The sequence below is a fragment of the Cavia porcellus genome, unplaced genomic scaffold (assembly GCF_034190915.1).
Source record: "Cavia porcellus strain 051 isolate PalLab524CR breed Dunkin Hartley unplaced genomic scaffold, mCavPor4.1 scaffold_14, whole genome shotgun sequence".
Lineage (NCBI taxonomy): Eukaryota > Metazoa > Chordata > Mammalia > Rodentia > Caviidae > Cavia > Cavia porcellus.
Genome location: NW_026947497.1, coordinates 40,971,292 through 41,259,649, shown reverse-complemented (window position 1 = coordinate 41,259,649; position 288,358 = coordinate 40,971,292). Strand labels below are relative to the sequence as shown.

The window sequence follows — 288,358 nt, the reverse complement described above, 5'->3', positions numbered from 1 at the left end:
TTGTAATTATAATTTGTTTATGTGAAATTTTTCTGTGTTTTTTTTAATCTGACTGATTTTCAAATTGTGTTTTTGGATGTCTGGCAATTTAATAAAGATACGTCTTAGTGAGCTGCTTCTTTTGTCATGGTTGTTCTGTAAGCCTCACTTTTATTTTAAACTATTTTTTTATATTTCAAATTTTTCTACTATGATTTCTTTAAACATACTAATAATTCCATCTGTATTATCTTCTAGCTTTTGTCTAACTCCAGTCAGCCATAGATTCATCTCAGTGTCATCTGGCGGGTGCTGGATAGTCTTTTCTGATTCTCTTTTTTTGTGGCTTCTTTGACTATATCTTCATAATTTACTATTTTTTCCACCATTTTAGATACACTGTCTCTGCCTTGGTTATTTCTGCAAGTTATGAATTCTATATATTTTTTTAAATCTCAAGTATTTCTGCTTGACATGTTTTTAAGGATTCTATATTCTGGTTGAATCTGGCTTTCATGCTTTGAATCATTTTGGTCAGCTTGTCCAATTTTCTACTGATTTTCCCTAAATTCAGTTTGGTTGTATTGAGGGACAATGCTGTGAATTTTTGGTTCATTTTGCTCTTTGAACTTATCAAGTTTCTTCACTGCTTCTGCAGACTTTTTGTGGAGTTCAGCCACCTGGTATTTTTTTTCTTCTCCATTTGTGTTGTTCTGACTTAGGACAGTTGGGAGACCTTGAGGGGTTCTGTTGCTTTGTTTCCTCATGATATTCTCTCTCTCTCTCTCTCTCTCTCTCTCTCTCTCTCTATATATATATATATATATATATATATATATATATATATATGTATTTATTGTTTATGATCCCCAGGAACTCCAGATACTGGCATAGAGAGAGAACTAATTATTATCCATTGCCATGATGCCTTGGTGGTAGTGTAAATTTAGTGACATTAATGGCATCAAATGACAACTGGACATTGTCAGACCCTAGGAAACAATCATGAATGTCCCTTAACCAGAGTTAAGAAGTCTGTGATTTTAGTGCAGACAGGTCACCTACATATTAACCTACAATACTGTACTTCAGCCCACTATTTCTGCTGAATGTAGGCAGCAGTATCAGAGGCCAAAGATATCATCAGACTACCAAGAGTACCATATTTTTCAGAAACACCCCACTTGACAATTTCATCCCGAGCCTGGGTTCTCTCAATAGAATACAGGCCTTGTGAATTTGCTAATCTGATCCCAGGTCTCCCAAGGGATCCCAGCAGATCTCTATTTAGTTCTCCTCCTTTCTACACCTATTTCTCAAGTTTTTCTCACCCAGTTTCTGGGGTAGGATAATGCTTCAGTCCTGAAGCAAAACTCTCCTCCTGGTCTCCTCTTCAGTCAGGTGGGTCTGTTGGTTGTTACCTTGGTTTCCCTGTGCTGAGGAGATCCCAGGAGCAGCCCCCAGCATGCACTCTTGCAGCTAGTCCTTAGGTCCTCCCAGGTGGGGTGTGTGAGTCTTGGTGTGGGACGCGGTGGGGTGGGTTGATCCTTCAGTCTGTCTTGGGACTCCTACCTGTTGGGTACATGGGTTGGGTGCATGGGTCCAGCCTATACTTTTCTCAAGCAGGGGAAGAGTTGGGTAAAAGCACCCCTGGCACACACACCTCAGAAGGGCACCAGGTTTTTCACATCTCCAACACGCACAACTTAATCTGGATGAGAGATTTAAACATTGTCGGGAATCACTCCTTGTTTACTTTCTTAATTGGGCCAATTTATGTTCTCTAGTAGGAGAAGGGTATAAAGCTAGCCAAGAACTGTTGACATTTGGAGCTGTCATTCTCACAGGGCCAGGTCCTGTTGCTTATTTTATTCATTGAGCCAATTTATGGCCTTTTCATGATGAGCCTGGTAGGGATGAGGTGTAGGTCTGGCCAAGGAGTGTTGGCACGGGGCTGTCTTGGGTGACTTTGGCTAAGTGCTGGATGTTGTATTTTTAGTGTGCTTCCTTGTCTCTTGTATTTTTTCTCTCCTACCTCATGATCCATATCCATCCCTCTGATTTTATGTTCTCATCAGGCATTTTTGGTTTGTTCTTCTCCAAAAACCGAGTATTTTCTCCATCACTCTTCCCTCTACCTGGGCTCCCTTTTCTCTCAGTACCAGTTGGGGGTCTCCCTTTCCATGAGGCCTCATGTCACCTTCTCAGTGAGGTCTTCTTTCATTCTACCTAGAATGGCATCACCTACTGTTGTAGTTAGGGTTTGCAAGGAGAACAAAACAATAGAGGACACATAATTTATAATATTGTTTATAATGGCCACCCAAGGAGTGAAATACAAGAAGCAGAGGAAGCCTAGAAAATTCAGCTGAGGGCCTGGATCCCATGGTAATCTGCATGGACTTAGTTGAAAACCTAGAGCCCATGACAATGACTCATACAAGTCTATTTCATGGATCTGTGCTGGGAAGGTGCAAAGGTCAGTGATAGAAGCCAGGAAGTCTATGCCAGCAGGATGAATGCTCTATGTCAGTACATTGAGGGTTCTGCACTGGAGCCTGGAAGCAATGCTCAAAGTAAGCCAGGGCTCCCCCAAAAAGTACCACAGCCATCCTCAGTGACAATGAGGTCCCATGCTCCTCTGACAATGAGAACAGCCATTGGCTTCGTATCAGGAAGCCAGCATGACAAGCTGCTCCGGGAGACTGAATAGCACACATCTTCCCCTCCAGAGTCAGGAAGTGATGCTCAAAGTAAGGAACAGAGCTCCCCCAAAGTGAACTGCAGAGCAACAAGGTTCCAAGCTCTTTTGAAGATGAGAACAATCAGATTCATATCAGGAAAGAAGCTCAGCAAGCTCCTTTAGAACCCACAGCAACAGGAGAATCGAACTAGACCAGCTAACTTCAAAGTCCATGTGATTCATCCAGCTCTACCACTCTGTAAAACAGGCCGACTTTGGTTCCCTTCAAATTCCAAATCCCCTGAGGTTTCCAGATTATCATGTAGCATTTACCTCTCTGTAGCAATTTGATGCAATACTCACCTACTTTTCTCTCTTCCAGAAGGTGTCATGGCTTCATGGTTTTCTTCCATGTTTATGATTACTAATGCTACTGTTTCAAGTTCCAGACCTGAATTTTCAAATTGCTACTGTGCTGTGGCCTGACCTTGGAAAATGAGCAAATTCATGCCACGTGGCAGCGCCGCAGGTGGAGTCCATGAAGGCTAATTATTCTTCCTTCCTTGGGGTGGGAAATGCACACAGTGATTCCGCTTCTGAGCTGGGGTTACAGGCAGGCAAGGTGGGGGAAGGGAGGGGAGTCGGGGGCGGGGCTTCAGTTAGGGGTGTGGCTCTTTGGCCTCCCCATCTCTGATTTGTTTAAAGGCCCCCCCCCCAGAGAGCCTGCTTTGTAAACTGCCCCCTCATTTGCATCCACTATCAGAATGAGGAAGTGAAATGCTGGCTCCTGCCCCCCACTTCCCTCAAGTGGCTTCTACTTCCTCTTCACTGTGAAAACAGATGCTGTCTTGTCTGTAAAGGATTTTCATCTCAGGAGTCAAAAATGCACTTGAGGCAACCCTTTCTTGAATGTTTTAACAGAAGGAGATTTTAGCCACATCCCTTGTGGTGTTGAGCTAGTGACCTCGTTTTCCCCGTTGGGTAAAATATAAGTCCCTCCTCTGCGGAATGGGCAAGGTATTTTATTTCCTCTAGTGCTGTGAGGATTGAGTAAAATATAGGAGGAACAGTAACTTAAAGATATTAGAGATACATGATCTTTCTATTGTAATACAATTATGATGTAAGAAATATAATCTACGGGGCTGGGGGTTTAGTTCAGCGGCATAAGCGCCTGCTGTGAAAGCAGGCAGTCGTGAGTTCGATCCCTGGTACCGATAAAAAGGAAAAAGACAAAAAAGATATATATATATAATCTACTAAATTATCGGATCCTGACCTAGACCCCTCCCCCCCCATCTCCCTAATGAGTGTATAGCAAAGGCTTAAATGAAATGAGGCAAGTGGTATGATTTTAGGGCTCCAGGAGGGTCAAAGCCCTTTAGTTGAGCTCAAGACTCTGAGCGCTAAGATAAAGACTTCTCTGGATGCGCACTTTTAAGTGGTCCAAAAACAAGGGGTGGGGAAACTGAGAAAAGTGCAGGCAATGAGCAGGACCTTGGGAGTCACTTTAAGGACGTCTCCAAGTAATGAATCAAGTCAATTTAGTAAAACTGTCTTATCATGAAGACATGGTTGGAGTGGGACTGCAGAAATCCTGCAGCTGCAGTCTCTATCTACCTAATTGATGTTTGAGCCAAGTGTCCACAGCTGGCCTTATCTTGCCCTTTGAGGTGTCTCTGGCCTCACAGGCCACTACAGGCCTCAGCCAGGACCAGTGATTCATAGAGGTTCACTTACTATGAATCAGCTCCCGTTGCCAGGCAAGGGGCTGAGGCCTTGGACAGACTCACAGATAAACATAGAAAGCCAATTAATTAATTTTAAATCCTGCTCAGAGCCGCTGAGTAGTGATCGCCAACACTGTCATAAAATTATAACGTAAGAAATATAATCTTCTAAGTTTACAATATGTAAACTAGTCTTACCAGACAATGTAATCCTGAAGCAAATGCATTTCCTTGTCCGTTCATCTGATGGTAGACATATAGACTGTTTGAAGATCTGTTATAAGTTGTGCTGCTATAGTTGCGAGTGTATCTCAGTGTAGCTTTCATATGCAGCTCTGTAATAGCCAGCACTAATGAGAATTTTTTCATGTATTTATTAGCCATGTGTGCTTCTGAGAAATGTCTATTCATTCCACTTGCCCATTTTTTAATCATGTCTTTTATTTGGAGAGTCTAACTTTTTTTGAGTTCTCCCTCTCTCTATATATATCCCTGATGTCAGTCCTCTCCCTGTGGAGTTGCTGGCAAACTCTTTTTCTCCTTTTGTAGACTGTCTCTTCACTCTTCTGGCTTTTTCTTTTGCTGTACAGAAGTTGTTAATTTTATGTGATACCACTTGTCATATCTCAGAACTTCCTGTGCCACTGGGGTTCTGTTCAGAAAGTCTTGCCTATACCTATGTCTTTAAGAACTGTACCTAATTTCTCTTCCAGTGTTTCTGTTTTAACATTTAGGTCTTTGATCTGTTTTGATTTTAGTTTACAACATTGTAAGAGAGATGTATCTAGAGTCATGGGAATATCCAATTTTCCCAGCACCATTTATTAGAGGTTACCTTTCTTCCAGCATATGGTTTTAGCTCCTTTAATCAAATATGTGCCTGGGTTTGTTTTTGCTGCTTCTATTCTGTTCCACTGATCTACATGCCTGTTTTTGTGTTATAGCCATGCTGGGTTTTTAAAAATTAAGTTTACTGGTGCATTTTAGATGTACATAATGATCATATTCATCTTAGGTAATTTGTATCTGTATATGATATATTTTGATTCTTCTTTTTTCCCAACCCCCTCTTTTCCCCTCCTTATTTATAAAGCTTGTCTCCATTTTATCCTTTTTATCATTTTTCCCTTTTCCCTTCCTTCCTTTCCCCCTCCCTCTACCCTAGTTCCTCTTTCCTTTTGAAAACATTCTTCCCATTTCACAGCATTGTACATTTTGGTCCTTATTTGCTCTTTCAGTTTCTCATACCAGGGAGACAATGTGATGTTTATATATGTCAGTCTGATTTATTCCACTTAAGAACATGGTCTCAAGCTGCATCCACTTATCTATAATTATCTCAAGTTTATCCTTCTTTATGGAAGAGTAGCACTGCATTGCATAAAAAGACCACATCTATTTTTATCCCTTTCCCAGTTGATGGGCATTTGGGTTGTTTCCAAGATTTAGTTATTACAAACTGTGCTGCTATAAACATGGGTGCATATGTATCACTGTGATATGCTGTTTTTAATTCTTCCAGGAAGATACCCAGAAGGAGAATACCTAGGTAAAATGGGACCTCTAGTCCTAGTTTATTGAGGAATCTCCATACTGATTTCCATGGTGATTGCACCAGTCTATACTCCTACCAATACTAGAGAAGGCTCCCCCCAGCCTTTCCACATTTGCTATTGGTTAAATTAATCACACAAGCTTTGTAGTATAATGTCAGTTGGAGATTATGATGCCTTCTGGTTTGTTTTTGTTACCCAAGATTGTTTTTACTATTCTGTATCTCTTCACATTTTCTATAAATTTTAGGATTGTTTGCTTTAGCTCTATGAGAAATGCTACTGACTGGTATGGCACTAAATCTGTCTGTCAGTTTTGAAAGTATTTCCATTTTAATTACCTTGGCGTTCTGCCTGATGAGGAAGAGAGGATATTTTCCCATTTTCTGATGTCCTCTTTGATTGCCTTTTCCAGTCTGGGGTAATTTTCATTGTAGAGATCTTTTACTTTTTTAGTTAGGTAAATACCTAAGTATTTAATTTTTTTATGCTATTGTGAGTGGTATTACTTTCCTAATTTCTATTTTAGTGAGTTCATTTATTACAGGATCCTGTTGATTTTTATGTGTTTACTTTGTATTCTGCTACACTGTTGAATTTGGTTATCAGTTTAGGAGTCTTGGTAGAGTTTAGGGCTTGCAGGTAAAGGATTATGTCATCTGAAAATAATATATATATTTTTTTGCTTTTCTATATACATCCTTTTTCCTTTCTTCTGCTTTATTACTTTGAGGCCTGTGTTGAATGGGCGGGGTGATAATGGACATTTTTGTCTTGTTCTTGATTTTAGAAGGAAGGCTTTAAGTTTTTCCCCATTTAATATGATGTTGGCAGTAGGTTGGTTATAAATCCAATCATGTTGAAATAAAGACTTTATTATATTTGGGTTTTTTTAAATCATGAATGGGTGCTGAATGCTATCAAAGGATTTTCTCTGCATCTACTAAGATGATCATGAGATGAGTTTCCTTCATCATTTGCACTGTTGAACCATCCTTGCATCCCTGGGATTGTTGAGTCAGGTGGAGGTCTGGGGGTCTGGCATTCTCCAGTGAAGAGAATCTCTGCTTCCCTGGATCATCTCTGCACTCTGGCAGGAATGTAAGAGGTGGTGTGAGACTGACTCGGGACCAAAAGTCTCTCTGGCACGGAATGAGAAATTCAGTTAATGAAAGTGAAGCAAAACAGAAGTTTTACTAATAATATTGCAGAAGTGGGGGGCTGTCACACCGCAAGTGAGCAGGAAGGCAGGGAGAAGTCCAGGTGAGACTCTCAGCATGGCATCTTTGTCTTGTGCATCCTTACAGGGTTAAGCTAATTTTCTAAAAATAACTATTTCTCTGATTGGTAGAATCAGGGTCTTAGCCTGTTTCTGGAGTGAACCACAGATCACAGGCACTGTGAGCACATAGCAAAAAGTTTGCAGAAGTCCTCCACAGGGCACTCCCTTCCGGTGCATCATGTCTGGGTAAGCATGTGGTTCTCTCTGTGCTTGGCCACCCAGGTGGTGGCCTATGCTGTCTGTTTCTTCCTAACTGTCCCTGAAGGATGACACCTACTTAGGATGCATAATCTTTTGATGAGTTTTGCATTTTGTTTGCTAGTGTCTTGTTAAGAATATTTGAATCTATACTCATGAGAGAAATTGACATGTAATTTCCTTTTTATGGTTGGACCTTTGTCTGGTTTTGGGATTGGAAAAATGTTAACTTCTGAGAATGATTTTGGAAATACTCCATCCCTCTCAATTTCATTTGAAAGCTTGAGAGATACTGGTATTGGATCTTCCCTGATGTTCTCTTGGAATTTGGCTGTGAATCCATCAGGTCCTGGGCTTTCTTAGTTGATACTTTTTAAATTAATGCTTCCATTTCATTGACTGTTATTGGATCACTGAAGTTTTTTTAAGTCTTCTTGGTTCAGTTTTGGTGATTCATGTGTGTAAAGGAATCTTTTCATTTCTTTTGAGTTCTCTAATTTTTTGGCATCTATATACACACACATATATTTTTTGTATGTGATATAGTTGCTAATAACTATCTGAATCTCAGCAGTATGCATTATGATTTCATTTCTAATTTCGTTAATTTTTATCTTTCCTTTACTTGGTAAGGTTGGCTAACGTTTGTTTATTTATTCTTTAAAAAAAACAGCTCTGCAATTCATTAGTTCTTTATACTTTTTTTTTCTTTTGGTCTCCATTTCATTGATTTCTGGTTTAACACTTACAATTTCTTCCTTACAAGTTCTGGATTTGGATTGGTCTTGTTTTCATAAGACCCTGAGATGCATCATTAGGTTATTTATTTGGGTTCATTCTATTTTTCTGATGTGAGCATTCACTATTGTAAACTTCCTTTGGATGACTGCTTTCATTGTAGCCTGTAAATTGTGATATGTTGTACTGGCATTATCATTTAATTCTAGGAATTGTTTTATTTCTTCCCTAATTTACTCTGTAATCCATTGATTATTCAAGTATGTACTGTTTAATTTCCATATGTCTGCATAACTTGTGTGGTTTCCTTTGCTATTGATTTTTAGTTTAATGGCACTGTAATCTGATAATATGCATGGTAAAATATCAATTCTTTTGCATTTACTTCGACATGCTTTATTAGCTAGTATGTTGTCTATTTTGCAGCAAGTACCATATACAGCCCAAAAGAATGTATAATCTGTTGTTGGGTGAAGTGATCTACACATATCTATTAAATGCATATATTAAATGTTTGGTTTGACTCTTTAATTTTTTGTTTAGTTGATCCTATTTGCAATAGAGTGTTGAGGTCTCCCATTATAATTGTACTGATGTTTATCTGATGTTTTATGTTCACTAGAGTTTGTTTTATGAAGTTGGGTGCATTGCAGTTTGGGGCACATATATTTGTAACTGTTATCTCTTCATGTTGAACAGTTCCATTAACCAACAATGTCCTTCTTTGCCATTTTTGATCAGCTTTGGCTTAAAATCCACTTTGAAACAATAACTACTCTTGCTTGTTTTTAGGTTCTCATTGCATGGAATATTATTTTTCATTCTTCGATTTCTTTTTAGTCCATGAATTTCTTTTTGGGTTACATGTGTTTTGTGCTTACAAAATACCTTTGGTTTTCATTTCTTAATCCATTCTGCAAATCTGTGTCTTTTGATTGGTGAGTTGAATTCATTTACATTGATAGTTATAATTATCAGGTATTGATCTATTCTTGTCATTGTATTAATTTCCTGTTGTTGTTTCATTTTCTTTCCCTTGTACTTAATTGCTAGTCCTACTGGATGTGCTCATTTTATTGGCCCCTTTGGCATTCTTAGGTTCATTGTGTCCTAGGATATCCTTGAGAATTTTTGGAGTGTTGGTTTGATGGTCATAAATTTCTTCATTTTCTTTTTCATGAATGTATCTTATTTCTCCATCAATTTTGAAAGCTAATTTTGCAGGATATAACAGTCTGGGTTAGCAGTCACTGTCTTTATGGTTTTGAAAGACTTCATCCCAGGCTCTCCTTATCTTTAAGGTTTGTGTTAAGAAATCTGTTGTAATTCTAGTAGATTTTCCTATTATGATTATGATTCATTGATTGCTTTTCCCAAGCAATCTTTAGGATTTTGTTCTTGAGTTGTATTTCTGGTATTTTATTTATTATGTGCTGTGGAGGGTTGCTTTTTGTTTTTGTTTTTTATTTGATTATGGCTGTTCAGGTTTCCATAGGCTTCACTTATCTGTGTGTTAAATTCTTTTTCAGTGTTTGAAAAGCTTGTTGTTCTTATGTAAACAGGTTTTTAAAAATGCCCTTCCTGCTGTTTTATGATATTTTGCTAATTTCTCTTATAGTAGACCTGTTCAAGTCATCTAGAAGGTGTTGGTTCTACTTTTCATGTTCCCTTATGGTTTTTAAGGTATCTCATTAATCAAGCACTGGCCATAGCCCCGTCCTCGGTGTCTGATCTCTGTCTCACATTGGTCTTTTCTGATGCCCCTACTTTTAATGGGGAATTTAATCTCCTGAATTTCTGTTTGTAACTTTCTTCTTTCTAATCTTTTAAAGATTAGAAACATTCTTATCTTTGTTTTACATTTCTCTTTTTAGCTCCTCTTGCTGTTTATTAGTGTCTTTTTCTAGACTTGCTGATCATTTGTTTCAATACGGTCATTATCAGTTTAGGTGTATCTTCTTCAAATTCACCAAGTGTCATATAGAAGTGCTTTACCTCCACTGCTACCCTGTCAGAACTATCTGCTCTGTGGCTTATGACTGCCTCCACCTAACTGCCTCTATGCACAGATTTTGGGAGATCTGTAGCTTTGGAGGCATTTTCTTGCCTTGTCTTTTCAGGTTCCTGTTTTTTGTTTGTTGTTTGTTTGGTTGTTACGATGGGGCTTGCAAGTTCTTTGGGCCTGTGCCCTGTTCTTCAGGAGTGGGTCAGAGTATTGCTTATAACACCCCCAGGCAATCCAGGAATTAGCATAGAGAGAAAACTAATTGCCAACCATTAGTAAGTTACCTGGTCTGTGGTAGTAAATACAGTGATGACAGTGGCATCAAATGCCAGCTTGATAAGAGCAGCCTTAGGAGCTGCTCAACGGACAGGTCTTCACCAAGACAAAGAGGACTCTGATTTTAGTGCAGACAGGAAGGCCCCCTTCTGTAACTGGTAGTAATTCAAAGCATTTGAATTACTGCTGGTCAATTTCTGCTGGGCTGGAGCTCATGCATCACGCTGGACTAGGCCTACCCACCCTGGCACTGGCTCCCACTGAACCAGACTTCCCATGACAGAGTGCAGGCCCTGTGATCTTCCTGGCCTGAGCCCAGGTCTTCCTGGAGATCCCAGGGAGACCCCTATTTAGCTCTCACTCTCTCCAGCCTGTCTCCCAAGGCTGCCTACCACCCAGTCTCTGTGCGAGGCTGTCAGTCCTAGAGTGACACTGTGCTCCTGGCCATTAATCTCCTCTTCAACCAGACCAGTCTGTTGGTTGTCGACTGTTGCCACGAGCAGTGGAGAACCAAGGGGCTGGAGATGGGGTGCTCAGTTTCCAAGTCCTCCGGGCTCTGGCATGGTGCTGTGGGCCGGGCGGGCTCTTCCTCTCCCACGTAAGGAAAGGACGGGAGCAGGGTGAGTTTGCAGATCGGTATTTTCAGTTTCTTTGGACCAAGCCAAACTGCCCTCTTCCTTTGCTGCACCCTGTTGTGGGGCGGCAGTAGTGTGTCAGCATGGCAAGGTGGGGAGAGAGGCCAGAGGTTGGACGCTGCAGTTTTCAACCAGAACTGTGCATCAAAGTCACCTATTGAGCATTTTAAACACGCAGATCTGGCCTGCATGCCAGATCTGCTGCTCACAGACTCCACAGATGGGACTGGGAAGCAAGCATTCTATATAGCTCCACAGAAGATTTTCATGCTCTTTCTTTAAGAAGTCAGGAGTAGGGCAAGAAGTACTAAGCTCTTAACTTAGGGCTTTTCAGCATATGCAGATGTGAGAATGAACATCGAAGTGTAGTGTTCAAGACTTGGCAACTTACTGAATGTGATCCAGAAGGCAAAGAGAGGTTCTACAGCTAGAGCACCCTCTGTTTGGGCCTTCAGGACCTGGGAAGTCCTTTTGTGAAAATAAGATAAAGCTGATCTTCTGGGGACAGGGCTTCAGAAAAGCTAGAATTTAGCACTAAATCGGTCCCTCTGCCAGGGCTGCTGTCCATGCCCTGTCTTGTGTGGCAGGCCTGTTTTTGTATCTGGTCACTAGATGTTTTGGCAGCATAGCTAGGCTGGTTAGGAAGGAGAGCAGATGGGTTAGTTTGAATCATCGTGTGTTCAACGAGGAGGAGGATGTCTGCTCATCTGTAGGTGTCAGAGCAGGGAAGTGGAAATGGGTGGCCCCTGCTTACTTAGATCACTTGGAGAGCTGAGGAATAGCAGCAGAATGGCAAAGACCAAAGATACGCACTGTTCCATAATACAGCCACAGGGAAGGTTCTAGATTTAAAAACGACAACAGAGTTTCCATAGCTCAGATATAGCCGGTTGCAGGTATATTAAATATACTGGGAAGAAACAATTATTTTTTTTTTGTCTTTTTCCTTTTTATCGGTGCCGGAGATCGAACTCACGACTGCCTGCTTGCAAGGCAGGTGCTTATGCCACTGAGCTAAATCCCTAGACCCCAAAACAATCATTTTTAAAGTAACCAACAATAGAATAGAACTGCTCCCCCAAAACTTAAATGTTACTTTCCTGCAAACTTCAGGAAAGCTTTTCAGTAGAACCTAAAGACAGTAAGATATTTCCTGGTTGGGTAACTTCTGGTTTCATAGGAAAAGTAGGAAAGAGGAACCAACCATATAGGAATTTGTGAGTATTACTACCCAGTTAAAGCACAAACAGGCAGAGCACAGATCTTACTTAATAGACTCTCTGTGACATTAACACAGCCTGCACTAAAGGGCTCTGGGAAATTATTTCCAGGTAGCATTTCGTGGTTCCTTGATGCGTTCCAAGATTGCTCTTCCCATTTTATTGAGCTGGTTTTCATTTCATTGCCTTGCATATTATGGTAGACATTGACTTGGATTTTAAGACCTGGTTTCCTTTTCCCTGGGTCTGGCTTCCTGCTCAGATAAGTAGCCCTTGCTGATGGAGTTGTTTTCTCCTGCTTTACCTCTCAAACCTCTGCTTATGCAAAGGCCATGAGAACTTCTGGGAGAAGAGAGCAGACTGTCAGGATCTGTCCGTTCCCATTAGGGCTGTCAGTTTCTCCGTCCAGCAAACCTGCTGTGAACTTTCCTAATCACCAAGTGTTGGACTTCATGTTTAACAAATGTTTTACTATTTACTCTTAAAATATAACAATGAAGTATGTCTGTTATCACCATTTTAGAGATAAATTGGCCTTTCACGTACAAAAGAGCACTACTTGGATTGACCTTCTTTTCTTCTTTCTTTCTTCCTCTTTTTCTCAAACTGTGAGAAAGCATACGTAACACAAATTTACCCTCTTACTCCTATTTAAGTGTACAGTGCAGTGGAATTAAGTACACTTACACTGCTTTCCAATCATCTATCTTAAGAACTTTTCCATCTCCCTAAACTGGAATTCTGTACCATTAAACACCAGCTCCCCATTCTCTCGCCTGCTACTCTCGGGTGAACAGCCTTCACCTTTCTGTTCTGATCAAGAATTTGATCACTGTAGGTTTTGCGTATAAGTGACATCCTTCAATATTTGTCCTTCTGTGACTTGGTTATTTCACTTAGCATAACGTCCTCAAGAGTCACTCATGTTGCAGTGTGTGTCAAGATTTCCCTCCTTTCAATGCTGAATAAGATCCCACTGAGTGTATATATTACGTCTGGTTTCCAGTCATCTGTTGATGAGTATTGGGCTATAGAATGCTGCTGTGAATGGGGTTTACAATTACCTGTTGAAGCAGTTTGTATAACGCAAAGCAAAGCCAGAATTGCCAGCGAGCAAAGGAAGTGATACAGGATACAGGAACTTCAGTCTCCATGACAGCTTCCCAGTAGAAAATTGTGTTCCGCTATTGCCAACTTGACTGTTCTTAGAATCTTGGAATTGGGTGTGGAAACTATGAAAATAAGTCATAATTCTATTTCTGTTACACACGTATACATGCACACATAGAGGGAGGAAAGGAAAGGAGAACTACCTTTTCCTTGCTTCCCTTCTAAAAATGTTTATTCACACACGCTTGTGGTACATAATGATTAGATTCCTCTAGGGGTGACAGGGCAGGTGCTCGACACATCATAACACAGTTTAATTCTTTTTAAAAAAACTCTTTGTTTCTTTGCCTTTCACAGAGGTTCTAGTTCCCTGTTTCCTGTTACATATCTTTTGTTTTGCTCTTTATTTATAACTTGGATTTCTCATGCAGTTCTTGTGACATTTTAGCTTATTCCAATTATTGATTTTCTAACTGGGCCTTTTGTTTGGGAGAATTTTTTTGACTTCTTTATGTATTCTTGAAACAAATCCTGTGTCAGGGGAAGTTGGTAAAATTTTTTACTTCCTGTGCATTGTCTCTTCCTTCTGTTGTTTCCTTTGCTTTACATTAGCTTTTTAATTTGATATAATCTCATTTGTTGATTCTTGTTATTTCTAGTGCAATCAATGTTCTATTCAGAAAGTCCTTGCCTGTGCCTATGACTTCAAGAAATTTATCTACTTAATCTTCTGGCAGATTAAGTGTCTCTATTTTAATACTTAGATCTTTGAATCATTTTGATTTTATTTTAATGCATGATGAGAAAGATGGCTGTAGATTCAATCTTCTGCATGTGTATAGACAATTTTCCCAACACCATTTGTTAGGATTATCTTGCCTCCACCATGTTTTTTTGACCCCTTTGTCAAATCCTCTATTCTGTTCCATCGATCTAGATGTTTTGTGTATTTTTGGCCAGTACCATACTGTTTTCATCATGGTAGCTTTGTAATATAATTTGAAATTTGAGATTGTGATGCCTCTTGCTTTGCTCTTACTACCTAGAATTGATTTTGTTATTTGGGTTTTTTCTGGTTCCATATGAATTTTAGTTCTGTGACATTCTATTGGTATTTTGATTGGGATTTCATTAAATCTATATATCAGTTTTGATAGTATAGCCATTTTGATGACATTGGTTCTGCCTATTCAAGAATAGGAGGTATGTTTCCATTTTTCTGGTGTCCTCTTTGATTTCCTTTTGCATAGTACCACTGTTTTTGTTGTAGAGGCCATTCACTTCCTTGGTTATGTTAATTCCTATCTATTTCTTTTTCTTGATGCTATTAATAGTGATTCCCCCACCTAGTTTCTTTCTCAGAGGGGTCATTATTGGTGTAGATGAATGCTATTGATTTTTGTGTGTTGGTTTTGCATCTTGAATACATTGCTGAATTTGCTTTTTTGTTCTGTGACTCCTTTGGTGGAAGTGTTTGAGTCTTCATATAATCTTCAGATAATAATTCGACTTCCTTTTTCTTGTACATATCCTCTTTATTTCTTTCTCTCACCTGATTGCTCTAGCTAATGATTGATTACTATGTTGAATAGGAGTGATGATAAGCATATCCTTGTTTTATTACTAATTTTAAAGGGAAGACATTTAATTTTTCTCCATTTGATATGATACTGGTAATAGGTTTGTCATAAGATGGTTTTTTTCATATTTAAATAAGATCCTCCTATACCTATTTTCTTCAAGGTTTTGTGATGAATGGATGTTAGACTTTGTTAAAGGCTTGTTCTACATCTATTGAGAAGATCATATAGCTTTTGTCCTTGCTTCTGTTTATGTGATGTATTATACTTATTGATTTGTGTGTTTAACCATCCTAGGATGAAGCCTACTTAGTTATGGTGTATAATCTTTTTGATGATTCGTTGCATTTGGTTTGCCAAGATCTTGTTGAGGATTTTGGTATTTCTGTTCACTAATCAGACTGTCCTGTTGTTCTCGTTCTTGCTTGAGTGCTGCTCTGGTTTTGGAATTGGGGTAATACTAGCTTCCAAGAATAATTTTAGGAACACTCTTTCCTTTGTGGTTTCATTAAGGAGTCTGAGGAGCATTGGCTTGAACCTGAAGTTCTTGTACGATTGATTGTATAGTGAATCCTCTTAGTCCTGGGCTTTTCTTCGGGGTGTTTTTTTTGGTGGGGGTGGCTTCAATTTCATTGCACATTATTTGATTATTCTGGGGGTATGTATCTTCTTGGTTCAGTTTTGGCAACTCATATGCTTCTAGGAATCTATTTCTTTTGGATTCTCCAACTTATTATAGTACAAGTTTTCAAAGTAGTTACTAATAATCTTCTGGATTTTGGCAGGGTCCATTGTGATTTTGCTTGAAAAATACCTATTTTTATAAATAGGAAAATACCTATATTTATAAATAGGTATAAAGCTGGGCATTGTGGTCCACACTTGGACCATAGCACTCTGGGAGGGTGAGGCAGGATGATCCACCTTTGCTCCAGGCTGGATAACTCAGCAACTAAGCAAAAGCCTGTCTTAAAGTAAGAACTAAAAATGTGAAAAGGCCCCAGGTTCAATCCCCAATACTGTAAAGAAAAAAACCTCCCTTGTAACTTATATGACACTGTCATGATACCACGGTCCCTGTTGTTTTGCTCCCTGCCTATCTACAGTTTTGTTGAGCACGATGTTTGCACAGATTTGCATCATTTGGGGGACTCATTTTGTCCTCTTCTTTGGTAGTTTTCTATTTTGATGGATCAGCTATGGTTTATTTCTTGGTAATTAGGAAATGTAAAAGAAAAAGTCTCCTTTCTGATTCCTCCACTTCCTCCTACTCTTCTTGTAACTCTGTCTCCAGACTCTCCAGGATCCCTGGGAAGAGGTGAAAAGGAGGCCCTTGTCTAAAGGCCTTAGGGGAAGGACCCTCCTGTACTCAGCTGATCCGTGACTTCCCTCCCACACTGCAGGATTCCAGCTCTATCACCTGCCTCATCTCATTGCTGGCTCCCCAGCACCCAGCTCCACAATATGTTCTTATCTGTCGTGGGATGACTCAAAATCCACAGGAACACGACCCTGATCTCAGATGATCAAGGAAGAAGTACAGTGAATGAAATATGAGCACAGGATGTTTCTAGTTCCTGCCTGCCAGCAAGGAAGTAACTGTCCCTCAGTCACAGCTGCAGGGACAAGAAAATGAGTGTCTAAAATCTCCAGTTGATCCGGAGAAGAACTGGGCAGTGAAGTCTGGACTTCACACCCTGGTGCCATGGTGTACTTAGCCACTCACAGACTGACACCGGTATCATTGTCCCTGCTTCCAGTTAGGTTCCCAAGGTCAGGGTTCTACTGAGCCAGGGCCTCTGGAGCCAGGGTCATTGCGAATAGGGCAAGTGGGTTGATCAGGACTTTCCAGAGAAACAGAATCAACAGGATGTGTGTAGGGTGTGGTGTATACGCACATACACTGATACATATATCACACATACACGCAAAGGAGAGAGATACAGTCACACAGGGACAGAGAGAGGACAGACACAGGGACAGAGACAGACACTCTGTTTGATTGGCTGATTTTGAGAAATTGGCTTATTTATAGGACTGGGGAGGTTGAAAGTGCAATATCAGAGAGGGTGGCCTGGCAGGCTGGAGGAAGAACTGTGCTTTGATTTCAAAAGCCATCTCCTGCAGAATTCTTGTCTCACTGATGGGAGGTCAGTCTTTGGTCTCTTAAAGACCCATTCACATTATGAAAGTTAACCTGTCCACAGATTCAAATGCTAATCACATCCAAAGAACATCTTCACAGAAACATCCAGAAAAATATTGGCTGAGTATCTCACCCCAGTGGCCAAGCCCAAGTTGACATAAAAAAATTAACCATCCTGTGGGGGAAAGAGGAACGAGGTGAAGGCGTTTTATTTTGCATGGGGCAGCTTCACCACATGCTGGACTGACTAACCCTTACGGGTTTCTCCGGGTTAGCCTCTCCAAATGTATGCTAAGGAACTAGAAAATAAATAAATGCACCACATTCTCTGTGTGGGAAAGGTCAAAGGGAGAGGCGCCAGCTTGGTCTGGCTGTGGGTTTTCACAGGATGGAACAGATGGGAATCTGCTGGGGCGGACATAAGGCCCTGCTCCCTGGAGGCTCCTGGAGCCAGCTGCTGAGAGGCCTCAGCTTCTCTGTGCCCAGAGCAGCTGATGGGCTTCTCTCTGAGCTAGCCCCTTTCATTCTCGGGCACCCAGCCAGAGCAGCAGATGGTGGGCGCTCTCCCAGGCTCTCACCGCCGGTGCCTGCTGGCCTCCTCCCTAACCCCACACAGACTCTGCGTCTCTCTTTAGATTATGTGTTCCCGTGGACATAGATTCCTGGCTCCAGTCCCTGCTGGCTTTTGGACAAGGGCAAATTACTTAACCTGCCTGCATCTTGGTTTTTAATCTGTATGTGGGAATATGAAATAAATACTCAGAAGTGTGTGGACATCCACTGAGCTAATGTATAGAAAACCTACTCATTGTTCAATAAGTGATAACTGCATCAGAGTAAAAGCTAATGTAGATGCCCAAGGATGGTGCTTTAAGTGAGAGGAAAGAGTCCATTGTGAGCGATTCTGGCTGAGAAGGCAGCTCTAAGTCAGCAGACTATGTGGCATCTGAAGTCCTTTTCTTGGTTGCTCTGCCATCCCAGGATGTCGCACAAAGCTGAAGTGGGCTTGTTACACAGTTGTTGTTCTAGCCAATGAGAAAGGGAAGAGAAACTTTAGGACAAATGACTTTCTGCTCATCAAGGGATGGAGAAGTTATTACCTTGTATGTTAGTCACCCTTCCTTCCCTGGGAACAAATAACTGATGCCTGCAACTCCAAAAAGGAGAGGCATATGGTGGGTCTTAGTATTCAGAGGATCCCATCCGTGGTCTGCGAGCTGCAGTGCAGATACATCATGGTAGAAGGGCACAGCAGAGAGAAACTAATCCTCTCATGGCAGCTGGGAGGGGGGAGAGAGAGAGAGAGAAAGAGAGAAAGAGAGAGAGAGAGAGAGAGAGAGAGAGAGAGAGAGAGAGAGAGAAGGAGCTGGGGACAAGAATGTACCCTTCCAGGGACTGGCTCCTTCTAGGTAGGCCCGAATCTGAACACTTGAGACATTAGGGGGCCTTTTAGGTTTAAACCATAACATCCAGCCTTTCTCTTCTAACTTGATCAGTACCCTTATCTATCTCCTAGAAAGCTGATGAACACAATCTCTATCTTGGCATCTTGTACAGAGCCAGATTTATAATGAATTTTTTTTGTTGTACCAGTGATTGAACTCATGACCTCACGCTTGCCAGGCAAGCGCTTGAGCCACTGAGCTAAATCCCCAATCCCTTATAATGAAATTCTAAGTGATCATGACAGGTGAGAATGGGGTGGGGGCGACGGGTGGTAGTATCATATGGCTTGAGAACAGTGTAACTTCCCGCGTCTTTTCACTGTGACTCTACTACATGGTTCTTATTTTAGGAATTCCTTATTTTAGTTTCTGTCTGATGTCCACAGAGCCAAGCCAGAAATACACTTTTGCTGGTTCTTTTAAGACTGTTCAGGTTTAGTTGCACATATCAAACAATATAGTACTAATACAATACCTCCAAAGGGTCTTTCATTTTTCCTTTAAAACATACTATGTTCTAGCTATGGTCTCTATACACCAAATAGCATTTTGCTAGTTTTCTTCTGTTACCAACCATTACTAAGGTGATAAACCAATCTGATTAGTAAAGAAAAATGAAGGCCTATGGCACACTTTGTAAAGACTGTGACCTGAAAGTTATAAACTCCTCTGTTGAGAATAAATGAAAATTTAAACACTAACATTTTATATAAAGTTATTTTAAAAACAGCCCAGCAAATAGCTTTTAACTAGCATCTCTCTTTATGCCCAAAACAATGCTAGCACCTTCCCTAACTTTAGATTCATGTGTCCTTCTTTTTGTGCCTCTAATCAAGCTCCCTTATTTATCTGTGCACCTTCTTGGCAAATGTTTGCAGCAGTCACCAAGACTTTACCCTTTATCTTTATCTTATTCTCTCTTCATTCTCACACATTTTTGCAACCCAGATTCCTATTTATATCGAATTCCAGCCCGGAACGTTCAGGGCGCCCTCTAGGACTGCTCAATGGGGTTGTCTGACAGCCAGTGCTAGCAGTGTACCTGTGAGTGAGGGTGTCCCGTCACTGTGGGGCTGTGCCTTCAGTGTTAAGTAGGGGTACCCACATTCTTGTTTATTAGTACCCTCCCTGTCCCCCTCCCGCCCCAGAATTGCACTGGTTACCCGTGCCTGTTATCTGTAACTTTATAATCTTAACTTCTTCTCCACTTCATCCATGATTATCAATTACATATAGCCTGGGAAACTTAGCAGCTTAGTAAGACCCTATCTCAAAAGAAAAAGTGAAAAAAAAAAAGGCTAGAGATATAGCTGAGTTTGATGTTCTGTTCCACAAAGCAGAGCAGAGCAGAGCAAAACAGAAACCACATTCCGTCCTTAAAAGGAAGAAAAATCTGTAATTCGCATCATGGATGAGCTTGCCACGGGCTTTTGAAAACTCATCCCCGGCAGTATCATATTATCAGTTCTATCTAGCCCTCGTCCAGCTGCTTCCTGAAACATGTGTCTGAGCTTGTTATTTCCCTTTAAAGACTATTTTATGGTTACCCCTGGCCACTAGGAAGTTGTGTAAATGCTTTAGCAAGACTTTCTTTCTTTCTTTTTTTTTTGTGGTGATACTGGGGATTGAACTCTGGGCCTGGTGCATGCTTAACATGCACTGTACCACTGAGCTACACCCCCAGCTCTCTGCCCAGTCTTGTCCCTTTTATCTATTATCAACCTGCAGTATGATCCTTTGCCTCTTAGGCATCTTGCAAAAGAGCCTTATAGAGCCCCATCTTACCTTTTGCTGGTGCTTCTGCCTGAAATACTTTAGAAAATACACAAACGCATTGATGGGAAAGAAGACAGGAATGAGAGCCGTGGCCTGGTATTGCTGGCCGAAGCTTTTCTTTGGAGAAACGGACATGCCTTAGGGAATAATGTGGCATATAGTGTGGATCTTCAAGGTGGGGAAAGACATAAGTGACACTGGGTATCAGGAGAGGTTTGAAGATACAAACTTGGTCATTTGAACCATTTAACCTTGGGCAAATTCCATGGAACCTCAGATTCACCAACTCAGAGCTAGGCATAGAGGGCATCATTTTCAGCGCGAAGCTTGCGTAAGGTGACTGCTTATTGAAAAACTTCCCCAAACCAAACCAAGCCATATGAAGCCAAACAGCTCTGACCACTGAGATTTAAGAGATTTCAAAGTCACTGGGGCAGGCTGGGCAGCCCTGCGCCCCACACTGACACGGCATGGGGCAGTGAGGAGTCAGAGGAGGAAGCCGGAACCCTGAATCCATCCAGCTGTTTTCACTTGTTCTTCCACTCATCTGCCAGCTCTCCTGGGCACAAGTGGAGACAGCATTTGCCCAGGCACTGCGTGGTTTCCACCGAGCTCCCTGCTGGCACCAAGCAAGGAGCAGCGTGGGAAACACCGAAGGCTGGCCTGAAACCCTAGGCAGATGTATAGTGGTGGTGGAAGCCCCTTATGTTGAACACACTTGTAGGGTCCTTTAGGTATTTGGATATATGGACTGGGCTATAAAAGCCAGCAAGAGGCATCTCTCCGTGAGTTCTTCTTCCAAACACTCAGTTTCCCTTGCTTTTATTTTTTGCTTCTGGTACCGTGATTAATCCTAGGGCCTTCATGCTGAGCACACCCTCACCCTAACCCTAACCCTAACCCTAACCCTTTTTTATTTTTTAGTTCTGAGATGTTGTCTTGCACAGTCTCCAAACTGCCCAAGTTGGGCTTGAACTTGAGGTCCTCTAGTTTCAGTCTCCCTGAGTGCTGGGATTTACCAGTGTGCACTGTTAGGCTCATCTAGTCCTCTTTATCTTTTGCTCATAATGAAATATATACCCTAAGTTGTTTTCACAAAAGAACTTGCTTACATCACATGAAGAGTTTTTCTAATGCAAGAGCATTTAATTGGCCTGGACATTTTGATTTGTAGAACTGAGTAGGTATGTTTGATTAGGGAAAGAGACAATTTGAATCAGCTCTGGTTAAGTGTGTTTCTAGAACCATTTTTTTTTTTTTTTGCTTCATTTGTTTCTGATACAAGGTCTCTTTATGCAGTCCAGGCTGGCCTTTGATCTTGTGACAGTTTTTCTGCTTCAGCCTTTCAAGTGCTGGGATTATAGGAGCGCATCACTGTGTCGGCCACAGAACCAATTTTAGAAACCCGAACATCATGTTCACAGGCATGGTGCAAGTTTTACCACCAAGAGAAGACTATTTGACGGAAAATTCTGTAACTGGAATCTTGCACATGTGGGTGGGATTCTCCTTGTTTGGCTAGGAGGCACAGACTGTGGGTAGCTCTAATCTAGCACTCTGCATAGCTCACCATTGCCTTTGGTTGTATTACCTCTGCCACCCAGCTCCTGGCTGAACTTACTGTATATACTTGGCAGTGATAGAGCTCTCAGTGACACCACATCCTGCTGTGGAACATGTGCTATAGGTTCGCCACCACTGGTATAAGGATGCCAGCTGTGCGAGCTGACAAGCAGGTCCTGACAACTGAGCCACTAAGCCGATGGAGAAGCCTCACATGAACTGTCTATGGAGCCATGGTAGAAATGAGACGCTGTGACAACTCACAGAAGGTGTCAGAAAGCAGCCAGGACAGATGTGAGGTGACAGAAATTTCTGCAAGGGGAGGGAACTTGTGCCTGAATCTTGGGTTGGAGGGTTGATAAGCAGAAATGGAAGAGCCATTTTCCACACAGGTAACTGTTGGGCATTGCAAACCCAGGGCACGTCTCCTTTGGTGTCATGGTGGCAAAAGTGGCAGAAGCGGGCCTGCTCCTGCTTTGGCAGGGCTGTTTCAAAGCAGATCTGTGTCGATTCCACGTGACCTCTGCGCCCAACCTTATTGGTAAGGAGCAGCGTCCTGATTTGACTTTGCCAGCAAAATTACAAAAGAGTCACAGGAGGAAAAGGAAAGAACCCACATGCAGGAGGGGCATTCAGCTTTGGGAAGGTCTCTAGCTAGCTCAGAAAACTTTGAGGGAAGGAGACCAGGAAGCCCTATCCACGTAGGCAGGAATGAACCAGACAAAAATATTGTATTGAATTTTTTTTAAAAAGATGTTATAAGCGCTCTTCAGTTTATGCTAAATCTAAGTCATAGCATCACTAATGCAACTCATTTCATTCTATTCCCGATTTAATTTGAAGCCTTGCAGATTGCATTTGACACAATCCTGTTAAGTTTAACAAAGCCTCCACATGCTTCTGTAGACTTGCTTTTCCAAGAAAAAGCTGCAAAGATCCAGCTCGTTTTTCTCCTGAGGAATCCTCTGAAGACAAAACTATTGAAAGGTCCACTTCTCATTTTGTTATGTTCCACCTTTGTGGTGTTTTCTTGTTTTGGTTGTGGTTGTTTTGGGCTTACTAGGAAGGATGTCTTCACACTGTATCATCAGCTGGATGCGTTTGACCTCTACATCTGTGTCATATCAACTTCTCAGGGACCATTGTCAGTGATTTTCAGCACCCTTTCTTGTTTTTACTAATAATTGCACAGTTCTGTAATGCTGGTAAGCTCACAGGGCACTCTGACCTACACCTTAATATATTTTCCTCTCACAAGAAGGTATTAGCCACATTTTATGGATGAGAAAGTCAAGAGCTGAGCGTCTTGTACAAGGATTAGCTGTTAATAATATAGATCCTTCCTAAATCCAAGTGTCTCAGCTTTAAATCTCCATTCTCTGTGCTGTGTAGAAAGATATTGTATTACTAGTAAGTGTCATTCAGGAGATATTTCTAAACTGTGATTTTTATCCAGACTTGGTGAACCAAATTTATGAACTGGGAAAAAAATAATTTTTTTTCCTCTCTTTGATATAATGGTAAAAGGCAGAGCAAAATGTAGCCAGGAATAGGAAAAGCTACTGAGAAATCCCATGCTGTAATTTTGGTGTTTGTTCCTCTGAAGTTTGCGATATCATGCTGGGATATGCACTAGGGCTCTTTCCAGTGCACTGGTCTCCTACAGTCAGCTTGTGACATAGGGTCCACTCTCTCTCTGTCCAAAACTAGCTGCCTTTTGCCCCTGTCTTCTTTATCTGGAAGCTGACATGATATGGAGAAGCCCAGTAAGAGGGTCTGAGCCATCTCTTTCTAAAACAGCAAGACGTCTGAAGCTGTTAAACCTATGAATCTAGAATACTACAAGGTAAAGTGGGCATGACCCACCCTGTCCCTTGGCCACCCCTTTACATTTTCTGGTTTCTATTCTCTTTTAGCATTCAGCTTAACCAGATATCCCTCTTTTTAAAAAAGTGTTCTAAGCATCTCCCTCTTTTGAAAACGTTAGGATGCTTGTACTGGGCTTTGAGTGGTAAACAAATGTGCAGAACATTTCAAAGAGAGAACAGCATGGGAAAGTCATGGAAAGGCACCACATTTTTGAGCAGTAGCCAATAATCCATAGAGCTAGAGCAGATGTGTTGAGAGACTCCTGCTTCCAGAGAACATTGGAGGGGCCTAAAAGGGCAATTTATCTTATTCTGCTGGATCTTAGATGAGAGATCATTAGGTTACCACCTGTAGTTCTTCACTTCTTTAGTTCCTTGTAGCTATTGATCCTCAAACAGAGTACCCCGAAGGTTCTGTAGCTCTAAGGAGAAGCAGAGAATTCAAAAAGAAGAACAGAGAAATCCAGTGAGCTCATCTTTGGTTCTAATTCTCCCTAAAGTCTGGGTTTAAATGCCACAAGGTCATCTTGAAATTCTATCTTACAAAATTAATTTAATGAACAAAATTGCCTTAACCTCATTAAAAACTAATCAAACATCTTTACCGGGCTCTAGAATAATTCAGCTGTTGAATATTTTAATTTGGATCACTCTACAGCCAATGTACACAATTTTACTTTCTTTAAAAGTTAATTTAGTGAGAATCTGCAAGTAGTAAACTCTTTCCATATCTGTCTGTCTGTCTGTCTATATCTGGAAAATGTATTTGGGCCATAGACTGGCAATCCAAAAGAGATGATAAAAACACCAGCTCTGTCCCTCATTCTTTTTCCTTTTTATCGGTACCAGGGATCGAACTCACGACTGCCTGCTTTCAAGGCAGGCGCTTATGCCGCTGAGCTAAATCCCTAGCCCCTGTCCCTCATTCTTACCTAGAGCCTGGCATTATTTTTTAGTAGCACAGTACATATTTACAGCATATAGTAATTATATTCATCATAGGGAGTTTTTACACATACATAACATAACTTAATTCATTTTATTTTCCCTTCTCTCCTCCCTTCATTCTCTTGGGGCATTATTTTTCATCTGGTCTCTCCATACATCCTTATTTTTTCACTGACTTTTCTGAGACACTTACAAGCATTCTATATTCCCTTAAATCAGACATACTTTATATGTAACATTTAAATTAGGGTTTTCTCAGAAAATTCTCAGTGAATTTTCCCTTTATATATGGATCCATCCAAGAAAAACATGCAAGTTGCTTTACAAATGGTGAGGCCAGTTGAAAAATTGGTGCCTGTAAAATTGGTTCTGAATTTCACTCTTGGCCTGTCATTTATTGAAGTAAGCTTTTCAATCTTGGGATATCTTTGGATTTACAGAAAATTTAGAAAGATAATACACTAAGTTCCTGATTCAGATTCAGTTTCCCTTGAGGTTAACATCTCCCATTACAAGGTCCATTTACCAAAAGTAAGAAACTCACATTGGTATGTTCCTATGAATAAACTTCAGACTTTATTCAGAATTCATTAGTTTTTTCCTTTAACCAATACCCTATTTCTGTTCTAGGGTCTCAGTGAGGGTATCACATTGCCTTTAGTCCTCATGTCTCTCTGGGCTTCTTGGATCCCTGACAATTTCCCCAGGACTGACCTTGACAGCTTTAAGGACTGGCGGAATGTTCCTCTATTTGCCAGTTAGATAAACTGTCCATCATGTTACTAGAAAGGAGTTATAGAATTGGGAAAAGGATACCACAGAGACGATTTTCCTTCTCATTGTGCACTGAGGGTACATTAATCTATCATTTTAAGGAAATCTTTTAAAATCCTGAAAGGCCTTTAGAATATTTTTTAATATAAAACAGACTACACACATCTCTCTATCCTATTTGATCCCAGTCAGCCTACAAAGATTCTCTCATCTCAAACTTTATAATTTTTCTTTAATCCTGGTCTTTCTTCAGGCTGCTTCTCCCCACTTCCCTTCTCCCTCCCTCTCACCCCCAGGTCCTCATTTCCTTCAGAGCCATTTTACACTCTCATAACTTTGTCATGCAGATCTGGGGGAAATCTTGTCTGAAAAGATACCAGCACTTAACAGGAGGGTTAACTGCATTCTTAACTTTCGTCTCATTTTCAAACTTTGCCCACCTCTTCAGTTTTGGTTTTCTGAGATGGGGTCTCCCTGTGTAGTTCAGGCTGGTTTTGAACTCATGATGTAGGCCAGGCTGGCTTTTAACACACAGTTCTCCTCCTGCCTCAATTTCTCAAATGCTGGGATTACAGTGTGTGCTAACATGCTGGCTTTTCCTTACCTGTTCCTAAGGCCTGTCCTGACCATCGTGTTGCTCATGGATCCTCCATATACCCACTTCCCAGTCCCCTTAACCTCCCTGATTCTTTTTCTTTCCCATGTCATTTATCAATCTTCTAACATATTTGTATTTTACTTATTATTATCCTTGCTACAAATTTGCTTCCCCTCTGCACGAATCTCATCCTCCCAAGGGTGAGGCTCTCATCTCTTTTCTGCCCTGACCCCACAGTTTAGAGCAGTACTTAGCACATGATAGGTGTCTAAAAAATACTTACTGCATGAGTGAGCTGAGTCCTGTAAGGTTAGGCTTCTACTTTTGACCCTTTTAGGTAGCTGGGAAATTTTCTCATGAAAGAATAAAGATGTAGAGAAAACTGGCCATGCTCTTGATGGTGGGCTGTTGGTTCCCCATAAAAGGAAGTAGAGTTAATTTGTTCTTAGGGCTAAGAAGTGAAATGTGATTAATGAATGCTGAGCTGGGCGATGATGGATGTCTGCCATCAATTTCTCCTGCTTGCTTCCGTGCAGTCAGGCCCACCGCTGTCGGGTTTGTTCCACACCCTAATGAGTCTTTGTCTATGCCACTGAGCAGGTTGATCACGAAGCCTGCGGTTGCCTGGTGATTCTTAGTGAGTTGTGTCTAATTGGAGCTGAATCTGTGGCCCTTGCCCTTTATCCTGCAAAGAAGGAAGAGATACTGGGACACTTTCACCAGAGTTCAGAAGGTTGAATGCTGCATTTTTTCTAAGCCTTCCAAATGACAGGAAGTGATTACGGAAGCGAGGCTCCTCCAGCTGACCTCACCTTTGCAGTGTAACTATGTCTCACTTCCTTCTTACTCACTTAGCTCTTACTGCTTGCTGGTTGTAAATTAAGCATGATCCTTTAGCTAAGCTCTTAACATGGATGTGGCTGGGAAACTCTTTTAAAAATTGTGGTTTAATTATTGAACACACAGAGGCTGTCCTCAAGGTCTGTCTCCTGCTTCTTCTCAGCCTAGGTCGTAGTGCATTTATTTCAGTTCATCTAGTCTTCCCTTGGAAGTCATTTCTGGTCACTTGCAGATAGTGGAGGAATAAAAGTAAATGAATCATTGAGGCTGGGCTTGCTGCCGGGAGGTCCAGCACCCGTAGGCATAGCTTCAGGCATTGCTTTTCTCCTTTATTTCATCAAAGATTCCTCTGTTTTCTCCCTTCTTGGAATAGGGCGGGGTCCAGAAATGAGGCAGAGGCAGATTTTCCACAGTATGTGGGGTTAGAGGAAGAAGACCATAGATGGAAGGCCTCCACGTAGCTGGCCAGTTAGAAATCAAATCTGTAACTATAGTCAGCGTGAGCTCTCCAGTGGCAGCTGGAAATGCTTGATGACATTACTGTTGTTACAGGCAGCTGAGTTAGAAATGTTACAGGCAGTCAGACAGGGCTGGGCCCTCGAAGGAGCCAGTGCAGAAGACCAGATACCTTGGAACCTTGGAGGAGACAGACACCTCCTCTGGGGGGCCAGATCTCAAGACAAAGGGCAAAGCAAAACATTGAACTCGGTGAAGTACATAGTATCAGTTTCCTTATTTTCAAGATGCAGAAACCTTGAGGTCACACAGTCACGTCTCAGAGCTGGGATTTAGTTCTGGCCACTTGCAGATACCGAACTTTTAACCACTGTCTATGGTGATTCTACTATGTTTATGTTCTCTCCATTCTTTTTGTCTTCCTCTTTTTTCCCCCTTTAAATTAGCAAATTTTGGTATATATAGACGTATATCAGTGAATAAAGCAGTTGTTCTTATGCATGTATGGTTGGGAAGATGCTTTTGTAAATAAACCAGTAAGCAGGCAAACCAACAAAACTCACAGATATGATTAGTTAAGGAAGCTTCCCCTGACAATCTGAGCATTTTAAAGTTAGCTCTACTGCAGAACTCACATATTTTATTCTCTTTGTTTTGCAGTGCTGGGAAGTGTACCCAAGTCCTCACACATACGAGGCAAGTACTATATCACTGAGTTGTATCCCCAGAGTTTTTAAAAGATTTGAGACTGAGTTTCACGAAGTTTCCTAGGCCAGGCTTAAACTCATGCTCCTTCTGTCCCAGCCTCCAGAGCAGCTTGGATTACAGGGTGTCTGCCACTGCATCTGGCTATACATGTTTTAGGAACTGTTCTAGGAATCTCTGTACACAGATCTTACCCATCTCCAGATAGTTCAAATCCCAGGAAGAGATTTTCTTTTTTTTTAGGCTGAGTCAGCTGGACGCAGTGGATGTCACGTAAAGAGCTGGGTCCATGGGTAGATTGAGACACGTTTGCTGGTTGCTGGTCACCCTGTCTCCCTCAGGTCAGACCTGGGGCTGGGCACAGAGGTGACTACACATCCAACAAGTTGTTCTGAAGGATACACAGGGGCCTCAGTCCTTGGAGTTGTGCAAGAAGTTTCTAGTTATTTTGAAACACATTTGATCAAGGACATCATAGGTGAAGGTTAGGATGCCTTTAAAGAGTTTGTGGTAGCCTTTGTATAAGAAAGAAAAGGCGGTCTGAGAGGATGTCTGTGGGGTGCTTACATTCCAGATAACCTTTAGGGTTTTCTGAGCTTGTTATTTGTAACCAGGTCAGGATGATCTCTAGGAGAATCTACAGTACACAGCACATTTTTCTAAACCTTGCTAAGCTTCAACATGCAACAGTTTAGCGCCTAGAAGAAAGTGGACCCTGCTAATGCCAAAAACCAGAGTAAAAGTTATTTCTGTCTGTAGCTCTGCCCTCTAAACTGGGGGGATTATGGGAGCGGTGCTATTGTGTGATGGTGAGAGCCTGACCAAGGGAAGCCATCTGGACTGAAAGGAGAGTCTGTGCCGTGTAGACTCATGAAGCCTGCCAGCCCTGGGCACTGGGGCCATGCTTTCCCTCTCACAGCCTGCCTGGTGTGGCTGGCATTCCTGATGTCGAGGGAGGATGGCCAGGTTTGGAGTGGTCTCATCATGATGAAGATCCACTGCGGGAAAGCTCAGGAAAACTTCAATTTTCTTCTAGTTTACGATTCACAGTTTATGATTCTGTGCTTTGACATGTACATGAGAAAATCCTTGTGTCAGTTGCATGGAGTTCATGGGAAGGAACAAAGCTCGTAAAAATGTTTATACTTCTGTGTGACATTGACTTAGCTGTCCAGAAAATAAAATTTTTCCTGGAAGAAAGATAACTTCCCACCCAATGGCAGTTACACATGTGCCTCTGAGTATCTAGGCCTGAGCTTGAGCAACTGTCGATCTCTGAAAACATGCTTGTCTTGATCTAAGGGTAGGCATTTGGGTGCCAGGGCCCCTGGGCACCAGAGTAATGGTACAACTCATTCTTTACCTTGTTAACCTCTTAGTTACCGAAGCATCTGCAAGGAGAGCAGAGGATGTCTGTAAAGACTTCAGCTGGTAAATGCTCTGGGTCTCCATTCACGGTGGTTTTTTTTTTTGGTTGTTGTTGTTTTGTTTGTTTTTCCTCAGATTTTGACATTTGGTTTAGAAAACATCATTTATCAGCAGGTATGCAAACCTGGCCGGCTCATGTAATGTTACAATTCCTAGATTTTAAATTTCTTAGTTTTCCTGTCATTCACTGTCCAGGAAAGAGCCTTGCAGAAAGCATTCCTTTAATTACTATTTAATAAATAAATCAATAAGGGATGCTCTTACAATAAGATAAATGAAAATGTCTGATGTATATGCTACTTAGAAAAGCCTGCAAGTTTGTTGTAAAAAAAACCCAGCAGCTCATAAGTATACAGAGATTTCTCATACAGTATCTTTTGTTAGAGATAACCTCTAGTAGGTTTGATGTAAATACTCAGAGTTTGCAACAAAGAAGGGAAAGAGAGAGAGGAGAGAAAAAGAGAGAGAGAGAGAGAGAGAGAGAGAGAAGAAAGCAAGAAAGAAATAAAGATAGCAAGAAAGATAAAGAAGGGAGTGTAGATTTTTGTCTATTATCTCTATTCCATTGTATAAGTAATGTGGGGGGCTTGAAACCTTGGAGACATAGGGGTAGGCGGAGAGTTCATGAACAAAACACAAACTGCATGGGAAATACTTCAGAGAATCAACAACTGGGATCTCATCTTAATAAAAAGTTTCTGCACATCCAGAGACATCACCAACAGAGTGAAAAGACCACCCACAGAGTGGGGAAAATTTTTAATCAATTGTCCCTCAGACAAAGGACTTCTATCTAGCTAGAACATATAAAGAACTGAAAAAAATTCAAAGACCCAAATTCAAAGACCCAATCCAAAAGTGGACATCTGAGATGAATACATACTTCTCAGATGAAGAAATACAAATGGCAAATAAATATATGATAAAAATGTTCAATATCGTGGTCAACTGAAAAATGCAAATTAAAACAACATTGAGATTCCATCTCACTCCAGAAGAATGGCCAAGATCAAGAAAACAACAAATAACAAAAGCTGGCAGGGTTGTGGGGAAAAAGGAACCCTTCTCTACTATTGGTGGGAATGTAGACAACCATTGTGGAAATCAAAATGAAGATTCCTCACAAAAATTAGGATTAGCGGTCCCATTTGACCCAGCTATTCCCCTTCTGGATATTTTCCCAGAGAAATTGAAAGCATCATACTACAGTGATATATGTGCACCCATGGTAGAAGCACAATTTGTCCTTGAACTAACTCATGGTGATCTTCCTGCCTCAGCCTCTTGAGTGCTGGGATTACAAGTGTGCACCACTACAACAAGCCTAAATTTGGTTATTAATTCTAGGAGTCTTTTGGTGGAGTTTTGGGGTCTTTTATATAGAGGACCAAATCATCTCCAAACAATGGCAGTTTAACTTCTCCCTTTGCTATCCGTTTCCCTTTTCTTTCTCTTGACTAATTGCTCTGGCTAATATTTTGAGAGCTATATTAAACAGGAGTGGTAATACCAAACATCCTTGTCTTGTTTCTCATTTTAGAAGGAAAGCTTTCAGCTTCTCTTTATTTGGTATGATGTTAGCCATTGTTTTGCTTTTTATCAGATTTAGATAAAGGCCTTCCATACTGATTTTCTTCAAGGCTTTTTTTTTTTTTAAATCATGAACGGATGTTGACTTTTGTCAAATACTTTTCCTATATATGTTGAGATAATCATGTGATTTTTCTACTTGGTTGCTTTTCTTATGTGGTATATTGCATTTATTGATTTGTGTATATTGAATCATCCCTGAAAGTACCCTCTTGGTCATGATCTTTTTGATGATTTGCTGCATTCTGTTTGCCAGTATCTTATTGAGGATTTTTGCATGCATAATCATTAGGGACACTGGCCTGTTCTCTTTTTTGGTTGGGTCCTTTTCTGATTTTGAAACCAGTGTAATGCTTGCTTCCAGAAATGACTTTGGGAGTATCACTTCTCTTTTAATTTCATTACAGAGTTTGAGGAGTGTTGGCATTCAATGTTCTGTAAAGTGCTTGTAGAATCTGGTGAAAAAAGCCACATATACACACAAAGCCAAAACAAAACACCCAAAACAAAAACAACAAGAAGAAAAGAAGATTCTCTGTGGTTTTGAACATGTGGTTTTCTACAGGATCTACAGGTCTGGAGTGGTGTCCAACTCAAGACTTGTCCCTGCTCATGCCCGTGGATTAAGAAGGCAGGCAGACCTAGATCCGTGCGGGATGCAGGCACCAACAGGCAGGAGGATTAGAGTGGGGGCACCTGTACTGCACCTTTCAAATCCAAAGCAATTCAGGCTGAGTCCTGCTGCGGGCCATGGGGCATGCATGGCCCCTGTCCTCTGGCTTAAACTCTGCAGGCTGGAAACTCTCTTTCCAGCCTGACTGTGGCTCCCTGGCCACAGCTCCCTGACCCCCACTGTCCACTCAGTCACTTTGGGAGCACTACAGTGGAGGAGGGTGGGGCTTGGATTCAAGCTCTCTGCAGTTGCTGTCAGTCTTGGATTTGAACATTCAGTCCTTCCTGGAATGAAGTCTGGCCAAGCACTTCCTGCGCAGGACACGGTGCACTCTGGTCCTAGAGTCACCCAGCTGTTGAAAGGCTCAGGTGGGAACAGAAACCCGCCTTCCCCTGCCGTTCACAGTGCCTGCCTGGCATTTCCACCTCTGCCTTGCTTCCTGAGGCCCTGTGGAGTCCCCAGCTTTTACTCTGCCTCTCTGGATCCAGTCTCCTTTTCCTATGAGCCGCAGGCTGGGCCAGAGAAAGCGCAGATTGTCCCCTCCCTTCTCCACGCTGTGCTTTGTCTCTTCAGTTTCTCTGTGGGTTTTAATTTTACTGTCAGATCCTTCCTGCTTCCCAGGGATCTATTTCTTTCTTTTTTTCTTCCCTAAATTATTTTTCAGTGTCTGGATTTCTGTTTCTCAGAGAGGCTGAGTTGTTGTTGTTACCTCTCCATATTTTTCTAAATTCTTTATTAATTGATACAATGGTGATGTTTTGTATTTAGTCTGTATTATAGATTGCATTGATCAATTTTTAAATATTCCACCAGCTTTGCCTCTCTTAAATAAACCCCACTTGGCCATTTTCTTAGTCTTTGGATTGCTATAACAAAATACCTTTGACAAAATCATTTATAAACTAGAGGCACCTGTTGCTTATAGTTCTTGAAATTGTGAAGTCAGTGTAGCTTCAGGTAATAAGTTAGTAGGATTCTATCCTCTTTTTTTGTAGGAGCTTGTATAAAATGGTGTTGATTTTCTTTAAAGCTTTGGTAGAGTCATTGTGAAACTTTGTGAACTTAGAGATTATTTTTTGCGGGTAGCTTTGAGAAATTTTATGAATTAAATTTTATCATTCTTTATGTGATCCTTCAGATTATCTATTTTGTGCTCATTGATTTTTTTTTTTTTTTGAGATATTGGTCTGTTTCATCTGAGTTGTTAGGGGCATGTATGGAGCTGACAGTGGTACTCACCACCTCTTACTGTCCACATGGTATGCAGGAGCTGTCTCTGTTTTATTCCTAATATTGGTAATTTGTGTTTTCTGTTTGCCTTTGTCTGTCTCGCTAGAGGTTTGCTAGTTTTATTGCTTTTCAAAGACTTGTCTCTGTTTCATTGATTTTTGTCTATTTTTCTAATCTTTCCACTCTGCTTTATTATTTCCCGCTTGCTTTTGATTCATTGTGCTCTCCTTTCTCTAAGTTCTTGATACAGAATCTTAGATTGTGCAGTTGATTTTTTAAAAATTTTTCTAAAATGTGTCTTTAGTGTATAAATTCGCTGTGTTTTGAATTTGTTGGGCTTCTGAACTTTACGGAAGTGTTTTCCATCAATTCTGAAAATTGTTAAACTGTCTTTTCAAATACATCCTCTTCACTGTCTAAGATGACAGTCGAACACTGGCAGCGTCCCTCATGTCTCTGACCTTTTCTCCTGTATCAGCAGTATTCTTGTCCCTCAGTTCTTCATTGTGGATGGCTCCTCCCCGTTTTGCAATTGATTTCCTTTTTCTTCAGCTCAGTCTGAATTACTGTTCAGCACATATACTGAGTTACAAATTTTTGCTATTTGTTTTTAAAAGTTTCATTTGTTTAAAATAATCTGTTTTTAGTCTATTAAATTTTTATGACTACATGTTTGCAGTGCATGATGATTTCACTCACCGAGGATCACTGGTACATGTATAACACGTCTCAACCCCCCTTTCCCCCTTTCCCTCTCTATCCCCAGTTGAAATTTTAAGCTCAAAAGTAAAACTGCTTATGGTTATTTTCTCTCCTAATATCGTCAACTTGTAAACAAAAGCTTTAAAAACAGTACAGGTTATTTCTAGACTCTTGAGATCTGAAGCCTTTGCAATACTGTGTCTGTGGTCTGTGGTCCACTGAACATGGGACCTCTGTATGTCTGCGTATCTTTGACTTAGTCCTATATTTAAAAATTTATCACATAAATTATCTGAGGCCTAATATGAAACTGACTTTTTCCCCAGGAAGAATTTTACATTTGACTCTGCAAGAGGCCCAGAGGTGCCAGCAGGTTAAGACAATTTCCACCCATGTTCAAGACTTAAAGTTCTCCAGAAAATAGGAGAGACCCAAGGGAGTGTAATGTGGGCTGTAATTCTGCACCAGGCTCTGTGTGGACATGCAGCTCTTTACTATCCAGTTAAAATGGGGTGAATCTCCATTTATGTAGTCCCTGGGTTTTTCTCTCTCTCCTGTACCCCAGAGAAAGGTTACCTAAATGAAAATCCAAAGTGCTTGGGGCAGATGACTGCTCTCTGAGACAATGAAAATTCTGTTTTCTTCATGCTGCATCTGGGCTCCTGGCTTCTCCTTATGATTCCTTCCCATCTTGTCATGTCTTAAAAGAATTAGGATGTACTTTGTATATTTTCTCTATATTTATTTATGCTTTACTCAATCTTAAAAATGAGTCTTTACCAGAAGTATTCTGAATGATCTGATGCAACATTTCGGAAAACAGGATGGGCTTCCATAAAGACAGTAAATGACCTGAACCCACATGCTCTGGGCAAAGATACAATTTTCTCTTCTTTCTCTGGCTTCACTTCCCCTGTGCTCAGCAGGATGAATTTTCTTCTTATTGGAAGTAGTAAATCCTGAAATCTGAGTGTTCTCTTTCTGAGACTGTTGTGTGTGCAGTATGGGAGAAGTTAATAATTCATAGGTATCTCAGTCTGTCATTCTGTGTCCTTGAGACTGAGTTTTTCACACAGAAATGCATACAGATGCAATAGAGAAGTGGTTAATAAAAATTTTGTAAAACTAAATTTGAATTGGAAGAAGTATAAGCATAAATTTGAGATTAAAAAAAATTAAACTGTACATTTCACTAAAGAGACCTAGAAATGATAACTACCCCACCCTCCAAAAACCTAGCCCAGCAGTGATGAGCATTGTTACTGCCGTGGTTGTGTCTTGGCATATTCTTAGATGTACGGCTTATTCCATGCTTGGGACAGGAAAAGTACAAGATGATTCTGAAAGATTTTACCATACCAGATAGAAAGGAAGCCCTCAAAACTCGCACAGTAATGTCATTGAAGGAGAACTTTGGAACCAGCTCAAAGAGACCTTTTTTGGCAAAAGATAGCACAATTTGGCCTTTTACAGCAAAGCCTGACCAAAAGGAGCATTATAATCAGACTAGTTCAGCTCAGTAGGACCCTGCATGGAGTGAAGCTGTCTACGACATCTACAGCTTTGCTAAGGCAGGCTGAGTTTTCTGGCCTTAACTGAATCAATACAGAGTCTGAGTTTTTCAACTGCCCAAGACAATACTACGTAGAAGTGTTAACCTGCTTTGCATTAGTACAGGCATCTTGGAAGATGTTTCCTTAGAAAATTTGCTCTCTCATTATGTCTCAAAAAATGACAAATTTAAATTATATGTAATCTTAACTCTTCTATGATTTTTGTGTGTGTGTGTGTGTGTGTTATGCAGCTAATATTCAAGTGCTTTGTTAACATACTATTTTTGTCTAAATTCTCTGAGATAGCATAGTATAAAACCTACATATCATTCGTTCTAATTCCTGTTTCATTCTTTTTGGGTGAAGAGTGAAAAAAGAAATGAGGCAGAAAAATGAACAGATGTGTGGCCATTCCTCCAATTATTCTACAAGTGCATGTTAGAACCTGCTCTAGGTCATGCCCTGTGCTAGTTACTGGGATACATGGAAAATAAAAGTGTGAGCCCTAATCTTGGGCCAGCATCAGTGAGTAGACATTATTAAAGCTATGAAAGCTAGGTGCAAGATACAATGTAAACATTTAACAGGGACACCTGGCCGGGGAGTGACAGCACTTCTCTCCAAGGGCAAGCCGTTGAGGCAAGATCCAAAGGCAATCAGGCATCAGCTGGTAGGAAGAGAGCAGTCCACTGCAGAGCCTGTGCAAAGGTCCTGTGACAGATGAGTGCTCTGTATGTTAGAACTGGCAGATGCTAAAGGAAGCCAGTGGACCCGGGTGTGTGGGATGAGTAAGCAGCTCAGTGGGGTGAGACTCGGGAAACTACATAAGGGTTCCTTTTTGTACTTGGGCTTAATAGAGATGGGACCGCATGAAAGGATTTTGTTTGGGTCGGGGGGTGCGTGTGTGTGCGCATACACTCCTGCATGTGAAGGCTTCCCTTGCTGCTGCATTTAGAGAAAGATTCGTGAGCTCTCCTGTGGAACGCAGTGTGGAACAAGACACCTGTGGCCAATCTGTCAGTTCACGGATGACGCCCAACAGCGTTCTTTCAGCAGCACTTTTTGAGACTCACACAACTTGAGCTAAGGCATTTCTAGTTGTCATCACTGTTTTTAATTTGAAAAGAAAAAAGTAAACATAACAATAAACAGTTTCCAAACTGACTACTAGGACAATAACAATAATTAATACATTGTTGTCTGTATAGTAGTTATTCAGGTATGAAATATTGTCCAAACACTATTAGCCCAGACTTTTCAGTGAAGTAAGAGAAACTAGGCAGATTACTATTTTAACGATACTGGGTATAAATATATACACGCATATACACATACATATACATTTCTTTGTTTCTCCTTTCTCTTTTACAGTTTCTATTTTTAAAGGCATTTCTATTTGTGTCAATTTTAACTTGCTGTTTATGTAAGGATCTACAGTTTCAGAATATACAGGTTTAAGACGTCCCCAAGGGTTATATACTTCGATACACCTTTCTCCTTTCAGGAAACATTTCCATCCTGATGGCATTGATTGTGACATCTGATCTCCCTTTCTTACTATACAAATATTATTGGAGAAAATGTTTGCGTGGTTCAGTCTTCCTCAGAGTTACTCTGCAAACTGTTTAAATAGATGCCCTGAACCTGGTCCCCGCTGCCAGGACATCGAATCCATTTGATGGCGCAGAGCGCCCCCTTCTGGGAGGAGAATCTCACCACAAAGGCCAACAGCTCCCACAAATTAGCGCGTTTGTGTTACACTGTTTACCGAGCCAGTGCCAAGTATACTCACTAAGCTCCAGTTAAGCAAACAGACTTTTTATTACCTTTGAATTACACTGACATAGAATAACAAAAGATCAACTTCTTTTTTGGTACATTTTCTAATTACTCTGCCTTGAAGAGTCATTATCACAGTTACAACAAATAAAGAATATATAGATTTAAGCAATGGAATTGGTATAAAAATATTTTGGAGTAATAGTCTGCTTTGAGAACACCATTACCTAAACTTTCAGGATACATCCTGAAGTTTCTGTATGATTCCTAGCATTTCTGGGGAGGTCTCTCATGGTATCATTACATTCCGTTTCTAGTAATCCAACAGGTTCTCATATTTGATAAACTACCTCTAGTGAACTAAATCCATTTTAATCCCAGTGTGGTGGCATACAACTGTAATGCCAGTACACAAGAAGACTGAGGCACAGTGAATTTGAGGCCAGCCTGGGCTACATAAAGAGTTCAAGGCCAACATAAATTACATAGTGAGACTCTGTCTCAAAAAATAAAAAGATTTTGAGATTATAGATTTTCATAAATCCACAAACATAGAACAGAGAATTCTTATACTTTATCACGTTTTGTTAACACATCACATTGTTATGGTACATTTATCACAACCAGAGAATCCACATCGGTACATGAACATCAACTGAACTCCAGACTTTATTTGGATTCCACTGTCATTGTAACTCTCTCCTACTGTCTTGTCTTACAGGATCTCAAGAACATACCTAGTGTCTAGCTGACACTCAAATACTCATCATTATTCCTAATGTTAATATGATGGCAATGATCATGAACACTATTTATTTAGCTTTATTTTATTTTATTTTATTTTGATACGGGGTCTCCCGTGTAGTTCAAGCAGGTTTTGAATTCACTCTATGACCCAGGCTGTCCTCAAACTCATAGTCACTTTTCTGCCTCAGCCTCCCAAGTGCTGGGATCACAGGCGCGTGCTCCCTCACCCAGATATATATTTATTTTAAAGTCACTGTTGAGTTTATTCTTTAAGTGTTAGCAGAGGCAAGTTCTTAGCATGTAATCCTTTTGATTGAAATGGTTGTTTGGACATGGCACCTTGGGTTAAATCCATGTGCTTCCATTGTTCGTTCAGTCATTAGTTTCACAGTGTTGAAAGAGCTGTTCCTGGGGAACAGCGATACATGGTTAAACCAACAACAGATGCAGTGTGGTTGTGACCTGAGTCAGGCTGAACCGTGCAAGACTCTGCAGGTATAGAAGAAGCCTGAGGCTCGGCATGATGGCACATGCTGTGGTTCCTGCATCTTAGGATACTGAGACAGAGCATTACAAGTTTGAGGCCATCCTGGCCAATTTAGCAAGATCCCGTCTCCACAGATAAATTACAAAGGACTGTGATGTAGCTCAGTGGTAGAGCACTTCCCTACCACGCATGAGCTTTGGAGTTCCCTTTCTAGCACCACACACACCAAAGAAAAGTTGATTATTCATTTCCTAGTCTCAAAAGTTATAAACTCAGTAAAACATCTTGTAGATGAAATTTTATGTCCTCCAAATCCACCATCATCATAAGATGAAAGCAGCCCAGATTAGAACAATTTATTCTTTTCTCCTCACTTTAATTTTGGTGGCTCTGCTGTTGAGCCCTGAAATGACTCAGAGGAGTTCTCAAACTTTCCATGGTCGTGATCGTGTTTGTCACCCTATGCAGATTTTGCAAACAAAAATAGAATTTTGGTGAACTCTTCTGTTTGTGAACCAATTTGTTTGCAAGCAAGTGTTCATTAATGAAGGCATTGCTGTGATTGGATTCTGGGGCGTCACCAATGAGGTGCTTGTCTGTGGTCAGGGAATTTGGGGAGGGAATGGGAAGGGACTTTGTCTTTCTCTCTCTTCATCTAGAATCACATCCAGCCCTGGGAACACCGACCAACTCCTCAGGCAGGCATATATTTTATACATTACCCAAGGAGCAAGCAGCTTTTGTCAATGTGGGTTTGTGCCAGGGTCTTTGATTAAACTCTGAACTTTTATCCTGTTCCCCACAGAAACTGCATAAATCTATCCTGTGGTCTGTTTTTGTGTGACATTTGAGCTAAGAATTTTTATGTGTTTAAGTGGTTCTTAAAAAATAAGAACAAACGCAATAGAAATCTGATGTGATCTACAAAATCTGAAATATATATTGCATTAAAATGTTTATCTTTAATGGTAAGAAGTTTTGGACCCCTAGACTGCCAGGAATCAACATATACATCTAGGCAGACCTCATTTCTGATGGTGTTTGCTTGATGAACCTGATTATCAAAGTGACTGGCCTGTGAGACTCCAGGTGCAGGGACAGGATTGTGAGAGCATCTGTCAGCGGAGCCTCGCTGGAGGAAGAGGGTGGCGGGAAGTGGGGGAGCATGACTGTGGGGACTCCATGGGTCCCCAGTCTCTTCCTTTAGGCTCTGCTTCCAGCCACCAGGAACTGTGCAGATTTCCTGTTCCCGAAACCATGAGCCAGATAAACCCCTGAGGAGAAGTCGATAGTTTGAGATGAGGCTTTGCATGGTAACCCTAGCATCTCAGGAGGCCAAGACAAGAGCTTGGCAAGTGTGAGGCCGTCCAGGGAAACCTAGACAGAACTGGTCTCAAAAAAGCAAAAACAGTGCCGTGGAGCTGGCTCACTGGTAGAGTTACAGTGCTTACTTGGCATGCGTAAGAATTTGTGTTCAATTCCCAGCATCACAAAAAGAGAAAAATATCAAGAACCCCCCAGCCCCAAACCTCCCGAGTTGCAAAATTTTTAAATTGTGGGTGTCAGGGATTTGGTACCAGCAACGGGAAAGCCAACACAGTTTTATCCCGTCCTGGAGAGACTACTGCCTTTCTTGGGCTTCTGGTGTCCAAAACACTTTGTTACTTTCTCACCTTAGGTATTCATTTTTCCTTATTAGAAAATGTTTTCAGCACATGATAATTACCTTCATCATAGAGGATGTGTACATGTGTATAGCACATTTTAATTCTTTTTATTTTTATTTTTTGGTCCCTTACCCCACCCCTCCCTCTAACCCATCTTCCCATCCGCGTTTACAAAACTCTATTTCAGTTTTTTTCTGTCCATCTTTTCCCGTCCTCCCCTCCCCCAGTCTTTTCCAGCTGAACAAGTTCTTCCTACCCCTAACATTGCTTCCCTCTTTCACTCCTTAATTACCCTTTGTATACCTCATACACGTGAAGCAATGTGATATTTAAACTTGTGTGCCTGATTTATTTCACTTAAGCTTATGGTGTGGAGGGCATCCTTTTACCTAAAAATGTCTCAAGTTTATTCTTCTTTATGGAGAGTAGTACTCCACTGCACATAAATATATTTTCTTTATCTGTTCATCTGTTCATGGACAGATAGGTTGCTTCCCAGATTTAGCTCTGTATAAGAGCTCTTATTAAAGAGCTAAATCTGTAATATTTCTTAAACTCTCTTACATACTTAGAGCAGGACCAACTGGGTCAAGTGGGATCTCTAGTTGCAGTTTTCTGAGGAGTCTCTGTGCTAATTTCCCTGGTGATTGTACAATTTACACTCCTACCAACAAGGAGAAGGGTTTCTTTTTCCTCACAGCCTCGCCAGCATTTGTTATTGGGTGATTTCTTGATGATAGCCATTCTTTCTGGACTGAAATGGAATCTCAGTGTTGTTTTAACTTGCATTTCTTGAGTCACTTGCCATGTGAAGTGTTTCTTTGTATTTATTGGCTGGTTTGTACTTTTTCATTTGAGAAGTGTCTGTTTATTTCAGATGCCCATTTTTGCCTAGGTCTTTAATTTGGGATATTTAATTTTTTGAGTTCTTTACATATTCTAGATACGAGTCAATCTTTCCCCCACTCTGTAGGTTGTCCCTTTACCCTGTTTGCTGGGCAGAAACTTTTTTTTTGGTACTGGGAATCAAACTCAGGAACTTATGCTTGCCAGGCAGGTGCTGGGCCGCTGAGCTGTATCACCGGCTCCAAATACTTGAGCCTACATTTTTGTGTGATCAAAAGCTTTTAATTTGATGTGATCCCATTTGTTGATTCTTGTAATATTCCCTTTGCAGTTGAGGTTTTGTTCATGAAGTCTTTGTCTACACCTATGTTTTAAAGAGTTTTATCGAGTTTATCTTCCAGCAGATTGTTTCTGTTTTAATATTTAGATCTTTGATCCATTTTGATTTTAGTTTAGTGCATGGTGAAAGATACAGGTCCATGCTTGTTCCTTGGCACATGGAAAGGCAGTTTCCCCAGTACCGTTTGTGAAAGACGCTATCTTTCCTCTGTGAAGGTGTTTTGCCTCTTTGTCAAGGATAAGGTAGCTAAGTCGGTCAGGAGTTGTTTCTGCATCCTCTTTTCTGATCTGTAAGTACGTTGTTTTTTGATATCATGCTGTTTTTAATCAGTGTATCTTTATAGATCCACCTGAAGTCTGGGATTGCAATGCCTCCTTTATTGCTCAGTACTGCGTTTGCTATTCTTGGTCTCTTCTGGTTCCATATGAATTTTAGTATTATGTTTCTCTAGTTCGGTGAGGAATGTTATTGGTAATTTGGTTGAGATTACATTAAACTTGTATAAAAGTTTTGATAAAAGGTGATTTACTTGACCTGAAGAGAAACTAGAATATAGTTTAACACTTTTGGAAGTACAGTAATTTTCATTATTTTGGTTCTGCCCATCCAGGAATAGGAGATATCTTTTCTTTTTCTCATATCCTCTTTGATATCCTTTTTCAGGACACTATAATTTTCACTGTAGAGGTCTTTCACTGTCTTTGAAGTTAGGTTAAATACTAGGTATTTAATTTTTCTTAATATTATTGTGAAAGCTATTGTTTCTTGGTGAGTTTTCTTTTAATGTACAAAATGCTACTGATTTTTGTGTGTTGATTTGGTATCTTGCCATACTGTTAAATTTAGTTATTAATTCTAGGAGTCTCCTTGTGAAATTTTGGAATTTTCTATGTAGAGAATCAGATCATCACCAAATAATGATAATTTAATATCTTCTTTTCCTACCCATATTCCATTTATTTCTTTCTCTTATCTTATTGGTCTGGCTAATGTTTCCAGAGTATACTGAACAAAAGTTGTGATAGTGGGTTTCTTTGTCCTGTTTCTCGTTTTAGAGTGAAAGCTTTTAGCTTTTCTCCTATTAGTCTGATGTTAACTTCTGGTTTGTCATAGATGGTTTTTATCAGATTGAGATGAAGATCTTCTAATCCAATTTTTCTTTAGAGCTTTTTTAAAAATGTGAATGGAAATTGGATTTTTTCGAGTGCTTTTTTCTCATCTATTGAGATAATCATATGGATTTTTCCTTTGTTTCTGATTATGGTGTGTTATGTTTAGGGATTTGCATACATTGAACCATTTTGGATCCATCAAATGAATCCTCCTTTGTCACAGTGTATAATCTTTTTGATGATTTCCTATATTCTGTTTACCAGTATCTTATTGAGGATTTTTGCTTCTGTGTTCACTAAAAATATTGACTTGTCATTATCTTTATTTCTTGTTTTTTTTTTTTTTTCTGGTTTTGGAAGCAGGTTAATGCTTGCTTCCAGGAATGACTTTGGGAGGATTGCTTCCCTATCAGTTTCATTAAAGAGTTTAAGGAGTATTGGTATCAGATTTTCTCTAAAGTTCTTGCAGAAGAACATGGCAGTGAATCCATCAGGAGTTGGGCTTTTCTTTGCAGTTTTTAAAATTCCTCAGTTTCACTGACTAATTTGGACCACTGAGGATTATATCTTCTTGGTTCAGTTTTTCTAATTCATATGCACCTAGGAATCTGTTCAGTTGTTTTGAATTTTCCATTTTATTAGTGTAGAGGTTCTCAAGGTAGTTACAATAATCTAATTTTGGCAGAAACTATTGTGATTTCATTTTTTTTTTTTTGTAGTGGATGGATTTGAATCTTTGCTTTCCTTGTTTTGTTAAGGGTCTGTCTCTTTTGTTTAATCTTTCAAAAAAACCCCACAACTCTTCAATTGATTTTTTAAAAGTTTCAATTACATTCATTTCTCCTTGATCTTGTTCTAGCTTTGCGTTTGGCTTATTCTTGTTTTTCTAGAACCTTAAGGTACATCATTAGATTATATACTTGAGCTTGCTCTGTTTTTTGTGACATGGGAACTCACCACTATAAACTTCCCCTGGAGGACTGCTTTCATAGGTTCTGGTGTCTTGTACTGTTACTATCATTTGATTGTAAGAAATGTTAATTTCTTCTTTAATTTTCTGTGTGACCAATCGATTATTCAAGAGGGTTTACTTAATTTTCATGGTTTCGCCTAGTGTCTCTTGTGGGGTTTTTTGCCACTGATTTCTAGTTTCATTGCACTGTGATCTGATAATATACATGGATAATTGTGATTTTTTTGCATTTACTTAAGCATACTCTATGGGTTAATACACAGTCAATTTTGGAGAAAGTCCACGTGCTGCTGGGAAGAATGTGTATCCTGTTGATGGATGGAACACTGTAGATATCTATTAAATCCATTTGTACAAAGTTTGGTTTGACTCTGATATTTCTTAGTTGTTTTTTTGGGTCTGATTGATTTATTTGGGACAGTGGGGTATAAGCTGCATTGGTGCTTATCTGATTTTTTATGTTTATTAGAGTTTGTTTTATGAAGTTGGGTGTGCTGGTATTTGGTGTGTATACATTTATGATTGTTATCTCTTCCTGTTGAATCATTCCCTTAACCAGTATGTATTGCCTTCTTTGTCTCTTCTGAGCAGTTTATGGCTCGAAGTCCACTTTGTTTGCAATTAGAACAGATACTCCTGCTTTTTTCCAGGTGCCTGTTGCAGTGGAATATTGTTTTCCATCCTTTGGCTTTCAGCCTATGAATTTCTTTTTGGGTTAAACCTATTTCTTGTTTTTTTTTTTTTTATTGGTACCAGGGATCGAACTCACTACTGTGCGCTTGCAAGGCAGGCGCTTATGCCGCTGGGCTAAATCCCCAGCCCCCAAACCTATTTCTTGTATCCAGCATATTGTTGGATCTTACTTCTTTTTCTGTTCTGCTAATCTATGTCTTTTGAATGGTGAGTTGAGACTATTTCATTATGATTATAACTGATAGGGCTTGTCATTATATTATTTTTCTGCTGTTGGTTCCCTTTCGTTTTCATTTAATTGATCACCTTGCTTGGTACATTCATTCTATCAGGCTTTTTGACAGTCTGGGACCGTGCTGGGGTGCTTGTTCCGTGGCTTCTGTGTTCCGGGCCAGCGCCTGGGACCCCGTGGTCCTGCGGGCATACAGGACCTGTGCTAGGCCTTGCTGTGATGCCCTGTCTGCGACTCAGCTGACCTGTGGACTACAGAGCTGGGTCCAGTGGGTCTGCGTGCGCCGGCCTGTGATCCAGCAGCCCTCTGGACGAGAGGGCAACTTAGGCAGGGCGCAGAGTGCAGGCTGCTGGACAGCAGGTTCAGGAGCAGGAATCTGCTCCTCTCTGCAGCACTAGATTGTGCCTGGAGTTTTCCCCGCTATCCAAAAGGGCTGCGCCCCAGTGAAGCCAGGGCGCAGGGGCCAGCTGAGTCGTCCGTGTTGTGCTGCTGCCTTTTAAAAAATCATTTCCTTTTTGATTGTGTATTTCAACACGAAAGCCCCTCTCGCATCTTCCGAATACCTTTTTCCTCAGTGGATCTGCCCTAATATTGGACTCCCCTTCCCACATTCGTTTAAAGGAAGCCTTAAACAGTTTATTCCCTATTTTTAGCTGTGTTTTAATTTGAGGAGTCCCTCATAATACTTAAAAAAGATGTCCTCCCTCTCAACTTTCTGCCATATGAGGAGTTCTAAGAAGGGAGGACTGGGAGAAAGTTTGAAAAGTATCCTGTAATGACTAGTTATATTTTGAAGGGAGAATCTAAAGGATAATGACACAATGGGGCCCTTAAGGCAGTGAGCTTTTGTGCATAGGTAAAATTAGCATTCACAGGGGATGCATCTTGTGGGTAGGGTGTGTGCGTGTGTCCCTGTTTATGTACTATGGTTGCATCCACCATTTTTCTAAATTAGAATCATTCCTGTTCAGGAGGTGTTTCCGAACTATGCAATGCTCTTATTAATACGATAAATGGCAACTTCCAGTTTCTCATTCCAGGCATTTTTGAGCAGACAGGAGACTTCTACCCATTTAAGGAAATAGCATGGCACTGCCCAAAGAACTCTGGCAATGAGGTCAGGACACCCAATATCCTCCCTTTTCTCCTTCACCTTCAAACAAAGGGAATTAAAAACTGGCAAAGAGAAATTGGTAAGAGCTAAATGGACCACCTTTAAATTTATCATAAAAGCAGCTAGCTATGTGAAGGTATGTTCGGGTTTGGACGTTATAACTCAATCCCAGGCCAAGTCTCCTGGACTTGAATTTTCTGAGAGTTTTGCTGGTATAAAGGCAGAGTGAGGTAATCTGATTTTCAGGACTGACTGTATTATGTTCTTCCATGCTATACTCTATTTCTCTGCTTGCACATTTATTTTTAGGTATGGATACCATCTGCAAGTCCAGAACTATTATTTGAGGCCCTTGGCTCCCATCAGATGTGTAATATCAATGACAGCTGTGTTGTGTATACAGCTCTCATAGCAACCAAGTGCAGTTGCCTGCCAGCGAAAGCTGGCTGCGGCCTCCCCATTGACTATGTAATGCATGATCCATCCATAAGAGTTTGGCAGGAATGTTTGAGAGGGGCACAGAGCGGGTGATGGGATTGGCGTCCTGACTATGATCAGACTTTCTGGATGTCCCCACACAGGGTGGGTATGTCTTTTAGAGGGGCTTGAAGGGGTTAGGGGTATTAACTTCTACCTCCTAGTGTGCCAACAAATTCAGGCTCTTACTGGCTAGACTTTGCCTGGCATCTTGGTTATGGTAGGATAGAAACCAGGAGGGAAGAGAGAATCGTGGTGAGGAGAGAAATGCTGGTCTTGGATGGCATGCTGGAAAAGTTACTGTCCCTTATCCTTCTCACAGCCGAGAAAGAAGAATCATTGTGGGTTTTGAGGGAGACACCACACCAGTATGTATGACCAAGTAAGAGCTGAAAAATTTCTGTGGCTGGATCACTAAGAATGATGGAATTGTTGTTTTAACACTATTCATAAATGCAAAGCCTCTCTTGGACACCTGAATTTCTCATTAGTTGGCACCCACTGTTCTATGGATAATTTCCACAGAGCAAAAAGAATTCATACTGTCTGTTCCCCAATCCTTCCATTGCCCTTTCCTTCAATCTGGTACAATGGGTTACTTCATGAAGGCAGGAAAATGAGGCGTAACATTGATATAGGTTTCAAAGAAATATTAGACTCAGAAAAATAACGAAACATTTTTGTGCCTTTGGAATAGTAGCATAGTTCATTCATCCCACCAAATCTGGGGATTAATGGAGTAAGATTCTCGTAGCAAATCTGGTCTAGGTGTCTCACTACGAGCTCTGGGAAGCATTAGCCTTTCCATCCCATTTGTTTTTCTGCAAACAAAGTCCACAGAGTGGAGTTTCCATGTGGAGCAGGGTCTCTATCTCCCCGAGAAGAGCAAAATAGCGTGGCACGTTGCTGCCCAGTGATCTCTGGCACATGCGTGCTCTGGGCAGTGGTGACTTGGCCCCTAGACATTTGCATTGTAGGTGTAGCAGGTATCAGGCTGACAATACAAACTGTGTCCTTGTTGTGGATCATAAGCAGGGTCCAGGGCCTGAGAAGTGTGCAGGACAGACAGGTGCGAAACCATGTGTGGCAGCTTTTCTCCAGTTTGAATGCCCAACACATATCACACAACTGGCCTCGTGCAGTGTGGTGCTGAAAAATATAACCCTTGAAAGAGGATTCTGTGGTCCAGCTGCTACAGGAAAAGCTACTATGCAAAGTTAAACTGGAAACTTTATGAAGGTCTCCTCCCAATTGTTTAGTGGCTAACATGTATTGTGCAAAGCTTTATCTCCACTGAGGTGACCTTGGGACTCTGTTAGTTTTGAACTTATCCCAGCACATGCCCCCCGGGAACCTCTGGTTTGCTGGAGACTGTGGAAGTTGGAGTGGGGAGTGCTCTCATGTCTACAACTGGACGATAGCAGCCTGCTGACAAAGAGTGGATGGGCAGAGACGAGCAAAGCTCCAAGTGCCTTCCAGGGAGGTGCAGTCACTACATTCCCAGTGATCTCCTTAGATCCTCTTTTCTATCTACAGATTAAGCTTGGACTGGGCAGGAGTAGAGCTGTTAGGGCAGCTGCGCTTTCTGAGGCCACAGCACTTAAGCGCATGAGTTTTTGCTACTGGATCTTTGGGATCCACAGCTCTCGGAGTGGAATTCTGCAGGTGACCATCTCTAGGCGCAGGCTGACCAGTGCTTGCCTACGCTGCCTACTGTACACTGCCTGTTGTAGGGGCCACGTCAGGGGTCTTGGGTGGGCCAGACACAGGGGCCCGAGTCATAAAAGGAGCCTCTCAATTTTGAGGGGATCTCAATGAAGGGACCACCCCTCAACTTTTTCATTTTCCTGTTGAACTCTCTCAGGCTGGCAGCCCCAAGTTTTTTATTTCCTGCACTAATCCCTTGCTAAGTCTAAGGAACTCCTGTTTAATATTCTTTAGAAATGCTGCTGGGGGTGTTGCTCAGTGGTAGAGTAATTGCTTAGCATGTGTGAGGTGCTGGGTTCATTCCTCAGCACTAAAAAAATATGTGTGCATATATATAAAAAAGGACTTGGCCACCCCAGCCCACCTGATGGGGGTCATGGTATTGCCCCGTTTACCTGCGTAAACCTGCCTGAGATGGTACCTAATTTAGCAGTCATTCTTGTTCACAATTGCTCAATCATCAATTCTTTAAAATGCAGGTTATGCTGGTGTCTGGTACCTGACAGTTGACTTACCTGAGAGAAACAAGGTAATTCTCTTTGGTCTTTTGATGTAATCATAATTTAGCAGCAAGTAGTGATATTTTGAAATACTGCCACTTTGGAAGTCCAGACCAGGTGACTGAGTTAGGGGACATGGATGACAGAAACCACAACCATTTGGCTCTATTTTATTACAAAACAAAACCAAACAAAATTTTGCAGTGAAATTTCCTGGAATTCACAATCCTTGTGTTAAAATCTTTAGAGTTGCAATATATTTTTTTAACCATACAGAAGAACACCATTGCACTATTTACATGATAGTCTTCTATATAACAAAAATAGTCATGTTGTACAATTGAATGTTTCCAACTGTCATCCTCAATGTTGCATTGCTAGCCCGGTATGAGACAAAAACAGTTTATGCTCTCCAAACACGTAGAAAACAGAAGAAAGCAAAAATAAAAGTCTGTGTCTTCTAATAGAAGATAAATTCCTTTAAAGACAGGTTTTGTTTTCAAATTTCTTTGTATTTTTAAGAGATATAAAGTGCTTTGAAAGGACCAGAGTTGGTGCCTGAGGTGGAGGAAGAGAAAGACTTACACCGAAAAAAATCGGACACACACACTGCCTTAACTAATTCTTTAAATGTGCACGTGACTTTTGTACAGAAAGTGATGTGGTGAAATGACTGTATCATTTGCTACTACATTATTTCAATAATCAAGAGTTCTCCACAGCCCAAATTCAAAACTCCCCATGCAGATATCATTGGGAGTAGCTTTTGATGATCTCTGGGGTCAGGCGGCAAAAGAATCAATGCTGTGATGTGACCATGGTGGAGACGAACAATGCCGAGACGGAGCCATCGTATTTATTACCTGCAGACTGGCCAGAGACAGCTTTTGGGGAAGCTAAGTAAAATACCAACTGTGACAGCATCCTTCCTCATAATTCATGTTAGGAAAGCAAAATGAAGCCACTGGATTTCCCCCTTGTTAGCAGGGAGATGCCAGAGATTGATTTATGATGTCGGGACTGCTAGTTTTATAACTGTAAATTACATTCTTTGCAGACTTTCTTTTCCAGTGGGAAATAATGCTGTGCTCTACAAAAGTGTTCGTGTAAGTTAGTTTTTTTGTCACATTTTTTAAAAAACTGGCATTTGCTGGTTCTGGTCTGCAGTCTACAAAATTGGCGTCACATACGTACTACTTGGGAGACTCCCCTGGAAACTAGAATCATCCTCCTCCAAGCTTGTGAACACTTTAAGAAACAATATCGGTTTATTTTTGAAAAGGAAATGGATGGAATGTAACTTTTCACAAATACAAAATTACTTCAAATTTTCTAAATATAAGGAACATCCCACTATAAAAATAACAGCCCCTTCTAACCTCTCCCACCCCTAAAACTCTAATTATAAAATGGTACAACTATCTCAGATTACTAACGTGAAAGCAGGAAGTAAATATATTATGTACATGTACAAAACACATCAGCATTTCACACCATTTACATTCATATGAAAGAAGAAGTCCTTTTTATTGATCTTCTTTGTGATTTCACAAGAAGAAAGCCAAGATAAGCTACACATCAAGCCGACCTCTGCTTATAACTCATCACACGTATTTCAGCCCGGAACTCTTTGCAGAGCAATAGTGTGTGTCAACATTTTGCAGAAAAAAGGGCTGGAGCTCTTTTGTGAGGTCTCTTTCAACTCTTCAGAGTTAGTGACATTCTTTGCTCTTTTGATAAACATAGACCAAGTTCTTAATGATGCAGAAAACTGTATGATAAAAGGCAAATGAGTTGAAGAAATGATGACCCAAGTAAAAACTGATTTGCTGGAAGAATGGGATTATTCCAGTAGGGGGTGCTGTTCACCTTTCAATAACATTTACTAAACGTGAGTCCCGTAGAGGCCAACTCAAATTCAGACTGCTGAATCCACGCTAGCCATTGTTTAATCGCTCTGCTGTCTATCAGTAGGCAACAGTTTGGTATTTTCTTCAGAGAGCACGATATACTACAATTGAGCTAGCTCTTATACATGAAAATTCTTTGGCTATTTAAAATCTTCACATTCTCAAAGAGAACAAAACAAGAGTTCAACAAAGCACTAGACTTGTCTGAAAGTTTTGAAGAAAAAGGGGGCTAACCACTGGGCTTTTGAAATCGTGTGGTACTAAGGCCACAGTTTACTTATTTGAGATTTCTGGCTTTAGTAAGGTCAGTGAACAGCCTGCAAATGAAAACCCCCTCAGGTTTCATGCAACCACGAGACCCATGTTCACTTTCATTTGTGAGAACATTAGGAGAAAATTCAGCTGGTTGATGGAAGAAATGTGTCCATCTGGATGGCGATCAGTCTTTGGTTTATACAGCACACATGGCCCTTCGATATCCTCTGCTTTCGCAGGGCCATGGACATTCACCGAACAATGACTGTGGGTGACTCAGGGTGAGTTCTCTTCTGCATGGAGTTTCTCTCCCTCTGATCAGACCCACAGGCTGCATAAGAGCTGTACATTCTTGTCTAAACACTGTGACCAGTGACTGTGTAGTGGGTGGTTAGACAGCAAATGGCTCTGGAGTAAGTACAAACACCAAGGGTAGCCCAGGATTAGAAGATTCTTGATTGCTGAGGCTCCATAAAAATCCCCCAGAGTATGAAGCACTCAGGATAGGGAAAGAACTATGACCAACCTTAAGCAGGTTTTTGTAGAACACACATATTTTACATTTAAAGGGCTTGGTAACCACGGGCCACATTTAGGGTCTGGGTTCAGTTCGTTAGTTCTAGGATGCTAAGTAAGGGCCCTCAAAAGGCTCCCAATAGAGGAAGATTGCCACTGATCTCTAAGTCTTTAAACATGGCTGGTGGCTGTTCCTACTACAAAGAGCCTGCAGTTGGGAGGTGTGGAGAAAAGCAGGGCAAGGGAAGGGCTAAGGGTGACGAGAAATTCATGCCTGTTTCTTAGAATTTACTTCTGCAGGCTACGCATACCTTCTTTGCAGTCATGAGTGGTACAGTATTTGATTCCTTAGACAAACTGCCCCATCCATATCAGTTCTCAATCTGGGGAGCACGGGCTTTTCATTAGGGAGTGCATCTGTGTGTCCGGCCCAGAAGCTATGAGCCCTGCTTCACCCAGCTCCCTGACCAGCCCTGCATCCCTTCCCTCTGAGACAGAATTACCAAACATGCCTCTCAGTCCCTGCCCTGACACCCAGCACTGCATGGGGAAGCTTCTGGCCCACACCTCTAGAGGACAGTCTCCTCGCCCATTTGGCCCCCAGGTCACTTACAAGGAGCAAGCAGGCTTTGTGCAGAGCTGTTAAGCAGTCACCAGGCACAAGATGCACAAATCCTGACCCTGGGGCGTGTGGAGAACCTGGATGGTCACATATTCTGTCAGTGGAAGAGACGAGATCTAGGCAGCACTTGAGAATGGTGATCTTGCCATTTTTGCTTAGGAAACTGCCAATGAAGTTGAAAAATTGAAACAAAACAAAAAGGCAATAGCTATGGTTGGCTTGAGATAAACCAGTGATAAAAGCAGCAAAAATGAAACTGGATGTGGTAGCACATGCTACCACTCTCTGGGAGGTTGAGGCAGAAGAATTGCAAGTTTGAGCCCAACTGAGGCTCAACTCAGTTGGGCAACTCGGTGAGTTTGCTAGATTTTGCCCCCTCACCCGAGAGGAGGGGATAGAGCTCAGTGTAGAGGCCCTGAGTTCAATCCTCAATACCTAGGGGGGAAAAAAAGTAAAAATGAAGGTGACTGGCTTGGGAAAGAATTTAAGTTGCCTTGATGGTAAACCAGTTTTCCTCATCAGAAGTACAGTTTTTACTACACAATACAGAGAAAACATCAGTGAAACAGTAAGCATGATAAAGATGGTAATTCTATATTTACGGAAACACCAGTTTTGGTTTTGTCCTGAAGGTTGAGAGGTTCTTGTGAGAAAAGAAAATGAAGAAATAACAAAATAAAATAAGGAGCAAAACAGAGGAGGAAGGGTAGATGGGAGAAGTATGTGTGTGGATACAGAGATGGGGAGCTGAAGAAAGAAAAACAGAGTATAGGAAGGAAATCCAAGTAAGAGAATATAAAAATGCTATTGAAAATTGCCTCAGTGGTCCTAATACCACGGAAGACGGGCTCTAGCTCCACAGAGAATCTGTATCTCAGATCCTTCCTTGTTTTCTTTTCTTTTCAAATCCATCCATCCTTTTTTTGGAGACAAGGTCTCACTATGATTTAGGTTCCCCTTGAACTCACTATTTGGCCCAGGCTGGTCTCAAACAAACTCACCCCAATCCTTCCAACTCAGCCTCCTGAGTGCTGGGATGATAGACTATGCCACCATGCCCTGCCCATAGCTTCTGAGTTTTGATTCAGTGAGATGTCTTTGTCACAGTGCCGTATTCTATGGACAGTGGCTCTGTGAGAGTTTTCTGCCTAAGTCAAAACTCACAGTGCATTCTGTTGGTTTATCTGTCATCCTTGGGGTTTTGAAGGTGTGGCAGCTGTGGGGATGGCAGGCAAGCAACTGAAATGGGCAAGAGTCTCCTGGCTGTTGAGACCTGAGACTGTCTACAGATGCTTCACCACAGTGAAAAATGGGGATTTAGCTCAGTGGCATAAGCACCTGCCTTGCAAGCAGGCGACCCTGAGTTTGATCCCCGGTACCGATAAAAAAAAAAAGCAAAGGAGCAAATAAAAAACAAAAAAAGACCAAGACCTGCCTCCAGTCTTGAGCACTAATGACCATGTGAAGTCAAAGTAGTTAGATGCCTCTGGTACTTTACAGTTCTTTCTTTCCTGATGGTCTACCTCTCCCTTTTTCTAGATGAGCAGAGTCAACCTTGCAGGGGTGATCAAATCCTGAAGAATTACTTCTCAAATGCTGCACTTGTCAATAATCAGGGCTCAGTGCTTCCAAAGGACTAGCCACACAGGAGGAGGTAGGAATTCCCAAAAGTGACCTTAAATTGTTCAGAGCCAATGCAAATGTTTTTTCTTCCCCACCACATGGGGTGGTGACCAATGCTGATGCTGAGCGGAATGCTGGCTGTTGGAGGTGGTTGTAATTTACCAACGGGAGGCTGATACCCCGAAGGTTCTTTCTTAGTAAGGCCACACAAAATTTTGTGTTGGACATCAATATAATTTCTTAAGTCTTTTCCTCCCCAGTTCATGAGTTTTAGCGAGAGCTATGTGGTTAGGGAACATTGGGACTAGGCAGAGACCTTTAAAGAAGAGCCAGAAGGTTAAGGTCAAGTTGGATGACTTCAGTCTAGAGTTCTCTCTGGCTCCTTAAGTTGCCACATACCAGTGTAAGGGTTTGTTATGGAAGTAAGGATAATTTTGCTTCAGCACCAGATCAACAGGGTTTGCAGGACTTTTGGAAAGGTGACAAGTCAGACAAAGAACAACTGATGAGATTGGACAACAGTGGTTAAGAAGGTTGAAGCAGAAATTTCCAAGAGGGCTGCTTGAGTCTTTATTCATTACAAGAGAAATGAATGCCTGGCCCTGTCCTCAGGCGACTTGGGTGGTGTCTAGTTCTTTCTGGAGGTAATTACAGTTGCAGCCTTCCTCTTCTGTAAGGACTAGGGATTCTCCTCAGAAGGCTGGAGGAGCTCTAGACCTGTGCCCCCTAGTGGGTATCTCCTAGACACATGGGGCGAGTGAGTGCTTACGGAGCGGCAAGCCCAAAATGAGATGTGTTGAGAGGGCCAATGAAGTTAGAAGACTTTGCACAAAGAAAGGGTGGAGAACATCTCATTAGCACTTTTTATATCAATTACATGCTGAAACAATAGTATGAGGTTAAATAAAATATACTATTAAAATTATGTTACCTGGGTCTTTTTACTTCTTGAAATGTGGCTAGTAGAAAATTTAAAATTACATATATGATTTGCTTTGTATTTCTAGTGGACAGTGTTGGCATAGACCTTGTAATATACATTTGTGCGGGCACACAGTTTGCAACTCTGGGTTACACATTCTTGGACACTCTTGTGTGTATCCACTGGTCTCCAGGTCATATGGCATCTCTCTCATCTTTGAGGGGAGGTGGCAAAGAAGGCCACAGAGAAGGGCTTTTTCCATTTTTATTTTGGAAAGACTGAAACTTTTTGCTTAAAAATGTTTTTTGGACTACCAAGGCCATAGTAAACTTTAAAACCCTCTGGTAAGGGAAATAGGCTCAAGGAGTTCAAAGTGGGACCTCCTTCGGGTCAGATCCACAGGCCTCAGAGCAACCTCCTGGACCCCTCGCCATCTACAAAAACCTACAATTCATATTTTCTTTGCTGTCAAATTATCCTAGTTCCGTTATTCTTAATGCCAAAATTTGTTTGGGGGTGGAGCTGGTGAAAGGGGAAGTAGGTGGCGAAGACCAGAGCTGACTAAGAAAAGAAACACTTTTGAGAATTCGACACCGAGAACTAGGATTTGAAGGCATCTAGAGACTGCAGATTCTAACAGCAGCTTTGAAACAAGGCAGAACCAACCAACTCCTACTTGGATTTAAAACTGGAATCATCTAGATCTTCACTGTCAGCAACGCAGGAGTGCCAAGTTGCAAAGGCTTCCTCTGCCTCCCCCAGCTATGACGTCTGCTGCTGCCTGCAAAAATGCTCCCTGGCAAATGGTCATCTGTGATCCTAAAGTTTGAGGGAGCCCTGGAAACGATCATGCTGAATTCTTCACTTTACAGCTGGAGAAATTGAGGCCTCCAGAGGGTGTGGCCCAGCGAGGACTTCAGTTCCCTGATTTAGCGGTCTCTTGGTTCTTCCCTGCCTACCTTCTCCTCCTCAGAGACTCAATTTCATTCAGGGAAACACTCTAGGAGGTGATAAAAGAGCAACCAGTGTTTTCTCTGACCCACGAGCCACGTTTCAGCAGGGACCAAACTCTGTGTGAGGGAGTATTAGTGTAATGAGGCAGAAAAGCCCTCAGCAGACACACAAATGCTGCTCAGTCAGAAAAGCTCTCTCTCGTGGTTAATCCAAGCAGTGGCTTGGCACTCGCCAGCTATTTAGAGATGATACGGTGACCCACCTGACTGTCCAGATGCAGGTCACTGCCTGAGTCACCCCTGCATCTGGAGAGTCTTGAATGTGTTACAAAATCGTCTCCTGGAAAATAGAATGTTTCTATCGTCATTACAATAACAACAACAACAAAAAGGAGTAAAAAACATAAACAGTTTAAAACCACAAGTGGGTGTTAATATGCATTGGATATTTCTTTTCCCAATTTTTCCCCACTCCAGGTTTCTGGACACTCAGGAAGCGAGAGTGCTTCCTGTGAGACGTGTGAGAAGCGAGCTGCTGAGAATTCCTTTGAACCTTCTACATGGTCTAGTGAGGTTTAACTTAAGGGTGGGGACCAAGGTAAAAGTCGTGCGACTGTGACCTCCACTGTATTTACCACTGGGCTCAAACAGGATCGCATGGTTTCTAAAGCCTCTATCCCCGGTGGAACCCACACGTGGAGGTGACAGACTGCTCCAGCCTTGGGGAACCAGTGCCCAGGCCTTCTGCTTTCAAAGGGAAGAAGATGTTACAGTATTAAGTTTTCAGTCAAGGCTTGCAGCCCCAGACATTGCTCCTGAAGATCAGTGTTCCCGCCTTTGAGGGATCTTGTGAATTCAGAATTTCAGCCAAAGACCCCAAGACCTATACGAGCGGGGGTGCTTCTCCGAACTCCCTCCTCATGTCATGGTAAGCCCTTAACAGAGCCTGGCAAATCCAAGCCAGCGGGATGTAGCTTAAAATAATGAGTAATGGCCTCGGCAGATTCAGAATTTAGTGTTAGGGTCTCCGGTATCTCGAATTTTCAAGGTCCATCTAAAAGAACTTCGGTTCTTAATGAAAGCTGGTCTTGAACTGTTTCAAGGTGCAGAGGCACTTCTCAAAGCCATGCACACTTCATGCCGAGAGGGAGGTTAAAACCTCAAGTCTCAGAGATGGAATACAAACTGATCGTAGCAGGAACTGGCGCTTCTAAACAGAACTCTACCCAGGAGTGAGCCAGAGGAAAAACAGAGGAGCAGATGTAAACTGTACAGTCTTTAAAAGAAAATTCAAACAAAGAAGTCAAACAGTCTCCCCAAAACATGAACAATGAGACCTGGAAAATTTGAAATAAAACTAATTCCCTGCAGTCTCTGTTCTAGGAGCTGCTGGAATACATGTGTGTGAGAACATGGATGGGAAACCCAGTTTTCAACTTCCAAGCTGCCACGGCCATAGACTACTGTAGCGACGGCAGGACTGCGTCCTGATTAGTGAGACTTTGGATATTGCTTTTCATTACCATCTTGAACACCGCGTGCTGGAGTTCCAAGGTGATCTGAAGTCGTGGCGCACTCCTCCCTTTGTCCCCTTGGGTCCTACTATCTCTCTTTTCTACACTCGCCATTTCAAGATTTCACCTCTTCACAGTCTTGGTCAGTGGAGAGTTCCACGTCAGATAACCCCACTTCCATGGCCATAATCAACGAGATGTCGGAATCGCTGCTCACGGCAGGCTCCTGGTCACCTGGGAGGAGAGAGCAGAGGTCATGAGGAAGACTCGGTTATGTCTTTGAATGCTGCTTATTTCACTGTAATTGCCCCTACTAACATTTCTCTAAAGGCCACATGAAGGTATTAGAAAAACTTCCTCTCTAAAAACCTCAATGTGACATCTCAACCTAGCACCCCAAATAAATTCTCTAAATGGATCAATAAGCTAAATGTAACTAACAACAGCACCAACAAGAAAAACAAGCAAAGCTACAAGAAAATATATTATCTAACTTTCTTAATGGAAAAATACACAATGGATATATCTAAGAGGAGAAGAAAAGAGCAGTTTACAGGAGAAAAGATGGATAAATGTGCATAACATTAAAAATGTTAAAAACATGTAAAATCAGAAGGCATGGATCAGACTGGGAAATCTGAAAAAACTTTTGCAAATTATTATATTCTTAACATCTAGCAAGTTTTTAAGTCTGTAAGAAAAATATTCCAAAAGAAACACAGGCAAAAAGCTACTATTACATGATTCATAGGAAAATATAAGGGGCTAATAAAAGGAAAGTAAAAATGAGATAGCCTTTTGGGATAAAAATGAAATATTCCTTTTATATATATCCTTTTTGGAGATATATGTAGGACCTTCACACTTTAAAAATAAAAGATAGTGTTAACAATACATTGTACGGAGCCAGGTGTGGGGGGTGCACACCTATAATCTAGCATCCTGGAGGCTGAGGCACAGTTGCCATGAATTCAAGGGCAGCCAGGGCTACACAGTGAGTTCATGGCACCCTGAAGGACACAGTGAGAATCTGTCTCCAAAGAATCCATATACAGTCTGTCATACACTGCATGTAAAACTGTGAAATGTTCTTTTTTATTGAGACATGTTTGTACATCTTTATGAAGTACATTATGGAATTTAATACACATATACACAAAAAAAAAATCAAACCAGGGTAGTATATCTTTAATCATACTTAGGAGTTGGGAGCTTTACACATTTGCAGCCATTTTGGAAGTTATCATAGATTGCTTTTAACCATTTGTTACCCTACTGTGCTTTAGATAAACCGGAAGTAATTCTCTGCTCTGTGCTTTGGGCCCTTTACTGAACTTCCTGTGCCCCTCTTCCTGCCCTGCCCATGCTCGAGTGACCATTAGGCCTTGCCATTCTTCTTCATGATTTGCTTATTCAACTGGGAAATTGTCACCTGGTGATTTTGTTTCCAGAACAAATAATTATTTTAGTCTTAATTTAAGCATTCTTATAATGGCAAAACTTTGTAATTAATGACCAACAACACAATATCTGAATAAACTGTTACTTTGAAAGGCATGTTCTTACAACCGTTAAAGTTTCCAAAGAATTTGTAGCTCACAATAGTGAATGCTTGAAAGTATTTCTGGTGTAAGACTATGATGCTTGACAGTGTTTTCGGCATAACAATATAATGTTAAGTGAAAACAGATGTACTGAAAGCTTTACACAAGTGGGTTTAATGGAAAAAGTTAACTGGAAGCAAAGAAACCCAAAATGCTAACACAAATTGTCTCCAGTTTTGAGATTTATATTCATTTTCTTTCTTTTTTTTTTTTTTTTTTTTTTTGCCTTTTTGAAACAAGGTCCCACTATGCAGTTCAGGCCTGGCCTTGAGCTCATTTTGTATCCCAGACTGGTCTCCAACTTGCAATGATCCTCCTACTTCAGCCTCCCAAGTGCTGGGATTATAGGCATGTGCCACCACACCTGGTTTAAGGTTTATATTCATTTTCTTTAAAAAAAAGTTTTTGGGCTGTACTTCCAAATATTCTGCCATGATCATATATCACGCATTCATTCAAAACATACATTCATGCATTTATTCAAGACATATTTTATTGCAAACCCACTATATGCTGAAGATTATGCTAGATGCTAGGGATCTGAGAACAAGACAATTTTGGTCTTCAAGGTGCTCCCTGTCCAGTGGGCAGGAAGACGGTGAGTATGGCAAGGGAAACCCCATGAGATAAGCACACTGATGTAAGACATGTCAGGTTGGGTTCTGCAGGAGCAGGTAGGAAGCTATAGGACCATAGGCCGGCTCATGGAAGGTGTTCTGTGACGTATTATAAAGTCTACACTGAGTCCTAAAGGCCAATCTGTACTTTAGTCAGATGAGTAAAACAGAATCCTCTCTTCTGCACTGAGAACGGCATGTGCAGATGAGAGATGGTGATAGGGGTTCTCGGGTCGGGGGACGGTGGTTTCTGGTCACATCCTACAACTCTTTCTCCTTTTAAATATGACTGGAATGCAGACAGGGTAGGAAGGCAGGATGGGGGAGGCTGGAGAGCTGGCCACATGAAGCAGCTTGAAACACAAAAGGTCTGGTACATTTTATTACCCTGAAGAAGAAATTGCAATTAAAAGAGCAACAAAAACGTCAAAGTTTGAAAGAATGATGATCACCAATATTTTTTTTCACTTTAAGGCAGTTAAAGAAAATACGAGTCTCACAAGGGTAGTGAATTTCTAAGATGTTTTAAGGAGGCAAACAAACAGAACCAACATGGTTATGAAGAATCGGTTTTAGAGGTGTGAATGTTTCGCAGGGAGAGGCTCCACCTGAAGCCTGAACTCTGGTGTTTTCTAGATCTGTAAGGGCTTGAAGCTCACAACGACATAAAGATCAATAGCCAGCATATAACGCTGGGGGCACTCTAGGGAGAGACAAGTATTTGCTTTTTGAAAATGGTGGTGTGCCAGAAATAGTTAAAAAGTCACACAGGGGGAAACAAATGAAATTGGAAGCTGACCTTGCACTTCCAGCACAGTGTTCTCTGAGCCGGATGCATGGCTGTGTAAACCCTTCTGCTTTTATTTCTGTGTGCCTGTTTCCTTTCCATATCCTTCCTCCAATGCCACGGGGTGGTGCTTTAACTCCAGACCTCCTGAGAATTCTGGGTGCAGACTGGAGCGGTTCTCTTTCCTAAAGCTTCGCAGGGAAGCTGCTATTGCGCAGGGCACCCCAGCACCTCGCCAGAGAACACACTACTGGGGTCGGGAACAGCGGTCATTGCTGCCCAGCAAGACACAGGGCAGGGCTGGTTCCTCTACTACGTCAGTGACACACATCTTTTTTTCCCCAGGTGCTCAGATTTTGTTACTGTTGCTTCTTTCATTTCTTGGTTAATGTTTGTCTTTAAAAATCTCTTCCCTATATAGTTTTTGGGAGATTTCAGAAGACACTGGAAATAGTTTTATGTATGATCTGCCTTTGTTACTTAGTAATTTTTTCTGGTAGTGGGCACTGAAACTAGAACTCTGAACTAAGCATCATCTCCAACTCTTAAATTTTGTTTTGTTTTGAGACAGATTCTTGCCAAAGCATTAAGATGCCCAGGCTGGCCCCAAAGTCCTCCTGCCTCAGCCTCCCAGGGTGCTGGAACTACAGGGTGTACCACCCAATTTTATCACTATTTTACTTAGACTATATTTCAGTACAGCTCCTTTGTGTAAGTCATGTTTTCCCCTAGGGCTAAAGTTTGGTTGACTATGGAATGAGAATTTGGGCTAGATCTACAGCATCCGTGCAGTTTTCCATATATGTATATACTGGTATCGATCTGGCATGATGTGGAGTCTCAGTAATTTTTAATAGGATTGGCACTGAGAAAAAAAGTTGTTACACTTTTTGCAACTCTTCAAATTGTTAAGTTTTCAATTATATTCTTAATAAAAAGGACTGTTTATTATAGAGCTATTGAAAGTATATATTTATGGGGGAATTCACTACTTAGGAGTATAACGAAAACTGAGATCTTATTCCTGGAGGTAAAGAATGAGGATCAGGTAGAGAATTTAATCTCTATTCACCCTTCCTCTTTCCTGTCTTGCTCAAGTTTGGGTCTGTAACACCAAAGTCCAGTGTGGAAGGCTTGGCTCAGCTTGGCTCTAGAACGGAACAAGCCCTGTAGGAGGTGTGGTCTAGCAGGAAGAAGTAGGGCCTGGGGCTGGGGACTCTGCTCATTCCCTGTGTCTTTCACATCAGAGGCCTCTTCAGCCATACACTCCTGGGATGGGCCAGTGGGTTATACACTGTCACCCCCAGAACTGTGACCCAAAATAAACCCTTCCCCCTTTTAATTGATTGCTATTTATTAGCACTATAGTAATGGCTCCATGCCTCCCCTTGTCCTCCTCTTTAATGGTACATCGGTCAACTTGGCTCACAAAGTCACCTTTGCAGCTCATAGTTAAACCGAAGTCAACCCAGGAGCTTACCATCAAGGAGTGGTTTTATGGCTGTCATAGGGATCTAGTAAAGAAGAAGTGACGAGAAGAGCCTGGCAGAGTCCTTAAAAGACAGAGCCCTTGCCCCTTGAGGTGGCAGCTGCTCCCCTTCCCACTCGACTCTGCAGCCCCCACACTCCACAGACTGCCTGTGTCTTCTCACCTGGGTGTTTTCTAAACAGTGAGGTGGGAACTGAGAAGGCAGGGAGGAGGCCAAGGTGGCTGTCACAGGGATGCTGATGCAGGGATGCTCAATGCAGGCGGAGCTGCTTTGGAAATGAAGATGACTGAGGGAAGAGATGAGCTCGTCGATAGTTTCTAGGGTGATTTAATTTCCACGTTGTCATATCGCACCCACTTCATCACTTCGTCTTCTATTTAAAAAATCAAACTCATTTCCTTCTAAAAATGATCTCAAGAAATTTGAAATTATGCTTCACTGTATCTTATATATGTTTAATTGAACTTCGTTTGTCCCATGACTTTTTAAAACAGAATTTTTGTTCTTTAATCAAGCAGATGTTTTTCTCTGAGGCTACAACACTGTGAATGAAAACTTTGTAGCTTAAACATTGAGAAGGTTCTTGGTTGCTGGTACTGTGAGGAGTGTAAGTAGCCATTACCAACATAAATGTTCTTTAAATTTTGCCTCCTTCCCTGCAAAAACTCATATAAAAGTTATGCAAAACTAATATTGGCTTCTAATGAAACTCTTTGATGTAGGTATATGATGATTCTCATTTTACAGATTAAAATATTTTTTTTAACTGGAGTAGTACAATATGTATTTGATATTTGACTGTTCTTGATTTTCATGCATTATAAAGACACCGAGAAATTTTAAACAGGGAGTGGGTAGATCTTCTTAATATTTTAAGAGATCATTCTTCCTGTACATGAAGAGTGGCTTGGCATCACAATGGAAGAAGGAATCCAATTAGGAAACATCACACACAAAAATGGATGAACCCGGTGGCTTATTGTGGCCACAGGGACAGGGACCAGAGGACAGACAGATTCTAAATGAAGGACCGACAGACTAGCGAGGAACTGGACAGTGGCAGCAAGACAGGAGGGCGTAGACAATTCTTGAGGAATACAGGTCCTGTTAATCTGGAGAAACTGCTGACAGAAGGGGACCAGAGCTTGGTCTCTTGTACAGTTTAGTTTTGCACATGCCTTAAGTGTGAAATGCTTGTGAGACACCCAATAGAGAGGTGGGGGTGAGGTCTGGATATGGGGGTCTGCAGTGTAGGGGAGTGGCCATGACCATCGATCAATTTGGGAGGCTTTGTAGCCCGTGGGAGGAGATTAGTTTCTCTAGGAAGAGCCTAGTGTGGGAAGATGTAGACAAGGGAAGAGCTCCCAGGACCCTCAGACCTAGAGCTAAACACTGCAACTAGCGCTCTCTGATATGTTTTGTTTGGCCTGCAAGAGTTTTAAAAATAAAATGTGCATAAGTTACCAGCTTTTAAAAGTCAGGATATTTTAGATACAAATTTACATTTGAAATTTGTCTTGGAAAAGAAAGCTCAGGCCATGGCTGCCTGATCCCTTGGTGGAGCCACTGGTGTGGGTAACTGCTGCCCTCTTTAGTCCAGGGCTCATGGGCTCGGGGGAACCACCATTATAACACAGTTCACTGTGCGTGTTTACATTACTTCCTTGGCCTGAGTCTGCAATCTCCCATTTCGGGGAGGGCAAAGAGGAAAGAAAGGAAAAGTGGGAGGATGCTATGTTGTTCATTTCCTTCTTTTATCTTAAGGATATTACTTTTACTTTTTACCTTCTTCATAGTTAAACACCAGACCTAAGGAAGCAAGGTCATTTAGTCCTGAATTGGTGTGTGTGGGGCATGCACAGACTGACCACAAGTTGCATCACTTTCGATCTTGGATCACTTTATGATGCTCTAGAGCAGGAGCAGTGAACCGTGTCACAATGGGCTGTTTGCATCACTGAAAGCTCGACAAGGTTTGCCATCATTGGTCTCGAGTGTCTGATTAGACAAAAATACCTGCTTTAAATGGACCCTTATGACCTACTTTTGTTACCCTATTATTATTGCTTAGAAATATTCCCACATTTTATTCTGTGTAAACTCCATCAATAGCCTAACCATGGTTAACCCAAAAATTCTTACTGTTGGGATTTATTTCATTTAGTCCATAAATTATTAACGCTTTTAGTTTATCTATTTCCCCTTTAGTACAGAAAATGTTATCCAAACTCACAGGTTCCCTTTTGTGAAACAGGCTGCAGCTGTAGTAATTTGATATCACTATTAATAGTGTTAAAATTGTTCCACTTGAGAATGTAAGAAAACCACGCGCTCCACCCATCCAGTGTTGGTACTGCGGTTTGAATATTCTTTCCAAAATGCAAGGTGCAATTTAATTGCCATTGTAATTGTGCTGAGAGGCAGGACCTTTCCACTGATTAAGTCCTGAGGGCTCAGCCCTTATGAATGGATAAAAGGAGATGTTGGGCCCAGTTTTCTGTTTTGGGCACACTTTGTTGGCTGTTTGACTGCTGTTAATTCGATGCTGCAAGAAGGCTTTCACCATGTGCAGCCCTGTAGGTTCAGACATCTCAGCCTCTAGAACTGTGAGCTAAAGAAACTTCTACTGTTTATACTTCTCTCAGTCTATAGCACTCCATTATAGCATCAGAAAACACACTAAGACAACTGGGCAAACTCAGTTAGTTACCAGCTCTCTAGTTCCAGCCTATCCCAGTGCCAAGATTCCCACTGCAGAGTCCTGTCTACTCCTTCATAAACTGGAAGCACTTGGGAAATATTTGTAGAACTAAGGACCCAATTGAAGTTGCTCTCTGCTCATACAGGGCCTACTTCTCCCCCATGACTTTTATAATTAAAAAGGCTAATCTTTATTAGTAGGTGTTTGCAATACATGAGTTAAACGTGTTGGGGAAATTGGCTCTCTGTATATAATTTTTGATCATTTTCAATCCCTTTACCCTCAACTAATATTAATATCAGTAGTCACTGTGTGCTTAGCACATGCCAGGAACCATGCTGAGTACTTTGAATATTCTCTGATTTAATACTCATAATTAACATAGAACACAGAAATATTGCTATTTTCAGATGATAACAACAGAAGCTAAAAGTTTCCCAGTTTTCTTGGGTTCCAGTTCAAACCCACTTCTCCAGAGTTCATGAGCTTGACCAAAATCCATCCTGGACTTCAGATTACTGTCCAAGGATTAATGGACCTTGAAGAGGCTCAGTCACTTAAAATCACATATATAGTCAAGTGGAGAATATATGTATGTATGTGTGTATGTTCTGTGGTCTTGCACCAGATTGTGAAAGAACCCACGAAAGCCTGAGGACCATTTGGTTACAAGATTTTGCTTCCTCGGTGAGTCTGGGGACAGGGCAGTGGTGTTTGTTGTTAAAGGGCTCTTTTGGCTCACATCCCACTGGTTAGGTACCCTATTACATTAACATGAGAGCTTTCACATGAAGTCTCTCTGCCTACTTACTGTATCTTTGTGGTGGTTATTCAGAGCTACTGCAGAAAATCATCCCTCCCAGAAGGAACTTTGGCATTTACTATGTTGCCTTGCCTACTTGACAGTGGCACAGCGCAGTAGCAGGCTGGTGTAACTCTGCTCTGTGAGGAATTAACAGCACCGCACCGGGAAGAAATGCTCTCCGTTTTGAGAGAGAAGAATGGGCTGCTGACTGTGCTTCCCCGGGTGTCCTAATTCTCAGAAGGTGTGGTGCTTACATGCCGGGAGCTGTTCCACCTCACACAAAAGCTTATTTTCCTACATACACTTGAAAAGAAAAGTGGCTTCTTTCCGGCCACTGCTGCTGATGCTTATTTTCTTGAAAATAGGATGTCATTTCCAATCAACCCTGCACTGTACAAGGGTACCATGGGGGAGATATCAGCCAGTCTGGGTGCATTACCATGTCGCTGTCCTTTCTTCTCCACTCATAGTACGGAGGCCCCTTCAGGCTGCAGCAGTGCCTAAGTATTGTACGGTGTAATCGTAGTGAGAAAGTTAGCTTTCAAATGCATAGGAGAATGGGTTTCTCTGCATCCTTTGGCTTCACAAGAAATTCTGAGGAGATGAACAGCTTCTGATTTGGTGTAAGTTTTCCTGTTTGTGTAGGCTCCGCTGCGAGGGCGGAAAGCCTCTGTGCCACCTCTTCAGAGGCTGTGCAATCACATGGACACAGTAGCTGGATGCATCAGCCCTTTCCGATCTGCACACATGATGTGTCTTATATTTGCACCAATGCCCTGAAGGTTGTGTGTGATTCTCCTGTGGTTGCTTCACATGTTACAGGTAGGGTCAACTTGCCCGAAGTCAGGTGCGCAGAGAGTGGCTGGAGTAGCATCTCAACCCAGGCTAGTTCTGTTGGAAACTGCCACGCTGGACCTGCAGGACTACTAGACTTCTATTTGACCAAGTTGTCTTCACCCACAATAACCGAGCATTCTTGGCTTCAATACAAATTCCACCACTTGGCCAAGAGATTCTGCCATAACTAGAAAGGCTGCCTTCAAAAAAATTCTGTGTATGTGAAACGGAACATATCCACACAGTGAGCCCAAATTAGGCATATTCTCCCCCGAGCTTTTGTTTGGACTTGGTAAAGGTTTCCCTCAAAGTTTCTAAATTAAATTAGATCACGTAGTTAGGATTTCACTCTGCTTTGATGTCTTCTCTACTGGGTTTTCTTTCCCTGTGACACTTTACCCAGCGGGAAGGAGGAAGATTTTCTTCAATCATTCAATCTCTTTACTGATTTGCTTGGCAGTTGGTTCATGGAATCATGCCTTACATTGTGGCAAAAGAAGGAACGATGTGATTTCTGGGTTAGTTTAATCTAGTGACATTTAGGCTGTCAAATAGCTCCTTTAAAACCTCACTTAGTACTTCCTGCAGAGAGCCTTAAGCGTTAAGCCAGGTATTTATTAGATGAGCATAAAATGATTGCAGCAAAAAGTAAGGGAAAGCTGCCGGGTGGACTGAGACACAGAGCCAGCGTACACATTTATGCATTTTGCAACCATGTACAATTGTTTGTAGACTTCATTTGTTCATTCACTGATTTATTTAATCGCCTATTTATTCAACAGGCATCTATTGAACATCTTAAGGTCCATAGCACTGTTGAGGAAATAAAGATAGGATAATCCCCGTACCAAAAAATAAATAAAATCAAATAAATACAAACTCTCTAAGCTCAATGTGATGCAGTAAAAGAGATTAAACTTCTTTATAAATTTAAATATTAAGGTAACAAAAGGGTGAGAGAAATTTCACCTCCACCTGAGTAACCAACAGGATTCATAAATAAGCTACACGTAAGCAAGTGGCGGGGGAGGGTTTGAATCTGAGGGTCCTAGGATGCACGGAGATCAGGGGAAATGGCCTTCTTTTCAGGAGGACCAGCACAAGTATAGGCGTCATCAGAGCTCATAAAGAGCAATAAGCTTTGTGGCTTACATGGTCTGCATTTACTCTGTCCCGGTTCTGCCCTGTTTGTGTTTTCACAGGAGCCTGGAAGGCAATGAACTATACTCTCCACAATTCCGTGTCATCCAGCTTCCTCAAAGGTTCTACCAAGAAGGCTGGAAGGCAGGCAGAACAGGAGGTCATTGTACCTCTGGTTCAGGCAAGTCCAGAATCGAGGGGGAGGGGGAGGGGGAGGGGGAGGGGGAGAGAAGGAAGGGGAGGGGAGGAGAAGGAGGAGGAGGAAGAATGCTGAAGAGGCAACTTGAGACTATACTCATAAGTGAAATAAATCAAACTCACATTTGTAAATTTCATATTGTCTTCCTAGTGTTAAAAAAAAACCTGGAAGAGTATTAAGATCCAAAATGTTCAGTAGAGATTGTGATAATGAAAAGGAAAATGCTCAAAAGCAAAGAACAACAGGGATAGCGGAAAAGAGAGAAGGAACAAGGGGAAGAGATTATATGTATTATACGTATATATGTATTATATGTATATATATATGTGTGTGTGTGTGCATGATGGGTAGCTATACTACTAATCTGTTAGTTCATCCAAAAAAATTGTTTGTTTTCATTGTTTGAGTATTCATTTTTTTATGCTTAACTCTTATAACCTTAACAACTACTTCAAAGATAACAATATATATTAGTGTTAATTTCCTATTTTTTGAAATTCTATATTATTTATATCCTTTTTTGTTTTGCTTTTTTAAAATAAAAAATGTGGTTTTTAAATATAATGTAGTATTACTCAGCCATAAAGAAGGATAAACTCAATAGTTTCATAGGTGCACCTTGAGACCATATTCATAAGTGAAATAAATCAGACTCACATGTGTAAACACTGTATTGTCTCACTAGTGTGAGAAACTGAAAGAGTAAATATGATCTAAAATATACAATAGATACTGTGAATTGGGAAAAAAATCTTCAAAAGAAAAGACAAACTGTGATGGGGAAAAGAGAAGAAGAAAGAAAAAATACATACAAAATAGTTAAGATACACAGCTAGTTTTTCTTAGTTCATTGAAAAGAAACATTTATGCTAGTATTATTTAAGCAAGATAGCATCCTGTACCTTGTACTCTGAATAACTACTACCAAGACAACATTATGCAATGTATTAATTATGTAATATATTATAACTCTCCTACTAATCAATTTTGAAAGTTTTTTTATTTTCTTTCTCTTTAAAATAAAAAATAACCTCTGTTGACTTACCCTTTTTCTGTCATATTTATTTATTCTGTCCTAACCTTTTATTATTTCCATCCTTCTTTTAATTCTGAATTTAGTGTGGTCTTTAGTTCCTTGGGGTGTAAAGTTAGGTAGTTTGAGAACTTTTTTGTAAGGTACCTAAGTACTAATACAACCTTTTCTCTTTTGCTGTAGTAAGAGTTGGCGTATTGTGCTTGCATTTTCATTTGTCTCAAACTACTGTCTAATTTCACCTTGGATCTGTTTGCTTTTGCTGTACTTTGTATCTGCAGTGTCTCCTAAAGGACCATGTGTTGAAGGCTTTGTCCCCAGCTTGCACTTTTGGGACGTGGTAGACTTTGAAGAGCTGGTGCCTAATGGAGCTCTTTGAAGTCATGGGAAGTGCCCATGGAGAGGAGAGGGGCCTCTGCCTCTTCCTCTGTGCTCTCTGCCTCCTGCTAGCCATGGGCTGAATGGCTTTTCTACATGCTCCTTCCACAATGTCCTGCCCCACCACAGGCTCTAAAGTAAGGAGGCAGCTTAACAGAGAATGAAGCTTTTGAAACAATGAGATGAAACATTTCTCTTTTGAAGTTATCTTGGGTGTTTTGTTTTAACAACAGAGAGCTAACATAGCTGTGCACAGTTTAATTTCCACATATGGGAGAATTTTCAATCTTATTTCTGCTACTGATTTCCAGGTTCATTCCACTGTGATCAGAAGAGATACTTGACGCGAATTAAGCTCTGTTTTTCATTTCAGACTTGTTTTATAACCTAGTGTGTGACCTCTCCAGAGTGCTCCATTTGCATTTAGAAGACCAGTGTGTTCTGCTGCGGCAGCCTGGGGCGCTCTGCATGTCTGCCAGGTACAGGGGGTCACAGCATCTTCCAAGACTATTCTCTGCTGAAATTCTGTGGGCTTTTTATAATCTAGTCTTGAAAGTAGAGTACTGAAATCCGTGACTACCATTGTGTTACTGTTTCTCTCTTCAATTCTGAGCATGTTTGTTTCACATGTATGTGTGTGTGTGCTCTCATATTAGGTGAAAGTGTTTTTATAGTTATTATAACTTCTTGGAGAATTGACCCCTTTATAATTATAAAATGATCTTTTTTTGTCTCACGTGGCTGTTTTTGATTTGTCTATTTTGTCTGATACAAGTATGAAGCTTGTTGCTTCCTGATTATCATTTTCATTTTTTTTCCCATACTTTCCCTTTAACAAAAATGTGTCCATAAATTTAAAGTGAGTCTCATGTAGACAGCATCTAGTTCTTGGTTTTCTTTTTTTTCATTTTATTCAGTCTTTTTATCTGGGGGTTTAATCCACTTTCACCTAAAGTAATTATTGATAGGGATGCAGTATTTCCATTGTGCTATTTTTGGTTATAACAGATATTTTGTCACTTTTTTCTGTATTTTGCTGTCTTTGTGTTTTTTATTTTTTAAACATTTTATATATGTATTTTTCTGGAGTGAGAAGCTTTGGTTCTTTTCTTATTTCTTTTATCACTACAGGGTACATCTATGGTAATTATAGAGCATACATAAAACAATCTATTATAACAATCTATTATAACAATCTATTTTAAACTGGTAGCTTCAGTCACATAAGGACCTTAATCTTTTACATCTTCCCACAGTAAGTTGTTGTTACAAATTATATCCTTTAATATTTCCTACCCATTAATCTAATTTTATCATTTTTGCCTTTGTCGTTGAGATTCTATACTATAATTAAAAGTGATTTATACACCACAGTATTACAGTATTCTGTTGATACATTTATTTTTACCCAAAGTTTTATATTTTCATGTTGTTGTAATGACTTTTTTAATAATTTGAAGGATTCCTCTTAGCGTTTCTTGGAAGGCAGGTCTTGTGGTTATGAACAATTTCAGCTTTTGTATCTGGGAAAGCCCCTTTCTCTTCTAATTTTGAGGGACAGATTTGCAGGTGTACAATGCTGGGTGGACAATTTTCTTTCTTTTTTTCTTTGAATACATCATCTCACTTCCTTTTTCTGTTCCTTTGGGTTTCTACTGAAAATCTGCTGATAATCATATGAAACTGCCTGTGTACGTGATGTCACTTTTCTCTTGCATTCAATAGTCTTTCTCGTTGACGTTTGATATTATTTTGTGGGTCCCTTTAAGGTCATCTTGCTTGAGTCCACAGGACTTCTTGGATTTAGATGTCCATTTTCCCCCTTAGATTTGGAAAGTTTTTAGCACTGTTTTCAAGTAAGGTCTCTGATTCTCTCTCTCTCCTTGGTTGTTCCAGAACTTCACAATTCAGTTTTGTCCACTTGAGGGTGTCTCCCAAGTCCTTTTAGCTTTCTTTACTTTTTTCATTCTTTCATCACCCTTGATGGAATAATTTCAAGGAACTTGTCTTCAAATTCGCTGGTTCTTCTGCTTGTCTGTTGTGAATCTAGTTAAATTTTGAACTTAGTTGTTATATTCAACTCTAGAACTCCTGTTGGTTTTTTCTTTGTAGATTCTCTCATTTTTACTTCATTTAGCTTTCTGTTCTTTCCTTTAGTTCAGTGAACATCCTAAGTTACTTTGAGTGCTATTTTGATAATTCATATAGGTTCTCCATTGCTTTAGGGTTAGTTTTTGGAGGGCTGAATGTGTCCCATGTTCAGAAAAAATTACCGTTTCTTTGTATACCTTGTTACGTTCTGTTGAATTATGAGCCACGTCTGCTGGTCTCTAAAGCCTGGCTTCACAGGCTCCTATAGTTCACCAAACAGCCCAGACACAATTGTGAAGCCCTCTTAACCCTATTTAGAGATGTGCTTTTTCTGGGCTGCTACATGCCATCTAACTAAAGATGTTCACCAGCTTTTCTTGGGAGCTCTTCATGGTGTCTGTCTGCATCACGATGGCCTTGATGGCGCTGTAGAAAGCTGTGGTGCTAGATTCCACCTAGTGTCTTTGAGGGTCTGGTGATCAACTAAGTCCTGTTGATCAGCTTTGTTCTCAAGGGTCCCCACCCTGTCACTCTGTTCTTGTTCTTCCAGGTTCAAGCGAGACAGAAAGTGATCTCTCAGGGAATTCCTCTAAAAGTCCAAATATCATACATCCCATTTTCAACTGAGCTGGGAATTTTTTTCCAGTATTGCTCTGGCGAGTACCATGAATTTTTCTACTAAGCTTCAATGTGGTTGGCTTTGAGCTTGCCTGGGGTGTGGGAACCTTGTAATTGCTTTCTGCATATTTTCTGTGAAGATTAAGTCTATAGATTTTCTTTCTTTAAGTCAGTCAGTGTCTCCACGGAAGGAGGGTCTAGAGCTTTCTATTCTGCCATCTTGCTGATGCCACCTTCAAACTGTCTGTGCGCACGGTTGTGCTATTTTTCAATCCGATAGCTGGGTTTAGGATCTTTTACATCCTTGTCTACACTTGGCACCATCAATCCTTTAGGTCCAATCATTCTAGTAGGTGTACTGTAGTGTTTTCCTGTAGAGTTAATGTGTATTTCTCTGATGACTAATGATGAGTTTCTTTTCATGTGCATTTTAAGAAGTATGTGTGTTTCTTTTTAGAAGTGATTGACGCATTACCATTTTTTCTTGGTAATTGTTAGCTTTTGTTTATATTGCGTATTTTTACTCAATAGAGGAGCATGTGTGTGTATGATGTGTGTGTGTGTGTGTGTGTGCAGTGTGTACAGTGAAAAGAAGTAGTTGATAAATAAATAAAGCTGAACCAGGCATCCCACAGTGCTTCACAAACTGTCACAGGGCAGGTCACCTGGACACTTTACTTATGTTGAAATCAGGTTGTCTTTTTACTGAGTGGTAAGAGTTTTTCATATATTCTAAATAAAGTTCTATATTAGATGTATGTATTACAAATATTTTCCCTCACTCTCTTGCCTAACTTTTCATCTTCTTAATGTCCTTCAAAGAGCAAGAGATTTAAATTTCAATGTATGAAGTTTTGCATGGTTCTTGCTTTTTCTGGGTCCTATCTAAAAAAATCTTTACCTATTTCAAAGTTGCAAACAGTCACTCCCATTTCTTCCTCCTCTCCTTCCTCCTCCTCCTCCTCCTTCTCTCCTTTCTCTCTTTCTCTCTTATTTTTTTGAGACAAAGTTTCTCACAGCAATCCTCCTGCCTCAGCCTCCTAAGAGCTTGGGTTCTAGGTATGTGCTACCACTCCTGGACACTCCTACATTTTTCTAGAAATTTTATAGTTTCAGCTTTTACATTAAAAAAGGTTAAATTTCATATTAATTTTGGTGTGTGATGCAAGGTCTGGAGGGACGGATATTTTATTTCCCTAGCACTTTTGTAATCAATTTACTGTATTAAATTCTCCTGTTTTGAAATACTCAGAATGATTTCCATTTCCTGATTGACCTCACTTGGCACAGCCATGTGATTGAAAAGACAGACTGTACTGAGACTGCACAGGTATTTCAATAGTTGGCTAAAGGTGCTTTATTTAATTTACAGGGATGATATGCTGTTTTATAACTAGTACTTTCTTACATAAAGGGCTAAAAATAATCTCAGCTTCAGGAAAAGTACTTATAATAATACTTCTTTTGGCAGCCTGTAATGAGACATAGTAAATAAGTGCATACATGCACTGACACACACACACACACACACACACATCCAGCACAGGGTATAACAGCTATTACTGTATATAATTTATTCACTTAGAATCTGCATTATTCTTTCTTCATTTACATCTTCCAGCCTCCTTCCCTGCCCATTGATGTGCTGGTGGCTGAGAGCAGCCCTTTCTTTTCTTGGCCATTCTCCTTCTGGTTCTGTAATGTTCTATTTCTTCAGGGCTGCTGGAAATAGGTCAATGTATCAACGTTTCGTACAGAGATCATTCTCCTGCGATGGCCTTATCCCGTGTGTACAAGTGTCACCCTGCTACCAGATAGGCCATCACTGCAGCCAGAAGAAACTCGACACTGGGCTCTGATGGAAACAGAAGGTCTAGTTTAAAGGTCAAAACACAGAACCCAGCAAAGTAGGGAACTGCTTTGCTCTGAGACGGAATAGAGAGAAAACGACAGAAGTAAGCACGCATTCTCTTACATGTGCATTTTCAAAAAGAAATATTTTAAATAGAGCGTCTGTTAAATATATAGCTCCTAGGAAGTGTATAAACACATCAGAGGTACACAGCTCAGCGCCAAACGAGAGCAAACACTGACAGGAGCACATTTGGCTCTGTAGGTGCGGGCATCGTTTTACACCAACCTGTTCCCAAAGTCTATTTAGGGTTTTGAATATAGTTGTCACTTCTGACCATCCTGACCATCTGCTTCCTGCAGCAAGCACATGGAGAAACCTGTTGCAAAGCTTTAAGATTGCAGTTTATCAGCTTAGAAGACCTTGGTTGCCTCCACCTCCTCTAATAAATATGACATAAGTCAGCTTTGGCCTGTTTGAAAGCAGGTCACAACTGACGTGTGGGAGGGACGGAGCAGACAGGGAGGCCTCCAAGTAATAGCTTACACGAGCCTTCAAAAACTGAAGACCCAGTCTTAGCTACAGAGAAGTTTTAATGCAGAGCACTGACTAATGTCCCAACAGTGAAATTTATAATTAATATTTGTCTTTGCAATGGGAATTCCTTAGATGATGGGGACAGAGGGGGAATAAAGGAGATACAAAGGAGGTAAAGGTTCAGCAAGGTAATGTTATGCGGAAAAGCAAAAGGATGAAGGAGAAAGGAGCCAGGAATCCGTCCACTGCTTTGCCCCTTGGGGAGGAGACCACTGCTTTTCCCATCTCTCGTGCCTCCTGCTTCCTGGGTTTATAACCAGGTGGATAAAGGTGGAGTCGTCTTGGGATCATCTAACCGATCACTTATTCCATCACAGGAGATAAAACATTCAGAAACGTATCAGTGTCATAAAACATTCAGCCTGGTTTCTGTCTGCAAAAACCGCTGGATAAAAAGGCTAGCAGAGGTGGAGAAGAAGCCCAGGTGCTGCCGTGGATCAGGGTGAGACGGCCCGGGCGGGCCCACTGCCATGGCACTTGCTGCCATTGTCGAGGTTAGGTCTCCTAAGCAACTCTTTTTACTGTTTATTTTCTTTTCCAGAGAACGTTTTCAAACTTTAAAAAAAGACATTTTTGCCTTTTGAGGAACATAAAAATCTCATTCATCCTCACTTAGGTGTGACTCCCATGTTTCCTTGGGAGTTGCTACTGTCTTTCTGGAATCCCCCCTTTCAGGAGAATTCTGTTAAAATTTAGAACTGGCATTTTTTTTTTTGTTATTTTATTTTATTATTTTTTTTTTGTGTGTGTTTTTTTGAGACAGGGCTTCACCATGTAATCTAGGTTGGCCTTGAACTCGCTGTGGAGCTCAGACTAGCCTCGAATTTGCGCGGATCTTCCTGCCTCAGCCTCCTGAGTGCCGGGATCACAGGTGGGGGCCACCACACCCAGCTTAGCACTGGCAATTTAAAAAATGATCAACACTGTGGTGTTTCTTAGATATAAGATCAAGTCTTTGGGAGATGCTTTTTCAGACACACCATTCCTTTATTGTTGGTTCAGAAGACTCCAATACTCAAATGCTTCACTTGGATTTTGATAGATCTCTAACAAATCTCATTCTGCTTTGAAGTAGCTTTATTTTGGGCATGGAGTGGAGGGGCCAAGGTATTAAAAATGAAACAAAGGAGTAAGGAATTATACATCGAGTGAGAATGCCACACGTCTCTGTCACCTGTTGTGCTTCCAGCCTTTGCCCAATTGCTCAGATAAAGTCTCCTTGAGTTCCTGACCTCAAAAGCCCTGAGTGGCCCTCCAGCCCTTCACCTGGCCTTACTGTGACTTTGATAGAGAGTATGATGTCAAGATATGGCTAATTCTGCCTTGTTTAACAGGATGTAACCTCTGTGACTGCCGTCTACTCACCATAAACTCCCCAGAATAGAACAGAGGGTCTCAACAAACGTTCCCTGAAAGAACCATGTTCTATTTAAGCCTGTTTTTTTTGTTGTAAAGCAAAACAAAAAATAGCAACCCAAGTTGCCCATTGAAGAATATGCTATATTTTTTGTCCTCTTTCCAACAGAAGCCTAGATTATTTAGTTTTTTCACTATTACGATAACCCTTTCTTCCTATTTATAGGTTGAATGTTTGTTTCCTCAAAATTCCTTTGCCGAAATCATATCCTCTAATGTGTTGGTATTGGGAAGTGGGATCTTTAGGAGCTAATTAGGTTTGGATGAGGTGAGAAGGGTGGGCACCAGGATAAGATTAACGTCCTTATGAGAAGTGTGCCTACAGTCCTGCACTCTCTTGCTCCTCTGTGCAGGGATGTTTCCAGCCTCTAGAACCACAAGCAACCAATGCTAGCAGTTTAAGCTTCCCAGTCAAGGGCATTTTGTTACAGCAGCCTGAGGAGACTATTACACTGTCTTTTATGGCAAATTCTCTAGAAATGTTAGTGTTCTGTTCCTTTCCTTCTTTTGAGAGCTAGGAATATAAAGATCACTTGTTTCTCCTAGGAAGGGACATTTTGAGGAGTTTAATAAAAGCAGCTCCCAGATGCTGTCATTTGTTTTGGCTTTCAAAAAAATGTCAAATTAATAAAAGAAATGAAGAGGTGTAATGTACCATTTTAAATTACTGGTCCCAGAAGATTAGTTATAATAATAGCCACTCACATGTCTACATCTCTTATTGTATTCTGTGCTTATGGCAGAGGACACTGAAGACAGGACGTCTAGTGACTAACGGCACCTGGAGAAAAAGGAACCATTTTTGACAACCACAACTATTTCTCCATCAACTGTACCACCACCATCATCTTCCATGAGTCGTGCTTTAATGCATATAACTCTTTTGCCACTTTACAGCAGGCTGCTTGGCTCCCAGAAAGGCTACTTCACACTCTCTGAGTCACTGGAGGAGCCAAAAGTAGGTTTTGAACTCAGCTCTGGTGGGCTTCAGGGTGCTCCCTGCAGAAGGAGCTGGGGAGGCTGAGTAATGGTGGATGATGAACAGGAGGACTACTGAGCCCGTTCTTCCAAAACAGCCAAGCCTCTGTCCCTTGCAGTGTGGCTTAGGAATAGACAGCTACAGATGACTGATAATGTGGTGAATCTCTGTTGAAACCATTCGTTAAACTACTTTCTTTACTTCCCTAATCAAACTAATCTTCATTTCCTTTGCTAATCTGATTTTTATTTCTTAGAAAGCCAACAGGAACCCAAACAAACAGGCACCTGGTAGCTAAAATTATTTCCGCCCAATGCCTCTTCTAAGGTGATGCAACCAGGGAGAGAAAAGGGCCAGTAATTCACGAGGCCCTGCACTTTCAAAACTGAAGAGACTGACCTTGTCTCTTCATTACGTGTCAGGACACACAACCACGTTTACATCTTCCCACCCTACCTCCTGGGGTTTGGTTCGGGGATTCCTCAGACACTCAACTTTGTTATGGAAAATGGTGTGATATTTGCAGGTAACATATACACATTTTCTTGTACACTTCAAATCATCTCTAGATTACCTACAATGTCTAATATAATGTTAGTAACTATTCTTTATTGTTTAGGGAATGCTGACAAGAAGTAAGTCTGGGCATTTTGAGTATTGATGCAAAAATCTATGGATGGGAGGGTGGGGTGTACTGGGTTTTAAAAGACTTTTGCTGTTAAAGACAACCAACTCTCTAACAAAGGCAGGGTTATGGGCAACCCATGCTTTCCAGACAATGGCAACTTCACGGCATTAGGTCTCTACAGAGAGGTCTGGGCCCTGCATGGTGTGCTCCTCAGCCCTGCAGATCCTCCACACTTAGCATGGTGCAGAGAGGTACACCCTGAAGTTCACCATCTAGGGATAATGCTGGCCACCACGACCTCCCTTTTCTCTAAAGAGTGTGTGTCATCCACCAAATCCTAACAGCACTGTTTTATTTTATTATTTAAATATTTGTGCTGTGATTTTCTTATCTCCTACTGAGAGCAGAATATGAGCTCCCTGAGGGCAGGGCTTCTTACCAGAGCAACTAAATAAAAAATCTGAAAAAAAATCATGTTTGTTTACTAAAGGTTAAAAAAATGAGGGAAGAGAAGCTTATACTCATTTTATTTCACTACTGTGAGATTACATCATACTAAGGCATCAAGGGAGGTCCACGGAAGAGGCTAAGGAAAATCAGGTTCAGACTGTACAGTATGCTCAGGGTTCTGTTTACTTGTATGAGCCAGGGAACACATTCCTGCTTTTTCCCACTGCTCTCCATTATGAGGTTCCTCCTAAGATCATTAAAAAATTTTTAGTGACCTCACAATCATGTTCAACACCTCCCTATGGGGAGAGGCCACCTGTGTAGAATGCCATCTTGTCCCGGCAGCAGCAGGGTGCGGTGAGCTAGCTGGTTTTTGTCACAATGCAGAATGATAAGATGAGGGGAACTGGGAAGGGACCATTTACAGGTGATCTGTCGTGATTGGGTGAGCACATCCATGATAAGCAGAGAACTGGGAAAATTCTTAAAATGACTGAAAAACTAGCAGTTTTTCACTACTATGAACAGAAAATGTAAGATGGGCGCATTTTTTACTACTAGTTTTCAGGATGTGTTTAAAAGGCTAAAGTCTTGAACAAGTCCATGGGCGGTTCCTGGCAGTGTGAGGCTAAAGTCTGATTATGTCCTCCACCAACCAAAGCGCGCTCATTCCTCTTTCCCTTTTGTAAACTCACAAGGGCTGTACAATCCTTTCTGTAGACAAAGCTTTTAGTAGATCTGGCAAACGAGACCAATATTTAAGAAACAGTACTTGGCAATGTGAATTCTCCTTTGTACACATCTGTTTTATATCTGTTAGGGTCGAAATTCTTTCAAAGGAAGTTCAGTTTTGTCTCAATTTAAAATAAGTACGAATAAATATTATACTCAATCACTGACCTCTCTGGCATAGGGCTTTTGTTTAATTAATGAACCCGATGTTTGGATTAACTGCCAGGGAGGTGTTATAGCTATTTTCAGAGGGTGTTATAAGCTCTTCTCACACATCCTCTTATTCTTAGTGTATGTTGTGATCTTTCCATAATTGAAAGCCATTTCTAGATGTGGTCCATGTAGATTTTGAACTTCGATTTCCTTTTTTCAAGTAGCATGGTGTTGCTACTGGGGATATTTGCTGATGCTTTTCACAAATCCCCTCTTTTCCTTTTTTAAAAGAATGTATGATTTTATTAATAAGAAATGCAAAAGTATCAGGGATAACCGTCTAACAATTAAATTTTTTAAACAGCCAAATTGGCTTAAATCTGTGCATAATGTGCAAATACACACAAGGAAATATTCCCTATTTCCATGCATAGGTATTCGGCTACCACACTGCTTACAAGTTATTATGGAAAGATAAACTGTAACAATCAATATTAATTTGGACTGCCACAAACAAATATTAGTCGAGTAATAGACTGTATTTGTTATACTCTGGATGTCAGGTTGTAATATTTAAAGTTACTTAAAATTGAAGTGCTTGTTTCCTTTAAAGGGACATCTTTTGTGTATGTGGTACCTGAATGAAGGCTGAGGAATGCATTTTGAGCATAATAACAAGATCCACACACAGGAGTGTGTTTGCCTCCTCTAAAAGCAGCTCTACATTTACTCAGCATCTGTCTCATCAGGCATCATTTCCTGTATTACTAATGGGTATGTTTATAAGCACTGACCCCAAAATTCTATAGTTAAGGGAAAGTTATAAAGTTAGAAAAAAGAAGTTCTTTATATTGAGTCAAACTTCCTCAACACTAGCTAAAAGTGTCTTACATGCAACTTCTTACCATCCACGAAGTGTATTATTTCCATAAATTGTCTATTGTGTGCAAATTTCCTTTAAGAAGTAAAACAAAGTTTGAATAGTACCGTCTTCAGTGTGGTGACATCAGCACCTGCCAGTTCTTGTCCGTCAACAAGTCCTAAGTCTTATAAAGTTTTGGAAAGATTTGCCCTTGTTCGTTCCTCCACAGAGGTAACCGATTGTAAGTAAAGAGTTCTGTTTTTCCTTTGTAATGTGGCTGTGATAGCTGGAGACTCCATCTGCAGCACTCTTGGTCAGACAGTCCAAAGCCTCCTGCAGTTTAGCTGATGGAGAAAACTGTTTTGAGGAAATTGGCTACAGGATGGGCAGTTCTTTGTCTCTGCTTGGAATGTGTCTACATCATTGAGTATCATTATTTAGGGGAAATGTATGCCCTGGTGGCTATTTTAAAAACTTCAGTGTCACACACAGCTGCCATGACTGCATTTGTGGAAGCTACTGTAGGAATGATTCATGTTATTAGCCCTTAGGTGAGTCTGTAATACTTCTAACATTGTATTGTGATGATTTCTCCAGCAATTTTTGAAATATCCATTGATTATGTTCAGGATCATCTCCATCTATTGAACCTCATCTCCAAAAGGATGCTCGTTAGGCCACTGCATCATCCTTACAAATGCAGTACAGTGCTCTGATGGCCTGGGCATACATGCAATGGTGCACATGGGAAAATCAACCTGTGGTGGCAAACGTTCCAGTGTACACATTCAGTACAAGCGCTCATTCCAGGGAGAATTACCCGAGCATTTTCTCCAAAAACTTCTGTCCCTCCATCTATCACATGGACGATGCAGCTTGGATCTAACACACCATCTTTATAATTTAGCAGAGAGATCACTCCATTTATCCATCTTCTAGCTAGTCCACGAACAATAATGAAATTGTGGATAGAAAGTTCATTAAAATCTTGGATTTTGTTGAAACATTACAATGAGGAATTCTGTCATTTAGAAATTCTGCACCAATTTCAGCCTTAGGTCTTCCAGAACCTTTAGACCTAAATAAAAACTGCCTGTTTAGATTGGAAACATATATAGTATCCATGCCTAAGACATGAATGTGTCTAAAACCAAATTTTTGGTACTGTGCTATATTTTTCAGCACCTCACATCCTAAGCTGCCGTCTCCAAAGACCAGAACTTTACATGGATCTAACAAAAACTGGAGAGTCGATTTAGGGTGTGTAAAGCATCCAGGTCGCTTCTTTCCATGGCTGCAGCGACCTTCCCAGTGCCCAGTGTCCCCACAGCCACTCTATCAGCCAACAGCTCCTCTATCATCCTTATCTTTTCTGGCTCCTCACCACTCACCATATTGCTCTCCTTTTTCTTTTTCACTTGACAAATTTTTAGTATTATTTAATCCTTAACATTTAATCCAGGCTACAGCTTCCACCTTCCCCCCGATTGCTCACACTGTGTTCATTTTACCAGAGTTTCCTGGCAGCGTAAGATCAATGTGCACTTTGAGTTTGTAGTGTTCAAGAATCCATAGCCTTAAGCCTGGCCCATGTCTTACATAGCAAGTATTTTGTTCTAAACAGACACCAAGCAGTCTTCAGGTTTTTATCTCTTAATGCTTGCAAATATTTTATGCTATTTTGCCACAGAAATGTAGCTGCCTGAGAGTATTTCTGATAATGTATGATGCTTGTCAATAATGGTAAATATGGTATAGGGTGGCTGAAAGGTATCTACAAATCCCCTAATCACACATAGCTTTCCTATCTGGTCCTGAACTGCCTAAACTTCCAAGGATATCAAGGGAGCATCTTCAATTCAGGGAATTCCGTGGAGAAGAAGACTGGTTTGTTCTCTGGGAAACTGCAAACCTGGCCAAAAGAATCCAGGTCCATCCACTGAGAATCTCATCTTGTAAATCCTGATCATCAACCTAATGGGAAATAAGGCAGGATTCTCTTTGTTTTTTTCCTATCCAATTAAGATAAAATATCCTGGAAAGTGTTAGGGCATTGGAAGCCTGAGAATTAACTGGGACTTGAAACTGTTTGAATGTGTTTCCCTCAACATTGTGTAATTCCAGCACCTAGAGTGAATATGATTTTCCATTCTGTTCCTGCAGTTTTAGAGCTAGAAGTTCTCTTTGAGAAACGTACATAGTTAGGCTCTGAGGCAGCCGTGACAGTAGATGAGCATATACTAAGCATGGGTATGCATGACTGGAGAGTCAAAGTACCAACAATATGCCTGAGAAGACAAAACATATTTGACTCCATAAGAAATTAGCTGTATATATTATAGGAGCTAATGGGATTCCATATGTTCCATAACTTTAATCACATGTCCAGACAAGAAAATAAAAATGAAGTAACAGTTCCTACCATGATTACCTCCGTTCCAAACATCAAACATCCAGAATACATTTTCTACTCTATACCTTTGGTGGACGACCATGTTTCTTATCATTTACCAACTAACTAGTACTGTGATGCAGATCTTGGCTTCTGTAAGTCCAGAGGAACTATAAAATGTAATCTTACTGCCTTACCTATTTTCTTTTGGTAGTTATTTTATGACTCCAAATATCTGTCTCCTTAGTAAAATTATACACCGAAGAAAACCAATTTTAATTCTTTCAATCATCTTACTGGTTTAAGAATTTATGTTAGTATTTCAGATGTTTTAAAGTATTTTCTCAACAGATAGCACTTTCTTTTTCTAGGAGATCTTTCTGGAGTTACAGTTTATGCTCAGAATATAAGCGGACACCTGCAAGATAGCATAAGGGTCACATGTGAGCTCTGCAATGTCCTGCTCCTAGTGATTATTACAGTAAAAAGGCAGGAGTGTACTGACCCACATAGTGATTTTGGCCACTAGGATTTATACTTCCATCAACATCACAAGCAAGGCATGACAAGATGAAAACTTATTTTTTATGGATACTCTTTTGGGATTTGGATCTTTGTTGCAAGAATTCAGCGGCCCATTGAAAGAAATCACCACCACAGTGAGAAGAAAATCCAGAGTGGGAAAAAATTTTAGTTAACTGTTCCTCAGACAAAGAACATATAAAGAATTGAAAAAAATTAGGCCTCCCAAATTCAAAAATCCAATCTAAAAATGGGTATCTGAGATGAATACACACTTCTCAGATGAAGAAATACAAATGGCACATAAACATATTGAACAAATGTTCAACATCACTGGTTATTGGAGAAACGCAAATTAAAACAACACTGAGATTCTATTTCATGCCAAAAAGAATGACTATCATCAGGAAATCAACCAATAACAAATGCTTTCAGGGATGTGAGGAAAAGAGAACTCTTCTGCACTGTTTGTGGGAGAGTAGACTTGGTACAACCATTTTGGGAATCAGTGTGGAGATTACTCACAAAACTAGGATTGGAGATCCCATTCAATACAGCTATTCTTCTTCTGGGTATCTCCTCAGAAGAATTAAAAACATCATACTACAGTGATATATGTGCACCCATGATTATAGCAGCGTAATTTGTAATAGTTAAATCTTACAAGCAACTCAAATGCCTGTCAATTGAGGAATGGATAAAAAAGATGCGGAACTTTTATATTTAGGAGTACTACTTAGCTACAAAGAAGGATAAACTTAAGGCTTTTATAGTTAAATGGATGCAATCTGAGGCCATCCTCATAAGTGAAATAAATCAGACTCACATATGTAAACACTGTATTGTCTCTCTACAAGAAACCAAAAGAGTAAATAAAATCCAAAATATACAATGGATATTGTGAATGGGGAAGAAACTGCTCAAAAGGAAAGAAAACTGGGATGGAGGAAAGGAGAAAAGAAAGAATAAATATGTATCTATACAAGACAGCTAAGATAGTATTACTAATTCCTTTTAGTTCATTGAAAAGAATGATTTGTGCTTATATTGCTTGATCAATGTTTCATGCGTATATCTGGTAATCTGAGCAACTACTCTGAAGATAACAATATGTATATATTAACCATTGTTAATGGTTAGCTTGTTTTGAAATTTTGTATCATTGTTTTCATTATCTTTTTTTCTCTTAAAGAATCCAGTGGTCATATTTATTACATGTGTGGATAGACAGTATGCACAGTGACAAAAGTACACTCAAGGTCCAAGCACAAAAGTACACTAAAGTGCTCATTAGGGAAATTCTCAAAGCTCTGTCAGTAAGAAATAGACAAAGATAATTTGGTTGAAGAGAATGTTTGAACTTGCCCTTGAACAAAATTAATATCAGGGTCAATATAGACAACATTTAAATGAACTATAGGGTTAAGAAAATGCTTAGAATTTATGAATTTCTTTGATACCTTACCAGACCAAAAACATACTCATTGCCTGGCATAGAATTTCACATACTTTTTTTATTAGGCTGCACAGATACTGTTCTATTCATAAGGTTTGCATGCTAGAAACACACTGTACCTGAAATTAGGGGTTGCTTTACTTGTAGAGGAACACTGCTTTTTATGGATATCAGTGGGCCTTAGGTCCCCTGAGTAATCAAAATGGTATGTACATTTGATTTTAGCATTCCTCCTTCTCTGGTGAACTAAGGGTGAACTAGTTTCACTTTCAGATATAATCATGAGGCTCACAAATAGAAATTTCAGTTATCCCTGTTGAAACATGGCTAACTACCATGATGCATTGTTGACGGTATGAATAATATGTACATGTGTGTGCATGCATGCTACACACATGCACAGGTGTATATGTCTGCACAAGTACTGCTTAAGCATAGAAGCATGCACATGTGATGTGTAAGCATGTACGTGTTTATTGTGCATAGGTAGGTGTGCACACATTTCTACATATGGGTACATATGTGTGCTATGTAGGCAAGTATTTATGTATGCTGTATAAATTTTCCCAACTTAGAGGCTGGGGATTTAGCTCAGAGGCAATAGCACCTGCCTTGCAAGCAGGCGGTCGTGCCCCAGTACCAATTAAAAAAAAATGTAGATTTTCCCAACTTTATAATAAGATACATTTTTTTATCAGTGTTCCTGTAGAGTTTGATTTCCAAGTCCAATTTTCTAATTAACTCCTTACTTAAATAACAGTGGTAGTATTATTAAGTATTACTTTTCCTTAAAAAACTCATCCCAGTGTTCTTGCTTCATAGCAGGAGTTTAAGTACATCCAATACTCTTTTGTGCTGACAGCTCTTATCAAGGTATATTCATAAAAATGATTTGATGAAAAAATTTTCAATGTAACGTGAGTCAATAAATCACTTACTGTTCCTTCTTGCGGTGAACTTCAGTTGCAGGGAAAGTGCTTGCCATGTATGTGGTTGGCTATCAGGACACACAGTCTTACAGCATGATTTTACTAATAGGTTTTTTTTGTTGTTGTTGTTAATTGAATGCTAATGTGAAAATTCAAAGCACTGATTTTTTTGGACATCAGTTGTTGCATTGGATGGGGGTGCTGTTGCCCTGAGTGTAGTTGCTGCAAAACTATGGTGGCCTGCAGGGGACATGCTTTGTCTCTAGAGGGCCACTATGATTTGGGGTAGCCCAGTGTTCCCACGAGGGAATGAGACCCAGAATTCTGGGTCTTCCAACTTTCCCAAGTTGGAAATTTCGGTTTGCCACAAAACCTCACAATATTTAAATGTGTGCTCTTCAATGAACTTGATCAGAAGCATTCTGAAGTGTGCACATATTTCCACATATGCATTCATATGTGTGCTGTGTAAGGGAATGTTTATGTACACCACTATATAAATTATATCTCAACTTACAGCAAGCACCAGCCCAACCTGACAGAACTCATCTGCATCTCATACGGCTCCAGGATGCCACCTTTGTCTAAAGGAAGTCATAGAAATTCCTAGACAGTGATTTTGGAAAATAAGCTAAGACCTCAGGGTGCCTGGTATGTGCACAAGGGTGTTTTTGTATGGAAGGAACCTGGCTTGGTTTTCATTCTGGAGCCCTGGTGTGTGCTCTGAGCAGCTTTTGGAACAAGAAAGGTCAGACTCCAGCCACCTTGGCACTGACTTATCCTGGCTGAGTGAAAGGTGTCCCAACTGCTAACAACCACAGCGGGGCCTGGATGGATGGGAGAAGAGTTTGCCTGTGTCACTTCACCACAATGAACTTCCTTGTCTCATCACAGAAGAAGCCAGTGAGTTTCTTAGATGCTTTTTTTATTTTAAAAGCTCTCCTGAGTGGTTTTTCTATGCATGTTTTTGTAGGGGACCCATCTGCTGCAAACTTAAGGAGATGTGTGTCAGTATTTCCAAAATTTTTGCTCCAAATTGTTCCCTGAGGTTCATTTTGTAAAACCAAAATTGAACATGGAGGTCTAGAATTACTAGTTCATCTATAAATCAATTGTCTGTAGGTCAGAGTGCTTAAAAAAGCACTTAAGATTATTGGCAGGGCTTTCGTCTGCTGAACACAAGTTGAGTATCACTGATACAAAAATATTAAATCCAAAGTTGGAAACTTGGAAAACCCACATGGTGCTACAAGTGGAAAATTCTAACCTGACCTCATGCAATGAGTTATGGTCAAAAGAGATGCAAGAATACTAAAAACTGCATAAAATGTATTGGCCTAGGTGTACATGACAGACATAAAAGAAACAAAAATGGATTTTGTGTTGAGATTTGGGGTATTTCCCTGAGATCTCTCATCATGTATATGTGAATACTGTTCCAAAATCTGAACTGAAACCCTTCTAGTCCCAAGTATTTTTAGGTAGGAATACTCTCAATCTGTAAAACCAGCTCAGTCCCATGTGCAGGAAGAGACCATTATGAATTTCTAGGAATTGACTCTAATGCGTTGTTTATTGATGGACTGATTAGTGATAATGCTAATAACCAGAGAGGACTGACAGTAAAGGATATAAGGCCAGTTGTCACTTTATAGGAGACAATGGTCATAAAGATTACAGTGAGAAACTCAGTACTCAAATGATCAATGAGTGAAAAAGATGAATCACAAGCAAACATGCAGCTCTGGCTCAGGAACTAATGCAATTCTGGTAACTGAAGCAGAACAAGCTGATGAGAGTTTTCACACCTACAGGCAGAGGGCTTGAGGCTGAGCCCCAAACGATTGGGCCTTGATGATATTTAGACAATTTTATATCAAGAAGTTTCAATAACACCAGTGGATATCTGGGATGTCTGCGCTGTGTGTAGTCTCATAGGGAGGTGCCCTATGGGAAGGGGACAGAGGTAACAGTTATGATTTACTGAGTGCCAGGCACAGGGGTTGGAAGTTTGTAACACTGGTCAAAATGCATGCAATTTTGTAACCCTGATTTATTTGTACTTCACAGTGAGCTTGTGAAGGTTTTATTTTGATGATTTTCACGATGAGGAAATTGAGACCCAGAGATTTTCAGTTGGCTACGGCATGTAAGCAAGCTTGGCCGCAATTCGAGTCCTGATTTAACTTCAAAGTTGAGGGCTTCCCAGTCCTACATCTCTCAGTAGGGTCATCTTTGTTTTGGATTAGTATGAAATAATAAGATTCATGCAGATGTACAAAACACAAAAAGCCTCACAGAAGCCTGTGCTGCTTTCTGGGCTTTTGGTTTTATGACACTGTCGGGGCATTTGGAGAAATTTATGCGTAGTTAGGCATAAGAGTGTTTCCTCCAAAGCATTTCCCTCTGCACTGGCTCTGCCATTGTGTCTCTCTTCATTGCTTTTATTCTCATTCCTGCTGTGCAGTGCGATGTCAATAATGATAAATAATAAATCATCAATCCATTGGTCAAGGCATTAGTCCTCTGCTTCCTGTGACCAGGGACCAGGTTAACATTGTACTCCTCTGTCCTGTGGGGGTAGGGTCACAGTGTCATTCCACAGGATCTGGTGACAGGGAGATTTGGTCCATCTTGAATATCCTCAAGAGACACGTTTACTCTTTTTATTAGAAGGTAAGCTTCAAGTCTGTATTACAGTACAATCTCTTCTACCTTTTAGCTATTATTGCTGGTTCCCTTATAATTCCCTCTATCCATCCTTTCCTCCTTTTCTCCCTCCCTCCCTTCCTTCCTTGCTCTCTTCCTTCTATAAACTAATGCTGATTGCATCTAACTATATGCCATAAACTATGCTGGGTTTCCTCTGGATAAACACACTGGTGAAAATTCTATTCAAACCCTATCAGGACCTTTAAGCTTAGTGGAGTGACAAACAATTTCTCAAGAAATTCTAAAGGAAATAATTGTAGTGGAAAAAAAAACTGCATTCTGTTTGGAGTAGCAAGAAAGACACCTCAGAGAATGTAGTAGGTGAGAGGTGCTTGAGGGATATGCTGATCCTGGCAGGTGGAGGCAGGAGTATGGGGGACAGAATGCCTGGGGTCAGAAGTGGCACAGAAATGCCCCCGAACACAAATGCTGGGTGTGTGTGTGTGTGTGAGGAAAACCAAGGAGAGGTGTTCAGGGGCCAAATGCTTGTGATTTGGTTACACTGGCAGGTGGAGACTGTGACTTACACGTGATACAAATGCTTCGCGTGAACCAGTGACAAAATCAGACATTTATGCATGTTTGCTCAGAGGCAGGACAAAGATGGCCTTGGAGGATGGTAAAGCCAGACGCAGGGACAGCGAAGAGGTGGGATGGCAAAAGCCAAAGGAAGAGATGGGAAGGTGTTGAACCACGGCTCTGGCAGAGGGAAATGGTTCTGAGAGAGACACTTGAAAGGTATAAGGAGCAGCTCAGTGCAAAGAACACAGGGCAACCTCAAGTTATTGGGGTGAGCTGTAGGAAGTAATATCACTGAAAGCTGGAAGTCACTGGCTTGCAAAATAAACTAACATACTACTATACTGCAAATTAATACAACTACAGCATGCAAAACTACTTAAAAACTCAGTGTATATTTTTTTGAAGCCAAATATGCCACATAAGGCCATAATTTTTCACTGCAGCCAAAAATATTTTTTCCCCCTGCAGGGGATGTTAATACAGAACATGTGTCCAATTAGTAGAATAATTCTTCTATGGTATGTGTGTCAACTGACCTATTCTGCTTTTTCTTATTTTTAAACTTAATTTTTAGAGTCAGATTTAGGTTTTCAATTTTTATTTCACACCAAGAACACAGTTTAACACACACGAAGAACATTTTAGTTATGACTGCTTAATCATTCTATGGGAATTTTCAATTATGCCATGGTCTTTATCTCCAAGAGTTATTTATCCTCTGGAAATTCTCATTTTTCATGTCCTCTGCTGCTTTTTCACGGATGCATCACTAATAACTCTATGGGGATACAAATTATAGTTTACTTAATTCTGTGTCCTGAATTATTTTGGTTTCCTTGGGCTTTCTTTTGCTTATGATGCCTCTCTCTCCACCTCCATTTCTAAATTGAACGGTTTCTCCCAACTGGGTCGCCAGCTCTGCTCGGAATTCACTCTACAAGGGAGAAACTTAGATCAGGCGTGTACGGGTGGATGTGCCACCTGGGGAAGAATTTTGATGCAGGAATAACACAGGACCAGGGACTGAGGGTGAGAGAGTGATCGTGTGGGCCGACATCCATCAGTCTACCCAAGAGTCCTCTCCTTTAAGTACAACACACACCTTGGTGTCACACTGGATGAGGGTAACCACTGCTCCCTACCTGGGGACTTCTCTTTTAGGAGGCATTTGTATTTCAGCTTTCTCCACTTTCCAGATGAATGCTCACTCATCGTGCTAAGTATCTCTGTCATTTTTTCTCAACTCAAAGGTTTTTCCCTTTGTGATGGATATGAGTATTTCTTTCCATTGTAGGAGAATGTATGAAACCAAAACAAGGTGATATTTGTGAATTATGCTTTGAGATCGCAGGCAGAAATTCCATTCAATGAACTAAAGGTATTTCTTTTAGCCAGGAGAGAGTGAATTTTGACAAATGATATGAAGATTTCTTATTTCTGCTACCTCAGCAATTGGTTTACATGAATTATTAAATCGTTCTTTACAAAACATTTTTTACTTCATAGTTTACAATTATAAAGAAAGTTATTTTTTAACACTGAATTTTTTGCCAATTAATTCTTAAAAATTTTATGAAAAAACAAAATAGGAGAATAACAATAGTTAATACATTATATATCATTTTTCTTTAAAGTAGTTGCTTGAGGACAAGATATGGGCACAAACATTTCTTCAATTACTATTAGCACCTATCTTCCTTTTTAGTGGTCTAGAAGACCACTAAATAGTATAACTAATAGTATAACTGATTTGTATTTTTTCCCTTTCCCTGTTTTTTCCCTTTCACCCATCCTAGTTCCCTTTTCCTTTTGAACAATTTCTTCCTATTTCATGACATGTATTGTACATTTTAGGCCTTATTTATTCTTTCAATTTCTCACACAAGGGAGACAATATGATATTTACGCATGAGAGCCTGACTTATTTCACTTATGAGGATGGTCTCAAGTTGCATCCATTTATGTATAAAAGCCTCAAGATTATCCTCCTTTATTGCTGAGTAATAGTCCATTGTATAAAAATACCACATCTTTTTTTTAATCCATTCCACAATTGATGGGCATTTGGGTTGATTCCAAGATTTAGCTATTTTAAATTGTGCTGCTGTAAACATGGGTGCACATATATTGCTGTGGTATGATGTTTTTAATTGTTCTGGGAAGATGCCCAGAAGGAGAACAGTTGGGGCAAATGGGACCTCTAATCCTAGTTTTTTGAGGACTCTCCATACTGATTTCCACAGTGGTTGTACCAATCTACACTCCCACCAACAGCCTTTTTTTCTCCACAGCCCCTCCAGTATTCGTTATTGGCTGATTTCCTGATGACGGCCATTCTTTCTGGGCTGAGATGGAATCTCAGTATTGTTTTAATTTGTGTCTCTTGAATGACCAGTGATGTTGAACATTTTTTCATATATTTACTTGCCATTTGTAATTCTTCATCTGAGAAGTGTATATTCATTTCAGATTTCATTTTGAATTGGGCCTTTGAATTTGGGAGGCCTGATTTTTTTTCAATTCTTTATATGTTTTAGATAGAAGTCCTCTGAGGGACAACTGGTTAAAATTATTTTCCCACTCTGTGTGTTGTCTTTTCACTTGGTTGATGATTTCTCTTATGCAAAAAGATGAGATCCCAGTCGTTGATTCTTTGAAGTATTTCCTGTGCAATCTGAGTTTTGGCCATGAAGTCTCTAGCTATACTGATGTTGTCAAGAGTCCTAGCTACTTTCTCTTCTAATAGATTTAGTGTTTCTGATTTAATATTTAGATCCTCGATACGTTTTGACTTTAGTTTAGTGCATGGTGAAAGATATGGCTCTAGTTTTAGTCTTCTGCATGTGAAAGTCAGTTTTTCCAGCACCACTTATTATAGAGGCTTTCTTCCAATGAGCATGTTTAGCTCTTCTGTCAAAGATAAAGGTGGCTAGGTATATTTGCAATTGTGTCTGCCTCAGGTTTTTTTTATTTTTTTTTTGCAGTACCATGCGGACTGAATCACAGCAGCTTTGTAGGATAATTTTACACCAGGGATTTTGATGCCTCCTGCCTTGCTTTTGTTGCTCCAGATTGCCTCTACCACTCTCGGTCTCTTCTGCTTCCCAATAAATTTTACGAATGTTTTCCCTAGCTTTGTGAGGTATGATAATGGTATTTTGATTGAGATTGCATTAAATCTACGTAACAATTTAAGAGTATGGTCATTTTCACTATATTGATTCTTCCTATGCATGCGCAAGGCTTATCTTGCCATTTTCTATTATTCTTTTCAAGCCCCCCCTTTTTACTTTTATTTTTTAAATTTTATTTTGAAAGTAGTAAAAATGCAACAGCACAAGACAGAACAAAGCCAATCAAGACAATGCAGTGAAACTGGTATAGGATATCACAGTAGGATTCTGGGATAGTAGTAATACGTACTATGGTGTATCTCTTTAACTTCACAATAGTTGTCCAGTCAATTAGGTATAGCAAAATCAAACCGAAAATAGAACATTATAAAACCAATAGAGAATAATGAATAGAGCAAAAGAAACAGAACAAAACAGTGAAAACAATCTTTGCCTTCAAACAGAAGATAGAATGAAATCCCCCATATTTGCTGTACTGCATATAGTCATCCTCCCAAGAGATGCTGAGACATCTATCCCCAGTAGCTATGAGGGTGGGGGGTAGGGTGCTTGATTTTCAGCCTGCGTGGCAGCAGGCTCACAGGTAATGGTTCTCCTCCAGGCCCACGCCACAGGAGCTTACCAAGAGAAGCTCCCCCTTTTTAGAGTACTGTATTTTCAATATATAGATTCTTTACTTCCTCCATTAGATTGATTCCTGAGTATTTCATTTTTTAGATGCTATTGTGAAGGATGTGGTTTCCCTAATTTCTTTCTCACTACAGGAATGCTATTGGTTTTTGAGGCTGACTTTGTATCCCACTTTACAACTGAATTTTGTTATTAAATCTAGAAGTTATTCAGTGGAGTTTTGGTGTTTTCTATTTTGAGTGTCATGTCATCTACAAATAATGATAATTTAACTTCTGTTGTATTTTTTCCTTTTATTTAGCTCTTTTCTAATTGTTCTGGCTAGTATTTCCAGAACTATGTTGAACAGGAGTGGTGGTAGTGAACATCCTTGTCTTATTTCTGATTTTAGAGTGAAAGTTTCAGTTTTGTCTATTTAGTGTGATGTTGGTTGGATGACTTTATCAAGCTGAGTTAAAGACCATGTATTCTGATTTTTTTTTAATTATCATGAATAAGTGTTGGAGTTTGCTGAAAGCTTTTTATTCACCTATTGAGATGATCATGTCATTTTTGTCCTTGGCTCTGTTGATATGGTGTATTACGTTTATTGATTTGTGTATGTTGAACTATCCCTGCATTCCTAGGATGAATCCCACTTGGTCATGGTATATTATTTTCTTGATGATTAACTGCATTTTGTTTGCTAGTATCTTGACGATTTTTGCATCTGTGTTCATTAGGGAGATTGGCCTGTAGTTCTCTTTTTTGGTTGGGTCTTTCTCTGGTTTTGGTATCAGGGTATTATTTCCCTCCAGGAAGGAGTTAGGGAGTATTGCTGCCCTTTCAATTTCATTAAAGAGTTGAGGAGTATTGGTATTAAATCTTCTCCAAATTTTTTGTAGAATTCAACAATGAATCCCTCAGAGCCTGGGCTTTTCTTTGTTGGTAAATTTTTAATTACATCTTCAATTTCATTGACTGATACTGGGTTATTCAGAATTTTTATATCTTCTTGATTCAGCTTTGGTAATTCTGTTCATTTGTTCTGTGTTTTCCATCCTGTGAGAGCAAAGATTTTCAAAGCAGGGACTGATGATCTTTTGAATTTCCACAAGATCTGTAGTGATTTCACCCTCTTCATTCCTCATTGCATGCATTTGAGTCTTTTCTTTCCTTTTTTGAATAAGATTTAGCCAATTAAATTCCCACTAAATGTCTAATGCTTAAATATTTTGGTTAGTAAATAAAGTTTAAAAACGTGTACATGAATTAGAACTCTTCTTAGTTGACCAATACTACTTTCCTTCAATATTTCTTGACAGATATATGAATATATTCATATGTACTAGTGCCAGTGGACCTATGACACGTGTTCCACAGCAAGCTGTTTATTATTGAGAGCTCCAAAAGATTTGCCATCACTGATAAATAGCATTGATTACCCTGGATCTGAGGTCCAGTAAGAGTTTCTCTGCCTCAATTTGGGACCCATAAATAAGGTACTTGTATCTCATTTGTAAAATGGTGGTAATTCCAACTCCAAATGAAATCACAGGGATTTAACAAATTTTTCCTGAGATGAGAAAATGATATAAATCTATGTAGTATTTACTGTAGAAACAACATTACAAATATGCAAAAATAGATGATACACTGTGTATTCACACATATAACAAATACACAGAACTTTACCCCTATATCACCATTTGGAAAAAACTCAGTGCTTACTTTCCTAAGTATTATTTGGTCATTGTCTTGTTGCTCAGTATTCAAATAGAATCGAGAATTGCTCTGTTAATATTTTGACTTAAACGACATTCTATCATAGTAAAATCCACATTGAGGGCAATACAAAAACCAGGCAAGTATTGTTTATAAGGATTCATGAATCCAGAGCTAGGATGCTTTGGTCCATTGTGAAGGGAACTCCTGGAAGGAGCCTAAGCTACAGCTGGGGACCAAGGGCAATTGTGCTGCTCTTCTAGCTGGCTCCACCCACTGCCTATTTAACCAGTCACTTTGAGGAGGAGCAGGTGCATGCTTGGTGGTTCTAGCGAGTGTGGTGTGGAGGGAAAGAGCTAAGGGCATTCTTTCTTGCTAGGCTGGCTTAGAGGTGTTAGAAGGAGAAAAGAGGCAAGGAGGGCTTATAAATGAGGATGCAAGATCTGGGCCTTTTCCTGGTGAGACCTGCAACCCTGCCCACAGGGATTCTAACATTAATCTCAGAATTATGGGCCTGGAGAGGATCTTAAGTTACCAGCTTATATATCTGCCCAGTCAAATGCAAAGAGGATAAATGCCCAAGGTCACTTCACTAGTTGGTGGCCAAGTCAAATTTCCTGCCTCTGGGTTTACTTCACGGAGCTGTTCTGGTAGTTATACTTCTCCTCTTCTGAACTGCTGGATTTTACTCCTGAAATATTTTGAATGTTAAAAGTTGATTCTTAGGTCACCCAAAAGACATTTTCAGCTGTTTCTGTCTTCTCTCAGAATGATGGACCTCCTCCATGATTTGCTTTTGATTGAAACACACACAGAAACATTATCCTATTTACACCTGATGCTCCTCATATGTGGACAGAGCGCTGATCTCCCCGTTATGCTTCCTGCCATCGGCTACTGCCGATCACAGCTGCTGTGATCAATGCAAAGCATCAGCGTTAGCAAAGAGCAGGTCTGCTCTAGGGCCCTTTCCTGGGCACCCTCAGCTAACAGCTGCTGAGCCATGGCTTGTTTCAAGAGCAAGTCAGCATCATGAGTTAATCAAGTTGGTGCTAAGTAACTCAGAGCATCTGAGACAAACTCCCAGGAATGAATGGATTTCATCTGCTGGCGGAATGACTTCAGGAAGAAAAGTCTCTTCTGGAGGGTATGGGGTGTCATAGTCAGACTGCGTACCCCACATGGCAGTCTATCTGCTGCTGAAATTAACTAATTTTTTTCCCAGGCTGTTTGTGCAGCTGCAGGTTCTCAATTTTCCCAGTTAAAGGTGCCAGATAGACAAGACGGGGAAGCACTGGAAATCTGGGCCTGATAGGGCTTTCTTGGATGGGCAAGTGTTTTTAATTGAGGAAGAGCATTAGCATGGAAAGCCCTGAGGACTCTGGATTGGCTAGTTGCCATGCGGCTAAGCTTGACAACCAAGGCCATGTGCTTATTGCAAAGATCTGTGCTGTTTGGAGCAGCTGTCCTGCTGGAGCTGCTGCTGAGCTTCAGAGCTAGAGGGTTTGGAAGTGAGTGCCTGATGCTGCTCCAGGGCACTGACACGTTGAGAGACACGGAGACTGGAGTTTGGAGCAGTGTCCCAACCTGCACATGCTTCATTTGGTATCGAAGTAGTCCACTGTGGCTTAACTATTTCCTGAAGGAGAGATGACAGTGAGGTTGAAGGTCTTCAATGAGATGATTCTTTTGTCTGTCACAGCATAATATGCTCACAAATCAAAGCCATCATCTTTTCATCCCTAATGTGAATCTTATAGGCACCGGGGGAAATCATTCTCGTGGCTGGATGCAGCAGGCATATCTATCCAGTCAAGGACAAAGACTTCGTCATTTTTGGCTTTAATGCAACTCAACAAAGCAGATGTGACTCCTCAATCTTGCAAGTGCCTCATAAGCACTGGAATGCTTTATCTAGATGTGTTTATTTCTGAATGCATTCATATATTTTGGAGTCATACAAAACCTGGAAGTTTGCTGTTTTGCAAATGCAGCAAAGTGCAAGTTGCATATCTGGAACAGAAATGTGATACTGAAGCCAACTCTCTTTGTTCTTCAGCTATCTTGCCTGGAAGAGGCTTAAAATCTGTTCCTTGGAAAAGTCCTGGACACATTCTTTCTCTTGTTTTCATCTTCAGGTTGGGGTCAGAGCAGGCTTGGGGGCATTTAAAACTTCTGAATATAGATGTTCTGAATGCTTCATCAACTGCTCCCTAAATAAATATGACACTTAAAGACTATGAGTGTGTGTCACTTCTGGTTTGATTTTAAGAGACTGTGTCGTTAGGAATGAAGAATCTGCAGAGAAGTTTAGGTTGAGTTCCCTGAATCAGAGAAACACGCATTCCAGAGATTACATACAAGTCTTAGGATGAACTCTTTAAAGTTTTTATCCCCATAATGAGTTTGAAATGTATCTTTCTAGACAGTCTTAGGTGCTTGCAGTGATAGCTGTGACAGCTGGCATGAAAATGACTTTTTAAAAAGTTGGGGCGACTTTAATGATGTTTTAACAATTATTTTTTTCTCTTCTGAGTCCATTCTGGAGAGTATGTATTTATGTGCATAAACAGTGGCTGTAACCAGGATTGTGGAAAAAATCAAGTTCATGAACTGAGCCACCACTGTCTCTAGCTTTAGCTAAACAGATACATCCCGCTCCCCGCAAAGGACTGATGCATCTCTAGTGTCTAGTTTAGTAGTGACAGCAGTTAAGGATGTGTGGTCCTCAGGAAAAGATCAAGATATCCAGGAATGAATTCTTTTGTGTTCCCCTGGGACACTTACTGCCTCAGTTTCTCCTGCAGAGATGTGACTAGCCAGGAAGCAGGAGACAGACTTCCACCTATGCCCTGCTCCCCTACCTTGATCCAACGGTGGACCTGGAGGGGAAACTTCTCTGTGATTCTTGATCTCACCATTCAATAGAAAAGGGAGAGAAAAGGCAGCAGGGAAGGTTGGGAAAGCGACTGTCTATGGGCAGCGCCTCAGCATGCTGAATCCCACTCCTCTACCCAAAGGGGTGAGGAAGTACAACCACCCTCAGGCCTGTGGGGCTGCTGCAAAGGGGACCCCATGGGGGAGACTGCTTGGCTAAGTCCACAATATAACTCAAACTTCAGAAAAGCTAAAGCAGAGTGTGCTCCCGTGTCTCTTCTACCTGCAGTCTGGAGAGAAGAGGCTGATGGCCTGGGTGGGGTTGGCGACCAGAGCCTGCTGCTGCTGGAGGAAGAGGGCAGCAGGGAAGGGACAGGTCAGTGACCCAGTGGCGGCCACCATCGGCCCTGTTTTACAGGAGCCGTGCAGTGGGGGGAAGGAGACCTTAGAAAATTGTGGATAAAGATGAAAATGGATTGCTTGGTACTGATGGATGCATGGGCCTTGTGAGTGGGGAACAGAGGTTTCTTTTCAGAGTTGTAGGAATCAGAGGAAAAGGGCTCTGCAGGTTATCTACACACACACACACACACACTCACATGCACACACACACACACACACGTGCACACATATGCTTGAGACCTCAAGAGCTCTTAGAGGATCAATTGCCTGAGAGTAGATGGGCAATTCTTGGGCCTGCTGGGATTTTTCATCCAGTGCCAGGGGACCATTATGCTCGTTCAATAAATTTAAGTGTCAGTGCAGCAGAAATAAAGCTGCATTCTGACAACACTGTAAGCCATGTGTGTCCAACACATTAGATAGACTACTGTTTCCCCAAGAAAGAAAATACATTGGGTGCATTACTCTTTCTGCACTGGCAGATGGGAGGAAAGATGGTTTCCCAGAGGAAACCCATCACCTTCCATTTCAGCTGGCCCCATGAGCTCGCCTCTGTGCCAATTCATGCGTGCTGCTTCCTGCTGCAAAGTTTGAAGGCCATAGCGCTCCTGGCCTCGGGCACCCTGCCAAGTGCTCCTCAGAACATCGTGGGGAAGACTTGAGATTCCTCTACCTTCCACAGCCTGGGCTGACTGCTGGCTCCTTCTAACTGGTGAAAGGTGGCAAGTGAGCAGTGACCTCTAGGTAGACAGACAGGAGTTTGCAGTGATTCAACAGGGAAGCAAGAACATGAATGGAGGAGCCAAGAACTCCTTAGAAAAGGGAAGGTTTCAGGTCTTCCTGTGAAGATGCAGAGTGGCTGGGGGAGGGCAGTAAAAGTCTCTTTCTCTACTGTGTTTTTCTAGCTCTTTTCTGGTGTCTCCACACACACAGGGCTGCGTGTTTAGCTGTGTTTCCCCTTGTTCCTAAGAAACTTCTCCCTGTGGAAGCAGACAGAAGTTGCATACAGCCAAGGTTGGGGACTCAGGAGGCAAAGTGCACTGCAGCATGATCAGGCCTGTGGATAAAGACTGTGGCAGAGGGGTGGCAGTTGGGCATCCAGACCCCTTGCACAAAGGTGGAAGAGAAAGACTGATCCTGGCTGCCACATGAGATCCCAAGAAATGCAATGTCAGAAACACTAAAAATGTCTTTCTTCCCACGTCAGACTTGCATCAAAGCTTCCCTTTCCTTGGCCACGTAAATGCGTTCCCTTGCTCCCCTTTCTGGAATTTGAAGGTGATGCTTTAACGCCACATTTCCCCCCACCCCACCCTGTTCTACACCTTCCCCTCCACCGGAAGAGTGCTGACATGACTGACATGCGTTTGACTTACTATATCCTACCGTTTTTTGCCAGCAAAGCAAGAACACAGGTGGGAAGAGAGTGCAAGTCGGGGCGTAACTAAGCACATTTTGGATCTTTTAAGAGAATCTGCAGGAGCACTGAATGAGTAGTGAGAAGTGAGGGAGTAAGCGTGCTGGCCTATCTTTTGCTCCTTCTCTGAGCATTTCTAACTCTGAAGCCAGCAGCCCAGTTTGAATTCCATCTCCACCTGTCACCAGCTTACAACCTAGGGTCAGCTTCTTTAATCTCTCTGTGCCTTCATTTCTGTATCAGTAAAGTGAGGATAAAAATAGCATTTGCCTCATAGAGTTATGAGCTAAAAGCCAAAACAGGCTTAAAGGGTGTCTGGTGCCTGGCTGGTCTATGTATCTGTTAGCTGTCATTGTTTCTTCTTTTTCTGTCATTTTCGGATCTGTAGAGATGTGCGGAGGAAAGGATAATTTGGAGAAAAGTCAGGTCCAATCTCCACTGGGCTGTTTATTTGTAATTTATAGCAGTAGTGTAGCTTCAATTTCACTTACATCTCCACCATATTATTTTTAGGTAGCACTAGAGTTGATTATAATGACACTGATGAAAACCTAAACCTGAATATTTTTACTCATTTAGCAATACATTTGTGTGTTCATTTACTGATTAATTACTGCTTTAAGGAAGATCCTGAGCAGTTTAAAAACCTGCATGAGAATTTTTCCCTTAAGAAATCTACAACCATTTTATTACTGGTTATGTTTACAAAACTCTGTGAGATCACAGTAAGTAAAAACTAACCAGAAATACATGGTCTAGGAAAGTGAGAATTCATTTTCTGATCTAAGAAACTGTATCTCCAGCCATTTGTGTTAACGTTCTGACTGCAGTTGAGGTCTGATTGCTCCTGCACCCTCTTCTCATCTTTTGTTAATATGATTCCCTTGCTGGTATTGTTTAGACAACAGAACGCAGGTATCTTGTGCTTTGGGTGACTGATTTGGGGAAGACAATGCACAACGTATGTACCATTGTTACCCTGATTGATGTGTTTTGAAATTTAGTATTTTCTTTTTATTTTTCTCCTTGAAATAAAATAGATTTGAAAAAAAAAACATTACCTGCCATTTCTTATTCCATTGTGAGCAGAAAGTCCATGCTTCAAGAGTGACCATTTTTGCCTCAATGCAATCGATAAACATCTATTTAATATATATTTAATATGATTTGAACACTGATTTCATTTCACACAAAAATAGTGTAGAGATTATAAATTACATGGCTATAGACCATAATTTTCTGTTTCATTTTTGGATGTACTTTAATCCATAGTATATTTACATCAATTTTATTTTAGATGCCACTTAACTCACATTAAATTAAAATACTCTTTCGTCTTCTGGGCATTACTGAGAAATATAGAGTACATTCATGTATAGGTTCATAGCCATTTTTCAACATAAGGCATCTGACACATAATCCATTAAAAATCAAATAATCATTGTACTGAAAGAAGAGCAATCCAATTTTTGTTATTCTTACAGGATTCAAAAATGTTTCTGCCTTAAATTATTTTGAACTGCTAACAAAATCCTATCAGGTATTCTGCTGTACTTTACTAAGACTACTTCAGCAGTCATGGGCTGTATAGATGGTGGATGCCTGGAAGTGGAGAAATTATGAGACCATCTTGTACACCGAAAAGAAAATTTATGGTTTGAGAAGGGTCATCCCTTTACTCCTCAATTTTCCCTTGATTAAAAATTACACATTTAACCTGGTTAAAAAAATCAAATAATTTTTAAGATTTGCCTAATGAAATTACTGAAATTCTAGGACTTAGTCCACCAGTATGGTAGACATTTGCCATATGGGATTGTTGAGCAGTTTAAATTAGAATGTTCCAGATTTAAAAGACCAAGTTAAAAAAAGGTAAAATATTTTGGATATACTGAGTTGAAATAAGATAAATTCTTAAAACACGCTTCATGCTTTTCTTTGTAGTATGGCTATAGATAATTTAAAATCACATGTCACGTGCATTATACTAACATCAGATGGTACCTTCAAAGCAAAGGGATAAAAATCTGTTTTTAAGCTTTTAGATGCCTAATGGTCAATGTCAAGAATAAGCTACTGATACCCTGAAAAGTGAAGTTATGGAAGTTAAAATTCTTTATACAAAAACCCAGTAAACCTCACTAGACAGATATTTGTCACCAAGTCCTCCAAATTACTTTCTTTCAAAGTTCTGTGAAAATGTTAAGGTTATAAAACTCGGTATCATCCCCACTACATCATAAAAGATCCAGAAATAGGCACGATGCTAAAAGTGACTATTCTAAATAGCAGTGCCCTGACTCTGTCATTCTTTTCTCTTTATCCTTCCATCCTTACATAAGATTATTGTTTCTTCATAGAAAATGCATACCCTTACATTTAAGCATAATTTTATGAATTCTATTAAAATCACAAATATGCAAAAAAAAAAAAAAAAAGAGCCAGACTTAAAAGGAAATATCCCAAGGTACTTCAGTCTGATTTTTTGTGTTTCTAAATTTTCTAATAGTGAAGAGCTTACTTCTATCAAAAGAAATATGCCTTATTTAAAATTGCAATATCTACTCATTCTTTTAACTTTAAATCTCATGCTTATTTTCTTAAAATTCCTGAAGCTTTGATCTCTACTAGATTAGATTTAATAATAGGTACTTTAGATTTCTAAGTCAATCTTGATAGTCATAGAGATACCTAATATTTTTATAGCTACCATCAAACAGAGGAGAGGGTTCAGTGACTATCTGCAGCAGATGAGCCAAAGAATAGCCAGGAGCTGGTTACATGTGATATTCACTGTCTGTGGGTTCAGGTTATGCTAAAAAGTGTCCATCTGAAAGGGTGCCAGGGGGCATAGCTCAGTGCGCGTATGTGAGGGCCTACTCAATTGTAAGAAAAAAATAACAATAAAGTGATGTCATTTAGTGCAGGGATGATGGCTACTCAGGAAACTGAGGCAGGAGGATGAGGTGGGCCCTGGCACCTGCCAGCCTGGGTGGCACAGTGAGGCTGTCCTGTCTCTTGCAGGTGCTCTGTCTCCTTCCCTTACCCTCAGAGGCCAGGCCCACCAGCAGCAGGTACCGCGCAGTAGGGGACACCAAGAAAGCGTAGTACTGTGACGTGTGCACCAGGCAGCAGGTGTGGGCAGCAGGAGTGCGGACATGCATGGCCAGGTCTGCTGCCTTCCCTGCTGCCTCGGGAAAGATCTGAGCTTGTAAGTGCCAGGCAGCTATGACTGTCCAGCTCTGCAATGTAACACTTAGTATTTTCCTCCTTGAGCAAAAGTATCTTTTTATCCAATCCACATGGTACAACAGCCCTTTAGGCTTCAAGTCTTAAGCACAATAACTTACTGTTAGTAGTGAAGATGACTTCTCCCTCCTGGGGCATGGGATCTGTGTCCTGGACCACCTGCAAGGCTCCCACAGTCCGGACAGCAGGGTCCAATGTGACTGAGCTCTCGTTTACTGTTGTGTCACTGGCGCCTGTGATCTGGTTGGTGGGGGGACCTCCCAGGGAGCCCTCGAAGTCGGTGGGGAGGTCGTCCATGCAGTCAGCATTGGGCTGTGGGAGACAGAAAGAGATCTATCCTTAGAGAGTGCTGTCCATTTATAGATGAAATGTCTACAGTCTAGATACTTGTCTCATTGGCAAATTAAGTATTGTTTTTCCTTGAGCTACTTAAAAACAGTCTGTGCGTGCTTTTATTAACATGCAAAAAAATCTTTAACATAAAAAGTTCTTCCAAAGTCTCCTTTCCACAGATTCCTTTCACACATAGGTATGATGTCTTAACTCCAGGAATGGCAAGGTCTCTGCATTTAAACAATTTGAAGGAAAACAGGCCATTTATTTGTAATGATAGAACTTCTTTATGAAGTGTTTACTTCCCACGTAGGAAGGAGCTGGCAGTCTGATAATTACTCCAAAGACTCATGCATCGTTTACAAATATACTATGATATCAAAGTGGGAGGGAACAGAATCTGACTCACTGTGAAGTGCTCATTAAAGATGCACATATACATAGAACAACAGGGCAAGGCTACTTTTCAAAATGTAAGCTGGAATGCAACTATAGAAAAAATATTTTTTGGTATCAGTAATCAAACTCAAGACCTCGCGCTTGCAGGCAGGCACTTGTGCCTCTGAGTGATATCCCCAGCCCTAGAAAATATTTCTAGGTACTTAGCATGGGATAGATCATATTTGAAAGTGAAGAACTTTAAAATCTTAGCATCTAAAATAAAGAGCATTTATTCAATCACTCCATCATTACAGGGCCCTATTCCTCACAATACCATTGACTGCTCCTATTGATAGCATTGCAGTGAAGCTTTCTGCCCAGAGAGGCAGCTGGTGTTTGCTGTGGTGTTGGACTCCTTCCTATATTATATTATAGAGCAAATCTTACTCTCTAAAGTTTGGCTCTTTGGTTTTGAAGTACCATGAATATATTTCTGTCTTCCACAATAAACTTAAAATTACTTCCAGTTGTGTTTTTCCTGAAGTCATGAAAATTATTTTTTAGAGGTGGTGGTGGAAGGACATGATCTTAAGGCAGATTAAAAATAACTTCAACTTTGACTTGAAGGAGGACTATTACATGATTTCCCACCCTCATTGTATGTGGAGCATGATAGCTAGGGGCACGTGAAAGTACTGGGTTAACACTGAATTAGCGCTGCAATGCAAGTGTTGTATTTAGAGTTTATTAAAAGAGAAACGTGCATCTCGTAGACCCCCGAGGAACACAACAAGGATTTCTAAACTGCTAGACTCATGTTCCAATTTCTGCCCTTAGTGGGTAAGGCCTTCTAAGGGATGCTTCCAACGTCCCCCAGACTTCTCAGTGCAGCTCTTTCCTTCTTCCCTCCTTTCTTTGCTCCTCTGTCTCTATTGAAAATGAGCCAATTCAGTAAAACTCCAATTTCCAAAAGTCAGTTTACAGAATGAGCAATTTACCACATGTGCTATTGGACACAGGCAGGTAGAGTTATGAGTATTTTCTTCCCTTACTGTCGCTCTTGCTCTTTCCAGCTCTTCTCCATCTGATTTCCATCTCTACTCCCTTACAAGAGCATTTTTTTTTTTTTTAAAGAAAACACAGGTGTGAGTTTTCTCCTTAGGAGTGAATCACAATCCCTTTAGCATAAAACAGATACTCCACAGCCTGTTACAGCCCGTTTTTCGGCTGTCACCTTCATTCTCCTGTTTCACTGTGTTAGCCTGTCCCCTCCCCCTACTCAGTATGACTTCTGCCTCGGTCACCCTCCTTTTCCCATTCTAAGACCTCAAACTGACCCCTGCTGAACTCCTAAGCACTAATTCCCAGGCCACTGCCACTTTGTCTGAAGCCTGTCCTCTCCCACGTACTCGTCTTTGACTCCCACCCCCAGAACTTTCTATGGCACTGTTCCCACTCCGCGGCCACTGTCTGTCTCTTCGCCCTGGTCCACATGCAGTGCAGAGAGACGTGAACACACCGCGCTGCTCTTGGATTCCAAGCCTCCATGAACTACCACTGCCAATGATTCTGTGCTTAGTAAATGTGGAACAGAATTCTACTCTGAAAACTCAGGCATATCAATATTTTCCAAGATCAAGTAGGGGAGGATTCAAAAAAGCATTTTAAGGACTGTAAAGCTCTATGCAAAGGTAAGATATGGAAAGTAAATTTTTTTTTTTTTAGCAAAAGCAGTGACGTGTCAGGTACGGGGGAATAAAACACTTTTACCAAGAAGGCAAAGACTTGGTGGGGTCTCTCCACCACCCCCACACAGAATGCAATCATATGCAAACGACAACTGATATTTTTAAAAATATTGATTCTTATTGTTCATTTTATGTATTTAATTGCAAGGCACTGTGTTTCTTTGCTGTTAGTTCGTGGGCCAGCAAGAACTGTGCTATATTCTTAACAGGAGAGGAAGGGGGAGAGAAAAGAGCTAATTAGCTCAGTCGGACTAGCAGGTCTAAATTTGGCCTCAATGTAACATTTAATAGACCATTCTTCTACAGGCTCCTGGTTTATATCCTCTCTATGAGATTCATCAGACAGACTAATATTTTGAAAAAAAACCAAACTTACAGACCTCTAAGAAAAACCACAATCATAATGCTTAAAGAAGATGTCAAATAAACACTGTACAGGTATTTAAATTTAGGGAAATTCGGATTAGAATAGGGAAATTCCTCAAGTACATTACGTGCTCCTAGTTAAGAACCTGTGAATGCACCAGCTACACTATGGGAACTATCATTCTTTTTATATCAGGAAAATATTCATCACAGTGGGAGGAGACCCAGTCCTATGGAGCCTTAGGGGAAGAGTCCAACAGTCCCACAAAGACAGGGCTGGTCTGACCTGACCAGACAGGAGGATGAAGCACTGAACAGGAGACAAAAGGAGGAAACAAAAAAAAAAAAAAAAAACAAAAAAAAAAAAAAAAAAAGAAAAAAGCACTTCTGAAGTAAATAATTTTCTCTCCCTTTCAGGTCAGTATTATATTTCCCTTGGTAAAATCTAATGGAAAAGGTACCCATTGTTAAAGGAATTTTATGATCTGTGAGATGTGCTCTTATTCTTTAACTCATTGTACAGAAATTACTTGCAAAATGAAAATGTTCCTAAATCTTGGCTTTCAACAAATAGCTCTATCTATATCTATACAGCTGTATAAATAGATCTAGACCTAGATCTAGATCTAGATCTAGATATATATTTGCTTAGAGCCCAAGGCACGTAGGCACTCTTTTAAAAACAATAAAAATAAACATCAGTTGTCAAAGTGATAGGGTTTCTTTCAATTTCCTTGAAAATAGAATAATACAGAAAAATCACAAGACAACTGCTTTGAACAGCATAAAGAAGAGTTTCAGTGAGGACACAGGATGTGCTTTCTAAGAAGGCTGTGAGCTTGCCTAGTGGTACGGGAAGTGTGAAGAATTGCATTGAAATCCTCTCACAGGTGTGTTATAGGCATAGCTTCCCCCAGTGGCCGAAGGATGGGACAGAACACTGCCCACAATTCTTCCCAGACTCTGACTCTGTCTTTCTCTAGGACAAAAACTGAGGAACCCCAGGGTGCAGTGAGGGTGGTTGCATGCCCTGAGCGAGGGAGAAGCAGCCCGCTACCACCTTATTCTTAACAGGGGACATTCTGTGCTGTGGGGTGAGCGAGGGTGTGTGCCCTGCTCTTGTTGGGCAGGCCTTTAAAAATCCTTGGCAAAATCCACTCGATGCCACCAATGTTCATTTTTCTGGAGGAAAGCATGCTAAATAAAACCCTGTCCAGACTTGATAGGCTTCAAACTATAGCCAGAATGCCTGATTGCCAAAAATTCAATATTCCTAAATTTGGAAATAAGCCAAGAGACCATTCAATTAATTCTATTTTGGCAACAATTAGCAATATTTAAAACTCATTTGTAAGCAGCTTCTGGAGAAATTATATCTTCATGGGAAAATCTGGAGTCAAACACTCTTTAGTATAAAATTTAACTACAGCGGTTGTTTGGTTTCTTGGTCCTGATGAAAGAATTGTGAGACTGTTAGGACCTTTGACAACATCTTGAGCAACAGGAACTAGGTCAAGTAATACAGTTGTTTCCCTTTAATCATGAAGACCAAACACACACACACACACACACACACACACACACACACACACACACACATATACTTGCAAGCATCATATACACCTTTCTCCTTCCCTTTAGAAGAACTAGTTACAGGCAGACATGTGAAAAGTACAAGAACTGAGTTGGAATTTTGAAGTCACCAGTATCTGGCTCAAGATGCTTGGTTTTTATTAATGTTTCATGTTCACTGCAATTGACTTTCACCTTGAATACACTATGCATTTACAACTGTGATCTGAAAATTTAATGCACTGTCTTTAAAATCTAGCTGAGAGCTATATGCATCAGACAAGTTCATCTGTGTTTGCTCCATCAACCATGAAAATCAGCCCGCAGTTGGCATGGTGGTAGCTGTCACAGGGTGACATTTAGTGAATGAATGCTCAGTGAATGAATGTCCTCCTATGTATGTCCTCTCTGACACGTCTCCTTGATATTCCTAATTAGCTCTTTGGCACTGAAGCAACTCTGACACATGATCTGGTTCTTCCCTCTTCAGTGACATCTTGGGACTATCAACATTCTCTTTGCCACTGGCAGAGTGACAATAGGCAGGTGGCAGCAGAGTGGAGCTGGGAAGTGGGAGGAAGGCTAGTTTTTCTGCATTCTGCTTTGTGGCTTAAGACAGTGCCTCATGTCTTTGTCACTTCTTGCTGTGTAGTCCGTGACTTTGGCAGCCTGGATTGTTTCCTGCCCTCATCTGTCACAGGGAATAGCACACGGCAGCTGGTGTTTCACCAGGCGCCCTTTGTGAGGTTCATTTGATAGGGTGCTGGGAAAGCCTTTCCTGCAGCACCCAGCCAGCTGGCAGGAGTGGGTGCACTGGGGGAGGGGCTGAACTTCAGGAGACACGTGACCCAGGGAAGCAGCTCGATGGCGGTGCCAGAATGAGCAGTTCCGGCTCTGCATGCCTATTCACTGGGGTCTCTGCAGAGGTCTGAGCAAGGCAGAAACCTTTGGCCCGATTCTCAGCCACTGTTCCTCCTCCCCCTGCCGGCCATCTCCTCTCTGAGACATTGGTGACGGTGACAACACCAGGAAGTGTGGCATGCAGATTTCCTTGAGGACTGAGCAGGGGTGCCCACTATAGAAGTGGCCAATGTACAACAGGCTGGTACACTGCCTGCACCTCACAAGAGCTGCCTAGGACCTGCACAAGAGGCATCTTGGCTCACAGCCAAACACAGTGGGTAAGGGGGGAGGGCCATGATGTCCTCAGGGTGAGCAAAAGGGAGAGGAGAAATATTTCCAAACATGGGATGCTCTTGTGGGCTCTGTTAGATGATGCCACCATTATGTGATTGAGGGAGACACGGAAAACCCAGGTAAGATATTTTCTCCCTGCTTTGGGGGAAATTCAGAAAGACAGACATTATGATGCTGTGCTGTGCTTACCGGGATCCCTAGGGCTTTAAGAATGTTCATCTTGCACATGGGACAGGTACGATGGTCTAGAAGCCAGGGGTCAACACAGGACTTGTGGAAAAGATGCCTGCAATGAGAACCATACATCTTAGAGCAGTGAAAACTCAGAGACCACCCAGCCCAGTGGCCTGTCCAGTGTCACTCAACTGCTCACTGTGGGGCCAAGACTCAAACCACCTAAGTCCTGGGCCAAAGAGCTTCCCGCAGCACCCTGTGGTGACCTCAAGACTGTCTGGATCCCAGAATTGCCCTGTGTGACTTACAAACAACTCTTCCAACTTTAGAAAATGTCCAGAATATTTAATGGCAAGAATGCAAATGAGGAAACTTGCGCAGACCTTGTAGAATGACTTGATAGAGGCTACTCTTAAAAAATATCCAAAAATTCTTTATTCATAATCAGAAGACTATTGCACAGCAAAAGATTTCCATCAATGTTTGGGCTCATACAAAAGGGGTGAAGAGCTCCTCGGAGCATTTAATAACACAAGTGGACTTTTTAAATTGCTCTGGTTGCTGGCTGTCAAATCAGAAGCCAGGGTGGGTGGTTTGATGCTGGGTAACTATTACTACCTGTGCTCAAGTGTAAGGCCAGCCTCACACGCTAGCTGTCATCAGCCTGTGTCTGTCTGGCAGGCGAAGCCGGAATGAAGAGGGCTTCGTAGCTGCTCTCTCTCTCAGCTTGGCTCACAAAACCCCACCCAGAGACCCTAGGAACCACGGGAGTCAGAAGCGTAACTTCATACTCACAAGACTCCAGATTGTGGGCAGAATCTGCACTCATGAGAGAGAGTAAGCTGTCCCGAGTTCTAAGAGGACTTTCTTACAACATTTCACACAGCCCTGGTTCTCCTCAATAGGACACTATTGGTAAATGCCTCCACCCCATTCTCTTTCACTTTCACCTTTTTTTGTTCTAACATTTTGCAAAACTTCATTTGTTTTGTGTTAGAAGACTTTGAGTGCAACTGCTCCCAAATGGGTGAAGAGTTCAGAAAGCACCACCTTTTATACTGAAATCCGGAAGAACTCAAGCACTAAGGATGGGATTAGAAAGAGGAGAGCAGCAACTGGGACTTGGTATTGTGTTTCCAGATTGTTGCTGAGGATGCCCAGATTTCCTGCTTGGAAGGTATTCATTCACTCACTCATTCATTCAACAAGTGGTAGATGCCAAAGGAGCAGCATTATAGTGACTGGTTTCCTTCCCTTAGAGGTCATGGCAGGGTAAGTAGGTGTTAGCAAAGTAATATGCAAATTAGTGACAATGAAAACAGTGCAAAATACCACAGGAGACGAACAGGGAGTTTGGGAGATTATCCAAGTTCAGGTGCTCAGAGACAGTGTCTCTGAGGAGTGACGAAGTTGAGACTTAAGGGCTGTTTGGACGTAAGGGCTAAGAATGGAAGGGAGAGAACATGAAGAATGTTCTAGGCAGAATGAATGGGGACAGTGGGAGGTGGCCATTCCCATGGCAGCAGGGAAGGGCAAACATAGGGAGCATAGCGCCTGAGTCATGCTCCTTGTCCTCCAGAAAGCAATACTGATCTAAATCTGCTCTGACCTGGTGCTGCTCTTGGGAAGAAGTCAAACATTCTGCTCCCTGTGATGATTCCCAAGAGGCAGGTGACTCATGTGCTTTCTGCAAATGCATGGGACTTGGTGTGGTGGCGGGACCGATCCTTTGCTGTTTGAACATGTAGATAAGCCACCAGATGCCCTCAGCTCTGAGTCACCTCTGTAAAATGGAGCTCTATCTGCTCCATCAGGGAAGTGAGGTGAGCCAAGTAACTACGGTTCTTCCCTAACACCCCGTGTTTCTCTTGTGCTGTCATTCTTGCCTCCTCTCTCTGATGGTCAGTTTTCATGTACCATCTTGGCGAGGGTATCATACTAACCTACACGCTGCCAAGAAGGTGCCCTGGTCATGTGGAGCATACCCACAGTGTGGACTTCAATTAGATTATCCTTTCTAATCTGGGTGGGACTTACTTCATCATTTCAAAGGCCCTGGGACAAAACTGAGGCTTCCCTGAGAAGACATCGTGCCCTAGGTTGTGGTATCGGCTCCTGCACAAGGATCTCCAGCTTCTTGGACTGTCCTGGAGACTTCAGGCCTGCCCTATCGGCATCCCTGGGACCAATTCCTTGAAACTTCTCTCTGTACACCTCTACCTCCATCTCCCACTGGTTCTGTTGCTTTAGGGACCCATGACTGATACACTCTCCAACCAACATATAGCTCAGTTATAGCAAAATCTTCATCTCTGTGATTCTCAGTCACATCCTGTCATCTACAATGGTTCCTGGCACACAGCTGAAGTGCAATTGTGCCTGCTGCATAAGTATCTGCTGAACTGAGGACCTCCCCCACCTCCCATCCTTCCCACGGTCAGCACCTCACTCCCTCGCCCTTCCTAAACCTCTGTCCACATCACCACTTCTCTCCACACAGCACCCTTGTTCATTGTCTTGTCATCATCTTCTCAGTGTTACTGCGTCTAAAGTGCTCTCCAAGCTGCCAGGCCTTTCCTGTTCTTTTCATCCCACTCGCTGTTGGCAGATTTATCTTCCAAAAATAAAGCACTAGTTACATCACTCTCTTGTTCTATTCTGTTCTGTGCTAGGAGCCGGGTATAGTGAGGGATAAGACAATGTCCCTTCACAGGCAGTACCTCAAGAAAGTGCCACAGTCTGCCAGTGATTCTTTAACTAAATAGGGAAAGATCTCTGAAAACCCACACTCCTGGATCCACGGTGTTCAGGCTTTTCAACCTTAGGCAAGTTACCCTAGCTCTCAATTCCACATTTTATCCTATAGATATGGGGTTTGCAAGTGAATGAGTGCGGGGTGCTTGTGTATGTGAGAGAGGAGAGAGGAAGAGGGAGAAGGGAGGACGGTGGGAGAGGGGAAGGGAGTTAGGGATGGAGAGAAAGTGAGAGCCCACAAAGTTTAAAATACAAGTTCTGGCATTCCTTAGGTGTGAGCTACCATTAATCTTTTTAACACCTTTATCTTTTTACATCTTTATTTTAGATATTATATAATTACTTCCATTTCTGCTCTTTTTTTTTAATTTAAGGAGAAAAAGAAAAAAAAAACAGAAAAAGGGTACAAGTTATACAGAATTTCAGAAAAAATAAACAGTAGGAAATCACTAGTTAATAGATTACATATTGTTGTCTTAGAAATAGTTGTTCAAGTTACAAAATTAAAGCATATAAAGTGGACTTTCAAACAGTGAGACTGGAAACAGTTTTGTTCAATGATCCAACAAAACTCAGTAATATGGTTATCTATCTTATACACTTAAATATATATGTAGTTATATTCTTTAGAGCACTTCTTTTCCTTTTTTTTTTTTTGTACAAGACAATTACACATTTTGGGTTTTATTACTCTCATAGTTCTTCTTATTTTTTTTTTTTTTGAAGAGAGTAAAACCCAATGTGACATAACAGAACAGAGTCAGTCAAATCAAAAGGATGGACATAATAGATAATGTAAAAACAAAATACTAGGTGGTCAACAATGGTTGCCATACTGCCTCTTGCTATCTTAAAAAGAATTGCCTATATCATCAGCTATGGTAAAATTGAACAGAACAATAAAGAATAAAACCAAAATACTGGAGACATTACAGGACTTTAAAAGAAGATAATAGTCAACCAGAATGGGCGTCATAATGAATCTTATTGTCTTCACAGTTTTGCCTATACTTTCGAACTTGGTACTATCAAGCAAAGCAGAATAGAGGAAAATAAGTCAAAGCAAGATGGTGAGGGCAATACAAGGTTTCAAATCAAGTTAATAGGAAATCAAAGTGGGTTACTATAATGTATCCTGCTATTTTTTAATTTTTCCCTTAATTAAAAAGATAATGATAAAAAAGTAAATAATTAAAAAAAAAGGAGACTGAGATAAAAGAGGGCATAACAACAAAACAGCGCAGGTCAAAGCATAACCATTTAAGCAAAATAGTGTTTCACCACAAGATATCCTGACATAAAAGTAGTTACCATAGTGTCTCTTTCCTTGAAATCTTTGAGTATAACTTCGTATACTGTAGCACCAAACACATCAAGACAATGTAAAACCATTCAAGAGAATGACATTATTATAGGGTATTTAGAACTGTGTATCAGAAAATGAACAATGGTTTCTGTATAATCTCCTTGTCTATAAAAGTTTTTGCTTATATTATCACATATAATAAAATCCAGTAAGATACAACCTGTTAAGACCAATGGAGACAGAAGAATAAAAGCTTGATGGGACTTCAAAGCAAGATGATACTAAATAAGCACTAGCTATTATGATGTCTTGTTTTCTCCAAAATAGCTGTTCCTACCATCCAATCTTCTCTGACTCATTTTTGTTGAGATCTTTTTCTGTCGTTTGTTATCAGTTTGTCTTCTTCATTTCACTTTCTGCTCCATTCATTGTGGCTCTCTGCCATTGTTTCTGAAGTCTTGGTATTTTCTTTTTAGAATATCCTGCAGTATTCTCTGTAGAGTTGAATTGGTGGTTGCAAATTGCCCTAGTTCCTCTTTATCCTGGAAGCACCTTGTTTTGCCATCAATTTCTAGGGACAATTGTGCAGGATATATCAATCTTGGCTGGAGGTTGTTATCTTTCAAACTTCAATTATTTCCCCCCACGCTCTTCATGATTTGATGGTTTGTGCCGAGAAGTCTGCTGTAATTCTGATGGGTGTTCCCTTGTAAGTGATCTGTTTCTTGTCTCTGATGGCTTTTAGTATTGTGTTCTTATATTAGATTTCTGAAATTTTGATTATTATATGTCTGGGTGTAGCTCTGTTTGGGTTGTAGGTGGCTGGGGTCCTGTATTCCTCATTCATCTGAGTATCTTTACCTTTTGCTAAATTAGGGAAATTCTCCTGGATTATTTCTGTGAGTAGCTTTTGTAGTTCATTTGTTTGAGTCCCTACTTCTTCTTTTATGTTCTTAATTCTTAAGTTATAGATCCTCTTATCATCTTCTAGCCTTTGTATTATTGCTGTTTGTTATTTTTAAGAAGTTTTTCATTTCATGCTCCCATATTACAAATCTGCCCTCCAATTCAGATAATCTATCCTTAGTTTCTTTCAAGCTGTTATGCCAGCTTTCGACAGAGTTTTTAGTTTCCTGGTAAACTCTTTGAACCTGCTTCATGTATTCTATGTTTTCTCTATTTTCTCCATCAAACAATTCTCCCCTTTTTTTCTGTTCTTCCATTCCACCATCTGTTTTTCTTTGGGCAGTGCTTAGCATTTCTCTTAACTATTCTACTTATATCTTGCTTTATTTCATTGAATACTTCATTTTTAAACTTGTCTATGAGGCTCTGGAGATATCACTTTATGTCTATTGGTGCCGTGTCTGATATTGCATGTTTTTTGTCTTCCTTTGCGTTTCCTTTTCCTGGATCAGTGTTTTCAGGATTGGGGACTGGGGACCCTTTCTTGTTGCTTCCTCTTCCCATACTTTTTGTTCCTTCCATACAAGCAAATGTAGGAGTCCCAATTTTTTTCTCTTTTTCCATTATAGTTTGTTTGAATTGCACCGGCTAGGTGTTCCCGCCCACTGCAGTGTACTAGGGAGACACAGACCTGAACAGCCTCTGCTGGGCCCACCCCTCCAGGTCAACCTACCGAAGGCTTCACTGCTAGGGTGCACCTCCAGGCACTGGGACCTGGTTTGGGCTGGCCTACTGGGTCTTAGTCAGTGGCATCACGAAGGCCAGGCACTTCCCACCAATCCCACTTGAGAGGGGAATATGCCACTAATGTCACTGCAGTGCCCTGTTCCGGCTAGTCTGCTCGGTCCCAGTATGTCTTTTGCTGGAGCCTCCTACTCTATGAAAAGGTCCCAGTTCCGCTCACTCACTGCCAAATCGATGTAGGGCTCCCTGCTAGTCTTGCTCTCAACTCCGTTTGCAGATCCTGCTCTCAGAGCTTTCGCAAGTCTCTCTCCCTGCCCTGCAGATTTGGATGCAGCAGCAGCAGCAGCAGGAAATACAAATCACGGCTTCCAGTGGTGCGGGTTCTAGCTTCCGTGCTGAGATTTATCTGTTCCTGTTATAGCACCAGGATTGGATTTCCAGTTGGTTTCTCTTAGCTTAGTTCATTCCTGGGTCGTCAGGGTGTATCTCCCCTTGCTTAGGACTTCTCGTACCGCACCATTCCTGGATTTTAAGCGGGGTATCTCAGAGAGCCTCCATAGCTGCTGCCATCTATCCGCCATGTTCTCCCAGAAGTTGATTCCTGCTCTTTTGTATAACATTTTTAACATACAAGGCAAACAACCACAATTTAAAAAAAAGAATAAAAAAATGCTAAAGTGACATATAAGCTGCTCAAAAGTATTATTAACTGTTAGTCATTTACTTCTAGCGCCATATTATGAAACCATAAATATGAAAACTATATTCTTATAATTGGGATTGCAATTTTTTCTTCCTAAATAGAAAGAAAAATAATCCATCAGATTAAAGAAATAAAAGAATAGGCACATGGAGTTTAGAGAAATGTACCAACAACTTAGTGAATTTGTCTGTGGTGCAGTAAATCTCATCTTCTTCTATGATTCACTGCCCCTTCCCATATTTTAACAAACGCTGCATGAGAAAGACAGACAGACAAACATGAGAACAATATTCTCTCTCTTTCAACAATCCTGACAAATTGAAAATGCAGCAGAATGATCAAAATCATTCTTCCGATTCACTGAAGGGGAACACATATTATAGAAGGAGTTCTGCAAACACCCGACAAGGGAGGACACAGATCACTGCTGATATTGCTGAGATAATTTTGAAGAGTAAGTTCTCACATTTGATTTAGCAGTAATGACAAACCAAGCTAAAGTAATTTCCACATCTGTTGACTCCTGTTTCTTGTTGTGCTTTCACCTATGTGTGCGATGTTGTCAAAAATTAAGTGTTATTTCTTCTGCCACCTGGAGAAGGAAGGGGGGTTATTCTGTCCTTGCCATCCAGTTTCACAGGCTTGTTCCACCCGACGCCTTGTAATGGAGATTAGGATTCTGTGGGCTTTGGCACCAGTGAAAGCTGCTTTATTCTTGTTAGTGAAATACTTATTAAAGAACGTGAGTCACTCAGGCAGCTAAGAATCCTATATTCTCAGGTAACATCAATTATCTGAAAGAGATACCCAGTGCTTCCAGGGGTAGCTGAGATGATTCTTAGAGCTTCCGGATCCTATTTTCAGAGTTATCAATGAAGTAAGATTGAGTTTTGAATGAATGAACACTTGTGTCAATATCTACCATTCCCTGTGTCTCTAGCTGGCACCAGACACGTTACATATGTAATTAATTTTCAACAGTTGTTTAAGGTAAAAATACAGAGGAGGAAGTTGAAGCTCATTAAGGTAAAATTATACAAGGAGCTGGGAAGGTGCAGAGCGAGGGCTCAAACCCAGTTTAAACTCACCATTTTCACTCAGTGCTACAGCGCCCCTGCCCCAGTGGTCATGGTAAGAGCAGTAGTTCGAAGTAGTCACATTTGTGCTCTACTTCAAGCATTTAACATCCCTGAATTTTAGTTTCTTCATTTATTAGATCAATGTGATAAATGCATCTTATCTGAGGCAATCAACTTGCCTCAGGTTGATGGACTGATCTCCTAAAATGCTAGCTCTTCCTCTTTTAAGCACAGGGGAAGACTATAGGCTTTCCTGAATTTGGTGGTAGTCATGGTCATGTGATTAATTCTGGCCAATCAGCTATAAAGAGTAATAACAGATTTCACCTCAGGCTGTGGTATGTAAGCATTAACCTATCAGTGAACAGTGTTAGTATGGCTGCCAATAAGCTGACTCCTTCCATAACACCAGGGGCACTTAATGCTGGTAAGGAATCCTTGTTGTGCTGGGCACTGAGAGTTGGTGTTTTTTGTTCCTGCAGCAGAGCCTGGTCTAGCTTGTAAAATACCTTAAGGAGTGGTTGTAAGGATTGGATACTTGTTTGCAAAGTGATTATCTGTTGAGTGTTAAGTGGGTAAGAGTGATGTTAAGTATTTTAAGTGACGGAGATACATCATGCAAAATGACAAGTTATTAACAGATAAAAGTCAACTGCCATGGAATTGAGGGCAAGAGTTTAGGCTTCAGTGAATAACTCCAAGGAGAAGGACTTCACATGTCAAGGCGAAGAAACAGTATCGTGATATGTGTGGGAAACTTAGGTGAGTTAAAATGTAGGCTATTTTAAACATACAGACAGAAGGTAAAGTTGAGAAAGATGGGCCCAAGGCAACAGTCTAAAACAATCTGGATGGACCGTGTAGCAAAGAGATATGAATGATTTAATCATGGATTCTAACTTCTTTACATTCCTTGTGGTGACGGGCTATCATCAAATTATTTCCTCCTGTATTTCATCTTCCCAGGCCTTCTGCATGGACAGCCCTTGTAATGGAGAGGAGGCAGTCACCACTGTGGTGCCTGGTATAGATCAAGACAGGTGAAAGACACCCGTTCCTTCCTACCATAACCTCTGGCCCCCAGGCCCAGTGCCTCCCTGTGGGTGTAATCCTGCTATTGGTTCCGGGCTTGGTCAGAAATGGTTTGAACAATTAGGAGAACCTCCATGTCTCCCATTCTCTTATTTAACTTATATAAACATCATTTAAAAACAAAGAGAATAAAAGAGACGGCAGCTAGCTCCAGAACCAGCAGTAACAATATTCTGGCTGTTATAGATATAATTCCTATGCTTGGTGAGCTAACCTGCTAGCAGTCTTACCTGATGGAGGTGCGGAAAAAGGACCACCAGCAGCAGCAGGGGGAGACAGAAAGACACGGCTAGATTTGGGGTCCTTAGGGCTCTAAGATATCTGTCTTAGGGTACGTGATTCAGATGTTGGCTTAGAGTAAGTTAGAGGTATGTGTTTCAGATGTTTAGCCAGAGCCATATACTCAGCGATGACAGGTCAGCAGAGCTCCCACACAGACTCAAGGGTCAGCTGGGTGACACTGTCAGAGCTATGCCCACAGCCAGTGGAACAGCAGAAAAAGCACCTGCTCAGAGGCAGGAAACGTGGGAGGGCATTGGGCCCTGGAACTGACCTCTCTGAGTTAAGATTTTCTTTTAATAAAATCCCGGGGCTATAATGGTATTTTAATTTATCTATATTACAGGCTGATGTGAGATACAAATTAGACATTATGAGTAAAAGGGCCTTTGTAAACCTCCACAGAGAGCCTTTCAAAGTTACATTATTGTAACACTCAATTATTTCACTTAGTCTTCCAGGATACAGGATTTAAATAGAGTGAAAGAAAAACTAAAGAGTAAAACTGTATTGTTCTTCTTCCTATTAAATTTGACTTCTTAATAAATTACAATGGAAGACACTGAGGCTTGGGGAAGGCAAGTTGCGAGGGAATTTCAGGACCCTCATTGTACAGTATGTCTATTCCCTGGGGTGCCAATACAGGCAGGCTCTGCACTCTGAACTTGACCCTGGTCTAAGTCTACTTTTTGGCTGGGCAGCAAAGCTGGTTGGCATTCATCTTGTGTGTCTCGCTGATTAAGATAACTGGGGACTAGGACATCTGAAGTCACAGAGCCACATTTAATAAGTAGCACTGGATCTGCTGCAAAGGCAACAGAAATGAATACGTCTGATGTGATCTATCGCTCTGCCACCTTCTTTCATTCTGCTTTCTTTAATCCCTAAGTAAATGATAGCCAGCCATTGCCCATGAATGTAGGCAGCACACAGAAAATGTGGAATCAAAGCGAAATGATTAGAAACAGATGAATGATAAAGCACGGCATTTACACACGACAAAGCACTACTCTACCGTAAAGGAGCCTGAGCTTGATCATCTGTAGGAAAATGGATGCACTCTGAGACCATAAAGTTACATGAAATAAATTAGACATGCAGGCTGAAATCTCTCTTATAAAGAAAAGATCTTCTGAATGTGGGAAGGAGACCAAGAGATGGAGGCGAGAGGAATGGGTTGAAAAAGGGAACTGGGATGTGTTGTGTACATGTGCCAATTCCCCATGAGTAATGTGATCACTGTATTACTCGAGTGTGTACCAAGAAATAGGGGAAGGGGTCCAAGAGAGAAGGAAGGGGAGGAGGCAAGGGGAAGGGAAGAAAAGGAAGAAAAGAAAAGACTTGAGATGTGCCAGGCACTTGCACCAGCTCCCCGTGATGACTGTCATGGTTCTGCACTGCAAACACATACTAATAACAAGAAAAGTCATTGGAAAATAAGCAAACTTTCAACTTAAATGTTATATAATTTCAATTACTGTACACATCAATTATTGTTTTTAAAATTCTACAAGATAGCTTCTTTAGTGCTCTAAAAGTTTTGCCTACGTTAAATGAAGTTGCAGTATGCAACAGAAGGCTGCATGCATGGTAGGCAAGCTTGGAGGCCTCTTAGCACAGGTTTGAAAGCACCATTGGCCCCCCAGCTCAGCAAGTCCGCCCTTCTCCTCCACAGTCCGCATCCGCCACCTCCGTGGAGCCACCATGCCAACCTGTTACGACAGGTTAGCTTAGCTTGTCACCAAATTTCCTACAATGGAATCCTAAAGTATGAACTTTCTCCTTGCTTATTAAGCTCCAAACACAGTTTTTCTCACCCTGTTGGTATCTTGATGTGCATTAAAATTTCTTTTTATTGCCGAGTATTCCACTGAAGAATACACAGTTAGTGTACAGATTCGGCTGTACTTTGTGAGTTCTTTTCATTTTCTGCCTATCATTAATAAAGGTGCTAGGGCCTTTTTTTGTGCAAGCTTTTGGGGGAAACACATGCATTCATTTCTCTTGGATAGATATCCAGGAACAGAATTGCTGTATCATGTAACAGTATGTATTAAACTTCATTAGAAATTGTTGACAAAGTACGAACGTAGTTGTGCTGTTTTACATTCCACCGAACTGTTGAACTTTTTATTTGGCCAAGTATAGTTATGTTTCTGAATAAAAGGGCTTTTAAAAAATGTTTTTCATAAATAATGACTACTGTGCGGGAAGAAATCTCTCATTTTAAGTCTTTGGATAAATTTCAAAAATGTAGTTAAACCAAACATTTATTTCTTCAAAGGGAAGGATTTAAATAAGAAGATAGTGAGAAAACACAAAGACAAAGCAAAAACAAGACAAGGATGTCCATTATTAGCGCTCCTGTTCAATACAGTACTCAAAATCTAGCCACAATAGGCGAGAGAAAGAAATAAAAGGGGTATGTATATTAAAGACAAGTCAAAGTGTCCTTATGTTTAGATGAATGACTCTAGCATAACAGACTCCCAAAATTCCAAGACTCCTAGAATTTAATAAAAAAATTCAGCAAGGGAGCAGCCTACCAAATCAACAGCATTCCTTGGAACCAATAATGAATCCACTAAGAAAGAAATTAGGAAGCCAATACCATTCACAGCAGCTTCAAGCAAAATTAAATACTTGGGAATTAACCTACCAAACAAAGTGAAAAATCTCTATAATAAAAACTATAGAACAGTATTCTGAAAAAGGAATTTGAAGGGGACTTCAGAAAATGGAAAGATATTCCCTGTTCCTATACAGGCAGAACCAGTATTGTCAGAATTTTTGTTATTGCAGTCCTAATTAAAATACCAACAGTATTTTTCATTCCTCAGAGAAACACAGAAAAACAATCCTCAAATTCATATGGAACCACAAGAGACCAAAAATAACAAAAGCAATCCTAGATAAGAAGAGGAAAGCAGAAGGTATCACAATCCTGGATTTCAAGCAATATTACAAAGCTATAGTGATAAAAAAACAAAACCAAATGAAACAAACTAGCGTGGTACTAACACAAAATCACACATATAAGTATCAGATTAGAAGATCATGAATCAACCACAGGCACATTCAGTCATCTGATCTTTGACAAAGGGGTCAAAAACAAGCTGAAAGAAAGAAAGGCTCTTCTATAGATGGAAGAAAGATAGTGTCTTTGATAGATGGTGCTGGGAGTATTGGATGTCTATACGCAAAAGACTAAATCTAGATCCACCTCCTTTACATGTACTAAACTAGAATTAAAATGGACCAAAGACCTAAATTTTACAATAGACATAAAATAGGTAAAACTCTTTAAACCAAACATTTATTTCTTCAAAGGGAAGGATTTAAATGAGGACAGGTAAGGACTTTTTGAACACAACTCCAATTGCACAAAAAATAACATCAAGAATCAACAAGTGGGATCAAATCAAATGAAAAAGCTTTTGGATCAGCAAAGGAGACAATCAATGAAGTGAGGAGACAATCTATAAAATGGGAAAAAATTTTTGCTAGCTACTTGTTGGACACAGGATTAATACCCAGGATATATAAAGAATTTAAAAAAAATTAGACCCTTCACAATAAAGGACCCAATCTAAAATGGGCAATATAATGGGGAACCATGATTACCATAAAATCTTATGTATTCTTACCATTTCTTACACTAGGGAGACTATATGGTATTTATACATGTGAGTTCGATTTATTTCACTTATGAGTATGGTCTCAAGTTGCATCCATTTATTTATAAATATCTCAATGGATAAAAAAGATATGGTATTTTTATGCAATGGAGTACTATCCAGCTATAAAAAATGATCACATTGAGTAAGTTCACTTTTAAGAGTACCTCTAAGGGACAAGTACAGAAACTACTAAGGTCATGATTTTATAATGATAATAGGTGGCAACAATTTAAAGGCTGAACAAAACAAAGGAAGTTAAAGTCCGACAATGAACTATTAAGTCCCACTAACTATTCTAATAATAATTAATAGTAATAATTTCTAAAGCTATAAGAAAATGCTTTTTAATGTTAACTGAGTAGATAGAATAAAAATTAAACTTTTATTTTGCAATGTCTAAAACATGATGCTTATATATGAATTATGAAAATTAAACATACCAATAATATTTCTAGGTCATGAGGCTTTTATTTACTTCTTTATACTTCTATTTTCAGAGTTATTCACAGCAGTGGGGCCTTGAAAGTTATTTTTAAAAACCCCACATTTATAAACAAGTAACCATAAATAGAATGCATGATAATCTAATTTGCATACCATGGGCATAAAGACTAAGCCAAATCTGATGAATGCGGATCGTAATCATCTCTCCTTTTCATGAAAGAGAACTTGGAAAAATCTGTTCCTAATCAAGCCTATGTAACAGGCACGGCGGGGTAAACGAGGACAGCCCATTTCTGTGTGGCTGGAAAGCGCTCCTTTGTTTTCTGATTCACGAGTTACAGGGCTTGTAATCAGGATCCCGATCACATTACAGCCCTCCATAAAATTCCTTTACTTATAAAGACCTTGGTCTTTTCTGTCTGTGCAGACATTCACTTTGTTTGACTCATCTTAAAATCAGACAGGCCCCTGGGTTGAAAATCTTAAGGGGCCAGGGTCTATTTTTATTGATTTCAGTAAAACTTGATTAGGACTCTTTGAATTTTCAAATAGTTAAATGCTACTCATGTATCTATCAGGTTACACTTTTTCTTGTTATTATGACTAAGTTGTGTCTGCTAGGTAGCATGAATGAGGGGTCCCCCTTCTACCCCTAAAAAGTGAAGTTTACAAACGAACATCAGCGGCAAACTTCGACTTTGCCTTGGGTGGTTCTTAGGGTCCACAATATGAAAGCTACACGCGAGAGGAGTCGGAGAGGCTGTGGTAGGATGGGTTAGAAGCACCCAGGGAGAGGACAAGGAGATGGACACAGCAGAGCAAAGCCTAAATGGAGGACCATTGTGACGCAGTTTCGATGTAGGCACTGTGTCCTCCATCACCTCAGCGAATGCCATTCATTTGATTTTAAGAAGATGGGGCCTTTGGATGGCAAACCATCCGCTGACTCTTAGGATATATTCCATTCAGAAAACTTTATATAAAGATCCTGCCACTGTTCCCATGTATTTGACCCTAGCAATCTCCCAAAGCTGCGTCTTTGGGAGAAGAAATGCCACTGTCCTCGAACCCAGGAATTAATAGAATACAGCATTTGAGAGGTCAATTAATAAACAGACCTATGTTAAAAATATGTATCAGTCAACTGATACTGAACAGCAGCTGGCTGGCTGGCTGCTTGGATGGACAGGGATGATTTATGAGCATCTTCTCATTTCTAGAGACATGGTATGTCTGTCATGACCTTTAGAGAATTCACTGAAACTGGAACACCAAATTTAAGGCTCTGACTTTTCAGCAGCCCTCAGAAACTTCTTTCTGCATCTCCAGGCCTGTTATCCCTTTGAGATTCTATCTGCCTCAGCCATGGAAACATCACTGGAGATGTCCTTACAAGTTAGGGGGCCCACGGTCCTGATGTTGTATACATGATGTATATTCACTTGACTTTATATTGCACTTCTGTGATTTATTCTGTTTTGGGCTTCGAATCTGGACTATGATTATATTCAAATCTCCATGTCCTATCTTTCAACAATCATGCTGCTTGTCATGTTCTGATGCCCATGAACGTGTGTAGCCTTCCATTTCAAGTCGAAAAGAAGAGAAGCAAATGTTATGGTGTACCCGATGTCCCCAGTTACAGAAAGGAAATCTTGGGCTGAGGCTGAAATTTAGCCACATTTCCGAAAAAGGAGAGGAGTGTTTACAACGTAGACTCAAACAACTATCTATCCAAAATAGCGCTCTGCCCACACGACTCAGGTGTGGCCGTGTTTTAGGGTTGAAACCTTTCCCGAGAAAGTCTCAGAAAGATAAGCGAAAGCTGGCCAAAGTGTGTGTGTGTGTATGTGTGTGTGTGTGTGTGTGTGTGTTGCAAGATAAAGCAAATCTGTTGCTGGGCTTAAATCTGTTCCTTTCTCAAGTGATAGTGTAGAAGCTGCTGGATTTATATTTTCTTTTTAGAATCTGCATGAAAGGACATGACATTTCAAATGCAAACAAATACAGATGTAGCCCTCGATCACCAACCTGAGCAATGGACAGCCATTCTGATTCTCTGGAATACATGCATTCTTTTTTCATACCCTAGTGCTAAGACTCCAATTCAAGCCTCCAACAGGTCTTACCCATTCTATGCAATGGTCTCCTAATGGATTCCACCTTCCCTGGCTCCTGTCACACCCCTTTGAGTCACACTGCTGTCAGTGTGCTATGTATGAGCAAAAACCACACCCTTCTACCAGGTTCCCCAGCATATGGCCACAATGTCAGGCCCTGGCTGGCCATTCAGGTCCCAAATGATCCATTCTGCAGTGTCTCTAGCCTCAGCCCTGACAGCTGCCTTACACTCTGACAACTCTAAGTTACCACACTTCTCTCCGCTTGGAGTTCTTAGCCCCAGTGGATGGAAGCCTTCAGTACAAATTTTGAAGTACAAAGCGTCAATCTGAATGTAACTGTAGAAGCTAGGAAATATTTTAAAATGTGAATTAAGGCTTAGTCACAGAGTGGTTTATCAAAGATTTATTGATAATAGCAATAAAAGCTACATGTGTATGTGTGTGTGGAGAACACTGTTAAATGAACCTACATAGAGAAATAAATTACGGTGAATGTGTACCATGGTTTGGATCTTGGATGCTTTCGAAAGGCCCATATGTTCTCCAGGTCTGTTCCCCAGCTTTGCAATGTTGGGAGCGGTGTAACATCCAGTAGTTGGGGTATAGTGGGAGGGCTTAGGTCACTGAATACGTGCCCAATGCGAAGGGCCTCCAGCCCTTTCCTCTTCCTCTGATGTGTCCTCATCATGTGGTGGTAGTTTTGCCACGCAACACTGCCAGTATTGTGCTGCTGCCACGGCCTCCAAGCTACAGGTACAACTGATCATGGACTAAGCTTTCTAAGATGGATTTCCAAAATAAACCTTCCCTTTGTATATAATACATTTACCATCTCTGATGTTTGTTCAGTAACGGAAACTGATTAGTACAAGGGGATATGATACATGAATTTAAAATGACACCGACAAAGTCTCTGACACACGGAAAATACTTTAGAAAAGACGTAAGATAGCTCAGAAGATGCAAATATTAAAAAAAAACATGCTGTAAAAGCAAAAGAAGAAAGAAAAACAAGAATGGCAAGACAGACGGAGTCAGGAGTGAGGCTAAAAATATCTTGGGCTATGAGTCGGTCACAAGCCTGGCTCTTAGATTTTTATTAACAGATGTAGCAAACATCTGGGCAATATCACAAGTCAGTATCTATGTTGTAAAAACACTCCCTTCGGTTGGGAAAAAATATGGTTATTTCACAGGGGAACTGCTCTGGTGTTCCTGCTGCAGAAACTGGAGCACAAAATCCTAAGAAGAGAAACAAAGCAAGTTCCCTGAGGGGGCTGCTTACTGCTTACAGTGATGCCTGATGAAAGCAATGGCACTTGTGCCAACCAATTCAATTCTCCTGTGGGAGCTAACATAAAACAGTATGGCTTTCAGGGTTTTTGTTTTTGTTTGCTTTTTGCATTTGTCTTGTCATAAAGGAGCATTTAGGAAAAACAAGAAGTATGCTACATTTCAGTGAATCTTCCTGAAGAATTTTTTTTGGTCACGTTCTTTGATAAATTTGCAGAAAAGGGGATCTAGCTCAACAATTCAAAGCAGAATTGCCTGAGGGAACAATTACAGGGCAAGAGTCAAAGCAGAGGTGAGTGAGAGGCTCTCACAGAAGGTCAGGGAAGATGTGACGGTAAGAATGATGTTATCAATGGCGATTGGAACTGTATGAAAAAGATGAGTAATATCAACTGTGTTGTAACAGCAATCATAGCAAAGCTAAACAGACATGGAATTATCCTTATCAGGTTTTGAGTCTGTGAAAACCAGTTTTCAGTCAGCCAACTTAAATAGGCTTCTTAAGTCCAAATTTAAGCAGTGAAATTGACATTCTGTTATTAACAGAAGTGAAACCTAAGGTAGGGACAACGCTTGCAGGAACACTCAGATGAGAGGATGAGGAGTCACTGTTGAATGGATCGGGGCTTCATGCTGGGTATAGGAAGTTGTTTTGGAGGAGGTTGGGGGTGACAGTGGCACAGTGTGGACATTCTCAGAGCCACCAACCTAGACCCTTGAAAGTGTTCACAGAGATAAAATTTCTGCTATCTGTATTTTCCAAACAAGACCAGAAATTGATTCCAGATTTAACTGAGCTAGCAGATAACTTACTTGAGGAAAATCAGTATCCCACTGTGAAGAACAAGGGATCCTATACACCCTGGACCTGCAGAGCCACTGACTGGGTAGCTGGGGCAGGCTGGGCCACTGCTATCCTTTTAGCACTGTCAGAAATTGGCTTGAGTGTTTAGATGTTAAAGAGAGGAGGACATTTTCCAACCAGAGCGACTTCAGGATAGATGTTATTAAGGGTTCACCTCTGTCTTTCAACCTCAGGCAGCCTTGACGATGCTGTTTCTCAGCGTCTCCACCTCCTCGAAGAAGCACCATGCACAAAATATGACTGCAGAAAGTGGTGTGTGAACAAGGTCGATGCTGGGGGAGCACCTACTGGACAACAGCTTGAGTTTTTAGAGTTTATTTGTAATGCAACTCTGATCATAAGGAGCCAGCAGGATGTGCTGCCTCTGCACAGAGGCAGACACAGCTCTGATGGATCATCAACTGCTGCTGTGTCTTCCAAACTGGGGTGGAATTGTTAATCTGAATGATTCCTTAAGGATCACGAAGTCAGTTTAAGGGCTAAGGCATGTTCCTGGTTTACCTCAGTGGAAAATTCTGCGTGGGCCATGAAAAGACCCTTTGAGAGAGGATTCTACCTAAATAATACCAATATCCTGGGGTCTCTGGTTGGATTATGTAAGTAAAAGCTTGAGCAGCTCCTGATAATAGCTTCAAAGGCCATAGGAAGGTCAAAATGAATCACAAATCATCTACTACTATTTCCAGAAAACTCTTACAGAGGTAAAATGAACACAGTTTTAAATGGTGTTCAGGATGATACATGAAACTTCTGAGAATAAGCTAAGGCATGAAAGGAAAGAAATATATAAAAATATTAGCAGTCTTATTTACTCTTCAGTTTTTTTACACTAGAGAGACAATATGATGCTTACACATATGGGTCTGATTTATTTCATTTAAGGCTATGAAAACGTAAAATAGATATTGTGAAAGTAAAAAGGGAAGAGACTGCTCCAAAGGAAAGAACAACTTGGATGAAGATAAGGGGAAAAAGAGGGAAAATATTATATATATACCCATATACACACACACACATAACACACATACACACACAGCAGATAATTGTACTACTAATCTCTGTTAGCTTGTCAAAAGCATGGCTTGTACTTTCATTGTTTGATCATTTTTTCATGCTTATATCTTATAATCTGAGCAACTACTTTGAATATGCAATATAATAACCATCGTCTATTATTTTGTTTTAAAATTCTATGTCATCATTTTCATTTTGAAATAAAAAATACTAGCATTAATTACCTACATGAAGGAGTCAGATATGTGCTTTAATATTTCATTCACTTTTCCAAATTTTCTACAATGAAGATGTAAAGGAGAAATGAAATCATTGCTCGAAAATAGACAGCACCTTTTTTTGTGGAGACTTTCTGAACTTTCTTGTGCCTGGTGTTTCACCAGTTTTTAAAATATATTTTATTGCTACTGTTGCACGTGATGCTCTGAAGCCGGTTACTTCCTGAAATTCTCATCCTTCCTGTTTCACTGTTTCCTCAAGAGCACAGAGCACACCGCTGATCTTTTCACCTCTGCTACTTCCCACTGTTCCTGGCACACAGCTGCTATAAAACATCTGCTGTTCCAATGGAAGCATTTCATCATCAGAAAGTTTACCATGAGGTCTGCTTGTTAGTAGGAGGCTTTTAAATTGTTCCTAGGTTATTAAGTTGGCCAGATCAAAGGAAAAACTACGACGCACAAATATTAGTGATGATGCTGTAGGGATAAGTGAGAGGTAGAAAAAATAATTTAACACTAAGGATGCCATAGGATAAAAGCCAGAGAAGAACCAGAGAGGTGAATTTATTCTCCAGATAAGAGAAAACAATAATGCTTCAATAAAAGGCTTAAAAAATAATATTTTGTAGCTGGAATTTATAATCACAAACACTAACCTGACATAAAAACCAGCCTTTGAATAGCATGAATTATGCTTTTACATCTGTGCTACGTAGAAAAGCCAAAGTTTGTTGGAAGATGCCCTGGCAGTGTATTAGAATCAAACCCAAACCACAAAAGTCAGATCTGTCCAAGGCTTATGTGTATTGTGTGCTGCTAGGAGAATAAAAGGTGGTTATGTGCATGATTTAACGTTAATGGTCAGCAAACCCTATGGAAGAGGAGAAGGCATTTACTAACTTAAACTGTGTAAGGGATCTCAGAAAGAGAAATGACAGAATGAGTTTGAGACAATCATGGTACGAATGCAAACTGAGATGATTTGGAGAGACACCTACATGGTAACACTAGGAAAGAGATGCACCTAGTAGGTCAGCGGTTCTGAGGGCACAGAACAACGTCTGAGAGCAGAGGCAGGATGCCCTGGGTCATTTTTTGAAACAGCATTTACTCCAAGGAGATGCAAAGAATTCAGTGGATGAATCAGCCTAAAAATAATAGAAGTGGGAATCTATGATGTTCGTAGGAGCAAAGGTTTAATAATACCCCAGAGAAAATCATCTAGCAAAAAGCAAATGCCACTGCATTTGTTTGATAACATCCATTAGTGCAGACCGTCTGGGAAATCCAGCGACAGGCATAAAAATATCTTGATTTTAAAATCAGCATGGGAAAAATAAATGAGCTATTCAAAGAAAACATACATGTGCCTAGTATAAGATCAAACTACAACTATATTCGGTTATTTAAAACAGGGCCTACAAGAAGGAAGTAAAAATAGATGGTGAGGAGTTTGAAGCAAAAAGAATCAAAGAATACACCAAGAACCAAATAATCATATAAAACAGGAGCCAGAAACCAGATCATACTGGCCTCAGTAAGAGGTATCAACAAAGCTAAAGTTCTTAAAGTTTTTTAATTTTAAATACTGTTAATTTTCATATTAATATATAAAAATTATTAATTATTAATATATGAAAATTTCATATTACTATATTTTCTATTAAATACTATTAATATATTTAAATATTTAAAAAACAATTTTTCTTGATTAGTATTTCTAGAAAATTATGAAAGGAGGGCTAGAATAATATAAAAATTTAAATACTGTTGCAACTTGTCATAATTAGAAATTTGAAATCTGTCGAATGTCTCAAAACGAGACATTGTGATGTAAACTGTGGCACCACTATGCTTTGGCTCTTACACACTCCAGCAGTTACTTGTAGTAACATGAAGTTTATTTAGGGCAGAGCTTAAAAATGAATAAATCATTTTATACTGTATGCATTGCAAAGCTAAAGTAAAGCCATCTATACTTTTAAACTCATATTCTCTTAATTACTTTTGTAACATTCCTTGGATTGTCAGGAAAAAGCAGCTACTTAATTGTGTTTGGATACTTTTTATTAGTATGTACAACCTTCATAAGGCTCTAAACACTCTCTCAGAAAAGTAAAAGGGAGAACTAGATTTGTATATAAACATTAGGTTTTACAAACCCCAAGTAAAATACGACAGAGATGAAAGCTAAGACGTGGAGAGGCTACATACTGCCTGTGCTAGTGTATCTAAAGCGATCACTAAGCGTAGTGTCCAGGAAGACTTTTACATACAGTGTCTTCGCATACAGGAAACTACCACGCCTCCATGTATCCCTGCTTGATTTATCTCAGGGTCAGCCATCTACAGGCTAAGAACAAGTCAACCACGCCTGAAGCCTTGGCTGGGACCGCTGGGTAGTCTTTCCTGCCTCTCATTTTCCTAATGGTCAATTTGTCTCTGTGCATCTCAGGAAAGACCCATTCTTCAGGGGGGTTGTGCGTTTTATCTGAGGAGCTAGCCTTTTTATTTCCTGGTCGCTCCTCTGTCATTTTGAGATTAAACCAATCCTCTGAATGTGTATTTTATTCCTTTTGTATTTCTAATAAACAGTTCTTCAGTTTGCATTGTTTTATGAATCAGTGGATTTTTTTCTGTTTTGGACTCCACAGTATATTTTTTGTCTACTTTAGCTATTTTAAACTCTCTTAAGAAATTTTAAAGCTGGTTTTTCTAAGTGCAGAATCTTCATCAAGGCCTAATTTGATTTTTACGTTTAGGCCACTGCACAGAAGCACACAAAAAAGTATTTTCAACTAAGGCGGACAGTTTTTATGCAACTGTAAAATACCTAGTTTAATTAAAGCATTTACATCTATTGAATTCTAACAACTTGAAAATGATACAGAGAACTTATTAGTAAATTTCACATAGAAAAAAACCCTGGGTTTTATGAGAAACAGGACATTTTCCCAAATCTACATCCTGGTATCCTCTCCTGTATTCCAAAATTTGGGGGGAATTTGCTGTTGCATTCTCTTTCCACTAAGGGATGTGGAATATGCCTTTTGTTTCCTACTTACTCCTGATATTCTGATTGCAGAGTCTTTTAGCATCGCTCACAAAATATTTTAAGGGTTTGTGACTTTAATTAAAACAGTCCTGGTAAAACCTGGAATCAATTCTGAGCATCACAGGGCTATTACTCACGGAAAGTGGCCCCTGGCCTTGCACCATCACAAGCTCAATCGGGAGGTTCTTGTCCTTGGCGTCTGCTTCTTTTATGAAAGCCCTTTCATGGATCAAGGTTACCGGGAAGGAGATGTGTTTTGCTTGTTCGTAAAGTCAGCACAGACACCCGGGCCTGCTAGAGTAGGGACAGCAGGGTCCTTGCACACGATCAGAAGCAGCCAGCCTAGTGACTCACCGGCAGGGCAGGATCCTAACCACGTCGTTGGGCTTGTACCCTTCAATACACACTGCACAGTTGTCAAAATCGGGCTCCGTCTCCTGCAACAGAAGCAGCAGAAATGAGCCTGCACTGATTTTTAAGTAAACACCCGAGTAAACCCAAGGGGAGCAAGGCTAGACCAAAGCTTTCAATATCCCCGTGCCAGTTTTCTTCATCAATAATTTACTGGTAATTGGCTTAGTTTCCATCCCTTTCAACCTCTGCCTTTTGTTTGTAGGTTCCATTGCAAGTGCTTTTGTGAAGAAAAGCATTTTCTCATGTGTCATTACTAATAATGCTCTTCATTGTTACTGATGACATATCAAACTCTTGAGGATCAGAAATAATAATTATGGAGAAGTGTCCGAAATAATAATTATGGAGAAGTGTCTGAATGATATTTCAGTTACTTATTCTTCTATAACCTACTTGTGAAATGTATATAAATAAAAACACAAAATAGTTGTATTTTTTCAAGTCTATAAAGCTTTTAATACATCACAACTTATTACTTATGCAATATTCCTTGTATATTTATTGACTAATAATGAGATATACCCTTTTAATCCCTTTTTGAAACAGTCTTGCTAAGTCACGTCGTTATTCATGCTGGGCTCAAACTTGAGATCTTCCTGCCTCAGCCTCTCAGTGTGATGAGACTACAGTCATGTGCCGCCCTGCTGTGTTGAATTTTATCTCATTAAGCCCAACAGGGTTTCAAATGGTTGAAAAATAACAGCACCTTATTTGTCAGAAAAATCAATTATTCATAATAGAGATAACATCTGGAGCACATGTGGCAATGTGAGTCCCTTACCACACCCTCAGGAACTGTAAACACATGAACTGTACTGTAATTCACTGTCCTTCCTTGAGACACAGGATTGCTTTTGGCTCTGTGCCATCAGCCCAGGGTGCAGGAGACAGTGAATTCACCTAAAGGTTAACACTATATTTTAGATGAGCTGAATATTCTGCCCTGTTTTTACACTGCTGATTTGAACCAGCTCAGCACATAGCTCTGTTCTCTTTTTCAAGGATTTCTAGAAAATCTTAGCCATCTTACTAGTAAGCAGAAGCATTTTTAAAAATCTTGCGGGACACTGGGATAAGCTACTTAAATGTTGTCTGAATACTGAATATTGAATTTTGTTTCCTTTTTTTATATTGGCTGCTAAAAAAGATTGGGACCTATTCCTGTGACACATGCATTTGTGTACTATTCTCATCCGGGGTTTATTTATTTTCTTGCATACTTTTCAGTTTTCAAATTCTCTTTTCATATGATAAGACTTCTTGCCATCATATGCGCTTTATAAACTACTTTAACATTTAATAAACGAGTATAAGTACCAGATGCTTATAGGATAAAATTTAGCACGTGTTTCCCTTTCCCATCCTCCCCTTTTTTGCTCTGTCCTTCAGTATCTCCTCATGAAAAGAGAAGAGGCTGTTACCTTGTCGCCTTTCTTGATGGTCCTGATCTGCAGCTTGCTGATGGCTTTCTTCGCTGCATCTCCCAGCCGCCGCTGAAACATGAAAAGCTGCTTGTTAGTAATAAAGACGTATAACTGCTGGCTTTGTTTCTGATAGCGTTTAATAAACTAGCACAGCTATCTGAAGTTCTGCACCCATGGCATGGTTGTGAGCAATGGAAGAGATGGGGCAGTTGTGTCTGTGTATGAAACTGCTTGTCAAAGACAGTTCTTCATGCCTAGCATTAGGCCACTGGCACAGAAAGATCCTACCCAACGGTGACTTCAGTGCAGGTAACATCTGCATAGACTAGGAAAAAAAAAAAAAGCATTTACTCATTTGCTACTAGAGTGGCTACATTTGTGACATGGAATAGTTGAAATAAATTTCATTTCCTCTTTTTTATGGTCGTGGTTTATTGAGTCCACATTCTTTGCACAGACCAACTCAGCCCAGGCTTACATCTGGTCCTTTCCATCCTATCCCATCACATTCTTGTGTGCCGATTCTAACCCCCTTAAGCAGATGTATGACTGTGCATATGGAAAATTACATATAACATAATGTTTAGGTAAGCAGATAATTATAAAGCAAACACTTGGGTAACTACTATGGCTCATGTCAATATAAAACATATCATTCTCTGTTCTTTTAATGGAGAGCATTCCTATCCTACTGAGCCCTGACCTGATACAGTGAGAGGTCAAAGAGGATGGAGATGATTAAATTTTAATCCTTCAAAGAAGAAAATGGTTTGTGTGCTCCTGAGTTTTCTAAATGATTTTTCTCTACCCAAGGTGTGTGTGCTTCTGGTTTAAAATGTAAGTGTATCTGCAGCAGGGAAACATATTTGAAGGTTTAAAATTAGCAGAGCTAAAATTGAGTACCAATTAATTGTTTATATTCACTCATTTTGTTCCATGTTGAAAAAACACTCAAACTTCTCCCTTTTCTTTCTTTAAAATTTTTTCTCTCTTGTTTCTTTTTGGACTGATAGGGATTGAACCCAGGGCCGCATGCATGGCCAGTAGATGTTCTACCACTAAGCCACATCCCAGCCATCTTTGTTTTCTCTAAATTAGTGAACATACACTAGTGCATACTTAAATGTCCTATGTATCTTACTAAAGCTTTATATGAACTCTCACCCATACCCTTAATATAACTTCTGAGAAAAGTATTGTTTTAGAAAGAACTCATGTTGCTAGGTAAATTGTTCAATATCACAAAATCAGTGAAGTTAGTGTCTGAATAAACTTAAGTTGGACGTTAATGTTAATCTGCTGCCTTCATCTTTACTCAACAAATAACCATCCAGTCAACTGGCCAGTTAGCCAAGCATCTGACATGTGACCTCTCAGCCAGTCCACAAACCAACCAACTAGCCAGACAACCAACACCTCACCCCCAACTAATCAGCCAACTAGCCTGTCATCCAAGCAACTGATCAGCCAACCTACTGGTGATCCAATCACAACCTGTTAAGTGTTTATCAGGGTTTGCTTCTGTAAGCACTCAGAGATAAAGTAAATGAGCAGAAAATGAGATGTTTGCTTGGCTAACTTATTTTCTATTTAATAGTTCATCCTTTTTTTTCTAAAATAATACTTTAAAGAAAAACAACAGAAAGGTGAGTATGGGCTGTTTCTTAAGACACAGACAGATTTCAGATTTTTGCATAGGTCCAGAAATAGCTAACAACTACCGTAGCAGGAGACCATAATGACATCTATCAAGGGAGATGTAGAAGAGAGGGAAAGAATCAGAGGAAATAGAACATGATGGGCCTTTCCTCTTCTCTCGCTACTATTTGTTTCTCTTTTGGTCTCGTCCAAGCTGTTGGTGCAGGGAGCCCTCCTAGACATCTCCCGGCTCGGGTTCTCCAGTCTGGAACCTCGACACACTTTGTACCAGGGCCTTATAGCATGATCACATGAGAAACACATTTGTTTCTCTGCTCAAGCTGTGCTACACTCCCCTCCAGGAAGCCCCAGGACAGTAGCCTGAGTTGATTTTGCTTCCCTCCGCATCCCCAGCACGCAGAATAAAGCTGCCCAGTGACTGATGCTCTCCTGGGACACATATAGACCTCTCGTCTGTGCCCAATGCACCTCTGGGTTTTACAAAAGTGGTAATGAGAAACACAAAAATTCCTGTCCTCTGTAGATCATAATCTAGAAGAAATTGCATAAAAGATGAGGGAAAAATATGAAGCCAGTAAAGGAGGTGTGGTGATGCACAGCTGTAGTCCCAGCACTCTGGGAGGCTGAGACAGGGGGATCACAAGTTTGAGCTCAGCCCGAGCCATTTAATGACTTGGCAAGACACTGTTTCAAAATAAAATATTTTTTTAAAAAGGGCTGAGCACATAGCTCAGTGTGAAGGTCCTGGGTTCAATCCCTAGTACAAGAAGGGAAAATGCAAAATAACCTAAGAAAACAAATTACAGGGATATATATTGTAAGATAAAGTTCTCAGGCTTGGTAAAACCAGCCAGTCTCTCTTAACTGCTATCCTCTACTGTGAATTCCAGGCATGGCTGAGAAAAGAGACCACAGAACTGTACGACACTACATTTAGAATAAGAAATCTGGACCCCCAAATAAACAAATGTTTACTTTTAAATCAAGAGCTCAGATATTTTTGCAAATATGTTTAACTGGTATTCTGTAATATTGGGACCCAACTTAAATCACTTAAAGAGCCTTTCATTTTCCAAGGTTGAGCAGGATAATTAAGTGGAGAACAGTATTTTCAAATGATGGGCATAGATTTTATTCAAAGGAAGCCAAAAATTTTTTAACCAGGTAAACTAATGTTTTTCAAATTTAATTCCCCTTAAAACAATTTTTTAGCAAATGAAACATACCTTTCTGAATTGTGAGCATGTAAAGTGAACTCAAGTTCACTTTAAACTCTGGCTACCAAAAAAATACCCTTTATTTTGGTTTTATCTGAATAAAAATAAGTTAGCTTTGAAAACATTCCCTTCCTCTCTTGCAGAGAGAAAGCCCTTTCTGTGCCTTTGAAGGGAAACTGCAAGCTGCCCTTATTAGAAAAAGAAATGGCAAGTCCATTCAGGGAACATAAGCAAGCTGGCATGGCATTAACATACCAGGGATTACGGCCTGCGGGAGAGTTAATGGTCAGGGAATTAGAAAGAAGAGTTTCATTACTGCCATTTGTCTGACAGAGCCCTAGAGAGGTTAAAGGAGTTTAGTGAAGGATAAAGTCATTTAAGAGATGGGTTTCTCAAATTAATAGAATAAGACTAGAGTAAAATAATAAATTCTTCTTCAACATCAAGTCTATGAGGCTTCTTCCCTAGAAGTCCTGGAAGATTAAATGATTCACAAAGGTAGGAAGACATATTTTCCTTAAACATTCTGAAAATATGCTGTAATAGTACTATTTTCCTCTTCCTTTGAAGTTCTTTGGGTCAAGCTTCATTTTATAAATTGCATGCACACACACACATCTATACATGCCACTTTTTTTGGGGGGTACTGGGGATCGAACTTATGACCTTACGCTTGCCAGGCAAGAGCTTATGCCACTGAGCTCTATCCCCAGCTTACATGCCACTTTTAAAAAACAATTATTTTATGAAAAATAAAACTTCATAATCAAATAATGAGAGTAACTAGTTATTACACTGTGCATTATTATCTTCAAAGTGGCTACTTAGACTACAGGCCATAAACCAAAAGGATTCTTACAAAAAAAAACAACACAAATCTTTCTTTTTCATGAACTAAGAGAAACAGTAGTATAAATGAAATCAATTAGCTTAAATATTGAGATATTTTTAAAACAATGGAATGTGTAGTTGGGAAATGAACTTTTCCCTCTTTCCTATTCATCTCTCTTCTATTTTGCTCTTTGTGTTTCTCATATAAGAGGAAACGTGATCTTTGGGTTTGTGTGTCTGACTTCTTTCACTTAACATTATGTTCTTCAGCAGAATCCATCTCCCTACAAATGCCTCAAGTTTATCTTTCCTGTTGGCAATGCAGTACTCCATTTTTCTCCTGAGTTCATCTGTTGATGGACATATAGCCTCTTTAATAAATGGTGCTGAGAAAATTGGATGTCCACATGCAGAAGGTTATGCCTAGACCCATATATCTCACCACGTAACTGAAACTAAAATCAAAATGGATCAAACATCTAAAATCTACATGTTAAAACAGAAACAATCTCCTGGAACATAAAACAGGTACAGTGCTTGAAGACGCAGGTGTGGAGAGGACTTTCTCAACAGAACCCCTGTGGCACAAGAAATCATACTCCACAAATGGAATCATATTAATTAAAAAGCTTATGCCTCATCTGAGGAGGAAAAGGACAGCATTTTGGCAGTGGTCATGAAGATTATGAAAATCTCCCCAGCAGGGATGGAACAGATGGTCCAGCTAACTGCAGACACAGGAAAATCAGCTTCTGAGATGTTTACGACGGACGTGGGTCAGATCATAAGAGGTTTTTTGTTTTGTTTTGTTTTTCCTTTTCTTTTTTTTCTTCCACTATGAGTTCAGGATTAGTAAAGGGAAAAGCACCATAAAAGTTTTCAAGTTTTTCAAAGTAGTACTGAGTCCAATATTGTCTGTACATGTCTATCTGTCTTTCATGACATGAAAATGATATGCAGGAAAAACTGTCCGACCTTTAACACCTACAAATGTTTCCAATATTAAAAAAAAACTTAAACAAATTTCCAATTAGTGTTATTGGATTTCCAAAATGCAAATTAAAGAGCTAATAAAGAAAAACAAACATTTCCAATGAAATGGCCCAAATAAAGCAGCCCTTGCTACTGTGGTTGATTTCTTCTGTCTTTTTGTTTTTGTGGTGCAGGACTTAACACATGCTAAGCCAGAACCCAACCCCTGAGCTACATCCTCAGCCCTGTTTCTGGATTTATAGCTATGTCAGGTATAAAGGGGAAGGGAAGCTCAAGCCTGGCTCAACCAGCGTCTCAACCAGAGCCTGAATAGAGAATCTAGGCAGTAGAATCTGAAGTTTCTCTAACACAGGGTCTCATCCCTCCTCCTGGATGCTCCGTGGATTTTCTTTAACTCAGCCAGAGTCAATCATGATCTTCACTATGGGCTGTTAGGAGGTGGGCATCTCAGTAAACACACACACTCATCAATTTGATCTACATTGGTACAAGAAAGCGTTCATCAATTTTATTGTTTTCTTGACAATAGTGAAGATAAATTGTTTTATGGGAAACAAATACAGAACCACGTATTAAAAGAAAAGATATCTACATAAGTACAACAAGAATGGCAAACAATGACTGATCCCAATTTAGCCCAAGACTCATAAATTAGGGATCTTTTAAATATTTAAGAAATTGGAGAAAATAAAGACAATTCCCTCTGCATTAAAGATGCAATGAAACCAATAAAAAACAAGCAAACAGAAACGTAAGGATATGAAAAACACAGTGGACTCCACTTTACTTTACTTACGCTAAAGTTCACTGTGCGAGCACTTTCAGCTAAAAGAGCTTAGAAGTTCTCAAATGCAGCTTCATAAATAGTTTTCTTTAACCTCTCCTGTTCTCCTGCTACCCTGAAGTGAGTCATAGAAACCCACATTCCTCTTCTCCAAGATGAGTCACAGAAACCCTTTTTCCCAAAGCAAGATGTGAAACCTAAAAAGGTCACACTCTCGCTTCTGCTTGCAGACCATTCCAGAGAGGTCCTGTCTCAGGCCGAGGAGGAGGGAACATTTCCAGAGAATCCAGGAGGAATCAAGATAGGCCTTGCTGTCCTCCAGCACTTGTCAGATCTCACCCTCTGTCCAATCCCATTTCCATGTGGCTGTCATAGGCCTGGCCCTCTCTCATTAACTTTTTTTCTTATCAGAATGCTGGCCTACACCCTTATAATGGATGAGGAAAAGGAATCTCACTTTCTGCCCCTACAATAGCACCAAACCTGAGTTTCCATACCCTCCATTTCTCTGGACTGGGTAACTCTGTATCCTACGTGCTCCTCCTCCAACAATCAGATTTTATAATTAAATTCATTATAACGATCACTAGTGCTGTCCAGACAAATAATGACCTATGTTCAAATTCTGGGGGACAGAAAGGCACTGTGAACAGGACCAGCAGAATTGGTCCTAGTTGTCTGGAAACTCATGTAGCCATGGGGGACTTAGACTTTTCATCATGCGCTCTCAGACGTGACAGTGATCCGCTCGGGCTGGCTGATGACAGAAAGCACTACATGGCCAGTCTAATCAGGTTCCAGGAAGCAGAACTCCGCTGATTGGACGGCTGTGATGACCTCATAGACTGCAGGCTGTGAGGTCAAAGTCTGGGACTCTGTGCTAGGAGATGGTGTAGAAGAGAAGCCAAACGTGAGTTCCTGCACGGAGGTCTCTACGGCACACATTCGTGCCCTTCTGTCTTCGAGGGCTGGGCACTTTCTTCGAGAGCTGTTTCAGGAACGACTGAAGGTTATCTCTTTTCTTTTCTTTCCTTTTCTAAGGATGAAAGTCTTTCTGCCTATGTTCTCTCTTGGTCACAGATACTTATTTCACTTTTCTCTGTCCCTGTGAAGTTCAAGTTTGTTTTGAAATCCCACTACTTGTCTTTGTTCCAGTGTAGTTTGAGCACCAATATGTGCAAAAGAAATCAAAGGGATACAAGCCATGCACGTGAAAAAGTGTTCAAGGAAAAAGAAAGAATGATTCAAGAAAGTTACCAGTCACCCCACGCCCACATAAAAACAACCAAAAACTGGCCTGATTTTCTTGGATTTGGCTCAAAGGCAATGTTATTCAGGAAAACCAAACAAAACAAAGAGCCCCATTTGGTTTGTCTGATATGCCCAGGTAGGAGGCAGCTGCCATGCAGTAGGAACTGGAGACACATTTACCCACCCCGCCACGGCACTGTTTCCTGGCTTTGCTTTGTCATTCTGTTGGGTTTGTACTGGCAGGACAGGAAGAAGTGAAGGGCAGCAGGAGTGGCCCACCTGTGGACCGAGGGGCTCAGGCCTCTGGGCTGCGGGACTGCAGGGTAGGGAACGGAGTGCACACTGGCGTATGGGACCAGGGAATCTGTTCTGACTCAGATGTCCCACCTCCAAGTTCAAGAAGTGGTCATTGGACAGCAGAACGGAAAAGAATCCTCAGGACCCTCTACAAAGAAATTCTAGGGAGGACTGAACAATCTTCCCTGACCTCTAAAGCCAGAAGTAGGTGGTATTTCCTTTAATGTTCAGTATTCCAGGGTTCCCCACTTTACTGTTAAAACTGACCTCTCTTCCAGCCTCATGCTGCTGAGGCAGCCTGCTGTGGGGAGGACCACTTGGACCTGAAATCACCAAACTGGTTATGCGCTCTCAAAAAAACTCCACTTTCTCTTTCAGTACATTGAGTGATCTTTGAAATGCTAAAAACTATGAGTCACTGGGCATTCTAAAACCCGTGAGCAGAATTACAGCCAGGTGACTTCTGCCTTTCAATTCTTAGGCTGTGGTTTGCCACTCACACATGGTTCCCAGGGCTGACCTGACGTATTCAGGCTGTTCAGTGTAGAAGTTCACACTGGTGACACTGGCAGACTATTTCCTTAAAATACTTACCCAGGGGCCTCGCTGGGGCTGGATGGGAGAGAAAGAAAAGTCTGTCATGGTATTTAACTGTCACTGTGACGTGTGTCAAATGTCCCATGAAATGTTTTCCTAATCAGCTGGGGTCTTTCCTTTGCTGCAATGTAGGTTGAGGCTTCCAACTTCCCTTCTCATACCATCCTGCAGCCTGCACTAGTAACCCAATACCTTGTTCCTTTTTAAATTTTTTCAGTACTGAGGCTGGAATCCAGGCTTTTGTGTAACCAGGCACGTGCTCTACTCATGACTTACACTCTAGCCTATGCCCTGCTCTTTTAACTGTCAGTGTGTGACATAAATGGCTCCCATCACCTAAGTACTCTTCCCTTGGCTTCCTCTTCAGCACTGGCATGCTTTGCTGTCTTTTTTTTTTTTTTTTTTTGTCTTTTTCCTTTTTATCAGTACCGGGGATAGAACTCACTACGGCCTGCTTGCAAGGCAGGCGCTTATGCCACTGAGCTAAATCCCCAGTCCTTTGCTGTCTTTTTTGACTGCTGTTCCTATCTCTGTGAGATCTAGGTGCTAACTCCGTATGTTCTTGTTCATTGACGATACTGCATTTTGTCTTTTGACCCAGCCTGACCTGAGATTCTGGTTCTACTTCACATCAAGGCTTCTCACTTTCTGAGGGGAGGACTACCGGGGATTGAACCCAGGGCCTATGCACGAGTCTATCTCCCCCACCCTTCTTTGTTATGTATGTGTGTATTTTTGAGATAGTATCTTGTTAAGTCACTAAGCTTCCCAGGCTGCTGGAACTTGTGATCTTCCTGCTTTGGCTTCCCACAGTGCCAGGATTACAGGTGTATGCCACTGAGTCTGGTCTTACTTTTAAGTAGTCTCATTACCTGACCCCAATCTTGAAGATACTGCAGTGTTTAAGGACATCCCATTTATTTCTGATTATGAAATGGTATGTTCAATTTGGCCAGAGATGGGATGCCAGTGAGTTGGGGCATGTCATTAGAGAATCAGTTCCACGAATGTCCTTGGAGTATTCAGAACAGCCCTGGGTCCTAAGTGATACAGGAGGTTCCCACAGGCTTGTGTCACAGGGTGTTATGGTTTGAGTCTGGATGTCCCCCCAAAGCCTCATGCAGTCAGGCAGGTGGGCTTTTACAGTCTGTGAATATTTAATGGTCCAATGCCGGGATTACAGATATGAGTGCCATACCCAAGTGGGTGTGGCCCACATACAATATAAAGGACAAGAAAGAGTCTTCTCTTCATGCTCTTTCCTTTTTTGTTCCTTTTACTCTTGCCAGTTTTGGAATCTGCCAAAGCCACCATGGCTGTGGCTGCTCTTCAGCCATGCCACCCTGCTCTGAATGGCCATAACACTCTGCCTTGGAACCAGCTGAGTATGGACTGAAACCTCCCCAAACTGTGAGCTAAATAAACCTTTCCTTTCTTCATTTTGGGTGTCAAGTATTTTGTCTCAGCAATGAGAGAAAAGCAACTAAGAGAGCTTTTTCAGGAAGTATGGACAGGGGTCCATCTAGCTTCTGGAGCTTGATGTTGGGAGAGCATGAAATGGTCACTGGATTCAGTCCTCACAGGTCTTCCTACAGCCTAAGATCTCCAAAGGAGGCTGGACTCAAATGAAGACAGTGGGCTGGATGAAAGACAAGGATCAGGAGAGAGGAGGGCAGCTGCAGAGTGGCAGCCCTTATGGGAAGCAGTGGGCACACAAGACTTGGGCACACAGGGTCTCTGAAGGGCTGTAAACCCATCTTTTCTCTTTCTCCTTCCTCAGTACCTGTGTGCACATTGTAATATAAACAAGTTCCACACAGAGGTAGTAAGAAGTGGGAAAAGTTACATGAATATATAAAATTACATGACTCAGTAAGAGACGGTGTGTGTGGGGGAGCACATTTGAGCATCCCTCTCCCTAGGGGGCTCTCCCATCCTGATGATCTAAATGGCATCCATCGGCTCCATCTCATCTGAATGCATCACCTGGCACGAAGGCTTCTGTCTCATCCTTGAGTGCGTTCCTGTCTCTTTTCATCTGTATTGCCTGATGCCACTATAGTACAAGCTTTGGGAGGGGACAGTCCTTGGGTGTGAAATAAACATGGAACTTTATACACACACATGCGTGTGCCCCACAGAAACTTCTGAAAGGACACAATGGAAGTGTTAGGAATTTCTGCCTCTGGGGACTGCTAAAGAAAAGGAAGTTGCTAACAAGATCCTGGAATGAAAAAAAATTTATTCTTAAATGCACACCTTTATCATTTCTGCTTACTATCCATCTGGGATGGCAAACCTTTTAGAGATTTCAATGATACCAACAGCTCACTGTGGCACATGTGCCATAGGTTCACCACCACTGTTCTATGCACATTATTAACTAAAACCAGTGCTACACAGAAAGCTATTCTCCAAGAAAGCAAGATATGCTTTCTTATCATCAATATGCTTTCCTTTTTATATAAATCAGGAGAAAAGATGGACAAAAGGCCTCATGTCATTTTAAGCTGTGACACAGAGCTAAAAAGCCTATACACATTTGTGAGGCTTTTTATGTGTGACTAAGTAGAAAGTCTTACCTTTACATAAAATATGGAAGGATGGAATCACTGACACTCAGGGTACAATTTTCTAAGAACTGCTTTGTCTGTTACAAGACAATTTTCCACTAATATCATAGATTTTCTCGCTTGCTCCTCCCCTCAAACTTGTGGGGCTGGCACAGTGCCACTGTCACTTTGCATGTGAGGATGCCTGGCATGCAGGCTGTAACAGCTCTTGCAGGTCACACCTCTAGGAATCATCAGGGCGATGAGTTAAATTCAGCCCCACCTGAAACCAAAGTGGCTGTCCTGCAATGGATGCAGCTTGGCACGGTTGCTTTGGGAAACGGTGCCACCGTCAGGCTCCCCACTTTCACCTGCAGCTCCCATTCTCTGTCACCACCCTGAAGACTTTGCTGCAAACATCCGGCAAATCTTTTTTTAAAAGAAAATTCTTCTATAGTACAAACAAAATGAAACAGCATAAAGCCGATCAAAACAAAACAATGAAAGCTATACAGGACTCCAAAACAAAATAAAAGGAAATCAACAATTAGTCCTATAATTCCTCTGGTTATCCTCCAAATAGCTACCCATACCATCAGACATAATAAAACCAAATAAAACAACAGAGTAAAATCAACTGAAATAAAACAATGAAAATGATATAGTACTTCAAAACAAGATAATAGGAAATCAACAATGGCTATCATAATACATTTTGTTATCTTCAAAATAGTTGCCCATACCATGAGACATAATGGAATCAAAACAAAACAAACAAAATAAAACCAAACCAAACAATGAAAATGATACAGGACTTCAAAACAATATAACAGGAAAGTATCAATGGCTACCACCTTCCATTTTTAGATATTTCCTCCTCTTTCCCTTTTCTTCATAATATCTATTTGTACATTTTGGATTCCACTAACTTCTTCAGCTTTTTATAATAGGGAGACAGCATGATGTTCACCCATGTGAGTCCAAGCCATTTCATTCATGAGCATGATCTCAAGTTGCATCTATCTACCTATAAGAGTCTCAAGATTATCCTTTATAGCCAAGTAGTCTCCATTGTGTAAACATACAGCATCTTTCTTATCCATTCTGCGGTTGATGGGCTAGCTACCCCCTACTTTTTTCTGGGTCTTTGTCACATGGAGTATTGTCTTCTCTTCTCTGACTTTTAGTCCTTGAATATCCTTTGGAGTCAAATAACTTTCTTGGATACAGCACATCAATCGATCCTGTCTCATGATTCACTCTGCCTGTGCTTCTTTGCAATTGGTGAATTGAGGCCATGTATACTAATGGTAACAACCAACATGCACTGGCTCATCTTTGCCATGCTATCCTCCTGCTGTTGGCCCTCTAGTTTTCCCCTCCATTCAACTGTCTGTCCCAGCAATCACTCTATGACTGTTCCTGGAGACATGGTCATCTTTCTCTCTCTCTAGAATATCCTTTAGCACTCTTTTGTAGGTTTGGTTTGGTAGTCATGAATTCCTTCAGTTGTTCTTTATCATGGAAGTATCTTATTTCTTCATTAATTTTGAAAGATAGTTTTTCAGGGTCCATCAATTTGGCTTGGAAGTTGTTTTCTTTCAGGACTTTGAAACACTTCATTCCAAGCTCTTCTTGACTTGATGATTTGTGTTGAGAACTCTGCCATGATTCTGATGGATTTTCCATTATAGGTGATCTGCTTCTTTTCTCTAACAGACTTTAAAATTTGGTTCTTGTGCTGAATTTCTATTATATGTCTGGGTGTAGATTTATTTGGTTACTGCTAGTTGTAGTTCGATGTGCCTCACTTATCTGTATATCAGGTTCTTATCCCATGCTTGGGAAGTTCTCTGTTATTACTTCTGTAGTCTTTTTATGTCATTTGTGTTGACCGCTGCTTTTTTCTGACACCTATCAGCCTTAAATTATTTTTGTTCACATCATCTTGAATTATTTCCTGATTCCTTGTTTTTTTTTTTTTTTTTTTAAAGAGATTTTTCCTTTCATGATTTCTAGCTGCAATCCTGTCTTCAAAGTCTATCTTCGGTTTCTTTCAAATGGTTTTGCCAACTTTCAATGGAGTTTTTAAATTTCCTGGGTATCTCTCTGAAAGTTTCATGCATTGTAATTCTTTCTTATATTGTTAATTCAAGGGTTACATCATTTTCCTGTTCTCCTCTTATTTTAGTTGTGTCTTCATTAGATATGCTTAGTAATTCTTTTATTATATGTTATTTTGTTCTTTTACTTGAGAGATTATTTCTGATCTGATTAGTTTTACAGCCTCTTGAAGTTGTTTCCTTACTTCAGTTGCTATCCTCTCAGAGATTCCAGGTGTGTGACTTCCATGTCTATGTCTCCCAGACTTGTTCTGAGTGGGCTAGAGGTCTGAGATTGCCTTTTGCTCCTCCTTTGTCTTGACATTTTTCCTGGGTTCCTCTGGCCAAGTTGGTTGTGAGGTGCCAGGTGCTTGCCACATTGGCTGCCTGTCCACGATGTAGGGAAATGGCCAGGCACCTAGGTTTCTCCTAACGTAGGTTCCCATGAAGGCAGCAAGGACGCATGGCAGGCTTCTCTAGACATGTGCAGCCATACCGAGACTCCCCCAGTGGTGGCAGGCTGGCTGGTTTGGGGCTTGCCAGGCAGGTGCAGGGGCTTGGCTGGCTAGTTCTCCAGGCCTATGCTGCCTACTAATCTCCAGTGGTGGGTGGCGGGTTGGCAGGGATCATGGCTGGCTGCTATTTCTAGCCTGCACTGGCTACTGGTCCCCAGTGATAGCTCACAGACTTGTGGGGACATGGCTGGTTGGTTCTCCTGGTCCATCATGGCTACTGGTCCCCAGTGGTAGATGGCAGGTTGGTGGGGGTGTGGCTGGCTGGTTCTCCCAGCCTGCCTTAGCTACCAGTCCCAATGGTCACATCTAGCAAATCTTATACCAGGGGACAATGAGCTGAAGTGATCTTCTCCAAGTACAGTGTGGCATGAAAAGGGTTAGGATCATACATGATGCTGAAGACTATCTTTTACTTGTATTCACACAAAGCCAAGCAAGTAAACAGAAGTACTCATCTGGGTAACTAAGTCTCTTTTCACATACCTGAATATCAGATACTTCACCAATGTAAAAGTGATGCCTTTTATATTCTTTTAGATTGTGATTCTACATAGAACTGGAGAGACACTCTGAAGGTCAATAATGCCTTAATAAAGATAAGTGAGTTAAATTAACCTGATGCTTATTACAGCTACAGCTTACATAGTTGTAACTTTCTGACAACTGTCCATCAAGAGAGGGATATTTTTTCTAAGGAAATTATATGTTCTAACCCCATCCACCAAAAGTATAATGTATAGGGACTATTTTGATGAGGCAATGGCACTAGCTTTTACCATGATCCCAATTTACTGAGTGACCCTGTAATTCACAGTGTTAATAAAAAGAAAGTAAAAACTTAAAGTCCATGAACATAATTTCATACCATCACTTACCAATTTGTTTTCCATGTGTAACATAGAATAAGCATGTGCCTAGACAGACATGCAAGTTACATGGGCCTGCACCAAGTGAAGTGATTGAGATAATTACTCAATTTATGAAACTTAATATCTTATCCTTGCCTCAACTATTTAATGCCTGTGTGAATTATCTACAGGCTCAAAAATATAATGATGTCATTTCTATTTGGCACCATGTGATTAGTTGAATGACTATCTTTTTTAGTAATTATCATTTCATATGTAATCCACAGAACCAAATCCATGATGTATTTCCAAATCCATTTTCATCACCTTATGCTTAACTGGCACTGTGTCCATTTATATTCCAGAGTATTTAATGAAAGTAGCAAAGTTGGGTTATATGGTATATAGTCATCAAGGAATTGACATGATAGCAATAATAAAAACATCATTCACTGGGATTGGTTAGTGTCACATTCAATGGCTTTGATAATGACATACATTATTCACACTGAAACCGTAAGAGAAAAGTGTATTACCATTTAGTTTTTAAAACAACAAAAATGATTCTCATATTTTGGTTAAGTGGTAGAACTGACACTTATATAGCTTCAAGTTTCAGAAGATTTAACGATGGGAAAAATGCTCACCATTTAATACAGTGTATTGTGTGTGCATGTGTGTGTATTGTGTATTTTTACACATACATAAAATGACAATTTACTGAATCCACAAGGGGCTAAACGTACCTGAAAAATAACCTGCTCAACTATTAACAATTCACTGATGGTAATGAGTGATTTGTTCCTCCTGTCAGTGATTTTTGTGTGGTTGCCAAAGTCTAGTAAAATGAATGTGTATCATTTTGAGAATCTGAAAATGCTATGAACAATGTTTAAAAAATTGTTCTACAAGTTACAGAAAATGTAACAGATCAATTGCCATAAAATAAGCAAAAAAAGGAAAAGGACTATCTTCCTAAACCAAACCATTCAGACCCACTAATTCACAGAGGCTTTCTCCTAATACTTAAGAATCAGTTAATTCCAGTTGTCTGTAAAGTGTTTCAGAGAAACATTTCCCAATTAGACTTTCTGAGATGGTGGAAACGTCCCACAGGCCCAGCCAGGTTGCTGCCACATGCCATGTGGCTACTGTGTATGGGAACAGAACTTTCAAACTCACTTTATTACAATTAAACTTGAAGGGCCATGCATGCATAGTGACTGCCACGTGGGACACCACAGCTCTAGACTACAGAAAACGGAGACAGCTAGACAAGTCTTCATATAAACCCAGAATAACCACTATCCAACCTGACAAAAGTATAAACTATTGGCACATTTGACATTCAAAAGCTAAGATAAAAAATGAATAATATAGCAAATAATAACAAATATAATCCAAGATAAATGAAAGGAATAGAGTATACTTGAAAAATGAGAACGATTAAATGTTGCAAAACCCATTAATATAGCCCATTCTTTTTAATAGTAAAAAACAGAAAATGTAAAGCATAGCTATTTAACAGAAATTTGGATTCAACATTCATTTTTATTTTTTTGGTACCAGGGTTTGAATTTACAACCTTATGCCTGCCAGGCAGGCACTGTGCCCCAGAGCTATATTCCCAGGATCCTAAACATTCATTTTTAATTAAACACTCTTACTAACAAGTTGACATTTCTGATATTATATTTTTATAACAGAATAAATGTATATCTTAACTTAGAAGACATGAGTAAATAACAAAATGGAAAATGATACAAATAATTTCACTAAACTAAGGATGGTCCCGCAAAAACTACATGAAAAGAAGTTTACAATTTATTATTTCAGGTTTTTTGGTTTCTTAGAAAAGCTAATGCATTTTGAAACACAGTATGATTAAAATTTGAAACAACTAAATTGTTACTGTGTTACTAATGCAACCCTAATAATTTAATATATATACAATCACACTGCAATGCAGTAGTCAAGAACATGACTGCGATTCAGTTGTTGGTTTTATTGGAGACTAGATATGTGACCATTCTGCCATCAGTGTCCTTATCTGTAGGAGGATAATAAAATTTCCTATTATAGTTATTAAGAGGATTAGATATGCAAATTTATATAAAGTTCTTTGGTACCCAAGTATATTATAAATATTAGGCATCATTAAGGCAATAATAATAAAGCAATTAGTAATGTAAAATACTCAAAAATTTAAACCTTTATATATGCAAAAAATTTATAGTAGCCATATAATAAATGCCTAAAAATAAACAAATATGCAGGATTAGCAAGAGTATTTTAAAATGCTTCTCAACACAAGAAAAAGACCTGAGAATATTACACTTAGATAGAAAGTCTCAATATAAAGTTATACATTTTAAGTATTCTGTAAATTTTAACTGATACAGTGGTTCTAAATTCAAATGAAGATAAAACATGAAAAAGACAGAACAATTTAAAAAAGAAAGCATGAAAGGCTAAGCGACACATTATAATTCTACAGTCCTCTGAACTATATGGTACTGGAGTAAGAATGGACAGACTAATGGTCCTATTAAGAGAGCATAGGAATCGAATGGGTATTTAATAAGCTAAATGAGGATATTGCATATGCAGGAGAAAAGATTCAATGAATAACAGTTTCAAAAATGGTAGGCCATCTGAAAATAGGTGTGTTAGTTCTGTACTTTATACGAAAGTGCTCTAAGAGTCACAAAAATGAAATAAAAACGTGGTAGACGAAAATACAAGCATTTTTCAGCAGTCTGAGCCTTTGGATGATCTTATGCAATACTTGGGAGCTATATAAAAAGACTACTAAGCTTAGTTACAGAAAAACCTAAAATGTGTGCATGGCAAAAAGCAACATAAATAAAATCAAAGATAATGATAAACTGAGAGAGAAAACTGAATTGCGTATCACAAAGAAAGGTTAATTTCTTTGCTAATAAAGACTTTCTGCACATTAAAGAGAAAATGACCCAACAATTGAGGTGAAAACTGATCAAATAATATAAACAGATGCTATATAAAAAATCTTAAATTTTTTCTATTATACTTGAAAATGTTTTCTATTATACTTGAAATGTTTGCAACACAAACAATGTGATGATTATTCTTTTGTTTTACTTTTTTACTTTTTTTGTTTTGCAGTGTCAAGGATTAAACTAAGGGTATCTTGTACGACAAGTTAAGTGCTCTACCACTGAGTTATATATCATATACTCTTAGCTCCAAAAAATTGTAACAGTTTTAATTTATAAAATCACACCCAACAAGCAGTTCTAACTATTTCTTACATGCTATTGGCTGAAGTATAAAGTAATCCAACACTTTTTGGCAGATAATTTGCCAAGAATTGTTATTTTAAGCTCTGAATACATATGCAATTCTCCTAGCAAATTAAATTTGATAGGATCTACTTTACATACAAATGTGCTAAGTATCATGGTGCATTTTGTTTTGTAACAGAAAACATGGCCAATAATAGAAGTTAGTTAAATAAACGTGACAATTATACAGCTAGTGAAATTAGAAATGAGATTGGTTTGTGTGCTGATACGCATCAAATTCCAAGGTAATCTCTCAGATAAAGTGAGAAAGAGGAAAACAATTAAATGTCATATAATTTTATTTAAAAAAATTTGTATACATAAATATATGCATCACACTATTAGCATAATCTCACCTAACTTCCCTGTCTCCCTTTATTCTGTGCTTCAATATTTGTCCACAAAAAGAACAGTGGGAATGCTGGCAAATCATGAGGCTATTCTATAATACTAATAAACAGGAAAATATGTGCATTTGGGAATTGTCTGAAAACTATGCAAGAAATGTTAATGTTTTTGCTGAGTAGAGGGATGAGAAGTAATTTTGTTTCTGTCTTGGTGTTTTTCTGCAGCTTTCAAAGTTTACACAGCAACGTGTATTGCTTTTGCAATAATGTTAAGTTTTTTGTTTGTTTTAACTTTTTCGTACTCACCTGGTTCCTGTCCCTGGCATTTGCATATCGAAACCTCTGGATATAATAAAAGACCAGCCATGCGAGGGAAATGATCATCAGGACAATGAAGGAGATGGAGACAAACACAACCGAAGTGCGGCTCACATATTTCTGCAAGTTCCGGGTTCCGATGGTGATGTACATCGTCACGGTGATGTTCCTTTCCAGCAGGCTTACTATCTCCTTCCCTTTGGGCTCAGGAATCATTATGGCCACAATGTCTTCCACACCTGTGGCGAGAAGGGCGAGGAAGGGGCAGTCGGGAAGGGGTAGGGGTGGAGGGAAATCATAGTGAAATGTCTAGATGAGGAACCATGCACACAAACGATGACACTGCTTTTGAGAATTTCATGCTGGGCTGAGAACACCTAACAGGAATGAAAACCTATTTCTTTCTTCAGCTACCAGGGAGGCTACTGAAAGAAACCTCTGTTGAATTCATGATTTTTGGCACCGGCAAGGTCACAGGCAGCTCTTTTTAACACCATGGCTCTGCCCCTGGCCCAGAATCTGGTAGACAGGGACCCTTCCTGGTCAGCCCAGTTTATAATCCCATGCTGCATTCCACAGATCCTGAGGCAGGCCAAGGGCACTCAGCACACAGGGCAGAAGGCAAAATGCCCAGGGCTGTGCACTTGAGAGCCCCTCCCCTTCCCAATACAGACCATGAACGCTCAATTACAGATCTTTAGGTACTGCTTCCAAGGCAATTTTCTCCAACAGTGAGTAGTCGAGCAACCAAAACCAGTTTCTCAAAGAATTCTAATATGATTTGCCACCATAAAATAATGGTCCCACAGCTATTCTTTGCTTATTTTACCTCATTCAGTGGAAGCAGCTGAGTGACCTCATCCCAAGCAAAGGAAAGATGGCGGCAAATAATGCCAGGACTGTTTTACTTCCCCCACTCAAATATCCTACCACTGTGTTGCCTCTGTTATTAAACTGTGCAAAACAAGTGGGCCTGAGCTATGTAGGTCATAGTCCTGCTGCTTCACGGCAGTGTGAGGCATGGTCTGTGGGTGAGGAGTTCTAGGATCTCCACGGAGGGGGCTATTTACTAAAGTTATGACACCAGGAACCAATCTAACTGGTTGCTGGGCTGATACACAGAAGACAGTATCAACTGTACTAGGGTTTGTGTTCACCACATTCAAATCCAAGGGGAAAGACACAAGATGACTAGTGCACATAAGCCCCCAGATGGGGGCTTGGATCCACATGGAAACTTTATTCCATTATTTGAGGTGACTGCGCATCCAGGAGAGCCCATGTACAACTAGGACATTTTAGATTCTGGACAAAATGAAACCCCACAGTAGCTGCTTCAGGTGGGCCACAGCCACCTGCTGCAGTCACTTAGCGAGATGGGACCAGATCACAGTGGCTCTGAGTGTTGCAGGTACTTAGCTGCTACTTAGAACTTTCCTTTGACCTTGATCTCCATGTAGATTTTCAATCTTACATTCCTTGGTGGTGGTTCACTAATGCCAACTGCTTTACCAGCTAACTGTATTAGAACCACTTACAAGTATTTGTCACTATGCAATATTTTTATGTCGTTAACAAGGATACATGGTATAGTACAGTTTAAAATTTCCTACAACCTTTGCATTGCTCTTGCTGTAAAATCACAAATCAGAGATTGGAGTTTGGCTGCTGTTCCTGAGAAAGACTGAAACCCATGGCTTGAATTCCAACATTGCAGAATTTACTGACATTTCTTTTGCTCCTCCTTCCTTGCCTGTTTACTTTGGCTAAGGGCTGCATGTGGTCTGGGGTTTTGTGAGGGATTAAGGCTGCTGGCAGGTTTTTCCTCTATAGAAACATGATCTTCAGATACTGGATGAACCCAGCCTAGGGAGGCTCATCCTGGGGCTGCAGCTATTTTAGAAATATTTCAGTAATGGTAGAATCATTTTTCATTTATTTAATGTATTAAATATATATATTTAAGGCATGTTTATTTAAGGCTTAAGAATTAAGAGTTCTTTTGAAGATAGGGTCTTAGGGTTAAGAATGAGACTTTATGCTCAGAAATTCCTAAGTTTCACAATTTTTAGTCAAATTTTATTAATATGTGTTCTAATGGCTTCCAGTTATCATACTCTGCTTAGACAGTTTTGTCTCCACCCAAACTTACAGAAATGCTCATTTCAGTATTTTTTTTCTTGTACAGACAGGGTTCACTATACAGTTCAGGCTGTCCTTGAACTCACTTTGGAGCCCAGGCTGTCCTTGAACTCAGGGTAATCCTCCTGCCTCAGCCTCCTGAGTGCTAGGATTTTACGTATGTACCACCATGCCTGATTGGGTATTTTTGAATGTTTACTTTTCATATGTAAATTTTGAATAACTCCAATGTGATTCAAACAACAATACAATATTTATTGAGTTCTTAAAATGGATAGGTAGAAAGGAGAGAGATTAGGGCTTGGTTTTCTCCCTAAAATTTCAGGTATATATAGGTCTTCTCCTCTACTCCAACCCCATGAATTTACCTATCTTTTGCTCAACCTGCACCAGAATTTTAGTCGTGTAGTTTTTAACCTGTTTCGCATCTGGTAGCCTCAATGCTCTTTCCCAGTTCCTTCACCCACCCTATAATCTTCCCTCATGTACTTACACATGAGACCACAGAGTCCAGCAGATGATCTGGTCTCTAAGCAGCTTGTTTTAAACCCCACTTCAGCACTTTAAAAATAGGCAACCAAATTTTGGATCTCCACAAGTTTAACTTACTCATTATCCATTTTCAGGGACCTGAGGAAACACTGTCTCTTCCTTTAGGGGAAGGTATAATTAACTATTTTAAAGCATTTATTTTAAACTGAGATGCTTAGTGACACTTCTTGGGTTGTTTACACCAATGTTGTGCCTTCAAAACATCCACCAGGAATGGCAAACAGAAACAGTGCAAACAGCAGAGTGTGTGTGTGTTGGGGGGGGGGTGTCTATTCTTCAGGACTTCAACCTCATCCATTTTTAATATTCATAATTAACTCCAAAAGCTGATGATGCTAAGCTTAGACACAATGCCAGGCTTGGTTTTCTCTCTATGCTTTAGGTTGTGTATTGTGCATAGTAAAAGAATGATCCTGTGGCTAGAAATTTATCTCAATAGTCATTAAGAATTTAGGCACCTAGGGTGTCCAACAAGCAGTACAAAAGGAAACAGAGTTGAGTGAATTATCATTCTGATGTACTCACACAACTCAAGGCCAAAAGCTATTCCAGCAGTTAATTTTCCAAATGCGATGTGTGTGTTGATGATGTACACAGCCAGGCTGTTTCCTGGTCACTGCTTCATTTTGGAATGTGCAGCTGCAGGGTCAGGTGGCAGCCAGCAGAGTGTCCCAGGTGCGCCTCCAGCACAGCTGAACCTGTGCATGTATGTGAGACTGGGGGAAGGGGGAGGAGAGAAATAGGCCAAATGGGTATGGGGCAGGATAGTGAGAGCCCAGGGGTGCAATCTCAGGGTTAAACGTTGTAGCTATGTCCTGTGTGTATATGACACAATGGGATCTCAGAGTCTCGGAGACAGGAATGGACAGCATATTTTATATGGGTAAAATCCACAGAGGGTGCGCTAGCTGGGTAACTCCATGTTAGCTGTGACACCTAGCTACTCTTAATATTGAAATGCCTCTTTTTGCAAAATTACATTAGCCTACCAACTACCCTCTATTTTCCTCCCAAAGGCATTTCATACTTGCGAGTGGTGAGTGATTGCTCTTAGGTAATTACTGTGCTTCTGGAGAAGCTCTGCAGTCCCAGGGGAGACTGTGGAGAAGCACACACATGACTTGGCTGCCAGACTAAAGCCCAAGCATCCTGCACTTTTAGTACCTCCTTTGTCTACAAGAGCACTCAGCTACCACGATATAATTTGCTATATGCAGGTACTGGAATCAAAAGTTGACCAAGCCAACAATGCTTAATAGCTAGAAAAGCCTTGTTTCTTATAAATTCAAGCTGGGTTGTTTAAACGCTGCACTGATAAAACGTCTCGCACGTCACAAGTGCTAAACATTACACAGAGCTCAGGGTGCCATTGTTGCCCGGCATTCCAGAGGGTGTGAACATCCTTCCTTGGGTTCCTGTGACCAGAATTCCATTTCTAATCTCCTGCACCTTTCTCTTCCCCAATCTGTACTCCAGTCTCACTTTTGGCCCTGTAGGATTTAGGCAATTATAAGAAGTTGCACTGTTTTAGATTTTTTTTGTAGACATGTTTTGTAGATATTTTCCACTTATATACTTCTGTTGACTTTTTAAAATATGGCCAGTTTCTGATTATCACCTATTAATCATGAGAGATAATGTATGTGAAATGGTTTTTAAAAACTGCAAGGTGCTGCTTAAATGTAAAAAGTGTTCTTATACTTTCTGCAACAAATGTATTTTTAGGGCACACTGATGCAAAAGTCCTAAATAAAGTACCTCCAAACAGAATCCAACAATACACTAAAACAATCTGCATGCCTATGTGGTAATTATTCTGGGAATGTAAGGATGATTTAATGTAAAATTTAAAATTTTTTACATTAACAAAGGGATAAAAGCATATGATTACTTGAATAATATAGTTCATTACCCTCTTGCATTTGGTCTTTCCTCTGTAGTAGTTAGTGCTTCAGTAGGGCACAGGCTGTCCAGTGACAAGTATCAATGCCCAGTTTCCTTGGCAGCTACATGTGGCTATCAATATTTGGCCACTGAGATGTTGAATGGAAGTGATGTTTTTGGATTCCAGGGTTTTCCCATAAAATAAAAGCAAGGTCTCCCTAGATCCCACTCCTTTTCCTTTCTGACTTGTGATGTGGAGTAGCCAGTCCCTTAGACTAGAAAGTCATCAGCAGAGATGGCATCTATTTGTGATTATTATGAAGAGGAGAAGCAAGTTCCCATAATGTGATAGAGTATCATGCAGACATATTACACTTAATGGGAAAAAAAAAATCAGCGGTTTCCCAGTTGAAATCATGAATAAGTGAGAATGAGCCAACACTGAAAGTAGAAATCATAGTGGTGGCAAGTCTTGGAAAGGAAGAGCACAAGCTGTCATTGTTTGGGGTATCACATGGCCGTGTATGACAGCTATTAAAGTCAGAAAACTGCTTAAGAGGCAAGATACAAGTTTGAAATATAAAAATGAAGAACTTCTGATACACCTAATCAGAAAATGTAAAGAAAGTAATCTATATGGAATAACCCTAGAAGTCATAAAATATCCAAAAATAAACCTAATAAACATTAGCTCTAGATGAGGAAAACCATATAAAGACTTCATTTTTAACCCAATGATTGGATGTTTAGTATTATATATTTGGTTTCCAAATGTGATTTTGGACCACTTATTAGTTTTGGTTTTGCTGCAGTACAGTCAAGCAACATACCTATTGAAATTGATTCTTAAATCACTTTTTGGGGGGGGGGTAAATGTTCCCTTTGTATTAAATAATATTAGTGCCTATTCTATGATGGGTATGCATATCTTAATGACTAAGCTTATTAATTATATTCAGGTCTTCTCTCTCCTTAGTTTTGTTTGATCCATGTCTTGACAGCATGTGTTGAAATGTGTAATAAAAATGTTGATCAATTCCTCTCTGCTGCTTGATGTATTTTGAGTCTGTGTGGTGAACTGCATGTGTACTCAAGAGGATCATCTCTGTTCACAGTACTGTTACTGTTCAGAGGTCTGTTTTTATTATGATTCTTGTTTTTTAGAAGTGACCGGTTCTTCCTCTGTAACCTTTGGGTGCTCTATTAATTTCAGAGTAAGTCTCTGGTCTTTGTAAATGTCACTGTCTTAGTTACTTTTCTCATGGCTGAGACAAAACACTCAAAACCCTAAGTTAAAGGAGGAAAGATTTATTTAGCTCACAATTTGTAGCTATTTTAGTCCATAATTGTCTGGCTCCAAGGCAGGGTCAGGTGGCAGACAGGCCTCACAGAGGAGAAAGAGTTCATGGAGGCCAGAAGGTAGCAAAGGAACAAAGGGTGATCAAAGCTCTTTCTATCCTTTGTACCTTATTCAGACTACCCAGGGCAGGTAGCACTCACAGCCTTAATCCTAGCACCCTTGATCCTCACACTGTACCACTGATTGATCCCAGAGTCACACATTCTAAACCCATCCACCTCTGAAAAAGCCTCACCTGTGACTGCATGAGGCTTTGGGGGGGGGGGCATCCTAGACAAATGTAGGAGATGACCTGGTGGCTCCTCTTGAATGTAGAACAACTGCTTCAGCATTAGTTAAACTTAACTCTGTCTCCACGTACAGAGATAGCTATTCATTCTCTCTTCAATTAGTTCTAAGTAATGCAAATAAGGCTAGGTTAAGGTACTGATATGTAATCCTTGAGGCCAGCTGATAGTTTCCTGTTTCTTCGCATTGTGTTTCTTATAAATGATTGAGCACAGCGGGATGGCAGAGCCACACAGCTCCAAGAATGTCAACTTGGTTTGAGCCTCAAAATAAAAAGGCTATGACTTCTCAGAGCACAGAAGTTTACATATCAGAAACTGAAGCAACAGATTCCTAAATCATTCAAATGCCTCCTCAGTTGAGTTATGCAGATTAATCTTTCTGCATACCCTCCCTCCTGCATATTGCAGAAGTGCTTTTCTCTACCTCGCCAGCTCAGCTCACGTTACTCATGTAATTCCCACTGTGTCACTCATCCTCAAACCACTCCTTTCTTCATGAGTTAATAAATGCTGGGTGATGCCTTGGATCAAGGCTTTTGTTCCATGTATCCTCACCTGGACCAGACTCAGGACCCCTTGGCTGGCTGTAACTTTAAATATGTGTCAGTGTCTTTATTCTCACTATAGGTTGCACCGGAGGTGGTACATTGGAATTAATTCACCAGGATTCCAACAATGTTTCTTTGGGAATACAAAATTTCTTAAGCTGTGAGGACAACAAAAGGGATTATGATATTTGGATTATAATATACAATATTTGGATTATGATAGACATAAGTCCTAACAGTCATTACGTCCATTTATGAGTAATCATCATTTATTTTGGAACTACATGGACATTTTCAAACTAAGGAATTTCATATTTCCTTCAATCCTTTCAGGATTTCACACTTTAATATTTTCTACTATGTTTTGTTTCTCTTAATTCTTATCTTATTGGTAAGATATTCATTCTTTATCTCATTGGTGGCCCTCACTATTTTGTTCTACATGTTTCTATAACCCCCAAACTCAACAAAAAAGAGAAAGAACAAGGAAGAAATCCTTATTGTGTCACAATTATAGACTTGTAAGAAATGGCAGAACAAGTGCAGAGGGTTGTATACTCACCTCCCAACTTATTCATAGTGTCACCTTTGATAACACACTACAATATATTATAGAAACTACAATATATCATGTTTTGATAACACACTACAATATTTAACTCAGTTATGATACTCACTTGGATTTAACCAAGATTCTGCATGTGTAGGTTTTAAAAATCTCACTGTATATATAACTGTATAATATTTTATCACATGTATAGAATCATAAAACCAGCAACACAACTAAGACACTGAAACTGAACTAAGATACTGAAATAGTTCATAACCTTCTCTCCTTTTCCTCCTTCCCTTTCCTAGCCCTGATGACTGCCTCTCCATCTTTCTAATTTTGTCATTTCTAGAACATAATACAAATGGAAACATACAGTATGTATGCCCCTGACATTGGTGTTTTTCACTTAGAATAATTCCCGTAACATCCATCCAAGCAAGAATTGGTAATTGCGTTTTTCATTTCTGTGTCCTATTCCATGACATGGAACATGATAAACCACTATGTGTGCACCAATTGACAGGCACAGACTTACTGCTAGCTTTTGGCTCTTACGAATGAAGCTACTATAAACATTAATGTACAAGTTTTGTTTGGACAGAAGCTTTTACTTCTCTGGGATAAATGCCAAAATGTACAATTGCTAGAATGGTAGTTTTTATTAAGAAACTGTCAAAGTGTTTTTGCTGTGGACATAACACTTTTACATTCCTATCAGGAATGGTTAAATGACATAGTTTCTCAGCCTTGCTGGCATTGGGTATTGTCACTATTTTTTTTAATCTTGTCTATTCTCACAAGAGTGAAACAATGCTTCATTGGGTCTTTTACAATTTCTTTGCATCATTCTGCCTAACTTGTGAAAGAGTTTCTGTGTTATTCACCTCTCTGTCTCTGGGACAGAATACCTAAGATAAATCAACTGCAGGAGGAAAGGTTTCTTTGGGCTCACTCTGTGGTCAATTGGCCCTGTTGCCTTTGAGTTGGTGTCAACTCGGTACATTACGGTGGAAGCGTGTGGCAGAGCAAACTGCTTACCTCATGGCAGCCAGGATGGGGGAAGAGAAGAGCGAAGGGGTGAAGGGAGAAGAGGAAGGACAAAGGGAGGGAGAGAAAGGAGGAGAGGGACGAAAGTGGGATAAGAGTGGAGAGGGAGAGAAAAAAGTAACAGAGGCCAAGGTCTCAATAGCCCTTTCAAGAGTATGACCCCAATGACCTATCTTCCTCCCCCAGGTCCCATTTCCTAATGATTCCACGATCTCCAACAGTGCCATAGGCTGGTGAGCAAGTTTTCAGTGTATGGGACTTTGGAGGACGTTAAGATTTCCAAACTATAACTGTTTCTCAAACTAATTTTTCAGTTCATCAATCTGTCTTTTGCTGTATTCTTTATGTGTTTTACCATATATTGTGTTCTTGACTTAAACTATAATACTTTTCATACTAAGTATTTCCTATCGGTTCCATTTAGCATCTTCTAGCTCCTTCTGCATTAGAATCTTCTCTTACTCCTACACGTTTGTGGCCCATCTTTAAATTGCTCCTTCTCAGGTGTCACTGTCACTGGGTGCTGTCATCAGTAAGGGTTCTTCACTCATCTTTTTAACTTGGCCCATGAGTTCTGCTTCTCCAGTAGAACCACTACTCTGAAAGGTCCTCTTCACTGGGTAGACCGATGCCTTAGCTCCCAATTAAGAAGAGACAGAAAAAAATCTGGACGGGCCTAACCCCTAAAGGGTAACCATTCCTCCCTTCCCTTAGGATCTAAGGGCTCCTTATTGTGGTATCTTTTTGCCTCGCAGGGCTGCTGAAGTTCAGGCCCTGTAGAAAATGAAGTATCAAATTCTGATGGCTATAACTGCTCTACGTATCATAAATCCTGCTGAATTTAACACTCATATCCTGTTCCTAAATCCTTTCTCTTGTGATCTTTGAAAATATAAGCCAATTCCCTGATAAACTCTGACTTCTTGTGGAATGGTCCCTTTACCTCCTTGATGATTCCTTGACCTGAGTTGATTGGTATAGATGCTTTGGTGGTATTACTTTCTCTGCATTTTGGTTAAGGGGACACTTAAATCTCTCTTTTCAGTGTATTTTGATTAATGCACACAGCATGTATCTCAGGGCTGAAAGATGATTTGGGACATGCTCCATCTTGCCACTTCCAGCCTCATCAGAAGCCCCTTCAAAAACCACGGAATTCTCTCCACCTTGATTTATAGCCCTGTCCCTATTGCCACCTGCCAGCCTCTTGTTCGTCTCCTCAACTGCCCTCTTTGGGTGCTGGCTTAATAAGCCTCCCTTTGAGACTGAAATTCCAGTGTTCACCGGGTTCACCAGCCCAGAGGCCTGGCCTGTCAGTTGTTTTCCCTCTTCCTCCCTGTGGACCTTTCTGTCTGGTTCTCCCAGTCACACGTGCCCAATTTTTTTTTTTTTTTTTTTTTTTTTTGTCTTTTTCATTTTTATCGGTACTGGGGATTGAACTCACGACCGCCTGCTTGCAAGGCAGGTGGCTTATACCGTTGAGCTAAATCCCCAGCCCCACGTGCTCAATTTTGCCCTGGACTTTCTCACCACTGAAATGGCACTGTCTCTGAAACCCTGAACTGAAAAACATCACTTTCCAGAGGCTACTTTCTCTCTTTCTAGTTTTTGGTCATTCTCTTTTACTGTCTGCCAGTCCTGCCCTGGCCTTCTTTCTCTCCTTACTTGGCCCTTTTTATATAATTTGTACTTACAAACTCTTTCAAAAATACCATCAGGTCCCTTGCTTTTCTGTTTCTCCATAGAATCCACGCTACAAAACTTGCCTTTCCTATGGCTCTACTTCATACTGCTAAGAGGCAAAAAAGAAAACCTCAGGACTCATCTGTTTTCACTTGAAATTTATGATTCCTGTCTTCAGAAGAACAGTCAATACTCTGGACCCCTTCTCCCTTTGTCCAAAGGATGACCTCACATCTTTTCATCTTCCTGGGAAACTCCCACGCCCGTTCTCGCCCACATTCTCAATTAGTGCCCCCAACCACAGCAGCCACCGTGGAAAAAACACCCACCAATGGGAACTATCCTGTCCCATTATGACATGAGGTAATTCACAGTGAATCACTTGGCCTGGGGCCTGCCATATAAAAAACCACTAAATAGATGCTAACTTTTATTAGTACCATTACTGCTGTCTCACCACCGCCAAATACACAAATCAGCCTGCATCTGGGCCATCTTTCTCCTCTTACAATGCAGAACAAGTCCCCTGGGCTGTGTGACTAACCCAGTCAGTGCAGTCAGCACCTTGCCATGGTGACTGGCCCAGGTACAGGCATGGTATGTACAGAGTTTCTGAGTTACAATGAAAGCAAATTCTCTTTTCTCCCACTGGTCTTTAATAGAAGCATCTGTAAGGCTAAGCTCCAGGAACCATTTAAGCACCATGAGGCCAAAGATTAAGAACAAAGAAAGCTGCACCAAAGAAGGAGAGCTATGAGACAGGACGAGACAACCTGATGACATGATTTGAGGCTAGATGAAGCCATATCTAAAGTCCAGCTGTGGACCTCATAGTTATGTTCTAAAGGAATTTGGAGTTGAGTATTCTGCCTTTTACAGCCATACTAAATAATCAGACAAAAACAAAATCCTGGGAATCTAGGTCTTCTGAATTCCAAACTGAAGTCACTGAACCACATTATATTTCTATGTAATTTTAGGTGATCTTGAATTTAACTGTACTTCAATAAATTTATTTCAATTCATAATAATTTACCGTTAGTATTTTCATAATTTCCAAAAAGAATGTCCATATCATGCTAAATTATTTCAGTTTGCCTGGCATACATGCTTCCAAAGCCATCTTAGATGGTGAATACACAGTCATTCATATGGCTCCAAAGTGTGTGCTATTAGTAGTTTAATCCATGGAGAAGTTACTGCCATTCTAAACTCCACCTTTCAAGATACCCGAGTATTATCACACTTGTGGCTAGAAGAGTGCTGTCTGGAACAGTCTTAATCTGGAGAATAAAGATAGTTTCCAGGAGACAAAAACTTAAATTCACAATAGAACTAATTTAGGAGCTTGAAATTTTATCATTCAGGAATCAAATGGCTAACTCGTAGCATAAATCAATTGATAGAATTTCTTCAGAAGACACCTAAGCTTAACACGGAGAAATTTGTCTGCGCTGTTGTGCAGGGTGGTTAACCTGTACACTCCAGCATTCTGCTGCAAACTTGAAATACATCAAGCACTGCATGTTCTGAGGTACATTTTAATTTCACACTAGACCCTCTTGGTGGATATCTGTCATTACAGTCAATAAAAATCAACTTTTACAAGACTGAAAATCTCTAAAGGAGATGCTAACAAGAGCCTATTTTATTTTCCTTGGAGTGGCTCGAGTAACAATTATCTCACTGATATCAAATTCTTAGCTGACATGATCAATAACAGATTTTTTCAAAAGTTCCTATGTGTTCCTGCTATACAATCATGTAGAATGTACTATGAATCTGTGTGAACTCTAAGGGGGAGTGATGGATATAAAATGAGCTATTTATAGCCCCCACTGTACCATTTTCTTAGAACATATGTAGGAAATCAAACTAAAAAGTAACTTACTTGTAGTCTCTGACTATTTCTAGTGGCTAAAGATGATATAGTGCAAGTAAAAAAGTCATACAATACTAAATGGATTTATAACTCATTTTCAATTAGCTTTTATTGGAGCAAATAATGTTTCAAGAACCTTCTGCTTATATATTAAGTATTTGAAATTTGAATTTTTCTTGGACAAAATCCATTATGCATGTAAATGGCATTAAGCAGCAGATTAATGCCATCATAGATGGCTGTGAGAAGCTAAAATTCCCTAGCAACTTTTTTCTTCCTGATAATCTCATGAATTAAATTAGATAATATATCATAACTTCTAACTGAGTGACCCTGGAAGATTCAGTAAACATTTAATAACCTCCAGTACGATGTCTACAGTTCCAATATTAAATATATCCAGTTTGATGGATTGAGAAAAGACTGAATACAAGAATGTTTACAAAGAACCTCCAACATTCATGCTCAGTAAATCTTAGTAATTGTTATCATCAACATCACCTATGAAATAAATGTTTAAACATTCCAGATAGGGCAAAAACCTTAATTAAAAGAATCAGGTGGGAACAAACACTTTCAATCTGGTGTACACAGGTGACCAGATACAAGAATAAGCTCCTGGACAACTCAGAATTGCTGGATACTGCAGGGACACTTCCCATTAGCTGGGCAGCAGTAAGTCCATGCTGGGGAAGCTGTCGTGATGGGGTTGGGATAAGTGACTCCCACATGCCTGTAAGTGAAAGCCTTGGTCCCTACACTGGAGCATTTTTTGGAGGTTGGGGAACCTAGTACGTGTGTCCCCTTGAAGGGATTTTGGGACTCCAGCCTTTCCTCTTTCCCTCTTGGCTCTACTGTTTGAACTGTGCTGCAATATCCTGCCTGTCACAAGCCCAAAAGCAATGGGTCCACTTGACCAGGGAATGACACCACTAAAACTGTGAGCCAAAATAAACTTCTCTTTAGAAGCTGATTATATCTGTCACAGTGATGGAAAGTTAATGCAAGCCATTTTGAAACATGAAAGGGTTAACATTCCACCCACACTGATCAATGGAAGGAAAGTCTAAGGCAGATGAATAGAAAATTAATCTTCAAGGTAAAAAATGAACATAACTGGGTTAGCAATTAATGGACCAATTCATATTACTCTCTCAAGGTACTGAAAAATAAAAACTATAATTCTTAGTCTGAATCACATAAAACAAATGGATTTGTGTTCAGTTTTGCTTTATCCTATCTCTCATTAGATTATTTTTAACAACACATGGCTGGAACCTAGAATGTCAATTAAGAACAATCACAATATTTTGAATCTAATAAATGTATCTTTAGCTATTTATGCTGTATTATACTGTCTTCTTACATAGAATAGGAAAATATACATGAAGGCTTTTTCTTAAAATTTTTGATTATTTGTTTGGCAGACGTGATTCAGAATTCTCAATTTACTGCATAATTATGAAATGTCTCATGGTTTAAGTCATCTCTTTCTTTTTAGTATTCAACAGGTTGTTTTTGATAGTCTTTGACAAATAAAAGTGAGAATTCCCTTTGTTAAAAGTTCACACTGGAAAATCCCTTTTTTAAGGCCCCTGAAGTTTACTCTCTTGGTTTCTACGAGCTGGGAATCCCCACACATTTTTCCTTATGATAAGATGGCACAGTCTATGAATTCAGCACACACTATTAGCTGTAGTGGGGCAGATTTGAAGATAATTGTGGTGGATAATAAACAGTCTTCCCACAATTCAGAGCTGAAGTTTCAAAGAAGTGGGGAATCTGTACATCTTTGATCAACTATATACATTCCAGACACTGGCACAAAACCTTTTAGATGACTATGTAAGTAAGTAGTCTGTAAGTTTCCTTGGTCTTTACTCTCTCCCTCATCAGTTCTCAGGGAAGGGAATGGGTACATTCCATCAGATTTCAGATCAGTATGGAGAGGAGTTGGGCCATTGAGTATGTATTTTGAAACAGTTCCAAAGATCTACAACATGCCTTTTTCATTCTCTAATGGCAAGTCAAAAAGTGTAACAGAGTCAGCGCATTAACATCCCAATATTCTCTACCCTGTACCTGTCAGTGCAGATTGTCCTTTCGGTTGCTAACACCTGGCTTTCTTTGGCCAAAAGGCTTTCCTTGAGCACTAGTATCATTCTGTGGGTAGAAAAGAGGAAGATTCTACCACCTGAGGAGAGCTGTAACCTAATGACTGAGGAAGTGGGTGTCTAAGTGCCTCACTTTGCTCTCCCTGTGCGGATGTAACTCTGGCACATTTTTCAAAATTCACATCTAGGATTAAGCTTTAGTACTCACAGTAGTGCTTAATAAAATAGGCTTCATTGGTTTCTTTCCATTTCTGTCACAGATCTCCATATCCAAGCAGGGGCCTTTAGAAACTACCTCTCAAAGAGATGGCTTGGCCTGTAATTCTTCATCTTGCTTCTGGGGAGACCAAAAGTGACTATGCTAAAAATTATTTCTCTTTTTTTGTTCTTCATAGTTTCCTGATGTGCTAAATACAAGCTGTAATGACTCATGGCTCAACACACTACTTTGCTTCTAGATACCATTCTTTAATTTTAACTGTTTTACCAGTATGAAAAAAATCAAATGCAAAAAACAGGAATTCTAGCTGGAAGTGGTGGCACACCTATAATACCTAAGGTGGGACGGTCGTGAGTTCAAAGCCAGCCTGAATAAATAGAACTTACCTCCTTCAAAAAAAATTTATGCCATTTTTAATTTAACAAAAGAATCATTCAGTTGAAGTCAATCTAGAATCTTTTATTCATGCTTGCTATGCTCACTTGCTTTGAAGACAGTGGCATATATATATATATATATATATATATATGAAGTTTCAGAAGACTACAAAACTGTCTATTTGATGTGGAATCTTGCCTTCTCTCCCACTTATGTCCCAAGAAGAGAACGATATTTTTTGGGGGTGCTGAGCAGATAGTATTCATAGAAAATACTGAACTTATATATTTTATAGGGCTTGTTTTCTTACATTAATAGTCACGATATGAGCTGCTATTGAGTACCTAGAATGTAGTTAGTAGGACAGAGGAGATGAATTTTTAATTTTATGTAATATCAGCTGATTTATTTTTAAAGCCTATGCTAGGTTCAATTATTGGAAAACTTTTAAAGTATTCTTGAAACTACATGTGTATGAAAGATTTTTTTCAGTTATGAGTTTTATGAAATCGAACTACAAATCAACTACTGTATTTCTGATGAAAAGTTAACATCTAAATTGAAATGTGCTGAAGTATAAAATATACAGTGGAATTAGAAGATCTAGTACAAAAACTCAACAATAACTGAGATATTTATACTGATACTTTTATATTTAGTAGCTACTGAAATGAATTTTGGATATATGTACTGGGTTACATAAGATATATTAAATGTAATTCTACCTGGTTCTCTTTTTTAAATAAAAATATGGTATCAAATTTAAAATCAGAATAAGGCTCATCTATCAAGCAGCATTGTCTCGTCATGCAGTTGACATACTTTATTTTCTCGCCTAGTGGGTACATTGACTGCTGTACAAAAAGATGAAGACCAAGAAATACACACTTTTCTAAGATGCTGACATTTTAAAGGGAATGTCACAGGTTGGGTAACATTTATTGAAACTAAAATGAAAAGGAAAAGCGTATCAAATTTTCTCAGAAAATGTAGCTATTCCATTATAGAAATGAATTAGTGATATGAGAGTAAATTACCAAAAGTGATTTAAGAAGCAATGTTACCCACCCCTCCTAATATTACAAAGCTTGCTCTACCCAAACAGTGAAGTCAATGCTGTGCCGTTGTCAGCCTTCTGGATCCTAAGAGAGCAAAGGACCCAGCAGTGTGCTCCTGGGGCAACTTTCAGCCTCTTCTCTGGCATCAATGAGCCCTTTTCTTGACACACAAAGAAAACAAGCCTATAAAGGAGACCTGTTTAAGGTTTAGCTATGTCTCTGCTCTTTTCCAAAGGAAGTCACCAATTCTCAAATGTTACTTATGCTATAATTAACAAAACCCCAATCTTGTATCACTTTACGGCAGTTCTCATATGCACCCACCACCGATTTTTCTTGATAATTTTCCACATATTTTATTCCATATTTCTAAGTAATACATTTAGCATGTTTTGGTTTATCCATTTTAGACATTATCTGTTGACATCTTGTCACAATCCCTGAGGACTTAACTCACCCTCACCATCCCTCCTTCCCTCCTAAAACCTCACTGGAGGGATCAACAGTTAGTCAAGGCAAACACTATTCACTGTAAAGACAGCCTCTTGTTTTTCCTGGAGTTAACAGCGGCGTCATGTTTCATCTGACTGGCTTTCAACATTTCCATTGTTATTTCTCCATTACACAGTTCTATGCCACATGCTATCAAACACCTTACCTATATTCCTCAAGTGTATTCATTTATCTGGCCTTAGGTTAGAGTTGGGACTCAATTTTGGGGTCTTCCTGTTTCAGCCTAATGAGTACTGAAATTACAGCCATGTATCATCATGCCTGGCTTCATTCTTTTTTTTTTTTTTTTTTGAGTGGGACTCTTCCTGAAGCCCACTGTATTTCAGCTCTTACGACCGCCCTGAAGCCTGAAATGCAGCTATCATCATCAGGGTGCTTCTTTTACACTATATAGTGATGGAAAACTTTTATTCCCCAAGTGCACTTTAAAATATCTTTTATTACTATCATTCAGACATGTATTACTGCTAATACAGTACTGCTAATACCACAAATACCCAGATAACTTCACACACTCAAAATACTGATTGGTAGTCCAGTGATAAGAGTGCTTTTGCTCAGTATTTTGAGTTAAATCCGTAGCATTGAAAAAAAATAGTTTTTCTAAATATTTGCAACAGTAAGTAGTAAAAGAGTGTTGGTATTTCAAGTATTTTGGTTGGCTCTCCAAACAGATTCTCCAACCAGCTGTAGCTGTTTAGCTTCATCACAGCTAAAACTCGTTGCTTCCCAGGTGGCCATAGGGTCTGGAGTACACATGTGCTGCCCTGGGTTTCCAAGATTATTCTGTGCTTAACCCCTCATTGTCTAGCTCCTCATTGTGGGAAAACAAAATTGAGAAGTCTTTACAACGAGGTAATGTGATCGGGTCGGAATGTAGAAGCAGAGCTTTATTATTGTGGTTGCCATGGTGATGGCTTTTGGCTCCTACTCATCCAGAGAAAGCACTGATGCTAAGCTGACCACAGAAGAGCTTTCAGATGTGGACAGAGTTTATGTGAGAAGCTGCTACAGACTGGAAAGAACTACTTCTAAGAGTAAGCAGAGAGCACCTGCCAGGTCAGCTTCTATAGTTCACAAAAAGAGAAAACTGAGGCGTGGATCATTATCTCTGACATATAGAGTGTCAGCTTATAAAGAAACTTTAAAAACATTTAGGGCGATGGAAAAGAAAACTGCTATCAGATAAATATTGATCTTAAGATGGATGTTGTTATTTGCCATACTAAATGTCCTGGAAGAGACAAAATTATTTAAACATTCACATCAATGATTCTAACTCGTGGGTGCTTATTCTGTGACATTTGTAACAACTGTGCAAACTAACGCACCAAATCACATTTTTTTAACCTTTTTTTTAATCACTTGAAACACAAATCCTATGCATTTACTAATTATGTACAGTGTGGCTTGGAAGATGATAGTACTGAACGCACATGATAGCTACCTGCTGCCAGGTTATTTCTAGAAAGATCCAGCAAGTCACAGGTTACTAAGCATAGAAATGAAGAGCATTTTCTCCCCTGTTCAGGGGGAGACTTGCCCTAGACATGTTGCAGAAATCACAAACTTGCTTATAAATCTACTGTGGCCAATAACCAAAGAGGAAAAAAATTGTTTTTTCCTTTGAACTTGGTTTAAACAATCTATTTGAATGTTCCAAATTTTAAGTGTAGTTATAGGTAGGTTATTGTACACAACTGTTTTTGGTTTTGTTTTGTTTTCCTCTTTTTGTTCTATCAGGGGTTGAACCTTGGGGCTTTTGTACTGAGCTACATTGCAAGGCCTCTATTGGATCTCATTGTTTTTACTTTGTAAGTAATAAAACTTGATGAAACCAAATTACAAACCTAAAATGTAAGATTCAGTAGACCCCGGTACATTGATACAATTGTACAAGCACAAGTTCAATCAAACTTAGGTTATTTTTGCCATCCCAGATCAAAACGCTCTCTGTGCTGGTCATCATCTCCCATCTGCTCCCCACTAAATCTAGGTAACCACAGAGTTACTCTTCATTGCTTTTATTTTTGAGACAATGTCTAATTTGTGATCCTCCTGCCTCACCCTCCCAGATTGCTGGGATTATAAATATGTGCCACCATGCTGAGCCAAAAACTTTTTGAAATTTTATTCTCCTGGGATGGTAGAGACTGAATCCCAGGCCTCATGTTCTACCACTTAGCTACATTTCCTGATGATGTGTTTAATGTCATAATTCTTATTCATTTGCTTATGCTTGTTCAGATTGTCTTCTATGGGCACTCAGCCTGCTCTGACGCCAATGCAGGATTCCCACGTTACCTTCGCAGGCAACACAGTATTTATCTGGTGCTAATCATTTCCCTTGCTTACTCTAGAAATTACCCCTTGTTTTCTTTTTTAGTATGCAATGATGGCATGAAATAAGTTGATAGCTTTCTTTACTATATTGTAACAACTTTCATTTGAACAATCATTGGCAGATATTAATCTCTGGAGGCTCAGAACCATGTGAACCATGCCAATGAATTATAACCACAAAACTTCACTTCCTCACTGGAAATATAACTCTGAATGTCAAGACTTCCACCTCAAGTAAGATTCTAATTAAAGCAGAAGACAGTTACATATTTGGGTTGCTGAGCAACTCAAGAGGCTTCTTTCCAAATTGGAACCAAATAAGTATATTCAAGCTGAAATTTTGAACGATCATTTAGGTGGAAATAATATTAACTAAAGGATAAATTTAGAGAGCAGAGAAAAAAAGCATGGTTGAGTTTTCCCAGTAGAATGATAGGATAATTATCTTCTGATCATCCATATCTCAATGGGGTCATTTAATAACTGAAATTCTTAATCCAAAACATCCTCTGAAAATATATCCAGGATAGTAAGCTTGGCTTCTTCCTAGAAGGAACGGACTTTATCTATGCTATCTGAATCAGTCTTCACCGTCTCTGGCTCCTGACTGCTTATCATTACTGTTCCAAACTGAATCCTCTTTACTGAGAATGAGTATGTTTGGATCATTTTTTATACCCTGTCCCTAGCCTGCAACATTTCCGTCTGAGTACACAGGCATTTTAAGACAGACTTGCTAGGGATAACGAGGCAAACAATTAACTAGTGACTGGGGAAGATAAAAGGCAGGCCGCAGGGATCACTGGGCAGGAACATTCTTTCTGGGGCCAGCGTAGTAGACTTGAAGGCAGGTAGGCTGCGGCACGGTCAGCTGGGCCCTGTTCCTCCTGCTGTTGCTGCTGCTGGTGGAAGGAGTCACAGGCTGCACAAAAGCAGCCAACGGACGAGGCATAGTTTAACACTTGGTCTGCTCACCTTCGTCTCTGCCAGTGCTGCTTTCCTCAGTTTGAGAAGGCTCCCCACGTTTGGCCTCTTTAAAGCAGTGGCAACTCCCAGCACTGTTTCCACGGTGGCCTGCCCATGTTAATGAGAATTCTCCTCCCCTAAAACCTTGGGGATGCACACATCCAGGGATCTCTAGGACAGTGTGGGTCCTACCAGCAGGGGGTGTCTGCTTCTTGTTGTGGAACAGAGGTAGGGCCAGGTGGTGCATCAAGGGCTCTGAGGCTGCTCAAGCAAGTGCAGAAGAGGCCAACTGAGATGTAACAGGAATGACTGGGCAGTGTCCTCCTGCAGAGGAGCCCAAGAGGCTCCTTGGAACACAGCAGCAGGTGGCCAGGGCGGTGGCATTAGTCCTCCTCCCTTGGAGTACTGGGGAATGGACAGTGGTGAGCTGATGCTCTCGGGATGCACGAAATCCATGCTGCTGAAAGTACTGGTTTCTTACTCCCGTGGCAACAAATTACCAGCATTAGTGGCTTTAGCCACAATAACTTACTGCATTAATTTTAGAGATCCTAAGTTCAAAATCAAGGAGCAGAGCCATGTTTCTCTGTGAGGCTCTAAGGGAGACTATTCCCTTGCCTTTTCCAGCTTCTAAAGGTGACCTGTGCAGCTCTGCTGTTGCCACATCACTGCAACCTCTGCTTCCTTCATATTCATCCAGACATCCATCCGTCTGTCTGTCTGTATCTCTCTGTTTCCCTGCCTCTCTCCCCCTCATACCTTTCATAAGTATTCTTCTGATAACCCAGGATAATCTTTCCCCACCTGAAACCCCCAACAGAATCACACTTGCTATGTATGGCAAAGACCACAGTGAATCTAGGATATGCTTCTAGAGGAGGCCTCCCAGGGGTATGTGCATGGAGCCAGATTCTCCCTGAGCATAGTGAATGCCCCTGGTTTTCCCGGCTCTTCCTGTGGCCTTGTTTATATGGCCTGAAGATTGAAGACTATGCCTTCCCTAAGTTTGGCCTGGCTTTTAAATAGATTGCCTTAAGTGAAGAACTGATTCCAATAAATATTCAAGGCTTTTTCCCTCAGCATGGAGAAGGAAAGCTATCTTCTTTCTTCTTTTGTTGCTCCAGAGAAGGAAAATTCAGTGCACCAGGAGGCAGGCATTCAGCCATAAGATCTTGGGAGAATTCTAAGGAAGGCAGCACCACTCATTCTGCCCATAAAGGATGACGGACCTGGTCCATTTTGGCGTGAAACAAACTCACACTGTGTGGGTGCTGTTGGCATAACAGTGATAATTTGTCTACTAAGGTCTTAAATAGCAGCTACCAGCATTGGACAGTGCATGCCCTTTCCAGATAATAACCTGCTCCATCTCAGCTGCCCCAAGACCTCTGCAAGCTGCATGGAGACACACATGCTTCCAGTCCACTAGGCTTCTCTGGCTCTTAGAAAGGACTAAACCAAGAGCCAGCACATTAACCATGTTTGGAGTGGAAATCCAAAGGCTATTCCTGCTCCAAAGCAGCCCAGCCAAATCTAAATCTTTTTTTTTTTTTTTCCTGTTGGACTGGGGACTATACCCAGGGATTCCCTCATGGCAGGAAAGCTCTCTACCACTGAGCTATGCCCTGAAAAATTTTAAAGAAATTTTAAAGAGAGTATGAGAGCTGCAGTCAGATTTCCATGCACAAGGAGCTACCAGGTTGTCCGGAGGCAAACAGGCTGAGGCATCTGCATACATAGCAGACAGTGGGCCCAGGTTTGAGGTGAGAGAAAAGCGGGTCACAGTGGTTACGTATAATAAATACTGACTGTGCTGTGTGGCAGTGCGTGTGAGCACATGCATGTACGTGCATGCATGCATGCACACATAGTCACGCCACTGTCTATTTAACAGCTGTAAGAAACTGAAGCCGGAGGCTAATACTGAACAGTGACCTCACTGCGGTAGCTGGCTGCACAATGAAACCACATCTAAAAGGTATCAAGACCAAAATAAAGGCCCAGGGTAAGAGACTGTAGGCAATGAAAAAAGGTTTTGCATATACCCTGAAAACTAAGCCACACCAAAGGGCAGAGGGATTCCCTGGTGAGGCTCCCTAGAGTGGAGGGCAGGGAGGAGTTTTTACTGAAACTTGTCATCTCTAGGTTTGCATCTAGGACCACTTTGATGGGGATTTATGTTTAATCCACCCCTTTATTGAATGCTTGGGGCCACTCCGTGTTGAGAGGCAGTGTGGTATGGTGGGAAGAAGACTTGATGATGCAGAATAGTTAAAACTAAGTCCTGGCCGTACCACATCACAGCTGTGTGGCTTGGGCATTTATTCTTCACTATTTCTTCACCTCCTCTATACTGCAATAATATTCGTTCTGCATACTTCAAAAGGTTGATGAAAAAATAATTTATGTACATAAAAGTTCTTTCTTACTCTGTTAAATATTGCATAATTATGTATTATCAGAGTAGCAAGGTACATTTTGGTTTTGTACTTACAATGTAGTTAGGGAAATGATTCTTGCACAAGAAATACTTAGAGTAAAAGCATGTTTAGTAAAGTGCTAGAGAATTCTGTAGCCAACTGGATCTCCTAGTACCATGCAGTCAAGGCTTTGACTAGATAAAACTTCATGGAAGAGAAGTTTGAACTGGGGGTAATGAGGCAGGAGGGGCAGGGAGAACATTCCAGAATGTTAAGTTCCTGAGTTGATACACAGAAAAACTGTCAAATCTTAGTGGTTTCCCTTCTTCTAAGAAACAGATTTCAGGCCCATTTCCAGTCTTCTCTTACAAACTATGGTGGCAAACAGTATGGTAATTTCCATCAAAACAAATGTACATAGCAATTCCACTTTTAGGAACGTCTACTACATATGTACATGTAAAATAATATTTATACTGATATTCGCTACAGCTCAGTTTGTACAGAGTTAGCCCTCAGGTTACGACTGGCCTCACATACGAACAACTTGAGTTATAACTGGAACTTCAGACTTAACTTATGATGAAAACCTTGCTGCTTGCTTGTGTGGTTATGAACAGACTCCTGCCACCAGGAAAGCGAATGAAAGCATATGTGTCAGTCTGAGCTAGATGCGTGTGTTTGCGGACGTGATTTTGCTCAGTGCTTTATATAATTGTTACGATTACTGCCATCAAAATAAGACCCTGAAAAGCCATAAAATACGCTAAGGAAGGAAAGGAAGGTAAAGAAAACAATCACAATGGAAAAGAACAGTGATTAAAAAAAAAAAAAAGACAGAAACAGACAACCTCACATCAGCTTTTAGTTCTGAAAAAGCTGAGACCCCAGGAGCTACAGACACTCGCAATGAAAGAAAGGATTTCGGAGAGCTGGATTCATGAGGTTCTTATAAAAGGGTCTTTCCGGGGTTGGGGATTTAGCTCAGTGGCATAAGCGCCTGCCTTGCAAGCAGGCAGTCGTGAGTTCAATCCCTGGTACCGATAAAAACGGAAAAAGATCAAAAAAAAAAAAAAAAAAAAAAAAAGGGTCTTTCCTTCCAAACAGTAACCTTCCACTTTACCCTTCCCTCCTGCAAGCCAAAGATGTCACCTTGAATGGTGAGTACTGTATGAAATTGTTGTTTCTGGTAAATGGCCCATTTTGTAACTTTTTGGTGAATATACTAGGAGAATTATTGGTGTTTCTGATAAATTATGCACATTATACAACCCTTTTGTGTTATGTAAAGGTTAGTTAAGGCATGTTTGGAATACATTATGGGTATTTCCATTATTTTTTATGAGAGAAACAGTCTTGACCTATAACTAACTTGAGTTACAATCTCCCCTCATGAATAAATTGAGTTCACAAATCAAGGGTCCACTGTATTTGATAGAAATTTAATTTAAAAGCTAGAAATACAGTCTAAGAAGTTGTCAATAGCTGATTGGTTAGAAAACTGCAAGGAATATTTTATAGATTATATAAAATGTAAGAGACATAAATGTTAGCTTCCTATGTACCAGTATTGGATATTTGTCATAATTTATTGTTTGGTGAAAAAAGTAAAGTCCAGAAGTTTGCATATAATATGCTACCATTTGTATATAAAAAAAGATTCCATACAGATTGCTTCTCACAGTATAGACTGCAGTATAATCACAGTCACCAATAAAAGATTTTTAAAAAGAGAGAGGTGCCTTTCACTACTCTTTTAAATCTATGTCATACTTATATATTATCTATTGAAATTACCGTATATGTATTGTCTGTTGCTTTCAAGGACTCTGACAAATTCCCATACTCTGAGCTCATTGTTTAGGAAGCACTGAGATACAAAGCTCTCTAAGCAGCCTTTAACTGAAATTGCTTCAGGGAGTGACAATGCAAAATGCAACTGGGTCCAGTTCAGTTACTTGTGAGCTCTACTGAGGCCAGGTTCTGCTACAGACTGAATTGTGCTCCTCCCAGTCAACTGAGTGCCAAACCCCAAGTGTGACTGTACTGGGAGATGGGTCTCTAAAGTGACAATCAAGGTTAGATGAGATCACAGGAATGGGGCCTAATCCCATAGGCCTTGCAGGAAGAAGGAGACACACAAGAGTGTACCTACATACAAGGAAAGCTGTATGGGGAAAGAAAGCACGTGGTCACCTCCCAACCAGGAACCAGAAACCAGCTCTGCTGGTAAGGAGATCTTGGATTTCCTCCCTCCAGCACTGAAAATCCAAGTCTGTGCTGCTTTGTCAAGGTGGCCTGAGGAGGGCAGTGTGCTCAGGGAACACGGCAGGGGTAGGCCAAACTGGCTTGTGAAGAAGCACTGCTCTATCACACAACACACATGCTGCCACTCAGAAAAACCCAAAGAATGAGTACTAGGAGCCCAGGGTCCTAGTCTCTGAGCTTCTGCTTTACAGGGTGACAGTCGACTATCAGCTTCTGCAGGATTGAGCTCAATCTGTGAGCTCCCAGTAGTTCATGGGTTTCAGGATCCATGACACCAGACAGCAAAGTATGCCACTGCCAAGAGCCAAGTTAGTCTCTAAAAATAGTGCACTTCATATTTGTGAAAGATAAACAGCAGCCTGTGACCGCGGAGTCCCCAGCCCTGAGACTGGATTCACGTCAGGACTCAAAGCTTCACAGAAAAGGTTGCGGTAGCGATCCTGCTGCTGCCACCGGATGCATTTGTGGGCGTTCTCAAGATAGGGGAGGCAAGGACTTCACTGCTTTGAGACCCCATCTCCAGACATTCTGGCACTCCCAGACAAGAGGCAGTCAAGCTCACAGACAGACAAAACAATGACAATTCCTCTTGTTATCCAAGATACAATAAACACTAATAGGCGTTATTCATCCAAGGAAGGATGTGATTCTCTGATAAACCGAGCTCACACCTGCAAAAGAAAAACTCAAGTACCACTTGTTCTTGATACGCGACATCACATCATAATTAAACAGCAGTATGTGGAATTGAGGCTCAAATGGATGCCAGTTTTTTTCCTGCAGTCTAAGATCTGGAGTCTTATCATCAAGGATATGCATAATATAGCAACATCTAGGAGCAAATATTGTACCCTTACAGTTTGGGCATAGAATAATTTAATGACAAAGAGTTTCGGCAGTGATGTTGAACTTGTGGCATGTGTGCCACAGTCGGCTGCTACCACTGAAAGTTCTCCATCACTAGCTTAGGGGAATGTGACATTGGTTACTGTCACCTGGGGCTTGTGTTTTTTAGACCAAATAGGACCCAAGCTCACGGGTGGCTATTTCTGATCACTAAACATCCTGAATTTTGGAAAAAACACATTTTTATCATATTCACTTCTAACAAAGGAAGAAAACTATCAGATTAGGAGTTAAAATAGACTTGACAGCTACTTTCTGGAAGACAAATTTCTTCAAAGAATCAGGATGGAAAATGTTGTCTCTGGATCTCTCCAAGTAAATAATTTTGAATATATAGTAAAATGCTATCTGTAGGGATATTTCACAAAACAGAACAGGAAAATATCTCAGCACACATTTTATAATTACTTTCTAGATTTCTTGAGCCAGTATATAAAAAATTTCTAGTTATAGTTTTCAATCTTGAAAAATGTCTAGAACTCTGAAAGAGTGGTTCCTTTCCTCTACCTTGAGTTGTTACGTATGGTTTGTACACAAAAACACTGGTTTACTAACAAATTTTTAGCACTGAGCAGCACCAAATTGCCAGGCTGGGAATAGACTAATAACTCCCTTGAGACACTGCAAGTAAATGCAATACAATTTTTAATGTTCAAAAAAAGGGACACTGAAAAGTGTATCAACTTCCATATGAATATAATTTCTCTACTGATTGAAAAGTTTTAACTTTATTCTTGGCACACATTTAGGTCAAGACAATGGGAATAGGATTTGTTAAAAAAAATTGCCTCATTGCACACCAAATGAGTTACGGCCTAAAATCTCATGTTTCAAGGTGGACTTTGTCTCATAAGTATTAACTTTGTGGGACAGGGATTCTTATCTGAAAGATTGTTCCTGATTTGCTAAAATCACAAACAGCATCAAATATAAATAACTATGTCAATATAGAACCTTTTTGGTTGAGTTTATAAGTCTTACATCATAATTACTAACAGAATGAATCATCTAGTTCTAATTTTCTGTGGTCTTTGAAAATTGTTACACACAAAAAGAAGAGTCTGACTTCACTTATAATCTAATGACTCTGAGTAGATATTTGAGATGCACTGACCCAACCCACTGGGGACAAGCAACGTAGTGTTCATCTGTACTTGATCAGTTTTATGTTGTACAACTTTCAAAAGATTATAGTTGCATTTATGTTGATAGTTGCACAAATTCAATGTATCTTCAAAAGTCTACTTAGGATACCTCAACATAAATTAAATTCAAAGCCTATCTCTGAGTACCTTTCTTTTTCCTCTGAACATTGTTTTATTTATATCTCACTCTTGAACTATTTCCAACTCCATTTATTTTCAGAATTCTTATGCATTCTTATACTACTCTGTATTCATCTGTTTCCTGGACTCCATTCTCTTTTAGTCTCAGTCATTATTAAATAGGGGGTGATCCATCCTCCCTTTCCTCCTTCCCTTCTCCCTTCCTCCAACTCTCCCTCCTTTTCTCCTTTCTTCATTTAGTTGTTCTGGGATTCAAACCCACCAAGTGTAAAGCTATACTCCGTCTCTTTTTATTTCTTTATTTTGAGGCAGAGTCTCCTAAGTTGTTCATGCTGGTCTTTAACTTGCAATCCTCCTGCCTCAGTCTTTCTAGTAGCTGGAATTACAGGTGTGTTCCATCATGCCTGGCTGTATTTTCTTTTTCTAGCTGTAAAGAAGATATAAGATAAAGCCTAATTTGAGATGAGTTTTTTTAATAATTTCCCATCAACTGCTTTTCTACTTTTTGCAGAATACATTTTTCTGCCTCTGCTTTTAAAACAAATTCCAAAATTACTGAAAAGATATTTGTATTACATGTGAAGTACTTTTTTGGAGGAGGGCAATATTAAGAATTGAATCCACTGAGTTAAATATCTAGTCCTTTTCTAATATTTGAGACAGGGTTTCTTAAGTTGCCCAGGCTTTGTTGGAATTTGTGGTCCTCCTGCTTCAGCCTCCCAGAATGCTAGAGATGTTAAACATATTTAATAGAGCAAATCATCAGAAAAGGAATGACAGTGGTTATTATAGCACAGTATTCTACTCTGATTAGAAAAGTATCTTGAACAATCAGGATATTTTAACAAGAATAGTCCAAAATCCTAAAAAATCAATAATATAAACTTATTCTGTTAAATCATTTATACATGTTATTCTCAAGAGAATTTTTAATTTAAAATAAAAACTCATAGCTTCATTTTTCTTTACATTTACTCACTTTCACATTTACTTTCATACTAATGAAAGTAATATCTGTAAAATAACAGCTCTAACATTTTGATGTGTATATATCTGTCTATATCCCTAAATTTTTGGAGACAGGATCTTGCCATATAGCCCAACCTGGCCTCAAACTATCCTACCTCAGTCTCCCAAGTTCTGGGATTATAGATGTGCACCAACATCTGTCTCTCTGAACTTTCACTGACAAAGTAGCTTATAACACAGTGCTTATTATACTACTAAGCTGGTATTTAAGCCCATACCAGCACAGGTTATTTGACCCCTATTATAGCTCCACAACAGTCTCTCATTCTAAGAACAGATCTATGATGTCAGCCCTTAATCCCTCTGCTTCCCCCACCTTCTTTCCCTGCTCAGTATCTTAAGCTATGCCACACTGAATGATTAAGAGCTTGGGTCAAAATGATATGGTTACATAAACATTCACTATTTCTGCCTTCTGAAAACACTTCCCCCAGGAGTTACTCAATATGCTTTTCAGATCAGAGAATGCATCTCTTTCCTGGGCTTGCATTGCAGATGTCACTGGTTGGCCTAACCCAACTGACAAATTGCAAAAACTTCCATGCAGGTCTGGTGCATGAACCAAGGGACAGGACTACGGCATGAATGTGGCCTGCAGCTTACAAGCAAGCTGGATGGAGTGTGGTAGGAATGATGATCCTATTTCCAATTCTGCCACACCAGGCAACCCATTTCCCTCACTGAGCCACATTTTCTCAACAGTGAGGATGGCTTTAGCAATTTCAAAGCTGCTTGTTAACTTCTCTGGCTTCTAAGTTCTTTATTCCTTACATTCGAAATAGGAAAGCATTTAATATACCCATTGCTTTCAGAACTATCTGGTCACTAGTAGATGCTAAAAGGAACTTGCTGAGTGAATGAAAGAAGAGGCAGGTTGGCCACTTCCATGTTGCAGACTGTTTCAGCTCATCTCTCTGCTGGAGAGAGATTTCTTGAGTAGACACAAACTTACTTAGCATTCATTGGACCAAATCTGAAAGGTGAAAATGAACTGGTATTAAAGGACTAGATTTTGAGAATGAAAGAGAAAATCCAGCAGAGAATTTGTAAGGGGTAAACGCTTGATCCATAGTAGGCCCACAATGTGTGTGAACTGTCACACTGAGTCTCCATCACGGAAAAGCACAGGTGCCACATGGTAAGGCTTCCAGGAAGCCAGCAGCGCTGCTTCCCTGGCCCACGCCTTACAGTGCAGTCCTCAAAAACGACCAGCACGAGCTGCCTGCTGATGGCAGGACTGATGGCCCAAAGGATGAACAAATGCAAGAAATAGGCTTCTATTCCTTGGTTTTCTCACTTTCCTCACTATCCTTTCCACACTACTTTGCTAACATCTCCCACATTCTAACGCACAACAGTTATGCACACCCACAAGCCAGTTCTCCCCACAGCCCAGAGATCCAAGTGAAGGGGAGGAGGCTATGGACACATCTGCTGATTGGGCAGGGAAGAGAGAGGCACTGCAAGCCCGTGTTACCTTTAGAACCAGTGAGAGGGCTACCTCCACTTCGTCCCACCACTTGTTCCCTTCCTTTCCCCTTCTAAGTCCTTCCTCACTCTCATCATGCTCTGCATGAGCTCTTGATTGAGGCACCAGAGTATAGGACTACCAGGTGCTTAGATTGGAGAGGGGGCTGCAGGTGCAAGCCCCAGCAGCAGGAGTGGAGGGATGGTTCTCCATGAGAGTGAAAGTGGGGCCGAGGAGTCGGATACCAAAAACCAATTAGGACTCTGAAACCATTTTCTCTATGAACAGTGTACCACAGGCCTGGTTCTATGCAGTTTTTAGTTCATTCATTAACAGGTGTGTATGGGGCATTCCCAGTGTGCCGACCTAGGTCCTGTGTGCCTAGCCTGGTCAGGGAGCGAACCAAAAACACACAGTCCTTGTTTTCACAGGGCTTAAAGTTCAGTGGGAGAGAACGGCTATCAATTTAAAACAATCCTCACTGATAAGTGTGCAATGGCCCAAACTGGGAACTAACAAGAAGAAAGGGAAAGAGATTCTCTATGAATATTCTAAAGAAGAGGTTTGCTATAGGGCAAGGCATCAGGAGATACTTCCCAGAGGAATTGACACTAACGGTGATATCTAAGGAACGAAGAGGAGACTGTGCGGCAGAGGAGGGAGTGGGAAGCACAGGGAAAATGAGGACACAGGTAATTATAACCCCTTGAACTTTAAAGTCAAGTCTATAATTTTATACCTCATCTGATTTTCAGATGTCACTAACACAATTATTTCTGAAAACAGTCTAAAAATATAGTCATTGCTACGAGCACTCTGGTAAGGTCAGAGGCTAGAGACCCAGGTAAGTACAGAGGTAGGATTCTGGTCAGTGGCCCCTCCGTCATTCATTCTGTATCTTGTCATGACTGTTTTTGTATTTGGTAAGTACAAAAGTGTCCTTGCTAGGTTATGTTTCTAATAGACATGTGGACTTCACAAGTTACTGCCTTTGTAATGGAACCATGAATTCTAGTTATGACAAGAAGTAGTTTGAATATAGTGAGCAACAGAAGAGCTTCAAATCTCTGTTCTCTATTTGTCTCCATCCAGGTTCAAATGAACTGATAAATCAGTGACAACAGATTACTTCCTTGTTTCTTTAAAAATGAAGTCTCATATGAGGGATTTTTGCTTCAATCAACAGTACTATCAAAAGCTCCATGGCAAGAGAGCAGGCATGACCGAGTGTTGGTTAGAAGTGGGTAGATCGGAGGTAAAGTCCAAGAGACATAAGGGATGAAGGAGGAAAAAGGTGCTGGTGTTAAGAACGACTTCACCACTTCTGACCTGCCCACCGCGACAGGTAGTGGGGCCCTTTCTTGGAGGTGAAGAACATGGAAGAAACCTAAATTTGGGGGAGAGGATGCAGCTTTGGATATGCTATACCTAAGCTGACTTTGAGAAATCTAAAGTCATCCTACATCCAATAAAATCCAGTGACTGTGAGGGGATGGATCCATCAAGGAGTTTGGAGGAGACATAACACCTTGGAAGCAGTCAGCATGTGGATATACTTGAGATGGGATGGCAGATGGCCAAGAGACAATGTGGCCTAAGATCAAGTACTGAGAAATTGCACACTTAATGCTAAACACAATAGGTGAGTCAGGAAAAGAATACCCAAGGGCTGGGAGTATAGCTCAGTGGAACAGCATTTGCCTAGTATGCATGAGGTCCTGGATTCAATCTTTAGCAGAACCAAAAATCAAACCAAACCCAAGCCCAGCCGAACCTGACCAAACCAAACAGACCCAAGAGACTGAGGAAAAAGCAAGCATGGCCTACCCAGGCATGACCAATCCCACACACAGGCCGTTAAGAGAGAAAGTATTTTTTTTCCAGCTCCTACAATTCTAGAACAGGTGGACTGAGATGGGATTACAACCTAAGCACCATGCCAACACTTAGGATGGCTTTTTTTTTCTGTATTGCAGATAAAATTGATAAGAAATGTGACTACACCAAAATGAGACTTAACCAAGAGTTTACAAATTGAGTTCTGGAATTAAGCCCATTTGTAATTTGAATATGCCATGTGCTATGCCACGGAACACATTTTTATTTTAGTTAGATCTTAAATATTTTTAATAGCTAGAACTGTACTTTGCTAACAATACCTTATTCTTAGAATTTGCTATATCATGAATTCCTATTTTAAAAAACTAGAATAATGATTAAAAAATGAATATTTACAAATTTACACATTTTGTGCCTTTTTGGGTGAGGTCTCAGACTGGCCTGTTTGGCTGTCATTTCTGTATCTCCTCTAAATTATGATGCCCCTCCTTCTGGTGACAGCAGACACAACACAATCGCTGGGAAAGTGACATCTGGCAATGGGGAGCAATGGAAGGGAACAGGGCTAAAACCACAGGCAAATGTCAAGTTCCTTTAAATTTAATCCTCTCAGTAATACGTGATTAAACTGGACATGGTTGATTAAGCAATAGATTCTTGTTTTATGTGACATTAGGAAATCTGAGATGCTGGCTCTGCCAACATCCTTATCTCTCTCCAGTGGAAAGGACAGGCACTGATACACAGGGCTCTGTGCTCCCAGCTGTGGCCTCACACTAACAGTCTGCTACAAACAAGGTTTTCCCTAAGCATTAAGAAGCATCCAGAGGGATTGGGGGTACAGATCAGCAGTGTGGCGCCTGCCTGGCAAGCACAAGGTCATGAGTTCAATCCCCAACACACACACACACACACACACACACACACAAAGCATCTGAAAAACTAGCATTTTTTAAATTGTTGTTCTCTTAAAGCCACATACTTAAGTACTTCAGTTGTACTTAAGAGAACAAGACACAGTGGTGAACAAATCAGATTTAGATATTTCTTCAAAGCCAAAAAAATTTTACATGTATATATAAAAAGAGAGACAGACAGACAGAGACAGAGACAGAGACAGGGAGAGGAGGATGGATAATAGTATTGGTTTAAAAGATAGATATTTGTTAGAAAACTACAGATGTCTGAGAAATTAATCCTTAATGGGAGAAAAAAAATCATTGTATCTCCTAAAAGGCATTTCAGTTTCTAATCTTTGCTCATGTGAATTTTGATTTTGGATGCAAAATACTGATTTCTGAAGATTTGAAAAGATGTGAGGTACCAAATCCCCTTCTGTCTTTTTATGTCCAGCTCAGGGATTCACATTCGTATACCGGGAATACAGAAAGAAATGGGGAGCCCCCTTCACCCTTACTTCAATATAACTAATGAATGAATATTCCAGGTTATTTCTATGTAGCAGGATGAAAATCTCTTAGGAATCTGTGAAGACACTGCTCCGTGGACAGGGAAATGCCACAAGGAGATGAACGCTCAGTTTTCGGATCTACCCTATTAGGTGGTGACTGGTCTAATGGGTAAATACCTTGGAACTTTACCTTCCTTTTCTCTGAAGTACAGTGAATGACTCTCATAAATAATCTTTAAATTTTCTATGATCAGATCAGTTTCTATTTTTCTTGGTTTTTGGTAACCCTAGCGGTCTCAATCATCTTTACATTTAAAGGTACTTACTTTAGAAATAAATACATTAACAAGTATTTCACCAAAATAAAGACCTACAAGTTTTACTTGACCAAAGGCAGATCCAGAAGTCAGTACAGTGTCCACTCCTTGATGTAACAGGATGGATGGAAATGAGGTGCTTCTCCTGCATCCTGCCCTCTTCACATTTCCCCATCAGCCTTGGAGTGAATGTCTCACACAGGTCTTAATTAAGCTGCAAAGACAACTTCGTCCATGTAACCCTCTTTCCTTTTTGGGCTTAGAAAGCGTAACAAGGTAAGACTTAATTGGGAATGTGAGAATGACCCTGCAGATGACCCTGCAGTTTTTAGAACATCTGTGTTCAAACTCAAGCCTAATTGCAAAAGCCATCTCTTTCCAATGTACTAGATTAATTCGAGTGAGCAAGTTACAAAATTAGAATACCCTGAATTACTAAAGGGAAAGTGGCTTCCTATTACTTGTGTATTCCATGAAAAAAATCACTACATAATACAGGAAGAACTTGGGAAACTCTAAATTTGAGAAGATGGGTAAGTGTTTCATTGCTAATATTAGTTATGCTACATAATATCTGTGTATTGGCCTACTGGATCAATTCCAACTCAGTTATGTCTTTAAGGTCTCTGTATAGGTGTATATATGTGGACTAAAGTGACTATAATTTCATTTTGGGGTTTAGAATGCTTGATATTGTGGTTCTTAATGTTTGAGCCATAGAGGTGTGTACACAGCATGTGTGTGAGTGTGTGCAAGTATGGAGCAGAACTAACAGAAGTGAGTTGCTGTTTATTTCAATCTTCCCATTTCACACTTCTTTGCCTTCCTGATGAATGAATGTCCCACACATCTTGCTGACCTCACTGATGGAGTCTTACCTATCTCCAAACAGCAGGCATCCCTAGGTGTGGAATGAAGGCTTCTTCAAGTTTTTGTGAATATAAGTACATTTTCATTTTTCCCCAAGTGAAGGTTCTAAGTGAAACCCTGAATAATCAAAACTATAAGAATAGCTGAAGTGACACATTCTAGTCCTTTCTGTACAAAGTCCAGCAGTGCCAGCCACCATGGGTGGGTCCAGGATGTACACAAGGACCTTTGTTCAGTAGCAAGCTATCCTGTTATGAGATAAACACTTTCAGTAGCTGCTTGCTTTGGTGCTTCCAATCCTTGAATTAATAAGTAACTTTCAATATATATTTGAATATTCTGTTAGCATTATTTCAAAAGTTTTTTGGATATGTGCTCTCCTTTGTCCTTAAGAATGTCTAAGTCATTTGCCAACTTTAAAGTCAGTGGACTAATAAAAGGAAATAAATAAATAAATTCAGTGGGCTGTCTTCTCCTTACTGATTCACAGGATCTCTTTATTCTACATGCAGTACGTCTTTCACTGGATGTAGCACTGCACATATCTCTTAGTAGGTGGTTATATTTTATATTATATTTTCACTCCTTTAAAAATCTTTCTGTGGATACACATTCTCACTACAATGTAGTCCACTTCAATTGAACATTCCAGGACAGTGCACCAGGCAAAAGCTTTCTATTAGGAAATCTCTGTTTTGTTTATCCGAGATTACAAAAATAGTCATCTAGATTTTTTTTCTAAGTTTGATTATTTTAGTTTTCACATTTAGATTCCAGGACCACTTATACCTATGAGGTCAGCACTCTACCACTGACCTGGATCTCTTACATTTATTTTGTTTTTAAATGTGGCCTTACCTTTGGTAACATCCAGAGGTCCTCTTCTTCTACACACATATCTAATGGACTCAGGACCATTCATTTATACCAGCATCCTCTGTGTTGCTGGGCATATAGTACAAATTAAGTGACCCTAAATGTTTTGGTCCAATGCTAGACGCTCTGCTATTCTGCTGTCTTATTTGTCTATCCCTGCACCAACAGCACACTGTCTTAATTCCTGTGACTTTGTTATGGTGTTGGTATCTGTTCTGTGAGTCACCCTATACTGCATTTCTTTGGTGTTACCTAGGGTATCTTAAGTCCTTTGCATTTGCATACAAATTTAACTGTGGCTTGTCATTTCTCTCTCTAATACACACATAGATGCACACAGGTGTATACTAAATAAATATGCATGTCCTACTTGTGCTATAATTGTGGACTTATTACACCTGGATATAAATTTTGTGAAAAGCGCTATCATTAATTAGAGCAGAAATTCAACCATAAGATATCGCTCCATATCTATCCCAAATGATGGAATTTAGGAAAGGAAAAGCTGGTAATGTCAAACACTGTCTAGCATGTGAACTAGAACTCTAGTATGTCTGTTGTGATACAATCTACTCACTCTGGAAAAACAATAACACCTACCACAGCTAAACACACACCTACACATCACCCAGCGATTCCACTCCAATCTTTCATACCCCTCAATGTCCCAAATCCCCTCTTCCTCTTATGCATGGAACACTTTCCAACTTCCACAGTGTTGTGGCTTAGGGCACACGCTCCACAGTCAGACCACTTGCTTTCACATGTCTGCTCTACCTTCTTAGCCATGTGGCTCTGCGTGAGCTGTTCAACTTCACTGTGTTTAATGTGGGCAAGATAGTAGGCCTCCCCACACTTTGCTATCCTTGTCTGCAAACTGGGAGGCAATGCTAAGTGACACTGAGTTATCCCATGGTGACGTGTGCGGGAAGGACTAAATGAGACAGCCCACGAAAGGGCAATAGTAAGGAGACAAGAAGTATTAGTTATGCACATCTTCTACCTATCAAAATCCTATTCATCTTTCACAACCTATTTCAAATTGCATCTCCTCTATGTAAACTTCTCCAGATGAGAGGGAAGGAAACGTTAATTTTGCTAGACACCAACATTCTCTGCCCCCAACCTCAATCTTCTGTTTCCATACTCACTGTATTGGATTTGGGTTGTGTTGGTGGTGTTTGTTTGACCCTGAAGACTGAAAGCATCTTAGAAATAGAAACCTCTACTCACTGCCTGCCTTTCTAGGTCTTGGATTGGTGCTCTGCCCCCACATTTTACATAGAAGTGAGGCACACCTACTGTTCAACTGAATCAGAAGGCAAGACTTCGGTATAGCCACGGATAATGTTATCAAAACTGCTTGCCAAGAAGCATGACATCTGAATTGCTCTTAAAAGCTTCAATCCAATACAGAAGCCCCTTATTATTTATGATTTTGCTTTCTACAATTTCAACATTATCTATAGTCAGCTGTTGTCTAAACATATGCATTAGGGAGGAAAATTCCACAAATAATAGGTTTTAAATGATTTTATTATAACATACTGTTATAATTGTTCTATTTTTAGTTTTTGTTTTTAACTGAGGATTGAACTTAGGGCACTGGTACTGAGCTACATCCACAGCCCTCTGACAGTTTTGAGACGGAGTTTTGCTAAGTCACTAAGCTGTCCAGACAGGGCTTCTACTTGCAATCTCTGCTGTGTTAGCCTCCCAGAGATCTAGGGGCTGCAAGTCTGCGCCATCATGCCTGGCTTGTTAGTTTCTTCATGTGCCTGCTTTACAAGGTTCACTTCATGCTATGTATATGCCTAGAAGATGAACTATACACAGAGTTCAGTACTAGCCACAGTTCGAGGCAACCACCAGGGGGCTGGGCCTGGTCATGTCCCCCATGGTTAGAGCTGACTACTGCACTTGCTCAGAGACCCAATAGCAAGGCACTGCGGACTTGTGCTAAGAGTAGGGAAAATACTGAAAATGCTTGGGCTGAATGAAACAAGTGACGGGTATATGCTGCGTCATTACAAAAGTTTGAAGTTAACAGAGATTTTCCAAATATGATTTTAAAAGCAGCAACTGCCTCAGGGGGTCTAAAGATGGTCATATATTGTAATACAGCAGAAGTGGAGTTTTATATGCTGGCCTTTTGAATCCCAGGGTTTGGTTTACTTGGGTTGAATGCACAGGCCAACTAGTGCCAAGGGTTTTTAAGCCACACACATTTCAGTTCCCTCGGAAAGAGTACAAATGTGTGGGGACATTTAAAAATCTTACGTTAAGGTAACAAAATAAGTTCTATCCTCTTACCATCATGAAGATCCAGAAGTCAGGCTCAAATTTGAAATTTTTAGGCTCTCTGGAGTTTCAGACTGGTTTGTAACCTGGGGCTTCCCTTCTTTTTGCACCCTAATCTTGAGGGGCCCTGGCCTCATGAACAGGTGTGTACGGCTCAGTCTAAATTCCATCTGTCTCTGCCATACCAGCTGCCACAGGTGGAGATTCACCAGAAACTCCTCTTCATCACTAAAGTTACCCTTTGGGCCTAAGAGATTCTGCAGGCAACGTGGCCCCATCCTCACAGGAACACCTGGACCCTGGCACTGGGGATTGTGGGATCCCGAGTACTGTACCATGAGCCTGATGGGAAGGGGGTGTGGCTTATGTACACCCCCTTATGTAAAGTACACAAAAGTGTGCATGGCTGATGTAAAGTACAGGAGCCCTCTTGCCTGGGTCTGAGAGTAGTACTGATGCTACTGAAAGGACTTTTATTTACTATGCATAATAATGAAATATTTTAATCCAATGTATTAAAAAATCCTTTTTATGAGCCACTGGATTTCCTATTCATCAATTTTATAGTATTAAAATTCTAGACTTACTCTTCTTCTTCCAATAAGGTAAACTTTAAACCTTACAGAATTCGCAGTAATACTGAAATATAAAGTTGATGAAAAGCAGGTGATTATCCTTGTTTCTTATTTTTTTTTCCTATGGTAATTCTAAAAACCATGGACAGGATGCCTTTTCTACCTAATCTTGACTTAATTCAAAGGGAAAGAGAAAAATACATGGTTATGCATTATCCACATGCCATAATGGTCCACTGGGGCTGACTGGAAGGTGGCTGTCACTGCTTTCTTAAGGAACACCCTTCCCTGGCCGTTGAGATCCTGGTCCCACGATCCCGTTCTCAAGCGGTCCCACCCTTACCTTAGAACCAGTCACAACATCAGATCTACTTACTTATTTTGAGAAAAACAAAAACTATAACAACATATTCTCCTTGATACCGGTTACTGCCTAAGTAACTAAAAAGTAAACCCTGAAGTTGAGTAGATCTGAGTCTCAATTTAGCGCTGAGATTTTATCAATGTGTGACAAGGACTTGAGCAGCACCACAGTCTGTGGATCTGCAAGGATTAGATGAAACCATTTATGCAAAGGGACCTGGTACAGTGCCAAGATGCCTGCTCAACGGTCATTTCTTCTCTTTTCCTGCTAATCTGCACTGCATTCGACTTGAATTTTTAAATCATCACAAAAAGTAGATCAATCAAAAATCCAAGTGTAAGTGACTTTCATTTACTCAGTGTTGATAAAATTCAGCATTAGGACACACAAAACCGAAGCTCAAATTCACGTGCACAAAAATCTCCTTAGAGTGGGAGGAATTTTGAGAGCTTATCAAGGGATGTACCTGCTTGTGAAGAACAAAGAACCCTTTTGATATTAAATTGAGCTGCAAGACTTCACCATATTTAAGGCTTTGGCTGTGTTCTGGTTAACCTCATTCTTTTCTGAACACAGCTATGCTTTCGAAATCGCTTTTCCACTAATCACTGCCAATCATATTGAAGATATTGTGAAATAAAGAATCTTTTCTTTCAGAAAGCCACAAGTGGAATCATGACACAGGCCCTGTGAAGATCTTCTGAAAGCTCCCAGGCAATTGCTGTCTTGAAGAAGAGCCGCACAAAGCCTGCAAGCTGAGGCTCATCCCTGCGCCTTAGGGAGGGTGCTGACCTCACTGGGCCACTGTCAGAAGCTGGCTGTGACACCACAAGAATCCAATGTCCTTATCCCTCAGTGCAATTGCTACTTAGCACTGCACAAATGATTAGGTGCTTCCCACTTTGTGCTATTCAAATATTGACTCTGTGTGCATATGTGTGTGTATATGTGTGAGTATATATCAACAAAATGTAAAGATTGACAGGAAAAGTGGAGGATCCACATACACACATAAGCAAAACAATATTATAGCTTTTTCTTTTTACATGTCAAAGATGCTATGACTTCTTTGCTAAAGCAAGACAACCACTCAAAGTTGCTGCCACTGACAGTCCAGTGTCATCACATGGAACGAGGCTGTGCGGCAATGGGTAAATTCCTGTTGCTTTTTCACAATAACTTGTTGAAACTTTTAACTAAGGCCCTACTCCCAGGTAAGCACTACTGTATGATTTTCAGGAAAAACTTCATTTTAAAATATAAATAGAAGTCATAGGTATTAAAAGCACAATAAGGTTACATTAATAAGAAAAACGTTTCTAAGAACATATGAAAAATCCTAAATATAGTCAGGATTTCTGGAGTCTTTGAAGCAGCTGCTGTGAACCTGTGGAGCTGTTGACTACCACAGAGAGAAAGCAGCACCAGCAGCATTTACAGGAGCAAATAACCGGGGCCAGAAAGAATCCAGGTAACCGCTTTAAATTGGGAGACCAGTTAACTTTTTTCCCAGTAAAATTAAAATCTTCAACAGGAAGTTGTGATCAAGTCCCACAAACAAAAAGCACCAATTTAAAAAAGATAATTTCAGAAGGAGAATATGTGAATAATCAATCAGAACCTTGATGAAAATAGTTACTAGAAGCAAGTGGTGAGGTAGAGAGAAGAGCAATCCACCTCCTTCCCTTTCCTCTGGTCTCCTTCCTGTTTCACGTGGCCCTCCTCAGGCCCCCTTTGCAGCCCTCTGAAACTTCTGATTGGGCCTCTCTGTCGCTCCATGGCATACTGGCTCTGTCCTCCTTCCACGTCCCTTTTGACACTGCTGGTCCTGCTACAGCCTTTAGAGCTGCCCCACCAGCCCAAATAAGTCTGGCATCCCCCTTTCCCCTCTCTGAGTTCTAGAAAACCCAGTCTGGTGAGCCCTTAACTCCTGCTTCCACAGCTCCTGCTATCTTGGGGCACTTGAGGAAACTCTCTTCTTTGGCAGTGCAGGCTGTGTGACCTTCTTTGACCTCTCCTGTCTCTTGGCTCTTAGAGGTCTTTCATTTGTATTGAGAGTTAAATTTTTAACTTGCTTTAGAGTAGGCAATATAGAGCAGTGATTCAGCAAATGGTGTCTGATAATAAACTTTTTGGCTTTGAGTCCTGGTTCCAACATTTCCACAAGTTGTGTGAGTTTGGGCAAGTTACGTATTTTTTTAAAGTTGTTTTTAAAGTTACTTAATTTTGCCGTGCCTCAGTTTCCCTGTGTATGAAATAGGTAGAGTGAAATCATGGAGTTCCTAGGGTTGCCCTGAGGAATCAGTGAGTTAATGGATAATCATCTTGCAGCGTGCAGTAACCTCCATATAATTATTAGCAGTTAACTTGGCGTCAGCAACAGCTTTGGTCATGAGATGCTTTCGGTACCATCTTCTCCCTCTAAGCTGCCTAGTTCAACTCCTAACATCCTGCTGCCTCCGCTAACTCCTGAGGCAAGAGCAAGGAATCCACCACTGGATCTCCTGCGCTCTGCCTGCAACTTAAGTGGCCAGCACAAGGCGCAGAGCAGGAGAGGTAAGAAAGGGAAATCAAACTGAGCACCTGTGGTACACCAGAACCCGGGCTAGATATACTCCTCAGCTCACGGAATGTTTACCTAAGTCCAAGAAAGCCAAGTGCACACTAGTTCTCCTCTGAATCTTGACTGAAAACTGCAAAAAACCCACTAAGGCAAATGCAGAAAATGAGTAAGCACTGTTCAGAGGATGAGAGGAGACTAAAGAACGTTCTTCAGTTTTGAGAAGTGTGGTTATGCAACGGTGGTTATATGGCTTCAAAGTGTGCTTTGTAGCCAGAGATCCATATTAAAGTATTTACAAGTGAGATTACATAATGACTGGGATTGACAATCACATTTCACTGCTTTTCCACACCACAAACGTCTGTGGTAGATAGATGATAAAATATTGATACTACTTTGTTAATTTTTGAAGATGCATGATGGGAAGAAGGAGTATTATTCTTGCTGTATCTATTGTGTGTTTTAAAAAATGTATTTCTTTACAAACAAGAAACAGTTCCTATAGGTTAACTGACTTCCAGGTCACAGAACTAATATGACAGTTAATGTTGCACTGCATTCCCAAGAATGGCTCCTTCTACCCTATGTGTGATTCTGTCTTGATTACTTTGCTCTCATTGTTGAGACAAAATACCTGACGCCCAAAATGAAGAGAGGGAAGGTTTATTCAGCTTACAGTTTTTGCAAGTTTTGGCCGTACTCAGCTGTCTCCAAGGCAGGGTGACAGATGGCAAAGAGCAACCATTTAGGGCGGCCACAAACAGCAAGAGTGAAAGGGTAAAAAGAGGAAAAGCACGCCTTTGCCCCTCCTTATATAGAATGCTGGCTCCATCCATGGGTGGGTGCAGCACACCAAAAATCCCAGAGCTAGACAATGAACCAATCACAAACACTAGACTCAACTGCCTCCATGACAGCATGAGGCTTTGGGGGGACATTTAAACAAATCATAACAGACTCCCTTGTACAAAAGCAGAAAAAGTGGATTTATACCAACTGGCCCCATAAACTGTAAAGTGCTAGAAAAATGTTAATTTTGTTTTGATCAATCCTGTATAGCCAATTGTTGGCCAAACACCTGTATATGATTGTTATTCAAGTCCTTCAGGAATTTATCATCTTTCTCAGAAATCAGTTTCTTTCTCTAACCTTTCTATTTTCTGTGAAGGGCACCACTTTTATTTAGCCACGGGATTAAGATCTTGGGATCATTTTAGATTATTTTTTAAAATGAATGTATTTTAGGGTAGTTTTAGGTACACAGAAAAACAAAGTGGGAAATACAGGGTGTTCCCACAATGCCCCCCTATACACACTCCTCCTACCCCACACATGGCCTGCTCACCACTGTGATGTTATTTGCTGTAGTTAGTGAACCTATATTGGCACATCGTTATCCCCTAAAGTGCATCACATTACATTTTGATTCACACTGGGTATTGTACATTCTGTGGTTTTTGACACATGTCCATCATAATGTATGTCCATCACTGTAGTATCATACAAAATACTTTCACACCTAAAATGCCTTCCATGGCTTGATAGCTTATTTATTATTGTTGCTGAGAAATATTCCAGTTTCTGGATGTACCAAATATTACCCACTCATCTACATAATTTTGCTTCCAAGTTATACGAATTATGCATAAAACTGCTATAAACATCTACATGTGAGTTTTAGACTTTAAAAAATTCCTCTAGTATAAATCTCACATCCAGTAATAAAATTTTGTATAATGCTTAGGGTTTGAAAGAAAATACCTTATTTGAGGCAGATTTAATTTCCTAGCTATGAAAAGAAAGCAAGGTCACCCAAGGCTCCATAGATAATACTGAGATGAGAGAGAGGGAATTCAGTCTTTAAGTATGTCTCTGGTCCCTCTATATCTCTGAGTTCTTGGATTCTGTTTTAAACCCACCCTTATCATCATTTGCATGGACTCTTCCTGCGCTCTGCTGTCTCCATATGCTTCCGGGCTAAGAATCCCTCTGCACTTCACCGCTGGGGCTACGTTATACAGTGCCTGAACAGGTAAGATCTTTACCCGCCTGTCTTTCTGAAACCTTCAATCTCTCTGTTGCTTACTGACTAAAGGCCAAATACCTAGCACATGGAGCCTTTCTGCTTGGTAACCTATCTCCCTGAGGTCCCTGTACATTTTCTACTCTACAAAGAAAGTAATATGCCAGACTTATCTGTCTTGCTCTAAGTCTCTGTGACATTAAGCCTTTGCTATGAAGACCCCTCCGTGTCACTTTCTCTGAGTAATTTTCTCAAGTGGCTTCCAGCACAAAAAAGAGGACAATAGTCAGAAAAGATCTTTAATTGTCCACTGCTTGTCTCTGTGCCAAAAAGATTTGGGAAATGAAAAGTGTTACACATTGTCCTTCCAGCACTCTGCAGTTGTATTCACGGGTAAACTAAAACAAAAGGAGGGGTAAAATTGCCACTGAAACTACCAACTCCTTATGTCTTGACTCAAAGAAGTTGGAAAGGTGATCTACAGAAATATCTCACAGAGACTTACCTCAGACATACAGTTCTTGTAGGCTTGTTCTCCTTAATTATAGAGTTACAGTAGTAAAATTCTTTGAGACCAATCTTATATTAAACAAACATATAAAAAAAAGCAACTTTACCCAAGAAGAACTCCAATTTAATGAATGAGCTCAAGATTTTCCTAAACATAATTACTTTGTGTAGACTGTATGTTAATCTTGTTTGCAAAAAACACATACTCTTGAATCTGAGAATGTAAGTAAAATCAAGCTCTAGGATAAAAAGGTCCACAACAAACATACAATACCTAATACTCATCAAGAAAATAACTTTAGGTATTTGGGGAGCTGATAGTTCTATGGAACTGATTTAAAACCATTTTATTCAGACACAAAACCCAAAAATTTCAAGTATGCCTATTATGCTTTTCTAAAGTCTTAAACTAATAGGCTATATTTAGTTCTTATTAAGTGGCGAATATCATCAGTTCAATTATTTTAGGAAATTTTATGGCAAGAACATTCCAGAACTGCATACAGTATTTAATTGACTCTTCTCCTTGCAGGGAGTTTTTCTGCCATTTAATGACAGAAATGGAAAATAATTTGAAGCTGATGGTTCTGGAAGAATCATTTGTTTTTTCCTGTTTTGCACCTCTGTTTGAACTTGACCTTGGATTTTCAATGAAGAGCAGCGTCCTGGAGGACATGTTTGCTGAACGCAGTTTTGTACATGAAGCTATGCATAGATTACCTTGTGGGCAAAGGCAAATGCAATTATAAACTTCCACACAACATTTGATCTCTGACCTCTTGATGATTTTCTTTTCACTCAGGGCAGCTATACTTCATGGGGATGGCAGTCACTTCCAGTTAGCAGAGCCCTGCAGGCAGTCTGAAGTGCCACTGTCAAGTCAACAGTCTTCCTGATGGTTTTGCATCCACAGTAAACCAGCCAGGACCAGCTGGTTCTCTCAGGCTAGCGAACTTGCTATTGCTTTATTTCAGAACTTTGTGAGTTTGTCTCAATGGTTTCCAGAGTATTAACAGGCCTGCTGTAGCACTGTTTAAAGGGTTAGAAATATGTGCTGCATTTTCATTAGCATTACCGTCAAATACCCCCACTCCTCCACTGCCAGCCCCTCCTGCCACCATAGCATATGTTTAAGAACTAAACTGAGATTTAAATATCTGCCGTCTGGAAATGCATATGAAAACCTCACTATGTTTCCAATTCTGCTAAGAGCAAATCTCTGTTTTATATGACTTTAATGCTAATCAATTCAAGTGGTTTTTTGAACAACAGGTAGTCAAGGGATAGTTACTGCAGCAAGGCTATTCTTGGTTTTTGGATGGACCCTCTTAAGCTTACAGAGAAGACAGTTGTAAAACAGAACTCCCACAGTTTATCATTTTACAATTAGACTCTGAGTTCAGCTTGTATACATGTTAAACTTCACCTGGCAAACTCCTTGAATCACCCAGAAAACAATATAAGTGATCGGTACATCTGTGCTACCTACTTGGCGATCTCCTCATCTCCCTTGATAGTGTTTCCCTACAGTCTCAATTTCTCAGCTTATACTTGTTTCACAAACCAGTCTTCTCAGCAAAAATTTTTGATTTGTTGGCTTGTTCTCATTTTATTTTGTTTTATTGGTTGATGATAAAAATTTTTAAAAATTCTCAAAATCTCTCATGCATGCATTTTGTAGGTTTGTCCAATCATGTGAAGCTTGGTTGCTTCAATGCCTGTGGTATATATTTCAGGGATCTCTGCTCCGTGAAAATATTTAGAGTTTCTTCCTCTTCTTCCTTCTGCACTCACTAGCAAATGAACAGTTCATTGGGTAATTACAATGCAGATATGATGATGCAACTCCTCATCCCCAGTAAAGTCCAAGTGTTGTTACTTGCACAAGGGTACTCCAGGCAGAGGGCCAAATGGGTGCAGGAATCAGCCTAATCTCTGCCAGCAAGCCTGGTATTCATGGAGCTCATGGAATTTTTATATTCACCCTAAAGCACCTTCTTAAGTGGTCTGGTTCTAGAAAACACTGCTCCTACATTTGATACAGTTGTAATGCCTCTTCCTGCTACACAGTGGACCTAAAGTTGATGGGCATCTTTAACCTTATCTTTCTAAACAACAGAGCAGAGCCAAACCAAGGAACTATGGGTAGCTGTATACGTCTTACCTCCTCAACTCAGTCCTGCCATGTTCAGTCAGCCTAAAGCTAAAGCCTGAGTCCCTGAATAAATCCTTTATTTCAGAAGCTTTCCACGATCTAAGTGGTTTCATTTGGTTACATTCTGGAGTAAGAACCACAGAGGGCTGAAGATGAGAGCTAGCTAGGCTGAACCTTGCAAATTGGACGTGCAGATAAACATGGTGGGTACGCTGTGTCAAAGAAAACCAGAAGTAGATGGTAGTCAAACTGATAAAAATAGATTTTATTTAAGATTATCCTAACAGAACAAAAGAATCTCAGTATAGAGCTGAGTCTAATTCTAAGAACAGCATGAGCAAGTAGAAATATTATAGCTAAGGAGGCGGCTGGGGAGCAGTGGACAGGAAATTACTAAGAGAAAACACCAGGGGTAACATGGACTTTCAGTTAAGTTCATTTTTCAGGATTCCTGTCAAACTGTGTAACAGAGAAACAAATGTGGAATTCCAAAAATCCAGGCTACAGTCAAGAGAAGATCCTTTAGCAGTTGTGTTAAACAAACAAACAAAAAAAAGAAAGCAAAAACAAATAACACCACCACTTTCTCAGCCTCTCTAGTTAGGCTGTGCACTCCAGCAGAGCATTACCATCTGCTCACAAACCGTGCTGCTGCTTTGGAAACCTAAGGATGTGGAGACAAAAGAGGAAAAGAGGCACGTCACTAAATTTGTCCCTTCCCTGGGCTGTTGGGACCTTCTGTTTGTCTGGTTAACAATTGAGGCATATGGACAATTTTTGGCCTGTAAGCTGGAACACTAAACACGCGGATCAAATCAGGAGGGTATCTGACAAAAGTTACAGATAATTCTACTTCAAAGACAGCTGTATTTTCCACTTCCACATGCTTTAATTATTTGGTCCACATGGCCATCTCTGCAACGTTGTCCCTTTGGGAACAGATGTGCACCACTGTGACAGGTAGATGCTCAATATGTGGATGTGAGGCTGTCAGCAATGGCAATTTTACATAATTACTGTAGGCTAACATCTATACCTAGTTAATTAGTCCAACAGCAAATTGATAGAAAGCTTGTATAAACCAGGTTGGAAATATATGTACCTAAAAACATTCTATAATACCTTTATTTGATTTCATAAGTCTGTTTTCTACAAAAGACTGTATCTTACCTCTAAAATGCCTTGGTCAAAATGAAAAAAAAAAGAAAACAGATTGGCTAAAATATTAAGAAAAAGCCAATATTGAGTTGCAAAGGTTTTTTTAATTGCATTTTTGAGATTCTTTTTTGGAAGTGCTTTTCATTATATATCATGTCAAAACCTTTTCTATATCACTTGAACAAAGTGTGACAAAATATTCTGAAAGAGTATTACTGAAGATAGATGTTATTCTACTCCAGGGATTGTCAAAAGCATTTAAACTACTTTTTCCCACTACTTCTCATCTAAATTTGCCATACAACAGTGAACTAAATTCTGCTCACACACCATATACTCTCATGGATATAAGATTATGAGTGGTAAGATTGTGGTACGTGTCACAAGTTTTGGAATAACAAGACAATGTGTAGGGCTAACTGCCTGCCCATGTCTTCAAACACTGTTTACTGTGCACCTACAAACTACTCTACTGCTAGGACAATAGAAGAGGGGATCCATGAGCAAAATTTCTAGCACCCATGTAAAAAAGAAACTGGTGGAATTAATTTTAATATATTGTATTCTAACCAATGAATCCCTATTATATTGACATATAATCAATGGGGAACACTACTGAGATAGCTGACATTCTGCCTTCATACTAAATATTCAAAATCTAGCTTGGTTTCAACACTATCATTTCACCACTCCAATTCAAGTACTTAACACCTGTAGAAGCTAGCAGCTCCCATGTCAGGCACCACATCTCCAGACACACAGCTTACTAGCAGGCACAACTGCACTTTTATGCTTCCCTTATTCTTCTGTCTCTGCCACAACGTTCTCATACATAATCTGCACATTATCCACTCACTTAACATATATTCAACCTCAGATTACGGCACAGTGACAGAATAATTAGTTTGAGATCCTCTTCTTACAGACGTCTCAGAAATGGTTGCTAACATATAACAAATATTCCTTGAATGATACACAGATTTACTGAAACTACCCATCCAAATACCAACAGCATTTATTACCAAACTAGAAAAATAATCCTAGAATTTATACTGAACTACAAAAGACCCAGAATAACCAAATCAGTCCTGAGCAACAAGAGCAGAAGGCAACGTAATTCCAGATTTCAAGCTATATTACAAAGCTACAGTAATAAAAACAACAACAAAAAATCAGTCATGTTGATCAATGGGGTAGAACTGAGGATGAAGACACCCCATGCAATTCAGTCATTTGGCTTTGGAGAAAGGTGCCAAAAGTGTACGCTAGAGAAAAACAACCTGCTTAGCAAGGTGCTGGAAAGGCTGGTTATTGCAGAAGAATGGATCTAGACCCATTTCCATTATGCTGTGTTAAATATCAAGACAGAATGTATCAAAGACCTAGACATGAAAACACTGATATGGAATCTGCTGGAAGATGAAAAAGATAAAACTCCTGAAGATACAAACATAGGCAAGGAGATGGAAAGGGGTGCTATGATAAGGAAGAAAGAGGCGAGGGAAGAGGTCAAAATGACAAAGAAAAATACATATATTTATGTTCGTTCTCCAGTATGAACGTAACTATTACGTATCTCAAACACAAACCAACAATAAAAAATTTTAAATCATTCTTAGAATAAAAAAAAACAAAAAACCACAATTATTCTTTGAAACGCATAGCTGGGATTAGAGAAACAGAAGGGAAATTTCTGGAGGCAAAGCTAATGAGCAAGCTCAAAGCTGGACAGGAGCTGGGGCGCTTAAGCCTGAGCTCACGTTAGTCCTGGCAACTGAGGGACTTGGATTTCAGGGACTAAAAACCAGCTCCTTGGATGTTCACGACCTGAGCTGGAGTTCAGACCACCTGCAGCAAGGAGATTACAGAATGCTGTTTCTGCAACAAAATGCTAGATTAGGAAAAACTTCTTCCCCTGTTACAGGAGAGGACCACAAGAATTAGCTGATGACCTTAGTTTGGTTTCTGATTAGGAGAAAAACTTTCCCCTTAAAATTCATATCTATGGGTCTATCCCTCAGGCGGGGGGGGGGGGGCCTGAATTTAAGCGAACATTCTAGAAATTTAAATAAACATGAAATACATATGAGTTCCAGTAACTCCCAGAAAAACAGGAACAAACACAAAACTTCTCTAGTGGGTAGACCTGCTTTCCAGGCACACAACTTATCACTGATGATGTGCTGAGAAACACAAATGCAAGATCCCAAATTATAAACCAAAAAGAAAATTGTGCATCTAGGGCAGGAGTCAGTTTACAAAACAAAGAGTAGGATGAGGCTTCTTGAGGAAATTCTGATAATAAATAAAAAATGAGTACACTTAAAATATTAAAGTAAAAAAAAGTCAAGTCAGCAAAAATGTGAAAAAGAACAAAGACCATGAAGAAAAAAAGAGGATTCTAACAAACAACCAAAATTTACTTGAAGTGCTGAACACATTCATTCAATTTAAGGAGAAAATAGGAAAAGAAAGGAAAAGGCCAATTCTCCATAACTGTGTCATGCAGTTCCTTAGACCCAAATTAAAGACAGGGTTAGTGATCTGGAAAAATGGTCCACAATTTCATAATTAAACTATCATTTAAGTATATTATGTTGAAATAAGAGCACTTCGCATTTTCAGGCAAAGATGTATCGAGTTTTCCATGGAAGGACACTTAATTTAAAACAAGTACTAAAAAGATATGTGAGGAAGGAAACTTCATGCCGAAGGAAGAAATGAGAAATGAGAAGGAATGGCAGGTGAAGAAACTGGTAAACCCGACTTTCTATATAAATAGGCACCAGTTATTTGATGCAATATTAACAGGGCTGGAAGTCCCGCTCAGGGTCTAGCACATACCTAGTACGCGCGAGGGTCAAGGTTTGAACTCCAACAGCACCAAAATAATTAATTTAAAAAGAGACACAACAATCATATCACTTGTTTGGAAGACTTAAAAAAAAAGCAAACCTAAAGAAGGAATAATACGGAAGGGAGAGATTTGAGTTCAACTGTTTTAAGTTTGTCCTAAGAACAGGATACATATAAGCTTTCTACTTTAAGGCACATACACATGCTAAAAGTAAAAGTTTCTTATACTTTATTATCTTTAAAACACAGAGGAAAGAAAGAAAGGTATTACAGAGTGACTGTTTCTTTCCAAAATTCCTATGTTGTAACTGTGATATATGATCATATTTGAGGCGAGAGATAATTAGCCCTTGGGATGGGAATAGTGGTATTATAAGTCAGGAAAGGGCTTCCTTCCTTCCTCTGTCTGAATGAGAGGATAGAGCAAGAAGTCCATCTCTGCCAACTGGGCAGAGGGCTCTGGCCAGGCACTGTTATAGCCAGGATCTTGATCTTGGACTCTGCTGCCTTCAGAATGTTAAAAAATGAATTGTTGGGGCTGGGGATTTAGTTCAGCGGCATAAGCGCCTGCCTTGCAAGCAGGCAGTCGTGAGTTCGATCCCTGGTACCGATAAAAACGGAAAAAGACAAAAAAAAATGAATTGTTGGTTAAGCCCTTAATCTATGGTATTTTTATTATAACAGGCCAAACCTACAAGAGAAAGAGAAGCAAACATCATAAAACCATTACATGTCAAACACTATAGCAGACACTGGAATCCCCAGAATGAATATAACATCATCAAGGAGAAATATTTATGATGCACTTAAAAAACACACACTATATAGTGGAAGGAAAGATTTATTCCACATAGAACATCCAAGAAAGGATAGACAAGGAATCTTACAGCAGTATGGCTGAACAGAAATAAGATGTGAGGCACAAGTCAAGTCCTCAGCCTTCCTTGTGGCCGGTGGCCATGAGACCCCAGCACTTATGGGCTCCCGACTGATGTTCTCTGAATCAGGACACCTAGGGCATTCAGGTGGGGTGCAGTGCATTTTCTGCATTCCACTGAGTTTGGTAAAAACCAGAAAAAACAAAATTAAGCATGCAACTAAGCTTTATAGCTTAATCAGAGCCTTCCACACAGAGACATACCCAAGAAGTAATATGGTTTGCAGTGCGATATATTTGCTTCTAAAGTACTTTTTGTCTACAGTACAGCTGTAAATGCCTCCCTGAGAAATACACAGTGCAGCATCAGTTTTGAGAAACTTCAGTCACAGGGAATGATGGTATCAAATTGGGAACACAGGCATGGGTCAGATCAGAGTCCTGTCTCTTGGGCTAAAAAAGTTTGGGTCTTTCAATAATAAGCAACACAAGGCTCTGAAGCCAACTGAATAGCAAGGGAGGTGTGATGCCTCTCGGTTTCAGATGTGGCTCCCTGAAGCTCTTAGGTGTTACAACTGTCGCTCCCTGAAGGAGAGATTTGACAGAAGTTCCTAGCAGTGACTCATATAGGGGCCTGGTCAGACGCTTTCTCCAGTTAAACACAGGCAAAGCCAACTCTGATCCTGTACACTGACCTGGCAATCATCCTTCCTCAGCATGCCTACTAGCGATGGGGCAAGGAGTCCCAGATGAGACAAGAACACAAACTGCACAAATGTAGTGCCTGCAGGTCCTGGAGAGGCTCACCTCAGCCTGGTTCAAAGGAACAGGGTATGCTTATTACCAGTTATGGTACAGGACAAAGCTTTCCCTAGAATGCCTGATTTATAGTTAGGATATTGGCTCTACATGTGGTATAGATCATGGCTTTATTTTTTCTGAAAAAAAATTTTAATGACTCATATATCCACACTGTTCATATTACACACACACAGAGGGAGGTGGAGAGGGAGCGGGAGAGAGACAGAGAAGGATTCAGTGGAAAGTCTCAGCGCTGCTCTGGTTCTTCCTCTAACTCTCCCATCACCTCTGTAGCACAGCCTCAGTGTCTAGGTGCTAAATCTACTTTCTCCTTCTCTTGATATGTAGACTACATTTCCCACATTCCCTTGTAATTAGACATGGCCATGTGACCAAGTCCTTGGACCAGTGAAGAAGTGCCGATTCGCAGCAAGGAAGGAAGTCTTGCACACTGCATTCCCTCTTTGCCTAACCACTGGATAAGCCAGGACACCTACGACCACCCCAGAGGCCATGCAGTAAGGAAGCTACGGCCTTTATCAGCCCGGGCCCCTGAAAGGCTCTCATTGCCCCCTCCTATGGATCACAGACCATATGGATACATTCTGACTTATTTGACCAGTATCTTATTCATGCATATTTGGATTAGATACTGATTTTCAATCTTTTCTGCTCTACTGTTGTTAAAGACCATTAGAAAGTTAATGAACTTGGAATACTTCTTTTGCTTGTTCAAGATGTATACTTAATACACAGTAAATCTGGCAGGATCTTAAAACTAGAATACAGCCGATGATGCATTTCAGGGCTGAGACTACTCTGCTGCTGGTGGAAACACTACTGAAATGTCCCTATGTATACCGCAAAGACCATGCGTGGACGAGCTGGAACCAAAAAAACCTGCTCTGTGGAATTAATCATATTACAGTGCAGAGCACTAGACAACTGCTCCATTCAGATGTTACTAATGTCAAGTTTAAAAAAAGGCAGATGGGGTCACATTTGACATTCATTAAGAAGCAGTGGCTGGAATTAAGTCAGAATTCTTGGTGATTAATCTCTGATATGCATGGCCACAAATGGGTCTGGGCCATTCAGCCAGCTATTTTTTATGGATCCTTCTGAAGGACTGTAAGTCTGCTTCATAAACCTCTTACTTAATTTTTCAATGAGAATGTGCGCTTTTGCCAACAGTTGAACAGTTTAAAAAGAATAAAACCATGTTCCCCATGGTAAAAAATTTTGTAATTTTGTCATAATCATTATGGACAGTGCTTTTAGGAAATTCCAGATGTAGGGTTTGTGAGACCAACGGAGATGAATTTTACTGTCAGTAGAGAACTCCAAAACAAAGTAAGAAAGGAAGTACCAATGCAGGTTCACCCTTGTTAGTATCTTCCAGAAAAACTAAATATTGTCTGAAAGTTGGCAATTTATTTTCAGGTAATAACTTGACTGAGGTTATGATTAGTAGTCTTGATGTGCTAATGGTAAGAATGAAGTGCTTCTTAAATTTTAAACATACGAAATGTTCACATTTCACTTTATTTCATGCCTTTCACGAGTAAAAATATAATTTCAAATTTAAAAATGAGTTTTCTGTAAAGCTCATACCCTAAAAGGCAACCAATTATTTATTGGGCTTTATTTGATATGATTAATTTAGAAAAGATTCTGAAATCAGCAATAAATAATAACAGGCATAGTCACCCAAATCAACATTATTTATTAACATATGCTATAAGCAGAAGCAATTATTGTTCTTATTGCTCAGGAAACATTTGATTCTAAAAGTGGATGGCCTAGATAATTTTTCACAGCTCTTCTTGTAGTCACCCAAGACTAGCAGTATTTTAATGGAGAAGCAGACTACATGTAACTTGTGAACACACTGATATTCCTGAGATGAAAGGTCCTGTGGAAACCACAAAATGCATGTATTTCCTAGGGATAAAGGGCAAACATTTCCTCTGGATTCTAGACTAGTTACTTAGCCTGTCATTTCCTTAATAATTTATAGAAACAGACTCTAGTGCCAATTCCAAGCCAATTGCAGATTCTCCTTACTGCGATTGCTTCTGCTTTCTCAAGTGCAATAGGAAGGGCTGCAAAATACAGACCATTTATCGTCCTTTAAAAAGTCAGCATCAGGCAGACCTAATGATCAGCCTCTCTGCATCTCTCCCCCAATCCTTGTTCATCTTATGAAACATTAAATTGAAATATATTTCATACACTTGCACAACTAACAAGGAATACACTAAATTGCTAGTTGAAGTTTTAGTGTACAGCAAAATTGAAAACAAACCCCTGTGTTATTAATGGTTTTATGGAAGTCAGATTTTATACCAAGTTGGACCTCATAGTCTCTACTTATTTAGCTAAAACAAATTACTGGTTATGTCTCAGTAGAAAGCCAAAGATAGCTCCTCTATAAATCATGGTATCAAATGTAAAAACCAATCCTCTTGGCCAGTATCACTAATTCTAAGAGAAAAGCAAACCAAAACCAACACATATCACCTCACAACTAGCAAGACGATTGCTTACAAAAAACAAACAAAAATCAGGAAAAAAAAAAAACCCAAGTGCTGGTGAGAATTTGAAGGAAAGGGAACCCTTGGACACTGCTGGTGGAAATGTAAATTGGTACAGTCATTATGGAAAACACACTGGCATTTCCTCAAAATAGTAAATAGAGACTTATGATATGACTCAGCAGTCTTGCTTCTGGGTACGTACTTAAAAGAACCAGAGTTTGGAAGAGCTGTGTGCAGACTCCTTTTATTGCAGCAGTAGCCTCAGGAGTCAAGATACAAAGTCAACCTACCCATGGGTGAGTGATGAGACAGTTAAGCTGCACCGGCAATTTGATTGGTTTCTGAGTCACTGAGGAGATTAATAAAGCATGCTTCTGGGTGTGTCACAAAGTGTGATCTGGGGTTTTTATTCCTTTTTAAATGAGGTATCTAAAACAGTCAACTTCATACAAACCAAAAACAGACTGGAGCTTGTCAGTGACTGCGGGAAGGAAAGGATAATAAAAGTTGCTTACAGCATTTCAGTTTTTCAGGAGAATGATTTAGAGATCCACACAACAGTGTAAATATATTTTATACTACTGAAGTATCCACTTAAAAACAGTCAAGAAGATAAATTTTGTGTTATATGCTTTTTAAACACAATTAAAACTAACTTTGTTTTCTAAAAAAAAATCAGCACTATCATCTAGCCTACGAAATCACCACCGTGATATGAATTCCATTAGAAGCCTGTGGCTCTTATCCAGAAATAAATCCACATATTTACAGACAATTGATCTTTGATAAAGGTGCCAAGAATGTACAAGAGTAAAAAGAGAGTCTCTTTAATAAATGATGCTGGGAAAACTGAGTATCCACATGCAGAAGCATGAAATTGAACTCTTCTTATAGCTCAGCTCTTAAAAAATCAACTCAAAATGGATTAACGACTTAATGTAAGAAATGGGACTGTTAAAACACTGAAATAAAAGGTGTGGGAAACTATCACATTGGTTTGTGCAAAGATTCCTTTGGATGTGAGCCCTCAAAAGCAGAGACAATAAAGTGAAAATATAGAAATGTGATTACATCAAAATAAGAAACTTCCGCACAGCAAAAGTTAAAAGACAGCCTTTGGATTTAAAAGACAGCCTATGGAATGCCAGACAGTGCTTGCAAACCACACATGTGATAAAGGATAGTATGTAAAATATATAAGGAATTCAAAGAACTTAATAGCAAGAAAACAAATAACCCAGTTTTAAAATGGGCAAAGGATCTACACAGGTATTTTTCCAAAAAAGACACAGAAATGGCCAACAGGTATCCAAAAATTATTCATTGTCACTAATCATCAGAGAAAGCAAATTGAAACCACAATGGGATATCAAAGGAGCCCTTCTAGAATGGCTACTCTCAAAAAGGTAAAAGTGTTGGCAAAGATACATAGAAAAGTCACTCCTTGTACATTGTTAGTGAGAATGTAAATTAATACAGCTATTATTGAAAACTATGCTCTCTTCAAATAACTGTAACTACTACATGATCTAGAAATCCCACTTCTGGGTAAATATATTTAAAGGCAATGAAATTGGTATGTTGAAAAAAATATTTATTGTCAAAGTTTCATTGTAGTATTATTCACAAAACCAAGAAATGAAATTAAACTAAATATCCATCAACAGATGAATGATAAAGAAATGTGATGGAAAGAAAATACTGAAACTTGCAACAACATAGATGAATTCATAAGTTATCGTAAATGCCCAGAACACAGAAATACAAATATTGCATGGCGCTTACATGGAATTTGAAAAAAAAAGTAGAGCTCATGGAAGAGAGTAAGCTAATGGTTTCCAAGAGCTGAGGAATGAGGGAAATAAACACAAAATAGTGGGAAAATGGTCAAAGGGTACACAGAGAAATGGAATTCTGAAGATCTAATGTATGCTGGGTGAGGAACCAATAGTGATAGTGAAAAATCTTTAGTGCAAATGAGTTGTTAGCTCCGGCTCTGTGGAATGGGTGATGCAACACTTCTGATTAGAAGTTCTCTAGTGCACAAGACTCCTTTCTGCTGCTGTTAACCGGTTCATCTTCACAGTTTGCAACATCAACACAGGAATTCTCAAGACAGTTGAAGAAGAATGACATGTGACACCCAGGGGAGAAGAGGACACAACAGAAATTATGGATTAACGTCAGTGGGGAAAAATGCTTGTGTTCCAGGCCTCCAGAGGTTAAATACATCTAATTCCCATCAAGTGCTTCTATGGCTTCAGGAGATGTACTGGTTATGAGAATACAGTCAACTAGGCAATGGTCCTCACTAATTATTCTATGGCTGTGTCCCTGTGCTTATTCAGCTCCTTCACAAGCCCGTGAGTTAAAGTCTACTCAACAACACATATGTGGTATCTGATGTATCCAACTGAAACTCTGGAGCTGAAGAAAAAAAGAAAAGACAGTATTATGATTTTTAAAAATGTATTTAGTATGCACTAGGATAAGATTTTTTCAAGGTACTTCAGTGATGTTCCTTTATAGTTCAACAAATATTCTTTAGTGTCTATTACAGTACACTAAACTGGGATCATGCCAGGACATAAAGAAAGTGAAGCAACACAACACAATACTGCAGTCAAAGGCACACAGCCTCTGTCTCTTGGGGTATGTCTGAGTGGCATCTTAAGAACAAAAGGACCATTGATGGGTCTAGAAAGGATGAGGAATTGAGAGGCAGACTGTGAAGGCAGGAAGGCACTTACCACTAAAGAATATCACAAAGCTGGAAAAGGACATACTGGGCAAGTATGCATGGAGACTGCTAAAGGTCCATCTATGAAGAGAATAAGAAAGAAGAACGAATACAATAGCCCCTTCCACCTTAGTAATAATTTTAATGTTCATGTGATGTTGTTCCTGTCTTCTTCGTTGCTGTGCTTGATATGATGCTGGCAAGTGACAGGAACTTGAAAGGATCTGTTGAATGAAAGAGCAAAAGAGGAGGCTAAAAGCACATTTAAGGGGCCTGATCACAATGGAATGTTAGATGTAGATGTGGGTTTTAGTTTTTTCTAGCAGTAAAAAACACATAAAATTTACCATCTCGACAAATTTTTAAGTATGACACACAATAGCGCTAACTATATGTACATGGCTTGTACAAGTGATCTCTAGAATCTTTTCACAGTGCCAAGTCCTCACTCAGAATCTGGACTTTTGTTCTACAAGCACAAGGTTTGTGAAATATTCTGCAAAAGGTTCTTCTGCACTTTAGGAAGCAAACAATAAGTTAAGAGCAGGTCAGACCACCAGTGTTTGGTGTAAAGAGAAAATCATTAGTTGGCTAGGGACGTTCCATGGAAAACTGACTACAAGTTTATTGTTTATATTCTTGCATTGTTAAGGAAAATCTTAATTGCAACAAATTCCCTAGAATTGTTGACATATAAATTTAGCTGAAAAATACTGATAATGCTTGCTTACACTATATTCAGTTTAATTAAAGAAAAAGATATAATTCAAAATAATACCCTGATCCCAAACAGCACAGTTCCGCTAAAATAAACATTCCTAATTGTAATCTACTCATCCTACTCTAAAATGCCCTGAGGTAAAAAATTAGTGCAAGTCCCACATTGTTGGTTTGAGGTTTCCAACTTACATTTCGTTAAATCATTTGAGTTAACTTCCCATTTCTTTGGCCTTGACCCAGGTTTTAACACAGATTCATCAGCATTTTAATTCTTACTTGCTTTCCATGTATATATATGAGATGGATGAATGTGGAAAATAGTCTGGTTGTCCTTATTTACTCTAATGGATACAGTATCTAATTTTTTTAAAAAATGTGAAATTCTACTTGAAGGGTCTTTTCTTTTTTCTTCTCATTTTTAACTCAGTAAGTTTTTCCTCGGCATCTTCCCACTAATTGCCAATCACTTTTCAAAAAGCATAAAATGTAGCACCCACAAATTCATTACATTATCACTCAAATAACTTTAGTCAATATATCATAATTTTACAGTCTTTCAGAAAACCAATATGTGGCATTTTTCTGGGAAAACTTTACTGTGAGGATAGAGTAAACAAGAGGGATAAATTTCCTTAAGAAAGATTGGAGGAAGACAGAAAACATAAACATAATCTGATGAGAACAGTAAATCTGCATTTTATTTTGGAGGAAGCCTAAGAGCTCAAGAAGATATGGAATTTCTGTGCGGCTTCGAGGTGTTTTAGTCCCAGTTTTCCAATAAAATAATATCATTTATTTTGATTTCTCATTCATATAAACAGAAGCCTGAATCATTTTTGCAATAAACTGTTGGATCAAAAAAGAATTTTTCCCAAGATAGCTAAAGAGCTCCTCTCCAAGGACTAAATTATTTCCAGCTGTAGAAATAGATTTCATTTTCCCGGGGAAAGCTGGTAATAGCTGAATTCAAGCCATTTTCATATCAAAGAAAAGACAACCAATGGAAGATTAGCAATATGAATCATTTAATGAAGCACCACGTACACATACACTTATGGACTTAACCAGTTGTAAAAATATTAAATTCTCATCTAGTATGTCTAATTTAGAACAATTAACATTTTACAACAGCCAACATGCAATCATGTGTAATAACATGTTAAAATATAAATAAGTATTCACTAAGTTAAACTCCTAACAGATTATACAACTCAAATGACACATAAAATACTACATGCGGAGACACACTCTATTCTGTACGCCTACCTTGAGAATCCTGGGACTTCAGATTAGTTACATGTGGTTTTACTGTGACTCTAACCCTCCTAGTGCTCCAAGTAAAGAGAATGCTGGACTGAATTTCAGTTGAGAGAATAAGACTCCTAAGCAAAGAAGAAAAATCAAGACTACCCTTGACTCTGGAGACACGTGCGGTGCACAATACACTCTAGGATATTCCTCAGAAAGTGACCTTCGGTGGTACTGGTGAGATATTCTTCAACCCTGGCCAGGGAAACATCTAAAAAATCGAGAAGGCTGAATATTTAACATAGCTGACAATCTCTCCTGGGGGTCTAATTGTCTTTTAAACAAATGATCTTTTTCCCATTTTGATGGCAACAAGAGCAGATATTTGACTTGGAAACATGAGTAATTACAGAGACAGAGGAGAAGCAACACCAATAGTCTGGAAGCAGAGAGAATGATCAAGAGTGGAAGACACTGTCCCTCACAGCAAGATGGAGCAGCAAGGCCCTCGGAGAGAAGTAGGAGACTCTGGGTGGTAGCTTGAGGGTTTACAGGTAGATGCCAGATTTAGAGTTCGGGAGACTGAGGGTCTCTGCCAGGCAGAGCCAGGCAGTCTCAAGGCGACTATCTTGGAAAGGATGCAAAAGCCAAGCCATATCTTTGTGGTGGGTAATGAAGAGAGTGCGGAAGTACCATGTTCAGAAAATAGGGCAAAGTTGCCACACTTCTGCTTGTGGTTCAGAATAGGCATTGCACGAAGGCCTAAGAATTGTAAGTCTCTCTAGTGGAAAGTAGGGGAAATCTAAGTAGGGAACCCAACATTGGAGACATATGATGGAGCAACAGATACTGAGACATTAGTTTCTTGGTCAAAGTTGATGTGAAGTATACTTCAAAAGGAGTGAGAAGAAAGTAGAGAAAGAAAGAGGAAAAGGAGAGAAGAGTGAAGAATGAGCTAGAAAATAAGAGAGTGAGGACAAGCAGATACAGAGTGCACAGACTCATTTACATAAAAAACAGGGGTTTAGGGATGAGGTCATAGGTAAAGAGGGAGTGACATATGCTGTGCAATTTTAATAGCTGAGGGATCCTGTGGACTAATACCTAAAATCTGCATGTGTGCACATGCATATACACACTCACACAGCCAACTAGACGGTCACACAAAGCTATAGAGAAAATTTGGTGCTAGTAAGGTTTGCACACTTTCAAACTACTCCAGAGGATAGGAAGTAAGGATGAATTCTGTGTGGCTCCAAGTTAAGTATTTTCTAACTTACTATAATTATGGATTACACACATATACACATTTGATCATGTACTGATGTTTTAATGGTTGGAAATGGAAGAAGAATAGAATTGAAAAAAAATTCACAGCAATATTAACAAGGAAGAGGTACTTCAAGATGAAAGGAATGATTCTAACATCTTTTATATTTTTATGTGGGTCAAGAAAAAGCAAATATGGGGCTGGAGGTTTAGCTCAGCGGCATAAGCGCCTGCCTTGCAAGCAGGCAGTCATGAGTTCGATCTCTGATACTGATAAAAAGGAAAAAGACAAAAAAAGAAGAAGAAGAAGCAAATATAATGCAAATATTTATCAGTAGATATGGCAACTGTAAGGATATTGTCCAAATCAGGGCAGTTCTGTTAGTAAAAAGGAATTCTATTAATAATTATAATAAAATAACAAGCATAAACTGAGCCAGTCCTGGGAAAACTGAGGAATCTAATCCTCTACATACAGGTGACGAATAACATGTACACAAGTGGTCTCTGATCTACAAATAGGAAACTGTGGGATACAAGAAGCATAAGTATAGGAAGCTGAATATCAATGACAATCAACACATGGAAATGAAAAATTCATAGTTATGTATGCAGCATTAATATACACATGGACAGTATTGTTTTATAGAATTCAAGTGCACTTTAAAATTTCAATATTCATAGTAAATTTAGATTACTATGTACTTTCTTAATTAATGGATTCTAAGAGTACCATCAACATCAAAGACTTAACTTTTAAAAGCATTAGCAATTTTTTCACCAATGTTACTTGAAGCATTTACCAATCTTCTTAGTAAATATTGGCTATGATTCTAAATATTAATCTAGTTTTTAAAAAAACCATTCACTAATTGAACACCTACTAGGTCGTATTAAGCCTGCAGCCAAGCATCTGAATATGGCTGCTAACATTGAGAAGCTTCAAGCATAGTCAAATAAACAATATTCAAACAAATAATTGTAATCTATTATATTAAGTGCTGTAATATAAATCTAAGCATGCCTATGAATGTCTTATTTAAAAAGATAAATCATACTATGGCACAAGTGACAAGGAAATATATACACCTAGCTCTGACATCACAGAGGATGGAGTGACCAAACTGTCATGGTTTATGTCTGTGGCCCCCAGGCCTCATGAGTTTGCATTGTGCATTTGTGATTGGTTCATTGTCTAGTGCTTGGATTGATGATGTCAGTGCTACACCCACATAGGGGTGGAGCCAGGATGTGTTGTAATGGCAGGAAGAAGGTGTGTCTTGCTCTTTGCCAGCTCCTGCTTGCTGTTGGCAGCCGCCATGAACTGCGGCCCAGCCATGCCCGCCTGCCTTGGAGCCAACTAAGTGTAGACTGAAACCTCCAAAAACTGTAAGAAATAAACCTTTCCTTTCCCAACTTTGGCTTCAGGTATTTCGTCTCAGCAACGAGTAAAAAATAACTAAGACACAAACCAAGAGGAAATAAAGGTAAAAGGGTGAGGAAGTCACGTCATGATGGAAGAAAATATAAATCCATACCATGCAATGAAAGAAGACCCAGGAGCAGCACAAATTAATAAAAAAAAATTTGTACTTATATTGAAGTTACAAAAAATTTTACTCTCCACACAACTACATAGGCTCATCAGGCCAGATCTCAGGCTCTATAAAATGCAATGTGAAAACCTTACAAGGTACGTTATTTTTCTATTATGGGCTGCTACAACTTAAAAAAAGAAGTCCCACAAGTAACTTTTGCTTCCCACTAGGAAGAGCTGATGGAAAATACACTAATACTTTTGATAATATGGCAATTTTTTCTTTGAAACAAGTATAAGAAAATATAACATCACAGTGTTGTGTTTTCAAGGATGTTACTATGTTATACAGATGAACGACATAAGCAATATATGAACGAGATTGAACAATCTGCAGAGCCACGACATGTTATTTCTAAGGAACCAGTTACTGAGTGAATACATCTTATTTTTAGGAAATGAAAGGCTGCCACGGTTTGTATCTAGATGGCCCCCAAACTCTCATGTACTCACAGATGGGGCTTTTCAGAGATGCTGTGATTAAGGGTGCCTCCCCCGGGCGAGGGTGGCATTACCCAAAGGGTGGCTAGCCTGAATGGAATGTAAAGGCAGGTAGCTGCTGCTTGCTGCTTTGCTGTCTCCTGCCTGCTTGCCATGGACTTGGATCAGTGCACTGATTGGTTTGCATAGTTCCAATTAGGATGAGGGGTATGAGTGCTTCACCTGCTCTAGGGCAGGTAGCCTGCATAAAATATAAGGGACAGAAAGAGGGCTAATGTGCTCTCCCCCGCCTGCATGCTGTGGACTATTTTTCCTTGCCATGCCCTATGCCTTGGTGTCAACTGGCAATGAATTGAAATCTCCACAAAATGGGGGTCAAAATGAACCTTGCCTCCTTTAACTTTGGGTGTCAGGTATTTCATCTCATCAACAAAGAAAGCAGCTAAGACACAGGCCCTGGGAGAAAACATAAGACTTAATTTATTTGGGGGGAATATTAATGAAGTTATATCTTGATAACAAAATTATATGATTAAGTGCCAGTGGAGCTAAAATTTAAAAGAGAGCTCTTTTCTCAATGAAAAGTTAATGATTCAAGCACATAGAATCATTAAACACTGTATCTTGGTCTCTAGTAGATGACATTAGCAACTCACCTATGTACAATAAAGAGAGAAAATATATCAATGAAATCCACAGTGAGCCAGAGCTGATATATTTAGTAGCGTGTTGAAGGAAACATTTTGTATCTGAAGATTTTAAGTCTTGCATAGAATGTCAGGAGCTTTTATCAGAAGAATGAAGTTACAGACAAAATAAAATTTAACTTGAAAAACTTAAAGGGCCAAGTCCATACCTCCAGGTCTCTAGTTGCCATCAAATTCCTCAGCCCTAACTATGAAGGCACAAACTATTTCTGTAGTCATCTCAAAATCGCATTCCAATCTGAAATTTCAACTTGCTTAATCCAAGTTGGCTTTCTTCTCTCAAGGATTTTTCTGTGAAACATGAGATCAACCCCTAAAAATGCAAATGGGCTTCATTACTGTAATCCATAGTTTTTAAAATATATCCTAAAAGAATGTAAACTTTAAAGTATTTGGAAAATAAAATACTAGCTAGCAACTGCTACCAATACCAAACAAACACTAAAAAATCAATTTCTACTGAAGATAGTGATCCTCATCTCTCATAGATATTCTACGTTAACTCCAGATATTCATATATTCATCTTCATTTCCTCTCACTTTCTATTTGTATATCCTGGGGTTAGTGGTAGCCCTTCTCCTTAAATCCACATCAAATGTACACATATAAATTACACTCAAAGCACCTTCTGAAGTACTTAAGCTTTGTTTTCAGGATATGTGGTGTGATCCAAAATATACAGGGAAGATTAAATTTTTTAAAAAAGAAATGCATTAGAGTAAAAGACACATTGCCAATAATGCCCCTCAAAATATCCCTCCTCATTTCTAGCACACTTATCTCATGGTCCTTGCTGATTTCTGAAGCAGTTCTAGAAGTTTTCTTTCTTGACTCTTTGTGGTTGCTCCAATGTCCTGAATCAATTCAAAAACGGTTACAGCAATGTGTAGCAAATCAAAATATTATTGTGTGTCTTCACATACCTTATTTACTTGATGAGGCATGGCGCAATTTCTGGATCTTCCCCAGAGTCTAAATGACCAAGAAGAGTAAATGTTTTGAAACCATAGAAGAGACTGAGGCAGCCAGGACAGCATACCTTAAGGTATTCATAAAAGAGAACTTCCAGAACTGCTTCAGGAAATGACAAGAATGATGAGGAAGGGTGTTTGAAGTTAGGAGAAATATTCCAAATAGGATTACTGGCAATGTGTCTTTTATTGCATAAATAGTTCAAGAATTTAAACATGCATTATATTGTTTGAACATACCCTGTAATTTTCTAAGTAAACTGAAAGATTAAATATTTCAGGGAAAATTTGGTAGAGCCACATGGCAACTATTTTTGCAGAGACAAAAATCTGTAGAGTGATCAAGTCATTTGTGAAAAATTCTTTCACTTAGTTTCATTGGAAAATGTGAGTGTTGGTATACAGGAAAAAATTAAAACATTATTTCTTTGTGGACAGTGAGACTACAGATAACACAGGTCTCTTTGGAAAGGTCAATTGGAAAACTTTCCAAGAGATAGGTAAGTGATTATAAAGACTATAGCTTTTAAAACACAGAAGATATGGTATATTTGTGAAAGTGAGGTTGAGTCACACCGAAAGATGACCACTGCATCATTCTGATGAAGGTAAGATGCCTGTCTAGACATAGATGATGGTAAAGATGCATTTCTGAAAGAGTGTACCTCTTAATGTGGCAATGGCTCGCTCTTTAAGTAAGAACTCATAAAGCTTCTACTCCTACAAATAACTGAGCAGAAATATTCATTTTGAAAAGTTCTGTAGTACAGTATTAGAAAGAGAATGCCTAAATCTTGGCAAACACTGCCAAATTCACATGATGTATGAATTTTCACATCTTGTTCAGAGAAGTTTTATGTAGGGAGATAAAAATATATTTTCATCTGATAAATATGTTCTTGGCATTTGAGCCCAGTTTTAGATTTTCAGTCTTTTGTACTATTACTCAGCTTGCTGTGGGTATATATGAAAAGTTAAGGGAAGCTAATTAAAGGGATGGCTAAAGAACGTGAGACAGGGAGATAGGAGTGGCTTAGAGTGGCATGGAAAGAAGGGTGTGGCAGGACCCCAGGATTTACGCAGAATCACTTTGCTAAGCCTGGTATGTGTCCATCGTGTGTGCAATACCTGAGAGAAGGTCACTGATGAAGAGCAGATGTCTAGGTTTTAAGGTTCTGGAGGCTGAGAACTCCAAGGGCAAGGGGTCTACTTAGCTGACAGTCTATGTTATTGTGTCACTCCATGGCAGAAGGTGGAAAGACAAGAGCAAGCCCAAGAAAGAAGGAAGGATGCTGAGCTTGTCCTATTAAGGATGCCTCTGCAGCCAGAATATCATTAATTCATGCAAGAGAGCTCTTCTACAACTTCAATACCTCTTAAAGGTCTCCCCTCTCAATACTGGGGCATTAAACACTAAGTTTCTGATACATAATCTTTAGAGGACTCATTGAAACCATAGCAAAATCCTCATAGGGCATGTAGTATGTTTGCATACAAAGATGTATACAAAGCAGCTACATGCATTTTTCAAGGAAGCATGCAGAGTGAACAGAGCATATCACACACATGAGAGAGGATGCCTTTTAGAAGGAAGGAAGCAAACCACATACATATAATGTTAGCAGAATGTCTTATTCATCATATTTTTCAAGCATGTATGACCACCATCTGTACACCTTAGCAGCCTATGAGTTTAGTGACACTTTTTGACAGCAAATTTTATAGATAAGTTACATTCAAAAGCTCAAAATGGTGGTCTTTATGAAGCAACTCTGTGTCTACATCCAAATCTCAGAAACAGAGAAGTTACAAATGTCTTGTATTAAAATTATCAATACATGAGAAATACATAAAATTTCTATAAGCATTCTCATGCTTTTAACCTCCTATGCTACATATTTATATAATGACTATTTGATAGCTGAAAAAGAAAAACTATAGAAAAAATTTGTCTTGGACTGGAAAACACTTTTTTTCCATCCAGCTGAGGAAGATTAAGGAAAGTTAAAGCCATTAAGACTCAGTTAAGAAGCCAGATACTCCCTCAACTAGTTCAAACTTAACATATCTAAAAACTTGCACAAGTCAGTTTCTCACATGACTTTGGGGGATTTTTTTTCACACTAAAGCAAGCTGTGAAATATTAGAATAGGAAGGACACACACACGGTATGGGTGTAAGTGTGGGAGGGTTTGGACTTCAAACGCAGGGTATCTTCCTGAAACAGCAGCTCACCACCACCGTATCCTTTCATGTGGGACCTAAGTGCTGCACAAATGATTGTGACCTGTAAGGTACATCCCAATGGTTTTCCCACCAATAGATAAGAACATGGCAACCTCAGAACATTAAGAAATGTGTGCAAAGACATTTAGCTAAAAAGAGGTGGTTCTAGAGCTACAAAATTATCTTTAGAATGCTATTGATGTTATTTTGAACTTCCTTGATGGACTGGACCAGAAAGCCACAATTTTAACTAAAGAGGTGACCTCACAAAAACACCATGATAAATAAGGGGCCACACATCTCTTTCAAAGTGCACAAGATGTACACGTCCCTTTCAGAGTGTTTCAGACAAGTGTGATGCACATGCCACAGCCATTTTTAACAAACACGACAAAACCTGAATTGAACTCCACGAACTCTTTCCAGTTTCCTACTCTATTCAGAGCTCTCTGCTCTGGATTCTGGGACTTAAATATATGTAAGCAAAGGCCCTTTCAAGCAATTATGTTGATGCAGTAGTCTACATAGTTTCATTTGCCATTTTTAATCAATGACCTAATCACCTTTGCACACACAATCTCAATACAGGGTCATTAGCTTTTAATATAAATATGTTTGTAATATGTTCTACAGGAAATAGAATCTAGACATCATCTACTGCTTGGTCAAGATTTATACATGTAAGCTTGCATTCAGATAAATAATGAATGTAAAGAAAAAAATGACTGACTAGATAAGCTACTGAAAAGGGAAATACAGGAAATGGTTCAAAATTTGAAAATTTTATAATTACAGAAGTTTTGAAATTGTGATTCTAAGATGGGATTCAGCACAACACATAAAAATCTGTCAATTATAAGCTTGGTCTAATTGACATTTGATAGTTTTCTCTCTCTTTCCTATAACTTCAGTGGGACCTGGAAGAACTTTGTTTCTACCAAAGGCTCTTATTTGTGTTGCCTATTGCAATAGACACTAACACTCATCTTTAAATAGAATGTATTATTTCCTGTTAGTCACATTCATGACTGGGCTGGTGTATACTCTTCAGTTGCCAAAGCTTGGGACCAGTTATGTAAACTTGTTGGAGCATTCTAGGAAATACACAACCACAAGTCTGGGAGGAAGCACCAGAGTAGACTTTGCTTTCATACAACTGTTATTTACTGACACCAACCGCGGCCAAAATTGAAGTTCACATGTGTGAGTCACCGATTCCACGTCTTCGGAAGCATGGTGCATGAAGAATTCTCAAATTGCTGAGTGTATCCTCAGTTTCCGAACATCTGCAACGCTCTGCTTCCATGACCATTAATTTTATTTTGGTTTTTTTTGCCAACTAAAGAATAATTCAAATCAAAAGGCAATTCATTGTTCTCAGTTTTCCCCATATTTATGCCTGTGGTTAGGGAATTACTGCCATCTAGTACCTAGCATAGCTTCATGATCATGGGGCCTAGATTTGAGCAGGTGTGTTTGTCATTCCTTAGAAATAGATATTAGGACAAAAAGAAAATATCTTGTGTGTTTCACTTTGTTTACAGTATACTCTTGGGTCACATCATTTTCTTTGCCTTTTAAGATTTAACATTTGCCCTAGAAGCCAGAACAACTTTGCCTTACTCACCAACAAAAGAAAACAAAACAAACAGAACCAAAACCCAAAACACCAGTTCTTAAACCCAGTTTTGAAGTTCAGTCCAGAGCTTGTTGGGGGTCTTGTGGGTAATGTTTGTGTATATGTTTGTAAATTTCTCTGCTTCAGCATTTCACAGCTTGCCTACATCTGAAAAACGAAAGGCATTTCAGGGACTGGTTTTAAATGCTAGTTCCTGTTAAAATGCTGTGACAGCACTTTGAAATAATTCCTTCACCCTTTTCCACTGCGGGAATCCTGGTCCTTTCTTGAACCCCTCAGAGCTCTCTACTGTTAGCAGGAATCCCATCTGCACTGGAGAGACACATGCAGGCCTGTCCTGAGGAGGAATTTCGTCTTGTGTAAGTGTGCACATTTCCAGAACCAGGCAAAGACAGACACACACGCAGATGGTGAGTCACAGGACAAACTTCTCATGCAAAATAAATAAATCCTACTAATACATCAGAGGATACTGATTGTAAATCATTTTACCCTGAAAAACAGAAAATAGAGAATAACAATATTTATATGCCCCTACTGTATAGACACAAAAGCCCAATTAAATTAGGGTAAATGGACTCCAGTGTCTCCTTCATATAGCTCACCATGTTCTTGAGTCCTATGCACAAAATTTCTCAGCCATCACAACTCAAAAGACAACCAAAGACATCTGCAGGCTGACTCCCTCAAAAGTCTCCTTAGTTGTTCGACACAGGCGTTCTCTTTCCAGCCCTCCTTCATTTAAAATTATACATTGCTTTTCATCAATGAGTTTAATGTATTATGTATCGTACAGATTGTAGCTTTTTTTTTACTCTTGCCACTCAAACATGGCCAAAGCTGTCACTGCAGTGAAGAATCAGCCAGGCAGCTTCGGATCAGTGAGAAGGTAATTAACCCAAAGAACAGCACATAAGGAAACGAGAGTGCTGAGAAACACATTTGTGAGCACGCAGCATAGCATCCTGGAGAGGAGCAGGAACACACTCAAAGTGAACAAGGCGAGGTGTGCTACCTTTTTTTTTTTTTTGCAGGTCCTTGAAGATCAAGTTCTACTCTGTACTCCAGCTTCACTTTTATGGGCACCTTCGTCCACATCGTATCAAGCCACGTTGCATGTTTCACAGATAACAAGGTTTTGAATGGAACCAGTGGGATACAGAATGCTGTCATACGCCATCTCTTGGCTGAGAGTATGAGGGGACAGAGTAACTCACCACAATGGCTATGCAGAAAGCCAAATGAAGTGTTGTGAGGACAGAGGAGTACAAAGTGCCCATTTAGCTACAGTCTGGAGGAAATATGCACATATAATGTCATGTGGCAATGAACTGCCGGGGAACAGAGTGGGAAGAAGAGCTATGTTGGCACATAGCCATTGGGATGGAGCTGAACTGTGAGTGAGAGAGAACTGGCTGTTTTGATCACATCAAGGAGGAGATATCTCTCCCAGTGGGTTTTCTTGGATATTGTAAACAAATCTGAAATTATCCTTTTTCATACCACTTCAATTCATATTTGTTTCTCTGAGACATACACTTACACTTAAGTGTTTATGTTCAACAAATCCTTTTCATGGAAACCAATTAACTTCAAATCCTCGAACCACTTGGGAATTTCACACCAACTTTTCAATATCACAAATTTTAGCCACTAAACCCCCTCAAATAAACAAGATTTCACATCAAAAGGAAAATCTTTAAGTACTAAGTAAGTATAACTGAACCAGTTACATGGCATTCCAGGAGGGAATTCACTTCCTTTCTGAAGGAACAGATTCTACTCAGCTCTAACATATTGTAGCCAGATTCTCTATTTTTCAAGAAAAACAAAAATCTGATGTTTACATGAAATCACTCAAGTTATGAAATATTGAAATGGAATGAAACCTTTCCACTACCCCATCCACTCCATCTATGTTAATTTTTGCTGATGGTTTGTTTTAGAGTTTGTGGTACCCTCTCAGATATTTGTCTTTCTCATTTATACTTTTGGTTTCTTAACTAAAAAGTTGGGATGGTAATAACCATATCTACCTAATAAGGTTGTGGTTAGGATTAAAAATCAATGAAAACTATTTAACTTACTGCTTGTCCCACAGTTCAAAAAAGGTACCATTTTCATGAGTTTTCCCCCAGAAAATAAGCAGTTGGTATTTGCCCATTTGAATTATTGAAGTTTCTGAGCCAATCAACTGACATTATTTCCTGGGACACAATCAATGCAAATCAGTACTCTGAGGACTCCAAAACAAGGACGATTCTGTATCTTGTACCACTATAGAAAAATGCCTATGACAATTAACTTAAAAAGAGAATAGGTTTATTTTATTTCATAGTTCTGGAACTTCTAGTCCAAGATCAGGTGGACTCATTGCTTTGAGGTGCTGGTGGGACTGCCAGATGTCAATACTAGGGAATGTGTCACAGAACAAACACTCACCTCATGCCCAGAAAGCCAGGGAAAAGAAAGGGACAGGGTTCCACAGTCCCCCCGAAGACACACCCCCAATTACCTAAATACCTCCCACATTGTCCCACCTCCCTACAGTGCCATTCATGGAACCAAACTTTTAACACACAGACCTGTGGGTGACATCTGACACCTAAACTAGACTGCTGCCCTGGTCAGCAAAATGAGGATGAGGAATCAGTATAAATGTGCATTAACCAACCCTAACACACACAGCAAAATTCAAACATGTTTAAATGGATCTTCGCAAAACCATAAGTAAAACTGAAACCCTCAAGGTGAGAGTGTGATGTGCTGGATTATAAGACAGGGCAGGTGAGGCCACACTGAGGAATATCCTCAGAGGAACCAGGGAAAGGGCACAGAGGAAGATGATGTTATGCAAACTGGTGTACATAATGGAAAAGGAGATTGACTAGAAAGTTAAAGACAATGTTGAAGTCATCAGTTAGTGGAGCAGGTACCCTGGTCATTCAGGCCATTCACAAACTTCTGCAAAGACTGTGCGGTAAGGAGAAACAGGCTATGATGGGCTGGTCATGAGAAGAGACGAAGCTCGTGAACAGCGAAAAAAGTGAAAAAGAAAACAAGAGAAATGATCCAGTTTCATTTCCTCTGCTCCAGCCACCCCTTCACAACGCTCTCCTGTTCGCCTCTCCAAAGCGTATGTTTAAAATGCAGCCCCTTTAACGTCACACTGAAAACACAGTCACCAAGCAGGAGGATGACTCTGCTGGCACCCGGCCTGTGTGACAACTGAAATGTCTTATATTTATACCGCATCTTTCACTCTCAGTCCTTTTTAAGACTACATACTGGCTGTAAAATGTTACATAATGACATGTAGGGAAAATATTTACAACACATAAGTTACCTCTAATTCCCAAAGCAAACAGTTCCCATTTCTATATTTTCCTGTCTAATCTATGTCTACACAACTATAGATAAGTCAAATTATAATTAGGGTGTCATTCAAGTCCATTACCTATCTTGTTCACTTATCATGTAATGAAAACGTTCTAAGGTTGTTACAGTTATCATGACTTAAATATCTACAAAAAGTTGAGCAAGTTGATAGCTGATCATTTAATAAAATATTGTCAAAGTAATACCTACTTTTTTCTGCCACAGAGGATGCTACAATATGCATCAGCCTGCTTAAAATTTTTAAGTGCAGGTGGACTACTTTCTCTAGGTGAATCCACAAGAGCAAAAAGACTGGACCGAAATACAGGGACACTGTTATTTTCACTTGATGAACACAAATGAATATATTGTTAATACAAGAGAATTGAGGGAACTTCAGATGTGCAACCAAAGACACTTAGCCTGGAATGTGATTTATACCTGGTCACACTTCAGTTTTAAAAATACTCTAAAACCTCACAAGGCTGAACACACTAGAAATTGGCTTTTTAATAGAGTAAAAACGAGTGTCAAGACATATCTTTTTCCCCCTTAATTCCTCCCGTGAAGTTAATGGGTTGATTGGAAAGAGAGAAGTAGCAATTCTCTCTCTCTCTCTAGATAAATTTCTCAGGAGAGAATCTGCAGGCCTGTAAATCTAATAACCAAGAATTATCCAATACTAAGAAATGTGAGTAAGGCATAGCTCTGAACTGCATTAGGCAATAATATAATGAAACAGCATGGTGAATGCACATATTAAATTGAAACTATAAATCATACAGAGCACCAGAAAACTGCCGAAGCAAATGTGATAAAAAGGGAATAAAACTGAGATTTTTAAAAAATCTGCAGCACTTTGTTAAATAACATTACTTTAAAATACACACCCAAAAAGAAATGGCAATGTTATTACTGAAGAGCGTAATCAACGTAAGGCAACGTTGGTTACAGTTTTTAGTTCAGCAATAAAAAATGGTTTGGAAAGAGGAGTTTTGTGTTTTGATATGAACAGAATACTCTGGGAATAATCATGCAGGCTAGTTTCTTCTAGGTGATGTAAGAGGAACAGTGGTTAGGTTTTTGGGGTTAAATCTGCAAGATAAGATTTTTTGGTTAAATACATTGGGGTAAATCCATGAGGATAAGATTCTGGGTGCTTCACAGTTTCACCTGAGCATCTGGACAAACAACCATCACCATTTTTGGTCAGATGCTCCTGCCCTGGGTGCTGAGGCTCGCTGAGTTCCTGCTCTATACTGGAAATGAGAATCCCAGAATGAGAGCAAGACCAGCCCTGTTTCCCTCAGCCATCCACTCCTAGTTGCAAGGCTGGCTCTTTAGATATGCAAGCATCCCCAAGGACTGTCCAGTTTAATTATTAGAAGATTTGTCTGCTTGTAGACATGATGGCAACTTGGGTCTGTCTGGTCTCAGGACATCATGCAATTAGTTATGTATTTCAGGACATGAGTTTCTTCAAAGTTTTATCTCAAAATACTTCTAAGGGAAGCTGCATGTCAAAGGTTAGATAATGACATTCTGTTTCCCACAGAGTTATGGTTTAGATGTCCTAAAGAATCTTCTCAAACATAAAACTAGCATTAAAGCATTTTATTGCACTGCTGAACTCATGAGATATGAAACATTTCAGATGAAAAAAACGAAGTAAAACCTAGGAGCTTGAAAAAGCAGTGTACATCTGAGAGCAAAGGCTCTTTTCAAAGGTACCATGAGAACCTGGGACATGAGGGAGTATCAACGTGGCAGCCAAGCCACAGTATGCTGAAGAAACCCTGAGACACTGCACAGATAGATGTAAGTGGAACTCGGTCGGCAAGTCCCAGTGACAAATAGAGACATCTAAGTGACAAACTCAAAGAATAAAATCTGAATTTTATACTGAGGGAGAAGTGCCAGAAATAAATAATAGTGTTAGACAAAAGGACTTCGCAGACTAAATACAAACAATAGCTATGGCAGGCTTTAAAAAACCCACAGAAATAAGCAAGTAATAGGAAATATTTAAAGACACTTAAAGATCAAAAAATGTGAAATTTTGAAAAAAATCTAGTTAATTGGAATAAAAGTTCTTTTGATAATTTAAATCCTAAGTAAATCAAGAAAAAAACACTCATCCCCGTGTACCACCTGGAGTCCTTTGATCCTTTTATTGATAATATCCTGAAATCACTTTTATAAATAATTTGGAGAAAAGTGGTCAAGGGATTCTTTGCAACTACATGATAGTTTTAAGAGATGAGTTTTATTCTATTGAAAAATTAGTAAATTCCTTTGTTTTTTTTGAAAAATCTTAAGAAATAACAAAAGGATCAGTTCTTAGAGTTAGAATTGCTCATGAAAGAATCTCAAAGAAAAAAATGAGAAGAGGTTTTTCTGGTGTGGTGTTTTGGGGGGCCACTTTGGGAGAGAGGGGTTGCAGAAGGGAGATGGGAAAAAATCAAGATATATCATGTGCAGTAGGAGTATACCAATAAACCTAAAATATACCAATAAACTTAATTTAAATTAAAAAATAACAACAACAAGACTCTCAAATGTTAGTATTGACTATACTGAATCCAAAGGATTAAGCAATCATGCGAACACAGTTTTAGACAGAACTAGTAAACTGACTGATGGCTCAGAAGAAACTACCCAGAATGTAGCACAGAAATGTGGAAATAGCAAATATAAGAATAGGGTAAAACACATGTGGGATAAAGATTGAGACGGCCTAATAACTACTGAGAGGCTCAAAAGAAGGAATCTCGGTAGACTGGAAGAGAGACCACAATGGAAGGCAGAGTAGTTGATGATTCTCCACAATGGAGTTTTCAAAATCTACATACACAGGAACCACATTTACTTTTTAAATGACAGGAGTTTCCACTTCAGAAAATCTTAGCCATATGGCCCATACACAGATGTGCACTTTGCTAAGACTGACCTTACCTCAGCATTTTCTAAATGTCCATGTGTCAGGAGCTGGCTAAACACTAACAGGCTACGCAGCCTGTAAAAACACAGGCGCTCCTCTCTCCATGAGATGATTATCCACTCATCCCAAATTCTGCATAAATTATTTTATTGAATCATAGTTTAAAGGCAATGTATTTCATCTGCATTTTAAAATACCACATTACAAAGTCCTCGATAAAAAAGGGAAAGCTTTCTATAAAGCCAATGTGAAGAACAGTAATTTTTATCATGTTATATTTTCTAAAAAGAAGATGCAAACATGTATTTTAAAGTAGCTATGTGTTATTAACATAAATTTCAAAATACTTAAATACCTGCCCAGGGCCCCTAAAATAGAAAGATGTAGGGGGCAGGTACGAGGCTGCCACAAGGACTCAGTGCTCAGCATGCACAATTTCTGCTGGACTGTCCACATCTCCTGGCACTTTAAAGAGTCTTAGTTTGTTCCTCTCCTTTGCCCTTTGCCTATAGCCACTGTAGCACAATTCTGAAACACGCAAAAGAAGAAACTGACAATCTTTGCATTCCTTTCCTCAATTCTTTCTTTGGTGACAGAAGATATAAAGAAGGAAAACTAAATCCTAACAGACACACCAAAAAAATTCAAAACAAAACCCCATTCTTATCTCTTTTTCCTATCAGCATCCTACTTCTCAGAGTAAGGTTGGAGAATCCTGGCCTATTAACGTCCGATGCCTCACTCCTCCTGCATTCTCTCCTTTTGACTATTACAGTAGATGGTGTAGGCTTGAAACAAGAAAATTTGGTCACATAGAAGGTATACCTGGATCATTTTTTAAAGTCACATCTAATTCATAAAACTGTAATTTCTTAAAAAGTAAAAGGTTGGGGCAATTCTAGACTATCCAAATACTAGCGGTGTGCTTTTAAAGACTTAAATTGATTTTATTTGTCTGCAGTTAAGCCGTATGACTAACACACTTAGGGCCACAAATAGTTGAAGAACTATCATTTTTGTTTGGTTTCCCCAAAGATAAAGATGTTGAAAAATATTATAGCTCCTTCTGTGACTAAGCTACTTAGATTTTTATAAACATGATTAGCTGCCTAAATTTTTAAAAAATTTATTCTTTCAAAAATTACTCTTATGAAAATTAACACCATTATTGGGCCAACATGCGTTTGTTCATATCAACATAAAATTTTCCAACATTCTTGCTGGCTCTGTAGAAAACATAAGGCATTTGTAACACACAGATCTTTGAACTATATCCTCAAGTTTAAATATCACTGATGCTGCTGTGGTTGCTATGGGTGTTATCAAAATGTCCACAACACATCAGAAGATGGTTTTCCAATGGGAAACTTCAGTTCGGTGTTACACATGAAAATCTAATATATCACGATCACTGATGCTGCTGCCAAGATTAAGAAAGGGTAAAGAAGAAAAGACTCTGTTCAGTCAGATGCTCTGAGATCAAAAGTGGGCCATTTAGTTTAAAAATGACACAGTGTTGGCCATCTCAAGCATTTAGAGTCCCACTTGGGTGTTTATGGTCACTCAAACATGACTTTTGTAGCAGATGCAACTGATTAAGTCAGCCATCAAGGATAACAATGGGACAGATGATGAAAGCGGGCATCCCTGAGAAATCATTCTATTTGGTTTTATAACACAGTGGCGGTTCATTTTTCAGATTTATTGTTACAAGTCTGGAGGGTAAGCAGTCCAATAACATGCTGAGAAATGAAGGGAAGTTGTTCGGTACTCAACTGCTTTTGGCAAATCCATGAAGCAAATAATTCTCATCACAGTAATTAAAAACAGGATCACTTGCTTTCTTTGAGGAGTTTTAATATTAAACAACCCAGAAAACCAGTCTGCTTGATTAATGTTTCTGTTTTGTCCTTTAAAACATATAAAGAGTCCATAGGTCCTGCAGAAGAGGGGTCGAGGGCCACTCCAGCCCTCCACCTTGTCTGGAAGGACCCTTTCCTGCTGACCTGCTCCACCACCTCTCAGGGGTCTTCTGTGGCTTCCTGGTAATTCTCTTTCACTCACGTAGAGGAGCTCCTATGCTGTATTCGTGTATCTGCTGTCTTCCTCTGCTTTATCACAGCAAACCTGGGCAAGAGACCAACAGTCCCTGACTTCCTACCCTGCCAACAGGATCCAAACCCTCCACTACATTTAAGCTGCTCTGCCCTGAAAGTGCTAGGTAGATAGATGAAATGACACTATTTGGGGGACAGTGTCTCAAAGTCATTATCTCCTAATTAAACACAACACTATTATCCCTTAATACAACTGGAACAGAGTAATTAGTATTTAAGCCAACAGTAGGAGGCTCCAGAGGTTGTGATACCAAAAGCTACCAGACAAAACAAATCTGAACACAAAATAAAAAATACATAGTATGGAAAGAGGTGATCCCCACTTGGAAACCATATCATTTTCATTGTTTTCTTGGTTGGGCTTTGTTCTCTTTTGTTCTGTTTGATTATGTTAAATCTGATGGCAGGAGCAGCTATTTAAGAGATGGCAAGACATATTATTGTAGTCATTTTGGATTTACTGTTAGCTTATTTGGAAGCTCTTTACTGCATTCACTATTTTGTTTTTATTGTTTCTGCTCTATTCTGCTCTGTTCCATTTTTACTATGTCCAAAGGTACCTGCAGCTATTTTGAGGACAACAAGGGGCATTATGGTAACTACTGCTGATTTTGTACAGTTTTGAAGTCCTATATCACTTATACTAGTTTATCTTGATTGGTTTTACTGTTTTATGTTTCTTGGTTTTATCCTCTTTAAAATAAAATTGAAAATGCAAAAAATACATAATATAAAATGTGTATACAAAATCTGTGTCCTGATCCTGATCCTGATGTACTAAATGGCTATGTTCTTGTTCAGAAGAGTGAATATGAATTTCATTTTCCAACACATAGGAGATGTGTTAAGAGAAACCTTTAATAACATGTTTCATATTTTAAGATTTTCACATATTTACATAAGTATTGGGAAAACATGCAAAGGAAGAAGGAAAGAGTAGATGGGGAGAAAGAGAGGAAAGAACATGAGAAGGAGGGAGAGAGAAGAGACCGACAAAAATCTTTCTCCTTAATCTCACCATCCAAGGGCAAATCCTCTGAATATTTGGGTAGCTTTTTAAAATTGAGAGTAAGTATACTCTTCAATTATTAGTTTGCTTTTTCTTATAAAATATACTGAACATATATTTTGGTCAGTACATAACCACTAACATTGTGGTGAATAGGCACAGACTTTCATCCTGCCAGGCAGCATGGCAGAGGAAGCTGGCGGACAGATAGGAGAGGCAAAGGGCCTTAGTGAGGTTTCTGCCAAATAAAGGGTTAAACCCTTGCCCCTTGCAACCTTATTCCCTCCACCAATAATTAAGCATAAAAGAGAGGGGGCGTCTATACTATAGAAAATTCACCTAGTATATAAATCATACACTCACAGCTAGACACTCGTGCACACACACATATGTACACATGTATATATACACATAAACATTTTATTATTCTCTCATCATATGAATACACTAGAATGTATGCACTTCTCTTTGCTAGCCTGGCCTTGAAGGTGAGACTCTGCTGAAAATCTCAAAAGTAAGAAGCAGGTCAGGGCAAGGAAATTCAAAACAAAAAGTGTTTATCTAAGAGTGTACACAGAGTCAACGGAAGTGACAATGGCAAATCAGGGGTCTCAGAAGCCAGAATAGCCAGTCAAGTTATGACAGCTCTCATGGGCGAGGGTCCTCTTTCTTGCCATGTAATAATAAGAGAGGCTAAGAACAAGACCCTCCAGGACTGGCTCTGGGCTTCCAACCTTTACTCCCACAAGGGAGCTAGCTACCCTCTTATTTCTCCCCCCATCCAATAAAGTGATTGTTTCTCCTTTTGAACTTCCACCTACCATTCTTTTACTGCTACAAAGTTTTATGAACTCTAGATAAGACCTAGCCTCCCCAGACACCACCAAGCTGTGCAGGGGTGGGAAGCACACTGGTCGGTCTACAGACACCCTGTGTCCTGTCTCCACCCAGCCTCCACTGCTTACTAGCAATGTTGCTTTCCATGAACTATTAACTCTCTTGTGCCTGGATTCCCCGATCTTACAGTGCAGAAACATCAAATAACTACGTAACAGGTTGATGGTGAGGAACCGAATAGATGTTACAGATTGAATCTGTACAGTGATGGACCTAATAAGCAAGTGTTAATTTGGGTTTTCCCATTTTTGCTACAGTTGCCTCCTGATCCCTATGCTGCTAAACTACACGTGTCTTGAAGGCATCCTCACGGGCTTTGAGGTCCCCGTGTCCCACACATGATAAAAGCCTGTGGAATAAATGCAGGGTTGGAGAGAAGATTGTTCTAACTGGTAGGTTTTAGACAGCAAAAACACTCCTAAACATTAAGAAGACGGGAATCTCACCTTAGGCTTCCTCATGAAGCGTGGCAAGAAATAACACTTGACCCTACCTGTATCCCATGGTTTGTTCCTCTACTGTCCCACGGTATGCCCATCACCTGTCTTTCCTGCAGTCCCCATCCCCTCCTATGGTGCCTTTCTCAAGGGAATTTTGTTGCTCACCAATAACACAACTAATGCGCCACACACATTCTCAAGAATAATCCTTAGTCTTCCTGCCTGTAATTCTATTCACATTTCCATATCGAGGTGTTGTATCATTTCCATAACATCTATAATATAAAATATAAGAATATACATTAGTCACACTTTCATTAGAAGTTTGATGGTTTTATCTTAGGGCCAGTTTTCCTACAATCTCCTTATAATTCATCCCAGTTGTATTTTCTCATTATTTTTTGCAATAATTTTAAAAAAACATTTAAAAAGTTTCTATTGTTCACTAAGAATTCTGGTCAGACTTTCAGCATCAGCTGAAAGAGACTTGAATCATAATTCCTGAAAATGTATTTATATGATAGCAACAAAAAAAAGTTCTTGAAAATAACCAAAGTAGCAATGTGCACCATTTAAGTCTAACATGGCCCACAACAAAGTGCAATGCTGCTCCTCTGAAAGATGGGAGAAATCAACACAATATACAGAAAACTCTAAATAATTCACTAAAAAATCCCTGCCGTCCCACAGGTCATTTGTGACAGCATATCAAAGGAAAGTATCAACAAATTCTTACAACTGCTCCAAACAAAACCTGGCAAATTTAGGCTCTCTCTACCTAAAGATCTCAGTGATTACCATACACGAAAGCATTTGAAAAATACTATACTTTTTAAAATATCACATTTACAAGGACAAAAACCACATTATCATCTCAATAGATACAGAAGAAAACTGACAAAATACATGGGTTCATGATTAAAAAATAAAACACTGACGAAAATAGGCATAGAGAAAGTCTTTATCTCAATCTAATGAAAGCCATTTAAGACAAATGTACTACCAATATCATATTAAATGGGGGAAACTCAAAGTTTTTCTTCTAAAATAGGATAAAGACAAAATGTCCACTATCACCATTCCTGTTTGACATAGTATTCAAAACAATTGTAAAAGCAATTAGATGAGATAAAGGAATAAGGTATTTATAAGAGGAAAAATTCAAATTATCATTTGCAGATAGCATGATGCTCTACACAGAATATGCTCACCCCCAAAAATATAACATTTAAAATGTGTCATCATACTTTAAGCAGGCCATTAGCAAATTTAATTATAGTATCTTCTACCTACTCACAGAAAGGTCTGAGATAAGCAAGTTCTACCTCAGTGGATATAAATAAACCAAGTTTCAAACTGCCTCCCACAACTACATAGTGGTTAAAATCTATTAAGGTACTCATGAAGAGGGAATACATCTGATAAATTATGAGAGACACAATTTAAAGCAGAATTGCTGAAATCACATTATTGTACCCAAACAATCAGTAGCTGACTTGGCTTTTGATTTCTTAAGTTTTAAAGAACTGGAAGACTCTTTTATGTGTTAGAGCAGAAAAGCAAGCTTATTAAAAATAAAAACAAAGTGATACGTGTTATGTCCAAGGCAAACATGATATGAAAGTAAAGGGAGCTGAACGATACTAAAATCTTATTTCTTGAAAGATGAGTTTGAAGTTTTTGCATAAAATTATTGTTTTAAGTTCTTATAAAAGATACCTATCTTTCTGCAGATGAGAGCAAGTTTGGAAGGAACCCACATGTATAAAGCACCTACAGGGAAGAAACATTTGTAATACTACCCATTAGAGGCACTACCTTTGAACAGCATAGCGTATAAACATCTGATCTTGTTCCTATGCATTCTTCAGATTGTTGGAATTCTACTTTATAGAATATAGAATTTTGTATTTAGTTTTTTAAAGACAGCATTATATTTGTTTTAAAATATTAAACAATTTTAATGAGTCAAATACAGTATCACAAGTTTTATACGTATTATATAGTACTAAATAAGTCTTTCACAGCAAATTTCACCTACTCATAAAAAATGATCTGAATGAAATAGATGTTATCTTCAGCATATAATCCCACTCAGATTTCAAAACTGAAAGAATTATTTGCCCAAAGAATATGGATTTCAAATTTTACTGAAGTATCCAAGTTTTATTTTGTTATCTTTCTTCTCTTCTTATAGCCTTTTAGGCTTGTGAAAAATATTTTAAGACAGACAGATAGAAAGAAAAACAAATATCTTTGTATGACAGAGGTATTATTCTCTAATGCTAGTATCTCCAAAGTTAAATTTGTAGAACAAATTTTATATAAATCCTCCTGCATGTTCTTAATAAAAACCAAGTGCTTTCCTGAAAGTCTGTGCCACCTCAGAGTCCACCAGCCACATGGGAAAGTGCTAATTTGGGTGGATATTGTTTTAGTTTAGCTCTTCAAGAAGGACCTGAAAAACTGGTATTAACCATATAATAAACCACCTGATTTTTTAGGAATATTATATACAAGTTCCTAGGATGGAGTCTGGGGAAACAAAAATCATTTATAATATTTTATAGCCCCGCATAGCTGTGTATGTGTATGCTTATGTGTGTATATGCACATATATAGCAGCGGTTTTATAAATACAAAAGTTAACTAATAAATACATTCTATGTAAAAACTCTTGGCCATATCTTGAGTTATAAGAACAATTTCATGAGGAATCAATGACAAAAGGTCCTTGGCAATGGACTGGTGGCTCCATAAACAGATTTAATCAGTTAAACAATGGGCCAGACAAGTTTGACATTTCTTCATATTTGTCTGCTCTACTTTTAAAGTCCTATTTAAGAACCATGAAACACATATTGAACACTTGCTGTGCATCAGTGTCTTACATGTCTTAAATTACTTAATGCTTATAACAATTCTATACATTAAATGCTATTAATTCTCTCTCTTTGTATCTGACAAAATCAAGGTCATATAGCTAGTAAGTGGCTGAGCTTGGATTTGACATTTTAGGAACTAGGTAAGAAAATGCACTCAGCTCTTCCATACAGTAGGCACTAGAATGGTCTTACCCAGGATTAGCCATGTACACTTTTAATTTGGCTTATAGTCTGCGAACACTGATATCCCTAGTCAAAGAACGTGACTAGATTTCTTTGTACATGGCATGTCTTTTCTCCATTAAAAAGAAGCTCATGAATTCAATTTACATTATACTCATATTTTAAAAAAAAACAGTAACACAAAATGAGAGGAAGAAACAAAATAGTATCCATGACAACGGGTGCACGGCAGAGGGGAGAGATTATCAAGGAAGTGATAGGTAGTGCCCCTCAAGCATTATCTGTTGAGTTAAAGTCAAGACAGAGAGTCTGACACTGTCATGTAGCTTAATAAATTACAAGCTTAATAGCCTGACAGTTGTTAAGAAGTTCCATGTCTATCAGGAGGCCTAACATCTCGAGGCCAGCTTGACTGTCTGGTTTCAGCATGAATGAACCTTTCCAACTGGGTTACTGCAGTCCCAAGGACAGTGCTTCGAGAGATTTGTAACAGGAAAGCTTTTCCTGAGAACTCATATCCAAGTATTTCTAGCCTCTCTCAAGCAGCAAAAAACTATGATTTGAAGCTACTGGACACAGAAATCATTTCCTTAATTAAATATAGGGGGGAAAGCCTTATTTTTACATTTCTAATTTTCCATAGAAGCTGTTAACTGCTTATATAACACACTTAAGAGATGGCTCACAACGAAAGGCAAATTTTTTAAAAGGCAGTAAGCTGAGCTGTGTAAGAGTTAAGAAATTCACTCAATACATACTGGATGCATCAGTCTCTACACCTGAGGTCAAGCATTATAAAATGTGTAAAAGTTTCTGGGTTATGATATCAATACTGAACTCTGTTGATCTGTCAAATGCCAACTCCTTCAACTTGCAGAACCTCCCTCTAAGCACATAAAATCACAGTTTTCTTATCATTCCTCCAGTCAAGTTGATGTGGAATCAGCACACTCGTCTCTTTTCTGACGTTGAAACAGGCTGGAATCTTAGACCTTTAAGGACAAAGCCTCAGAAAACACCTCCTTCCCAAAGCTATTCCTGTAGAAATAGCACACTGCATGCACTCTCGTCGCATGGGTGGTTTCATCTCCTCACAGCCTTCATTCTGAATGCCTTCTCACCCTTCTCCCTGGATGTGATCTGATTCATCTCATCCAAGGGTGTTCAATTTGGAGAGGGATGAATCAGCACGCCTTTCTGCCTCCTGCTGTTGAGTACTTTCTCTTTATGACCTTTTGCCTGTGGATGCCAGAACAGTGGAGCCGAGTGCAATTGCTAAACTCTATCATCTATTCAGGATGTGTGTAAAAAAAATTAACCCATTCCTCAGTAGTTTTAACATTCTACAATTACATTTTAACCTTCAAAAGTGTGGCACTCCACTGTCTATAAGGCCAGTTGCTCTTCTGCGGTGCTAGCAATATTTCATTTCTACAGAGATGGTATCAAAACAGATCACTACACTGTGAACAAATGAACACAAAGAGATCAATCCCACCTTCACATCATTTTTCAGTTAGTCTATATATACCTCTAAGGTCTTTTAAACACAAATTTAAATATGTATTCACACTAACCCAGGTATCTATATTAGGAATTCCTACTGAAATTTTAAAGCAGTTATATATGGTCTAAAATCTTCTAAGCAAGAGTCATACGTATCACCTGAATATGTAGGTTGCTATGACAATTTAGAAAATTAAAAGATCTTTGTTGTATCAATTCTGTGCAATATTTTTACAGATGATTTTTAAAGCAGTTGTCCCCAAAACACTAAAGATAAACCGCAAACCGTAACGCAAAATTTGATTGATCACTAATGTAAATTAGTATACCGCCTGTATCATTAGTAATGCATATCCACAATATAGCACATATCCTTTTACAACAGATTAATTACTGCAAATATATTGCAAATATATCCAAGCTTGCATAATTCATTTTAATGTGAATTTGCTTTAATAATGGATAAATCTGTTGTTTGAATATTAACTGCCTATTGTATATAACATAATGTACTGTATGCAGAGCAATTAATGTCTAAAAAAAAATCTCTCTGCAAAAACTTGAAATCATTTTTAAACTAGAAACATTCTAATGCAAAAATCTTCTGAGAAAACAGAGAAATTGTAAGTCAGAGCAGAAGTAGCACCAAAGTGGGGCGGTGGAATCCAAGCAGATTAGTTTCACTGGTAGCTCTTGCAATGAATGCCCAGGCTGTTTCTCAGATTCATCAAACCCAAGTCTGATGCATTCATTGTAGAAACAATCAGGTCAATATGTAATAATCAGAAAGTTCTAAGCTAAGCATTTAGTGTCTGTCTTGCCATGATCACAGAGATGGTTTGATTAATTCAGAGCATATAAGACCCCACTGTTGAAGAAAAAAATTGGTTAGTCCTAATGACTTAGAATGCCTTTTTTGATCAATCAGTATCACCATATAATTAGCTATTTGCTAAAGGATTTGAATATAAACTACTAGAAAGTAGTCTCAGAGCTTTCTGCTTTGATTTCCACTTTTAAGTTCAAAGAGGATAATTTGTTGGCATTCCATGACAAGATGGCAATGCTTCTAAAAGCAAAGAAAGGAAGCCAAATGATAGGGTCTTGCCATCATCTAAGGATACAGGTAGAAAGTGTTTCTGTGGAAAACATACACATTTTTTTTCTCCCATTGGGATAGAGTTAAGAAGTACTTGGCACAGTAAACTAAACTGGCTTCTATCACTCATTATACAGCAACTCTGGGCATTGCTACTGAACACCAGTTTTTGCTGGGAAATCTTGTGGTGTCTTTTTAAAAAATGGAATAAGAAGATTAGGCAGTGTTTCTAATTCAATTTTTAATACTGTTTGAGGGCTTTATTCTTTAACATTTGTAGCTGATAAAAAGTTTAAAAGCTGCACATATTGATGTGGATTCCAAGTAATGCACATTTTAATTCCTAAGAATTAAGGAGATGTCAAATAGCATCAAATTAAGGAGATGTCAAATTAGCATCACCACAAGAGAAAAGGAACAAGAAAAAGGAAAAGAAGAAAATGGGTAGGAAACAAGGGAGGGAATATATTTTTGGAAAAAGCATAAAACATTTTGACCTAGAGTTTGATTAAAGATATGGTACAAATTTAAATATGTGGTTTTTGAGTGCACTACAATTCTCCTATAAAAATTTAACACCCTATGGCTCTTGAAAGGACACTATTGAGGCACTTGGATCATTTTATGGGTAAGTGCCACCTACACACTTTTGAGAAATGTAAATAGCCTTTGAATCAAAGAGACTGTGATGGGAGCTCTTATTCCATTATTCTGGACTAAATGCCATGTACAGTACCCAAGACTGAAAGCTACAGCTGGCACTGTTGAGTTCTGGTCACACTTACTTTTCATTTAGGTGGGGAGGACAGGACAGGGACTCAAATACCAATGAGAAATTCTGCTGTAATTTCACACAATTTAATGGGCCATGCTCTTCAGCATTGTATATGTGAATTGTTGGGGTGCAGGGGTTGTTAAAAAGTGAGCTGATTCTGGAGGTCTGAGGCCTGAGACTCTGTACTGTGAACAAGTTCCTGGTCCACGTGGACGTTGCTGCTGTACAGAAACACCAAGCAGTGAAGTTCGAGAACTCAGCATCAAGCGCTTTGTCTTCCCATAATCCCGTAACCGCATCATGGGAACTCTGCCACTGTTTAATTTACATTATGAAAGCAATGATACATGTGCTGTGCATCATGAAAGGATGAAACCTTCTGCTACCTGCTGATCTCTTTTGAAAGACAGAAGCTGTTCTGCTACACACAGCGACTGAGGCTGAAAGTCTCTGAAGAGTTATTACAGGTAGCCCCAAAACAGAAGGCATAGATTGGGTACAGAATGATGAATGAAGAGGCGGGTGCCCATCTCTGCAATGTTTTGTGGTTTGGGCACAAGCACCTTCAGGGAGACTAAAAGGGAAGGAAAACTGACACAAATATTTATCATTTATCTCATCTTTGCTAATTTGCCTTTCTGGAACATTCTCCCTGTCTAGTGACACAGTAGCATGAGCACCCTCTTACCATCAAGGCAATCACAAGTATAATCACATTGAAAACAGTTTCTGTTCAGAAATATTGAAACTGAATTACAACAGAGGTGCAAAGTGTCCACTGAATTTCCCATCCCTGTTCAAAGTTTTTTCTGCTGTAGGTCTCCCGTTCACACGGTGCCCTGACAATCCATAAACAGAACAACAGTCTGCTGCTGCTTGCACTAGTTCCATCAAAGTCTCAAAGCAAAGAGGGCTTCCATATTTAAAAGCCATTATTTTGTATCCTTCTGAATTGCTACATCTTTAACACTGGACATTTTTCCCATACACTTTATATTTTTTCAACCATGCTTCACATTGTTAGCTCCCTTACCTGACAGGAAAACCATCACTAGTGTTTCTACTATCTGTGACCCTGAAGAAACGGAATCAGGCCATCATAGTGGTCAGGTTGTACTGCCTGTTGCCCATTGTGTCCAAGCTCCAGTAGTAAACTAGGGACGTGGTACCCAGGACAGGCAGGAGGAAAAGGGGACAACTGAAAGCAATGGAAGGGGCTGGGGATTTAGCCCAGTGGCATAAGTGCCTGCCTTGAAAGCAGGCAGTCATGAGTTCGATCCCCGGTACCGATAAAAAGGAAAAAAGACAAAAAAAAAAAAAAAAAAAAAAAGAAAGCAATGGAAAACAGACTTGGATAGAGGAGGAAAAATTCAGCAAGGCTACCACCAGTCTCCTTGGCTTCCTGAGCAGGGTTAGTAAAAGCAACAATGACTGCCCCAGAAAAAAGAATGTAAGGGGAAGTGTGACACCTGAGGAGGCAGCATGGCCTTTGTGCTCCTCCTGACCTCTGCATTGGATCCAAAACAAAGGTGTACAAGCAGGCCTTGTCTTGGAGCAAAATGTCGGAAGAGCAACCATAACCTGCCGCTGAGATTCTTGTGCTTTGATTTCTTCATTTTTTACTGAAAACCCTGTGCTCCTCCTCAGGATGAAGGTAAAATAAGGTGAGTAGAAAGAGACAGGACAGTGTTACTCATTATTACTTATTACAACACTTACTACTGTTGCTCAAATCTATCACCTGGATTCCTACACTGATCTAAAGGACAACTAAAAGTATCATGCTCAGCGAAAGCAACAAAGAAATGAACAGAAAAATGCAGTTTCAATGTTAAATTCCACGATTCTTGTTTGGGAGTACAAGGAGCCAGGCTGGGTAGACATCTCTATAGTCCTAGCTAAGGAAGAGCGAGCGTGACGGGCAATAAAGTCTCAGCTAAGACAAGAGGGATGAACAGGGCTGTTAGGCTGACAGAGGGAAGGAAAAGCATTCTGGAAGGGGACTAGAGGTGGAGAGGGCTGCAGCACTGAGGTGGGGGTGGGGCAGGTAAGGAGAACATCTTGGAAATAGAGGATTTTCCCCGAGACCCTCTCTTTCTTGGATTTTGGGAACAAACAGAAGAGCCTGGTAGTTTGAATGCAGCAGATAAATATACAGCCAAGAGTGTATGGCCATGCCACTGTATAAGGTAATTACTCATCTTAAACACTGAGAATAAATTCTTAAAAAATAATACATAATGAATGAAATAAACTATCCACAGACTGACTGATATTCAACAATATCCTAAGAGCAGAGAAATGCATTTTGGCACCATGCATTTTATGGTCAGGATGCCTGGCACTCAAGCATGGCCTCGCTGGCTACTCAGTGATACTGCAGATCATTAATAAGAGTGGGCACATGGGCCCAGCAACTAAACACAAGAGGAATATTGACAGCAAGAAGGCGAATGGGTGACTCCAGGGTTATTTTTGATAGACAGTTTGATGCCTGTATCTGGCTCATGTCAGAAAATAAAAACCACTCTAAGTATTTCAAACAAATGAAGTTGGTTCTCAAGGAAAAGCCAAACACAAGAGGTAGAAGCAAGCCAGAAACGACTACCATCAGGAAGTTCTCCCCACCAGAAGACTGGTATAGAAGTCTGGAAGAAAGGCCGATGGGATCTGGGCCAAAAAGAGGAGCACCCGTGCACAGAGGGGCCTCCCAAAGCAGAAGAAAAGTATCTGACTGTCTCGGCCTCAGCGTTCGTCAGTGCCTCCCACTGCCACATGTTCTCAGAAACCAGCTGGCAAGGAAGCCTGACATGCTCCTTACAGGGGAAGGAAAGGAATGATCAGGAAAAAACTGGCAATGAGAGAGACCATGCTTAGCCAGCTGAGTGACCCAGTAAAGCCCCTGCCTTGACCTGCTGTCCTCTGAACATCTTTCCTGAGTGGAAATCACTAACCAGGGTATTATGCACTCTGTCTCTCTTGGCAGCTAAATTTCTGGCTGTAAAATAACGAAATGGAGCTATTTTGTCTTAATTATAGTGTCCTGGGAGTTCTGTTAGTGAGATTCAATCTCCTTTAATGAAGTCAGTATCTTGGCCCCAGCATGTGAATCTAGACTAAAAACACTCGCTATATAAGGGAAGCCCTGTCTCTAGAGCTTTGTCTTAAGAGTCAGTTGGTAAGAAAGTTAGGCTTTGTAGGTCACAGCATCGGCCACTACTCCACCATGCACTGTCATGTGAAAATAGTCACAGACAAAACCTCAGCAAATCGGCACCAGAGCCTTCCAATAAAACTTTATTTATAAGACAAGCCTTGTGCCAGAGTTAGCACTCGGGCTCTGCTTTGCAAATTCCTTGTCCAGCCCAAAATCAGTCAACTAAGAGTTCATCTTCAAGAAAGTCACAGAAGGAAGCAAAAAACAGTTAAACATTTTGAGGTTGGCTGATACCCATTATTATGTTTATTAGTTGGAACTTAATCTCAATAAAAAATTCAAAATATTACTATACTTTTCCCTGAGCTTCTCTTTTACCATAAATTAGTTATGAAAAAAATCCTTTTAGTTTTACTTTTCCCTTAATACAATTTTTATACTTACCATGAATTACGGCTTACAGCTTCTCCGTATAATTTGAATTGCATACAATTAAAATAGGACTTTATTTTTCATTAGTGTTTTCAACAATATTCCCATCTTTTACATTTTGAAAAACTGTGGTGACATTTCTTAATTTTTCTTAAGTAAAGCTTGATGGAAAAATCTAAAAGTATTTTCTTTTTAAAAATATTTATTATTATTATTATTAAAATATTTTTGTAGATCTGATAGAGACAGATACCATCTAACCAACTATTTTGATAAAAATGTATGAGGGTGAATTGATAAAGAAATGTAATATATGGAAACAATGGAGTATTTGTCAACCATAAAACAATCAGATTCTGTATTTGTAGTAATATGTAAAAACCTTGAAGATATGTTATCAAGTATAAAAGGAACAGAAACACAAACACTGATGTTCTCACTTCTGTGACAGCTAAGACTGTGGCTCCCATAGATGCAGAGAGGAGAAAGGCAGCTACTAGAGTCTAGGAAGAGCAGGATGCATGGAGCCAGGTGGTGACTGGGTACAGAACTACAGAAGAATTCGAGTGATCTATAATGCAGTTAATGGTAACTTACTGCATATTTTAAAAATTGCATATTGCTAGAAAAAAGGATTTTGTTCCTAACACAAAGAAATGGTAAGTATTTAAAGTGATTGATAGGTTAATCACCCTGATTTGATCATCATACATTGTACCTATGTATTAAAAGTCAGATTATACCTCATCAGCACATTAATTAAAAACAAGATAAATATATGAAGATTATCTACTAAAAGATTCCATATTTTTCATACTCCCACCAATAAGAACTACTTTTAAAAGTTTCTTTGCAGTTTTTTAAAACTGCATATTTCCTATCAGAAACCAAGCAAAGTCATTTCCAGCACCTTCCAGGCCTTGCAAACTTTATTATCGTTTATGCCAAATACATTTTTCTCTATCATCCAGCTTATTTCCCATTTTTACTTTAAAATTGCTTTTAAAAAATATAAGCAACTGTATCAGTCATAATCAGTTTTCGTTTTCATTCTCTCTTGAAATGGTTGCCTATTATCTTTTGCTTGACCTAGAAAATAAGATTAGGTCCCAGATTCTGAAAGGCATGCAAATCTGATTTGATGTCACTCAGGGCCTGGCCCTCCCACCTTCTCAGTGTGCTGTGCGCTTATCTGCCAGGGCTTCACGCTGGAGTTTTTATCTGTTCTCCCTTTTGTACAAGCTTATCTGCTAACTTTCAGCTCCACAGTGCTGGCGATCACAGGTCTCCATTTCTGACTTTCTTTATGCCATCAGTTCTGACACGTCTATCACAGTGGCATTGCCAGGCTTTTGAGGGTCTTACAGATAGTTGCTGAAGGGAAAGAGAAACTCATTACCCATACTACACAGTATCATTAAAAAAATCATATAGTAAATGGTTTGATTGGTTGATTGATTTATACTGTGAAATTGAGCCCAGGGTCTCTACACTGAACTATATCTCAAGTCCTTTTAAATGAATGAATAAATAAATAAATAATTTTGAGGCAGGATCTCACAAAATTGCCCAGGTGGGACTTGAATTTGTGATTTTTCTGCCTCAGGTTCACTCACTATTGGGATTACAGGCATAAGCCACTGTTTCCGACTTATTTTCATACATATATATGCTAGTGAATGCAGGCCCTCTCATGGTCAAGATGTCCCATCTGCAGGACAGCTTTCATTCACTCATTGCTGTGGTCATCTGGTACCAACAGAATTGTTATGCTTGCCCCCTGAGCCCCAAAAATGTAAATCTAAGAGGTTGAATTTAAGATGCAGCAGGACATTGCCTGGGACCGTGGTACCCTGGCTGTCCTCCCTTGCTTCCTTCTCATTACCCTGGAGAGAAGAGGTAAGAAGACAGGCAAGGGATGGAAATCAAGGAGTTCGGTCCATTCAAATTGAGAGGGGACATGAAAGAAATGATAAATGATGATGTATACCCACATAAAGCCCTATGCAGGAATGATTATAACAGCTCTATTTATAATCACCCCAAACTGGAATTAACCCAAATATCCTCAGTGACTGGACACACACACACACACACATACACACACACACACACAGGAATACCACATACACCTCTAGAATGAGCTCCTGGCTACTATACTCTATCACACAGACAAATCTCGAATTACTTTAAGTAGAAGCCAGAGGCAAACAGTTACATACTCTATAACATCTTGGGGAAGTAAAATAGGAGCAGAGGACAAATCTGTGATGATAGCATCGGGGTAGGGGAGATGGGAGGAAGATGTGATTGCAAAGGAGCAGCACAAGAGAATTTGAGGGTGACAGACCTAGTCCGGCCCATGACCTGTCAAAACTCATAGGCTGATACAAATAAGTGAATGGGACTGTTCCGTGGATTTAAAAAATATGTTAAATATTCTTTCCACAAATCTTAAAAAATAGGACAAAGGCACTGAAGGGGATTCCTCCTGGTTGTGGAAGCAAGAACAGAGCTTGATTCCTCTGATGTTCAGTTCACATCTGGAAAAAGATTTCAAGCCTCTTTCCCTTAGGTTTCCTCTTCCCAGTGAAGTCACCATCCAGGCTGCCATGCTGAGCATACATCAGGATTCCACGCGGCAGAATCTCGCTCACCCTGGCTCATGCCGTGCTCAGAGCAGGCTGTCAGCCACTTCTGAGGCCCAGGGTCTGTGGCAGGGTGGTCCTGCTTTGTCCTGCTGCTCTGTCCACGGAGGCTCAACTGTTTCTCTAATCTACATTATGAAGTCTTTGATGTATTCTTGCAGCAGGTTTAAAACAAAACAAAACCTTAGCAGCTACTGCCTGCATCAATCTCTGAGATCTTGATCAGGAAAAAAAAATGGAATTTTTTTTTTCTTGAAACCTCAGATTCCTAAGGGAAATACAGCAGTCTGCTCTCCTTTTTTAAATAAAATTTCATCGTGCTCTGAAATGGTGGAGGCCATACAAATGTCATAAATAGATTCTCATGGAATGTATTCTTTACCAAAGTGGAATCCCGTGCATCCTAAAGATACCTTTACCTGACCATTCCCTGGGTTGGTGGGGTGGGGATGCTCTAGGCCAACAGGGTCTTCAACTGATAAATACGATTTCTCTCATCACTGTTCAAACCTCAGAAGACTTGGAGGCATTTGGTAAAGCCATGACAGGAGATGGGTGAGGCTACGTGTCACCCACTTCTCTGCTTTTCCAGGGAAACAAGATTTTACTCTGTCCCACATTCACTGATGGAGGCTTATTTTCAGAATCACAAGAGATTTTTTTGACAGTTTAAAAAAAGATACTAGGACTAAAGATGTGTTCATAAAAAGACTTTTTTCCATTTTAAACATGCAAAATACCTCAGCAAAGCTCAGAGTGATGTACTGGGTGGCCTAACAGTATTTAATGCAGAGCTCTTTTGTGTCATTGTCTTTGCTAATTCTGCCAGGAGGAACTAGCTTTTAATAAACGTGGAGGCAGCTTTTAATAAACGTGCCCGATTCACTGTCAGAAGTGATAAGGAGTATTTAATGCTGTGTGGCATTCTTAGGACAGAGATTGCTATGACAGAGGTCAGCTCCTTTGGCTAGGAATGTTGGCTTTGTATTCTCTCCAACTCCAGCTACTTGCATTCAACAAATCCCATTAAATTTTCGATGATCAAATTAAGTACTGCTTTATTCTGAAAATTAGCCATAAAAAACCCCTAAGAAAAGCCCTAGGCTGCTTTGATTTGTTTCCTTTTTCACGTTCACTCTTTGAGCAGAACAGTGATTGGCTGGTAGACTAAGACTCTAGATCCAATTCCAATTCCATCACTTAATAGTCATGTGGCCTTGGATGAGTTACCTGATCTGAGCTCCAACTTCCTCATTTGAAAATTATGGGATAAGTCATCCCCTGACATTCCTGAGGGACGTGTGAGACCTACAAGGGCATCGAAATCCATAGCTCAAGTGCCTTACATAAACCAAGTAAGTATTTGCATGTGACCCGCTGATACCTCCTATAAATTTTAATCATCTCTAGATTATGCATAATACAGAGAACAGTAGAAATACTATGTAAGTAGTAGTCAAACTATGCTCTGTAAAGAAGAATGACAGGGACACGTACATGTTCCAGACAGGTGCAAAGTTTTTAATCTTAAATCCATGACTGATTGAATCTATGGATGAAAAATCCGGATACAAAGGACAACAGTACTTACAAAACAGTATCCTCATAAAAGAGAGAGAGGGAATATATGTGACATGTCTAGAAGGATGCCTTGCATAGAGTTAAGTACTGTACCACTACTTCTGCTGCTAAGAGGGCCACATCTGCTGAGCACCAGTCAGCCATGCAAAGAGAATCATGAGAATGATGTTAGACAAAGGGCAGGGAAGCCAAACTAGATTTTAAATATTACCATTCACTGGCTGTATATCCTCTTTCGAGCCTCAGTCTCCTTAGTTATAAGGCGGGGCAAATGGTACCTCCTGTTAGATGCAGATTTCATGCCTGGCATTAGCTAGTTTCCTGGCCCTGTGGTAATGGTTCAACTCTACGTCTTGGAGCCAGAATGCATGTGAGATGCTGGACAGCTTGCACACTTCCCTAAAACTCAGCTCTCATGTGAGTGGCAACAAAAGTAATAAGGATGCATAGCCCTGCTGCATGAGTATATGAAATATGGTACAGAAAGACTCCACAGTCAGGACTCCACAGACACTCATTACAATTATAAGAAGCTATTCTCAGTGTCAGTTACATTACAGTGGAAACTAAAAAATTCCCAATTCAAAAAAAATATAGATAATATTTTAAATAGACAAATACCTATAAAGTACTTAGGAGGGGGAAATGGCTTCCCAAGGAAGCTAGATCAGTCAACAGTGACAGAAAGATTTATCTGCAGCTATGAATTAAAATCTGTCATAATCCATCATATAATCTCTGAAATCTTTTCCTCTCTCCCTTTGCTATCACTCCTCATTACCTGAGCACAGTTTAGTGTGGGTTGCTTTTACTACAAAAAGACAAATATAAAACAAATCCCTGGTTCATTACCAAATCTGAAATTGCCTATCCAGCTTTCTGGCCATTTTATCATCTTCACACAACCAGGTACCTGTCACTGCAATCAATTTAAATTGTCTTTTAGCACCATCAAAATGTAGCCACGTGACTATCTAAAGCATGTCTCTAATTCTTTAATTAGCTTCTTTACGTTTTCTACTTCTCACAAATATGTCCTCTTTCAAGAACATCTCCTAGGAAAAGTTGTATCCTGAGAAATATCAACTGCTTGGCTGAAATTGCATCTTTTCTTTCCTTTTTTGTCTCCAAGCGACCCTCTGAGGATATTAATTAAACTCGTGACAGACAGGGTGAGGGAAATTGTGTCAGCAGTTACAGTCTAAGCTCTGCTCTGTGGAGGATTTAGAATCAGCCCTCGAGACAGACTGACAGTAACTGGAGGTGTTAAAATATCAGAGCAGCACACATCCTGCAGAAAAGGTGGGGAGAGAGATGCTAAGGAAGTCACAGGAGGCATGGTCTGAGAGCCAAATGTGACAAATCTGATGACCAAAGAATCTATGAGTCCAGCTCTGGGTTAAGTGGCTTGCTGGACTCACACCTGCAAATGCACCTGTTCTGCAGAGAAGCAACAGGTGGTTTCTAAACTGTGACCCCTGAATAAGTGGCCATGCTAAGTCACAAGACTCCTTTACCCATGGGCCCATGAGCAGGTCTGCCTTGAGCCACACACACCATCAGCCCCATGAGTAAAATACCCAAGTATCAGCACATCAGGGGTAAGTAGCCACTAATGCTGCATGGTGTTCCCTGCTCACACTCGAGAAAAGGCCAGGGCTGAGGACATGTCAGTATTTAGATCATTATATTTTACACATGGCCTTATTGGTCACGGAAATAAATGACCATTAGTTTTCACTTGAGCTGTTATATTAAGCAAGGTAACATTCTCCACCCTTTTCCCACATCCTCTCAGCATCTCATCTTAACTTCATCCCCCCATGCAACTCACTCCAAGCCAAGAGAGCACAGCACAGGGCTGCTTCTGTCCTGAAACAGAGAGCGGGAAAGAGATGAGACCAAAGGCGACCCACTATGTCCAAATGGATGCTCCTGGGGGCCACTGCTTTGATGGATGGAGACAAGAAACACCACCATGAACCTGCCTCGGAACGGGACAGCTCCTGGGTGTTTCACATTTGTCAACTTTAGATTCGCGAAACTTCTGTCTTGAGAGTTACATTTTTATATTCCAGAATCTGTTTTTTTTTTTTAAATCCCAAATACCACCTAAAATGTAAAAATATAAGCAAAGATTCGGCAGAGGTATGAGGGGTACTGATTTTTTATTTTTATTTTATTTGTTGCTGGAGATTGAACCCAGGCCTTTGTTCGTGCTGGGAACACACTCTGCCATTGAGCTCCACCTTTGGCCCAAGATCTTTTAGAACAGAGTAATAATAACCGAACCATACTTCAATGTGTCTGTCAATCTATACTTTGAATGCACTGACAGATTCCTTTTTTTAAAAAAACCACTTATTCTTTTAAAGTTAGGCAATTGCTATGTTTGTTCAAAGAACCATTTAACTGATCCCTTCAATAGTGTTTGCATTCACCATCATTCAATATCAGGGGAACAGAAAAGCTTTCGGTTTTTTCATATCTCTCCTCCCTATGGAGGATTTTGTTTAATTCTCAAAACCATAACCTGTTCCACTGGCACCCTGGGGTTCTCAGAACTCTATGGTCACTCTACACTCAGTACGATTTCACTTTCAAACTATAATTATATGTTTGTACCAAAGAAAGAAAATGCAGTTATGTTTCCCATAATCCTGCTTCAGTTTTGTCATCTGGGTTCATTCCTAGTCACAACACAGAGGCAACCAGTACCACCGAGTGTGATAATTCAAGCTCTGAATTTCTCTGCTATTCTGAACTCTTGAAAGGAAACTGATGAAAATAATCCAGTGTGCCTATGCATATATTATGGACCAAGTTCCCTGAAGGCTTAGAAAAGCAGCATAAAAAGAAGGCACATAAGAACTGAGAGATTAAATAGTCATGAGTGTATCACGGCTGTATGCATCATGGGCCACGTTTCCTGGAAACAACAACAACAAAACCAAAGCATAAAGTAATTGATGGATTTCCCCCCTCCCTGTCCAATAGCTATGTGCACTATTTCTGACTGTTTTCTGATTATTCTGGTCTTCATTTTCTGCAATGAAATTCTGTGAGCCCTCAGTGTGTACCAGCTCCTGATTTTCCCCCTCATTCTTCTGTGCCTACCCCAGTACAATAGAAAAACAATATAGCCTAATACAGCAAGATGCCTGGAAAGGCAAGGAATATAAACGTACTTAAATGGTATTTAGTACATTTATAAATACTATATGCAGTATGATTTCCTCAAATCTTCAGCTAAAGGGTCTGAACATTTAAAGCAAGGAGCACAATAGAAAAACTAGAAAAAAATGTATGCACTTTCCTCATGTTTTCAAACCTTTTAAGATCCTCTATCTACACTTAATTCTACTGTCCAAAATGTTTACTATATGTTTTTTGATTTCTAAGACATTCTGCAATAAAATGTATATTCCTAGTGAACTATCCAAATGGTTCATAAAATATGGTACACCTCAAATAGTAACACCACACAATTTCCCCTCAAACTATAAAGTGACTTCTTAAAAAAAAATCATAGAAATATCCAATTCTTTTGAGTGTGTACATATAGCAACTGAGAGCCTTAGATAATAACTGTTTTTGCATGAGTAGGAAAACTCATCAATAACTATATTCAAGAAACAGATAACTCAGGCATGTTTAAAAAAAATCATAGAAATATCCAATTCTTTTGAGTGTGTACATATAGCAACTGAGAGCCTTAGATAATAACTGTTTTTGCATGAGTAGGAAAACTCATCAATAACTATATTCAAGAAACAGATAACTCAGGCACAGTGAAACATGCCTGTAATTCCAGCTCCTTGGGGCATAAGGATTCTGAGGTCAGGCCCCAGCTTGGTCAACTTAGTGAAACTGTCTCAAAATAAAAAGGGTTTGGGAAGTAGCTCAGTGGTAGAGCACCCCTGGTTATAAAACACAGTGCCATTAAAAAAAAGAAGTAAATGATTCATATTGAAAATTTTGGGGTTCAACACCACAATGTTGATTTAAATTAAATCCTGTTTTCCCACTTGTTCTACTATTCCTCTTTCTTCTCTAACTCAGCACTATAAATAGGTCTAATTTACATGTTGGAGGTGTTGCTTTTAAGGAGAAATCCTGGCTGTACCTTGTCTGAAAGTTATAAAGCTGAGTCACGAGAGGTGTCAAACCAAACAGACCCAGTTATCATAAGATGTGAAAATATGAAGGGCAATGTGAGAACCCTGATCAGTAGAAAATTAATGTAATATGAGCAGCCTGTTCTAGGTCTGTTGGTCCTTTTTCGCTCAAAGACACAAAGACACCAGGAATGGGCCCAAGGTTGAAGTGAAGTCCTTCTGTCAGATAACAAAGCTCACATATATGCTCAAAGCTGCATAAATGCACAAATCTCTACGCAAATCCCTCAGATATCTCCGATGCCTTCTTGGCACGCATGAAAGCTAGAAAAGCAAATCTTTGCTAAAATGCGAATGAAGATGCAGCAAAGATTGAAATTATATCATTGTGGATGCAAAGGAAAATCAGTTTAACAGTTTATACTCCTATACCCCAGCCTCTCACACACATACCATACCTAATTTCCATTTCTTAAGTAATTTAATGTGTTACAGGTAAGACTGCCCCAACTTGAAGCATGATATTGAAATTTAAATAAAATATATATTGAAATATATTTCCTATATAGATCATAAATAAAATAACAAAAAATGACAGATCACTCCTGAATGCTCACCATTTTAATGCCAATTTTAGTTTAGCAGATAACTGGTTTTGTGACCTACACTACTATCACTTTCTCCTGAATAATTGAAAAGATTATCATTCACCTGGGTTTGTAACAGTATATTTCCAAAATATCTGTTCAAACTATATATTCTAAAAGACAAAGACTATCTAGGATATAACTTTTCAATGAGAAACAAAATTAAAGAGTTTTACCCTTTAAAAGAGGAAAGTGGAGAGCAAATAAATTAATTTCCCCCAAAGCTGAATACCAGCAATACAACATTTTGAAAATAATGTCAATACCTACTTTAACAGTTATAATCTCTTAAACTGTGCCAACTCTGGAAACAAAGAAGGCCTTAAAGTTAACAGAGAAACACTTCTGCTTTTTCCGCCAAGTCTGTTCTTGGTAGCCTGTGTGGTAACATGGTTCTGAAGGATGCTTAGACTTTTGATCATCAGAGAACAAGCTCAGACAATTCCCAAATAAGGTAGAACACATCCAAGTGTAGGCTCAGGGGAGCAGAGAGTTGAAATGATTGGTTGAAATAAAGGATTTGGGTTGGACACATGGTTGACTGTATATGATACTATGTCACCAATACCTTCCACTCCATATGTCCTTAGAATGTGACCTGGACATTCCTCTCACAGAGTCATAAAGCCGGCCCAACCTTCCACCTGACCCTGGCTGGGCAGGGCTTTGTGACTTCCTCTGCCAACAGATTTCCACTGACATTCTATAATCCCCAATGCTAAATCTTAAACATATTTTGCTTTTTCAGGGTGCCCTATCTTGGAGCCTGGCCCCTGTGCTATAAAGATTCCCAAGCTTTCCCTGGTGAATTGCCTACACAAGAAGCCACAGAGCAGTGTTCCAGTCCATACTCCAGATTAGGTGTCAGTGGAGTGTCAGTACTAACTGCCAAACATGTGAGCCGAAGTGTCCCAGCCAGCAGCACCCCTAATGAGGTGTCATCTCTGAGAGTCAGGATATGGAGGACCAAAGCCAAGAGACTAATACAGAGGCTCTGCCCAGATTCCTGGTTCACATAATTGTGCAAACTAATGGGTGCTTTACATCACTTACATTCCGAGACAGTTGGTTATGCGGGAAAAAAATGACTGGAACAGACACTGATGGTGAGGCAGGTGTTGGAACTCCTGTGACCAAAGAGGTCATGCTTGGTTCTCAAGAAAAGCAATTTTGTAATTAGAGTTTAAGGTGCTAGAGGTAAGTTAGTTAAAAATTTTTTAATATTTTGACAATTGACTTGTCTAATGGAATTTCAGCGTGAGAAGGTGGAAGTGAAGTAGGGAAGACACATTAACTAGAAGAGTCAGGAAGGCTTGATACAAATGGGGCTGGAAACAAGAGAAAAAAGACTCTATCTCTGTGTGTGTATCACACACACATACGCATACACACACACTCACACTGGCTTCCAGACTCTTACAATGGGCCAATGGTAAGCAAGACAAATTGAAAGAGAAATCAGTTGCCAGGAGGTGGGAGAAGAAAGCTTACTTCCATGTCTAACTCAAAAATATCTGATGCAATGGAACAGGACAGTCCCTTTAGGAAGCTTGACATAAAAAGTACTAGAACAGAGGAGGAAAGATTTGTACATCATGGGTACCAAGGGGACAGTTAAACGTGTAAGATCAAAGTGTTTTCTGAAAAGAGAAAATAGAAGCAAGATGACAGCCACTGCAGCTTTACAGGGCATCTATAGTGACAGGGCAGAAATCACGATATCTTACAATACACGCATATCTATTGCATCATAACTCACACAGCTGAAACTTGGAAGGAATGCGTCCATCTACAAATGAATGAATAATGACAATGTGGTATTTGGGCATAATAGAATACTACTCTGATATAAAGAAACATAAATCTGAGTCATTTGTAGGAAAGTGGATGCACCCTGAGACAATAATTTTAAGTGAAATAAATCTGATACATGAGCTGAAATATCACATGGTTTCCCTTAAAAGGTATAAACTAAAGAGAAAAATAGAAGACAGATAATAGGAAATAAGGAGATAGATTTCTGCAATTGGAAGGGGGACTAAGGAGGAAGATGGGAAGAAGAAAAGAGAAAGAGAAAATTAAAAGGATTAAATGTATATGTGTCTGTACCACTTCCCACAATAAATGTAATTGTTAATGTACTGAGAACACAAAATAGTAAAAATGAAATATTAGTAAAAGAAAACTTGGTATCCAAGGACATCTGCTCCAAGTATACCCCTTTTCATTCACCATCCATGGTCTTTCTCCTTCACTAATTCTTGGCTATCCCTGGATAGCTTCCCCCTCTCCTACTCCCCCATCTCCGCCCCAGGCCTCCTGCTCTGCACCATGGTCCCTTCATCATGCAGACCTTCCCTTGTCTGCCCCACAGCCCTTCTCCTTCTGACTTCCTCTCTGTGAATGGAATTGTGCCCCTACCAGATTCATTCACGAAGTCCTGAGTCCCAATTTGACTTCAGATAGAAATAAGGCCCTTGAGGAGGTGACAGAGGTCAAATGTGGTCATAAGCACAAAGCACTCATCAGATAGAACTGGAACCTTCTAGGAGTAGGAAAGACACAGACACACACTCACACCCTCACCCCACTCCTCCACCAAGTGAGGACACAGGCAGGAAGCCGCCCTGTACCAACTCAGAGAGGCGACCGCAGAATGAAACCTACCTCATGTCTTGGTCCACAACATGCTCTTCCTTAACAGAAGCTTAGTCAGTGTGTCCTTCAAAGTGTCTACATCCCTCTGATAAAAGACATTGCTTGATGTCCCTATTTTGGATGAATGTATCCTAACATCCCAGAGTATTAGTGTGGCTTTCTAAAGGTTTCCTCCTACTGAGTCCACAAGGTTCTTTCCTTATTCAAACCTGTAAGTTTTATTAATCAATGGTTGCAATGTCTTCCTTTTTTTCAAATCAATTTCATTTCAAGAAAAAAGAAGGAGGAGGAAGAGGAAAAGAAAAAGAAGAAGAGGGGAGGATAAGGAGAAGGTCAAAGGAGGACAAGAAGAAGAGGAGGAGGAGAAGGAGGATGAGAAAGAAAAAAGAAGAAAGAAAGAAAAAGAAGAAGAAGAAGGCAAAAATGATACATATATTACACATTGCAACCTCAAATCATTCACCCAGAGCACAAGACATCTGCTTACATTTGTCCAAACAATACCAGTACAAATCTTTCTCTTCACCGAACTCAGAGAGACCAGTACTATAACCATATTAATTACACACACACACACACACACACACACACACACACACACGTTGTTGCTTTTAGCTTCTCACACTAGGGAATATCTTTTTAGTGGGAAGTTACTGTTAAGAATAATATATGATTTTATCCCTATTGCTTTAATTTTTATTTTACTATTGGCATGCTATATTGCTAGCTTTTTTCAATTTGCAGGGGTGTTTCCATACAAAGACAGTATACTGATATTAACGTATTGCTACTATAGATAAAATATAGAAAAATAATCTTACTTTCTATTTTAGTAAGGGAATATACTTAAATAACCTGTTAAATCAGAAGTGTATACTTCATCTCTAGTGCCGAGTTAATGTCAGTACAGGAATCCCTTTCAGTGTTCTGCTAAAATACAGAATAAATTCTTCAGTTATTGAAAAGTATGTTTACACTAGATGGTGAGAGTTGAAATTACGCTGTCTGTTCTGGTGTGGAGAAATAAATTCTCATTATTTGAAATAAAATAGACATTTCTCTTTTTACTATAATACTAAGGTGACAGCCAAGCTGAACAGGGTGTGGTGAAGAAGTCTACACCTTAGAAAACCCTTACCTCTTCTTAACATGTATACATTTTTCTGCAATGGTGTTTTTCAATCTCTAGCTTTCCTTCTTCCTCTTTACCCATCCCCTTCTTCATCCTATGCTGAGGTTAACTGTCTATAATTTTAAGTTACTCTTCGCTGTATCTTTCCATCTCCCATTTATCTGTTTCCCTCTTTTAACACTATGAAATTGCACCTGCTTGGAGACACTGTTTGTATGGTAGCTAATAAGTCATGTTTTACAGTCCTGCTGTTATCTTTTTTAAAGCTGAGCATTTAAGTTTCTTTGTAAAAACACACATATTGTACTATTTTTCTTCCATACAGATCTTGATTGATTTAGATCAGTAACACTTCACGGAGAAAAAGTTCCTTATCAATGTTTAGAGTTGGGCTGCTAGAACATGTCTGTAATGGTAGTTAACACTGTCGTTTATGACCAGTGCTTCACAGATATATTTTATTTATTTATTTAGTACTAGGACTCGAACTCATGACCCTGCACTTGCTGGGCAGGCGCATACACCACTGAGCTAAATCCCTGGTCCTAACAGATATATTTTTTCAATAAGAAAACTTAGATAACTACAGAATTGATTCTTGATTTCACCAGAACTGACAACTAAGACTCTCTCTAGGGAGTCCTGAAGTGGTGGGGCAGTGTGTCTGCCCTGGTGATAAGCGTCTGCCCCATACAGCATGGGGTGCTTGACTCTGACATCCACTACAGCAGGACTGCCTGTCAGCGTTGCCATGTACCAGCTGTGTAACTGTGCACAGTGACTTAGATCAATAGGTCCCATTGAGTCACATATAAAAAAGAAGCACTTTTCAGTAGATTATAGGATCAATGTCTTCCTTGAGGTCCATAAAGTGCCTGTCATGTAGTAGGTATTTGTCGGCCAGAAGCTGTTCCCATTCACTGCCACACACACTGCACCCTGAAACGGTCCAGTGCCCTGATTTCTTCTCCTCACTCCGCAGGAGGAAAGGGGAAGAAAAGACGAAACCATTAGGTTATCAGCACCATCAGCATTTGGGAGGTGAAAGCCAGCTCAGGGGTTTGAAAGCGCCTGAACAGTTTTTGTAGCTCATGCTAAAATGGTAGTCTGACAATTGAAACTAATGTTCTTTCTTGCCTTATAATTACTGTAAAAATCTTAGGAGAAATTTGCTTGGGAGAAGCCGTACTTTTACACTGTAAAATAAAGGAAAGCAATTAAATGGGAAATTCAACTGCATTTTTTTATTGTTGCCAATTTATGTTGATTCCCTGTGAATTCTGACAGCTCCAAAGCAATTGAGAATTTCTGTAAATTTCACCTCAGAAATATAAGGTGTTGAAACACTTTTGTTTTTCTCTTATGCACACACATATCACACAAAGAGAGAGAAGCAGAGGGAGGAACAGTAAAGAAGGCAGAAGGGAGAAGTGAAAGGGACCGGGGGTAGAATAGGAATGTACACATCCTTATGAAACTTCTGCATTGGTCACCAGTGAAATGCAACTCTGAACCATGGCCTTCCTGAAGACTGGTCTCCAGGGAGGTAAGGTCTGCTGAGGTACCTGGAGGTCCTAAGAAATGCAGGGAAGAAAATCTAGCTGCTGGTAAGTCTAGTAGGTCTGGGTTGGAGCCAGGGAGACCAATTCTACCCCTTACTGGTGATACGGCCTTGAACAATTTCCTTAGTCTCTGCAAGGTCCATATTTCTCTTCTGTACAGTGGTGGCAAACACAATACTCCACTACTTTGCAGTACTCATTCTATACTAAACAGGAAGTGACTAAAACAAGAAAATGGGTTTCATAAGGAACAGAAGAATCTGAGCTTTCCCTCAGATTAAAAGATCAAGTGACAACATGATATTTGTCTTCATATATTTAATAACCCTGACAAATGGCTTAACCCTGCCTATGAAGTCCTGGGGCAAGCCCAAAAAGAAACAATAGGTAACAGTTAAAGGGAGACATTGTGATCCAGTAAAAGAAACAATCACACAGTTAAAGAGGCTCCTGTTATTTCCAAAAACAGTATTTTAGTTTCCTTTTCACTAGAGAAAATTTAACCTGAATTTGACAGCCACTAGGGCAAGGGGGTAGGAACACAGGAGGGTGGCTGCCTGCTGAAGCAGACTGGGGTAGGAATTAGATATTCTAACAGTGTGCTCTCGGCCACATGACCTCAATGATGTGACACAGAGGGAAGAGTGGTCCATTTCTCAGATGCCTTATGGGACACACCCACTGGTTTATATGAGACAAGCTACCAACACACACAGGAACTGCAGGAATAATTCAGATACGCCAAAAATGAATCACAGGGATTCTTCTGATTGTGCTGAACGAACACATACGTGCAGCATCCAAGGTCAGTACACCTGACCTCAGTCTCAGTAGGCATATGGAAATATAACCCAAGGCTCACTGATTTAACCCAAGGCTAGCGAGCATATTTTCCCCTGTTGGAATCAAGTTAAAGAGAAATCAATGCAATGCCTTAAGGAAATCTGCATTTATCACTGTTTTATTTAAAGCCCTTGATGGTTGGTACCTGAAATATTCATTCTCAGCATCTTTTATTTAAAAAGTGTTGTACATTTATGGAGGACTGATGATAATCAGATGAGGCAGAGGATCTCACTATCTGTCTCACACAAGGAAGAGGGAACAGACCTTCTATGCCCATTTTATAGAGCAGAACATCGGGCTCTGGAGATCTGAAGTAAGCCAGTGAGAATGCATAGCCTTCCACAGCCTTTGGATCCCAAATTCCTCCTCCTTTCCAGTATGTCTCATTGTTTTGTTTTGGTTTTTTTTCAGAAGAGTATGGATATACACAATGTACACAAATGAACCAAAAAAAGACTGATTGTCCATTTGTGTCTAGATGGGTAAAGATATCTCTATAAAGACATCAGCCCACAGAGAAACTTCAAAGGAAACTTTAAAAAGATGCAGAACCACACCACCAAGTGTGAGGTGCAAGAATACTGAGTCAGGCGATAGTAAACATATGTAATGATCCACATAAACATTTTCTGTTTCAATGAAATATATCTAATCCAGGCAATAATAAGTACATCCCACCAGAACACTTGAAATTGAGGCTTCTCTTTGCCAATCAGTTAGAAAGCTGGAAAAAGCACAACTCCTACATGACAATGAAGAAAAATATACAAAATACCCCTGACCCTATGGATAACTGGGGGCTGGGGACACAGGGTAACCAAAGAGGATGAATTCCAAGATGGGACTGACTCCTCTGAAGAGCCAGAGACAGGGGACTCTGGCATCAGCTCAGGTGGGGCGAGGCTGCCACCACAGGACGCGATAGGAAGAAACTGGCCACCATTTTAAGAAATGGTTAGAGGTCAAACAGGGGCTGGCATTTCATTCTGGAATACCTGGGGGCCCTGAGAATCCAGACGTACATGCATATGTCAGTAAGCTCTTTCCCACCAGCCTGGACAGCGTGCTCTCCAAAAGGACTAAGGGCAAAGCAGAGGAGGCAGGAAAGAGTTCTGCACAGAGTAAGTTCTGCACTGCTTCTCCAGGCAGCGCCCAAAGCCCCTCACTCAGCCAGACTATTTAGTAGACAGAGCAAAAGCCTCAACAGAAAAGAAAAGAAAAATGGACAGAACCACCTAAATAATAAAAACAACCTAAATATCGAGCCACAAAAAATGACCAATTAAATGGATACGTAAATTACGGGATATTCATACAATGGAATATCCTACATCCTTGAAAATGGTTGAATCCTAAAAACACAATTTTAAGTGGGAAATCATTCAAAATTATGTCAAATTAACCTATTTAGTTAACAAAATTTGTATACAGTTTATATGCAGTTGATAGGCATTTTTATATAGTATATAAACAAAAAATGCATGCATAGGTATGCACTTCTTTCCTTTAAGGTTGCATATGTAAAGATTATAACAACAACAACAACAAAAAGGCACAAGGAACTGATTTAAAATCTTGTAGATAATGGCTGTCTTTAGGAGAAGGCTACTAGAATGGAAAGGTACCCAGGCTCCTAACTTAGGGGCATTTAAAAAAATCTGTTAATATATGCAAAGGCTGGAATTTTTTTATTTGTAGCTATTTATCATTATTCTTTAATATATATATTTTGAATACTTACCCAAACATGATATACTGTATAACTTTTTAAAAAAGTTCTGTGATGATACACATGTAACAGTGAACTTCCTCACCTCTAACAGGTGGAGGTGGAGGAGAGGGATAAAGGCCACGTGTACTTGCTAGGGATTTTCCCCCTTTAGTGCTGGGGATCAAATCCTCACTCTCTGAGCTACATCCCCACCTGCATTTACTTCCCATAACATCACTTCTTTTTGTTTAGTTTGGTTTGGTAACACAAGGAGCAGTATGCATTCATATTAATTTATATTTATTTAGAACACAAAAGATAACACTTAGCTTTTAAAACAATGAATTATGCCCACAAAAAAGATCTTTTTTTTAGGGCTGAGGATTTAGCTCAGCAGTGTAAGTACCTGCCTGGCAAGTATGAGGTCATGAGTTTGATCCCTGGAACAAAAAAAAAAAAGGACCTTTTTTTGCTACCTGTTAAAATACCTCAAAAGGATGAAATTTCACATAGCACAGCTGCCATGAGTCATGTGATAAATAAAATAAAGATACTATCATTAAGGCTTTAAAGTCTTTTTACTGTATTTGCTCACTTTACAAAACATGACCTTTCAATTCACTGTGGTCAAATAATTCTTCTTTTGCTTTTATTCTGGACAAAGTAACAGAGTGATTTATAATACTGCATCTTTCATTACTAACACATGGGCCCTCAAAATCCTGATCAGTCAACTGGAGAAAGTATTCAGCATATTTGGCTGAAATTTTAAGAAACTTCAAGAATCATGAGTGTTATATTTCTTCTATCCCTAATGACTTCAAAATTCCTTTGTTTGATAACAATGGCTGATAACCAGAGTGAGAGGATCTTTATGTGGGACTTAATGTTCTGGAATGCTCTTTCCAGATCTAAAAACATCTTTTGGGCTTCATTTAAATACAGCCAAGCACTCAACAACTGGAGAATGTTGGTCCAATTAGACTCTCTTCATGTGGCTTTATCAGAGACAGCAGCTGAAATATTAAAGGTCTACTTTCCAAAACAGAACATATTCTGCAGATCTCTATTGTGTCAACTGTTTTTCTTCTCTGCAAATTGAATGTGAGTTCTACCAAACAAGGTTCCTGCTAGGATGTATCTTAATATTGCCAGAGCCTAGTTCTGTGCCAGAACACCCCAGAGACTGTTAACTGTTTGCTGAGGGCAACTGCTTGCTTGCAGTTTAGAAAATTAGTTTCTTTCAACCTCCTATCCATGCATTTTGCAAATTTTTATTTATGCCAGTGCTGAACCAATCTGGAGTACCAAGAGTGCAAAGATGACTGATACACATTTATGCCCTTTAGAAGGTTAAGTCTATGTCAGGGTGTAACTTGGGACTGTATCAACCACAATGGAAGACACTTAAAAACACAATGTTCAACAACAACAACAATAACTAAAAAATCCCAGACACAAAAAAGTACATTCTGTATGATTCTGTTTATATAAAATTCAAAAGCAGACAAATCCAATCTGTGGACTATTAAGTGGGGACAATGACTAGTTTGGGAGAGGAATGGGCTAATGAGCTTCATTAGTGTTTAGATGCTTAACTGGGCGTGATGATCCAGCAGCACATTTCAGATTTGTGCACTTTTCCATACATGTGTGTGTGTGCATGTTTTACATATAAGAAGTTCAACTTTTAAACAGAGTAACACTTTAGAAAGCATAGGGCTTATGCAAGTGGACCTCTTGCTGTTCATACAGTTGAACAGCATTCTAAACACTTTCTGAATCTTACTCCACCTCAACGGCCATCTCTTATTAAAAGACTCTGCAGAGCCCCAAGGTTAAATGAACTTTCCCCTCTTGGAACTTCTGTAATATTTTGTATATGCATTGCCTTTACCTTTTTTAAGGATAGTGAATGTTCCCATCACCTAGCAGAGTGTTCCAGATATGTTAGGCATTCAAAAACTAAGCAAATAAACAACATTCTATTCTCTGAACTATGCCCTGTGACCCTGTTTCTGGGTTCCCTTTAATCTACTGGGTTTTTTTTTTTTTTTTTGTCTTTTTCATTTTCATTTTTATCGGTACCGGGGATCAAACTCACGACCGCCTGCTTGCAAGGCAGGTGCTTATGCCGCTGAGCTAAACCCCTAGCCCCCTAATCTACTGTTTTATTAGGCATAACATATCATGCATAACCTGTGAGAGTCTGCTCTAAATGTGGCAGCAATAAGCCTGAAACACTTTCCATTACTGGCTTGGACACAATGAAAAGAAAATAGCTTTTATCCTTTTACGTCCAGACATGTAGTTCTCACTGAAGGTCACCACATTCTGGAGCAGACAAGGGTGACCAAGTTTGCACAATGGCTGCAGGCTAAAGGAGTGCCTGCCCAACTTTCTGGCTACTAACACATCCGTGTAATGTCAAAGTTTTACTTTTAAGGCCACAAACATCTTCATAAAGTTGTCTCGTGCCATATCTATGTTAGGGCACATCTCCAGGAGTTTATAGACCAAAAGTGTACATATGAGGAAGGACTTTTAGGTTACCTGCTCTCAGATGTGAAGAAGGAGGCAGTAATGTGTTTCGCCCATGGTGAATCCCATACAGCACCAACTCACTGTTTTTGCAAGGCAATACGACTGAAATAATTCTCCTTACTACCTACAGCACTCAGCCATCACAGCCTGGTGACAGCTGGAACATGGTTGTCACTGTGCCATCCTCCAGTACTTCAGCCAGACAGCTACCTGACAACCATCTCCAGAAGGGATTGTAGCTGCTGACTGTCATGTGAAATACTGTGAACACCATAAGATCAAGAAAGTGTCAGCACTGAATCTCACAGAATGAGTGTCTGTGGTTTAGGGGGGGAAAAAAAAAGCCCAGGGCCCTAAGCAGAGTTTTGGATGAGATGCTGGATGAATGAACCCTTTCAGGGGAACACCTGCTGACTTTATGAGGGAAAGCCATGGAAGTGGACACCTAAGCTGAAAAGGGTTGCTAAATGCAAGATTATGTGAAAATGTTTCAGAAAATATCAGCTTAACTATATACTTTGCTTACATTTGCTTCATATTATGTGTTCAAGAGTGATGGATTGTTAAAGTCTATGTCCAAATAAGGACAAAGAAGAGCTTGCAATTATATAACATTTAAGTAATAAGACACTATTGTGTCAGTTACATTAAGTAACCATGGGCCTTGAGATGGTTAATCTGGATTGTCCACTTGACTGGGCTGAGAAACACCTAGGGAATTATCGAGGCTTCTGAGGTGTCTGGGAGGCCGTTCCCATGGGCCCCTGGCATAGGGACAGCTTTTGCTGATGGGGAGAATCATCCTGAATGTGGGCAGCACCATCCAACAGGATGGTGGCCCAGAGGCAGCAAAAGTGAGAGAAAACAGCAGCTCACCAGCAAGGCTTTCTCAGCTTCCTGGCCACACTGAGGTGAGCTGCTTTCCTCCAGTGCTCCCCTCCATGATGGTCTGACTCAGCACAGGCCCAGAGGCAACAGAGCCAAGTGACCACGGGTTAGGAAACTCTAAGATTATGAACACAAATAAATCTTTTCACCTTTAACTTGCTTTTATTCTCAGGCATTTTTTCACAATGACAAAAGCTTAAGAGAGGCCTTAAAATTAATGGCAATTTAGCTTTCAGGCAAAACAATCCAGGGTTTCTACATCCATTCACTACTAGGTATTATTTTTTTACCCACTGGATCTGGCGCGGGATAAGTTCTGGCTCTTCCTCAACATCAAAATGACCAAGAAAGACAAATGCTTTGAATAGATTCAGGACATCAAAGCAGCCACAACACCACAAGCAAGATTCTCACAAAAGAGGGCTTCCAGAACAGCTTCAGAAAGTGGCAAAAATGACAGACTCACAGTATATGAAGCATAGGGGAGTAATGTGAGGAGGATTAATTGCAATGGTTTTTTTTTTACTATAATAAATTTTTAAAAATTTAAACACCCACCAGACTTTTTGTCCTTTCTTGTATAGCATTTTAATTTACATACCTTTGATTAATAATGAAGACAGGTTCTTTTGTTCCTTTTTAGGAATGATTTACAGTCCATTTGGCAAACTGCTTGTTTTTATATTTCTTCACTTTTATAGTAGGATATTTGTCATTTCTTGCTGATTTCTGTGGCAGTTTTTCATAAACTAAAATACTAAATCTTTGGGACATGCCATTTTTCAGTTTATCATTTTTTTTGTTACTGCTTTTCTTTTTGAAATTTAGAGGCAAATTCAACTATTATGAGCTGCCAGCCAACTCCAGATTTGCTCAAATTTTACCAATCTCTTTAGATGCCTCCTTCCTTCATGAAAATCATACATCAAGATGGAGAAAAGTCACATACATATAACTATTTCATAATTATAAATAACTGCAATTAGCATCAGCATATATTCAAAGCTGAATTTCTGTCTTTGATTGTATTTTCCCCATAGAATAAAGTTCGAGATCTTTCCCAGATGAGCATTCACTTGGGTTCCCTCACAGGCTCTGTCTAGCAGAGGCTGCACAGCCTGGATCATTAGCAACAGTTCCCGCCAGCCATGTACATAAGTCTGCATGGTTTCCAGACATCAGGACTCCAAGTCCTGGGCACGTCAGTGACATACCTGGCGGGGGGGGGGAGGCAGCATGAGCACAAGTATGGCCTACAGTGTACGATGCAATCACTGGCACACCAGGCACTGCTATGCACTAGGAATCTAGAGTCTCAGGTCCTGACCTTGGCTCTGTCACTAACTAGAAATGTGACTTCAAGAAATAATTCTGAGTTTTAGTTTGCTCACTGGAAGCACTAAGCATACACAGTATCTAAGGTGTTTTGCAACACCCACATTTGGATTTTACGGTCCAGAACTAATTTCAACTCCTTTACTTGCTGGCCTGATAATAAAAACAAATATATAAAACGTAGTCGGCCCTTCCTCCAAAGCTACTGTTTTAAACATTTGGCTAATCTGGTTTTCTCATATTGCAGAGTAGTTTGATTTGTGTTTTCCTTCCGCATTGCACAGGACTGGGTTGACTTGAAAGTCAAGGTTAGAAAGATCAAAAATTTTATTGGATTTTTGACCTGCTCACCTCAGCCAACACGGAATGGTCCTAAAAGCACGTCTAATTATTTTAACAGTCACAGTCATGGAGCTCTTTCAGCTCCTTTGAAGAGCTAGTCTATAATTACCTGACTCTAGCGGGAGTTTTTTCCTGAAATGTGACTGTTTAGGGATTCTTTTCCTTGTCCCCACTTCATTATTTCTACCCCTCTTATTCAGTTTAACTTAGAACTAATCTTGTTTATTATTTACAATTTTAACATGACTTTCTATGATGTTTATGTGTCATATCATTGATGGTTTAAAAAGGCAAAGAAAAATACCACTTCCCCAAAAGCTGGGACTTAGAAATACTGTAAAAGAAGGAAATGCTTTTGAGTGGGACCAAAGAAAGGACAACTCACAAACAGAGTGGACATTCACTGTCTCCACTGCTATCTGCTGCTTCCAGAACTTCAGTAAGTGAGCAGGTGAGTGCCCTCTGCAAAGTCCACAGGCAAATGTAGGGTTTGGGAGTAAAGAAATGAGATGGTAAATGTAAGGCTCTGTGTAGGAGAAGGACCAAGAGAAACTCTGGTTACCAGTGGTCAGATTTCAGTTCAGCCACCAAAGAAGCTTCACTCCAATCACGTGTCTGCCACCAAAAATGAAGGAAAGCTGCAAAAGCACCCAAGAAATTGCAAGAGCTGGGAGGAATGATTTTAACTTCAGAGGCAGTAAGTATTTTATGGGAGCAAGTGGAAAACGCAGAGACTAGACATGCCAGTTCAAGCCCAGGACTATCACAAGGCACACATGGTGTGATGAGAAAGAATAGGATGTGCCACCACATCACCAAAGTCTTTAAAAAGATGTTCTGGTGTCACTCACAGTGTGGGATGTGACTCCCAAGTTTTCAAGTAAATTGCATACACTTAAGACAGACTGTTATTGTGTGTAAGTGTGTGCATGTGTGTACGTGTATGTGTGTGTCACTGAGGGCTTTGTTTCTGGGTAGTAAGTGACCGCATCTGAAATCTAATTACATTTTAGTTAATACATTATGTAAGAAACTTTGCCAAGGTCTCATGAAATTATAAGGCCCCTGGAAATCTAGAAAGGAAAAAACCTTAAGAGAATGCTTTAAATTTTATTAGACACAGAATAAGGAATAAAATCAATCGTACACTAGATTTCAAAGGACAAGGAATAATACCTGATATCTGAATTGCCCTTCCTTACCCAAATGTTGTTCACAAAATCTTGTCGTGTGGTAAATATGATCTTTATACATTTGCCAACATCTTTGTGTTCTTTTAAAAAAAATTTAAGAGAAACAGTAGTTTCCAGAAAGAATTAAATATCTAATTCTTTCTTGAAAGAATGTGAGAGCTTTTCTTTCTTTCTTTCTTGTTTTATTTTGTTTGAGACAAACAAAATGTCTCAAACAAAATGAAGTGTAGCTCAGGTTAGGCTTGAATTCATTAGGTAGCCCAGGCTGGCCTCAGATTCACAGCAATTCTCCTGTCTCAGCTTTCCAAGGGCTAGTATTACAGGTATGTGCCAACATGCCCGTCAAGGTGATAAGCTTTTATCTTCACATGGAGATGCAATTCTGGAATTGATTCTGGAATTCTTTCATAAAGGAAAACTGTAATCCTCTTCTATCAAATCCAAAGTGAAAATAAAGCCAAATATCTCAGATCAAAAAATACTGTGTATCTACTATTAAATAAATAATAGCGTTGGAATGTTCAGACCTTCATTTTGTAGACTGATCTAAAATAACTCGAAGTCAACACAGGAGCATAATTTTCTCATGCCCTTTCCCTTTTTGACATTTACTCAGCCTCAGCAATATCTAATCTGGAATTTATCTACACAAAGATGCAGTATCCTCACAGATGCAGTTTACATAGGAAACAGATATATTTATGATCAGCTTTTAACTGTATTCACAGGAGATACATAAATAAAACCACGTGAGTCGTCTCTTCAAATAATTTATCTCCTCCACTACACCAATGCTGTTTGCAAGAAGAAAAAATATTAATTAGAATTTCATTGCTTAGGTCCTCATAAAAGAATCAGAGTGACAGCCGGGTATGCTGGCACACACCTGTAATTCCTGCACTTGGGAGGCTGAGGTAGGAGGATCGCTGTGAGTTCGAGGCCAGCCTGGACTGCATAAACAAGCTCAAGTCCAGCCTGCACTAAACAGCAAGACCCTGTCTCAAAAAAAAAAAAAAAAAAAATTAGAGCGACAAAAGAAGTGGAAAGATAGGCATAAATGGGAAAAGGAATAACCCATATATTACATAACTGCTCCCAGATCCAATCCGCCCTTTCTTAAAAGTCATTAATATTTCAGTCTTTTAGCACAAATGCACACCCAGTTAGCCACTTTCTACCTTCCCTGAAAATGTCTGGGAGCACCGGCAGGCATGCTGTTTTCACATCACAAGAGCGGCAGGTAACAGCACAGTCAGCTGCAGCTGCAAATCACCACTCCACAAGTGATCGTGCTTTCGTAGCTCAGCTGGACACGAGCACAGTGTATGTAGTGACAGGAGGACCAGGTGGCCTGCTGACAATCCCCAAGGCAGGGCCTTCTAACTTTTGAGTTTACACAGGTCAGGATTTTAAGTTACACCATGGAATAAACTGCACAAGGTTTACTAAGCAGTTGCCTCAAGCAACACAAATAATGAAATGAATAAAAGTAAAAAGGAAAACAGCATGAATCCCAGGATTGTGGCTCCAGTGTGACTAGGGTGGCTCTGCAGTAGGCATTACTTACACAGCGCCCATGGGTGTCACGAGCTCTTCCTTCTTTTCTTCAGGCTATCAGACACTCAGTGACTTCCATTTCTCAGATGCACTCGAAACAAAGGCACTGAATCTAATTACCTGCATTTTCCTGTCCTCCACAGCTTGGAGACAAAGGTGAAGCCTGTGTTTCTGACTGTGCAAACCTTATCAGTGGTCTCATAGTGTTCCAGACAGAACACACCCCATTTGCTGGGATGTATACAAGAGAAAATTGCCAGAGCCCCCTCTCCCAGGTAAACCCACAGCCCTTTGCCTTTAATAATTTGCACAATGGAGGGGAAATGTTTGGGTCAGAAAAGCCTATGTACTCCAGTTGTATCCCTTCCCTTGAAGGATAGCAACTATAGGCTAAAAATAGGAATAACAAAGAAGTGATAAGGAAAATAAAAGCCAAAAAGAGCTTCTATTAGCAAACATCTAGCAGCAGCAGGTGTCAGTCTTTTTCTGACCTCCTGGGTGACAGGAGAGGTTGCACACTGTTATAGAGCTTGTCACTGTGGGCATTTTTATAGAATGGAGAGAAAGGCACCACGAAATCACTGCAATATTGTCATCTAAGACTGCCTCATTTTTTAAAAGTATTACATAACACACTAAATTTATTTCTTGAACTGTGGTTAAAAAAACAATAGTATAAAAGGTTAATGAGACGGGTGGAAATGTAATTGAACTGATCTATTTGTAGGGCATTTTGGAAGCAGCAGGATGCAGTTTGAGCTGTCAATTCTGTTCCTGTAGGTCCTAGGTTTATTTCATTTACACAAAATTCCAAACACAAAGTTCTGGGGACACCCATTAAATTTTTATGAAAGGAAAAGGCAGTAAGGCTGCAGGGGAACAACAGTTAATTTTACTTCAATTTTGAGTCAACGCATATTAATTTAACAAGGTCACAGTGCAACAGGGAAATATTTAATGGATGGGTGTGATCAAGGATTGTCAAGGCAAGCGTGAGGTGATCAAGTTTAGGACCAAAGGGGAATGAATACAGGTCACATTTTCTAGGTCTGTGCACATAACCTAATTGGCTCATTCCCAAACCCATTGGAGAAATTTTGGCAGCGGCTGCTCAGAATGCAAAGAAGGGATTGGAGAGGTCTGAGTGTGGGTCAGAGGTCAGCAGCAAACATTCAAGAAGGCTTCTGCTCGTCTGTATTACCCAGACATTAAGAATAACCACAAGAGCCATGCTCAGTGCTTACTCCAACACTCAGCAAAGGCAGAACTGTTAGCGTGGAAACCTGTTCCTTTTTTCCATTCTGAATTCTGTCCAACAATGCTAATGGCAGGCAGAGCTAAGTAGCTCTCAGCAGCAAAGCTGTGAAACGCTTGCATTCTTTAGGAAAAAAAAAGAGTTAATTCAAAGATTGCAAGGTTCCAATGACCAGATTTCACTTTTAGGTATCTTGGTATATTAAGAATGCTACACTGAAAGTTGGGCAAAATATTTCTAGCAACCCCCAAGCTTTCAACAGATGGTATCCTGGACAACAGCAATAACTGAAGATTCTTTTTGCTGTTCTAAATCCAAAGTGGTTGCAGTCGTAAGAGGAGCACAAATCATCACTCTTTCTTAGCCAAGAAAACGATGTTAATGGACAGGTCATTGTTTACAATGGCAAAAACGATGATTGACAAATGAAGATTCTAAAGCACCAGCTCATATCTTTTATAAGTCTGAAAAGGATATTATTAGAGTTTAGATCTAAAATGTCCACCACAAGTTTCATCTGTGGAGCTTTTGGAAAGTGACTGGATTATGGAGGTGCTATATCCATCACACACATAAATATGGTGTCAGGAGATGAGGCACTAGGGTGTGACCTGGAAACCTGTGTCTTATCCCCAGCTCCTCCCTCTCTTTCTGTTTCCTGGCTCCATGGCTTCACTCTGCCATGCCTTAGTCTCGTGTTGTCTGTGCTGGAGTTAGGCAACCACAGAATGAACCCTTGGAAGTCATGAGCCAAAATGAACTTCTCTTTAAATTGTGTATGTCAGATATTTTGACTGAGATGGCCAAATGACTAGTTTGATACCCAAGTTGAAATTATCCATGTTACTGCAGTAACATCATGGTGCTGTGTCTTTTTGATGTGTCTCTCTCCGGCACACATACTCCCACCCCTACCTGTTATACTGCAGTTTTAGCCTTCGGTCTTTGTTAATCTCCATCATGATTTGATGTGCATCAAAATAATAATATAGTGACTATATTTTCTCTCATCTCTATAATCTCAACCCTGAATGCCTATTGTTTGAAACTGTACGTTAAATTCACAGTCTTCTGAGGGAAAGTGCTCTAAAGGATGTACCTGTATGTATGTTTACATGTGTAAGATAGAAGACCATTTTACTAAGTTTTCATTAGATCATTGAACAGAATGGTTTGCACTGTGAATGTTTGAGTATCTGTCCACCTTTAATCCTTTGATTTTGTAACTTGAACAACTATTTCTAAGAGGACAATATGTAACTCATCAACTAGCAATTTTTTAGTATTAATATTTTTCTTCAAAACTATGTATTACCTCTACCCATTTTTCCATTTTGTCTTTTTTTTTCTTTCTTTAAATAAAAAATTTCAGTCTTCTAAATTCTATATATTCTGTGCAACCAACAATTCATAACATTCTAAGGAGTTCAATCCCAGAATTAGAAATAACAATTTTAAACCTGTAAACAAGGAGGAATAGGTCTCTGATGATAGTCTAAAATTGGATGGCCCCAAGGTAGAAAGGGTCTGCAGAGGGAAAGTGATAGTGAACAAAGCTATTCAGAGAGAGAGCCTAGGAGAACGGCACTGGCAATGCCCTAGAGGCAGGAAGCCCATGTAGAGTTCATATCTCACCAAAATCTGCTCCAGAGGCTAGACATGGAACCAAAGGATGCAATGGTTGCCCTGCTGGATTTTAGTCTTGCTTTGATTTCTATCCTTCTCTCCCTTCTTTTTGGAACAGAAACATTTACTCTGTGCAACCAAATGTTAATCATATTTTAACTTCCTTTTCTTATTTTGACAGGCCTCACAGTTAACAGCTTGCCTTGAGTCTCAGAGGAGACCTTGAATTGGGACATTTCAGCAGTGCTGAAACTGTGGAGAACTTGGCGACTCCTAGAGATGGACTAAATGGATTTTGTGTAAAGCGATGAACATGAGTCTTTTAGGGGGCAGCGGAGCAACACTGTGATTTAGATCTGGAATGTTACACCAAAGTCTCATATGTTCAGAAGTGGTGTTTTTGGAGTGTGACTGAATTACAAGAACACTGCAGCTGACATGTTAGGAGGTGAAGCCTGTTAGAAGAGCGTCACTACAGACCTACAAGAGTATATCTCTTGCCTAGCTCAACCCATTTTTCACTCTCACCTTACCAAATAACCCATCAACTTGCTGCTCTGGTCCATTTGCCTTTCTTCAACAGTCAACCAGTTTTGTTTGCCCAAAGTGTACCCATCTCCTACTTCTCTCATAGCTTTGCTTATTTTAAAATGTTACAGGTCTATCAAACTTCCCTCAGATCTCCAGGTCATTTCATTATTTCTGGGTGTTCTGGCAGTACTTTGTTCACTGTAATAACATCACATGTGAACTGTGCCATTCTTTTCAGTTATTTCCCTTCCCTGTTGGATGACAACTCTCTCTAGAGAGAGGTGGTATCTTGTTTTCTTTGTGTACCTAGGGACATAACAGATGCTCAGCCACAAAGTATGTATGCACAGTGAAGAACACTTCTGAAGTAAGAGTGAATATGAGTCCTTATCAACTTAGCAAATCTAATGCTCAATCCATAACCTTCAGTTTGATCTGCACAGTGAGATAATAGTATCTTTTCAATTTACTAATTGCTATTATTAAACTCAAATGAAATCTGGTGGAGAAAATCACTATGCCAAATAGACTGCTACATTCAGGGTAGTATCATCTCTCAAAGTCTTTCCATTTCCCTGAACTATATCAAAGGCTAAGAGATTATAAGGCCAGTGCCCAAATTGAGAACACAGGCACAACAAAATAGATATTTTATCTGTCTTATTCTACTATACTTAGAAATCAAGGGTGATATCAATTTAATGTGGCTTGCACAGCACTGTGAAAGTAAATATTAGCTAACATGGAGACATCCAATATTACAGAGCAAAATCTGTCAGATTCAAAGAAGTATGAATTCCAGCACCACATATTACTTTGCCTTACAGCAAATACTTTTTAAGCTATATACATATATATAAAACATATATAAAACATATACTATGTATAAAACATATAGTAAACCATTTGTTTCTCATGAGAACCTTATGAAATAGATCCTATTATACTTATACATTCTGCGTAAAAGGAAACTGAAGCAGGGAGGTGGGGTGACTGTTCCCAGCAGCAAAGCTATTACAGAATAGAGCTGGGATTTGTGGTTGGGCAGCCTGAGTCTAGACTGGCTCTAATCACTCATACATCTCTTAATAATGACTGTTATGGCTTGTGTCTAGATGTCCCCCAGAGCCTCATGTGGTCATAGATGGGGCTTTTACAGAGGTGGCTGAATCTGGAGCGTGTGACACTCGGAAGAAGGGTGATGGATTACTAAATCAGTCCACTGACTGGTTTGGCACCACCCTAATCCAAGTAGCCTAGACAGAGTATAAAAGGGGCAGAAAGAAGCTGCTAAGGTCCCTTGCTTACTTTCTGCCTACCTTAAACTGTTTCTCCTCTGCAATGTCCCTCTGCCTTGGAGTCAGCCCATGATGGACTAAAACCTCTACAGACTGTGAGCTAAATACCTTTCCTCCTGTAACGTAGATATTGCATATTTTGTCTCAGCAACGAGAAAGAAGTAACTAATGACATAACAAGGCAGCACAATGCCACCCCAGGGTAAAGTTTTTTAACAATGACAGCTTCCTTCCCATTTGTACATAGTGGTACTCAAGTGACTATGCATACTCATGCATGTGGTTGCCTGCTGACTGCACTCCAATGCCATACGACTCTGTGAAAAGGAAACCTTATCTACATAGCATATTGCCCTATTTTCCATATGCATAATTTCCAAGAAAAATAGAAAAGATTCAACCATTTTACAGCTAATAATGCAACCATTCAAGTGAGATGCATACTTACTTCCTTTGTTAAATCATTAAACTGGCATTAAGGCAAAAGCAGAGAACTGGCCAATTCTCTTTTTGATCTTCTGGGGGGGTTTTGACAAATTTCAGTACATCAATTAAATTTTCTCTTACACTTAGCATGATTCACATTGTATTAACTCTCTCCAGTTCCCAGTCCCTGCTGATCATCCCCGAGTGAGACTCTGCAGTTCCCTCTTTAGCATATCACTCAGAGAAGAAAGGTGTGAAAGCACTCCTCCAAAAATAGCTCACATCTTGGCAGCTTCTGACCTAGGGGAACACATGTGCTTACAATTAGATGGGGAGACTGCCTTCTTTAAGGCTCTTCCAACCAGGAGGGCTATGGCTCACATAATCTACTTTGTATCAGAATCCTCTTAATTGTTCTCATCAATCTTCTTACTAGTTCAGTATGACATATTTTATTTCAATAAATGCCTTCTCTCTCCATTGTTGGCTACACAGGGTTTCTTAGGTTATGTCTTGTGCATCACTAATAGTTTATAGTTATATATTTAATAATAATTTATTTAGCACTTCCTCCGTGCCAAATTCTGTACTAAGTGCTTTATATTAGCTCATAAAATTCTCATGACAAGCTTAGGACATACTATATTTTATCAAGCCCAAGAAAGCCCTTTTAAAAAACTTTTTACATCTCTAAAATTGGAGTGCTTCTTACAGTCAATACCAGGTATGTCAAACTTGTGATACTGCTTTTTTCTATGTATATACACATTATTTCTTAAAATTAGTGTCAATTTATATCACCTGAAATTTAATAAGCAGCATATTTCCACTCAAAAGTTTAAAAAATGAAGGCTCTGAATACTATGAGGTTTTCCCTAATTTCAGTGAATTTATACAAGCTCAATATCTGTGTATGTCACTGAAAAAGTCCACTGAACTGGGTTTTTTTTTTAAACAGTCAACTGCAGCACAAAGACAGAGAGATCCATCCCATAACACGTAGCTTTAACCACTGTAGTTCAGGTTCTGGAATTTTACTGGGGTTGGAGTCCCAGTTCTACTACTAAACTGAGCATGTGATCTGAGGCATGTTGCTTAAACTTATTAACTTCACCTGCAAATTCAGAATAACATCCCTAACCCCAAGTCTCTGAGGTGGTGAGATAATCTATGCAAAAGTACATAATGCAATGAGAGATATATAACACTGAATAAAGTGATAGTGATAAGATTATATAAAATATAATCAAGAAAAATGTAACTGATTTTTTTTTTGCTATTTACTGCCAACCCAATTTTACAACAGATAATACCATATGATGGCCAAGATCTCTTTGTTCCCGCTGCATTAACATTTTGTATCACAGAAATTCCAGTTCCAAACTTAAAAAGTCCACTGCATAGTCTAGCCAAGAATTCTACAGCCATTTCAATTCTATAAAACATTCTATGCACATCCTTTGTGTAGATTGCTGTCTTTGCATGAGGTGTTAGGAAAGAATCAAGGATAAATAAGGAATTATCCTGTCCTTGGGGTATTTTAAATGACCAATATATACAAATAGAGTCATGCTAAAATATGAGAAAATGCTTTAAAAGAAGCACAGATTAAAAAGTTATCAGAGAGCAAATAAGGAAGAGTTCATACCTAGACAGAATCGTAAGGAAATTCTTCAGAAAAGAGGCGGTATTTAAAATGCATTATGAAGGTGAAGTAATATCTGGACTATCTTAGAGCAATCCCAGTGTACTGATCAAGTTTCCACTACTGGGCCAAAATACCCAACATATACAACTTAAAGGAGAAACATGGTTTCAGTTAAAGATCAGATGGCACCAAGACAGAAACGTCATGGTGAAGGAAAGCTGCTCACTCATGGTAGCCTGGAAGAGGTGGGGGAGGCCTGGGAGATAGGTTATACCTTTCAAAAGAACCCCTTCTATCAACTTCCTCCAAGGCCGTAGGCTGCTCATCCCTAGGGTAAGTGCCAAGAACTCAATAAAAAAAGCAACTATTAGGAGGCTGGGAACCCATCAGTGATTTTGGCATTGGAACTACCGAAAACACAAACTGCTACTTGGCACCATCAAGGAAGGATATCTGGAAAATTATGTGATGGGTCATGTCCTTGGACTAAGGACAGACAGGAAATTAATCAGGCCTCACCAAACCTATGATGTAAAGAGCCACAAAGGATCGTCAGGCCTAACTGTCACAGTGCCAAGGCTGAGCAACACTGATCCAGAGAAAGCAGGCTCCAAACCCTTCTCAGGTGACATCCGAGTGAGTGTACTCCTCCCTAGACTTTTCACCTGCTGTGTGGGCTGAAGGAAGACAACAAAATCACAAGGCTTTGTGTTTTTTTGAATAAAATAATTACTTCTTATAAATGATTACTTCTTATTTTTAATCAATAAAATAACAACTCATGATTTCTAAAATATTTCCTATCAGTAAAAGTCTGGTTTTCACTTGTGGCTAACTTAAAAATAATATATATATAATATATAGGTAATTTTAATGATATAGGCAGAAAAAAAGTCCTTTGACATAGAGGCAGAACACACACTTGCAAGTGCCCTTTTTGACTTATTGCAACTGTAAAGGTCTGTGCATAAGGCAAAGCAGCAACGTGTATGTGCTCAGAGGGGGAAAATATTACGGGATACTAAAGCTTTCCGGTAAGAACCGTCCAAATGCAAGCACTAGGATTTATGTTAAAATAAACAAAAGGGAACACTAAAAATAGACAAACATGTCACTGAAAATGAGGAACCACAAATGCAATGAAAGGAAATCTTATTTAAAACCAAGGCTGCAGCAATTTAATGTGCAAAGAAAACTGTTCTGGGATTACATGCATCAGGCATTAAACAGTCGCAATTAAAATTCTAAACTATGCACTTTGCATTTGTGGGTATATGCTTATTTTCAATTCTCATGACTCTAATTGTGTCACCCTTTTATGGTGACCTTGAAATAATATTTCTCAGATAAATGGCATTTGATGTTGGTTTATAAAGTTAATAGTAATCTACAAATTCAAATTAAGGAAAATCACAGGAGAAATATAAAATTAATGATTAACTTACAGAACTAAAACTAACATTTAGTGGTATAAATTTGCATAGAATCTTTTACTTTCATAGGGAGTGCGAGTTTGATTCAATTCTCTAAGAACCATCATTTTTTTCCCAAAGAGAATGAATCAGTCTATGAAAACTGTAATTAAATACTGTATACAGACCAAACTATGATATTTCAAAGACATTACCATATCCACAGGAGGCAAAGTTTGACTTGTAGAATAATTAAATTTGTATTAATTTAGATCTTACATGTCATGTTGCTTGTGCAACAACGACAACAAAAACTGCATTGGTGCAAATATACAGTAAATCCAAAAACACCTGCAAATTATCCAGGTGCCTATTTTTGTGTGAAACAGTATTTTCAGATAGCTTATTAGCTTTATGAAATTTTCTATGTCTTTCCTCATAAAAATACACTGAAACATAAAAATTAGTAAATCAAAAAGCCCCAAGATACAGTTGAAATTTATAGAGATTGATCCCAAGCTAAGCGCTGCTTTGCAAGTTTGGAAGACATCTATGCAGTGCCTTGCGCCTGTGTGTTCACAAACTGCAGACAAACCCTACAGGTTTGCTGAATTCCTCTACAAGCAAGATGTGAAATTAATACGTAAGCTTGGTGCTGGAAGGGGTGACATGGAAAAAGGGTGCTTTGGTTTATTAAAAAAAATTGAAGAGAGTTTTCCTTAGTACTGTGGTCTCCCAAGGGAGAAAGGAAAGGATGTGACACCCAGCACCCTATGGCAACTAGAATGGCAAACCTGTCCTTCACAGAATGCCTGCCGGCAGGTTCCCTCACCATCATCTGGAAACCTTACTTCACACCCCTTCTGTCAGAGCTACACAGGCTCTGATCCCTGGAGAGCTCATGTCAGGACTCTACATGGCCCTAAGCAGGACCTGAATGACCATTCAGGTTGTGTAGACAACAGTCTGTAGCAGGTAGAGAAGATGGTGTAGTTGCAACCGACTTAAATCCTGCTGCCCTGTGACCCTGGCAATGAAACACAACTTTTGGTGATCTTGGGTTTTTTCCACCTGGAGCACTTTACCTGATGGCAAACTCTACCCTCCTGACTGACACGGTGTTGATACAGTATCTTCTTCAGACTTCCTACTATTTATAGAAAAGCACTATGACCCTTCAACAGAAATTCCTATTCTTCAAACGAGATGGATGGAGTTGTAAGACCTGTAAGCATACAGTAATACAATGAATGGTCAATGGCAACACACCTCAAGTCAAGTTTCCCTGCATGACAACACATTTCTGTTAGCAGTTCCATGTCACCATATCCAGGCAAGGTAAGAGCTTTTTTTCAGGGCCATTGTGCCACTGCGAAGGCGTGCCCTACTTCAGTTATCAGATAAATCAATCAAGGGCCAAAGTTTGAGCTGTGTGTCTGTTTTCCTATTTGAATTGTTCTAGTGGTAAATGTGATAAATTGCAAACAGGAAACAGCAGGCTATATTTCTACGAGTCAATGAGCTGCAACTGTTTGAACATAACAGTGACAGCATGCACTGTTCCAATATCTTCACCTACTCACAAATTTCATTTTAATGCCAAAATACCACTCCTTCTGGAATTCACAAACTGTACTGCCATAATTATGTGCCAACTTTTCAAAGATTAAATACCAAAATGTCAAGCAGGTTTATGGATGTGCTACGGTTCAAAATGAATTTTAATGAGCTTCACTAAAGAAAATAGCTTTTTTCCCTCTTGCCTATAATGTACTGTTTATACTATGACGAAGTTAATAAACACAAGGGGTTTTTGATAAGTAATAATCTACTACTTAAATAATATCTCAATAGAGGAGAGTTGATTAGTTTCAGATAGCAGAAAGTCAAGTTATAAGCATTTAGTTCTATTAAAAAAGAATAAGACTTTCTGATTGAAAAGAATTGAGTTTTAATTGGGTGAACAGATTTTCAAGATAGCCTTAAAGGTCAAGACAATGAAAAAAAACTAATGAATTTTTAATCTGTAAAATCTGGAATGCAATCAAGCACCAATGAGTGGGACAACTGCCTTTTCTCACAGGGAAGTGTTGCAAGATAGGTCCCAGAGATGTTGATCACCCTCTTTAAACACTTGGTATCAAAAAGTCAGGACCCTATCACCAGAAGGGCATCAAGATGGGCCATGATTAATCAGAGAAATTACAGTATATCAAGCAGAGATGGGCATTCATTCATGAAACCTGTTCCAGTGACCAGCCTAAGAGCGCTGGATGCATAAAACACATTCACTCAGGAATCACATGCTAGCAGGAAAAACAGAATAAACCCAATAAAATAGAATCAGTTTTGATTAATAAAATAATGTTACAACCTGCTATAATCTATTGAGATGAGCTACTAGAGTGCCAATAATAGCATCTAATCACTTCAACATATCTGTGCATACAGTTTTTTACAGCTAAAGATTTTAAGACTGAACATACAGAGATTCAATTCATTTTAGAGCAAACTTCAATTAGTGTAATAAAAACTGCTTTCACTAATGCCACTTTTCTTAACCCGATTTAGGCAGAAAACTTGAGCTTTTTTTGTAGTTCTCCAGCTACTCAAAAAGTTTCAACTGACATATCTCACTGGTCATTTGTCAGTGGCAATTTCTTTCATGTGGAAGAATTCTGACATTCCTCTTCCTGCCCAACTGACTCTAAGTTCTTCTGGTATGAAGTAGTGTGTACACTGGGTAACAGATACACACACATCTATATACGTGGAGTTGCCTATTAATCTCCTAGTTATACTCAGGGCCTCTTGAGGCGTAAGGTCTACAAGATGCCTAAACATCAAGACATTCATGTAGACAGCACCATGACTAGGTATTGTTTTCAATTTTTTTCTGTGTTTGACATCAACTGACTCTAAAGGACATTACTTTTTAAAAATCCCATTGCAGACCTCCAAGCAAAGTGCCTAAGGACAGGCAGAGAAGCAATTAGCTGTGGCTACAATGAAACAGGCATCTGGTCTCAGAAGCACAGCCATGAAGGAGGTAAAGGGCTCAGGAAATCAGACTAGCTTCCTGCTCCTGGCCTACCACCATCTCTAATGTAAACACAAAGAGAAAGGGCCCAGGGCCACTATCTTTTCTCGTTTTCTGTTCTTAGCAGTTGAGAAGGGCCAAGCAACAGAACAAGAGGTATCTTACCAGGGTTACATTCAGGTTAATAGATGAATTCCTTAGCATAGTCCCAGCAAAAAAAGTCTCTGCTATGCCCAGGACATGAAATCAAGGATTCAATCATTCAAATGAAATCCTGTCTTCAATATAATGTAAAAAAATTATATGTATTTTAACAAAGCCACTATCTCATTCCTTAAGTGAGGAATGGGCCTGAGAATTATGCACGATTCTGCTATTCCTTCCTATTTTCAGCAGCCACTTACTGGACAGCTTTTCTTCCCAGACTCTAGCACACAGCTGTTAACAAGACTGTTATCTTGTGGAGTTCTCCTTCGTGGAGTTCATTTTCATAGGACACAGAGGGAATAATGGCACAAATAATGAGCAAAATAATACAAACATTCCAAGTAAGGATTAAAAAAAATAAGAGAAAAGCAGGTGAGAGTTTTTTTCAACATGTCCCAATGAAGGCAGCAAATGAGCAGAGTAGGGATGTGACATGGTAACCATGGAAACATCTGGGAGAAGCCTGCAAAAATCGAGAAGGATGACGGGGCCACACCCTGCTCATTTGAGAAGCCCCGTGATCCTACAATGCTACCAGGCGGTGCTTTGCCAGAAGATACTTTCCTCACAGCGTACTGTGGGGAAAAAAAGTTAATTTTAAAAAAGTAATGAGTTGTTAAGTATGAGAGAAATATATCAATGATCACTGCAATATTTGTTTAGAAGTCATTCTGAAATATCTCAGGAGCACAAGGAAATGTTTAATTCTACTGAAGAAAATCTAGACCAAGAGTTTCTAAAGGGCCTGAAGTAGAATAAGTCTGGGGTATTTGGGGAGCAGAAGAAGGCGAGAGAAGGGCTGAAAGGAGCTAGGAAAGGAAGTGTATGTAGCAGGAAGGGCATGGGAAGGAGGTCAGCCAGATGGGCAAGGCCAAGTCCGAGCCTTGGATCCAAGCAGGGCAGCAAGCCCCCGGAAGGGCTGAGCACCCAGTGACTGCCTCTGCTGTGTATGTTTAAAAGTTCATTCTCTCTGCTGACCGGGAAACAGATTGCAGGGGGCAGGAACAGACGTTGGACACCAGATGGAGGTGACAGCGACGGTCCAGGCAAGGGATCATGACTGCTTAGACTCAGCTGGTGACAACGCCGGTGGTCAGATGGGAATTCAGGATATGTTTCACTTGACATTAATTATAGTTCACATTGATTGGATGTACCGTTAATGAATCACATAAAGCAAGGGTCCACGACAGTTCTGATGGATAACAGAAGAGGCTCATTGTAGGGGCGAGGATTCCAAGTCTGAAGTTAAACTCTTGCTTCCTGAGCTGCCCGACCCTCTCTGCCCAGCAAAACTTGGGATTCTTGGTGGTTCCCTTCCCACTGCCCTTCACAGCCAGAAACAGGACAGGCCTAGAATGGGCTGTGTCGCCCAACAGACTGAGTGACTGCAAACCGCAACCGCCACCTCCAGCCTCACAACTCCCCAGGACTCCCTCAGGCAAGAAACATGTCAGACCTGGGTCCTCTCCCTCCCCTACCTCTTCCTCCTCTCAGACAGGGTAAGGGACAATCTCAGTGAATAAGACAGGAGTTTCTACCTGGTAAAAATAACAGTGTATCTCAGCCTTTCAAAACTGAAATGCTACGATCAAGAACATTTAGCATACTCCTGAGATTCACCTCCTTGAAATTTTGGGCATTACTGTAGCCATGTGGATTGCTTCACTGAAGTCTGTGCACTTTCCTGTACTGGCTGTGTTTTCTACTTGTGGTCTTCTTGCTGGTCTCCCAAACTCTGGTTGTTATTAGTGAATCACAACTCACGGCTGTAGTAATATTACATATATACCATCCTACTTTTTACCGTTATAATTCTTGAGAAGTAAATTTTTAAAAAACAATTTTAGGTAAGATTTCGACACCCTCAAAGAAAACAAAACACTATTTCTTAAAATAATAAAGAATCAGTTGATATAAAAATGTGATAGTTAAGAGGAAGGGGTAGGGGATAAGGCTGGTTAACAGGTACGAAGATACAACCAGGAGCAAGAGGTTCTAGTGTACTACTGTTCGCAGGATGACAAATAGCAATAACTATTGCGTGTTGCAAAAGCTGGTAGAAAGGAGTTTGAGTGTTTTCACCATAAAGAAATGATACATATTTGAGGAGATAGTCCTATACAAACTGAGTCTGACATTACACGATGTATGCAGGTATCAGAATGTCTTATGGAACCCAATAATACGTACAATTTTTGTTTTTCCGAATCAGGTAAAAAATGTAAAAATAAGAAAACATAGCCAAATAGTGTAAGTGAGAAAAGAAACAAGGAAACAAACTGACAGTTAGACGTCATATAGGATGGCACAGGGGAGCTGAGACGAAAGTGAAATTTTCTGTGTATCTTACCCTTCTGTATTTGGCAGAGGGGAGTTGGACTGCATGACATTTTTCCTTCTTATAAACTTTACCAGTGGAAATAAAAAATGGCACTGAGTAACAGCAATGAAGAACTTGAGGGGGCTTTCAGTTCACTGAGTGTGGTGACTGTCAGCCCTGCGTGTTAGAATCATTTGGGGGGCCCTCCCACACCCCAGCAGAATGCCAGCTTTGCACAGATGGGACTCAGGCAGCCATACATTTAAAGCTCCCCAGGTATTTCCAAAGTGCAATCAGAGTGGAAAACTGGTGACCTAAACCAAGATTCCCTCCAAGGGGCTTGGGTTCACCATTCATGGAGGAAAACAAATGAGTCCCTGAGGATGACAATGACTTGCAATGACAAAGCCTACTGAGGCACAACTACAACTGCAACCTGAGTTCTGATAACTGCTGCGTCAATGAGACTGCAACATCCCCAACTCAGAAAGCTGTAAGGGAATAGGAAGGGTCCTCCCCAGTCACTATTCTGCTGACTGTATCAGCCAGACATCTGATTCTCCACCTTCTGGTCAACCTTAGCAGCCAAACTAGTCTAGCTTGCAGCAAGGTGAGGCTTACAGCAAGCCCACTGGAGGTTGCAACAGCAGCACCACTAACAAATGTTCTTCTCGTCCATGAGAACACCATACTAATCAATGAGCTCATATTCATAGCCTCCACGGAAGGGCTATTAAACAAGCAAACACACACCTGCCTACTGGTGCACACAAATAGCCTTTGACTAGTCCACATTCAGGAACTTGAGCTAAGAAGTAATCATGAGTATGCACCCACATCTAGCTACTTAAGGACGTGTGCTGCCACGCTGTCTATGTAAAAATGGAAGTATCACTAAAATACCACGAAGCAAATTTCAAAACGGACCTTCAAATTTTAAAGAGTTACAATATATAGAGGCAATATTTTCCTAATTTGGTAAAAGTAAATACATGTAATACAATGAAGTAAACACAGTAGTTGGATTACTAATTTTTTTCCTATAGCTGAGGACCAAACCTACAGCCACGCATATGCTAAGCACTTGCTCTGTCACTAAGCTATCCCCAGCCTCTGGTTAGGACTAGTTTTTATTATTATCCACACTCCTTTTAAATGTTCTACATGGCATTTTTTCTCACTTAAAAGAAAAGTTACATAGTGTATGTATGTGTGTGTGTGTGTGTGTGTGTGTGTGTGTGTATCTTTAAAATTGCAGGACAATAAACATATGCACACAATTATATGTGATTACAAAATTTTTTAAATGGTTTCCACTAGGTCTTCCCTGTAGATCAAGGATGTGAGCCAGAGGCCAGCTTTATGTCACATTCTACAAAATGCATACATATTTGTAAGCAGAAACTCAAATTACACTGACTTTACTTACATGAGCCAAAATAAAAAATGTATGTCACAGAATCGTACTTTGTCATGAATTAGAGAGTAACATATGGACATAGTCCACCTTGCTGTGTCTCCAGGTTACTTAACAATATTTACTGAGCACTGTTCATGTGGCAAGGACCTTTTTAGACTTGGGGAACTTAACTGTGAACATGTGAATGGGAAGTAAAATGGAGCAGAGATCTGAAAAGTGTGCCCGGACAGGGAGGTGGCACTGTTCTTTTCAACAAAGTGGCTAAGCAGTGGCTTCATGATGAGGTCTCATGGGGAAGGGACCTGAGGAGGTGGCCTTCCTGTGGGTATCTCAGAGGACATTGCAGGCATCTTCCTCATCCATGAAAGGGAAAACATTTTTTCTCTTCTGCAGTTCTTTGGGCCATTTATAATTATATTTGTAATGAAGGTTTAGTCAACTCATGACAACAGAATATCTACATAATAGCTTCTATAAGCTATTATAGGGACCTGGAAAAAAAAGTTAAAGGGTAAAAGAGGCAATTAAATGTGTGTTCACTGATAACACCTATGAAAAACCTCTAGTTTCTGCCTTGTCTATAGTATAAAAGTAGATGTAAGACGCTAAGTTGAACTCCAGTCTACTCAGTGACTTTGCAAGACCCTGTCTCAAATGATGGATGGATGGACGGACAGACGGATGGATGGATAGATGGACGGATGGACAACTGTTACGTCAGTGTGAAGGTCCAGAGTCAGTGGTCACCAGGAAAATAAAAGCCATTTATGATGGAGGGATACCATGATGACTTGGTTAAGAAACAAAGTATTTCCTGAAAACTTTATCTAATATGTGTAACTAATTATATATTCCTTTCTGAAAAGGATACGAATGAGCTAGTTCATACAAAATTTCAAAAACCCTTTTATGAAACCTCTATTTTTAAATTTTTATTAGTACACATTTGTAGTTCACAATAATTACATTTATTGTGAGGCATTGGTACACATGCACATTCTTAATTCTTGGTAATTCTTTTATGTTCCCCCTGCTCCGTCTCTTGGTCCTCTTCCTGTTTGCAAAAGGTTCCCTGTTTCATGTTAATCTAGCTTTTATTTTGCTCTTTATTTACATTTTGGGTTTTTCATGTAAGAGAAACCATGTGATATTTAATCTTGTATAGAGTTTATTTCAATTGTGAAATACGTTCATGCACTGAATATGAAGTTACCCAACAGCCCAATGGATAGGCTTTAATACTTTTTGACAAACAGTATTTCTAGTAAAAAAGTTTTCGTAAATATCAGTACAAATCAGAGAATTAAAAAATAAAGGCTACTTATAGACAGATTGTTTCAACACTGTTTCAACCACAAACTTGAAACAGTAAATACTTAATGTACCTGTTTTATTATAGAAATAGCAAGATCTAACCAAAATCTTAATAGTTGGCTTCAATATATAAAGCACCTTTATCCTATACAAATTAAACTGCCAAAGATTAATCCCTCAAAGTTCAAAATGGTATTCAAGATTATATTAGAGCTATTAAAAAGTTTCCACTTATAATTATGACTTAGAGGAATAATCATAAAATGCAACTGCCTTTTTCTCTGGGTTTCATACTGCACACCAACAAAACACTCAGGATCTGAGATAATCTGAATAGGATGTGAATGTCCTCTTAATTCAAATTCAGCGTCTCTCATTTCATATTATTAAATACACGGAGCACCAAAGTCATCTCAGTCACTTAACAATAAAATACGATTCTCTTTAGAGTATGCACAGGAGGGAGCATCTCTTCTAGGAATAAACTAAAGATTTCTGAAAGCTGTCAAAATACTACATTCTTTAAAATACTAAATTTCATGTCCAGAAATGCAACAATAATGGTCAAACACCTTCTTTCCAAAAGTAGACAGGTTTCTAAACACATTGACTTTGTAGCAGACGCAAAGCCCCTGCTGTCTGAAACCAGTAACAATCAGCAGTAAATAAAAAGCTCCAGGTTCCAGAAAGTTCACCAGATTTCATGGCTGTAAAATTACTTCCTTCCTTAAAAAATTCAAGGGAGTTTTAAGAAGAAAAGCACCAAGAGAGATAAAGATCAAATTCTTACTAAAGATTATGAATAAGGTAGAATTCCTTCCAAATCCTCAAGATATGTATTTCCATGACCAAAAATGTGTAAACAAGTCATTTAGTTTCTTGAAAGGACCAGGCCTTATTAAGTTACACAGCCAAGAATGTTATTTAACACTTAGGATGAATTATGTCTTTTAATAACAGAGGCAGGAATTCCTGGCTATTAGATAGCCGTCTGCCAGTCCAGTGTGAAGAATTATAGTGCAGGGCAAAATAAATACTAAATACACACATACATACAAGTGGGAAAGGGGAGACTGTCTGAGTGAGGGAAATTAAGATCAGGCATAAATGATACAGTTTCTGCATAATGGAGGCGGTTACAAATAAGTTTCTTAAAGGACATAGCATCAGGTAGCTGTACTCTCAGGCTGGAGAAGCCTTTACAATGTCACCCGCTGGAACTCTGGATATGAATCCTGCGATCGTCCATTCTACAAAGTTCCCAGTCGGTTTCAATCTGAACCCCCAAGAGAGCCTAACCTCCCAAAGCAACCTCTTCCATTTCTAAACATTTTTGCCTTTATAAATGTTTTTCCATGACCTTTGTTTGAGCTCTTAAAAGCTGGGGGTCCTCTCCCACACACAGACCCTGGGACTGAGGCAGAGAACATAAATAGAGCAGGCCAAGAGCCATCACAAGTGCTGGGGACCTGGGCCAACTTGGAGAGACACTCATGCAAACAGCCAGCTCCCCCTTGCCAGGCTCCTGTTGCAGGATTTTCTGATCAACGGAAGCCAGAACTTTGAATCTTAATAGATGCATCCTGTTTTAGTTTTTATTTTTTAACTGCATAAGGAGTACATGTTAAGAGTTCAAACAGTTCTTAAAAATCATTTTGTCCAAACTTCACATTTTATAAAGGAGAAAATTGTGGCCAAAAAAGAACAGAAAAAGTGACTGATGTCCAAAGCTGAATGGTGAATAAAAAGTAGGCGTGGGAGAGGAAAGACAAAACATGCTTCTCCACTGAAGAGATGCTGACCAAGAGCCAGGAGTGCGTGTGCCTGCAGACCTCACACAGGAACTGGCTGCAGCCCCTTTGCCCATGAGCAAGCAATCACTGTCCACACCTGGTCTGCAGAGTGGCCTTTCAGGCTAAGGGGGGCAAATGGAGCGGTAGCTAGGGCATTAGAGTCAGCAGACTGCTGAGTCTGCATGTCTTGTGCTACCACTTAGTGCTTCCAAGATTAAATCACTCTGCCTCAGTTTCTTCACCTAAGAAATGGGGATAATAAGGGTACCTATGTCAATGTGCTGTGAGAATAAAAATAATACACACAAAGTACTTAGGTCATGTCTGGCAGACAGTAAGCACTACTAGGTCAATATCACTACTCTCCAAGACAGTGCTAGGATGTGCCGAACAAGGAAATAAAACTTCCTGGAAAATGAAACACAAAAGTGTACAAAGATGTTTTAGAAACATACAAGCTCTGAAAAATTTAAAGCAGCCAATTGCATTACAGAGGTAAAGGCAAAGGCACGTTTTAGGAACTAAAGGACTGGCCACAAAGACATCATGAACCCATGAATTAAACGGGAAGCTTCCCCTGCACAGGACAGAGCCTTCCATTTGATCTCCTCAGCCTTGGAGAAGCTGAGAATTCTGGGCTCTCCTTTTCCAGGGCTGCGTCTGTCTTCACAATGGTTTCTTCAGCCAGCCCGTCTCTCTCCACCTCCATCTCCAAGTTGCTGTTAGGAATCCAGAGTCTCAAAAGCTCTTCCTAGACAACTAGAGGTTTAATTTCCTTTTAACTGGGCACTGGTGATTGATGAAAAGCTAGCACGCATGCTCTTTCCAAAGGGAAAGAAGAAAATGTTACCATTTCCTCTACACTGAAACTCAGGTACAGAGAGCCAACACACACATTTACCGTGCAGATCAAACCACATTTGCATGTCAGCCACAAGAAAACAAATGCAAAAACAGAAACCTGAGACTCTCACTAATCAGTAGAGGGAACCGAAACACCCTGTCCCAAGTCACTGAGGCTGCAACAGGAATAGGCATAGCTGCTCAAGTCTCTAAAACATGAAAGGGTAAAGAATCATTTCCAAGGCTACCAGGGCCTCACTAAGCCTCTGGGGATGATGGGCCAGTTCGTGGCTCTTCTAGGTCAGTGAGTTCACTGCTTGTGAGGGTCAATAATCACTACCATGTGCCAGCTACAGATGTGGATGCTATCTGCTATTAACCCACTTAATTCACAGGGCAAGTGTTCCAGTCAGGGACTGCAAGGGAAATATTAACATACAGGACATATGATTATTTATAATGATCACCCAAAGAGTTACATACCAAAGAAGTACAGGAAATCTGTCCACAACACTAAAGACCTAGAGAAGCCAGCAGAGGGCCTGGATCCCACAGCAATATCCTGCATGAGTCCAGCTGAAGACCAAGAGCCCATGACAAAGACCCCCATGAGTCCAACTGGAGGCCTAGAGCCCATGACAGTAACTCATGCAAGTCTTTCACGGATCTGTGCTGGGAAGGCCCAAAGGTCAGCGGTGGAAACTAGAAAGTCTATGCCTGCAGAGTGAAGGATCTGTACCAGCAGATTGAAGGTTCTGCACTGGAGCTAGAAAACATCACTCAAAATAAGGAACAGAGCTCCCCCGAAAAGCACCTCAGCCATCCTCAGTGACAACGAGACCTCAAGCTCTTCAACAAAGAGAACAGTGGAGTTTATATCAGGAAGCAGAGTGACAAACTTCTCCTGGAGATTGAACAGCAGTCATCTTCACTCTGGAGACAGGAAGCAATGCTCAAAGTAAGAACCAAAGCTCAGCCAAGTGAACCACAGCCATTCACAGCAACAGGTCCCAAGCTCCTCCAATGGTAACAGCCCAGTTCATGAAGCTCTGCATGAAAAGCTCTTCCAGGAGAACCAGTGGCTCCAAACAATGACACTTAGGAGAATCCACAATGCTACTCTTCCTCTCTAGGACTCCTTTTTACATTGGCAATTTTCATCAGGTGGCAATCTACACTCAGCACCATGCTGATTCAGGTCAGTTGGTGTTTAAATTGACCACCAGTTTTTAATCCAATAGAGCAAGAAACTTAGCTGGATATTATCCCCTCATCACAAACAAGGCAACCCAAGCCCTGAGAGGTAGAATAACTTGCTTGAAGATACACAGTAAGAAAGCAGCAAAGCCACAACACAAACCCAAGGGATTGGTCCTTGAGGCTGTGTTCCTAGTCAACCTCTCCCCTCAACTGTCTCCAGAAATTTCTGATGGCATCGCTTTCCTAGAGTACACTGAAAGGAGGCTTCCAGGCAGGCATCAAGAGACAGTTCCCAGGAGATAACTGGAGTCTCGCTACCTCTATTTGCACCCAAACATTCAGTGCTGGGTCTCCCACCTGGTGGAGACTGCATTCCCAGATAGCTCTGCTCACATCCTCTGGTTGCTCTTGCACTGAAGATACATACCTCTTTTGAGAGGATATGCAAACTTCTGGCCCAGTCTTTCCACTGGGTAGATGTTCTTCATGCATCATCCCTCTCTCTCTTCCCTAAGACAAAACATGTATGAACTGAAAGTCACTGATGATGTGATACTGGCATAGGGGAAAAGACAGCAAAAGGAAAAGCAGGAAATGGATTAAGAGTATGTTAGCAAGTGACTATCACCGTTCAGGAAAATACAAATGAAACAATGAAGACAGCACTTTGCATCCACTTGCATGGCAAAATAAAAGAGACTGATAATAATAAGCATGGGTGAGGCTGTGCAGAAGCTGGAATCTTCATGCACTTCTGGTGGAGATGTGAAATGGCTTGGTTCCTTCCAGAAAAATTGTCTGACAATTGTCTGTTAAATCATAGAGTTATCACATAACCCAGAAATTCTCCTCTTTGGAATACACTGAAGAGAAATGAGCACGCAAAAATCTGTACAAGAATGTTCACAGCAGCATTATTCATAAAAACCAAACAGGGGAAGCAGCCTCAGTGCCTATCAATTGATGAGGAGGTTTATTTTGTTTTTGCAGTGTTGGGGATTGAACCTGGTGTCACACACATGCTAGGAAGTCCTCTGCCACTGAGCTACACCCCCAACCCATAATTGATGAAATATGGGGTACCCCCACCAGTGGAATATTTGACAGTAAAAAGAATGACAAACACTATAATCTTAAAGGCCCCTTGAAACAAAGGAGCCAGTCACAAAAGTCTATCTAATATATGAGTCCTTTCATATAAAATGAACAGAAGGCACAAATATGTAGAGATGCAACCAAGTAGATTAGTGTTGGACTAGAACTGGAGGTTAGGTGCTAAAAAGTCACAAGAGTTGTGTTTTTGTTTTCTTGAATTAGTGGTGATGCAAAACTCAGCCAATACACTAACAATACTGAGTTTTATTATTAAGTGATTGAATTGTAGAGAATGTAAATTACATCTCAAGGAAGCTGTGATACCGTGGGAAACAATGTAACTTGTTATAAACTAAAGCAACCAGGGGATTCTGAATGAGAAATCATAGTTGCAAAAATGGGAAGAACTCAAAATTATACAGGAAAAGAAACAAGTGAAAGAAAGGGTTTTATAAACAAGAGAAACAAAAACAATTTTTATTTTATTGAATTTCAAGATTTTGGGTATCTTAGGGTCACCTCGTAGGAAATGCATACATAGCACAGGATGGTCTGCATCCAGATCTTGTCCTCTGAAAGTTGTCGGCTCCAAAAATAAAAAGATCTAGAGAGGTGATTTAACATCAACTTTTATTTTTTTTCTTTTAACTTTTGGGAGACTGAATTTAAAGGCCCCCAGCTATAAAGATTCTATGGCATACTGCACCTCAAGCTTACATAAGATTTGATTAATATCTAAAATGGACAGTGAATTTAGAAATCTGAACTGCACAGAGCCACAAAGAAGTCAAGCTTTCAAATTCTGGAACCAAATGGAAGACACTGACTCTAAACCAGTGCTTGCCCTGTCTGAGATTCAGTCAGAATTTCAGAGCCAACCAAAGGGTTCACCGTGCCACGCTGTCACATAACCTCCTTATAATGAGGCTTTAACAACAATCAATGCAACCTCTAATGTGGCAAAATGTCAAAAGGTAACGTAGAGTTTTGTAGCTATAAGAGGAACACATCTTTGGAAACTGCTAGAATTTCCTTTACATTCTTCTAGTCTTTAACTTTCAAACCTTTTACTCTCATTATGTGTTAAGAATGATCTGTGTGGAAAATCAGCTTACTGCTTCCATTAAGAACAGGCAAGCCATTAATTGATCCAATGTGCTGGCAGTGCTGGAAAACCTCTTTAGACAGGAACAAACGATGCCCCTTACTTTGTGCTCAGAGGAACCTAATTTAAGGTTGCATGCTCACGCACAAAGAAACACTGCCAGAATCCTCTAAAGTCAGCTAACAACCTTCTTAAGAGTTTAAGGAACTAAGATAACCTCCTTCATACCTCCTTCCCACTTTCTGAATGCAGATTTTCTGTAGTAAGTAATTCACTTATTTAAAGATACTTTACATGACTTTAAGTGCTCTTTCACCCTTCTAACATTCTCGGACAGCAAGTTTAAGTACTGTTCTTCTGACACAAGGTCAGACAATCTTGTGCCCCAGAAAACTGTTGCGCTCAAAGAAATGCATCACGTTTTAAAAGTGGTACAGTGTAGCTGTTTCAAAACAGTAAAAACTTCCTCTCCTGCTTTTTATTTTTTTTTTTCTTATTTTATTTTATTTTTGGTACACAGGGATTGAACTCTGGACCTCATGCTTACCAGGCCAGCACTTAAGCCACTGAGCTAAATCCCCAGCCTTCCTCCTTTGTATTAACACATTGCTGTTTCTCCCCACTGGCCCGCTGATGAAGTCTAACAGTTCCCTTTCCCACTTGTTTGTGTTAAGGGTGACTAATAGCTTTGACTAAAACAGCTGGCGATGATTACTGAGGCAAATCAACTGTATCCCTATTTCACTACTAGGTGGCACGAGCTCTTTGGAAAGTTGTCCTAGAAGGGACACCTGTGCAAACGAGCCAGCATTTGATGTTCTGTTTCAGTGACCTGTTTATTACAATCTGCCTTTAAAGAAAATAGTACTTTTGATTAGGCCGCACCGTCTAGAAAATGCATCTTCATACTTGTTGCCTGTTCTACCACACTTAGGAGTCCCCAGAGGAAGGAGAGCTCACTTCTCCACCAACCGTATGCAGCAATAACTCTGGATTCAAGCAGGTAGAACACTGCCAGTAGTTCTGTCTGCTTGAACTACTACTGGCTTATGCTAGCAAACCTGAATAATAGGTTCCCCCATCCCCACCCCATCACAAACACATCGCATATGTCAGGCACAAATTGTGGAGCTGAATTCTGGGGTAGTAATGCACTTCTAATCCTAGCACTTGTGTCCATTAACAAAAGCTTATTCCTTCTATGCAGAAGCCACTCATTCTGGCCAGAAATAAAACTCTCAGCATAAACTCCCAACCATGCAAAGGGCACGGTGCAACCTTGGAGAAATATGGTAGTTATAAGTTTTATGTGCACCTCGCCCTTTTTGGTTAAGGATTGTTAGCATTAATCCACCGTGCCCGCTCGTCAGTGTCTGGGGATGACTGCTTGGCACAACAACAGTACTTTTAATATTATTTATAACTTGCATAAACCCTGCACAGGCGTGGGGGATTTATTAATCTTTCCCCAAGAGCTGAAAACTGACTTGGAGAAACTAGCTCCCTGTGGTGAAAGCTGCCAGCAGGAAACCCTACCCACCTGCTAGACAAACGCACACGCAGGGCTACACCTGAGGCACACACCCCAGCGCAGAGCTCAACTATCAGATCTGCCAGTTCCGAACAGGTGCGGGCCGTATCTAAAACAATACCAGAGTCCTGGTCCTGTCCTCCAAACCCCAAGTCCCCCCATCCCATAGAAGTCAGCCCACCCCAAAGAACTCTCGTCCCTGAGCAGCGTGATGGGAGCTCTCCTGCATTCCCCGCCACGAAGTGAAAACGCTCCCCCGTGGCACCCTCCTCCCCAGCCCCACCCCGAAGTAAAGCGGAGCAAAAACTTAGCAGGTCCAGGGAGCCCAGGCGCGTCTCGCGCGCAGCACCTACTTTGTAGAGTAGAGCTGGGAGCCAGGCGCAGCCAGATCCTTCCCGGAGCCTCCAGCCTCGGGGCTCCCCTCCCCCGCGCCGCCCCGCACCCGCCGGGGTCCCTCACCTGCGTGGGGCATGGTGATGGTCTCGTTGGTGTTGGAGCCCACGTTGAAGATGACCACGGCAGAGGCGTTCTGCAGAAACGCGTTCCGGATTTTATCCCTGTAGGTGCAGTTGCCCTTGGGGATGAGGGCTATCCAGTTCTTGCCCTGGGTCGGCGCGGCGAACTTGGTGCTGGGGTCGCAGGCCAGACGATCGTGCGCCGCGCTGGCCATGACCACCTCCCCGCGGGCGTCCTGCTTGGGCGAGTGCTCCCCGTAGCGCCCGCACTCGGACTTCTCGGTGCGCAGCTCCGCGCCGCCGGCCCCGGGTTCCGGCGCGGGCTCGGCGTAGGTGATGTTCACGAAGGCGGTGTACCATTCCTCCTTCTCGGCCACGGTGAAGTCCAGGCAGAGCAGATGCACGAAACAAAAGGAAAGCAGCCATGTTGAGAGAGCCAGGCTGCGGCACGCTTGGATGAGAGACGGTGCCATCTCGATCCGCCGGGGCCCCTCCCCGCGCCCCGCGCCTCGCCCCGGCCGTCCCCTCCCGGTCCCGGCCAACCTGGGCCGGCCGCCTCTCCTCGTCCGGCAGCCGCCGCCGCTCACTCGCGGGTCCCAGGGGCCGCGGCCGGGACGCGCAGCCGCCGCGGGGATCGGATTCCGGGCGGGCGGCGGATGGCGCGGGCCCCTGCGCCTCCTAACCAAAGCGCGGCGGCTGCATTTTGCTTCCCGGGCGAACGGAGGGTGGGAAAGGAGGAGGCGCCCCGGGCTTGCGGAGGAGTCCAGCTGCCGCGAGTCCTGCTGCTGCGCCGGCCTTCTCCGTTCATAGGGGTGGCAGCCCTGCGCCCTCGGCTCGCGGGGGGCCGGGCGCTGGCGGGGGTGTCCCGGCCGCAGCCGCCGCCGCCGCCGCCGGGCGCTGGAACGAGCCGGTCCGGGTGCAGCCGCGGGGACCGCCGCCGCCGCCGCCGCCGCCGCGCCGGGGTCGTGCGCGCTGCGCTGTGCTGCGCTGCGGACCTCGCCCGGTGGCTGCGGGACGCACACTTGCCGCGGGAGGGGCCGGCTCCGGGAGAGGAGTGCGCGGGCCGAGTGTGTGCGCGCGTGGCTGTATATGTTTGTGTGTGTATAATGCGTGCGTGCAAGGAGGAGCTTAGTGTGATGTCAAAGCTTCTGGGTTTCTCTTGCCACGCTCCTTGAGTCGCTCTTCCTGGGCAGCAGCGACCCCTGCCGGGTCTCCAGTTGAGCCTCAGTCTGTGACTTGCATTGAGGGCAAAAGGGGAAGGGACTCTGACCTGAGTCCAGAACGACTTCCTGCGCCTTAAATATAGCGAATGTGTATAACTTGTGTAAACAAGCTTTTTGTTTGCTGGAAGAACTACACGGAGCCGCGCCCCAGGGGTTAAGTGTCAGGCTGGTTGGTCTCAGCGTCCTTCCAGCATCACTCTAGAAATATCTAGGATAGCCGCTGTAAAACTTGAGTTTTAAAACTCGTACTGATGCGCTGGGCCTGGTGGTGCACACCTGTGATCCCAGTACTCTGCCTAGGTTGAGGCAGGAAAATCTCAAATTTCAACCTACCTTAGAAGATTTAGTTACTTAGTGAGGCCTATCTCAAAATTTTAAAAAAGGGCTGGGGACAGAGTCCAGTGAGAAGGTCCTGAGTTCAATCTCCAGTACCACCAACCTAAATCTAAAATACCTCCGCACGATGGGCCGGGCTTCATCCACCAGTGGAATTTCTGATGTATAGGGTATTCTGGGAAGGGCTCCGATTTCTAACAAGCTCCTAGGTGTAACTGAGGCTATCGGAATAGGATTGTTTCCTCCTATCTGGATCCAAACATGTTCCATTTGTTGGCTGAGCTGTTTCTCCGCTGTGTTTGTTCTAGTTGTCACAACTGGTAGCAGAGGATTCCCAGCGCCAACAGGCAAGGGAGGTTTGTTTGGGTTACAGGATGTTCTTCAATTGTGCACCAGTCAGCAGAGAATACAGTTCCCCTAGTGTCTTCAAAACTGTGGCACACAATAACTCATTACTAATTAAATGCTTGGATAGTTGCTACTCCTTGTCACCAATGGTTTCCTTGCTTTGAGATCCCAAAGATATAAAGCATCTGCACATATTTGTGCAATGATGACTCTCAAATCACTCACATTGTATTTCCTATCTGTTGCTTTCAGGACTCAATTCATGGGGGCAAAAAGCTCACCTTTTCCCCCAAGACTTTAATATGAGCACATATGTATGTTAATGCATGTCTACCAGCGTGACTGCTCTTTCTGGGCAGCAGTACAAACAGCTGGTGGCTATTAGGCGAGAGCAGAGAGCCCCAGCTCTACCCAGATTAGAAGCAGCCACAAGAGCTACTTAGAAGAATTTGTCTCTATGGTATTTGATGTGCTGGATTTATATGTCTCCCTACCTTATTCAGCTTAGAAAATAGGCTTCTAGGCAACTGGAGCAGTGCTTTTTATAGTGTCTAATTCCAAGGAGCCAACACTGGAGACTGCTTGGCTGCTTGTTCCTGAATCGCCAGGGATCTGTGTGAGGACCCTTGTGGCTACAGAACCCAGGTGGATTCTGCACAGATGCCTTTGCAAACGGCAGCAGTTCCCCCACAGTTGTCTGTCTTGCAGTACTTTTTCTCCGGCCACAAGACTCAGAGAATCTGTCATTAAGGATGCATGACTACCCCTGTGGCCTCTCTTTCCCTCTCTTTCTTGGAAGAGAGAAGGGCTGAAGAGATGGCAGGTTGCAAGATGGTTCCATGGCTGGGAGACTGCCAAGTTATGGGGCTCCTGGGCAAACGAGGAAAATGTTAATTAACACAGAAGCCAGGTACCGTATTGATTGAGGAGGAATTTATAAATATGGAAAGAAAGGTATAAAGAACCTGGAGGCTTGGACTGGATCAGAAATGAGTGTGAAATAACTTTTTAAAAACTGTGTATGTGCATGTGTACATAGATACACCACAAATACTATAGCTCTGTCCACTCAGAGGCCACTAGTAAAGGACACATCAAATGGCCAGAACATCTTCCTTTCTAAATACCATCCTCTAATTAAAAGAAACCAGGTCTGATTCTAGGCTGGACTGGTGACGCATAAAATGATTTTGGAACTTTCTGTAGGGAGGTACTCAAAATATCATGGGAATACATCAAAAGGACACATGAGCCAGCCATGAAGGACTCATTCCTTTAGCCAAGATCCAGAACAATTTGGGTATCAAAATAAGTGGGGATAGTAACTGGCTATAACCTACTGAATAAAAGGTGGCTCTATACTAATGTAAGTAAGTTATGAAATAAGAAAATTAGTAGAGGAGTTGTACAGTGCATCCCTATGCTAGAAATGCCCACTGATTGGGATTGATGGAGATAGTCACCATTTGACAGCATTAGTTGATTCAGGAAATGTGTGAGAATATTTGATAGAAGCAGGATATTAGCCAAGTCTTGAAGTATCCTCTGAAAATATTTACTTGATTATAGAAAGGCAATTGGTGGTTTTATCGAAGAGAAGTTTGGGAGGCATCAAGTGGACAAGGAGCCCCTGGTGAACATCACTGGTTCCAGACGGAATCGTGGGCTGACACAGCATGCTCCTGGAAGATCGTGCTTCGTTTCCGTCACACTCCAGGCTTTAATATACCACCTTGGTCTGGACATGGGATGCACTAGGTGGGCCCAGCCAAGAGGTATCCTACAATGACAGGACCATGCTCTGTAGTGCTCTTAAGCTTAGGAATGACAGAAGAACTAACAGATCCAAGCTGAAAGATTCAAGAGACATGAGAGTGAAATGCCGCAGATGATCTCAGAGTGGCTCTGGACCTAGAGAGAAAAATTAAATAGTTGGCAGAAACTCAAATGAAACCTGTGGCATGGGTGGTATATTTCATCAGGGTGATTTCTTGATTTGAATGCTTATACTGATATTTGTAGAGAAGTGTCCTGGGCAGTGGGTTGATACACAGTGAAGTATTTAGTAGTGATGAGACAATCTGCCTGCAATTTGCTCTAAAATAGTTCAGAAAAACGGAATAACCTATGTATCAAATCTTCATTTCCACAGGCCACACTTTCAAAGAACCTGGAACACAGTTCATGATTTTTAAAATGTTACATTTCTGTTCCAGTTTGTGTTGATGATTTTTGAAGCCCTGAGCTGGTGGCTATTTGCGGAGGACAAAGGATCCTTGACACATTTGTCCAAAGACATCATGTGCTTGTGGAGATGTCTCTGTATCTCCTCATGTAACCATATTTACTGAGCACTTTTATGCACAAGGTAGGATTCTAGGCACTGAGGATACAATCAGGAACAAAAGAGGTTTGGTTCCTGGTCTCCTGGACTTATCATCCTAGAATTGGGGAAAATCAAAATTTATAAAATTTTCGATTATGTCAGGTAATAACAGGCACTAGAGTGTGGGAGGTGACTTGCTTTACATAATGTGTTATTTTAGGGCCAGTCAGTTGCTCTGATGAGAAGATGTTTGAATCAAATTCTGGATAAGGTGAGGAATCCATATGGATGTTGGAGACCACTTGTAACATAAAAAGGGAATCATAAATACGGTGGTCCTGAGGCAAGGTTTTATTTTCTGTGCTAAAAGTCAGCAAAGAAATCATTAAGGGTAGATTCTGAGAGAAACAGTGAAGCAGATGAGACCACAAAGATGGGAGGAAGGTTGTACATGGCTTTGTAGTCAAGGGGGAGGACACTTTGGATTTCATTCGAGGTACAGAAGAGCCCTTTGATTTTGAACAG

At 40.0% G+C, this 288,358-nt stretch overlaps 1 protein-coding gene, 1 long non-coding RNA gene and 1 pseudogene across 2 annotated transcripts in view; all 3 read right to left on the bottom strand.

Annotated features, from left to right (window-relative positions):
• Positions 1–3,243, bottom strand: part of LOC134478704 (uncharacterized) — an 11,960-nt gene extending 8,717 nt beyond the window's left edge. The window contains exon 1 of the long non-coding RNA XR_010051486.1: positions 3,026–3,243. This is a non-coding gene — a long non-coding RNA (uncharacterized LOC134478704). The remainder of the gene's footprint in view (positions 1–3,025) is intronic.
• Positions 3,244–48,112: 44,869 nt separating this feature from the next.
• On the bottom strand, positions 48,113–284,465 carry Rnf150 (ring finger protein 150). The gene is made up of 7 exons (XM_063260836.1): positions 283,605–284,465; positions 146,981–147,231; positions 129,353–129,424; positions 127,872–127,954; positions 105,975–106,071; positions 100,290–100,500; positions 48,113–56,507 (listed from the first exon to the last, which is right to left on the bottom strand). Exons 1-7 carry the CDS (start codon positions 284,071–284,073, stop codon positions 56,389–56,391), a joined length of 1,302 nt encoding a protein of 433 aa, XP_063116906.1. The 5' UTR covers positions 284,074–284,465; the 3' UTR covers positions 48,113–56,388.
• Positions 67,007–100,283, bottom strand: LOC134478703 (NEDD8-activating enzyme E1 catalytic subunit-like; annotated as a pseudogene).
• Positions 284,466–288,358: the final 3,893 nt, after the last annotated feature.

Coding starts and splice junctions, on each gene's coding strand:
- Rnf150 (XM_063260836.1), bottom strand. CDS start 284,073: ATGGCACCGTCTCTCATCCAAGCGTGCCGCAGCCTGGCTCTCTCAACA. Junction 100,501..105,974: donor TTAAAGCCCTAGGGATCCCG/GTAAGCACAGCA, acceptor TGTCTCCCACAG/CCCAATGCTGACTGCATGGA. Junction 56,508..100,289: donor AGTCATCTTCACTACTAACA/GTAAGTTATTGT, acceptor CTCTCCTCCCAG/GTGACCAGGAGCCTGCCGTG.